General features: G+C 35.2%; 2 protein-coding genes across 3 annotated transcripts in view; one reads left to right on the top strand and one right to left on the bottom strand.

Moving 5' to 3' along the window:
- The window catches only part of CRYM (crystallin mu), a 12,038-nt gene extending 6,095 nt beyond the window's left edge, over positions 1-5,943 (bottom strand). The window contains exons 1-4 of one of the 2 annotated variants that reach the window (XM_052001297.1): positions 5,610-5,943; positions 5,003-5,156; positions 3,525-3,587; positions 2,027-2,128 (exon numbers count right to left, since the gene is read on the bottom strand). In XM_052001297.1, the coding sequence (XP_051857257.1) occupies positions 2,027-2,128; positions 3,525-3,587; positions 5,003-5,156; positions 5,610-5,779 (489 nt within the window). In that variant the 5' untranslated portion in view covers positions 5,780-5,943. Of the gene's footprint in view, positions 1-2,026; positions 2,129-3,524; positions 3,588-5,002; positions 5,157-5,390; positions 5,496-5,609 lie in introns of those variants that run through there. The other variant, XM_052001306.1, reaches the window with a different exon arrangement.
- Positions 5,944-68,027: 62,084 nt separating this feature from the next.
- On the top strand, positions 68,028-280,789 carry LOC127545231 (phospholipid-transporting ATPase ABCA3-like; the record flags this gene model as incomplete). The annotated part of the gene is made up of 29 exons (XM_051972378.1): positions 68,028-68,310; positions 73,642-73,766; positions 106,432-106,597; positions 123,632-123,891; positions 127,732-127,848; positions 128,212-128,329; positions 129,646-129,819; positions 144,685-144,866; positions 150,137-150,271; positions 160,248-160,377; positions 170,412-170,566; positions 172,581-172,736; positions 173,094-173,304; positions 176,881-177,031; positions 179,301-179,399; positions 188,706-188,895; positions 190,773-191,073; positions 203,703-203,961; positions 204,106-204,310; positions 210,855-211,068; positions 221,806-221,964; positions 223,884-224,059; positions 239,531-239,662; positions 239,860-240,054; positions 254,117-254,304; positions 265,990-266,160; positions 266,530-266,720; positions 279,713-279,786; positions 280,499-280,789. Coding segments are annotated over 29 exons (5,052 nt in total), but the record flags the coding sequence as incomplete, so codon positions are not given.
- Between the last annotated feature and the right edge of the window lie 7,569 nt (positions 280,790-288,358).

Here is a 288,358-nt window from a genome sequence, read left to right as displayed (position 1 = left end):
GGACGTAGTTGATGATGGAGTATCTTGATAATTTACAGCATTCCATGCAATGTTTTGTACCCAGGGCCAGGATGGAATGTGGCAATAAGAATAAGGTCTTATCTGGTCTTCTTCCCCACAGCTTCCAATTCTTCCCCTTCTTCCCTTCCCTTCCTCCCCGCCCCATACCTGGATGTAAGTTTGTATCTATTTTACATAAACCTGTATATGTGTGCACATATATGTAGTCTTTTCTGATAGGAATGTAAGCCACTTGAAGTCATGGTCTGTATCTTTTTTTTTTTTTTTTTTTTGTCTTTGTTTTACCAATGCTATCTGGACAGTGATACCTGATACATATTAAATATTTGATAAATGCTTATTGATTGAGTGGTGGTATCTAGAAGGAGGCTAGGTTTGGGTATTATTTTGTTTAGGTTTGGGTATTATTAGTGAATTACACTGAAATATATGAAGTCAGAAAAATGGAACCAATTGGTAACTTAATCAAGGGAAGCAGCTGATAAGGTCTCATGTGATCTACTAGCCAGCAGGATGCTATATTTGGTACTCCTCAAAATAATAAGTAGGAAAGCCAAAATCCAGGCAAGATAGACAACTTATTGTGTATTATTAATACACATACTTTAAAGACTAACTATAGGATCTCCATGAACCTAGCAAGAAAAAAACTAAAAAAATAGAGATAAACTGAATCTTTGGAAATCAGTCACATATAAACTGGCCTCATTTTTTTAAACTCTAGGCCAGACTCTCTTAACTTGGGATTCCATAAGCTTGTTTTGCTAGGCAATTAGGTAGCACAGTGTGGCTTCTTAAACTTTTTCTACTTTTGATCCCTTTTCGTCTGAGAAATTTTTTTGTGATCCTGGATATATAGGTATATAAAATACAAATCAAACATTTACTGATAACAAATCACAATTTTGCAAAACCCACATTCAGTTACAAGATACTATTTAGGATGGCAAGTCAGTTTAAGAATTTGGGACATAGTGGATAGTGCTGGATATGAGAAGGGGGGAAAGGTAAGGAAGACTTGAGTTCAAAAGCAGCCTCAAACACTGTTATCTCATCTATAAAATGGGATACTCAATAAAGTTGCTGTAAAGATAAAATAATGTTTGTAATCTATTATGCAAACCTTGAAGCATTATATAAATTGTAGCTCCTCTTGTTATTCTTTTAAAAATATTCTGATAAATATATTTCAACGGCAACTCTGTAATCTTATATACTTAATGACCTAGGGATCCATGAGATAAAAAAGTTAAGAAACACTGAAGTACATTTCTTTTAATACTTTAAAATATCCATGAAAAGTTCACAAGTATGGGTATCCCATCTACCAAAACAGATCACAACTTTGCAGTATATAATGTGTCCCCAAAAATTGGAGTGCAGTTTTAAGCTTTAATAACTTAAATAATATATTTGGAACATTCTGTATTATCTACTGATTCTAGATGTTTCCATGTAATTCATTGATTTAATCATGTTTGGGGAGTAATATGTATATATTGTTTGATTGAGTGGTGGTATCTAGAAGGATTGGAATATATTATATGAAATATTATATAATTATATATAACATATAACATTATATTATATAATTAGCATATATTATTTATTATATACTTATATGCTATACAATTAGTATATATTATATGGATGCATCCTACATACTATACTATATATTGATATAATTATGTAAATTAATATTACATATATATGTATATAAAGGAGACAATCAAGTACAGTAAAGAACATATCAGATTTGAGTCAGGAGACTAGGACTTGTATCGTGTCTCTGAGATTAACTAGCCATGTAACCAAGGACAAATCACTTAATCTCTCTTAAGATTCATCTGAAAAACAGGAGCATAATATTTATATTTCCATTCTTCCAGTGTGGGGAGCAAAAATGCTTTAAAAACTTAAAAGTATTATATAAAAAATGAGTAATGATTATCACTGCTTCTGACAGATGTAATCACATTCTTTTCTTTACCTTTTTCTGCCTTACCTCTTTAAAAGAGAATTGCTCTGTGAAGATTTCATAATGACTGTAGGCCTGGACACCAGCACCAAGAATGCACAAAATTTCACTTGAAGGGGGTTTCAAAAACTGTTGGAGAAAATGGAAGAATGGACAATTAAGAGTCAATTTTACAAAGATGATTTCTCTGTGGGATATGAGAGAGAAAAGAGCCATTCAGGCTGCAAATCAGGTGATGTGATGATACTTACTATTTGCCCATGCATGCAAGCAATCTGGAATAAATTGTGTCTCATTTTTCCTATCTGAATAGTGGGCATGCTAACATAATCACTATGCTCAAAACATATACTTTAATAAAATCTATAACAGCTTATAAAAACCACACAATTTCTATCACCAGGACTCTCTATTCTTTCCTCTGCCCTCTCTGGTCTTGTTAGAATGCCAGTCATCATGGCCTCTGAAGTCTGTTTAGTTCTAGATCTACGATTCTATTATAGCAGGACTAAGTGACTTTCTTTGATCCAATGAAACAGAGAGGATTGGGAACACTTTTAGGTATCAGGGTGTGTGAGGGTTTGTCAATGTTCAAAATCAAGAATGTACTGATATATACCATTGTCTTAGGTAGAGAAGCTTTGGAGTTCCTTTCTCAAGTTGTTATAAACCCAACAGAGAGATCAATTTTGAGTTTTCTACCACCTCTCTCCCAAAGCAAAATTATCAAACTCAAAAAAGATGGGGGAAAACATTTAAAGAAATAAACAAGAAGTTTCCTTTGGGTTGAAATCTGCATTGAAAAAATAGAAGTGCTATACAATGGAAAATCCTATTCTTGCAACAAGATTGGTCAAGTACTAGTGCAAATAGTTTAGGTTATCTCCTATCCTAACCTTGGAAAATTCTCAGAACAGTCCCCTGATTATTCAAAACTAAAGTGAGTTTATATGTAATTAATAACAAGTTCTCCAAGGTAGATGCCATGGTTACCTCATTTCATATACAATTACAGTAATCCCTCACTTCCTTTCCCCATGGGCCCAGAGCCAAATGCAATTTTAACACATTCACAAAATATACACTTCTTTCTTTTGCTTCTCTCATTGGTTCTCCAAGTTTCCTGAAGGTTTAAGTCATTTATTTCTCCCTTCCCCCATATCTCTCATGTCTCCCCCACCTTGCATATCTCCACTGGACTTGAAAGATTCTAGTCTTCAGTGTTTCCAGCAAGTATTCAAAGGTTCTTCATTTCTCCTTCTCTCTTTTAAAGTGATACCCTTTTTCTGACACTTTTTCTCTCTTTCACATTGTTTGGGAAACACTATTGTCCTTCTTGGCTCTGATTGGTTTAAAATTTCATTTTTTTCCTTTGTTCTTTCTTCCCTAGCTGTCTTGCTCAATCTTATATTAGCAAGTTGATTCATTTTGGGTCCTACATGCCAAATAACTTAATGAGAGAAATCTTTTTTCCCGCCACACACACAGCTTGACTATAAAACTTGTCATCAGAAGCAAGTCTTACCTTGGTGGCAATGGCAGACACAGCAGCTGTCCTCTTTGCAGTGATTACACTTCCATCCATGACCTTTAGGAAAAGGTTGACAAGTAAAATGAGTACACACAGAAAAGAGACTATGAGCATGAAAGAACAATTAAGAGAACTCCATTTCTTAGGATCTAGCCTTTGTCATGTTTCCATTCAATTAGACAAACAATAAATTCCTACATGTACAAGACACTAGGGATACAAAGTCAAAAAAGGACACAGTACCTGTCCTCAAGAAGTTTAAAACTTACCATATAGATACAACATGAACACAGAAAAGCAAATACAAGATAATTTGAGAAGGGAAAAAACAAGTAACAACTGGATAAGGGATTAATTGGCATTTAAATCATATTTTGAAGTAAGTTTTAATTTTAACAGTTGGAGAGGGAGAGGGAGGAATATATTCTTTGAGTGTCTATTTGGAGAAACAATGAATAGCCCAGTTCAAATGAATGGGAGAATATGCAAGAGGAATAATATAAAATAAATCTGGATATGGAAGAGGGCCAGATTCTAGAGAGCTTTAGAAGTAAATATGAAAAATTATATTTTAATCCAGAGGCAATGGGGGATCACTGAAGATTTCTAAGCCAGGGAACATTGTCAGATATTTGGGGAATATTTTAAAAATATTAATATGATGACTGTGTATAAAATGGAGTAAGGAGAAACAGGATACAGAGATACCAGTTTAAAAAAAAAAAAAAAAAGAGGTTGTATGGGCTTGGACCTGTCCGCCCTTTGAGTGAAATAACTGGAACATAAAAGATGAGACATTTTGGAAGGAGAATTCAAAACATATCTGTATCAAATCCAGTACTTGACCTTCTGCCCCTAACTTCTTCTGATAACCTGAAATTTAAGGGAATGAAGGGCATAACTATGTAAATTGCTAAGAATACATTTAATGAAATCTCAAAAATGCCTCATGACGTCATATAAAAGGAAACTGTAAGGGCCAAAGTGTAAGGGGTCCCCTTTTGTGGCCTCCTCATTCTCAAATAAGACAACCACCTGCCCTATTTGAAATGAAAGAATATCTCTCAAAAAAAGGAAATTCTGGGCTCCTGAATTAGCAAGAATCACTCATATTAAGAGAGCATCTCAGAGAGGCATCAGCTACACAGTCTCATAGGAATACAGTCTCTTACTGATATAGTTGTCCTTTAGCTACAGATTTGTTGGTTTTTTATTTTTTTTGTTTTTTGTTTGTTTTTTACATACATCCTTAGAGAAGCACACACACACAATTATGCTTGCATTAGATAATCTCTGTTAGACTCAGGCATAGGCAGATATAGGCAGATACACAGTCACAACTGCATCATCAGACACTCAGTGCTGGTTTTCATTCATACCCTCTAACCTCGGATCCTCGGCTATCCTACAAGAAGTTTCGCAAAGATTTCCTTATCTCCCTGCCTTACTCTTTCAGAGGAGCGCATACATACCAAGAGCAAAGAGCCATTGCTGGGTTCAAAAAGCAGCACTGTGGCCTGGTGTGAGGGAACTGTAGAAGTGGGGCTCACTCCCTCATAGAAGGTTACTAGCTTGGTGGTCAGTGCATCTTCGTTAGAGCTGTAGGCAGGCATGACACCCAGGAAACTACAAGATAGACCAGAGAGCAATTTAAACCTGCAAAGATATTTCCAGTCCCCTCCCACCTTTCCACAAGGGAATCTCTCCTCTCCTCACTTTCAGCTGCCGATTCTGCTCCCCAGAGCATCTTCCTTGGCATTCTTACTTTTTGGGTTCCTATCCTGCCCATTTCTTGTGGTATCGGAAGACCTGGGTTTAAATCCCACCCCTGACGCTACTTTCCAGTGTGACCTAACCTACCTAGGTTTCAGTATCTTCGTCTGCAAAGTGGACTAGCTGGTCTCTGAGATCTGCGTTAGGTCCTATGCACTTTTCTGCCTTTCCCTTTCCTCCCTCTATGTCCCACTCTGGTTTCCTCATCTTTTCCTTGGTGACTCTTTCTTAGTCTCTCCCGTTCTCCCCTTCCATCCCCCCGCTCCCCATGCTTTCTTTCTCTCCTCCTCTCCCCTTCTCGCTCACCCTTGGTGTTTGGCCACGGGGACGACGGTGCGCACTGGCTGCACGACTCCTCCCTCGGGGCCGCTAGAAAAGTTGGCTAGGGCCTTCTCCAGGGGTGGTAGCAGGAGGCTGGAGCTCCTCAGGTACCGCTCCACTTCCGCAGCGCCCAGGAAAGCCGGTCTCCCGCTCATGCTGTCCGCTGTCCGCCAACGGCTGTCTGCCTCCCGATTTCTGCAGCCCGCTTTCAGCAGCCTGCTCGCGGACTTCTCCAAGACCCGCTTCTGCTGGTTAGCTACTGCGAGCAGCTGCCACCCCGACAATCTCTATATAGAGAGGCTGACGGCACAGCAGAGACGCCTACTGGCTACAGCTCTGCCCCGGGGGCCCTCAGAGCCGACACAACTCCCGCCCCTCCACCACCTCACCAATGCACACTCCAGCTGAGAAGTGTCGGGAATGACTACTAACAGGTCCAGACTGCGCTTTTTGACAGCTTCGGAAATAAGGTCCTTGGGTCCAAGTCTTAAACACTATAATTATCATCATCCATGTTCTTTGAAAGGAATATTTGCAAAGCATTTCTGCCATCATTTCTTCCCATCTCTTATCTCCCTCCAAGTGGGAAAAATGAAGGGTGGGGAGGAGACCTGGGGCAGAGGTAGGGGAGACTGAGAGATGTTGATGATTGCTGACTAGACGCTTCCAGATCTTAATTAGTACCTACCCATAGGAGAGCCTCAGATGAAAGGAGGAAGAGTGCCATTTATAAACATTTTGTTTTCTGTTCAGACCCCTGGGGTTCCCAGAGACTCCTATCCAAGTCTGGCCAGATCTCAGACCTGAAAATTGCTTTGGGTTTCAAAATTTCTCCCAGGGTGACCACTACCTTTAATAACAAAACACAGTCCTTAATTGCATATGGCCTTTAGGTATTGATTGAAGGGATGTGATCGTATCACGAGTCGATTCTCAGGGCAAAGATGCATTTCAACACTACTTAGAATATGTATATTGATAACTACTTCCTTGGTGTCTATAATGACTGCCCTTTTTTACTTTCTACACTTGGAACTCTCAATATTAGAATACCTTTCCTTCCATCTTATTTTCTAGCAATGAATGAGAAGAAATTGGTTTTCCACTTAGGAACAAAAGAAAAATAGCACTTGATTGATGTCTATAAAGTAATGGATGACATTGATTAAGGAAGTCACAAGCTTGTTCCCTAAATTCCTAAATTTCTTTTTTCTGAGGCAATTGGGGTTAAGTGACTTGCCCAGAGTCACACAGCTAGAAATATTAAGTGTCTGAGATCAAATTTGAACTCAGGTCCTCCTGACTTCAAGGCTGGTGCTCTATCTACTGTGCCACCTAGCTGTTCCAGTTCCCTAAATTCTTAACTGTAGATCTAGGCAGGCATCCACTTTAAATTAAAGCAGGGTTAGTTAAGGACAAATATAATCAATAATCTATCAACAAATGTTAATTGAGAGTGGACCAGATGCCAAGGGGAGGGAAAGGTAAAGAAAATAGTAAGAAGTATAAGAAATATCCTGCCTTTAAGGAGCTCACAAGTTAGTTGAGGAGATATGACATCTACTACAGAAATGCAGTCAATTAAGGCAAAATTTCAAAAATAAAGATTGTAAATCACTTTGAAGTTCATAGGACAAATTTTTTGTGACCTGGAGTGGTCAGGGAGGCATGATATAAATTGGGTCTAAAAGAATGGGTAAAATTTTGATAATCAAAGAAAAGATGAAAGGGCCTTCTGGACTTTAAGAAAGCTTAAAAATGAGAAAAACACAAAATATGTCCAAGGAACAGCGAAAAGACTATTTAGCTCTAACAGAGGGTTCATATAAGGGAATGGGAGTTAGATAAAAAAAAAAAAAAAGTCAAATTAGGCCAATGAGGGAGTGTAATCTTTTTCTTGTTGTCAATGGAGAAATATTGAAGGCCTTGAGTAGGAGAATCATATGGTTCTTGATATTTTAGAAAGATTAATTTAGTGTCACAGTGAAGAATAGATTGGAGGGACAAAACTGGAGTTAGGGAGGCTACTATATTTAAGATGATGGGGATGAGACTAAATCTGTGATTTCATTGGCATGGGAATCTCCCTAGATAGGAAACTCCCTTTATCAATTTGAATCAATAACTAATTTGCAATTTATAATTGTAGAAAGATGCTTAGGGAAACTGAGTGATTAAGTGGCTTACCCAGAGTCACACTGCCAATATGTGTTAGAAGAAGGACCTGAAACCACATCTTTCTGGTTCCAAGGCCAACTTTCTCTCTATACACCAGGCAATGCTGCTTCTAGTATGATAAGACTTGGAATAAAGACTTGAAAATGAAAAGAAACAAATTATAGGAGATCTTGCAAAGGCAAAAACAATAGACTTTGGTGATTCACTGGATGTGGGAAATGAAGAGTTCAATGAAAAGTGACAAAATGAAATACCTAGGACTAACTGAAAACTGGGGAAAAAAACTAGTGAGAAGGTTCAATTTTAAACATTTTGGACATGAGATGACAGTCAGACATCAAAATAAATAAGTCTGATGACATTTTGGAATGGAGTTCAGAATAAAGGTCAGGATAGGAAATATAGACATGAAAATCAGGTGCATCAAAATGATAGTTGAAACCATGGCAATCAATATCTAAGGAAGATAATGTAGACAGAGAAGTAGACTTCGGGTATTTTTCATATTTAATAAGTAAACAAAAAAACCAATAAAGGAGACTAAAAGGAAGGGTTATTAGGAGAACAAGGAAAATAACTCCAAAGTCAACATAGTTAGAATTTCAAGAACAAATAGTCTAAAATGCTACCTAAAGAAAGGAAAAGGAGAATGTTGACTTAATTGATGGAAAATTAACAGGAAGGAGCACATGCTCAGAGTGCCTCATTAAATAAAAATACCTCTGTGAACTGTTAAAAATGGAAGAAACCCCAGGTCCAAAAAGAACCTGGAATAAGTTGGAATCCAATTCTAGTTTATAAAAATCACAAATGCATTTATTGTCTGAGAAGTAGCTTGCAAGCTGGAACATCTATTCAAAGGGGAGTGGTAAACAAAGAAAGGCAGGGAATTAGGGATAGAAACAAATGAGGCAGAGAACTCCATTTTCAAGGGAAGGCGGAGATCCAGAAAACAGGGGTAAGTGAGGAATTTCAGGTGTCCCACTTTTGGTGCTTTGTTACACAAATCAGAATATATTCTTGGCTATAATCAGTCTTAACAATGCCTGGCTTAAGCACCAACAATAAGATAAGAGGATGTCTCCAAAAAGCATTAAACAGGATGTGTCATGAGTCTTATAACCAATAGTTAGGGAAGTTTCTGAAGATAAGGATGTCCACAAAGCACCAAATATCTAAAAGGCTGCTTCAAAGATGGTATGAACTTAATTGGCTTCAGTTACCAATTTTCATACATCCAAGTTGTGTTTATTCTCGGTCATTGCAAAGGATTATTGGTATATCAGGCAGCCCTGTATCTTAGTTAATAAAGCCAGTCCTCACACAGCTCTTCTAAATAGTTGAGGAAGTCAAACAAATCAAAGTAGTTAGCATATCCATTTTCACACCCTGATAGCATCTGCCCACATGGAAGAGCCTACAAAATTTGCTTCAGGGGAAGTCACAAGAATGTGTAATGAAAATGTCTTGGAGAAAGATTGTGGAGTTCATGTAGACATTCAGTACTGGTTCCTGTCTGCTAACCATGTGATTAGGAAAAATAGATTCAGTTGAATCACTGGAAATGGGTCTTCAAAAGAAAGGTCTTAGTTACCTCATTCTAATTCTCTTTGGTTGTTCTTTGATTCCTGTGTTGATATCATCCAGTGAGAAATGGTGCTAGAAGGGGAAGAACTTTGGTACCTCCCCACCCATGTTAATATGTGTCCTATGAAATGGGTATCTAACCATTCCTTTAGCATGTGTTTTTCCATTATAGGTGAAGAAAATTATAAGCTCCAATCTCATGAATTCACAATGTCAGGAGAGTCAGCTTTCAAAACAAAACTTAGGAAAGATATTTAGGATCGCCTCAAAAAGTAGGACCTCTTGTAGAAAAGTATATTGTGAAAATCAATTAGTATTGAACAACTATTTATTTTCTTCTACCACAGAAAATGCTTAAAACTGACTGGAAAATGATTCATTGAAGGGTGACTCAAAAATATAAACTTAAAACCTATTATACACATTATACTGTCCTGGAAGTAAAGACAATTATTAGGACTGCCGAATATTTATTTGTGATATTTTGCATTCATTTCAGTCTTATATTATCTAAGCAACTCATGAGATCCAAATTTCTTGGTCAGAGCATAACTTCTTTTCAGTCTTTTGGACAGCATCATCCTATCTCCTCCTTTTCCCTCTAAGTATTAATTAGTGTTTTTATAACATCTCTCAATGAGCAGTCAGTACCCACCTAGAAACCACTTACCCTTTAAGATCTCAGTTTTCTCTCTCCTTTTCACTTTCCTATGGAGCTGGGATCCTTCCAAAGAAACGTTAAACTCTTTCTGCTGGGATTCTCAGTCTTGTTCTGCATCCTGGATGCACCATATTGCCCAATAATCAGGCTACTTTAATGTTTCAAATGTGACAAGATCAACAATGAAAAAATGTGTGAGTGTACATGTGCCTACTTCCTCTTTCCCACTCCTGACTTAATGGATTCTGACAGGAACAAAGACTTTCTCTCTCTGAATAGCCCTCCTCTTTTTACATTCTTTTAAAAAAAATAATATTTTATTGCTAACTTCCATTTTTACATCATCTTCATTTCCATGTATATCTTTCCTCCTCTTTTCCCCAGATATTCACTAACTTTTACAAAGAATAAGAAAAGAGGAAGAGTATTTCAGTAAAACCAACATATCAACAAAGTCTGATAAATATGTAAAGAGTGTCACATCTGCATTCTATACCAAAGAAGAGAGGGATGAACATTTTTCCTCCTCTATGTTGGGGTTCTTTATATGTACCCTTTGGATCTAAAACTCTCCTACAGCAATCATGTTCCTCTTTCCCTAGTTCACAGATTTCTTAACCTTGCCCCAGTGTCTAAGTCCTAATGCCTAGATCTCTGCTGACCGTCCTTCTTTAAAGCATTGTGAAAAGTTGGACTTGGAGATGATTCATTATACTGTGATGTTTACCAGGTCACTGCATCTCTCTCAGCCTTTTCTCATCTATAAAATGAGAATAGTAATATTTATTATACTTAATTCATAGATTTGTTGTGAGGAAATGACAAATTGTATACATAAGATTTTATAATCATGGAAATGTAAGCTTGTAATTTTTTTTTTTCTCCTCTTCTTTATACTCATCTCAGACCTTCTTCTTCACAGGACTCTCCTCTGTATTTTTTTTCCTTGGCCAAGTTAAACCTCCAGACTAAAGGCACTCTCTATTTTCAGGTCCCTCTCTGTTCCAGCAATCTCTAGTTTCTGTCCTTATTTCACAGTCTGGTTTTCATCCCAATAATTTCTATGTCATTTGAACAGAAGAAATATAGAAAGAAAAAAAGAAAAGAGAAATTATCACCAGGATTGGAACATCCTTTTCTCAGGATTGCTGGTTCATGACCTATGTTCAGAGAAGGAAATAAAAAGGCAAAAGAGATAATTGGGGACTTGAGATTCAAATTTGATTAGGCAAGTACATGTTCCTATTGTCATTAAGTGAGGCCTGGGAGGGGAATCCTTTCATCTTCACCCTCAAGTCTAAGGGAGTCTGTTTTAAAAGAAGCAGGGTTCAAGAGGACCAAAGCCTTTTTGCCTTGTTCCTCTTAAAAGCCATAGAGCAGGTTCTTCCTGACTATGTTACCAATTATCTTCAATGTAACCTCACATCATTGGGGACCAATTTGAAGTTGTTGCATCACCTAAACAAAGCACATATCCTTCAGCAAGGGAATCACAGCTCAGTGGGAAGTACCCTAGTTCATCAAATCAAGGAATTCCTCAAACATCCCCTTATGTCTGTAAAATGATAGGAGCCAGATTACTAGTCTAGGGAAAGATTGAGTAATGATGAAATTCTCACGTCTGAAGGCACCATGCCATAGTTAATAAGGCACTATTCTTGTGCTCAGAAAGACATAGATTTGCACCCTGCCTTAGATATTTACTTATTATTAGCTGTATGACTCTAGGGTAGTCCCTTAACTGCTCTGTGTCTATTTTATCATCTGGTAAATAAGAAATTGGACTTTTAGGGATCCTGTAGTCTTCTAATGTCCCTTTCTGCTTTTTTAAAAAAAAGCTCTTGATATATTTTAAATATCAAGCTAGATGCTAGATACCAGGGATACAAATAAAAGCAAGCTTGCATTTTTCTGAGGAGATATACAGGATTCCCAAATAAGCAAATATAGGATATATTATATACAAAATAAATACTATGGTGTTATGGGCCAGAACTATGGTACTTAAAACAAGGATTCTTACAAGTTGCTAACTCAGTGGAATTGATAAATTCAATGGTTATCTAGTTTAGCATGGTGATTAATAGTTCTCTAGTTCAGTACATGTACTTAGTACTTAATGTAGTTCTACAAGATTCACACCTATGATAATGTAATTAATTATAAGAGAGCATATAAGCTGGGACAAACTCAGCCAGAGTCAGAGCCAGAAAAGACAAGTGAACTGGAGGTGGGAGCTCAAGCTCTCGGAGCCAAGGAGAGACAGATTCATTCTATCGTCCACTTTTGTGGTGGCTGGAGGCTGAAGCTCAAGCCTGGGGACTCATTCACTCCATCTCATACCACTGTGGTTGGCAGGCCTGTCCTATTTAGCCTCTCCACTGAAACCAAGACTCTGGAAGGTCTTTAAGAAAGCTAGCCTGGACTCTAGGCAAGGAAACTAGATTGTGAAGGAGATAATAAAGACTTTGGACTTTAACACTTAGCTATTCTTGTGATGATTACTCTGCTGAAAAGAAGGCTACCCCAAGACCTCCAGAAAACCAACCAAGAACATTACACTATGATGTGATGATAATTGTAGTGGTGGGGCACTAACAATTGGAAGAATAAAAAAGGCCTCCTAGAATTTAAGTTTTTTTAAAAAGGAACCAGGAGTTCTGAATTAGAAAGAAACCTTTATGAGTGGAGATGAGCCTATGCAAAGCATAAAGAACTGGAAAAAACTATTCATTTGAGAAGTTTGATAGTGAAATTATAGGATGGGTAGGGGAAGAACACAGTGGCCAGTGAAATGAATTCCTTTTCCCTTCAATAATAAAAGATGGGGTATATGCTATTAATCAAGTGCTCATCCCACTGTTATGTGTATCCCTTAATACCAGAAAGATTCTAGAGTATATTCATATTCTTAAGCCTCTCTCAGGTTCTTTGGCAGTTGCTGAGTTCTCCCAATTGCTTTAGTTCTACCAATGGGGTGATAACCCAGATTTTTTCTAGTAGTTTGATGTAGATTTATCCAATTGAATTCTTGACTTGCTATATCCCCCCCTCAGGAAAATGTATCCACAAATCTTATTCCTATCACTTTTCTTTCTTTGCCATCTGCCCTACCTTATCCTTTGCTAGCTACCTTGACCATCAGGAAGGATGAGGAATTTCTCTGGAGCAGCAATGGTCTAGTTCAGGAAAAAGATATTTTGTTTCACTTACCTGATAGATATAATCTATTTCTCAATGCAGTGAACTCTGGGGCAGAGATTTACTGGTTGATGTTTGGAGTATGAGAACCTCAAAGACCCTTTCTATTGCTACACAGATCCCACTTTATACTTGGTCTCTAACTTCTACATACTCCACCAATTCTGTATCATCTCCTGTCTTCTCCTCTTTCTCAGTCATCTCAGATAACAAGGCATTACTACTCACAAATGACAATACCATGACCTGTTTGATTGTCCCTGAAAAATTGCCTCATGATGCATGATCTCTCTCTCCTTCTCAGCAACTCATTCTTTATTGTTAAAGTTGGTTAGTATTTTTTTAGTCATGTCCAATCCATTGTGATCCTATTTGGAGTTTTCTTGGCAAAGCTACTGTAGTGGTTTTTGCCATGTCCTTGACCAATTCATTTTACAGATGAGGAAACTGAGACAATGAGGCAAAAGTGACTTATTGAGAGTTACACAACTAATTAAAGTCTGAAGTCAGATTTGAACTCAGGAAGATGAATCTTTCGGACTCTTGGACTATCACTCTATCTACTGTACTACCTTGCTGTTCCCTCACATTGGCTTCATCCTTATTGCTTATAAATATAACTCTCACCTTAAAGTTCATTTGTATAATACTTTCCTCATAGGTGGAGATTGATTCCTCAGTTCTCCCTGTTTATATGAGAACCAGAGAAAAGATCTTGGTTTTTTGCCTTCAGAAAGACTTAAGGTTCTGTAGTCTTCATAAATATGCCCAGATGTCCCCATACTTAAAAAACAAATCTTTCATTTGAAACCATCAAACTTATATCAAATGCTTATATCTTTCTCTTTTTCAAAGCCAAACTTTGAAAAAGTTGGCTATATTCATTGCCCCTTTCTTTCCTTTATTCAGCCCTATACAAAACTGGCTTCTAACCTCATCATTCACCTGAAACTACTTTCTCCAAAGTTATATGTGATTAATTAATTGTAAATTCTAATGGCTTTTTCTCAGTCTTTAATTTCTCAACCTCTCTGATGTATTTGAATTTTTAAAATGATTTTATATGACCATAACAGAACAGCTAGGTGTTGCAATGCATCAGAGCTGAAGCCTAAAAGATCTGCATTCAAATTTGATTTCAGATCTCTGCAGCTCTGTGATCCTACACAAGACATGTAACTTCTATCTGCCTCAGTTTCCTCAGTTGTAAATTGGGGATAATAATAGAAGCTTCGTTACAAGAGTTATGAATGTCAAATGCAGCGTTCATTATAAAGTACTCAGCATAGTGCCTAGCACATAGTATCTGTTCCGTATTAGTTATCATCATCATCATTATTATTATTAATTAACATATGCAAGAGAGCAGTGGTGAGATAATAAAGTTTAACAACTAGTAGAAATACACTTTTGGGGGGCATTTAATAATATTTTATTTTTTCCAATTACATGCAAAGATAGTTTTCAACAATCAGTTTTGTAAGATTGAGTTCCAAATTTTTCTCTCTCCTTCCCTTTCTTCTTCCCTCTAATATATGTTACACATATATAACCTATGTATAATATTTCCAAATTAGTCATGTTATGAAAGAAGAATCAGAAAAGGGAAAAGCCATGAGAAAGAAAAAACAAAAAAAAAGGTATTTTTAAAGTAAAAATAGTATATTTGGATTTGCATTCAGACACCACAGTTCTTTCTTTGGATGTGGATGATATTTTCTATAACAATGGTTATAATACAGGAGTAGGATACACTTTAAAATTTAATCTACATTAAAATTTCTCCATCACTTTCTTATGCAAAAATAACAAATCTAGAAATCAACAAAACAAACCAAGCCTTTTTGTAACAATTTCGAGGTACAAAGTCTCATACTAATAATTTAATCATCAGTTTGAGTTGGATTCTATATGAGTGTCTCCTTGTTGAAAAAGAATTTTGATAACTGAGTCTTACTCTCCAGAATCAAACAATATTTTGTAATGAACAAACTTCAGGATCTTGTATTCTCTGAGTCTTCTAGCCAACCATGTGATTCAATTATGTGCCTTGCTATAGAGATTTTTTTTCAAAAGCCTGTCTTGTTCCTTTTTATGTTCTCATTATATTTCTAAACTTATCTGGAAGATTTAATTTTGGAGGGACTAGACCTATGAAATTGTAGCATAATAGCTCTTGATGCTGAAAAAGTCCCATTACTAATGCAAATCACTGCCTATTCTTAGTCTTAACTGACAGTCTTAGTTGCTTGAGACACTGAAAAATGATTTGAGTCTTGCCCAGGATAATATATCCAGAATGTCATAATGGTTGGAATTGAACTCAGGTCTTCTTGACGCTAAAAATGGTGTTCTCTATTCTGCCAAAAAAACTATATATCCTACATAAGATCTTGTTTCTGATACCCCAGAATGATATGTAGCTGACCCTGGGTTCTTCAATACTCTAAAGTCAGCTGAATGCAAGTTTGGGCAACTTCTACCATATAAGAGAGGTCTCAAGTATGGAACTAAAAATAGACTGAATTTCCAGAAGTTCAGCTTATGGAAACTTATGAAAGAAAGAAAAATACAAAATGGTCCTCAGTCTTCTGCTGCCCCCTCCTGTTTCTGCAGTGAAAGTGACAATGAGGAAGACAGATGTTGAATCTTACTTTTAAAATCATCTATAATATATTAATTTTATTATTGATAAATGTGATATCCTTGTTTAGTGACCCAATCAGTGGACACTCTGTTGGCAGAACTGAATTTCGATAATTTTAAAAATTTCCTTTTCTAAAATATGAAACCAGAAAAAAAGGATATTTCCAGGTTCACAAGTTCTCTTTCAAAGAGATAAAGGAGTTACTAAAGTGGTTTCATATCTAAAGGCAACAAAGAAATTACATTATTAGGGTCTTCTTGATGCTCATAAAGTTTTGCAAATTATTTGGATGAGCTGGAATGAAGTTGCACAGGAAAACTATTTGGATTGGTTGAAGGATTTGATTATGCCCTGTGGTCTAAACCTATCCAGCTAGGTGAAATTAAAGATTTAAGGATAATAACTTAGTGATTGAAGTCTTTTCACTTGGAATTGAAGATGGGTAAGAGAGTTCCTTTGTCTTAGGTCTGTGAACTTGGGGATAGGATTTGGATTTTCATCAATGTTCTATCATCATCAGCCAAAGATTATATGAATGTGATAAGCAAAGGCATATTCAAAGACTTGCCTTGAATCTTATTAGAAAAGCTATATATATTCATATCTAAAGGAGCACTTAACAAAGAGGTTTTAAAAGATATTTAAATTTATGGAAGACTTTTCATACTTGATCTAAAGCCTATGATTAATATATAGATTCAATGGATGTCCAGAACTTCGTCATACCTTGTGATCAATTAACATTTTCCCCATTTAGTTAAAGTCCTAGTGCATAGTGTTTTGTCATTTATTTTAAGTGACTTAGGATCACTTTATAGTTTGACATAAATGTCTGATTCTTTATGCAGGAGTCATTTCTGTATCAGTTATCTATGTACAGACAAACCACCAATGTTAGAGCAAAGACTAAGTTACAAGTTACAACAAAAATAAGAAGTTATAGTATGTAAATGAGGCAATGCTAACACTTTTAATAAAATAACTTACAATTTAGCTAGTGTGAATCAATAACCAAAAAGAAGAGACTTCAAAAGAACTACCCAAAATACTTAATCTGCTTACCAGATGGAAAAATATGGCAGCCAAGGGCAACACTGGTTAAAATATAGACAGAGAAATGTGCTTTCTTCAAGGCACATGGACAGCAGACTGCTGAGGCAGAATACAATGCTCTCAGACATTCTTTCTGTATATTTTTTACTTGAAATGTTATTTAAAGACAAAAGGTTCAATAAAAGATATTTTAAAAAATCTTATGAAGGAAAATGATAGAAAACTATGTGCACTATTGTTGATAAAACATTGAGAAGCAGTCTCTTATTTTCTATTGAAAAAATACAATTTGTTGTGAGTTCCTTGTTTTCTCCTACTAAATGTCTCAAAATTCTTTAATACTATTTCCCATTCTTTTGTACATTTTCCAGTGCTCTGATGGAAGAGAAGCTTTTCTTTCCAAGTTTAATACCTTTACTTGTATCTTTGATGTCACCCTGTTTCCTGACATTTTACTTCCACTTACCATCACTATCACCCTCATCATCACCCCATCTCTTTTTTTCTCTTCTTATCCTTAACCACTCCCTATTTACCCATAATTCATTCCTTGCTGCTTTCAAACAAACCTAAGATTTTTTTGTTTTAAAAGACTCCAATTTGACCTTACCAAGATTCAAGCTTCCTTTTCTCAGCCAAACTCCTATAAAAAGCTATTTTTAATCATTGCTTCTATTTTTTCTCTTTTCACTCACTTCCTAACTCTTTGCACTTTGGCTTCTAAATTCATCATTCAAACTGATTTTACTCCTGCCAAAGTTACTAATGGTCTCTTCATTGCCAAAACTGGTGGCTTTATCCCCAGATCTTTTCATTTTTAACCTTTTTATAGCATGTGACATTGTTGACCTTCTCCTTTTGTCAACCAGAGGGGTAAGATATTGGGAAATTTTTAAGGAGTTTATTTTAAACTTATTTTTAAAAACTATACTTCACGCAGATAGCCAAATTATATTCCTGAAGCACAACTCCCCGGCTCAATAAATTCTAGAGACTTCTTTTAAATCAAATACAGGGGCAGCTAGGTGTTGCAGTGGATAGAATACCAGCTCTGAAATCAGGAGGACCTCAGTTCAAATCTGATTTCAGATACTTATCACAGCTTAGCTGTGTGACCTTGGGCAAGTCACTTAACTCCAATTGCCTCAGGGGAAAAAAGAGATAATTGTGTAGTTTTACATGTTTCTCTTTTAATAAGATTATATTGTTTTCCTAATGTTGAATTATTCCTGCATCCTTTATGTAAACCCAATCTGATTATGATTTCTTAAATTAAATTAAAATGTATTTTGTTATAAGATTTTAAAGTAAAAAGAAAAGAAATCACAATTCAAAAAGATCATTTTAACTTTGCTCTCATTTCCCCAAATTTTCTTTTTATTAAAAAACATTTATATTATTTTCTATTTCTGAAAGGGAAAAATTGAGTTTAAACTAGTATAGTTTAACTACTGAAACTTTTCCTTTAAGAATTTGGATGTGAGTCATTTGGTTCTGTTGTATGTTTAGTATTGATATTGCTTCATTGTCTATGGTACCTGTTAACAAAATGAGGTTTACCTGATTATCTCTTTTTGTTGTTGTGTCATTTCGGTCACATCCAATCTTTTGACCCAGTTTTGTGGTTTTCTTAAAAAAAATATTGGAATGGTTTGGCATTTCCTGCTCCAGCTCACTTTATAGATGAGGATCTGAGGCAAAGAGGTTTAAGTGACTTGTTCACAGTTACTCAGCTGGTAAGTATCTGAGGCCACATTTGAACTCAGGAGGAAATCTGATTCTAAACCCAGAGATCCACCCACTGTGCCATCTAATTTTCCCTTGATTATCTTGATTATCTTTTTTAAGCAAGTCTGTTTTTGCTTTTGCTTTGACTGAAAACATGATTGCTACCCCTTACTTTTTTGGATTCTCAGCTGAAGTATAATAAATTCTGATTCAGTCTTTTATTTTAAGTTTGTGCAACCTTTTCAAGTCTGTTTCTTGTAAACAACATATTGTTGGATTCTGGTTTCAATTGCATTATACTCTTCACTTCTATTTAATGAGTAAATTCATCACATTTACATTCACAATTATGATTACTGTGTATTTCCTCCATCCTATTTTCTTCTATTTATCCTTCTTCCTCTCTTTCTTTTTATCAGGTTCTACCTCAAACATCTTTTTTGTTTCAGACCACTGCTTTCCTTTAATATATTTTTCCTCTTATCATCACACCACCTCTTTTCTTTTATCCTCTTTTCCTCCTACCTTCTAAACCCAATTCTGTGTTTGTATAAGTGTGTGTTTATTCTTCCCTCTTTGAAACAGTTGATATGAGAATAAATTCCTGCTTTATTTTTGTTATTTATAAGCATTTTATATTATTTATAGTTATATTAAATAGATTTTTTCTATTCCTGTTTTGAAATGTTGGTGATTTATGTGGATTTACTTTATATCCTTGGAACTTTTCTAAAGTTGTTCATTGTTGTTTCTTTTTTTAAGGAGTTCTTTTCTCAGTAAGGGATTATACTTCTTTTGCCATTTGGCTAATAAGTATGGGCAATGGAGTTGACAATCAGAATCTTGTCTTTTACCAGTACAGGGTAAAATGTTTTTGTAGCACAGGGGATCCTCTGTAATCTTTAACCAGTTACTCCCATCTGCCATCTCAAGACTGAGAGATCCTGAATGGTCTACTGCTAGTGCTGTTACCATTGCCACGTCTCACATGTGGTAATTCAAAAATCTTTTCTTCCAATTTTCTAAGTCTTGGACTGGAAAAATATATCACCCCAACCTTTAGTTGTTTCTGCTGCTTCATAATCAATTTGAAGTATTGCTTTAAAGCTATTTGGAAGAAAAAATTGAGAGAGCTCAACTGTAGTGCTTTCTCAGCTCTGCTATCTTGACTCTATCCTACATTTAAAGCTGAATAAAAGCTTGAAATTAAATTTAAATTCAAAAATCTTTTTGGATTTTTAAAAACCTAAGTTTAACATAATTCAGTCTTTACAGAATTTTGTGAATACTTACTTTTCTTTTGACATTTCAGTTGGTACTATTTTGTTACTAATTTCTCTTACTTTTTCCTTTTTTATTGCATTTTTTCACTATGTGAGACTTTTTCCTTATTTGTTTTCTTTTTAACTTTCATATTTGTTTAATTTTTTTCTTGCTATTTAAGATTGTGTTTAGAAGAATTATATCTTTTTCATATCATGTCTTACTGAAAGTTCTCTACAATTACAAATTTTTTCTACAGACTTTGATTTCCTACACTATGCTAGTTTAAATTCTATATTACTATTTCCTGGCAATACTGTTTTAAAAATAGGTTTCTGTTGTCTTTTTTTTTTTTTTCTATCACCTTGTTTCTCTCCTTTCTGCCTCTGAGAACCATTTCTTCTATTGTTACATTTTAAGTTCTGAAATGTCTCTCTCCACCTCTTCTAACCATATTGTTTCATGAAAGTTTTTCCATATTTTTCTTAAAAAAACAAACAAACAAACAGACATGCTGGACCAGATAGGTGGCACAGTGGATAGAGCACTATCTGGCCTCAAACACTTAGCACTTCCTTGCTGTGTAACCCTAGGCGAGTCACTTACCCCCAATTGCCTCAGCAAAAAACAACATCCTGCTTATCATTTCTTACAGCACAGTAGTATTCTATCATAATCAACTTCCAAAACTTATTCAGCCCTTCCCCAATTTATCATCATCCCCTCAATTTCTAATTCTTTGCCACCACATAGAAAGCTGCTATACATATTTTAGAACATAGATTTTTTTTCCCTGATCATCTTGGGAAACAGATGGTAACACTGTTATTGCAAAGTCTATACAAAAATGTTATAACAATTTGGGCAAAATTTCAAATTGCCTTCCAAAATAATTAGATCAGTTCACAATTCCTCCATCAGTGTATTAGTGTCCCAATATTTCCAGATTCCCTAGCATTTGTCATTTCCCCCTGCTATCATTTTAGTCACTTTGTTAGGTATGAGATGATAACTCAGGGTTGTTTTTCCATTCTTTAATCAATGACAATTTAGGACATTTTTTTCATATAACTCTAGATAACTTTTATTTCTTCATGAAAAAACTGCCTGTCCATATCCTTTGACCATTTATCAATTGGTGAATAGCTTGTAGCTTTATAAGTTTGATTCATTTCTCTATATATTTGACATGTGAGGTCTTTATCTCAGAAACTGGCTATAAAACACTTGACTCCATTTTTTGGTTTGTTTTTCTTTTAACTTTATATACATTGGTTTTATCTGTACAAAAAACTTTTAAATATGATTTAAAAAATCATTCATTTTACATCCCATCTCTATCTTTTGTTAATTTATAAATTTTTCTCTTATCCATAAATCTCATAAGTAAAATATTCATGCTCCTCTAGTTTACTTACATTTCTCTTTATATCTTTATATCTATCCATCTTGATGTAATCTTTTTAAATAGTATAAAATATTAGTATATCCTAGTTTCTGCCAGACTGCTTTCCCAGTAATTTTTAGCAATTAGTAAGTTCTTATCCCAAAAGCTTAGATCTTTGCATTTATCAAATATAAGGTTACTGTGGTCATTTACAACTGTGATATTATAATCTTTCTTTATGCTACTAATTTATCATTTTATTTTTTAGCCAGTGCCAGAGAGTTTGATAATTACTGCATTATAATACAGATTAAGATCTGATACTGCTAAACCTTCTTTATGTTTTTATTAATTCATTAATTCCTTTTATATTCTTGACCTTTTATTCTTCCAAATGAATTTTGTTATTTTTTTCTAGCTTAGTAAAATAATTTTTTTTTGGTATTTTAATTGGGGTGGCATTAAATAGTTTAGGTAAAATATTATTCTACTTATTTAAATCTGACTTTCTTTGTATAAAAAGTGTTTTAAAATTATGTTCATATGATTCCTGAGGTTTTCTTAGCAGGTATACAGGTATCTTATATTGTCTATGGTTACTTTAAATAAAATATTTTTTATTGTCACTTGTTGCTACTCACTAGAGTAGAATCAAATCCTAGAAGAAAAGCCCACAGTTTAAAAAAAAAAAAAAAACATTTCAGAAGTCTCAAACTGAACAAAAAGCATAGTCTTGGTAGCAAAGTATTGATGTTATGGTGAATAATCGTTATCAATCAAGGTCTTATGTTAATAGCATACACAGTATTATATTTTTCTCATTAGCCCAAACCTTTGATTTTTATCTACTTCCTTGGGTTAAATTCTCATTTCAGGTAAGACAGTTTGATGAGTTGCAGGGTTACATAATATCAAAGGAGATTTTAACCATGTATGCTTTACTTTGGGGCATCTCTGAATGTTATGTGAAAAAAATACTGAACTCACTATTTTTGGATGAATATTCAGATAAAATCACAATGAACATTGAGGTTTAGTGATTTTCTAGGCACTCTTTTGATGATTATTCCTTTTTGAAGTAGAGAAGGTATATCCCATATGGAAGAAATAGGAATTCTTTGTCAAGATATCTGACATATATTCATTTTAGGCTTATCAGTACCCTAAGGATATTATCCTTTAGAAAATGTAAGTACCCTTATTTGAAGCATACCCAGGGACAGGGAAAAAAATCTACTCTAGATGTTATGTGAGAGAAACATAACTAGAGCTGAGAGGATGGTTTGGGGCCTCAATTTTTTTTTAAGTCTCAAATTTTTGTTCTCAGTATCTTTATACTATTCAAAATCATTGAAGATCTGTCTAGGCAGTTTTTATGTGAATTATATTTATACATATTTACAATATTAGAAACAAAAACTAATTTTGAATTTATAGACCTAGAGTGCCCAGCCGAGAGAAAAACAGGGCAGCCAAAATAATGAAGTTTTAAGAGCATTTATTGCTAGCTAGTGACTGAACTCCAACACCAAGACTGGAAGGGTCGTAATGAGGGGCCTCGGGGCCATATATTGATAGAAAGAAGAGAGAGACATCAAAATGTTTCTTGATACATTTGTCATAATAAAGAAATTTCTATTCTAAACAGGAGGCAAAAAAAAAGTTATTACTCTAAGGGGGTCATTCTCAGGCAGCAGCAAGCAGTATTTCTTTAAGCTTATCAGGTTGTCAAGGTCTCAGGACTCTCAGGACAGTACATCTGAGTTGTTAAAAATACCATCTGACAGAAGCAGCTACACCCAAAGAAAGAACACTGGGAAATGAATATAAACTGCTTGCATTTTTGTTTTTCTTCCCGGGTTATTTATACCTTCTGAATTCAATTCTCCCTGTGCAACAAGAAAACTGTTTGGTTCTGCATACATATATTGTATCTAAGATATACTATAACCTATTCAACATGTAAAGGACTGCTTGCCATCTGGGGGAGGGGGTGGAGGGAGGGAGGGGAAAAATCAGAACAGAAGTGAATGCAGGGGATAATGCTGTAAAAAAAATTACCCTGGCATGGGTTCTATCAATAAAAAGTTATTTTAAAAAATACCATCTGCATTAGGGAGTAAAGAACTAGTAATAAACTTCTAACTACAAAGATTCAAGATTATGTTTCTCATGGTACCATTTGGGGTGCTTTTCCACTTCAGACCCTCTGAAAAGATTTCAGAGATCCCCAGCATTTTCTGGATGATACTTTGAAAATCACTGGTTCAGGACAAAGCTTCTTAACCTGTGAGTCACTTCCTCATATGGGGTTACATAACTGAATGTCAAAAAAAAGGCAATATTTAAAAGGTATCAAATATTCTGCCAAGATTTATTTGTTTAGGCAAAAATAAACGCGTCTATCCACTTCATTATGATGAAAATTTACTCTCATCTTTAATAAGTGGTAAAATATTTGAATATTAAATAATTGTTTTAAATTAAATTTCTTATGATTTATTATTAGTAAATATTTGGTTTGTATACCTATTTTATTATGCCTATATGCCAGGGTCATATAAAAACTTTTGGGATGAAAAGGGTCATAAGTAGAAAAGTTTAAGAAGCCCTGGTTAAGAGCATAGGACTCTTGATTCTCAAAGAATCTAATAATGACAAAGTTTTATTCACATCAACTATGTCTGCTTAAAGTTTATAGTTGATGAATATACCTTGTGGTCAGCCTTGGAAACATTAAGAATCAGAGCTTTTACAGAAAGTTCACAGCTTCAGTTGAAATTTGATTAGGCTGTCTTAAAAAGTTTCATTTCTTTGGGAAATCATTGTGCATTGTAACAGCAATGTTGTAATAATGATCAAATATGAATGACAGCTATTTTCAATAATACTATGATCTAAGACAGTTCCAAAGAACTGATGATGAAAAAAAATGTCATCTACCTCCTAAGAGAGAAATGAGGAACTGAGTGCAAAAGGAAGTATGATTTTCATTATTTTTCTTGCTTTTTTGCAGCTTGGCTAACATGGAATTATGTTTTGCATGATTTCATATGTAGAGTTGACTTCATATTGCTTGACTTCTCAATTTCTCAATTGAAAGGATATAAAGGAGAGAATTTAGAACCCAGAATTTAAAAAGAAAAAAATGATTAAAATAATTAAATGCTAACTTAAAAAAGAGAAACGTAAACACAGTTTAATTATCAGTTCTTTCTGTATGACTACCAAAAAACTGGAAGTTGTAAATATGAGGATTTTGAGACCAATAATCAAGCACTGGTTTTAACTTAAAATTCTCTCTTTTTAAAAATTGATCATTAAGTAATCTAAACCCAGATTGAATTTTTCTTTTTTTAGAAATATAAATTATGGAAGGCATCCTTTTTCCAAAATAAACCCTTTCTGTTCACATTAAAAATTTGATCAGTTTATCTGAAGGATTCTGGAAAGATAGTGAAAATTTCAAGCTCTCCCGATTTCCTTCACAAATAGAACAAATTTGTACCTCAGAGTGAACAGACTGGTAAAAACAAACAAACAACAAAACAAAACAAGGAAGACTTGGGTCAGTACAGGGATCCTCCTGAGACAACCTGCGAAAACTGGAAGAAAAACTGGAAGAAAAACGCCAGGCCTGAGATAACCAGTGTGAAGTACAGACACTTCCAATAGCTCTGCAGAAAAGGCCATCAGGAGCTCTGAAGCTAGCTGGGTTTGACTAGAGTCTCAGCCTGAACTGAAGGAATGTTTACCTCTCAGATATCTTGGAGAATTAAGAATCTGATTCCAAAAAGACTGATGGAAACTGCTATTTTGGAATGCCAGGCCAGTTGTGCGGCTGATATGTAGCCTTGGGTGAAAAGGAACCAGCACACCTGGTGAGTGCAGAAGCAATGGAGCAGGGACACTGCTGACTATGGCTATTTGCAGGAGGTTTTGGGTTGGGGATCCAGGTTAGAGGAAAAAGCTGAAGTGAAGCTAGAAGATTATTCCATCATCCCAGAATTAGAGGTTCTTGCCATAATATTTCTCATTTAAAAAAAAAAAAAAAAAAAGAGCTGGCAAAGGAAAAAGAACCCAACCATAGAAAATTACTGTGGGAATAGGGAAGACCAGGGTTCATCTTCAGAGGAGAACAGGGAAGTAAAAAAGCCTCTGTTGCCTCAAAAATAATATTAAATGGTTACCTTCCCAGAAAGAATTTCTAGAAGAATTCAAAAAAGACTTCAAAAATCAATTGAGAGAGATTGAGGAAAAACTAAAAATAAATAAATAAGGATCATTCAAGAAAAAAAAGATTTGGAAAAAAAAATTAACCAACTAGAAAAGGAGTTTCAGAGTCCCAAAGAATAAAATAACTCTTTGAAAATTAGAATTTGGAAAGGGGGAGTCAATGAAGCTATGAAACCAAAAAATAACAAAACAAAATATAAAGAATGAAAAAAAAAATAGAACAGAATGTGAAATATCTTATAAGAAAAACAACAGATCTGGAGAACAGATCAAGAAAACAAAAATATAAGAATAATTGTTGTGACCAAATAAAGAATCCTGATACAATAATGTGAGAAATATTCTAAGAAATTTGTTCTAGAGTGATAGAACATAAGGGGGAAGTAGAAATAGAAAAAAATCCACCAATCACCACTTCAAAGAAATCCTTTGTGAAAAATACATAGGAATATTGTTGCCAAATTTCAAAGCCTCCAGATCAAAGAGAAAAATTCTGTAAGAAACAAGAAAATAACAATTCAAATATGCTAGTGCTACAATTATGCTTGTATCAGATTTATCAATAGCCATAATAAAAGACCACAGATTTTGGAATCATGCATACTGGCAATCAAAAGTACTAGACTTGTGACCAAAAATATCATATTCACAAAATTATCCCTAATATTCAATGGAAAAAAAGACATTCAACAGACTTGCAGAATTTCAGGTTTCAAACAAACCCAAACTCAATAGAAAATTTTATATATAAGAACCAATATCAAAGATCAATTTCAAGGAATTTAACATGGACAAATCATTTATATTTTTTAACATGGAAATGTATGACATATGCTTAAGATTAACATCAATTGTGTAGCTCAAAAAAAAAATTGAGACAGTTGAGTATAATTTGACTAAAAAGTTGACTATAATTTGACAAAACTGTCTTGGAAAAATGTAAAAGTAGTAATTATGTTATATAAATGAGGTACAAAGGAAGAATGGACACTGAGGCGTTAGATGAGGGAAGGAGGGTTGATAGTTCTGAAAACCTACTCACATTGGGAATGGGTAAGCAAGCAACACTACATATGTACTATGAGGAATATAGCACCCTCCAAAATCTATAAAGAAATGGGGGGGCGCGGATAGGATAAGGTGGGATATAGAAAGATGTGTAGATTTATGGCCATGGGACAAGGTATATAGATTAATGGGCAAAGGATAAAGAATAAAGTAGGGTAGACCAAGGTGTGAAGAGTTATGGTAGTGGGATGGTATATAGATTAATAGGAAAGGGGTAAATGGGGAGAAAGTGTAGCATAGGATAAAGTGGGATACAGAAGGATATTTAGATTAATAGGAGTGGGATAAGGTGTATAGGTTAATGGGAATCAAATGAAGAAGGAAGGAAAGGGTGGGAGGAGAAGATAAAAGAACGGTTCTGTGGATGAGGAGAGAGTAAATAATAGCAAGGTAAATTAAGGAGCAGAATTAAAGGAGAAGAGTTAGCAAGGATAGGAAATAAGATATACACAAACACATAACAAGCATCAGGACTAGAGTATCTTAGAAAAAAAATTTGGCTAGTAATTATTGATCTTAAACAAAGTCAAACTTAAAGATTCAATCAAGAGAAAAATCTACATTATATGTCTGCCATATTAATGATGTTTCATATGGATAAATGTGTATGTATGCATATATGTATATCTGTGTGTATGTATATCTGAATATATATGGGTATGCATGCATGTACCTGTATGTATGTGTATAGGAAGATACATGTATATGTATAGATTTGAATTATGTATATATGAGTGCATATATACATGTATGTATACACACACACATGTGTGTGTATATACACATACATATATATCTGTGCTTAACTGTAGTCTGCTTGAGGGAGGTGGGGGGAGGGGGGAAAGGAGGGGGAAAAAGAGTGAAGTAAAAAAGTGCATAACAGAGAACAAAAGAATAACTTATAAGAAAGCAAAGATGGACACTCATTAATATGATCTCTATTATTATATCTGTTATCTTGAAATGAATATTTACTGTTATATATTTTGATTCCTCTCTGATGTTCTACTGGGCACATGACAATATTTTGTTTTTATTTTCCTTTTCTGGTTTTCTTTTTCTGCTCTGTTTTTTGTTATTCTGGATACAGTCCAGTTCAATGTATGTGTGTGTGTGTGTGTGTGTGTGTGTACATACATACATATATATATACACTTATATATACATTTTTTAAAAAGCAGTTGGACTCAAGTTTTTAAAGTGACTGAACCAACAATACTTGCATTAAAAGTTTCTTCACTATCTATTTCATTTTTTTGTTGTTGTTATTGCCTTAAATCTTAAGTTCTTGCCTAAATGTATGCTCTGCTAAAAAGAAAGTGTTTCGATAGTAAGCTTCAATTCCTATGGCTAAAGGATGGTCCATTTTTATCATTATTACAGTTCTTTTGCCTGTAGCTTGTAGCTTGTAGTTTGCAAATTACAAAAAACTGATGTAATCCTGCAACATATCCAACATATAAAGGACTGCTTGCCATCTAGGGGAGGGGGTGGAGGGAGGGAAGGGAAAAAAAATCGGAACAGAAATGAGTGCAAGGGATAATGTTGTAAAAAAAAAAAAAATTACCCTGGCATGGAATCTGTCAATATAAAGTAATTATTAAATAAAAATTTAAAAAAAAACTGATGTAATCTTGTTTTTTTCCTTTTCATTTTGTCTGTCTCATATTTTGTAAAATATTTTGTAGATTCAGGCATTCTGGGATCTTAATTTAGTGTTTTTAAAAATACATTCATATGATTCAGTTGCAATAAATTTTTGTTTCGAGGTAAATTTTTTGTGCTGGCATTGTTTATATCTGAAACAATCCATTTTGTTAAGGCAACTTAAAAATTAACAGAACTGGTAGTATTATGCTGCCAATATACAAAATACAAACTTGCATGTCACATCTACACGAATAGCTTTCAATGTCATATTAATTGAATTTGGCTTACATTAAATGCAACATAGTATCATTTTATAATTTACAGTAAATACAGTTTTGTTTTATTCAAACTAACATTAATTGTGACCTAGCAGTATATGTAATCACCATAGCTAAATGAGTACATCCATAATGCTCAATCTTTTCACAAGGCAAGAATCTTAAATTGTCACTGTGGTAGAATGCAAAAAAAAAAAAAATTCCATTTCATTTTATATTTTTAAAAATTAAATCCATCATTATACCATTTTATACAAAAGTTGGGACAGCTAGGTGGCGCAGTAGATAAGAAGGCCATTTGGAGTCAGGAAAGCATTTGAACTCCAGAGTTCAAATCTAGCTGAATGACCATGGGTAAATGACTTAACTCTGCCTTAATATCTTCATCTGGAAAATGAATTGGAGAAGGAAATGGCAAACCTCCTTGCCAAGAAAACTCTAAATGGGATCACAAAGAGTCAGAAATGACTGAATTGACTAAACAAGCTACAGAAGTTATGTTACATGGTCCTAAACCATCTTTCATTGTAGACTCACCAATTTTTTTTTTTTCTCCAGCCAAATTATTTTTTTCAAATATATATTTCTAAACTCTCATAGTCTCATTACCAATTCTCCACTTTGGTTTTGAAGGGGAAGGAAAACTGTTCCTTTTACTGAAACTGTATTCCCTTTAAAATTATCACTCTGAAATTGTGTCCCCTTTTTTATCTGAGAGATCAGGATCTTCTAGGCTCCAAGGAGTCTAGAGAAAGGGCCCATCCTCCCAGGATGAGAGAAGCAACACTATTCAAGGGCAAATCAACCTATTGTTGGCCAATTTATGAGAATCAGAGTGATTTGGGTTTAAGGCATGATTCTTTTTTTTTTTTTTTAATAACTTTTTATTGATGGAACCCATGCCAGGGTAATTTTTTACAACGTAATCTCTTGCACTCACTTCTGTTCCAATTTTTATCCTCCCTCCCTCCAGCCCCTCCCCCAGATGGCAAGCAGTCCTATATATGTTAAACACATCGCAGTATATCCTAGATATAATATATGTATGCAGAACCGAACAGTTCTCTTGTTGCACAAGGAGAATTGGATTCAGAAGGTAGAAATAACCCAGGAAGAAAAACAAAAATGCAAATAGTTTACATTCATTTCCTAGTGTTCTTTCTTTGGGTATGGCTGTTTCTGTCCATCATTGATCAGTTGGAACTCAGTTAGGTCTCTTTGTCAAAGAAATCCACTTCCATCAGAATACATCCTCATACAATATCGTTGTTGAGGTATATATAATGATCTCCTGGTTCTGCTCATTTCACATAGCATCAGTTCATGTAAGTCTCTCCAAGCCTCTCTGTGTATTCATCCTGCTGGTCATTTCTTACAGAACAATAATATTCCATAACATTCATATACCACAATTTACCCAACCATTCTCCAATTGATGGGCATTCATTCATTTTCCAGTTTCTAACCACTACAGACAGGGATGCCACAAACATTTTGGCACATACAGGTCCCTTTCCCTTCTTTAGTATCTCTTTGGGGTATAAGCCCAGTAGTAACACTGCTGGATCAAAGGATACATACAGTTTGATAACTTTTTGGGCATAATTCCAGATTACTCTCCAGAATGGTTGGATTTGTTCACAACTCCACCAACAATGAATGCATCAGTGTCCCAGTTTTCCCTCATCCTCTCCAACATTCATCATTATTTTTTCCTGTCATCTTAGCCAATCTGACAGGTGTGTAGTGGTATCTCAGAGTTGTCTTAATTTGCATTTCTCTGATCAATAGTGATTTGGAACACTTTCATACAAGTGGAAATAATTTCAATCATCTTCTGAAAATTGTCTGTTCATATCCTTTGACCATTTATCAATTTGGAGAATGGCTTGATTTCTTATAAATTAGAGTCAATTCTCTATATATTTTGGAAATGAGGTAAGGAATGATTCTTAAGAAATGTAGCCAGGGGGACTTCCGGGGGCAGAGCCAAGATGGTGGAGCAGACACACATGACTCTCTAAGCTCCTCTTATTCCCCTCATAACCAACTATTTAATCCAGCCTCAAAAATAGCTCTTCACTGCTTAAATTCATGAAGATGAGAAGCACTACAACTTACCAGCCAAAGTCAATCCGGAAGCTTGCCAGGAAAGGTTTGTCCTGAGGGGCCAGGAACAGACTAGCACAGGCAGTGAGAGACTAGCGTCCTGAGCAGACCAGGGGTGGGGGTGATTTCTGTGGCTAGAGAAGTTATAGAGACGACTCTGCTATAGGCGAACTGCTCTACCTTGATTACAAAGCAGTAAAGTGGCAGAGAAATTAAAGCCTAAAACAGAGGGGACTCTAAAAAACGCCGGAACCTAACTAGATCTGGCTGTAACCCCTCAAACCTGGAAGTGACTCAGGAAGACTTTACCACAGCCCTGCAGCCACATCCTGCGGTTTGGGGCTTTTGCGGGGGCAGTTGCTGATCTACACGGCAGGGGGCCACAGCCTGAGCAGCCTCTAATGGGCAGAGTGGGGGGCTCAGCCTGGGGCAATAGAACCTCCCCAGCTGACTGTGCTTCGGGGCAGACACTTCCTGTCCCTGCAAATTCATTCACTGCTCAGCTACTAATACCCATAGACCCAGGGCAGGCTTTGGCTTGGGAAGTGAAACTCGTCTAGCCCCAGGGCAGTCGTTATCTCACACAGTGGGGGTTCTTTGCAGAGCACTTTCCCAGCTCCACCCTGCAGGCCTGAGTTACTCCTGGGTGGGGAACTCTTTCCCAGAGCACTCCAGTACCTCGCTGCTTTTTGTAGCCAGCTGGCAGTACAGCTACCCATCCATACACCTTTCACTGCTCTGCAGAGGAAGCTAGTAACCTCCTGGTTCTGAAGGCAGACCCTACAGTCTTTAACAAAATGAGTAAAAAAATCAAAAGAACGATTGATAGTTTCTACACAGAAAGAGAACAGCTTTTCAATCCTGAAGAGATTAATAGCAGACAGTCTCCAGACAATTGTTGTTCTCCAATACAAAAGGCTCTCCTAGAAGAGACTATTAAAAACCCTAAAAGAGAGCTAGAAGAGAAATGGGGAAAGGAAAGAGAAGCTATGCAAGAGAGCAACAACTTCCTGAAATGTGAATTGGAAAAGATAAAAAAACTCCCAAGAAGTGCAGGGAAACAGAATTTGCAAATTGGAAAAAGAAAATAACTCACTAAAAAAAAAAAAAAAAATTAGTGAAATGGAAAAAAATTCCATAGAGCAAAACAACTCAATTGGACATATACAAAAAGAAGTAAAAAAAGCTAATGAAGAAAATAACTCACTAAAAATCAGAACTGAACAAATAGAAATGACTGATTCATTGAGACATCAAGAATCAGTCCAGTAAAACCAAAAAAAAAAAAAAAAAAAATGAAAGATTGGAAAAAAATGTCAAATATTTACTTGGAAAAGCAACAGACCTGGAAAATAGATCTAGGAGAGATAACCTGAGGATTATCGGACTACCAGAAAATTATGGTGAAAAAAAGAGCCTAGATACTATTTTACAGGAAATCATCAAAGAGAACTGCCCAGAAGTAATAGAACCGGAAGGGAAAATAGGCATTGAAAGAATTCATCGAACACCTTCTGAAAAAGACCCTAAAATAAAGACTCTGAGGAATATTGTGGCCAAACTTCAGAATTTTCAGACTAAAGAAAAAATTTTATAAGCAGCCAGGAAAAAACAGTTCAAATACCAAGATGCCACAATAAGGGTCACGCAAGATCTGGCTGCCTCAACATTAAAGGATCGAAGGGCCTGGAATCAGATATTTCGAAAAGCAAAAGAGCTTGGAATGCAGCCAAGAATAAACTACCCAGCTAAGCTGAATATTTTTTTCCACGGAAAAAGATGGATATTTAATGAAATAGAGGAATTCCATCTGTTTCTAAGGAAAAAACCAGACTTAAACAAAAAATTTGATCTCCAACAACAGGAATCAAGAGAAGTAGAAAAAGGAGAAACTAGACAACATAGTAAAGTAAGAGAATATAGTTCAACCCAACTCCTCCTACAACTACTTCAACAAAGATGAGAAATTGAAGGATACACTGTAAGACTCAAGTGTTTCATTCAAGTCCTCTATCTTCAGAGTCGATGTTCTTTTCACTTGCCATTGTGCTTCCCATGGTCAGGCACACTGTAACATGCCCTTGACTCCTGTGCCCCCAAATCCTGTATGGAGTGACCAAATAAATGTCTCCTCCCCAACCCACTCACAAAAAAAAAAAAAAAAAAAAAAAAAAAAAAGAAAGAAAGAAAAAGAAAAAAAAAAAAAAAGAAAAGAAATAGAGCACAGGACCTGGAGTCAAGAAGAACTGAATTCAAATCTAGCCTCACATCCTGCCTAGCCCTGGACAAGTCATTTTACCTCTATCTGACAAAATGGATCCACTGGATCCACTAGGGAAGATCTCTACCAAGAAAAGGCCAAATGGGGACAACAAGGGCTGGACATGGCTGTCACAACTGAGCAACAACCAGAGAGTTTTCCTGATACCAGGCCCAGCCTTCTAGCCACTGTGCCACCCCACAAATATCCTTATTAATATGCCTATTAGCAACCTTTGTGTTATATATGTTTATTTTAATATGTGCCTATTAACACTTTTGTGTTATATATTATATGTTAATTTTAATATGTGCCTATTAACAATCTTTGTGTTATATGTTATATATTAATTTTAATGTGTGCCTATTAACAATTTTGTATTATCTTAATTTTTAACATATGCCTATTAAATTTTTGTTTTATAAAAAAAAGAAATGTAGCCAGTAAATGCCAAGATATCTTGGAAAGGTTCAGCAATCAAAAAACATTTCACTTTTGTAACATATCTCCTTATACTTCAACATTCCACAATGAGCACTTAATGCTCCAGCTAATTGTACTACCATTACATGCCTTATTTTTGGGATATCATGCGTTTCCTCAGAATTACTTTACAATTTCAATTCAAGGCCTTTAAAAGCCTTCACCTGAGACCTTTAAAGGATACACTGCCTTTTGGTTACTAAAGGGAAGAGGAAATCATATAATCGGTAAGAAAAAAAGGAAATCCACTTCTTGATAGCTAGGTATTCAATGAATCTGAGCAATAAGTCTCATCATGTGATCAGCTATTTGAATTTGACCTCATATTTCCATTGGGTTGTTATAAATGATCATATTTTACATAATTATAATTTTCATTTCACAATATTAATTATTCACACTAATCAGTTCTTAGCTTTATACAACAGTTTGTCATAAATTCATAGGAATATATATTTTGAGATGCAAGGAACCAAAAGATCAGAGTCCAACACTTCATTTGAAAGAGAAGTAAAGTCTAGAGAAGTTAATGGACATATAACGAGTTATAAAACTAATAATTAAAGTATGATTTGAATCTAGATCTTCCTGATCCAGGAAGTGGCCTAGCCACTATGCTCTGCTCCCTCAATTATGTAGTTAAGCTGAAAGATTTATACTCATTTATTTTAGTAATCATTACTATCAACTAAAGTTATTTTTTTAAACAAAAGCTTAATTTCTGTGTTTTGTAATAATTTCCTCCTTTGATTCTATCACGGAGTAATCTCTACTTTGTAACACAACAAAAATTGAATATCTCAGGATCATTCCATCATCTCTACTAGGACTCGTGGAATTGGAATTATTAGACACTCAGTTCACGGTTTCACTGGGAAAATTGCTGAGAAGTCACCATAATAAATGACAGTGCTTTTGGTAAATTGGCAAGCTATTGTAGCCCCTTCTTGAAATAGATTGTTATTACTCCTATCTTAATCTTCATTGTTCTAAAGTATCTTGGAACTGGAAGTGATACTTACTCCAAATCCTACCACAGGTGCCTACAACATCCTTGACAATAACATCCTTGACAACAAGCCTGTTATTGATGGTGAAGCCTCACTTTCAGCTTCTGAGGTAGTTTAAACCTTTGTTGAATTGCTGTAAATGTTATGAAATTTCTCACATCAATTTTAAATCTGCTTTTCTCCAACTCAGGGACAAATAGAAATCCAGCAATATTCCACTTGCAGGTCAACTGTTTCGGGTTTTACTCAGACCCAGGAGAAGTCTGTAATCCTTGCAACTCTCAACTTCCGCTCTTCAACTCCCAAAATAAGACCCTTCAACTATGCCCCAGAGTTAGTTTTGTTGAGTTCTTGCCTCTTGGTCTCGAGGCAAGGACTGATTCCCACACCTTCCACCTCCCATTCCCCAATGACAGACTAAATGCGAAAGAAGATCTCCCTCAATTGCTGAAAAATAAGACCAGGCCCGCCCTCGGAGGAGCAGAGATGGGGGAGTCACAACAGGCCTTTCATAAGGACTCCTTCCCCCTCTACAGCTGTCACAGGAAGTGAGTCATTAAGTACTTAAGGATCTATGTCTAGCTTGGGGTTCCAACCATACTTAGGGATCCTGCTTATTAACTCTTTCTCCAAACACCCCCTGATTGCGAAGCCCCAGGGAAGAGTCATGGAGCAGCATTTTTTCTTGGGGGGGGGGGGGGGAAGGGAGAATTTGTCTCATGCGCAAGCGCAATTAGGGCACAGACCCCGGCAGGGGACGGAAGAGGCGAGGGTTTCTCCAAGTGAAGGACTGCTTAGAAGCCGTTGAGTGGGGGGAGGGTAAATTGCATCACGTGTCTCCCTCACTCTTGCCACGTGTTTAGGAAGGGTGGGCCCAGTCTCTGAGGCAACTGCTTGGATTCGTCGGTTGTAGGGTAGAAGTCACGATAATTATTGGGCAGCCTCTGCTGGACAGGAAGTCCAGAAGTCGCTCAGGGGCAACAGCAGAGTCTTGCAAATTTTCCTTTAGGCAGGAAAGGCGACTGTGGCCTTGTCTTGATCCCCACCAACCGTGAGAGGCCCGGTGAGTGCTGCCCATGTGTGTCCCCTGCTGCCCCACGCCGCAATCCTCCCTTTTTTGCCTCCTCCCCGCTCTGCGTTTTCTTCCCCGTGCCTGCTACTCCTGTCCAGCCGGCCTCATGCCTGGAAAATGCTCTGGCTGTGTTTGCTTCTGTTTGTGATGGGCCCCACTGGGGGATGGTTGAGGAAATGATGGTGTGTGACTATAATGAAATATTCTTATGCGAAAGAAATGGCGAAACCTGGAAAGACTTGGATGAACTAATACAAAGTGAAGTGAGCAGAACCAGGAAGAGAGTTTACATGCATCAATGACATTAAACCAGTAAGAACTCCTGATCATCCAATTAATGATCGGACAGGATTCTAGGGGACTATAAAATACTAAATTTTGGACACAGCCAATATGATTCTGCTTATTTACTACTTGTTACAGGAATTTTCTTGTTGTTAGGGGGTGAAAAGGGAGGAGAGGAAAGCAAAAGCTTGATAAATTTAAAAAATTACATTAAAAACCAAACACTTTTCTGATCAATTAAGATTGCTTTTTTTTTTTTTTTTGTAGTGTGTGTGTGTGTGTGTGTGTGTGTGTGAGAGAGAGAGAGAGAGAGAGAGAGAGAGAGAGAGAGAGAGAGAGAGAGAGAGGGTGAGTGTGACAGGGATGGTGACACTCTTTTTAGAACCAATAATTCTCTTTTGGTTATTATTTTATAGTGTCGTTTCTATTATTGCCGAGTTCCTTTTTTTCTTAACTTTTTTCTCCCATTGTTTCCTCTGATATTCTGTTCTTCCAGATGAATAGTTTTTCAAGTTATACAAAGTCATTTTTTGGTATTTCAGCATGGCCCTGAATAAGTAATTAAAGTGGCATTGTCACTTTTATTATATCATCTCAGCCTATCTATGAAAAATGTTTCTCCAGTTAGGTCTCTATTTCTTAGAAAAATGTTTATACTTATAGTCATATAGTTCTGGCCTATCTTGGTAGATAAACTCCTAAATATTTTATACATTTTTTAGTTTAAATTGAATTTCTTTTTCTGTCTCTTGCTGGTTTTGTTAATAACCCTTAGAAATACCAATGATTTATGTAGACATTTTATATTTGGCAAATTTGAAGTTAGCTGTTATGCCACACTTTCTTTAAACTGTTCTACCTCAGTTTCCCTGCACTACTTTCCCTTATTGTCCTGACTGAGTTTCCCTGAATTGTTCTATCTCAGTTTCCTTAACTGTTCTGCCTCAATCCCCTTAGTTGTAAAATCCTCCTCTGTTCCATTAAGACTGAGGACCATTTTCTCTAAGGTTATAAATTGTCAATGTGAGACTCAAGAAGAGGGGGAGATCAGACTTCCTGACTCCTAACTCCTGCCCTCAAGAATTTATGGCATTACCCCCTCTAAAATATTCCAAAAGATAAGACTATCCCGGATACCTCATTGACATCATTATTTCTGTTTATTCAGACATCTGACTCTGGCTTTTAGTAAAAATTTATAGTCTCCTCCCATCCTGATAAAACCAAATGGGTCTGTAAAGAAGTTTTCCTGCTTCTTTTCTCTTCTTTGTCTGAAAAGAGTATATAAAAATTTGGGATTCTCCCATTCATCAATGGCTACTTTTAGATGAGAGTCCTGTCCAGTCAATTATACTCTTCAATTAATAAAATATTAAAAACTCTAATCTCTATCTTGCCTCAGTTTCTCCAGCATTACATTAGCCATTCAAGTGTTTGAGATTTTTTTTTTAACTCTCTAGGTTCCTTTAAAGAAACTGTCATATTATCTACAAAAAGTGATGATTTTGTTTCCTTTTGCCTATACTTATCCCCTCAATTATTTTCTTGTTTTGTTGCAATAAATACTGTTAGCGCCATGTCAAATAATAGTGATTGCCTTCTCTCTCATCCCACCCTATCATTTATTTTCAGTTCCTCCCTATCTGCTTAATCTCTCTTACTTAAAAACATGCTTTGTCCCCCCATTTTACAAAAATTTTCACTTGATCCTTCTATGCCTATGAACTATCATTTTATAGTTCTTCTGGTTTTTGTGACTTACCTCTTGGAAATGGCTGTCTACAAAAGATACCTCCACTTATATTTTTTCCACTCTCTTCTTAACCCATTACAGTCTGACTTCTGACTTTATCATCTCACTGAAATTGCCCTTGCCAAACCTAATAGGGATAGGCTTCCACTATATTAAGGGCCATCTCCAGTCATGCTGAACTATATCTGGCTACTGGACTCATATGGTTTTGGAAGAGAAAGTGAGGCTGGTAACTTTGCACAGCCTTCCTTCCCTCAGATTCAATTCACTTATATGTTATTGCATCACATCTCTGATGTCATTGTTGTCTAAGGAACTAAGGACAAACAAGAACAGCAATAATGACAACAGTGATCTCTTAGTTAACAAATCCATTGGCCTTTTCTTAGTTCTCATTCTCCTTGATTTCTCTGCCTGCAGTCTCTTCTCCTCTTAACTCCTCTGACCCCCTTCTAATAACTACTACCACTCTAATGTAGCCATGTGGGTTCTGGGTAGGTCAGAAGACCATAGGAATTGCCAGGAAGGGCTGCACAAACTAGCACCTTTGTTAAGTGTTCAGTGACTCATGAGTATCTAATTTAGTCCCAACATCAGGATTGGTTGTTGAGTTTTGCCCCCTACAAGTAGGCTTATGGATGAAGGCTTTTTTATGATTGGATGTACTATTCAGTAGTTAATTGTGTGACTTATACCGACAGGTACTTTTCCAGCAGCTATATGATGTCTTGCCTTTATATATGCATGCTCAATGACTGAGATCATTTTCCTGATAGTAGGGGAAGATAAGAGAAAAGGTTGTGCTATTAACATTCTGGAATTAAGAAGAAAATATCCTTATTTTGTAGGTGGGAGAGGAGAAACTAATCAGTGGTGAAGCCAATGAACTGTTTTAGTAGAGACAGACTTGCAGAGTATTATGGCACTTAATTATCCATATAGTTTTACTCCCTAGAATTTCCTCTCTTCCTTTCATCAGCTCATAAGTACTCTATTAGTGATGACTCAAACCATGGCATGGTGATTCCTTTAAAAGGGTGATTAATATTTCCCCTAAACTACCATATGCCTACAACTGATGATTTCTCAATTCTACAACTCTCATTTTTATTTGTAATTATCACATTGCTTGATATGTACATTTGTCTTTCCAAATAGATAAAAAAGTTCTATGTAGGCAAGCATAATTTTAAATATTATGCCCACAATGGACAATAAGTGTTCATCAATTACTTGAATCATTCCCTTTAATTATACAGTTCTTATTTTCTGCCCTACACAACTTGGTCAATCTCCATATCAAACAAAGACCCTAATATTTTCTTTGAAACCTGAAACAACTGAAAACACTTACATGGCTAAAACTTGAGTCATGGAATAATAGAATTAATGGAAAACTTTTGACCGTCTTGAAATAACAAGTCAATAGAAACCGGAAAATGAATGAATGCCCATCAATTGGAGAATGGTTGGGTAAATTGTGGTATATCGTTATGGAATATTATTGTTCTGTAAGAAATGACCAGCAGGATGACTACAAGAGAGGCTTGGAGAGACTTACATGAACTGATGCTAAGTGAAATGAGCAGAACCAGGAGATCATTATATACTTCAACAATGATACTGTATGAGAATGTATTCTGATGGAAGTGGATTTCTTTGACAAAGAGAAGATCAAACTCAGTTTCAGTTGATCAATGATGGACAGAAGCAGCTACACCCAAAGAAAGAACACTGGGAAATGAATGTAAACTGTTTGCATTTTTGTTTTTCTTCCTGGGTTATTTTTACCTTCTGAATCCAATTCTTCCTGTGCAACAAGAGAACTGTTCAGTTCTGCACCCATATATTGGATCTAGGATATACTATAACATATTTAACATATATAGGACTGCTTGCCATCTGGGGAGGGGGTGGAGGGAGGGAAGGAAAAAGTAGGAACAGAAGTGAATGCAAGGGATAATGTTGTAAAAAATTACCCAGGCATGGGTTCTATTAATAAAAAGTTATAATTAAAAGCAAATAAATAAATAAATAAAAGACCTATCAGCAACTACCCAAAAAAAAAAAAAAAAAAAAAAAGGAAAGAAAGAAAGAAACAACAAGCCAAATGAGAGGAAGAAGAGAATATAGCATCTACAAAAATCTTTAAAATTTCCTAAGGGATTTTATTTGTGGAAGAATTTTTCTAATTGAGAACCCTTTGTTATCTTTTGTGACATGTAAATCTCTTTTAGGAAGTGTTTCACAAGATTGGACTCATCTGACTGTGTTCACTCTTCAGTGTATCTCTAACCCCCTCCCAATCCAAGGAGTTACACAGCTTATTCTATATGAAGTATCATTTGTTGACATAGTATATATTATTAAGGATGTTGGCATGTTCGTGAATGTATACTTTATTTCCTCTAAGCAAAGCACAGTAATAACTAGTGTACTTTCATTCTGCAAAAACTCAGTTCTTAATTGAATGTCCCTTGATCTTAGAAGCCAGGGTTATCATATATAGCCATTCAAGGAAGTGAGAATTTTGTAAATCAAAATCACCAGTAAACCTAGAATCAAAACTATGTATCCCTGATTAAAATGACCTTTATCATAGCTAGGTACTACATGTATCTCAATGATAAGAATGAGAATTTGTCTTGGAATGATTTCCTAAGTAATCCCATATTTCTCTGAATGGAAATTGTAGTGTCTAAAGTAGTGATGATGCCTGAAAAGAAGTTTCCAGAAGTATTCCTACTTTGTCTTTACAGAATTCAAGTATTAAGTGCTTTGCATCTATATTATAATCTCTTTGGCATACAGACTCTGTAGAGACACTGACGGATCAAAGGGTTTGCACAGTTTTATAACCCTTTAGGCATAGTTCCAAATTGCTCTCCAGAATAGTTGGATCAATTCACAACTCCACCAACACATTAGTATTCCAGTTTTCCCATATCCCTTCGCACATTATCATGACCTCATTTGTTTTCTACTTGCTGTACTTGCTTGTAACACTACTCTTGGATTAGCTTGCTGCTGGGGAAGCAGCAGCAGTCTGTCCCATGGTTATTCCCAACCCCACTGAGTTACACAGTCTTTGATAACAACTTGAGGACTCATTCAGGATTTCCCAAACCCCTGGGTGTCTGCCTGAGGGTACCAACCTTTTAGCAGCGCTTAGCTCTCTACTTTGGCTCCCCCAGGGCTGCAGTGGGACTTGAGACATAGCCTAGGAGTGTGGCTGAACAAATCCAGGGAAGAGGGAGCCGGTCAGGGACCATGCAAATCAATGTGTCAGACAAGGTAGGAAGATTTGTGTCTAAAATACTGCCTTTTTGGTCCAGCATCATATCCTAGAATAGACCAACCCAGTTCTGAGCCCTCAGAGGAACAATCTTAGGATGGGAGGGAAAACCGGTAAGACAAAGGTGCCAGGGGAGGTAAGGATTCCCTCCCTGAAATGCCATTGGGGAGGATATTAGCTAACTGGGGTACCAGGACTACCCAGAGAAAGGATAAAAAAAAAAAGATTGAATATTGTTGTTATAAGTAACCAAAGGATCCTATGCTGAAACTGTTAGTATTTTGGCTAAAGTTTGGGGCAGATGAGAACTGGATTTGCCAACTCCTAAATCTATATATAAATGATAAGGTTCTAGTAAGATAGATGAAGATTATACAAAGTTGGGTGAGAGGTCTGGCAGCAGTGACTACCTTATTGCGTAAATGGTCTTGCAAAGGAGACAAATTATTTCTCCTCTTTCCACCAACAAAGAAGGAAAAGGAGGGAGAAAAAACAGGAGGAAATAAATAAATGGTACTCTCTTTCAAGAACATCCCCTCCTTATCAATCTCCCCTTTCTACTACTCCTCAATCCCCTGCTGTACCTCACTTTTCTATGCAGCAGCAGCAGTGCCCAGAGCACTGTAAGCATCTCAACAGGAGAAGAGGGAATCCCACTCTAGATTAAGGGATGAATTGTCTCAAAGCCAAAAAGACTAGAACACTTTTCCTGACCCTTCACTCTGGCTCTTATGTACCTTCTTCATGAGGTTCCCTTGGGAGGGCCAGGAGAAGGACTAGGATATGAATGTCCCCTCTCTTAGTGCTATAGAGGTATGGGTGTTTAAATGGGAAATGAATCCCCTGATAGAGGATTTGATGGGACTGTCAGAACAATTAGACCAGTTTGGGGGTCCAAATATTTATTCCTGGAATGAACTAAGGTCCATTCTTAATGTTCTCTTCACTGAGGAAGAGAGGAATATGATCAGGAAGGTAGCAATGGGAGGGTGGGAGAGGAGGCATCCTTCTCCCAGGTGCTTTGCCCACTGAGGTTAAATACCCCAATGTGGATCCAAGATGGGATCATAACAGTATGGCCCATAGAATTCATATGCAAGGTCTGAGAGAATTAATTATAACTGGAATTAAGAAAATAGTACTAAAATGTCAAAATCTAAATGGTGCCTTTGATATCACTCAGGAAAAGGATGAAATTCCCTTTGAATTTTTAGAGAGAATGAGGATCCACAAGATCTAGTAGCTAAAGGAATGCTTAGGGTTAATTTTTAATCAGTTCTTATCTGAACATTAACAAGAAGCTCTAGAAAATAGATTGATGGAAATTAGAACTGTTAAGGAAGCACAGAAAGTCTAAGGAGAGAGGATGAAAAGCAGAAGCAGAAAACTAGACTTATGATACAGACAGTAAGGAAAATGGTGAAGAAGGGGACAGAGAAGGGATAAAACATGTCAATTTTGAGCTATTGGAAACCCGGAAACAAATGGACAAAATAGTTAGTGAAGCAGGACACAAAGCAAAGTGGAAGGATAAGAAGGAATGTTTTCTTTGTGGGAAGTGAGGACATTTCAGAAGAGAATCCCCTGATCTTAAGGGAAGAGCACCTCTCATGATCTTTGATGAGGAAGAAGAATAGGACATTAACCCAACCCCAGGTAAACTTGAAGCTTGGAAACTCCAGGGAAGAAGTTGTTTGCCTAGTTGACACAGGAGCTGAGAGATCACCCTTGACTCTCTGGTCAAAAGTGATGAAGTGAAAATATTTTAAAGGTCTCTGGAGATAGGGGAGAAAACTTTTGGGTACCAATTTTTAAAGAAGTAGAAATAGATGGGAAGGTAAAAGAGAAGGCCAAATTGTTGTATGTACCTGAAGCAGGTACCAATTTATTAGGAAGGGATTTGAGAATTAGGCTTAATTTGGAAATGAGTATGAAATAAGCAGTTGAGAGTTGAAATACTAATTTTGACAACTAAAGAAGAGGAGAAAATTAATTTTAGGGTTTGGATTAGGGATGGGAATCAAGAAGGACTAAAAATAAAGCCCTTAAAGGACCCTCAGAATGGTGGCAAGACAATACCCCATCCTCTGGAAGGAAAAAAAGTACTACAACTGATAATTACACAACTACTACAGGATAAGCATCTAAAACCAAGAATGTCCAGATTCAGCACACTAATGCTTGCAGTAAGGAAATGCAGTGATAATTACTGATTACAACAGGATCTTGGAAAAGTTACTCAGTTGGTATCAATCTACCACCCAGTGGTGCCTAAACTAAATACATTACTCAGAGCACAAGGAGGAATTCTGGGCCTGCCTTCTTGATCCAGATAGCAGGGTTATTTTTGCGTTCATGTGGGAGAATCCTGATATTGGTAGAAATATAGATGGACAGTGTTATCCCAAGGGTTCACCAAGACATCCAATCTTTTGGGAGAAGTTTTTAGAAGGGATATTGGTATTATTCCTAGTTCCCCCAGAAATCAAGTTGTTACAACATGTGAATGATTTTCTTTTGTCTGGAAAGAAGAGAAGAAATTTCAGCGATTACTATTGCATTATTGAACTTTTTGGACACTCAGAGTTTGAGAATTTGACCTAAGAAATCTCAGTTTCTGCAGAGAGAGATTAGGTATTTGAAATATTTAATTAGTGAAAGAACTAGGAAAATTAGCCCTGAGTGAGTTTAAAGGATTATTGACCTTCTCTTATCTCAAACTAAATGGGAGTTTAGGATTATATATATATAACCTGGCCAAAGCAAGAAAAAAAAAAAGGTGGCCAAATTGAAGTACGACCAGATGACTGCTCCAGTCCTGGCCCTCCCCACCTTAGACAAATCATTTCACTTGTTTTTTACTTTGTTAACTCGGTGTTAAGGGAGAGGCTTTAGGGGTGTTAACTCAGTCATGGGATGGACAAAGGCAGCCAATGACCTTCTTGTCAAAGTTACTAGGCTCAGTGTCTCAGGGATTGTCTGAGTGTGTTCAAGCTGTGGCAGCTATGGCCATATTAGGAGAGAGTAGAAAGTTGGCATTTGGGGGAGCACGAGTGGTGAGCACCCCACATCAAATTAGGACAATAAAACCAAAAGGCAGGGAGATGGCTGTTTCAAGGATATTAAAATATCAGGCCATATTAATGGAAAAAGATGATTTAGTCCTGGCTCCTAATAGTAATCCTGTTAGTTAATCCTGCAGCTTTTCTGCAAAAAGGAGAATGAAGGGGTCAGGACAACCTTGAGCATGGTTGTTTGGATCTGATAAACTTTCAGACCAAAGTGAGGCAAAAGTTACTGGATGCTCCTTTTGAATCAGGATCAGTTTCCTGCTTACCTTCTAATTTTTGCTATATTGGTTTTCTCTATGTAAAAAACCTTGCTATCTTGATTCCACTCTTCACAGTTAATTGAATCCTTCCTCTTTTCCTCTCCATCCCTCTTCCAGAAAACCTCTGCCCCTTACTTCCCCCCCCCCCCCCAAATCTGGTTATACAGATCTCTATCTGGTGTTTAGATTATTTGGTTATTTTGTATTTGAAGATATTCCTTTATTTATTTCGGATTCTCAATTTTGTTAGCATATAACTAACTTCATAATATGTTTTGATTATTTTTACTTCTAGTTTTGTTGTGATTTTAAATTTAAGTCTTAGTCATTTGTAAATTTATTGATTTGATTTTTTTTCCTATTCTTTTTTAATCAAATTAGCTAAAGATTTGTCAGCTTTCAGAGAACTAGCTTCTAGTTTTTTCTATCATTTTTATGATATAATTTTTTTGTTTCTTTTCTTTTTCTTTTTCTTTTTCCATTCCCTCCCTTTATTCCCTCCCATAGATGGCAGGCAGTCTTATATATGTGTTAAAATATATCCTAGATATACTATATGTGTGCAGATCTGTAGAATTCTCTTGTTGCACACGAAAAATTGGATTCAAAAGGTAAAAATAACCTGGGAAGAAAAACAAAAATACAAATAGTTCACATTCATTTCCCAGTGTTCTTTCTTTGGGTGTAGCTGTTTCTGTCCTTCATTGATCAATTGAAACTGAGTTAGATCTCTTTGTCGAAGAAATCCACTTCCATCAGGATACATCCTCATACAGTATCATTGTTGAAATATATATTGATCTCCTGGTTCTGCTCATTTCACTTAGCATCAGTTCATGTAAGTCTCTCCAAGCCTCTCTGTATTCATCCTGCTGGTCATTTCTTACAGAACAATAATATTCCATAACATTCATATACCACCATTTACCCAACCATTCCCCAATTGATGGGCTTCCATTCAATTTCCAGTTGCTAGCCACTGTAAAAAGGGCTACCACAAACATTTTTGCACATATGGGTCCCTTTCCCTTCTTTAAGATCTCTTTGGGATATAAGCCCAATACAACCCTGCACAATTTTCTATTTTGTGATCAATAATGATCTCTAGTTCTTCCTTGGTCGCAAATTCCTTCCTCCTCCACCTGAGAAGTATCCTATATTCCTCTAATTTATTTATAATCTCATTCTTTATGTCTAAATCATGAACCCATTTTGATCTTATCTTGGTGTACAGTGTTAAGTGTGGGTCCATGCCTAGTTTCTGCCATACTGATTTGCAGGTTTTGTCAAATAGTGAATTCTTATCCCAAAAGTTGGGATCTTTGGATTTGTCAAACACTAGATTGCCATAGTTATTGACTGTTTTGTCCTGTGAACCTGACCTATTCTACTGATCAACCAGTCTATTTCTTAGCTGTGATGACTGCATATTTAAAATCAGCCGGAGTCAGGAATTCAGGTTAAGGGAAAAATCTTCAATCTTTATTCTCAGTAGAGGTGAAGAAGGATTGTGATAGCAATATGGGCAGCTGCGACAGGAAGCCAGTTAGCAGAGGTGAAGGGGGATTGAAGGTGAAAAGGGGATTGGAGGTGAAGGGCGGTCACGATAGCAATGTGAGCAGCAGTGACAAAATGCCAGCCAGCAGTCTGTCTTTCCGCTTCCCTATCCACTCCCCTGCCTCCACCCACCAAAATCGTCATTTCCTATACAACACATCAGGACTTGCACAAAGAGTGGGCACAGGCCATTCTTTCTCCAAGCACATATATTAATAGAGTATGGTCCAATTACTATTTAGCCTCACGTGCTTGGGACCTCACTGCATCATCTCAAGTCTCAGCCCATTACATCTCCCTCTTTCTTTTATTTTAGAACACAGATGGTCATGCCATCCCTGACTCCTCAGGGAGGTCAGAGCCTCCAAGGGGAGGTGATCACACCCTTCCTGACTTCTCAGGAAAGGAGGTGAAAGCACAAAAAGGAGGTAATCACGACCCCCCCCCCAAACTTCTCAGGAAGGGAAGTGAAAGCACTGAAAAGGAGATAATCATGCCCTCCCTAACATCTCAGGAAGGGAGATGAAAAGCACCAAAGGGCAGTGGGGGTTGCTTGCTGGTCTCTGGGCTGAAGGGTCTTATTAGAAACAGGTCTGCACAAATCCATCAGCATGGAAGGTATTACACAAGTACATAGCAATAACACAGAGGCTATTAGTGATGACCCTCCCCACTGTCAGTGCAGGCTTGATATGGTGTAACAAACATGAATTGTACATGCAAGTAATTATATAACAAACAATATAAATCAACATGGTGTTGTAAAAAATTGCCAGAAGTTCTAGGAGGAGAGTATGTAAATAGCAGTCACACATACACCTTCTTCAGCAGCCAAGAGATAGTCCAAAACCATCTATTGTCATTGCTCTACATATCAGGGAATCCATTGATCCCCCCAAGTTTTTGACGTCCTGCAAAAATCTTTTTATATGTTAGGGAATCCAATGATTCCAGCAGATTTTGAAGTCCTATAACAGTCTTATCATTTCTCAGAAAATCCAATAATTCCTGAGGGTTTTGAAGTTCAACAGTTTTCTGTGTCCATGAGTCAAACGCCATAACTGCCACGCTCTTTCAATGGTGAGCACAATCAGCAACAGAACCACCCAGTATTTCTTATATCTTCTTCGTTTCAAGGGTCTACTCTGTCTCTCTGTGATGGACAAGGTAAATACGGCTCATTGGCACCCATCTGATTCCTTCTCCACCTGTAGAGATACAAGAAAACCCTCTCCCCCAAGCAGTTAGCCTATCTGGTCCCTTCCATTTACCACTTTCTGGGTCTCTCCACATCATCTGGCGATTATCTAAAGATAGTGGAGCTGCTCGCACTGGACACTGCCCTTCTGATGGGTTATAAAACCTGTCTGCCAGAGCCAGTGCATCTTTATCAAAAATCAAGAAGTTAATAGTATAAATGGTTAGATTTAGAAGTTCTCTAGGGTTACCTGTGGCTCCCCCTTTCTTTTGTTTTTGGAGCAGTGTCTTAATGTTTCTGTTTCTCCTCTCTACTATTGCCTGTCCTTGAGGATTAAAAGGTATGCCAGGGGTGTGTAAAATCTTATACTGTGCACAAAAGTGTGCATAATGTTTGGAGGTCTATGCAGAACCATTGCCTGTTTTTATTGCTTGTGGCACACCCATAATGGCAAATGCTTGTGTGAGGAATTCAGTGACCACTCAGGCTGTCTCTTTTGCTGCTGGTATTGCAAAAGTGAATCCTGAAAAGGTGTCTACCACAACGTGGATAAAAGACAGATGATCAAAAAATTTATAATGGGTCACATCCATTTGCCAGATTTCAATGGGTCTCAAACCACGAGAGTTCTTCCCTGGAGGCAGTATAGGAGCGTGGAAAGGAAAGCAGGCAGTACAGGCTTTTACTATGCTCCTAGCTTCCTCTCTTGTTATTCCAAATTGTAAATGTAAAGCTCGAGCAGCCTGATGATATTTATAATGAGATGCCTGGGCTTCTTGGAATAAAGGAGTATTGACCAACATAGTTAGAAGGCTATCTGCCTTTGGATTACCATCAAAAATGGGACCTGGAAGTCCTCTATGAGAGTGGACATGCAAAATATAAATCTTACCTGGATGCTTTCTCACTTTCTCTTGAAGTTTCTTAAAGAGCTGACATATATTAGAGGATGAAAATTTTATTTGGGCTTGGCAATTCTTTGTACTACACTACCGAATAGGCCGAATCAGGTATTATATTTATGTCTCCTGGATAATAAGTAAGAGCTAGAATGATTGCATACAATTCATTCTGCTGAGTGAACTGAAAAGGAGTTCTGGCTACTCTCTTTATAGTTAAATCATGAGAGTATACAGCTCAAATATTATGTTTGGATGCATCTGTAAAGATAGTTGGTCCTTTAAGAGGAACTTTAGAAACTTTTTCTTCAAGAATCCATTGCCAATTATGTAAAAGTCTGTTATCTTTAATGGAGACCCATGTGTAAAATTTGGAGCCATAGCTAATAAAATTTGCCACTTTGGAATGGTCTCACAGCACACATTAATTTGTGTATTGGTGTAAAAGGTGCATATCTTGTCAAGTCTTGTCCCAGATAATTGTACTGCTCGCTTAATGACCTTTAATAAAATTCTAGCCACAAGCACTGGGTAAGGAGTAAGGCTTTGTTCTGGTTGTGCCAGGAGGTTCACTCACTCTTATCACACTGTCTCCTTGATGAAGGACTGCTGTGGGTGCCTCTTGTGTGGCAAAAACTGATATTTCCAAGGGTTTTTGAGTGGCTCTTTCAACCACATTGGATAAAGCCAGTTCAACTTTTCTCAAAGCCTCTTGAGCTTCTTTTGTAAGCTGGCGTGGTGAATTTAAAGCACTGTCTCCCCTTAAAATGTCATATAATGGTTGTAACTGATACGTAGTCAAGCCTAACACTGGTTGCATCCATTGGATATCTCCTATCAATTTCTGAAAATCATTTAAGGTGTTTAGCTTCTCTGTTCTTAAGGACAGTTTTTGTACTATAAGCACCTTAGGGTATACTTCGTATCCTAAATATAGAAAAGGAGCATGTCTTTGAATTTTTTCTTCAGCTATGTACAATTTGGAATTCCTTAGTGTTTCTATGGTCTTTTTTGGACATGCTGCTAACATTTGTTCCTCAGGTGCACACCCCAATATATCATCCATATAATATAATAGCATAACTTTTGGAAATGCTTTTCTTACTGGAGCAAGAGCAGCAGCAACATACATTTGACACATAGTGGGGCTATTTTTCATTCTTTTATATCTTTTATAAGACTCAGCTAAGTTAATGCTGGGCACTGAAAAGGCAAATCTTTTCATATCCTCCTTATCCAGAGGGATAGAATAGAAACAATCCTTAATATCGATGACCCAAAAGACTCTAGGCAATTGAGTAGGAGATGGAAGTCCAGGCTGAAGAGTTCCCATAATTTCCATCTGTTGATTCACTTTTCTTAAATCAGTGAGCATCCTCCATTTTCCAGATTTCTTTTTTACAATGAACACTGGGGAAATTCCAAGGACTTAGAGAAGATTGTAAGTGCCCTTGTTCAAGCTGCTCCTGTACTATATCTGGTAAGGCCTGAATTTTATCACTACCTAAGGGCCACTGTTCTATCCACACTGGTGTATCAATTTTCCATTGGATAGGAACAGGTAAAAAGTGTTGGCAGGCCTTCAACAGCAGCCCTACTTAAAAAACCGAAGTACTCATTTTTAACCCTAATTGCTGTAAAATGTCTCTATTCATTTTCCAGTTTCTGGCCACTACAAACAGGGCTGCCACAAACATTTTGGCACATACAGGTCACTTTCCTTTCTTTAGTATCTCTTTGGGATATAAGCCCAGTAGAAACACTGCTGGGTCAAAGGGTATGCACAGTTTGATAACTTTTTGAGCATAGTTCCAAATTGCTCTCCAGAATGGCTGGATGTATGAACTTGGTTTTTTAAAGAATATATATATAAAACTATGCGTTGATATAATTAGTTTGGTTTGTAATCTTGTATTTTTAAATCATGCATTTAAAAATGTTATTCTGAAAGGATATCTATAAACTTTATTAGGCTGACCTGAAAAAATGTTATGGACTCCTGCTCTAGAAGTAAATATATACTGCTAAGTTTAGTTTTTAAAGCCCTTCAGTATCTAGATCCAGCCTAATTTTCTAGGCTCATTTCTCATTTATTTCCCCTTAATATATCCGATGATCCACCAAACTGTTCTTCTTCTGGTTCCCCAAACTCATACTTCTATCCCACAGATCTAGGTACCCCCTATACTGGGGTGACTCCTTCATGACATTTACTTTATAAAATCCCTAGCTTCCTACAGGACTTAGTTTATGTGTCATCTCTTATGAAAAGGTCCCCTGGTGTTTGATATCCTCTTTCCTTTCTCAGATGATATACATATATTCTTAGTATCATAGATCTAGAGCTGGAAGAGATTTCAGAGACTTCCTGGTTCAGTCTTTTCATTTTACAAATAAGGAAACTGAACCTCAGGAAGTTGGCTCAGTAACTTACCTCATGTTACAAAGATAGTGTCAGAGGTGGGATCTGAACTTAGGTCTTCTGATTCCAGTTAGTGTTTTGTCCAATGTCCTTTTTTGTTTTTCCATATTGTATTTCTTTTTCCATATAAGCTTCTTGAAGGTATATTTTTCCATTTTCTATTTGCATTTAGAGCCAAAAAGGTGAACTGAACTATAAGAAAAGCATAAAATGGTGTAATTCTTAATACCTTTCCTTTTCTACTATTGCACCTTAGTTTTATGGAAATCGAAGGAGGCTGAACAGGACTGAGGATCATTTCCTGTAATATTCTTCTCTAAAATATAATATTCTCTGGGAACAGGTTTCTTGGGGGGCTTCTGGAAGCAGCTTTAGTTTCAGTTCAGAGTAATAATTCCCTCACATGCAGCCAGGAGCTAAAAGTTCAGATCCTTTATTGTCTCCTTCAAAATAGCCCAGTTAGCTTTCTTAGAGGCCTATCTCTCTCCTTGGTTCCGAGAGCTCTTGCCACTGGTCCTTTGTCTCTTCCAGCTTCTGCCTCTAGCTCAACTATGACTCCAAAGCCTCCAGCCAACACAAAGGTGGAAGTTGGAATGAATCTGGCTCCTCCTCCCAGAGAGTGGGCTTGTGGGCTTCTGACTTGTGAATCTCCTGGAGTCAATCCTGGTTGAGGCTCCTAGCTTATATATGCTCTTTTAAAGGTGTGAATCTTAAAGGTGTGAACTCTAATAAGTACTAAGTTCATTAGTGAACTAGAGAACTGTTAAGTACCATGCTAAATTATTTAATTATTGTCTCTATCAATTCCAGTGACTTAGCACCTTGTAAGAATTCTATTTTTTATATTCTTTGATATTGCTCTGGCCAAACATTTCATCACATCACATAATGGTAAGCTTACCACCCAATCTATTAAGTTTAGAAATTTCCTAATTTATCTGGATTGGACTTTTTACTAAGACTGTGATAGAAAGCTTTTCCAAAATGGTTAAATGTGCAAGAATATGCAACTTACTGATTTAGCTTGAAGAGCTTAATGTCTTTTCCATATTGTGAAAGTAGGCATTGTAAAAAGTATTATCCTCATGTTACATTGAATAAATTAATGCTCAGGGAGATTATTAATTGTCCAGGAATATACAATATATGCCAAACTCTGTCAGACACAGAGCTCCTCTGGTCACTGTTCTTTGATCATAAGAGGCGTAAGAAAGACAAATGGAGGAAAGGAGCAATTCATCAGACACTTATGCCTAGCACCAGGCCATAGCAGGGGACAACTCTAGTGGTTTCAGTAGAAGCAGCTCCATCTCCCCTCTGCTCACCCCAGGCAGGCTGTTTTTATTTAGGTATAGAAAAAAGCAGCTACTGGCCAAAGCATTATCAAAAATATACTTGTATAGGAGAAGGAAGGTCACTTTCATAAATTTTAGGATTATATCATGGGGCAGCGAGGTGGCTTAGTGGATAGAGCACCAGCCGTGAAGTCAAGAGGACCTGAGTTCAAATCTGGTTTCAGACACTTAACATTTCCTACCTGTGTGACCCTGAACAAGTCACTTAACTCCAATTGCCTCAGGGGGAAAAAAAGGATTACATCAGTATCAGTCTCCATCTGAGATCCTTGAAGCCTATTCTATTCTATACTATGATAAAGTCCCCATCTATCTTTCCAGTGTTATTTCTCATTAGTCCCTTTCATTCTGGCTGTTCTAAAAAATTCTATCTCTTGTCCACATGTCTTAGTTAAAAAGGCTGTTCATCAAGTAAAAAATGCATTCCCTTCTTACCTTTGTTAATTAAAATCCCTAACTGTATTTGAGAAAATAGTATATAATAGCTCAGCTGCCAGTTCCTACATGAAGCCTTTTTTGAATACCCCAGTTGTTGTTGCTCTTTCCTTTTTAAAATTACCTTGTGTAATTTTAAATGTATTTTGTATTCTCTTAACTTTGTATATTCCTTATGCTTCCAGTAGAATATTAGCTCCTGAGCGTAGGGACTGATATGTCTTCCATATTCTCAATGCCTAATGCTTTATAAGTGTTAAATAGTTGTTGAATTGATTTAGTGAGCCTTAAGGAGTCAACATGTTATAGTGCAAAGAGAATTAGGTTTGGAGCTAGAAGAACAGGATTTAATTCCGAATTTGCCAGCCTGAGGCAACGTATTTCTCTCAGCTTGGACTCAATTTTCTGATCTGTAAAATGAATGGAGTGAACTGAGACATCTTTAAGTTTCCTTATAAATCTGATAATAGTCCTACGATCCAGCAACCTTTCATTTACCTATAATTTGTTTCCTGGTTTCATTTATAATAAGAATGTCAGTATTGATGTGTAGTTCATTTTTCCCAATAGTATTTTGATTGGTTGGCTGTCAATGATCGGACATTTTTACATCACTGTTTATAGACAATCTAAAAACTTACTGATTCTCTGTATCCTGTCTCGCCTTTTCTACCACTATTAATGTGGAAACAGAAAAGGACTGCTTAGAACTTTGTCCTTTTGTTTTTTGTCTTGTGGTTTATTATTGCCAAAGAATTAATTGTGTCAAAGTACAACTTGATATTTCTTTCTTTTTTTTTTTAACCTAGCTTAGTTTTTAGGAAGCAGATTTAATCTATAATTGGAACTGTTGTGTGTGGGATGACAACCACCAGAATCAAAAATTCGAAGCTTGAGTTGGAGATCAGAAAAAATCTTTATTCTTTTTCATGAAAAAGGGCACAATCCCTGTAGATCAGGCAGCAGTAGCCAGGGTGTGCAGTGCAGAAGCTAGTGGCTTCCTTTATTCTAATCCTCACCCCATCCCTCATTACATAGCCAGTCCCTGTTCCCAAGGGGCTTACATTCCCACATTCTTTTGGGGGAGATAACCTCCACCCTAGATTATTCCTTGATGTACTTGTGGGTTTCAGTTTTCTAATTTAAGCCTCATTTCTCTAATCCAATTCTCATAACTAGAAACCAAATAAATATCAATTTCTCACATAAGGAAAGTATTTGTAAATTGTGTAAATATATTATATTGCGTATATTGCTAGGGTTTGAATGGGGCAAATTGGATGAAGTTTTCTCAGTTTGAGACTGTCACATGATATCCCTATTCACAGGGCCAGAAAGTAAGACCCTCAGGAGGTTACAAGAAGTAACATGACCCACAGGAAGCAGACAATATTGGTGACTATTCGTCAAGGATGTTTATATCTTTATAGTTTATCCAATGAAATGGCTTGGATCTTTTCCTATTTAACCAGTGTTAATTCTGCTGATCAGATCGAGCACATGGTGGGAATTGGGTCTGCTTGCCTAGGCTTTTCTCTGCAGGGACTAAATAAATGCTTTCTCTTTGTACTTGAAGATGTCTCTGATTAGTTAATTTGGGAAAGGGGATCAAGCACCCGTCCCACACAGTTTATGGGGTTCAGCCTGTAATGCCGTAGAAACTGAGCAAGATAGAGATTAGAGAGTATTTAATCTACAAAATGCTCTGGGGAGATGCATTATAATTTAAAATATATAATATAATTTATTAAATGGGAGAGATTTACTGGGACCAAATGGATCCATGGTTTGGTCCCAGGGCTGAATGAGACTATTGGCTCCAAGAATCCAGCAATGAATGTCAGATACAAGAGTCTTTTATAGGGTAACAAGAACAATGACATAATGGGGGCAGTACCTGGATGGGGATGACCTAATGGAGGGAGGCACCTAGGATGACATAATGGAGGGAGGTACTGGAGAGGCTCCTGATATTCTAATGATGTCTAAAATGGATAAAGACCTTTATCCCACCAAACATTTAGAGGGAATGGTTATAACCTGAGGCAGAGTAACTGAATAGGACAATTAGGGAAACTAGGTCAGGGCATTAAAAGAGAACTGTGGCACAACACCTCTCTCTCTGAAGAATGGGCCTAGGAGAGACACTGAGATACATACAGAAGCACAAGCCTCCAAAGATGGAGCCCAGGTAAGAGAAAGCCAGGTAATTTTATGTATGTGTAATCCATTGGGGCACTGTGAATGTCCTTGGATTGTCCTTAGGTGGTGTGGGCCCAGGGAAGGGATGAGTCAGGAAAAAAGTGCTGTTAATCACACAAGATAGTTATACTCTGTGATTGGCTTTGGAAGCTAGGTAACTACTTCCCAGTTTTGGTCTGCCAAGTCACCAAAAGATTGATTCTGTGTATTACAGAAGGTCAGGCGCTGAGATTGGATCCTCGGAGAGGGGGCAGGCCAACTCTAAACAAAAAAAAGTGAGGGGGAAATGTGTGCTTGATTGGGTGTTTCGGGAAGGGATAGTCCCCTTTCATGTGATTTTAAAATTTGTTTCTTTGTGCAGAATGTCTTTGTCATGTCATGTCATGTTTTTCACATGTCTGCTTATGTGAGCTAGAATTTGTTTTTTAAAAAAAAGGAGAAAAGCCTGACTTTTCTGTAGACTCCAATTCTGGCCAAAGTTGGAACTGCAGGTAAGTCCATTGAGAGTAATGATTGGGGAATTTGGCAATTGGTCATTTCAAGATTCCAGAGCAATTAGATTAAATTGGGGATTCCTGGGGGAGGATAGTGCATAGAGTAAAAAGAGTCTTTTTCTTCCCCTTCCCTGTCTTCTGATTGCAGCAGGGACAGGTAGGGCCAGAGGGAGAGAAAGAAACTGTGTTCAATCAGTTGAGTAAAATTCATTATTTGAGATACATTAGTAAAAGCAGTTTTATATTATTGGGAATTTAAGCTGTTAAATTGACTTGATTTTAAGTCAAAATATAGGTTATTAAAACAAAGTTCTGGTAGCCTACCTTAGGGAGAGGTCATGTTTGTATCCTTCTAATTATATTACTTTCTAAAGTATATATTGGGTAATTTGTAAAATTATGAGTTATACCTTAAAATTTTGTCAACTCTGCTGGATATATGTATAAGTTTTATGAAATTTTGGTCCAGAGTCATTTAATTGTGAATGTTAAAAGTTTTAAAGTTTTAAAAAAGTGATTTAAAAACAAGAGACAAGAAGCGTTGATTTGTAAAAGCAATTAATATTTTGAATGGAGCATCTAGTTAGAAGGGTTTGAGAGCATGTTAGTGACATGACCCACAGGAAGCAGACAACATTGGTGACCATTGGTCAAGGATGTTTATATCCTTATAATTTATCCAATGAAAAGGCTTGGGTCTTTTCCTGTTTAACCGGGCTTTCTACTTGCTGCTTGAGTTGAGCACATGTGCGAGTTGTGATGCCTCTTGAGTGTTTTAGGCCTTTCCCTGCAGGAACTAAATAAATGCTTTCTCTTTGTACCTGAACATATCTGATTAGTTAATTTGGGAAAGGGGGTCTTGCAATCATCCCACACAAGTTGGAAACAGAAAGACTTGGAGTTTGACTCTTCCCTTGGGCATTTTTTTTTTTTTTTTCTGTATGATCAATTCTACTTTCTCAAAGACCTGGTTCCCAGTGATAGTATCATCTATTTCATAGGATCATGTGAGAAGCAGATCACATGATAGCTCTAAAATACTTTGCAAACCTTTCAGCACTATGTAAATGTGAACTCTTGAGAGGCTTGGATTCAAGAAAACTTGAGTCTGAATCTTTTTTTAGGTATTTAGTTTTGTAATTTTTGTCAGTTTACTGTTACGCCATTGTCTCCTTGAAGTTGTCCTACCTCAGTTACTCTGCCCCAAAACCCCAGGCTATAAACATTCCCTTTTAAATATTTGATGAGATAAAGGTCCTGTATCTTTAGGCTATAAACACTCCCTTTTAATGTTTGACAAGATAAAGTTCTATCTATTTTAGACATCATTAGACTCTCAGTAACCTCTCCAGTACCTCCCTCCATTGTGTTATTCTAGGTACCTTCCCCTATTAGGGTATCCCCATCCAGGCACCTCCTCCCCATTATTCATTGATCTTGTGATCCTATAAAAAGTCTTGCTGTCACAACACTCAAGGTTAGATACTCTGAGGTGAAAGTCTTATCCAGTCAATTGATTTGCTCTCCAATAAATTAATAATCAGATTGTTCTTTAATCTCTATTTTGCCTCAGTTTCTCTGACATTACATTTCTAACCTCTTCACTATATTTTCAGATGGGTACTTATTTCACAGAGTTGTTGGATCAGCTAAGATTACACATACACAAAAGAGTTCTGGAAAGTTTCAAGTACATGTGAATGTTATAATATAGGTAATTGATTTGTTGAAGAAATGAACAGTGCAAAGAAACATCTTTTGAAAGAGAAAAAACAAAGTTGTAGGGAGGAGGATTCTGGAGAGATGGCAGAGATGGTAAATTTTAATTTTCCCCACAAGTAGAACAAATTTGTACCTAAGGGTGAATAAAGACTGGTGAAAAATAAAGAAGACTTGGGGCAGAACAGAGATTCTCCTGGTACAACCCCAGAAGAAAGTGCTAGGACTGGGGATTAATCTGTCTGAAGTGCAAACAAGCTCTCTAGAAACACCAAATGAGGCCCCTTGGGCTAGATGCACCTGACTGTAGTCTTAGCTAGAATCATAGAAGACTTTCACCTCCTGGACTCTTTGTTAACTTGGGATTTAAGGCTAGGGAGACAAAAAGAACCTCAGCTGATTGAGAATGCCATACCCAGCTGTGCTACTGAGATGTGGCCCTGGGAAAGAAGGAACCAACACCCGCTGAGTGCAGAGGCAGGGAAGCAGGGACTGGTGGCTGTCAGCATTTGCAGGAAGGGGGAGCTCTTGGTTTGGGGTTCCTGGCCAGAGTGGAGAGCAAAGGAAAACTTGAGGCACCATCCCCTCTACCTCACGATTAGATGCTTACACTAATACTTCTCATTAAAAAAAAAAAATGAACCAGCAAAGAAGAAAGAACCCCACCATTGACATATATTATGGTAACAAAGAAGACTGGGATTCATATTCAAAAAAGACACTGAAATAAAAAAAAGCTTCCACCCTAAAGAGTAACATTAAATGACTCCCCATCTAGAGAAATTAAAAGACATTGAGGAAAAATTAAAAAATAAAATAAAATAAAAACCATCTAAGAAAAACACGATTATGGGGGGAAAGTTAATCAACTAGAAAAAGAGGTAGTCTCACAGATGAAAATAATTCTTTGAAAATAAGAATTGGGCAAGGGGAAACTAGTAAAGCTATGAGAGATCAAGTAATAACAAAACAAATTATAAAGAATGAGAAAATAGAACAGAAAGTAAGCTATCTGGCGCTGCTGGCTTCCATCCAATTCTAGGTGGGTGTGACCAAGTCCAATGTTATTCTGGGGTTCAGGGGCTCACTATTTGCCTTATGTAATTACGTGGGCTGTGTCACAGCTAATCTGCTAATCCACTGGCTTCTGAAGTAGAACAATAGCTACCACTGCTTTATTTTGGCTAAGATTCACACTGCCCAGGAGCCTACACTGCTATGGTGCTGCATTGAAACAGACCTTTTCTGAAGTTCTTCCAAAATATCTTCTGCTGTAAATTTGTTACACTCCAAATATTTGTGGGTTCTGTCACTCCAAAACCAGTTCAGAAGTTTGATCTGGTATTGATCTGAGGGAAGTCAGGAAGAGCTGAAAGACCTGTCTATTCTGCACCATCTTGACTCTCTATACATACTTGATCTGTCAAGTAGTTATAATTTTTGAATTCTTCCTAATGTTCTGCTGGGCAAATGACAATGTTCTCTTTTGTTTTGCTTTATTTTGTTTTGAATTGCTTTTCTTTTTCTTTTACTGTTTTTTAAAAAATAAAATAATTTTTTTAATAAGGAAAAAAAGAGTTGTAGAGCTCCTTTATTTTGGATATCTTTCAAAGATAACAAAAGTTTTGGGTTTTTTTTTTAAAAGAAGAGGATATTATGCCCAAAAAGTTATCAAATTGTGCATATCCTTTGATCCAGCAGTGTTTCTATTGGGCTTATATCCCAAAGAAATACTAAAGAAGGGAAAGGGACCTGTATGTGCCAAAATGTTTGTGGCAGCCCTGTTTGTAGTGGCTAGGAACTGGAAATTGAATGGATGCCCATCAATTGGAGAATGGCTGGGTAAATTGTAGTATATGAATGTTATGGAATATTATTGTTCTGTAAGAAATGACCACCAGGATGAATACAGAGAGGCTTGGAGAGACTTACATGAACTGATGCTAAGTGAAATGAGCAGAACCAGGAGATCACTTTACACTTCGACAATGATATTGTATGAGGATGTATTCTGATGGAAGTGGATTTCTTTGACAAAGACTCAGTTTCAATTGATAAATGATGGACAGAAGCAGCTACACCCTAGAAAGAACACTGGGAAACGAATGTGAACTATTTGCATTTTTGTTTTTCTTTCCGAGTTGTTTTTACCTTCTGAATCCAATTCTCCCTGTGCAACAAGAGAACTGCTCGGTTCTGCAAACATATATTGTATCTAGGATATACTGCAACATATCTAACATATATAGGACTGCTTGCCATCTAGGGGAGGGGGTGGAGGAAGGGAGGGGAAAAATCGGAACAGAAGCGAGTGCAAGGGATAATGTTGTAAAAAAATTACCCTAGCATGGATTCTGTCAGTATAAAGTTATTATAAAATAAAATAAAATATTTTTAAAAAATAAAAATAAAAATGCAAAGGCAGAAACAGGAAAAAAAAGAAGAGAATAAAAAGAAGAGTATAGGAATATTTCTTTTACTGTGTATACATGCATGTGTGAATGCACACATATTTGTAAGCCCTAAGTTTATTCTATTTCACAGAATAATGGTGAATTTCGACATCTGATAAAAGAATGAAGTGGTTCAGAGACTTCAGACTTCTTCTCTGGAAGAATTACACTTTCATTGTGAGTACAAGCATCTGTGGGAAAATGCAACTAATGACTCATGAGAAAAAAGAATTGTACAAAATTGTTCTTATTCAGTTCCTTTTTTCTTTGTCTTTTGTTGTTGATGTGTTTTTTGTTTGTTTTTTCCTCAGGCAATTCTTGCCCAGGGTCACACATGCTAGGAAGTATTAAGTGTCTGAGGTTAGATTTGAACTCAGGTCCTCTTGACTTCAGTGCTGGTACTCTATCCACTGTTACCACCTAGCTGCCCTTGTTGTTAATGTTAAAACTGTAGCTGTAGCTGTAAATCAGAAGCTGGTACTAGGAGAACGAGGATAGTGGAGAAGTAAGAGTCTAAAAAAGATATAAATAGCAAGCAAGTTTGTTGTCTGGAAGCCTATTTAAATAGAAGATGGAGGAAAGCATCTTCAGGAAATGATTCTTAGGCATCCAGAGATGAAGGTGAATACAAGTATCAGAGGTCTAGACAATAAGAGACTTAGAAAGCACATAGAAAAGCAGATACAATTACCAAAAGTTTGGGTGGGTGTGAGGGTAAGTGGGTAAAATGCTAATAGAAGCAGACAGAAATTAAAAAAAAAAAAACAAAAAACAAAAAACAGATGCAATTAAATTCTAAGTCTAACAGGATCTCGGAGATAAGAACATTTAGCAAAATAGATGAAGATTCCAGGTCCAAGAAAATATCTTGGGACCCAATATAGTGAGAAATCATTTTCAAAGTACTTGGCTATTTTCGAGGAACTGTGCTTAGTATTAGAGATATAAAAAACCTCCTTCCCAAGCCTCAAATAGCATTCTACTCCATTCTAATGGAGGAGACAGTATGCATATACTAATATACAACAAATACATACAGAGAAGACAAAGTAATCTCAAAGTTATTTCACCAGACATGGAGGAGAAACAAAGAAAAGTTTCTTGCAAAAGGTGAGCTTGAACTGACTTTTCAAAGGAAAGGTCAGAGGCAGAGGTGAGGCGAAAGTACATTCTAAACATTAGAAATATTTGGGGAAAGATTGCAGTCAGGAGATTGACTGTCATGTTCAAGGAACCTCAAGTAGGATATTGTAGTTATATTTTAGAGCTGGAAGGGGGAATAAAGTATAAGAAAAGTAGAAATGGGCCAAACAATTTATAGACAGCTTTACATTTGAAGCAGAATATTTTATATTTTGTGCTAGATTATTGGGAAGCTACTGAATTTTACTGAGTAAAATGGGCAATATGTCAGATCTGTGCTTTAGGAAGATCATTTTGATATCTATTAGAGAATGGAATAGAGTACGGAGAGACTCGAGGTAGTGAGATCAGTATGCTTATACCTCCCTAGAGTATTAAGGAGTGTGGCACCACAATCTGGAAAATGTATGAAATTTTTTGGCCCTACCCTTGTACCAGAGAAGAAGTCTAAATTATTATGGTCTTAAAAGACAAAATGGGTTGATATTATAGAAGACTACACATATATTTTATGCATTTCTGAATTTCTAAAGATTTTCTTTGTCCTCTGCTGATTGTTGCCTCTTTTCAGTAGTGTCCACAAAATTACCCAAAAATTCTCATTTAATTTTTTAAGCTGACTCATGAAATATCAAAACCACCATGGGGAAAGTTACAGGGGAGTGGAGGTGGGGAGAATAATTATAGAAGATAATAAAGAGGGAATGAAGAATAAAGATGAACTCTCCAGTTCCATCTCTGATTATGGTGCTGGGCCCACCAACAAGGAGGAAGGAGCACAGACTAGGGACAAGCCTGAAATTTTGTTGCTTTGAATCTGAAGAACCAGCCAGCTAGTTAACAGGGCTGGGACCAACAGCTGTTTGCTAAAGCTTCAATTGAAGTCAACCTGTAGTTGTGTCTCCAAGACACAACCTGGGGTCAGTTTGTTGTGTCCTCAGGCTAGGAAGATAATCATCAGATCACACAGTAGATCAGAGTGCTTAGGATAAACTTAAAGTTTGCAGCTTCTTGACCTGAGCCACAGATTCTTGAAGAGTATGACTCTCAAGAAAAAACTGTGACAGGTCCTCAGACAACACAGATTAGAATCAAAAGAGCCCCAGCATTTGTGACAGAAGTATGCAGAGCCTGACTTTAACCCAGAGCCCCAGTTTCAGAAGTAAGACTGGAAGAATGAATAAATAAAGACATTGGTGATAGCGTTTTCCTGAAGAGACTTGCAAAACACAAGCAAGAGAAAACATGAAATTCTAGAACATCTGCAAGTAATAATGTTCCATGCAAAAATATAATCCTTTCACAAGTTCAATTAGAAGAGATGAAAGCAGTTATAAATAAGAGTTCTTTTTATTCAGTGGAAAATTGGGAGGAGAATCAATTTGTTAATAGTAAAAGAGGTATAAAAATGTTAGCAATGAAAAATATGAATCCACAAACGATAAACTATTTTGCCAAAGTGTATGCCAATAAAACTGGCCATTTAAAGGAAATGGTGAGTATTTTTTTTTAAGGTATTAAAGTAATATCTTTTATTATCAATGATGCAGGAACATCACTTTTGCATTCTCAGACTCAAGTTAGCTATGCTATATATATATGTGTGTGTGTGTGTGTGTGTGTATATATATATATTTGTTTATTTATTTATTATATCTTTTTATTGACAGAACATATGCATGGGTAATTTTTCAACATTGACCCTTGCAAACACCAATGTTCCAATTTTTCCCATCCTTCCCTCCACTCCCTCCCCTAGGGCAAGCAGTCTCATGCATATTAAAGATGTTAAAATACAATATATGTATACATATTTATACAGTTCTCTTGTTGCACATGAAAAATGCATTTTGAAAGGTAAAAATAACCTGGGAAGAAAAACAAATTCCAGGGTAATTTTTTTACAACATTATCTTTTGCACTCACTTCTGTTCCGATTTTTCCCCTCTCTCCCTCCACTCCCCCACTCCCTCCAGAGGGCAAGCAGTCTTATATATGTCAAATATGTCGCAATATATCCTAGATATATGTGTGCAGAACCAAACAGTTCTCTTGTCCCACAGGGAGAATTGGATTCAGAAGGCAGAAATAACCCAGGAAGAAAAACAAAAATGCAAACAGTTTGCATTCATTTCCCAGTGTTCTTTTGTTGGTGTATCTGTTTCTGTTCATCACTGATTAATTGGAACTGAATTGGATCTTCTCATTGCCAAAGATAGCCACGTCCATCAGAATTAATCTTCATATAGTATTGTTGAAGTGTATAATGATATCCTGGTTCTCATCAATTTCACTTAGCATCAGTTCATGTAGGTCTCTCCAAGCCTCTCTGTATTCACCCTGTTGGTCATTTCTTACAGAACAATAATATTCCATAACATTCATATATCACACTTTACCCATTCTCCAATTGATGGGCATCCATTCAATTTCCAATTTCTAGCCACTACAAACAAGGCTGCCACAAACATTTTGGCACATACACGTCCCTTTCTCTTCTTTATCTCTTTGGGATATAAGCCCAGTAGTAACACTGCTGGATCAAAGAGTATGCACAATTTGATAACTTTTTGAGCATAGTTCCAAATTGCTCTCCAGAATGGTTGAATCTGTTCACAACTCCACCAACAATGCATTAGTGTCCCAGTTTTCCCGCAACCCCTCCAACATTCATCATTATTTTTCCCTGTCATCTTAGCCAATCTGACAGGTGTGTAGTGGTATCTCAGAGTTGTCTTAATTTGTATTTTTCTGATCAATAGTGATTTGGAGCATCTTTTCATATGGCTAGAAATAGTTTCAATTTCTTCATCTGAAAACTGTCTGTTCATATCCTTTGACCATTTATCAATTGAAGAATGGCTTGATTTCTTATAAATTAGAGTCAATTCTCTATGTATTTTGGAAATGAGGCTTTTATAAGAACCTTTAAGTGTAAAAATGTTTTTCCAGTTTATTGCTTCCCTTCTAACTTGTCTTCATTAGTTTTGTTTGTATAAAACCTTTTGAACTTGAACTTGATATAATCAAAATTTTCTATTTTGTGATCAATAATGATCTCTAGTTCTTCTTTGGTCACAAATTCCTTCCTCCTCCACAAGTCTCAGAGATAAACTATCCTATGTTCTTCTAATTTCATTTTTTAATGCCTAAATCATGAACCCATTTTGATCTTACTTTGGTGTACGGTGTTAAGTGTAGGTCCATGTAGGTTTCTGCCATACTAATTTCCAGTTTTCCCAGCAGTTTTTATCAAATAATGAATTCTTATCCCAAAAGTTGGGGTCTTGGGGTTTGCCAAACACTAAATTGCTATAGTTATTGACTATTTTGTCCTGTGGACTTAACCTATTCCACTGATCAACTACTCTGTTCTTAGCCAATACCAAATGGTTTTGGTGACCGCATCTTTATAATATACTTTTAGATCAAGTACAGGTAGGCCTCCTTCATTTGATTTTTTTTTCATTAGTTCCCTTGAAATTCTTCAGCTTTTGTTCTTCCATGAATTTTGTTGTTAATTTTTTCTAGGTCATTAGATGAATATTTTTTTTAAAATATGAATTGCCCTTATCAGTAGAACAGGAAACAATACACAAATCATCCTATCTTAGAAAATAAATTAAACAATCTATAAATGAACTCTTAAAGGGAAAAAAATAAAACAGGAAATCTACTGTGTCAATAGGAAGAAATCTTTGCAGTAAATTTTTCGGATAAAGATTTCATTTCTAAAATATTACAAGAATTAGACTCATTCCTTAATTAATAAATAGTTAAAGAATATAAAGTGGCCATTTTCAGAGGAAAAAATTCAAACTCTCAATAGTCATATGGAAACACAGTTTAAATCATGGAATAATAAAAATTAAAACAACATTGATCTATCACCTAACACCTATTAGATTGGCAAAATTGACCCAAAAAGCAAAGAAAAGAAAATGACAATTAATGGAGGAGCTGTGAGAAAAGAGATAGGTTCAAGTATCAAGTGGACTTGTAAACTTGTTTAGCCAATTTGGAAATCAGTACGGAACTGTAAACTGAAATCTATTAAACTATGCATATCCTTTGGCCCAGTGTTATTGCTAGTAAGTCTACATTCCAAAGAAATCAAAGGAAGAAAAATAGTATTCACATATTAAAAAATACATGTGTACAAAAGTATAGAACCTCTATTTGTGATGGCATAGAATTGAATTCTGAAGGCATGTCTATTAATTTGGGAATTCTCAACATGAATATAATGGAATACTCTTGTGCTTTTGAAATGATGGGTTTCTTCTGATTTTTTTCTTTCATAACATGAATAATACAGAAATATGCTTAACACTGAAGATGTATAACCTTTATCAGGAGAAAAAAATTGGAACTCAAATTTTTAAAAAATGAACGTTGAAAAGTTATCTTTATATGTAATTGGAAAAATAAATTTAGAAATGAAGATTTTAGAGCAAGTGAAATGAATAAAACCAGAGAACAGTTTATATGAAAACAGCAATGTTGTAAGACAAACAACTCTGAAAGACATAGGAACCCTAATAGTCATAGTGACCAATAGAATTTCCAGCTATCTTAGGACAAAATGTTTTAGCTACTTCCAAATAGAGAAATAATAGCGTTGGAACAAATTTTTACCTTTTTTTAGACATGGCTCATGTAGGAATTTGTTTTGTTTGATTACCCATATTTGTGATGTTCTTTTGTTTTTTGCTTTATAAATGTGGGAATGCCAATTCAAGGCATTCACTACTTTTGTGAATACCCTTGTTAATGCCCACTCTGCATTCACTACTGCCAGTCTCTCCTAATTCCCAAGCCCTCAGAGAAATCTCCAGTCACTCTCTTTTGCAGTGCTTAAACCAGTTTTACCAAGCTTATCTCTGTCTGAGGTCTTCAAAGAACCCTGGCCGTCCTTCCATAAGAATGTTGGTTTAAACATGATAGAGCACTCGAGAACAGCTATGTGCAAGCTCAAGATCTTTTATTCAAGTGTTCACATCCTGCCCCTGACTTCCTGCTGACTCCCAGTGAAGACCAGGTCAAAAAGAATGACTTCCTCCTCCCCACAGCTTAAATAGAGGCTATGAGGTCACAAACACAGTCAATCAGAGAAGGAGACACCTCCCTTTAATGAAGCGGTCCCTACTACTACACAGCAGATCCACTTCTGGGAGTCTCAAGCTTTATTGCTTATTTACTTCCTGTTGCACTGTGCCTGACTCCTCCTTTGACCTTTACATAAATGGAATTGATAAATTCCCTTTATATTATATTAAATTATAAATGGACTGAGGGAGGGAGAGAATTTAGAATTGAAAATAAAATTGAATTAAAAAATACTTCCTAGCTGTGTGCCCTTAGGCAAGTCACTTAACCTCAATTGCCTCAGTAAAAAGAAAGAAAAAAAGAAAAAGAAATGGAAATATGATTTTGATATTCAAGATTATAACCTCACCATGGAAAAGAATCAGATAATATATCCATCATGCTGGTATTTACAAAGGTTAACATAAAACGTAAAATTTATGATTGAATGAAATTGAAAAGATTCTTTTAAACAAAGCTAATTGTATTAATGCTAAGAAGTGAAGTGGTTTAGTGGGGGGGAGGGGGAGTAATTGTGTAAAATTTCTCAGCTAAGAATTTGTTGTCCTAGCTATGTAGTCAACTAACATTTATGTGTATTCTATCAAAAAATATTCCCCAGTAAATAAGTATTCAATGAATATGAATAAGCAGCTCTTAGAAAATTGTTAATTATTAACAGCAAAATAGAAGAATGCTTTAAATCACTAATGTTATGAGAAATGCTAATTATTTTTTTTAAATTTTATTTTATTTAACAATAACTTTATATTGACAGAATCCATGCCAGGGTAATTTTTTACAACAATATCCCTTGCACTCGCTTATGTTTCGATTTTTCCCCTCCCTCTTTCCACCCCCTCCCCAAGATGGCAAGCAGTCCTATATATGTTAAATAGGTTACAGTATATCCTAGATATAATATATGTGTGCAGAACCCAACAGTTCTCTTGTTGCACAGGGAGAATTGGATTCAGAAGGTAAAAATAACTCGGGAAGAAATCAAAAATGCAAATAGTTCATATTCGTTTCCCAGTGTTCTTTCTTTGGGTGTAGCTGTTTCTGTCCATCATTTATCCATTGAAACTCAGTTAGGTCTCTTTGTCAAAGAAATCCACTTCCATCAGAATACATCTTCATACAATATCGTTGTCGAAGTGTATAATGATCTCCTGGTTCTGCTCATCTCACTTAGCATCAGTTCATGTAGGTCTCTCCAAGCCTCTCTGTATTCATCCTGCTGGTCATTCCTTACAGAACAATAATATTCCATAACATTCATATACCACAATTTACCCAGCCATTCTCCAATTGATGGGCATCCATTCATTTTCCAGTTTCTAGCCACTACAAACAGGGCTGCCACAAACATTTTGGCACATACAGGTCCCTTTCCCTTTTTTAGTATCTCTTTGGGGTATAAGCCCAATAGAAACACTGCCGGATCAAAGGGTATGCACATTTTAATAACTTTTTGGGCATAATTCCAGATTACTCTCCAGAATGGTTGGGTTCGTTCACAACTCCACCAACAATGTATCAGTGTCCCCGTTTTCCCGCATCCCCTCCAACATTCATCATTATTTTTTCCTGTCATCTTAGCCAATCTGAGAGATGTGTAGTGGTATCTCAGAGTTGTCTTAATTTGCATTTCTCTGATCAATAATGATTTGGAACACTCTTTCATATGAGTGGTAATAGTTTCAATTTCATCCTCTGAAAATTGTCTGTTCATATCCTTTGACCATTTATCAATTGGAGAATGGCTTGGTTTCTTATAAATTAGGGTCAGTTCTCTATATATTTTGGAAATGAGGCTTTTATCAGAACTTTAACTGTAAAGATGTTTTCCCAGTTTGTTGCTTTCCTTCTAATCTTATTTATATTCGTTCTGTTTGTACAAAGGCTTTTTAATTTGATATAATCAAAATTTTCTATTTTGTGATCAGTAATGGTCTCTAGTTCATCTTTGGTCACAAATTTCTGAGAAATGCTAATTAAAGCAACATTGAGGTTTCATCCTAAATCCTAAAATTTGGCAAAGATGACAAATATAAAAATGATCAATGTTGGAAGAAATCAGCATGATAGTGCATAGTTAAACTTTGAAAATTCATGTTTGTATTTAGTATATTCTTTAAAAGAAAAGCAAATTATACATAATGGAGATTCATAGCTTTCTCTCCAATTATGCAATATGTGTAGAAATGTTTATTTTATTTAGTGTTTATTAATTTTAGAATAAAAGTAAAATTACAAAAAATTTTTTTTTATGATTTATATTCTAGTAGGATAATGATGAGGGCCTATACTAGTATTGTACTTGTGTGAGTAGAAAGAAAGGATCATATATGAGAGATATGATGGTAGAAACAAAATGCCCTTAATAGGCTCTTAATAATATTTGTTGAATTATTAAATGAGTACCTAAGAGAACTGTGCTTTAATCCTAGAGCTTTTATATTCTTTTTTGTGATTGAGGTGTCATTTCTCAAATTTGGCTAGCTGATTACCTTAGGCTGGAAGGAGTTAAGAACATAGGAACACCTAACTGGAATAGAATATGTAGAGTAGGAAAAAAAAAAGTATCTTTATAAGTAAAAATCTTGCCATTTTTTAGGCAAGGAAAGAAGTGGAATGAAGTTGAATGAAAAGAATTGATCAGATAATTCATGTATGTGTTCTTCAATGAACTAACACTTTGTTTTTTTCTTTCAGAAGTGGCAATGGTATGTTGTAATTGCAGAATTCTTCATGATGTTGCTGTTTGCTTTGATGTATGTGTTCTTCAATGAACTAACACTTTGTTTTTTTCTTTCAGAAGTGGCATCGGTATGTTGTAATTGCAGAATTCTTCATGATGTTGCTGTTTGCTTTGATGTATGTGTTCTTCAATGAACTAACACTTTGTTTTTTTCTTTCAGAAGTGGCATCGGTATGTTGTAATTGCAGAATTCTTCATGATGTTGCTGTTTGCTTTGTTACTTTTGTTTTTTCGCCATATTGTCTCCAAAAATCCTGCTAAATTTTATAATTACACTCTTATTCCCATCGATAAACTTCCACCTTTTTTTGAAAATTTTTTTGAGCACAGTAAATGGGAGCTCATATATGTGCCTTCAAACAGTGAGACAGTGAAGACTATTGTTGAAGATGCATACGAAGCTTTAGACATTGATATGAAAGGTTAGGAATCGGGGGGGAGGGGGGAGGAGGGGAGGGGAAGTTGTTTCCTTTAATTCATTTTTTTTCCTCTAAGACATTCTTATGTTTCCACCTCTGCCCAAAACTCTTGACCCTCTTAAGTTGAGATTCTAAGTTTCCTGAATATGAAATTATGAACAGGATAAAGAATACAAATAAAATGCAGATCAAATTTCTCACTATAATTCAGCCTCAACCATATATCAGAAAATCAATGGGTTGGAGTTGATTACTTCTAATATCCCATCCTATGGTCCCTTGTGATTCTGTCTGTGGTAATGAAGGTAATATGGAATAGCAGACCTGAAGACAAGAATAGAAATTTGGTTAGTAGGGAATCCATTATGGGTTATATTCATGCTATGTCATGGGATAGGACAGGGTGCTGACCGGCAGGAAAGGGAACAGGGGAAATTACTTTCTATTGATAAAATTGTTTGATTTCTTCTGGTATCTTCTCAGACAAATATAGGTAGACTGAATTAGATGTACAGCTTTATTGAGGTAGGAATCTACCTAGTATAGTGTCATAGATCAAACTGGGATGCAGTGCAGAATCTGTGTGTGTGTGTTGCAGGGGGAATGGGTTCTAGTCCTAGCTCTGCCATTTATTAGCCATTAGGTAACTTATACAAATTACTCGACCTCAGTTTTCTTATTTGTAAAAAGAGGGCTATGTGTAGTTGATCTCTGATGATCATTTAAAAAAAATTTTCCATCCAAACTCTATTGGAATTGCCTTAAATCACAGCATTGTTGAAAAGAGCCGAGTCCATCACAGTCATTACATAATCTTGTTGTTGCTGTGTACAATGTTCTCCTGTTTCTGCTCACTTTATTCAGCATCAGTTCATGTTAAGTCTCTTCAGGCCTCTTTGAAATCATCCTGCTGGTCATTTCTTATAGAATAATAATATTCCATGACATTCATATACCATAACTTATTCATCCATTCCCCACTGGAGGGACATCCACTCAATTTCTGGTTCCTTGTCACTAGAAAAAGAGTCCTTTCCCCTTTTTCATTATCTCTTTGGGGTATAGATGCAATGTGATACTGCTGGATCAACAGGTATACACATTTTATAGCCTTTGGGCATAATTCTAAGTTGTTGTCTAAAATTGTCGGATCAGTTCACAACTCCATCAACAATGTATTAGTGTTCCAGTTTTCCCATATCCTCTCCAACATTTATCATTATCTTTTCCTGTCATCTTTGCCAATCTGAGAAGTTTGAAGTGGTATGTCAGAGTTGTTTTAATTTGCATTTCTCTACTCAATAGTGATTTAGGGCACTTTTTTTTCATATGACTATGGAGAGCTTTAAATTCTTTTGTCTGAAAATTGTCTTCATATCTTTTGACCATTTATTAATTGAGGAATGATTTATATTCTTTTTTAAAATAACTTTTTATTGACAGAACCCATGCCAGGGTAATTTTTTGCAGCATTATTCCTTGCACTCACTTCTGTTCCAATTTTTCCCATCCCTCCCCCAGATGGCAAGCAGTCCTTTACATGTTAAATAGGTTACAGTATATCCTAGATACAATATATGTGTGCAGAACCCAACAGTTCTCTTGTTGCACAGGAAGAATTGGATTCAGAAGGTAAAAATAGCCTGGGAAGAAAAACAAAAATCCAAGTAGTTTACATTCATTTCCCAGTGTTCTTTCTTTGGGTGTAGCTGCTTCTGTCTATCCTTGATCAGTTGAAAGTGAGTTAGCTCTCTTTGTCGAAGAGATCCGCTTCCATCAGAATACATCCTCATAGAGTATCGTTGTTGAAGTAGATAAAGATCTTCTGGTTCTGCTCATTTCACTCAGCATCAGTTCATGTAAGTCTCGCCAGTCCTCTCTGTATTCATCCTGCTGGTCATCTCTTACAGAGCAATAATATTCCATAACGTTCATATACCACAATTTACCCAACCATTCTCCAATTGATGGGCATCCATTCAATTTCCAGTTTCTAGCCACTACAAACAGAGCTGCCACAAACATTTTGGCACATACAGGTCCCTTTCCCTTCTTTAGTATCTCTTTGGGGTATAAGCCCAGTAGAAACACTGCTGGATCAAAGGGTATGCACAATTTGATAACTTTTTGGGCATAGTTCCATATTGCTCTCCAGAATGGCTGGATGTGTTCACAATTCCACCAGCAATGTATCAGTGTCCCTGTTTTCCCACATCCCCTCCAACATTCTGCATTATCTTTCTCTATGACTTGTATTCTTAAAATTTGATTCAGTTCTCTATATATTTTAGAAAGAAAGTAATAAAATCTTTATTAGAAACACTGGCTGTAAAATAAAAGAATGGTTTCTGTTTCAATCTTGACTGCATTGGCTTTGTTTGTGTAAAATGTTTTAAATTTAATTTATTATATTATCATCCATTTTGCTTTTCATAATGTTCTCTAGTTATTCTTTGGCCATAAATTCTTTCCTTTTCCACAGATTTGGCAAATAAACTATCCCTTGTTCTACTAATTTGTTTAACTATAATCTTTTATGTCTAAATCATGTACCTTATCTTGGTATAGGGTGTTAGATATTGATCAGTGCCTAGATTCTGCCATACTATTTTCCAATTTAGCCAACAATTTTTGTCAAATAGTGGATTTTTATCCAAGAAGCCAGAGTCTTTGGAATTATCAAACCCTATATTACTATAGTCATTGACTATTGTGTCATGTATATTTAACCTATTCTACGGATTGACATCTCTATTTCTTAGCCAGTACCAAATTGTACTTTATTCTTGTTCTAACACTTCAAGTCATTTTTCTTTGATTATTTCTTATATTATTATGTCAAGTTTCTTCTTTTTGGTCATAGCTTTTAAGTAGTCCAGTTATTCTTACGTTTTTTTCTTCTTGATCTGTTTTTCTTATGTCTCACATTTTTGTCTATTTTTTTCATTCTTGATATTTTATTTTATTATTTCTTAGTCTTTAATAACTTCACTGGCTTCTCTTTACCCATTCTAATTTTCAGAGTTATTTTTTCCCTTAAGATTCTGGGAATATTTTTCGAATTGTTTTTCTTATATTGTTCTTTTTTTGTTGGTTTTTCCTCAATCTCTCATTTAATTTTTAGTCTTTTTTTGAGTTCTTTCATACAGGAAACCATTTAATGTTATTCTTTGGGCTAGAAGAGGCTTTTTCAGTGTTTTCAATATCCTACCCTGAAGATGAAGCCCCATCTTCCCTTTCCATAGTAACTTTGTGTGATTGGGTTCTTTCTCCTTTGCTTTTTTCTTTTTTCTTTTTTTTTTTTTAATAAGAGCTTTAATAAGAGCTTGTTAGTGTAATCACTTTTACTTCGGGGATGAGTTCTCCCTCATCTCCCTCAGTTCTCCCCTCTGGCCTGGAACTCCAAGAACTCCACACTTTTGTGAGTGCCAACAACCACTGGCATCCCTACCCACTGCTTCTGCACTCCCTGAGCATGTGCTGGTTCCTTCTCTCCCAGGGTCTTACCTTGGCCTGGCATCCCTTATCAGCAAAGATTCCTTCCATGTTTCCTGACCTAGATATCCTACTCCCCACACTGTCTGGGAAGGGAAAGTTCCTGCATTTGGGACCAAAGCTCCCCCGCAATCCAGAGAAGTCCAAGACTCTCTCGTTGTCTCACTGGAACCAGCCAGGAAAAGTTTACACTTCACAGGGGAAAAACCTCTGGTCTGGCATCTTTCTTTTCCCATTGTCTCAGGAGGACTTCTCTCTTGCTCCAACTCCTATATGTTTTATTTTGCTTTATTTTTGCCCTGAGATGCAGCTTTGTCTTCCTTGTGCAGGAAATATGGAGAGTTGGAATTTTCTGCCATATTCCCAGATTCTTCTCTTTCTACTTTTCACCTAAATCCTGTCACCTCATATCACTTTCAGGAGATTGCCTTGCATCATCACCTCTGCTTATATATTTTATTTCTCCTTATTTGCCAGCTTCATTTTTAATCGTATACTAGCATGCCAAGATCTTCCCAACAATTAGAAAATGTTCACCAGATCCTGTCAAACCCTAAAGCTGACATCCTGTAGCTCTGGAAAGGGCTGTCTGTCCTTGTCTTCATTTTCTTAATTCATCTTCATTTCTCAATCCCTTGTGATTGGACTTCTGACCCCTCTAGTTGACTAAGACTGCTCACTCAAAGATGACCAGTGCTCTTAACATCAAACCCAGTGACCTTTTCCGCAGGCTTCATTCTTCTTGGATACTCTGCAGCTTTTAAAAATGTTGACCGTCACCTTCTGAACACTCTTGTTTTCTTGGCTTCTATGGCACTTTACTCTCTGGAATTTACTTCTTAATTTCCTTTGCTGAATCATATCCTTTTTTTTTTTTCCAAATTTAGTATTGGCATTCATAAGGCTTTTGTCCTCTTCATCTCTTCCCATTCTTTATATTGTATGTCTTAATGATTTCATCACCTTTCATGAGTTAAATTATTTATTCAACTTTAGTTGAACCTAAACTCTAGACCTTCATTACCAAGTGCCTGCTAGATATCTTTATCATAATGTTTGTTATGGTTAGCTTAAACTTCAGATATCTGCAAAAACTCATTCTATTTTGTTCCAAGCTTACTCCTTCTCTGGACTCTCTTTTCTCTCAAGATGATCACCATCATAAACATAGTCTTGAAGTCTTCAGTGATTCTCCCCATTACCATATCCTTATTTATTGCCCTATCTCTATATTGGTAATAGTTATCAACTGCACCTTAGGTACTATCTCTCCTTTTTAAAGAAGTTGATTATCCAGACAGTTTTTCTCTACTCTCTAAAACTTTGATGTGTCATTGTATTGTTTGTCCTAAGTTTTGCCACTCACAAAATAATGGGTAATACCTTAGAAGTACTTAAAGGAAAGGACTAAGTAGATAAGAGAAAAGCCAAGCAAGTAGATTCCTGAGAAATGAAATTGTGACTAAACTGACATTTGTTATGCTTGGGTAATCCTGAAAAGTATCTGTTTGTGTAATAGTAGTTGCTTAATTGAATTGAGTTATGAAGTAGTCTGATGGTCATGTATATAAGATGAGAGTAATTATCAGATATTATTTCATTTACATAGACAGTGTGGCATAGTAAATCAAGAAGACTTAGGCTTTTTTCTGCCTTTATTACTTACTGACTCTGTGATCACAGGTAATTCTCCAAGACTGTTGCTTATAGCAGAGAAGATGTCAGTCTACATTACTAAAGAATATTCCTTATCTTGAACTTCCTATACTATGAAATCAAAGAAACAGTATCAAAAAAAAATGCATCTAACTCAATTTAAAGATTTTTCTCTTTCCACAGTTAGTGGTTTTACTTCAGAGGATATTTTTGAAGAATACATGAAGTTCAGTAGTAACTCTACTGTTGTATTGGCTGCCATAGTTTTTAACCATGACTTCACTGATGGCAAAGATCTACCTCTTCAGGTAAGAAAGTTTTTTTTTTTTTTTTTTTTTTTTTAATAATACTCGCTATTTTTTTCAAGTACATGTAAAGATAGTTTTCAATTTTTTTCTCTCCCTTCTTACTGCCCCTTCCCCAAGACAGCAAGCAACCTGATATAGGTTAAATATGTGCAATTCTTTTTTTTTTTTAAGATGTTTTCTTTTTTTTTTTTATTAAAGTTTTTTATTTACAAAACATATGCAGAAGTAATTTTTCAAAATCCAAATTATCCCCTCCTTTCCCCCAGCTCCTTCCCTAGATGGCAGGTAGTTCAATACATGTTAAATATATTAAAATATATGTTAAATCCAATATATGCATATATATTTAAACAGTTATCTTGCTGCATAAGAAAAATCAGTTCAAGAAGGAAAAAACTGTGAAAGAAAACAAAATGCAAGCATACAACAATAGAAAGAATAAGAATGCTATGTTGTGGTCCACACTCAGCTCCCATAGTCCTTTCTTTGGGTGTAGATGGCTCTCTTCATCACTGAACAATTGGAATTGGTTTGAATCATCTCAATGTTGAAGAGAGCCACGTCCCTCAGAATTGATCATTTTATAGTCCTGTTGTTGCCATACATAATGATCACTTGGTTCTGCTCATTTCACTTACCATCAGTTCATGTAAGTCTCTCTAGGCCTCTCTAAAATCATCCTGTTTCCAGTTTCTTGCCACTATAAAATGGGTTGCTACAAACGTTTTTGGATATATGGGTCCCTTTCCCTTATCAATAACAAACATAACAGAAATCATATGGTGATCATCCAAAAGAGAGCTTAAATCGTTTAAACTCTCTTTTGGCTATAAGCCCAGTAGAAACACTTATGCAATTCTTTTAAACATAGTTTCACTTTTTTAATGTTGCATAAAAAAATTAAACCAAAAGGCAAAAAACCATGAGAAAAAACCAACAACAAGAAAAAAAATAAAAATACAGATCCGAGAGGTAGATTAACCCTTGTTCTCCTAATTTGCTTATAGTATCACCTTTTATATATAACTCACGAAGCCATTTCCACCTTATCTTGCATCCTATTTTTCCTATTTTCCCAGCAATTCGTGTCAAATGTTGAGTTCTTAATCCAGAAGCTGGAGTCTTTGGAATTATCGAACACTAAATTACTATAATCATTGAGTATTACATATTACATACCTAGTCTATCCCACTGATCAACTACTCTATTTCTTATCCATTACCAAATTGTTTTAATGATTGCTGCTTCATAGTGTAGTTTTAGGTCACTTTCCTTTGCATTTTTCCCCCTTAATTTACTTGATAATTACTGATCTTTTATTATTCTAGATGAATTAAAATTTTTTTTGTAGTCCTATAAAGCAATTTTTTGGCAGTTTGGTGTGGCACTTAATTGAATAAGTAGCTTAATTTAGGTAGAATTGTCATTTTATTATATTAGCTCAGCCTACCCATGAGCAATTGATAGTTTTCCAGTTGTTTAGATCTAATTTTATGTTCATGTAATTTCTTGACAGATAGACTTCCTAATATTTTAAATTGTTTACAGTTATTTTAAAGGGAATTTCTCTTTCTATCTATTGCTGCTGAGCTTTGTTGATAACATATAGAAATGCCAATGATTTCTGTGTTTATTGTATATCATGCAACTTTGCTAGTTATTCATTGTTTCTATTAGTTTTTTAGTTGATTCTCTAAGATTCTATATATATGCGACCACATCATTTGCAAAGAGTGATAGTTTTGTTTCCTTATTACCGACTCTTAATTTCATCAATTTCTTTTTCTTCACTGACATTTCTAGTACAGTATGAAATAATAGTGATGATAATGGGAATCTTGTTTCACCCTTAATTTTATGAGGAATGCTTCTAGTTTGTCCCCATTACATATAATAATGCTTGTTGATAGTTTTAGATATATGCTTTTTATCATTTTAAGAAAAACTATTTATTCCTTTGTTCGCTAGTGTTTTTTATTAGTATTGGAGGTTGTATTTTGTCAAATGGTTTTTCTTCATTTATTGAGATAATTATATGATTTCTGTTATGTTTGTTATTGATTCGGTCAATTATGCTGATAGTTTTCCTAATATTGAACTAGCCCTGCATTCCTGGTATAAATACCACTTGATCTGAGTGTATTATAGTGGTAATAAGTTGCTATAATCTCTTTGCTAATATTTTATTTTAAGATTTTTGTCTCAATATTTGTTAGGGAAATTAGTCTATAATTTTCTTTCTCTGTTTAGGTATCAGCCCCATATCTGTACATTAAAAGGAATTTGGTAGGACTCCTTTACTTATTTTTCCAAATAGTTTATATAGTATTGAAATTAATTGTTTTTTAAGTGTTTGATAGAATCCACTTAGTCCTGGAGATTGTTTCATTGATGACTTGTTAAATTTCTTTTTCTAAAATGGGACTATTTAAATATTTTTATTTCCTCTCTTGTTAATCTGGGCCATCAATATTTTTATAAATATTTATCCATTTCATTTGGATTGTCAGATTTATTGGCATACAGTTGGGCAAAATAGCTTCTAATTATTACTTTAATTTTCTCTTCATTGGTTTACCATTTTGAATTTTGATACTGATTATTTAATTTTCTTTCTTTTTTATAATCAAACTAATCAGTTAATTTTTTCATAACCAATTTAGGTTTATTTATCAATTCAGTGGTTTCTTTCAGTTTTATTAATCCCTCCTTGATTTTCAGAATTTCTACTTTGATATTTAATTGGAGGTTTTTAATTTTTTTTTTTTTTCTAGTTTTTTTAGTTACATGTCTAATTCATTGATCTTCTCTTTCTCTATTTTATTCATGTGACTATTTAGAGATATAACTGTTCCCCTAAGAACTGCTTTGATTGAATTACATAAGTTTTGATATGTTGTCTCATGATTGTCATTCTCTTGGAAAAAATTATTGGTTATTTCTGTGATTTGTTGTTTGACCTGCTCATTCTTTAGGATCGGATTATTTAGTTTCCAAATAATTTTTGGTCATTTTTCCATGATTCTTTATTATATGTAGTATTTATTGCACTATGATCTGAAAAGAATTCATTTACTATTTATGCCTTTCTGCATTTCATTGTGAGAATTTTATACCCTAATGTAAGGGTTGAAGGAGGAGTCAGGCACTCTGCAATCAGGAAGTAAACGGGCAAAGCCTGAGATTCTGGGATTCACAGCTGTGCATAAGTAGGAACTGCCTTGTGGGCAGGAACGCTGGTTGCATTGAGATCACATCATCAATGGGAGGTATCTCCTTCTCTGATTGGCTGTGTGTATGACCTTATAGACTCTATTTAAGCTGTGGGATGAGGAAGCAGGTCCTCTTTTACCTGGAGCTCTGCTGGGAGTAGTAACTAAGAGTGTGCAGGAGGTCAGAGGGTAGGATGTAAACACATGAATAAAAGATTTTGAGCTTGCAAATGTTCTTGAGTGTTCTATCATGTATTTAAACTATCGTTATTATGAAATGATGGCCAGAGATCTCTGAAGACCTCAGACAGAGGTGAGTTTGGTAAAATTGGTTTAAGCACTGCAGAAGAGAATGACCAGAGATTTCTCTGAGGGCCTGAGAATTAGGAGAGACTGGAAGTAGCGAATGCTGAGTGGGCATGAACAAGAGTATTCACAAAAGTAGTGAATGTCTTGTGGGCATTCACACAAGTGGTGCCAACAAGGGTGCATTGTAGACTGCCAGACCCCTGTAGTTCCCCATCTGGGAGGGAAGGCAAATAAGCAGTATGGATCTAGATATACTTACGATCAAGCTCAAAGACACAGCTGTGCATGCAGCTTAAGTAAATAGGTCAAACAGCTAGATGGATGATCTTTTAACAAAGATCACCTCTGAAGAACATGAGGGAGCTTGCTTTCAAGCTCTGAGGCATTTATTCCCATTAAGTATAGTTCAGAAAGGAAAAAATCTAGAGCTAATAGAGATGGTTGAGAGTATAGAGCAAAAAATACAAGAATTAAAGGTCGAGTTAGAGGTAAAATGAAAAATCACATTACAAACAATAAAAAAAAGAGATAAAAGAATTACAAGCTGAATTACAGGTTGAGTTAGAGAAAGGACAAAAAGTTAGGTTAAAGCAATTAGAACAGAAAGAGTTCAACCTTCTTGGATTAAGAATTCTATCCCTCTAGATAAGGAGGATATGAAAGGATTTGTCTTTTTAGTGCCCAGCATTAATTTAGCTGAGCCTTATAAAGGATTTGAATGGACAGTCTTGCCACAGGGAATGAAGAATAGCTCTACTATGTGTCAAATGCATGTGGCTGCTGATGTACCTCCTGTAAAAAAAGCATCTCCAAAAGTTATGTTGTTACTACCATTATATGACATTATATGAAACAGTGCTTTAGACTCACCATGCCAGCTTACAAAAGAAACTCAAGAGGTTCTAAGAGAGATTAAATTGGCTTTATCCAATATGGCTGAAAGGATTCTGAAAGGATAACTCAAAAAGTATTGGAAATATCAGTTTTTGTTACAAAAGAGGCACTCACAGCAAAGGAGACAGTGTGATGGAGTGGATGAACCTCCCAGCACAATCAGATCAAAGTCTTGCTTCTTACCAGTGCTTATGGCTAGAATTTAAATAAAAGCCATTAAGAGAGTAGTACAATTATCTGGGAATAAACCTGGCAAAATATATACATACATATCTTATACCAATGCACAAATTGATGTGTGTTGTGAAACCATCCCAGAGTGAAAATTTTATTGGTCACAGCTTCAAGCCTTACACATGGGTATGTAAATATAATTTTTGATTCAGCTTATTCAGTAGATGTGGTACAAAGAATTGCCATAGCCCCCACCAAATTTGTAGTTTATTATATATATCAGCTCTTTAAAGAACTTTGAGAGCAAGTGAGAAGACACTCAGGTAAGTATTATATCCTGCATGTCCATTTTTATAATGGATTTTCAGATCCTATCCTTTATCACCAGGCTGCTAGAGCTTTACATTTGCAAATTGAGATAACTAAAGAGGAAGCTGGGAGCATAGCAAAAGACTATACAGATTGCCTTCCTTTTCATGCCCCTATGCTCCCTCCAGGGAAAAACCCTTGTGGTTTGAGATCTAATACTCTATGGCAAATTGACATCACTCGTGTTAAGAGGCAGAGCATCCATGTAACTATGGATACACATTCTCAATTCCTTATGATTTCAGTTCAACATGGAGAAGCGACAGAAAATGGACTGGCTTATACATCTTCTGCCTTTAGGTCTTTTGCATTGAATTTGGCATTGCCCATTCCACTGGAATTCCATATAATCCTACTGGTCAAGTCATCACTGGACAGACTTTATACCCCCAAGATGTTCCCATCCATACAAGAGAAGGGAATTTTGGGATTTGCACAAGACGTGGCAACACATACATGTAATTGCTTGCAATTTTCAAATTCTTTGGATTTTACCCCAGCAATGTGCTTCTGGTACATGCAGAAAATGTGGCTAACTAACAGACTGACCAACAAGGACATGGCATCTGGAAGGGTCCAGGTTGGGTCAGGGTTTGGGGCCCCGCGGACACTCTTGTCATTTCAGATGCAGACCCAACAGCAAAGGAGTGGATTCCAACCCAAAACATCCGTGACCTGGGGAACCAAGAAGAGAAGGACTAGATGATGGCCCAGAGGGATTGGCCAGATGCCAGCAGCCCTCCAGACACTGATGACAGCCATTTCCCTCCTGACCATGACACCAGAGACAGCAGACACAGCTCCAGTGTAGTAGCTGAATTGGATTGTTGTGGGTGATGTGCAATACATACAGACTAATAAATAGACAATGGGCTTGTGTGCTTCTCCCATACCTACTTGCTGTTTATATGGTGGCTTGGGGAGAGGCTTTGCCCTCTTTTCCACTTATAGACTATGCCTCTAAATTAGTGGGGTGAAAAAACAACATGGCCACCTGCAAAAGTTAGTGAGACAGTGTTATGGGACATGATCTTGCTTATATATACATTCCTCTGTGCCTTTCTTATACCAAAAGGTATATACAATTGAAACTACAGACTTATGACATCCTACTTTGTTGACATCCTACTTCCTTGAGCGTGACTTTATTGAATGGGTTGAGCACCATGTTACCCATGCTTGGTTTTGGCCACTGGTGAGCCTAGTTCTTAATGTTTTACTTTTGTTTGCCTTTGTTCTGTTATATATACTTTGTAATCTCATTGATCAAGTGAGCTATTGTTGATGCTAAAGTTAGCTTGCTGTGATGAGCAGTCCCCACTTTACAAGAGAAGGGAAATTGTAAGGGTTGGGTCATATGCATGTGCAAGTGCAACAGTAAGTAAATAGACAAAGCCTGAGATTCCCTGATGTGATTTGCTATGAGTAAGCAGGGACCGCCTTGTGGGTGAGAACTCTGGTCACATTGAGATGGCATCATCAACGGGAGGTGTCTCCCTCTCTAATTGGCTGTGCATGTGACCTCATAGACCCTATTTAAGCTATGGGGAGGAGGAAGTTGCTCTCTGATCTTTTTATGGGGAAGCTGCTTGATCCTGGGTAATCATGATTGTGACTCTTCAATATTTGAATTGTTTGTTTCTGACTGCTTGCAGTATTTTCTCCTTGATCTGATTATTCTGGAATCTAGCTAATATATTTCTTAGAGTTTTCCTTGTAGGATCTCTTTCAGGAGGTAATTAGTGAATTCTTTTAATTCATTCCCCAATTGAGGAGCATCTACTCAATTTCCACTAAATTGCTTTACTCAATTGCCACTAAAAAAAGAGCTGCTACAAACATTTTTGCACATTTGGGTCCTTTTCCCTCCTTTTGCAATTTCCTTGGGATATAGACCCCATAGTAGTACTGCTGGATCAAAGGTTATGCACAATTTTATAGCCCTTTAAGCATAATCCAACTTGCTCTCCAGAATGGTTGAATTATTTCACAACTCCACCAATGTATTAGTGTCCTCGTTTTTCTATATCCTCTCCAGGATTCATCATTATCTTTGCCTGACATCTTAGTCATTCTGATAGGTTAGAGTTGGTACCTCAGAATTGTTTCAATTTGCATTTCTTTAATCAATAGTGATTTAGAGCATTTTTCCATATTAACTATAAATGGCTTTACTTTCATCATCTAAAAATTGTTCATATCCTTTAACTATCAATTGGGAATAACTTGTATTCTTAGAGATTTCACATAGTTCTTTATATATTTTAGAAATGAGACCTTTTTCAGAAGCACTGGTTGTAAAAAAAATTTTCCCACTTTTGTACTTAACTTTTAATTTTGTTTGTGTTAGTTTTATTTGTGCAAAACCTTTTTAATTTTGTGTAATCAAAGTTATCCATTTTGCATTTCATAGTGTTTTCTAATTCTGTTTTAGTCATAAATTTCTCCCTTCTCCAAAGATCTGATAAGTAAACTATCCCTTCCTCTCCTAATTCCCTTATGGTATAACCCTTAAAGTCAAAAAGGATACTTGATTTGGACTTAATTTTATTGTGGGGTGTAAGATGTAGGTCTGTGCTGAGTTTCTGGTATGTTATTTTCCAATTTTCCCTGCAATTTTTGTGAAATAGTGAGTTCTTATTTCAGAAGCTAGAGTTTTGAGGTTTATCAGATACTAGATAACAAAAGTCATTGATTATTGTGTTGTATAATCTATTCCATTGATCTACCATTTTACTTCTTAGCCAGTACTCTGTGGTTTTGATGATCATTGCTTTATAATAGAGTTTTGGAAACGTTACTGCTAGGTAACTTGTTCTTTGTGTTTTTAAAAAATTAATTCCCTTGATATTCTTCACCTTTTGTTATTCCATATGAATTTTGTTACATTTTTTTCTAGCTATACAAAATAATTTTTGGCAATTTGGTTGGTATGACACTGAACAAATATACCAATTTAGGTAGAATTGTCATTTTTATTATATTAGCTTGGCTTCCACATGAGCAATTAATATTTTCCCATTTGTTCAGACTTTATTTGTGGGAGAAGTATTTTGTAATTGTGTTCATATAGTTCATGAGTTTGTCTTTGTGTGGGACAGGTGCTAGACTCCCTTTCCCAAATTAACTAATCAGAGACATCTTCAGGTACAAAGAGAAAGCATTTATTTAATCCCTGCAGGGAGAAGCCCAGATACACCTGGGAGCCATCCCAACTCCCTCCATGTGCTACTGAATCTGGCAGGCCAAAAGTAGACCACCTGGTTAAATAGGAAAAGACCCAAGCCTTTTCATTAGATAGACTTAAAAAAAAGTAACTATCTTTGATCATTGGTCACCATTGTTGTCTGCTTCCTGTGGTTTATGTCACTTCCTGTAGTTCATGTCACTTCCTGTAACTTCACTAACTTCCTGCATCCCAGAGTTCAAGGCTTGGGAATAGGGATCATGTGACTTAGTCTCAATATTGAGAAATACTTAATCCAGTCAGTTCCATTCATCTTGGCAGGTAGGTACTCAAAAATTTTATTTTGTTGATAGTTATTTTAAATGGAATTTTTCTTACTATCTCATATTGGGCTTTGTCAGTAATATGTAGAAATGCTGATCATTTCTGTGGCTTTATTTATGTCCTACAACTTTGCTAAAGCTATTAATTTTATCAAGTAGGTTTTTGGATGATTCTCTAGAATTCTCTAAGTATAAGTGTATGATAAATAATATTTAATAAGTATAATAAATTTTTGCTCTAACCTTTTACTCTTACTTCCTATGTATCTCTCTGTTTCAAATGTGTTTCTTAGAAGCAACATAATGTAGTTTTCTGGTTTTTAATGCACTCTGCTATTCACTTCCATTTTTTGGGAGAGTTCTTCCCATTCATATTCATAGTTGCACTTACCAGTTCTGTATTTCACTCCATCTTATGTTCTCCCTTGTATATAGTTTGGTTCTGTCTTTTCATCCTGTAGCTCCTTAATAGTGCTTTGTTTCTATTCCACTCCATCCTCTATTTCCCCTCCCTTATATTATCTGATCTCCCTTCTCTTACCCCTTTCTTCTAGTGTTTCTGCCCTCTTTTCTATTTTACCCCTCCCTTTTTGTTCCATTATCTCCTTCTACTTCCTTATAGTATAAGATGAATTTCTATACCCAACTGAGTGATAATGTTATTCCTTCTTTGAGCCCAAACTGATGAGATTAAGATTCAAAAAATGCTCATCCCCCTTCTCTTCTTTCTTTCTGTCTAATAGGTCTTTTGTGCCTCTTGCTGTGATCTAAATTGTCCCATTTTATTTCTCCTTTCATTTTCTCCCAGTACAATCCTTTTCTACCCCATAATGTCTTTTTCTTTGATATCATTACATCAGAATCCATTCATATCTATATCCTCTGTCTATGTATACCCTCTCTAACTGCACCAATAATAGATATAGTTCTCAAGAGCTATAGATAACATTTTCTCATCTAGGGAATGTAAACAATTTAACCTTTAAATAATGTATGTGTAAATAAAATTTCCCCCTTTTCATGCTTCTCTTGAGTTTTGTATTTAAATACCAATTTTTTTTTTAGTTCTGTTTTTTTCAATATAATTGATTGAGCCTCTTACTTCATTGAAGATCTGTTTAGCCACAAATGGGCTAGTGTTGGTTGAAAATAAGGAGATGGGGTTGCTGATAATTCAGTAGCCATTTAATGAGAGAAATCATATTATATATATTTTAAAACCATATGTTATTATGAAAGGCATTGTTCTGTGACCAACTCTGGTTTCTCTTTTCTGTCATCTAACTCTCTGAAGCATGTTAATTTCTGGAAACTCAATCTTGTGTAAAGTTTACAGTGCCCCAATAATTATGCCCAGGACTTTATGTTTTCTCATGATTCCAAACTTAAATGCACACTTGATTAATCTTAGAGGAAGGAAACTTTGTTTCACCCCTGATCTTATCAGGAATTGTTACAGTTTATCCCTATTACATATGATGCTTTCTAATGGTATTAAATAGGTGCTACTGACTCTTTTAAGGAAAAGTCCATTTATTCCTATACTCTCTAGTGTTTTTAATAGAAATGGGTGTTCGATTTTATCAAATGCTTTTTCTGCATCTATTGAGATGATCATATGATTTTTGTTAATTTGATTATTGATATAGTCAATTGTGTTAATAGTTTTCCTAATATTGAACCAGCCCTGCATTCCTGGTATAAATCCTATTTTGTGTATTATCCTGGGTATGCTTTTCTGTAATCTTTTTGCTAATATTTTATTTAAGATTTTTGCATCAATGTTCATTAGGAAGATTGGTCTGTAATTTTCTTTCTCTGTTCTCGTCCTACCTGGTTTAGGTATCAGTACCATATCTGTGTCATAAAAGGAATTTGCTAGGACTCTTTCAGTCCCTATTTTTCAAATAGTTTATATAACTTTGGAGTTAATCGTTCTTTAAATGTTTGGGAGAATTCGCATGTAAATGCATCTGGTCCTGGGGATTTTTTCTTAGGGAGTTGATTAATAGCTTGTTCTATTTCTTTTTCTAAGATGGGACTGTTTAACCAATTTACTTCTTCCTCTGTTAGTCTGGGCAAGCTATATTTTTGAAGATGTTCTTTTATTTCATTGAAGTTATCGAATTTATTGGCATAAAGTTGGGCAAAGTAACTCCTAATTATTGCTCTAATTTCCTCTTTGTTAGTGGCAAGTTCTCCCTTTTCATTTTTAAGACTAACAATTTGATTTTCCTCTTTCCTTTTTCTAATCAAATTTACCAAGGGTTTATCTATTTTGTTGGTTTTTTCATAGAACCAACTCTTAGTTTTATGTATTAAATTATGTATTTTACTTTCAGTTTTATTAATCTTTCCTTTTATTTTTTGAAGGTTAGTGTTGGGGGAGGGGGAATGGTTAATTTGCTCTTTTTTCTAGCTTTTTTAGTTGCAAGTTTAATTCATTGATTTTCTCTTTCTCTATTTTATGCAAGTAGGCCTTTAGAGATATAACATTTCCCCCTATTACCGGTTTGGCTGCATCCCACACATTTTGGTATGAGTCTCATTATTGCCATTCTCTTGAGTGAAATTATTGTGTCTATGATTTGCTGTTTTACCTGTTCATTCTTTAAGATGAGATTATTTAGTTTCCAATTACTTTTTCATCTATTTTCCCCTGGCTTTTTATTGAATGTAATTTTCATTGCATTGTGATCTGAAAAGGATACATTTACTATTTCTGCCTTTCTGCATTTGAATTTCAGGTCTTTATGTCCCAATATATGGTTAATTTTTGTATAGGTTCCATGAACTGCTGAGAAGAAAGTGTACTCTTTTCTCTCTCCATTTAGTTTTCTCCAAAGATCTATCATTCCTAACTTTTCTAATGTTCTATTTACCTCTTTAACTTCTTTCTTGTTTATTTTGTGGTTTAATTGATCTAGTTTAGAAAGTGCAAGGTTGAGATCTCCCACTATTATAGTTTTGCTGTCTATTTCTTCTTGCAGCTCTCTTAACTTCTCCTTTAGGAATTTAGATGCTATACCCCTTGGTGCATATATGTTTAGTACTGATATTGCTTCATTATCTATGCTACCCTTTAGCAAGACATAGTGCCCTTCTTTAAGCATCAGATACATTATTTCATTTAAATTTCATTGCATTTCTGAGTGAATAACTATTGTAGATGTTATTATTATCTCCATTTTGCAGGTGAGAAATTAGAGGCTTCTGAGGAATAAAAAGACATGATTGTCAAAAAGATAGCATGTATTAGGGGTGGGATTCTAGTCTTCAGATCTAGAATTTTACAAATTCTTCTATGTGACTTCCCTAAACTACACCAGTAATTAATCAAAATCATTAAAAAAAATACTGTTGTATTGGTTCTCTGCCATTGATCTTTTTTGTTTCATCTATTTAAATGACAAATAACTTTGATTTAAGATTGTTTTCTTACATCCCTTCTGCTATTAATTGAATAAACAGAACACACCCTGCTTTAAAAAAAAAAAAAAAAAGATATAATACCCTTCCTTATCTCTTTTAATTAGATCAGTTTTTGCTTTTGCTTGATCTAAGATCAAGATGGCTGCCCCTACTTTTTTGACTTCACCTATTTTGTTCCAACCTTTTACCTTTACTCTGTAGGTATCACCCTGTTTTAAATGTGTTTCCTGTAAACAACAAATTGTAGAATTCTGGCTTTTAATCCAGTCTATTATTCACCTCTGCTTTATGGGGAAGTTTACCCATTCACATTTATAGTTAAAACTACTAATTCTGTATTTCTTGCCATCTTGTTATCCCTAGATTATGCTTTTCTCTTTCCTTTTCCCCTTCTTCCCTTCCCCAGTATTAAACTTATGAGCACCACTTGCCTCATGTAGCCCTTCCTCCCCCTGAGAGTCCCTTCCCTTTTCTTAAACTTACTCGTACAATTTCTGTATTCCTTTCTATTTAGTTACCCCTTCCCTTTTTGCTTTTCTCCTCCCACTTTTCAATGAGGTTAGAGAAGTTTCTATGTAAACCAAATATGTCTAATATTTTCTCTTTGAGCCAGTTCTGATGTGAGTAAGATTCACACTATGTTCATCCCCTTCCCTTCTTTCCCTCAGATATAATAGGTTTCCTTTGCCTCTCTGTGAGATGTAGTATCTCCACTTTTCCCTTTTTCTGGTACAATTTTCTTTTTACCACTAGGTCCTTTTTTATAGTATAACAGTAAAACCAAATTATACATGTACTCTTTATGTATACCCATAATGAAATACAGTTTTCAAGAGTTGTTTTTCCTTTTTTTATGTTTTTCTTGAGTCCTATATTTGAAGGTCAGCCTTTTTGTTTAGCTCTGTTTTTTTTTTTTTTTTTCATAAGAAATAAATGGAATATTTCACTGAATGTCCAGCTTCTTCCCTGGAAGAAAATGCTCAGTTTGGCTGGATAAGTTATTCTTGGCTACATACCAAGTTCCTTTGCCTTTCCAAATATCAGATTCCAGGCCCTTTGATCTTTAATGTGGAAGCTGCTAGGTCATGAGTAATCCTTATTGTGGCTCCTCACTATTTGAATTTTTTTTTTTTCTGGCTGCTTGTAGTATGTTTTCCTTGGTTGATAATTCTCGAATTTAGCCACAATATTCTGTAGGTGTTCGATGAATTCTTTCAATATCTATTTTACCTTTTGATTCTATAACATCTGGGCAGTTCTCTTTGATGATTTCCTGAAAAATATTATCTAGGTTCTTTTTTTTTATCATGATTTTCAGGGAGTCCAATAATCTTTAGATCTCTCCTAGATCTATTTTCCAGGTCTGTTGTTTTCTCAAGTAGGTATTTAACATTTTTTTAGTTTTGCTTGACTGATTCTTGGTGTCTCCTCGAGTCATTCATTTCCATTTGTTCAATTCTGCTTTTTAATGAATTATTTTCTTAATTTACTTTTTAAATTTCCTTTTGTATTTGTCCAATTGAGTTTTTAAATGAGTTGATTTGTTCTATGGAATTTTTTTCCATTTCGCCAATTTTATTTTTTAAGGAGTTATTTTCTTTTTCCAATTAACTAATTCTGTTTTTCAAGGATTTGATTTCTTTATCCACTCTATCTTTAAATGAGTGGAATGATTTATTTCCAGACCCTCTTGCAAAGCTTTTCTTTCCTTTCCCCATTTTTCTTCTAGCTCTCTTTTAAGATACTTTTAAATTTCTTCTATGAGAGCCTTGTATGGTAGGGATCAGATCATATCCCCCTTTGGATTTTCATCTAGAGACAAACTATTTTTAGTCTTCACTGAATTTGAAATCTACTATTTTTCTATAATATATCTTATTACTCATTAAAAAAAAAAAAAGCTACAGTCTGCTTATGGGGCAGTGAGGTATTTCCAAGCTGCCTCTACAGATAACAGGAAGTGGTAGTGAAAGGCAGTGGGACAGCAGTGGCTGGCACAGAGATTATGCTGAATCCCTTCCATTGCTGGGTGGGTATAGCCAGGTCCCAAGAGACCTTTTTGGGGTTATAGTCTTTACCTCTTGTATTTATAGTTTCTCTGCTGATGTACTGGCTTGCTGCCAGGGCAGAGTAGCCACACTGTGGTAGAGTTTTCCCCTCAAATTTTCCACCAATTTTCCACACCCCACTCCAGTCTGCTTAGCATGAGCTGTTCTCCATGCTCTCACTGCCAACTTTCCTGAATCTGTGCCTGGCCTAACTCTGTTCCATTTCCCCCCTCCCTCCCTGCCCAGCCCCAAGCAAAAGTAGATCCTTTCTGGTGAATTTTGAGATTATCTTCTGTTGCTAATGTGTTGTACTCCCAATATTCATGAGTTCTGAGAGTCAAGCACTAATTCAGAGGCTGAGTTAAGTAAAATAATTTGAAGGTAGAGGAGAGCTCTGTGTGTTCTCTCCGCCATCTTGGCTCTGTCTCATATTTGCATTTTTCAAACTCTAATACATGTATGATATCCATTTGCCAAAGCTCGATATCTCCCTCTGGAGTTGATACCCTCTAATTTAGGGGTATGATATGTATCTGTCAGGCCTGCTCTTTGGCAATGTGAAACATTTTTCTCAGTGTCCAAGCAGATTGATGAAATGTTTGATGTGTGATACCTTCTGTTTCTTCCATAGTCTCAATAAAATATTGATCTTCTATATGATTTCCTTCAAATAAAGGTCTTCTGATGTTAGTGTGGGAAGGAATAGGTAAAATATATACAGGATTATGTCAAGTCCTAACTATGTCTTGACATGTTGAAACATACAAAGAATCTTATTATTATTTCTTTTAATATTGGCTATTTCTATTCTAGATAATACTTGTACTGCATACTTATGATCTGATATGTTAATAGGCTCTGAAAACATAACCAAGGCAGTTATAATAGCTGACAATTCATTTTTCCAAGTGAATAGAAAAGGTATTTTAATATTCTTAAGCCTATCCTCAGGGCTATAATATAGAGACAAGATAAGAATTTGTAGCATCATGAGTAAATATGTTTTTGCCCCAAACTGGCTATTCTGATATAACTTTATGAAGTATAAATTCATTTTCTGATAAGAATTTACAAATCCCTTTTGGATTGTCATATTTAATTGGTACAGCATGGATCCCAATTATAATCTGCCATTCAGGACTTTCTTGTATTAATTGTTGTATATGATCCTTATTATAAGGAATATATATCACCTCAGGTTTGTTGCCACTTAATTGTATATACTTATTGATGAGTTTGGAAATTAATTTTCCTACTGTAACTGGGTGTGTTTCTAATGAAGTGGATGACTGATTGTGTAGATATACTCATTCTATGATTTTCTCACCTTGTTTTATTAAGCCTATGGTATGTATCTTGAAGTCAAAATTCTAATCTGCAATTCTTTTCCTTCTTTTATTCTGTCAATGTATCTTTCTGCAATAGCCTTTTTTATCATCTTAATAGCCTCTTCTGCTTCCTTTGTTAACATCCTAGATGATGTTAATCATTTACATCTACATGTAATCTACATTTAATCTGGAATCTTCCTCTAAAATTTGATACAATGGTGCTATTATTTCATTGGGAATCTCTAAACTTTCACTAATCCAATTAATATCCCCAATTAGCTTTTGAAAATCATTCAAAGTGACTAGCTAATCCCTTCTTATCTGTAAGCATATTGCCAAGTTAAAAAAAGTTAAAAAAAGAGGTTCCCTTTGTATTTTGTCAGATGCAATACACAGTCCCTATTTGCTCAATGCTTCTGTTGTTTTGGGTAGAATTTCCTCAGTTCTCATAAATGGGGATGTGCACAAAGAATGTCATCCATATAGGATATCAAATAAGCCTTAGGGTGAGCTTTTTCAAATAGGTTGAAGAATTTCCCCCATGAATTTGATACAATGTAGAGGCTGTTTTGCATTCCATCTGTTAATACTTTCCATGTATATTTTTTAAGAGGTGCTTTCAAATTAACATTAGGGAGTGAAAATGCAAAATGTTGACTGTTCTGTGCGTGTAAAGATATAAAATAGGAACAGTTCTTGATATCTATTATCCATGAAGACCAATTTTCAGGAATCATATTTGGAGATGGGAGAACAGGTAGCAAGATTCCCATTGTAGTCATAGTTACATTAATTCTAAAGGACAATAAGCCATTTCTAAGGAAGAGGAAGCACAAGAGGGGTGTTGACTGTCTTTGGACTGAGAGAACTGAAGGGGTCTGTCCTGGAGTAAATAGGCCTCTGTTGTTTATTTGGGGTCCCAGGGTAAGCCCCTCACTCTTTTTCTCTGCAAATTAGATCAACATTCTGAGGCCCAACGATAACCTTTCTGACATGTGGGACATTTTTGTGTTGGGCCAGATTTAGCCCAATTTCCATTTCTACATTCCCCTTTAAAATGTCCCATCTTTCCATATTTGACACTTACTAGCTGTTTGACCCTGGACAAGTCACTTAACCTCAAGTGCCTCAGCAAAAAAAAAAATATATATGTGTGTGTGTGTGTGTGTGTGTGTGTGTGTGTGTGTGTGTGTATATGTATAAAGTCATAAGATCCTTTAAATATATACCTAAATTTTCAGTCCCTCTTTATATTCAATAGCCATTTTATGGAATAGAGTATGCAATTCTATCTGCCACAAAGGATTATATGAAGGACAGCATTAAGGAGTACTTCATAAAGTGCCAAATGAGCTGCTTGTTGCCTTTTCCTCTATTTCCTCTCCTCTTCTGAACCCTCACTCTGTTCTCTCATTATTTTTACAATTTCCTCTACCTCTCCTGGTTTTGATAAGGAAAGTTTTATAATATTATACAAAGAGAGGTTATCAGAAGAGAGAGCCTGAGGGTCTTTCTCTTTGCATAGTTTGTATAAAGTTTCTCCTACAGATTCCCATTCACTAATATTTCCCTGGGGAACCAGGGCACATTGTTGTAAATGTCCCGTAAAAATGCTCTTTAACTTATTTTTCCTAGTCCTTGCTCCCCTTTTTAACATGATTAACTGTAAAAGTTTAAGATCTTTCCCTTCATTATTCAATCCTTTAACTATTTGCCCTCCCATTGTTTTATGTCTCAGTTTACTCTGAAAAGTGAAAGTAAAGATGAGCCCTGCTGTTGAGCAGTTCTGCTGGAGCCTTCCTCTTACCTTGATTTAGGCCTTTTCTCCTCAAGCTACCTAGAGGGTACCAACCATTGGAAGACCATCTTCAGTACTGGTTCCTCATCAGGTCTCTACTTCCCTTGTGGGCTGCTTCATGTGATCAGTGCCTGATTGGATCAGGACATGTCATGATCAGGACCCCACACTGGAAGCCATTTGTTGTGACCAGCATCACACAAAAAATCACACAAAGGCTAGTGGCAGTTGAAAATAAGGAGATGTGGGGTCGCTAATTAACAGAGCTGTTTAATGAGAGAAATCATGTTGCTTATATATGTTAAAACCATATGTTATTATGAAAGGCATTGTTCTGTGACCAACCCTGGTTTCTGTTTTCTATCATCCAATTCTCTGAAGCATGCTGTTAGCTTCTGCCAACTCAGTCTTGTGTAAAGTTTGCAATGCCTCAATAATTGTTCCAGGACCTTATGTTTTCTCATGATTTCAAGCTTAAATGCACACTTGATTAATCTTAGGAGAAGAGAAACATCCCAAATACTGAAGTTTTTAGCTTCCTGGAAATTCTCTACAAAAATCCATCTCCTCTCCTGAAAGATGATGCTCAGTCTCACTGGGTAGTTTAACTGTAGCTTGTAACCCCAGGTCCTTTGCCTTCCAGAATATGATATTCTAGGCCCTCTTATCCTTTATTGTAGAAGCTGCCAAGTACTGAATAATCCTGACTGTGGCTTCTCAATATTTGAATTCTTTTTGTCTGGCAGCTTGCAGTATTTTTTCCTTGAGATTATACTCTGTAGTTTTGCAATGCTGTTCCTTGGGAGTTGGGGATCTCTTTCTGGACGTGACTGATAGATTCTTTCAATGAATTTTTACCTCTCTGGCTCTAATTTACCAGGGCAGTTTTCCTTGATGATTTCTTGAAGAATGCTATCCAGGCCCTTTTTTTTTGGTTGTGGCCTTCAGGTAGACCACATTTAAAAAATTTTTTAAATTGTCTTTCCTGGATCTATTTTCCAGATCTGCTGGTTTTCCAATGAAATATTTTACATTTTCTTACATTTTTTCAGTCTTTTTAGTTTGTTTGACTATTTTTTTTTGGAGGCTAATTGAAAAGTATTTTATATATATATATATATGTATATACACATACATATATATATATAATCGTAAGTTTTTATTTACAAGATATATGTATACGTAATTTTTCAGCATTGACAGTTGCAAATCCTTTTGTTCCAACTTTTTCCCTCCTTCCTCCAGATGGCAAGTTGGCCAATACATGTTAAATATGTTAAAGTATAAGTTAAATACAATATATGTATACATGTCCAAACAGTTATTTTGCTATACAAAAAGAGTCAGACTTTGAAATAGTGTACAATTAGCCTGTGAAGGAAATCAAAAATGCAGGCGGACAAAAATAGAGGGATTGGGAATTCTATGTGGTCATAGTTCTTTCCCTGGGTGTAGCTGGTTCAGTTCATTACTGCTCTGTTGGAACTGATTTGGTTCATCTCATTGTTGAAGAGGGCCATGTCCATCAGAATTGATCATCATGTAGTATTGTTGAAGTATATAATGATCTTCTGGTCCTGCTCATTTCACATCAGTTCATGTAAGTCTCTCCAGGCCTTTCTGAAATCATCTGCTGGTCATTTCTTACAGAAGAATAGTATTCCATAATATTTATATACTACAATTTATTCAGCCATTCTCCAATTGATGGTCATCTACTCAGTTTCCAGTTTGTGGCCACTACAAAGAGGGCTGCCACAAACATTCTTGCACAAACATCCCTTTCCCTTCTTTAAAATCTCTTTGGGATATAAGCCCAGTAATAACACTGCTGAATAAAAGGATATACACAGTTTGATAGCTTTTTGAGCATAGTTCCAAATTGCTCTCCAGAATGGCTGGATGTATTTACAATTCCACCAACAATAAATCAGTATCCCACTTTTCCTACATCCCCTCCAACATATTCCGCATTGTCTTTCCCTGTCATTCTAGCCAATCTGAGAGGTATCTCAGAGTTGTGTTTGACTAATTCTTTTGACTAAATTTGACTAATTGATTAATGTCTCATAATGTCATTAGCTTCCACTTGCCTGGTTCTAGCTTTTAAAATGTGATTTTCTTCAGTTAGCTCTTGTATTTCTTTTTCTATTTGATTAATTTCACTTTTCAAGTATCTTCTCTGCTGGGTTATTGTTTCTTGTTTGTTGGTTTTTTTTGTGTTTTTTTTTTTTTTGCTTTTGCATTTAGCCAATTGTATTTTTTTATTTGTTTTTTTTTTTTAATTTAATTTTATTTAATAATAACTTTGTATTGACAGAATCCATGCCAGGATAATTTTTACACAACATTATCCTTTGCAATCACTTATGTTTCGCTTTTTCCCCTCCCTCCTTCCTCCCCCCCCCCCCCAAGATGGCAAGCAGTCCTATATATGTTAAATATGTTGCAGTATATCCTAGATACAATACATATTTGCAGAACCGAACAGTTCTCCCACTGCACAGGGAGAATTGGATTCAGAAAGTAAAAATAACTCGGGAAGAAAATCAAAAATCAAATAGTTCACATTCATTTCCCAGTATTCCTTCTTTGGGTGTAGCTGTTTCTGTCCATCATTTATCCAATGAAACTCAGTTAAGTCTCTTTGTCAGAGAAATCCACTTCCATTAGAATACATCCTCATACCAATTGTATTTTTTTAAAGAATTATTTTCTTCAGTCATTTTCCCCCCTTCATTTTCCAAGCTGTTGGCTTTCTCTTGTATACTTCAGTTTTTTTCCCAGTTTTTCTTCTATTTTTCTTATTTGCCTTTTAAAATCTTTTATGAGCACTTCCAAGAAACTTCTTTGAGCTTGAGACTAATTTATATCACACTTTGATATTTCCTTTGTGGATATTTTTTCCTCATCTGAGTTATGTTTTGGTCTTCCCTTTTACCATAGTATCTTTCGATGGTTAAGGTTATTTTCTGTTTCTTGCTCATTTTCTTTCCTTCTCTTTTCCCCCTGCCCCTTTTGTACCTTTTATGGTTGAACTCTGCTCCTAGGGTAAAGGGGCCACTGTCCCAACCTTCTTGGACAGATTTGAGTTTTGGCTTTTGAGTACAGGGACCCCTTGTATTTGATGTCTTGATTACAGAAGAGCATTGTCCTACTTGCTCCCTCTAGGAAACAACTAGGTTTCCTGGACTGTCAATTTGCCTTCTGACTTGAGACACAAAGGCTGCCTCACTGGTCTATTCTATTTCTGAACCAAATTTATTTTTCAAGGAGCTGTTTCTTTAGTATACATACTTTTTCATTTTGCCAAGAAAAATTTTATAAAGATTTTTTTTCTTTATTCAACTTCTGTGCCTTCTTTTCTAAGTTGTTTGCATTTCCCTCAAAGCTTTCACAATTCTTCTGTATAGCTCTTATTTCTTTCCCCCAACTTTCTTCTCTCTCTCTTTTAAGATTCTTTTTGACACCAACCAAAACTTGACACCTGTTCATCTCTCCCTTTGAGGCTTCATATGTAGACATTTGCTATTTCTGTACTCTTGTGGGTGTGTGATTCTGATCTTTCCTGCACCATACTAATTTTCTCTCTCTTTTTTTTTTTAATAATTTTTTATTGATAGAACCCATGCCAGGGTAATTTTTTTTTACAGCATTATCCCTTGCATTCACTTCTGTTCTGATTTTTCCCCTCCCTCCCTCTACCCCCTCCCCTAGATAATTTTCTCTAGTCAGTGTTCTTTTTTCCTTTTTTGCTCAGTGGAAGGACTTCAGGAAAGGTCTGTCTGAATTGGGCAGGGGAAACATGGCCCAGCACAAGCAAAGCACAGGGAGGCCCTGCACAGGAAATCTAGCAAGAGGCTTTTAGCCAAAGTACAGCAACATTGGCTACTCTTTCCTGATTCAGAGGGTTGGTGGTTCAGCAAACAGCTCTGAGATCTCCAACACAACCACAGAAGGCAAATTATGAGCCCTGAACCCCAGCATAACAGGTGATACTAGGCCAGGTCAAACCAGCAGATTGTAATCCCCACAACAGTGACTTCTGAGGTGGCAAGAGTTGGGCAGGGAAAAAATTGTAAAATAAAATGTAAGCAACTTGATTTTTTTTAAATAAAAAGAGATGAAAAAGGAAGAATTTTAGAAAATTGGACTTACTGAAAACCATATTAAAAAAAAAAACAACCTGGACAATAAATTGTATATGAAAACTATCCAGATCTATATCAGAGAACAAAGTAAAGATAGAATCTATTAGTCACCTCCTGAAAAGAACTACAAAAGAAAAAAGTCACAGAAATGTCTTAGCTAAAAAGTAAAATCTCTTTATCAAAGAAAAAATAAAGTAATTCATGAACTAAGAACTATTGTCAGGATCATCTGGAAATTTCTACTGTAATTGAGAATAGAGCTTAGAATGCCAATACTTAAAAAGGAAAAAAAAAATAAGATTTAGAACCAAGAATAACTTATCCTACAAAGTTGAGTGTAAATCTAAAGAAGAAAAAAAAAAATAGAATAGAAGTTAAAGCATTTCCGATAAAAGAACAGAATTAAGTATAAGCTTTAATACAAACATAAATCCAGATAAACATAGAAAGGTAAATGTATTTGAGAAATTAGAAGTAGTAGTGTTGACATTCTAATAAAAGAAGTATCTTTATTGAATTTTATTTAGTCTTCAAAGGATGCGGAGAACATTCAATAAAGAAAATGGAGATCCTGGGGCATAGTGGTTCTTTTCTGAAGATTTTAAGAGAGGAAGGAGAAAGAAAGTTAAAAGGATATAGAAAGGAAAAAAAGGGGGAATAGAACTTGTTGCTTCTCAAAATTGGTGTGCATTAGGAGAATATGCAGACAGAAAAACATGTATGCATTAGATGATCCTCCCTTCTCTATAATGCACAAGAGAGGGTGGAATATATACCACTTGATGTAATACATCACCCTCTACAGGGAAACAGGTGGGGAGAAACATAGGGTTTAAAAGAAGACATTACTGAGGAGAGAATAGTCACAAGCAAAACAAATTTCTTAGTCCTGAAGAAGAGATTAAAAGAAAAGTCAACAACAACAAAGCAGTTTTTATATTACTATTTGGACACTACTACCATACTATTTGCTGAACAAATTTTAGTATATAAGTGCAATAAAATATTATTTTGTCTTAGGAAATAATGAAAGACAATTTTTGAGAATCCTGATTTGAGAATTCTGGGTAGCATAAGTTGGTGCATGATAAAGTAAGTTTAAAGGAAAAGTATAAAAATCTATACCCAAAAAACTACATTGTAAAGAAAAACAGATTTGAAAGGCAAGCGTTCTCATCAGGGATTTGACTAACTATTGCTACTGAGGATATATGATAAAGCAGGTTACCAACTAATAGACGTTTTTTCTATATGAGATGCAGGAGGAGGAATACATTTTTGAACATGACTTTGGTATGTGTTCTTTTTTTTTTTTGATTATGCTCATTACCAAGTGTTTCATATTACACTTTAGATTATATGCTATTTATTATTTTTATAATTTTGTAATACATTATGTTATCATTTTATTACAAGGTTTCTTTTTTATTAGGTAGAAAAAATAAAGAGGTAGAGTTGATAATAGTGATGGCCCCCAAAAATCCATTTTAACATTTTAAAAAGTACATAATATTCTAGAAGGAAATAGAAGCAAGACATTCTTGAAAGTAATGTGTTTAATTGAATATACATTTTAAAATGCATGATATGAAATATAAATTCCTAGTTTAATATAGAATCTTTTGTATTTTTTTATATGAAATGTCTTTTTGTTTTGTTTTTAGGTTTAGAATAAACTATTTTTTAAAAAAAAATTTATTAGTTACAAGCCACTACTACCATAGTTAAAAAAAAAAGTTTCCTATGATAAATGTAAAGTAAATTTCCAAATTATCAATACTTCTTCCCTACCTCTAAATTTGTTGCAGTTTCATTTGCAACTGGGATTGCACTGTATTTTTTTTTAATAAGACTTATCTCCAGTTCCTTTATTGATGGAGTTTGCTGAATGTCTATTAGGTTTTATCATAGACCAATTGATTCTTTTTTCTTTTAAATTTTTATTGATCACTCATTTAAATTTATTTTTATTAATTTATTTTATCTTTGCATCATAAACATTTAAAATCTCCTCCTTGTGAGAGGCTTCTTTTAACATGGTAAAACAAACAGTACAATGACTTCATCTGAAAGAATATCCAATATTTCACATTTATAGCATCCCACTACCTCTCTGTTTACAAAAAAAAAAAATTAAGTTATGTATTTTCTCTCCTCACCTCACTAATGCATGAAAAAAGGAAAACAAATTTTTTATAATAAACATATGTATAGTCAAGCAAAACAAAATCCTTCAATGACTATTTAAAACATATATGTGATAGTTTGCATCCTAAATCTGTCATCTCTTTGTAATAATTAATTTGCTATAAATGCTGGTTGTAGCAATAATACAGGAAAAAGAAATTAAGGAAATAATAATAATATGTAAAAAATAAATAGCACATTTTGCAGATGTCACAATATAATTGAGTCAAATGAAGAGTTCAGTTATTTGAAACAATAACTTTAGAATATTTTCAAGCTATAAAATACATCTAAATCATCAGAATTTTGGTATTTTGCAATAAAACTCAATAAGAAGAAATAGAAAATTCATATTTAAAGTTGGAATTTTACAAAATGATTGCACAAAATGCATTGGAATCTCCCCTTCAAGATATAAACAAGCATTACATAAATAGAATTACAAACAACTTTTTACAAAAACAGATGTGATTGTGGGCATAAGCACCAAATGATGTGATTTAGGAGAGCACCAAATGTTGCTCACTTTCATCCATGTTTCATTTTTTCTCAGCCAACTACTAGGTTTTGGTCAATTTACTTTCAAATGATAAACACTAAGCATCTATAACTCTCAGGTTCCAGAATCTGACTCAGAACTCACTGGATAACTAACTTCAGTCAGTTCCTGGACCAATCCTCAGGCTCAGCAGCCCTCCAAACTGGGACTCTGTAGGATGGCTTGGCTCTATGTCAATTCCCAGCAAGAAGCAGTTTCAGAAGATGAGATCATATTCCCATACCCTGAAGCATGTTAGGTCTCTTTTGTTTGGAGAGAAACTTGATTATTAGGGTAAATGGACCCTCACAAAGTTGGGCCACAGTAAGTAAGGTACAAGCTGATCCTGTGTAATCTCTGCTTGTACATCCCTGTGATGTCACCAAACTTTAGCTTCAGGTCATCTCTGTAACACTTTAACTCCATAGACCATTGCATTTCATTTTCAGTTTCTGGACACTACTTAACAAGCACACTAGGATTTGGCCCCTAAAATTTCCATGTTGATTTGTTAGACTCCCCTTCTGTGTAGGGGCCCCAACAACCTTTTGAAAGGTTTAAAATTTTTCAAAAGTTTAACAAATGAAAAGAGTGGGGAAATGATGTTGTCCTGGGTGCAATTGGCAGAAAAATAATGACATGGAATTGCATTCAGGGGCACGCAAGGAAGGATAGGGATCAGTGTAGCCTCATGATTCCACACCCTGTCGGTGGCCTCCTATTGTGTGTCTAGCCAAGGAATCCAAGTTAAGTTAAACCCCTGAGGTTACATTTTCCCTATAATTCTGCCCATGGCTCATACCATCTTTGGTGAACTCCTCTTGGGGTTTAATTCAATTAATTGAATTGCCCCTTCTTTCCCCCCCCATCCCCCGCAAAGGGTCATTTGCTTCTCTAAGGAAGAAATTGGAGCAAATTCAAAGAGATATCCAAAATTGCCCTCTTCTAGAACCCAAAACCCAAGTCCTAAATTGTATCCCTTAAGAGAAGTTCCTTTGACTCAGGGAGGTATAGGATATGGGAATGCTCCCCCGGGCACCACAGAAATCAGGGCCTTTAAGAAGGAAATGAGGCTCTTAATAAAAGATCCCACCGGTCTAGCAGAACAATTTGATCAATTCCTGGGCCCTAATCTTTTCATCTAGAGAGAACTTATGTCTATTTTGAATTCTCTCTTCTCATAAGAGGGGAGGGGGCTGATTAGAGGAGCAGCCATGAAGGAGTGGGACAGGAGACACCCTCCAGCTGCAGGAGTAGTTTCAGATGACCAGAAATGCCCTTTAGTAGATCCCAATTAGGATCACAATAACCCTATACATCGGGAAAGTATGAGGGATCTTAATGAACTGATAATTACAGGAATTCACAACGCAGTGCCAAAGACACAGAACATGAAAAAGGCCTTTGGGGTGACTCAGGGGAAAAACGAGTCACCAGTTGATTATCTAAATAGACTAAAAGAAAGCATGAGGACTTTGGGTTTGACCCTGATGACCCAGGAGTAGAAGATACCTTGAAATTGCACTTTGTGATCAATGCATGGCCAGATATCAGTAGAAAGTTACAGAAAGTAGAAGCATGAAATAATAGGAGCCTTTCCAATTTATTGGAGGAGGCCACCAGGTGTATATTGGGAAGGATGATGAGAAACAAAAGTATTGTCAAAATCTTAGTCCAGGCGGTGCAAGGAATAGCAAAGAATGCAGGAAAAATTGACAGAACAAAATGTCAAGGAAAGTAGACAGATATTGAGGAAGGAACAGGAGGCTAGCTGGTCCTGACAGTAGAAAGCCTTTGAGGTGTTGGGGATGTCAAAAAGTAGGGCATATGCAAAAAGACTGCCCCCATTAAAGGATGGAACAGCAGATATGTTCCCTTGTTGAACTTGATGAAGGTTAGGGGAGTCAGGGGTTCTTGAAAGACTCCCACCCAGAATCCTTGGTAAATTTAAGGCAGGGATCCCACCTGGAGACTCTTGTATTCTTAGTAGACACTGGAGCATCGAGATCTAAAGTGACCTGTTTGCTGGAGGGGGTTAAATTATCTAAGGAGACCCTGGTGATTTCTGGGGTTAAAGGAGAAAATTTTCTTGTATCTATGACCATATTTATATTACCAAATTTATATGGGAAAAAGGGAAATATTGGGCAGATTTCTGCTCATCTCAGAAGCAGGAGTAAACTTACTGGGGAGAGATTTAATAACTAAACTAGAAATTGTGTTGATTCCACATGGACCCAGCATATACCCCAGTACAATGGCACTAATGAATGAAGAAGAGCAGACTAGGATAAACTCTGAGGTTTGGGTGGGACCTGACAATCCAGGTGGAGCAGATATAATCCTGATAAAAATCTCATTGAAAGACCTTAGGGAAGTGATAAGAGTCAAACAATATCCAATTTTACTAGAAGGAAGGAGAGGTTTGCAGCCTGTGATACAAGGCTTATTGAGAAATGGACTAATAGAATCCTATATTTCACCCTTCAACACACCCATACTTCCTGTCAAGAAGAAGGATGGGAAATACAGGTTAGTTCAGGATCTAAAAGAGATTAACAAAATCATGTTAGCTTCTCACCCTGTGGTTCCAAATCCATATATCATCCTGGGCCGGATTCCTACTTCTGCTAAGTGTTTCAGTGTATTGGATCTGAAGGATGCATTCTGGAGCTGCCCTTTAGAGGAGAGTAGTAGACATCTCTTTGCTTTCCAATGGGAAGATCCAGAGACTGCAAGGAAGCAGCAAATGAGATGGTATGTCTTGCCCCAATGCTACATTGAGACCCCAAATTTGTTTGGTCTAATCCTTAAAAATTGCATAGGAGATTTTCAACCAGTAATGGGAACTGGGGTGTTACAGTAGTAGTGGGGGATACAAAGGAACACACCAGTAGTTGTACCATTGATCTATTAAATTTCCTGGGAGGATTGGTGTTTAGAGTATCAAAAGAGAAATTGCACTTTTTGGAGAGGGAAGTAAAATATTTAGGGTATGTGATTAGTGAAGGCAGCAAGAGATTGGACCCTGCCAGAATTGAGGGAATATACCCAAACCTAAGATAAAGAGCTACACAAATTTCTGGAGTTAGTAGCATATTGTCAGGCATGGATAGATTCTTATGCTGCTAAACTAAACCCTTGTATAAGCATCTGCTGGAGGAAAGTCCAAGTTCTATCATGTGGGATCCAGAGAGTGATCAGACTTAAGGTGTTTGTTAATTTCACCACCTATGTTGTCTCTCCCCACCTTGAAAAAACCTTTCCACCCGTTTGTCAATGTTGAGGGAGGGGTGGTTCTGGGAGTTCTTGCTCAAATAAGAGGGGGCAGATAAGACCAGTGGCTTTCTTTTCTAAAGTATTAGATCCTGTAGCCAAAGGATGGCCAGCCTTCTGAGATGAGAAGGATGGTTTCTGAGATGACATAGTAGCCACGATGGCTCTATTGGTAGAAGAAAATAGGAAGCTCACCTTCAGAGACAGTCTTATGGTAAGTGTCCCACACCAAGTAAGGACAATATTAAATCAGAGGGCTGAGATATAGCTCACAGATTCCAGAATTTTGAAATGTGAGGCAATACTATTAGAAAAGGATGATCTAGTAATCACTCAAGATCATAATCTTAATCCTGCCTCCTTTTTGTCCCCTGGAACAGAACCATCCCCCAGAGAGGAACTTTGTTGCTTAGAGTTAATTGATTTTCAAACAAAAGAGGATTTACAAGAATCTCCAATGCCTGGGGGAGTAAATTGGTTTATAGATGGCTCTTTTAGAATGGTAGATGGGAAAAGAAAAAATGGGTTTGCTATTGTGGATGGAGAGAAAATTTCCACTGTTAACAAGGGCAGTCTACATGCCCATTGGTCAGCTCAAACTTGTGAATTGTATGCCTTAAATCAAGGTTGAAATTATTGAGGGATCAAGATGGAAAATATACACACTGATTCAAAATATACCTTAGATATGGTGCATGTATTTGGAAGGATTTGGGAAGAAAGAGGGTTTGTAAATGGTAAAGAACTGGTCCACCATACACTAGTCAGAAGTATTGGAAAACATTCTGGCCCCTAGGAAGGTAGCAGTAATAGATGTAAAGGGACATCAGATGGGAAATGCTTTGAGGCAAGGGGAAATAAATTAGTAGATGAGGAGGCCACAGAAGCTGGAAACCAGGAGATTTCTCATATAATGGCCTTGATACCTGTACTTGCCCCTAGTCTGCCCTCTCCCAGTTTTACCCAGAAGGAAAAAGAGAAGGCCTCAACTCTCGGAGCAGTTGAGAATTCAGAAGGAAGATGGCTCTTACCTGATGGCAGAGAGGTACTGACCAAAGCAAGTAGGAGGCAAGTCCTTCAGCAACTTCACCAGGGCAGTAATCTGAGATGTCCAAAACCTGTGTGAGGCTATATTGACAAGGTATGTTTCCCCTGGCCTATATACTATGGCCCAACAACTGGTAGATGGCTGTCTCGTTTGTCGAAGGACTGAGAAGGCTGCTCAATGCCAGGTCCTGAAAGGAGGACGACCTGTGGGAATCAGACCCTTCCAAAGCATCCAGGTGGACTTCACTGAGCTGCCACAAGGGGTCGCCTCAAATACTTGCTGGTCATAGTGGACCATCTGACCTCATGGTGGAGGCATTTCCCTCAGCAGAGCAACTGCCTGGACAGTAAGTAAGGTCTTATCAGAACAAATTGTTCCCAAATATGGAGTAGTAGAGAGGGTAGACTCGGATCAGGGAACACATTTTTCTGATTGTGGATAAAGTTAAAATTTCCACTGTTACCAAGGGCCCATTGGTCTGATTAGGGCCTTAGAAATCACTTGGGATTTCCACACCCCTTGGCATCCTCCCTCTTCTGGGAAAGTAGAAAGGATGAATCAGGAAATAAAATGGCAACTGACTACATTATCTTTAGAGACCCAACTACTTTGGACTAAATGTCTTCCTCTCGCTGTGGTCAGAATCAAAACCAAGCCACGTAGAGATACTGGGCTTTCACCTTATGAATTATTGTACAGTCCATCCTTTCAGGCTTATCATATGGGAAACTGGGACCCTATTTTAGGGACAAAGAATGTATTTTTAAAGAGATATATTAAATCATTGTTACGACATTTACAAGAACTACAACAAAAAGGGTTAATAGCTCAGACTCCTCTAGGTTTCCCTGTTCATAGAATTCAGGTTGGAGATTGGGAGTTAATCCAATCCTGGAAGGATGAGAAGCTGACTCCGGGCTGGGACAGACCCTACCAAGTGATACCTCACACACTGCAATTTGGACCCAAGAACGAGTCTGGATACACCATACCAGAACAAAAGGACCTCTGCACCACCTTTATTGGAGTGGATGGTTCAAGATAAGGGAGATTTCAAATTACATTTGAGGAAGGGACCTCCACTGAATGGGAACACAAATTCTGAACCCAGTGCATTGTAACTGTCTATGTATGACTTTTCTTTTCTTACATTAATTACTTTGGGTCTTTTTGCCTGTTTGGGAGCTGATATATTTTCCCCCAGGAATTTTACCTTCACTTCACAATGTAATAATAGTTGAACCTCATGGGGCTTTGGGTTTACCTATTTCCTCACCATAGTCATAGAAACCAGACCTTTACCTCCCTGAGATGAGAACCAGTTTTTCCTGCTCATGCAGAATATAGGGAGAACTTTTAACTTAACAAATTGTTGGATCTGTGGTGGATCCGAACAACCATGGGCACCTGTCCCCTTAAACCCAGCCTGGATCCCTAGTAACCGATCCCAAATTCATAATGGGACTAGTTTCTGGAACTTAGAAGAGAAACATCAGTGACCATTGACAGAAAATAGGAAAGGGAAATATTGCTTAAATCAGACAGGGCAAGGTTTGAAGCTGGGAAATAGTGTATGTGAATGGACTTATTTGAGAGCAGACCTGAAGCCAAAGACAATTGATTATATGGAAATGTTTTAAGTATTGGTGAGATATGGGGAGAAATCCCCAGTTAAAATGTGGGAAGGATTGGAAAAGTTGTACCTTGGATGCTCTCCTAGAAACAGGAAGAGAGCAAAGATATTGCTATTGACAGATTACTACTGGTGAATGTAATGAAATAGAGTGGGATATTTTAAGTTGTATAAAAGAGAATAAGAGGAAAGGGAACATATACATTGGGTACAATTATCAATGGGGTTGTTATAATGTCACCACAGGGATACCTGGGAAACCTGGGACTTTGTTTCCCACATTTTGGAGTACCTCCAACCTAATAGCTCAATGGCCAACAAGAATTATGGAAATGTCAATATTTCATCTTCATGGGGGGCAGTCCCTTTAAGGACAAGAGACCAACAATATTAGCCCTTTACAAGAAATAGCTCAAAAATTCTCAGGGGAACAATGGGCTCTAAAGGGCCACTACTGAATCTGTGGCCTAACTGCCTATACTCACTTCTTAACTGGACAGGGATTTGGTATATTGGATTAATAAGGCCACAATTTTTCTTTCTTCCTGCACAGGCAGACAAATATTTAGGCATTCAGTTGTATGATAATCTGGGAAGAGGGAAAGGGTTAGATACCTCCATTATCCAGACACAAATGGTTGGGGTGACACTTGGCCCCCAGAAAGAATAGTTAGAGTATGGGCCGGCCACCTGGGCTGAAGATGTAATTTGGGAATATAGAATCCCAATATATATGTTGAACAGGATAATTGAAGTCTAATTAGTTCTTCAAGCAGTTGTAGAGATTATCACCAATGAGACAGCTGAGGCACTAGATCTTTGGCTGACCAAGCTACTCAAACCAGAGAGGCTGTTTTACACAACACAGACTTCTGATGGATTATTTGTTGGCTGAAAAGGGGGGTGAGGGGATGGGGAGAGAGGGTTGTGTGAAACTAAATTTATCAACATGTTGTATAAGAATTGTCATCAATGGAAATCTAGTAAAAGAAATCACTAAGAATATCAGGAAATTTGCTCATGTTCCTGTACAGACCTGGACCTCACCGTTCAATACTTCCTGGTGGTCCTGGTTTGGAAAAAGCTGGTGGAAGCTTCTCTGATTTGGTCTCATAGTGCTTAATGATGTTATAGTACTACCTATCCGCATATCTAGTTTGATCTGATTGATAACTAAAATAGTTCAAAACTCATTATCCAGAATGATTAAGTTGGATGGGAAAGCTGAAGAGTCTATTAGATTGAAGATTAAAAGGACAGTTATGGGAACCAGTGGTCCAAGAAGACTGATAGGAGCCAGAAGGGGATGAGGAATTCGATAGGGAATGTGAAATTATGCTACAAAAATTTGAAGAGATTTCAGTGTACAAATAAGAGGGGGGACTGAACGAAATGAGGCGAGATCTTGCAAGACAGTTGTGAAAATCGAGTAAGGCTTCATTTACTTCAGAGTTTGAGTAGGCCTAAAGGTCTTTGAGCATTGATTCAAGGGCATACTTAAGTCCCCTTCCTGCTATCCTCCCATGACATCATTTTCTCTCTATTTTAATCAAATATGGGCAACTATGTACTTATTGGTCAAGTTCAATTTCTTGGGTAGTTCCTATGTTTAGAATGTAAGACCCTCAGCCAATGAGAATGAGGGTCAGTGGTGGGACGGGTATTTCCGTTAGAGATTATTTAAAAGTGTTAACCCTGTCCTAAAAGGTGCTTCCTCCTTTCGATTGCCTGCTCGATTTTTTATTAAGTAGTGATCCCTCACCATTTCTGAGCCACACATAGTCACACAAAATGTTTTAAAGCACTATGATTAGAGAAATGCAAATTAAAACAACTCTGAGGTACTGCCTTACATCTGTCAGAATAATAGAAAAGGAAATGATAAATGGTGGAGAGGATGTGTGAAAATTGGGATATTAATGCATTGGTATAGGTGATATGAACTGATCCATCTATTCTGGAGAATAATTTTTAACTCTGCTCAGAGGGGAATCAAACTGTGCATACCCTTTGATCCATTAGTACCACTGTTAAGTCTATCCCAAAGAGATCACCAAAAAAATGGGGAGAGCAGAGGGGAAGGACTTACATGTAAAAAATATTTATAGGAACTCTTTTTGTGATGGCAAAGAATTAGCAATTGAGAGGATCTTCAGCAATTGGGGAATGGCTGAACAAGTTGTAATGTATGATATAATGGAATACTATCATGCTATAAGAAATAACAAGCAGAAGGATGTCAGAAAAACTGATAAAGACTTAATGAAATGATGCAAAGTGAAGCTAGTAGAACTAGGAGAACACTATATATAGTAATAAACAACAACATTTGATAATCAACTATGATTGAATTAGCAACTGATGCAAAGATATCATGGAAAATGCTTTCTACATTTAGAGAAAGAACTGATGGAGTCTGAATGCAGATTGAAGCATTTCACTTCAATTAAAGTTTTCACTTTAATTGTGTGTGTGTGTGTGTGTGTGTTTGTGTGTGTGTATTGTTTCTTTCACAACTTCACTAACATGGAAATATTTTTGTACATGATTGCATATATAGAACCTTGATCAAATTGTTTACTGTTTTAAAGAAAAAAGAAGGCAAGAACAGAAGGAAAATAGTTGAAATTCTTAAGTTGTATAAAAATGAATATTTAAAATTGTCTTTCTATATAATTGGAAAAATAGTATTAAAATAATTTCTTCCCTAGTTTATATATTATTACAGATATAGTTTTTGGTTATTTTTTATAGGTTAGCTACTCTCTACGTTTCAGTAACAATGCAAGAAATATCTGGTACTTTTGGAAGAATATTATGGTTCACGATGAGTTAGCAGTTTGGCACACAGATCTTCTCTTTCCAGTTTTTCCTGAGGCAGGACCTAGAAATCCTGATTTTGATGATGGAGGAGAACCTGGTAAGAATGAGCTTAAATATTATTTTGTTACTAGCTCAATTGCTTACCTGCATTTTGTGTCCTTGGGATATTTTCAACAAGTGGTGAAATCTTTGTCTATTTTATAATTTTGGATTAAATGATTTAATTTTACGTTATTGGTTATAGTTCAAAGGAATCTAGCCCCTTTAAAAATCAAGTCTCCTATTATATAGAAGAAAATTAAATGAAAATCTCTCTATTGCACAATTAGAGATAGATCAGAATCAAAGAGTACAATTGGTTAAATAAAAATTATTTGGGGAAGACTATTTTAGGAAGGTATTTGGTTAGTGGTTTTTTATGCTTTCATTTTTGCAATTTTTTTTCCTGATTAAGACTTTTAGAGTTTGAGCCATCTTATCTCCCTAATTTGAGTAGCAACATAATATTAATTATAGTACTTAACAATTTTGGCTTGGATTTGCTTCATTTTTTGGAGGCAGCAATGGGTGATGGAAAGAGCAATGGGTTTAGTATTAGGAAAACTAGTGTAAGGTGGCTAGATTCCACTAACAATGGCTCATATGACTTCATAGTCCCAAAGAAACCCTGCACACAATTAACAGTCATGGGAAATTATCAGCCTCTGTGGCCTCAGATGCAAAGCTTTACTTACATCCCCAGAATGATATATGGGATCCAGTATTAGCTTTGCAACTAATTTGCTCTGTGACCTGGGGCAAATTGATTGGATTATTGAATTGTTTTGAGCCAAATTAATTTTTGAATGAATTAATTTAATATCCTATTCATGGTATGTTGTAGAGAATTAGAGGTGATGTCTCAGTCATAAACAGGCTAGTATAACTTTAAAAATACACATAACCAGGGAGGAGACACCTTCAAACCATGCAAGTGCGCATACACACACACACACACACACACACACACACACACACACACCCCTATACAACAAAGGAAAAATAGCTCACTTTTATTTGTTTTAGACTTGAAGGTGGGCTTATCTAGCATTTTAGCTTTATTGAAAAATTTTATCTTTGTATAACCTAAAGCAAGGACTTATATTAACACAACAGAATAGATAAGAAGGGTTTAAAGATGCTAAGGCAAAGGAAAATATATCTCTTTACTTGAAATGGAGATCAGTTTCTGAAATGAAGTTACTCTATATTTATATTTAAGCAAGGATATATTTATGCATACATATATAGATATATACATATACATACAGACACAGACACACACCTTCCTGCCCCCCCACATGTAAACACACACACACACACACACACACACACACACACACACACACCCCTTTCCTAGTCCTGCTAAATTTTTCATTTAATTCTGCTCTTTAACTTGCCTTGTATTATTTAATCTTCCCTCATCCATGGATCCCTCCCTTGTCTTCTTCTCTTACCCTTTGCTTCCTCCTCTTCCTCTGACTTCCTCTTTTTCCTTTCTTCTTTCTTTCCTTCCTCCCTCCCTCCCTTCCTTCCTTCCTTCTCTCTGGGTGTAGATGGCATTTTCTATCTAAAGTTTATTGGAATTGCCTTGGATCATTAAACCACTTCTCCAAGTCTTTCATAATTGATTATTGCACAGACTCATTGTTATTGTGTACAATGTTTTCCTGGTTCTGTTTGTTTGGCTCAGCATTAGTTTATGTAAATCTTTCTAGGCCTTTCTAAAAATCAGCTTGTTCATCATTTTTTTTTAGAAAAGTAATATTTTATTACTTTGATATACTATAATAACTTAATTCAACCATTTCCCAATTAATGTGCATCTAAGTAGTGCAATTATTCTTATATATTTTTCTTCTTGATCTGTTCTTCAGATCTGTTATTTTTCTTATAAAATGTTTCACATTGTATTTTTTTTTTTCATTCTTGGAAGAGCCAAGATGGCGGAGATCTTTGTCTGAGCTCTTTCTGGCTTCCTTCCCTCAGATCAATAACAGATCAAGCTTTTGAACAGGTTTTGGAGTGACAGAACCCACAAATATTTGAAAGGCAACAAATTTCCAGCAGAAGATATTTTGGAAGTCAGGCAGGGAGGGAAGAGGGATTGTAGCCCAGTACAGGTGCAGTGTAGTGCAGAGAGATCCAGGGTCAAGGGGCTTTTACTAGCTGGGGGAATATACTGGGAAACTAGTAGTCAAAATACAGCAGCATTGACTACTGTGTCCTAGTTCAAAAGCCAGTGGATCAGCACATTATCTGTGAGACCTCCAACACAACTATAGAAAGCAAATAGTGAGCCCCTGAACCCCAACATAACAAGCAGAACTTGGCCACATCCACCCAGCACGAGAAGAAAGTCGACAGCACTGGGCTGGGGCAGTGTGAAGCCTCTGTTACCTTCAGAGGGAGTTTGGAACAGTCTCCTCTTTGCCCTAAGAGCAGACCTCATTCTTTAAAAATGATCAAAAAAGCAAAAAGAGTTCTAACCATAAATAGCTTTTAGGGATATAGGGAAGAGAAGAACTTAAATTCTGAGGACTAAAGGCAAAATGTCTCCAGATAAAGCCTAAAATAAAAGTTATTAAATTATAAGCTAATAATAAATCTCTATCTTTACAATGCTCTCTTGGAAGAATTTAGAAAGGATCTTAAAAGAAAGAAGAAAATTGGGGAAAGAAAATGACAGCTCTGGAAAAGGAAACACAGAAAATGTCTGAAGAAAATGACTCCTTAAAAAATAGTTTTACCAAAATGGAAAAAGAAAACAACTTAAAAAACAGAATTTGTGAAATGGAAAAAAAAAATTCAGTGAACAAAACAATTCATTTAAAAGTTCAATTGGCCAAATACAAAAGGAGATTTAAAAAGCTAATAAGAAAATAATTCATTAAAAAATAGAATTGAGGGGCAGCTAGGTGGCACAGTGGATAGAACACCAGTCCTGAAGTCAGGAGGACCTAAAGTCAAATCTGGTCTCAGATACTTAATACTTCCTAACTTTGTGACCCTGGACAAGTCACTTAACCCCAATTGCCTCAGCAAAGAAAAAAAAAATTAGAATTGAACAAATGGACATGAATGAATCAATGAGACATCAAGAATCAGTCAAACAAAAAAAAATTGAAGAAAATATAAAATACCTTATTAAAAAAACAACTACCTTAGAAAATAGAACCAGGAAAGATAATTTAAAATTTTTTGGAGTTCCTGAAAACCATGATGAACAAAAGAGCTTAGATATCATCTTCAGAAAATCATCAAGGAAAACTGCCCTGATGTCTTAGAACCAGAGGGTAAAATAACCATTGAAAGAATCCACTGATCATTTCCAAAATGAAAACTCCAAAGAATGTTGTAGCTAAATTCCAGAATTATGAGATCAGGGAGAATATCTTGCAAGCAGCCAGAAAAAAAAATAATTCAAATATCAAGGAGCCACGATCAGGATTACCCAAGACCTAGTAGCTTTAAAGAATTGAAGCGCTTGGAATATGATATTCCTGAGAGCAAAGGAATTTGGACTGCTGCCAAGAATCAACTAGCCAGCAAAAGTAAGCATTATCTTACAGTGAAAAATATGGACATTCACTGAAATAGGAAATTTTCATTTATTTTTGATGAAAAGACCAAAGCTGAACAGAAAATCAAATACAGAACTTGAAAGAAGCATAAAAAGGTAAAAAGGGATGAAAAAAAGTACGTTTTAAAATTTTTTCATTCCTTGTATTAGAAACACTAGCCTCTGCAATAAGATTCGAGAAAGAGATTAAAGGAATTAGAGTAGGCAATGAGGAAACCAAACTATCACTCTTTGCAGATGATATGATGGTATACCTAGAGAACCCCAGAGATTCTACTAAAAAGCTATTAGAAATAATTCACAATTTTAGCAAAGTAGCAGGATACAAAATAAAAGCCCATAAATCCTCAGCATTTTTATACATCACCAACAAAATCCAAGAGCAAGAGATACAAAGAGAAATTCCATTCAAAATAACTGTTGATAGCATAAAATATTTGGGAATCTACCTACCAAAGGAAAGTCAGGAATTATTTGAGCAAAATTACAAAAAAGTTTCCACACAAATAAAGTCAGACTTAAATAATTGGAAAAATATTAAGTGCTCTTGGATAGGCGGAGCGAATATAATAAAGATGACAATACTCCCTAAACTAATCTATTTATTTAGTGCTATACCAATCAGACTTCCAAGAAAATATTTTAATGATCTAGAAAAAATAACAACAAAATTCATATGGAACAATAAAAAGTCGAGAATCTCAAGGGAATTAATGAAAAAAAAAATCAAATGAAGGTGGTCTAGCTGTACCTGATCTAAAATTATATTATAAAGCAGCAGTCACCAAAACCATTTGGTATTGGCTAAGAAATAGATTAGTTGATCAGTGGAAAAGGTTAGGTTCACAAGACAGAATAGTCAACTATAGCAATCTAGTGTTTGACAAACCCAAAGATTCTAACTTTTGGGATAAGATTTCATTATTTGATAAAAACTGCTGGGATAACTGGAAATTAGTATGGCAGAAATTAGGTAAGGACCCACACTTAACACCATATACCAAGATAAGATCAAAATGGGTCCATGACCTAGGCATAAAGAACGAGATTATAAATAAATTAGAGGAACATAGGATAGTTTATCTCTCAGACTTGTGGAGGAGAAAGAAATTTGTGACCAAAGATGGAACTAGAGACCATTACTGATCACAAAATAGAAAATTTTGATTATATCAAATTAAAAAGCCTTTGTACAAACAGAACGAATGCAAACAAGATTAGTAGGGAAGCAACAAACTGGGAAAACATCTTTACAATTAAAGGTTCTGATAAAGGCCTCATTTCCAAAATATATAGAGAACTGACTCAAATTTATAAAAAATCAAGCCATTCTCCAATTGATAAATGGTCAAAGAATATGAACAGACAATTTTCAGATGATGAAATTGAAACTATTACCACTCACATGAAAGAGTGTTCCAAATCACTATTGATCAGAGAAATGCAAATTAAGACAACTCTGAGATATCACTACACACCTGTCAGATTGGCTAAGATGACAGGAAAAAATAATGATGAATGTTGGAGGGGATGCGGGAAAACGGGGACACTGATGCATTGTTGGTGGAGTTGTGAATGAATCCAACCATTCTGGAGAGCAATCTGGAATTATGCCCAAAAAGTTATCAAAATGTGCATACCCTTTGATCCAGCAGTGCTACTATGGGCTTATATCCCAAAGAAATACTAAAGAAGGGAAAGGGACCTGTATGTGCCAAAATGTTTGTAGCAGCCCTGTTTGTAGTGGCTAGAAACTGGAAAATGAATGGATGCCCATCAATTGGAGAATGGCTGGGTAAATTGTGGTATATGAATGTTATGGAATATTATTGCTCTGTAAGGAATGACCAGCAAGATGAATTCAGAGAGGCTTGGTGAGACCTACATGGACTGATGCTAAGTGAGATGAGCAGAACCAGGAGATCATTATACACTTCGACAATGATATTGTATGAGGATGTATTCTGATGGAAGTTGATTTCTATGACAAAGAGACCTAACTGAGTTTCAATGGATAAATGATGGACAGAAACAGCTACACCCAAAGAAGGAACACTGGGAAACGAATGTGAACTATTTGCATTTTTGATTTTCTTCCCGAGTTATTTTTACCTTCTGAATCCAATTCTCCCTGTGCAACAGGAGAACTGTTCGGTTCTGCAAATATGTATTGTATCTAGGATATACTGCAACATATTTAACATATATAGGACTGCTTGCCATCTTGGGGGGGGGTGGAAGGAGGGAGGGGAAAAATCGAAACATAAGCGAGTACAAGGGATAATGTTGTAAAAAATTACCCTAGTATGTATTCTGTCAATACAAAGTTATTATTAAATAAAATAAAATTTAAATTAAAAAAAATAAAAATAAAAATAAAATTTTTTCATTCCCTATTATCTATTTTGTTATTTCTTGGTCTTTAATAGTTTCACTGGCTTCCTGTTTTTTCACCAGTTTGTGTTTGTCCTGAGGTGCAAATTTGTTCTATTTGTGGGGAAAATTGGAGAGCTTGAAATTTACCAACCTATTCTGCTGTCTTTCTAGAATCCTGCCCTTAAGTTGTTTCTTTCTGGATGCTTGCAATATTTTCTCCTTAATCTGGGAATTCTGGAATTATAGTATTGCTGGCAGTTTTCATCTTGGGATCTCTTTTAGGAATGATTGGTAAACTTTTAAAATTTCTATTTTACCCTCTGGTTCTAGAATATTAAGACAGTTTTCCTTGATAATTTCTTAAAACATGATGTCTAGTTTATTTTTTTGATCATGGTTTTCAGGTAGAACAATAATTTTAAAATGATCTCTCCTACATCTATTTTCCAGGTCAGTTGTTTTTCCAGTGGGATATTTCACATTGTTTTCTATTGTTTTATTCTTTCCATTTTGTTTTACTGTTTCTTGATTTCTCATAAAGTCATTAGTTTCCATTTGCTCAATTGTTATTTTTAAGGAATTATTTTCCTCCATGAGCTTTTGTACTTCCTTTCCCATTTGGCCAATTTTGCTTTTTAAGGCATTCTTCTCTCCATTAGCTTTTTATATTTCCTTTTGCACACTCTTAAATTCTCTTTCCATTTTTTCTTCTGCTTTGCTTACGTGATTTTTTTTCTAGTGTTCTTTTATTATTATTATTATTATTATTATTATTATAGCTTTTTATTTACAAGACATATGTATGGATAATTTTTCAACATTGACCTTTGCAAAACCTTCTATTTCAACTTTTCTCCTCCTTTATCCCCCACCATCCCCTCTCCTAGATGGCAGGTAGACCAATACATGTTAAATATGTTAAAGTATATGTTAAATGCAATATTTATACAGTTATCTTGCTACACAAGAAAAATAGGATTTAGGAATAAGGTAAAAATAACCTGAGAAGGAAAACAAAAATGCAAGTGGACAATAACAGAAGGCGTAGAAATGCTATGTTGTGGTTTACACTCATTTCCCATAGTTCTTTTGCTGGGTATAGATGGTTATCTTCATTACTGAACAATTGGGACTGATTTGGTTCATCTCATTGTTGAAGAGAGCCATGTCCATCAGAACTGATCATCATATAGTATTGTTGTTGAAATATATAATGATCTCCTGGTTCTACTCATTTCACTCAACATCAGTTTATGTAAGTCTCTCCAGGCATTTCTGAAATCATCCTGTTTGTCATTTCTTAAAGAACAATAATATTACTTATGTGATTTTTCAAAATTCTTTTTGTGCTCTTTCATACCCTAAGCCCAATTCTTATTTTTCTTGGAGGCTTTAGATGTAGGAGCTTTGACATTTCTGTATATTACTGACAAAACCCATCAGCAAAAGATAGAAAGAGAAATTCTATTTAAAATAACTATAGACAGGGGCAGAGCTAAGATGGCAGAAAGGACACATGCTTCATTCTAAGGTTCCCTTCTACCCTCACTAATTACCAAATTCAGCCTCTGAAATAGTGCTTGACTGGCAAAATTTATGAATATTGGGAGTACAACAAATTACAAGCAAAGGTAATCTGGAAGATCACCAGAAAAGATTTGTCCTGATAGGGAGGGAGGAGTCCAGTGGAGGCAGGGAGATAGAACACGGAGGCCAGCACACACTAAGCGGACCAGGGTGGGGGCAGTCTCTGTGGGTGGAGAATTTGCAGGGAGAACTCTACCATGGGTTGGCTGCTCTGCTTTGGTTACAAAGCAGTAGACCAGCAGAGAAGTTACACAAATGCCAAAGATAGCATGTACCCCCAAAAATGCCAGAATTTAACAGAACCTGGCCACACCCACTCAGCACTGGGAGTGACTCAGAACAGACCACAGCATAGCTGTGCAGACGCATTCTGCAGCACAGGGCTTTTGCCCAGGGCAGCCACACTTTTGCACAGAAGGGGAGCTCTGCACAGGGCAGCCACACTTCCACACAGCACAGCTGTGCTTCCCAGGGCAGTGACACTTCCAATACAGGGCTCTTCATAGGGCACTTCCACAGCTCAGCCATTCTTTGCAGCTCTGTTTTCAGGACAGCTACTGTCCATCTATCTATCCCTGTTCTGTAGAGGAAGCTGGTAATCTCCTTGCCCCGAAGGAAGACCCTAAGAGCTTTTTAAAAAATGAGTAAAAAAGCCAAGTGAACTTTAACTATTGATAGCTTCTATACCGAAAGAGAGCAGGTTTCCAATCCCAAAGAAACTAATAGTCAGTCTCCAAACAAAAACCCCAAAGAGGGATGTGATCTGGTCCCCATCACACAAGACTCTCCTAGAAGAAATTATAAAATATCTTTAAAAAGAGCCAGAAGAAAAATAGGGAAAGGAAAGAGAAGCTCTGCAAGTGAGTACAGAAAAGGCATGTAACTCACTAACAGAAAAAATTGATAAAGTGGAAAAAGAAAACAACTTCCTCAACTATGAATTGGAAAAGGTAAAGAACTCCCAGGAAAGTAAGATTTGTGACTTGAAAAAAGAAAATAACACAGTAAAAGAAAATTTAGTGAAATGGAAAAAAATTCCATAGAGCAAAACAATTCATTTAAAAACTCAATTGGACATATACAAAAAGAAGTTAAAAAAAAAGAAAAAAGCTAATGAAGAAAATAACTCATTAAAAATCAGAACTGAACAAATAGAAATGAATGATTCATTGAGACACCAAGAATAGTCAAGCAAAACCAAAAAAAAAAAAAAAAGAGAGAGAGAGAGAGAGAGAGAATGTTAAATATCTACTTGGAAAAACAACAGACCTGGAAAATAGATCTAGGAGAGATAATCTGAGGATTATTGGACTTCCTGAAAATTATGATGAAAAAAAGAGCCTAGACAACTATCTTACAGGACCAGAGAGATGTAAACTTACATCTTGGCCAAAGAGACCTGTCCAGATGTAGTAAAATCAGAAGGTAAAATAGCATTGAAAGAATCTATCAAGCACCTTCTGAAAGAGACCTTAAAATAAAAACTCCAAGGAACATTGTGGCTAAATTTCAGGCTAAGGAAAAAATATTATAAGCAGCCAGAAAAAAATTCAAATACTGAGGAGCCACAATAAGGATCACTCAGGATTTAGCTGCTTTCACATTAAAGGATCAAAGGGCCTGGAATCTGATGTTCCTAAAGGCAAAAGAACTTGGAATGCAGCCAAGAATAAATTACCCAGCTAAGCAGAGCATTTTCTTCCAGGAAAGAAGATGGACATTCAATGAAGCAGGTGAATTCCATTTATTCCTAATGAAAAAAACCAGAGCAAATCAAAAAATTTGACCTCCAAATATAGGACTCAAAAGGAGCATAAAATCTAAAAAGAACTCTTGAGAACTGTATTTCTGTTATGGGCATACATAAAGAGTGCATGTATAATTTGATTTTACTGTTATAATACAAAAAAAGGAAGTAGAAGTGGAAAGGGGATAGTATCAGAAAAAGAGAAAAGGGGAGATAAAAAGGAAATTACATCCCACTGAGAAGCAAAAGAAACCTATCATATCTGAGGGAATTTAGGAAGGGGGAGGAATATTGTGTGAATCTTACTCTCATCAGATTTGGCTCAAAGAGAAAATATTAGATATATTTGGTTTACAGAGAAACTTCTCTCACCTCATTAAAAAGTGGAAGAGGGAAAAGGAAAAGAGTAATACGGGAAAGGTATAAGAAAGGAGAAGGGATTCAAAGGGGGTGGGAGGGATTCTGAAGAGGGAAAGCTGCGTGAAGGAAATGGTACCCATAAGTTTAATACTGGGGAGGGGGGTAAGGAGAGCAAGAAAAAGAAAAGCATAATCTGGAGATAATAAGATGGCAGGAAATACAGAATTAGTAGTTTTAACCATAAATGTGAATGGGATGAACTCTCCCATAAAGCGGAGGTGGATACCAGGCTGGATCAAAAGCCAGAATCCCATAGTATGTTATTTACAGGAAATACATTTATAGCAGGGTGATACCTACAGAATAAAGGTAAAAGGCTGGAACAAAATCTACTATGCTTCAGGTGAAGTCAAAAAAGCAGGGGTAGCCATCCTTATCTCAGATCAAGCAAAAGCAAAAATTGATCTAATTAAAAAAGATAAGGAAGGAAACTATATCTTGCTAAAAGTTAGCATAGACAATGAAGCAACATCAATACTAAACATATGTGCATTAAGGAATATAGTATCTAACTTCCTAAAGAAGTTAAGAGAGTTGCAAGAAAAAATAGACAGCAAAACTTTAATAGTGGGAGATCTCAACCTTGCACTCTCAGAATTAGATAAATCAAACCACAAAACAAATAAGAAAGAAGTTAAAGAGGTAAATATTATATTTAAAAAGTTAGGTATGATAGATCTTTGGAGAAAACTGAATGGAGATAGAAAGGAGTACCCCTTCTTCTCAGAAGTTAATGGAACCTATACAAAATTGACTATATATTAGGACATAAAGACCTCAAAATTAAGTGCAGAAAGGCAGAAGTAGTAAATGCATTCTTTTCAGCTCATGATGCAATAAAAACTACATTCACTAGAAAGCTAGGAGTTAACAGACCAAAAAGTAATTGGAAACTAAATAATCTCATCCTAAAGAATGAATGGGTGAAACAGCAAATTATAGACACAATTAATAATTTCACCCAAGAGAATGACAACTATGAAACAACATACTAAAATTTGTGGGATGCAACCAAAGTTGTAATAGGGGGGAAATTTATATCTTTAGAGACTTATTTGAATAAAATAGAGAAAGAGAAAATCAATGAATTGGGCTTGCACTAGATAGAAAAAAAGCTAGAAAAAGACCAAATTAAAAACCCCCAATTAAATGCTAAACTTGAAATTCTAAAATTAAAAGGAGAAATTGGTAAAATTGAAAGTGAAGAAACTATTGAATTAATAAATAAAACTAAGAGTGGTTTTTATGAAAAAACAAACTAGATAAACCTTTGGTAAATCTGATTAGAAAAAGGAAAGAGGAAAACCAAATTGTTAGTCTTAAAAATGAAAAGGGAGAAGTTTCCACCAATGAAGAGGAAATTAGAGCAATAATTAGGAGTTACTTTGCCAACTTCATGCCAATAAATTTGATAATCTAAGTGAAATGGATGACTACCTTCAAAAATATAGGCTTCCCAGATTAACAGAGAAGGAAGTAAATTGCTTAAATAGTCCCATTTCAGAAAAAGAAACAGAACAAGCTATTAATCAACTCCCTAAGAAAAAATCTCCAGGACCAGATGGAGTTACAATTCTCCCAAACATTTAAAGGACAATTAACTCCAATGTTATTTAAACTATTTGAAAAAATAGGGATTGAAGGAGTCCTACCAAATTCTTTTCATGACACAGACATGGCACTAATACCTAAACCAAGTAGGTTGAAAATAGAGAAAGAAAATTATAGACCAATCTCCCTAATGAATATTGATGCAAAAATCTTAAATAAACTATCAGCCAAAAGATTACAGAAAATCATCCCCAGCATAAAACACTATGAACAAGGAGGTTTTATACCAAGAATTAAGGGCTGGTTCAATATTAGGAAAACTAGTAGCATAATTGACTATATCAATAACCAAATTAACAAAAACCCTATGATCATCTCAATAGATGCAGAAAAAGCATTTGATAAAATCCAACAGCCATTCCTAATAAAAACATTTGAGACTATAGGAATAAATGGACTTTTCCTTAAAATAGTCAGTAGCATCTATTTAAAACCGTCAGTAAGCATCATATGTAACAGGGATAAACTGGAACCATAGCCAATAAGATCAGTAGTGAAACAAGGTTGCCCACTATCACCATTACTATTCAATATTGTATTAGAAATGCTAGCTTCAGCAATAAGAGTTGAGAAAGAAATTAAAGGAATTAGAGTAGGTAATGAGAAAAACCAAAATATCACTCTTTGCTGATGATATGATGGTGTACTTAGAGAACCCCAGAGCTTCAAATAAAAAGCTATTAGAAATAATCCACAAGTTTAGCACAGTTGTAGGATACAAAATAAACTCACATAAATCATCAGCATTCTTAGATATCACTAACAAAATCCAACAGTTAGAGATACAAAGAGAAACTCCATTTAAAGTAACTGCTGATAATACAAAATATTTGGGAATCTCTCTACCAAGGGAAAATCAGGAACTATATGAGCAAAAGTATAAAACACTTTCCACGCAAATAAAGTCAGATCTAAACAATTAGAAAAATATTAAGTGCTCTTGAATAGGTTGAACAAATATAATAAAGATGACAATACTACTTTAACTAATCTATTTATTTAGTGTTATACCAATCAGACTCCCAAAAAACTATTTTAATTACCTATAAAAAATAACAAAATTAATCTGAAACAACAAAAGATCAAGACTTTCAAGGAAACTAATGAAAGAAAACTCAAATTAAGGCAACCTAGCTGCACCAGATCTAAAACTATATTATAAAGCAGCAGTCACCAAAAACATTTGGTATTGTCTAAGAAATAGACTAGTTGATCAGTGGAATAGGTTAGATTCACAGGACAAAATAACCAATCATTTTAATAGTCTAGTGTTTGACAAACCCAAAGACCCTAGCTTTTGGGATAAGAATTCACTGTTGACAAAAACTGCTGAGAAAATTGGAAATTAGTATGGCAGAAACTAGACATTGACCCACACTTAACACTGTACACCAAGATAAAGTCAAAATGGGTTCATGATCTAGACATAAAGAATGTGATTAAAAATAAATTAGAAGAACATAGGATAGTTAACCTCTCAGCCCTATAGAGGGGGAAGGAATTTGTGACCAAAGAAGAACTAGAGATTATTATTGATCACCAAATAGGAAATTTTGATTATATTAAATTAAAAAACTTTTGTACAAACAAAACTGATGCAAACAAGATTAGAAGAGAAGCAATAAACTGGGAAAACATTTCTTACAATTAAAGGTTCTCATAAAGGCCTCATTTCCAAAATATATAGAGAATTGACTCTATAAGAAATCAAGCCATTCCCTAATTGATAAATCGTCAAAGGATATGAACAGACATTTTCAGATGAAGAAACTGAAACTATTTCTAGCCATATGAAAAGATGTTCCAAGTCATTATTAATCAGAAATGCAAATTAAGACAATTCTGAGATACCACTACATACCTGTCAGATTGGGTAAGATGACAGGAAAAGATAATGATGAATGTTGGAGGGGATGCGGGAAAACTGGGACACTGATACATTGTTGGTGGAATTGTGAATACATCCAGCCATTCTGGAGGGCAATTTGGAACTATGCTCAAAAAGTTATCAAACTGTGCATATACCCTTTGATCCAGCAGTGTTTCTACTGGGCTTATAGCCCAAAGAGATCTTAAAGAAGGGAAAGGGACCTGTATGTGCCAAAATGTTTGCGGCAACCCTTTTTGTAGTGGCTAGAAACTAGAAATTGAATGGATTCCCATCAACTGGTGAATGGATGAATAAATTGTGGTATATAAATGTTATGAAATATTGTTGTGTAAGAAATGACCAGCAGGAAGATTTCAGAAAGGCCTGGAGAGAATTACATGAACTGATGCTGAGTAAAATGATCAGGACCAGTAGATCATTATATACTTCAACAACAATACTTTATGATGATCAATTCTGATGGATGTGGCTTTCTTCAACAATGAGACGAGCCAAATCAGTTCCAATTGTTCAATAATGAATAGAACCAGTTATACCCAGCAAAGGAACTCTGGTAAATGAGTGTGAACCACGACATCGCATTTCCAATCCCTACGTTTTTATCTGCTTGCTTTTTTGATTTCCTTCTCAGGTTAATTTTACCTTATTTCAAAGTCCGATTATTCTTGTGCAGCAAGAAAATGTATAAATATGTATACATATATTGCATTTAACATATACTTTAGCTTATTTGACATGTATTGATTAGTCTACCAATCTAGGGCAGGGGATGGAGGGAAGGAGGGGAAAAGTTGGAACAGAAGGTTTTGCAAGAGTCAATGCTGAAAAATTACTCATGCATATATCTTGTAAATAAAAAGCTATAATAGTAAAATAAAATAAAATAACTATAGACAAAATAAAATACTTGGTTGTCTACCTACCAAGACAAACCCAAGAACCATATGAACACAATTCCAAAACACTTCCTCATAAATAAAGTCAGATCTAAATAATTGGAAAAATGTCAATTGGTCATGGGTAGACTGAGCTAATATAATAAAAATGACACTTCTGCCTAAATTAATCTACTTATTCAGTGCCATACTAATCAAACTACCAAAAATTATTTTATAGAACTAGAAAAAAATAATAACAAAATTCATCTGGAAGAACAAAAGATCAAGAATATCAAGGGAATTAATTTTAAAAATGCAAAGGATGATGGCTTAGGACTACCAAACCTAAAACTATATTATAAAGCAGCAGTCATCAAAACCATTTGGTACTAAGAAATAGAGTGTTAAGGGGCAGCTAAGTTGGTCTAGTGGATAGAGCACCAGCCCTGAAATCAGGAGGACCTGAGCTCACATCTGGCCTCAGACACTAACACTTCCTGGCTGTGTGACCCTGGGCAAGTCACTTTACCCCAATTGCCTCAGCAAAAAAAAAAGAAATAGAGTAGTGGATCAGTGAAATAGATTAAATATATGACACAATAATCAAGGCGTACAGCGATCTAGTTTTTGATATATTCCAAACTCCAGCTTCTGGAATAAGAACTCAATATTTGATAAAAATTGCTAGGAAAACTAGAAAATAATATGTCAGAGACTTGGCATAGACCTGCATCTCACATCCCATACCAAAATAAGGTCAAAATAAGTACATGATTTGGGCATAAAAGATGATATCATAAACAAATTAGGAGAGCAAGAGATAATTTACTTATCAGATCTTTGGAGAAGGGAGGAAATTTATGACCAAAGAAGAACTAGAGAACAATGTGAAGGGTAAAATGGACAGTTTTTAGTACATTAAATAAAAAGGTTTTGCACAAATAAAACCAACAGAAATAGGATTAAAAGAGAAGTACAAAGCTGGGAAACAATCTTAATAGCCAGTGTTTCTAATAAAGATCTAATTTTTAAAATATATAAAGAACCGTGTCAAATGTATAAAAATACAAATCATTCCCCAATTGATAAATATCCAAAAGATATGAACAGACAAATTTCAGACAAAGAAGTTAAAGCTATCCCTAGTCATATGAAAAAATGCTCTAAATCACTATTGATTAGAGAAATGCAAATTAAAACAACCCTGAGGTACCACCTCATATTCTCAGATTGGCTAGGATTGACAGGAAAAGATAATGGTAAATGTTGGTGGCAATGTGGAGAAACTGGGACACTGATGCATTATTGATAGAGTTCCATCCTTTATGATGGAAAAGGACCCACATGTGTGAAAATGTTTGTAGATGCTCTTTTTCTGGTGGTAAAGAATTGGAAAATGAGTAGGTGCCTATCAATTGGGGAATGGCTAAATAAGTTATGGTATGTGAAGGTAATAGAAAATTTTTGTTTTATAAAACGTGACAAGCTGATTTTAGAAAAGCTTGGAAAGATTTATACAAGCTGATGCTGAGTGAAACAAGCAGAATCAGAAATACGCTATGCAATAATAGAAAAAGGTAGACGATCTGGCAAAAGATTAAATGCTGTAAACATTAGATAATTGTCAATGAAGAGAAAAATTTGGTACTATTAATTATTAAAATAATTTTGGTTTACAAATTAAAAAAAAGAAATACATTGTACACAAAAACAAGAAGAATGTGCAATGATCAACTATGAAAGACTTGGTTCTTCTCAGCAGTTCAGTGATCAGGCAATTCCAATAGACTTTGGACAGAAAATGACATCTGCATTCAGAAAAACAATTAAGACTGAATGTAAATCAACACATCCTATGTTCACTTCTTTTTTCTGTTTTTTTATTTTTAATCTCTTTCATGATTTTTCCTTTTAGTTCTGATTTTTCACTCCCAATATTATTCATAAACAAATGTGTACTAAAATAAATAAAAAATTTTAAAAAGAGTATGACCCAGATTTTTGGATAAGACCAGTCTTTAAAAATGTACACATACACACACAGCTACAGATGTGCTGTAAATGTTTGTTAGAAGGGTTTTGTATTTCTTTTTTACATTTTGGGTTGAAGAGGTGGGAGATTAAACTAATTTCCCTTACTGAAAAAAAAATGTTCAGAATAAAAAAAGAAATTGCACCAAAGAAAATGTATTACCATCTTCCTTGCTATTACATCCTAAGGAACACTGGAAGTTTCAATCTGACATAAGTGAAATAACCTTTATGTACTGAACTCTAGAGAAAAGGGACTCAATGTTTTTTTTCTGTTTCCAAGGTTTAACACAGTGCTTTTCACTTAGAAAGCACTTAATAAATACTTATTCATTTTTTCATTCATTCATGGGGAATGGAAAACATAATCTCAGAAAGATGTAGTCTCAGAAAGAGTGTTGTGAGGAACAGCAAAAAGGCCAGTTTGGCTGGGCCATAGGATTTGTGAAGAGAACATAATGTATAATTAGGCCAGAATGTTGGACAGCAACCGGCTTATAAAAGATTTTAAATGTTTTATATTATGGAAAGAAAATAGAAGTGACTGACTTTGATGTCAGAGAACTCAGGTTCAAGTTTTACCTCTCTACCTTGACTCCTTGAGAAAATCACTTAATTTCACTTTTATAAAATTGGGGATTGAAAATATCCTCTAAAATTATTTTCTGTGCTATTTTACATACTATAAGAATTATGACATGGAGATAACTTTTATATCTCAGTTCTTTTATGTTCTCTAATGAAAAATACCATTAGGTGAGATGCTTTTCAACCTTTTGTGCTGCACATCTTTATTATAGTGAAGAGAATACCATCTCACTTAATCTCTCTGAACCTGTTTATTTATACAACAGGGAACACTTCACAAGGTTTTTATAAGCATTATAATAGAAATGTGAAGGGTTTGCAAGATCTAAAACATTACATAGATAAGGTTTTGTTAATATTTTTTCTCTTTCCTTATTTAGGATATTTTGCTGAAGGGTTCCTGACGATACAGCATGCTATTGATAAAGCTATAATGCGATACCATGCAAAAAATACTGCAAGAGATTTGTTTAATACCACCTCTGTTTTTATAAGGAGGTTCCCATTTCCAGTTTCTTCTGCTGATAATTTCTATGTTATTTTCATCTTTTTTCTTCCCTTAACAATTATAATAGTTTTCTCCGTGATCATACTCAATGTGATCCGTTTTGTCATGTTGGAAAAGGAAAGTATGCTGAAGGTAAATACTACTTGTATTTGAATTAAAATTACTAATAAATAGAATGCTGTGGAGTGTTGGAAATAGAACGAAATTTGCATGGGACTTGAGAGGCCATCTAATCTAATGTATACATGACCAAGAATCCCTTGTACAAGCATCTCCAATAGATAGTCATATACCCTGTGATCAAGGAGCTACAGTGAGTGGAAACATATCACTATCTCATTTTGTGATAAATATAAATTTATGAAGATTTGTAAAGTTGTAATCAAAATAACATCTGCCTCTGAAACTTCCTGTCATTGCTTCTATTTGTGTTCTCTGGAGTCAATTAGAACAAGTTTAATCAGTTTTCTATATGACACCCCTTCATATACTTGAAGACCATCATGTCCTCCTTAAGTCTTCTCTTATCCAGATTAAGTGTTACCTGTTCCCTCAATTCATCCTTTTTCAGCATTTTTTTTTTTTTTTTTAGTTCTTTTGTCATCCTGGCTATATGCTTCTAATTTTGTATGTCTTTACTAAAATGTAATCTAGAACTGAATACAATAGTCTAAATGTGGACTCAGTATAAAATGCATCATTTCTAGACCTGTTTCATTCTGGATACTTTGCCTTTTTTAATGCAGACTTGCACAACATCAGCTTTTTTGGTTACTATGTCTTACTATTAATTTATATTTATTTAGTTGCTATCTGCAAAAATAACTCCCCCAAAACTTGAGTTCCTTTTCATAGGAAAAGCCATATCCTCTGTCCTTCACTTTTTGCAGTTGATTATGTTGAATCCAATTATAGAATGTCATATTTATCCCTATGAAATTTGTTTGATTCTCCTATTCTTTCTTTCTTTTCTTTTAAAAATGAGACAGAATTTGCCTTTTGCTAGTTCTGTAATGCTTCTCCTATTCTCTTTTCTTTTCCTTTTTTTTTTTTTTACTGAGACAATTGGGATTAAGTGACTTGCCCAGGGTCACAGAACTAGGCAGTATTAAGTGTCTAAGGCCAGATTTGAATTTAGGTCCTTCTGACTTCAGGGCTGGTGCTCTATCCACCACACCACCTAGCTGCTCCCCCTACTTCTTTCCCATCTAAAGATGGTTCTTCCATACCTAAGAGGAAATTTTCTTGAATTTGTCACTACAGTATTAGTTGTCTTTGTATTGCCTGGAGATTTGAAGTTCATGTCATCTATACTGTCATTCCTGTAAGTCACTGCTAAAAATGTTGAATCATTTGGGGCCAAAGATAGACCCCATACTCAGCTGGTGACCTTCTTCTAGGCTGACACTGACTCATTAAAATGACTTTTCTTTAGCTCTGATCATTGCATTACAAATCTACTTAAATCTACTACCATCCAATCTGTGTCTCTACATCTCAACCACAAGGATATCCTTTAAAAGATTGAGTGAAAAAAAAAAAACATAGTTTCATCAAGAGTAGTTAATACCTTTCAAATCTTATAATTGCTTTTTAACAACATTATTAAAAATAGAACAGATATGTAATAGTTATGTGATGCTTAAATCTAATTATATCTATTGTATTTGCCTGATTTACTTTTAATTATTCTGTCCAAAAAAGAAATGAGGTTAGCCAAGACTGACCCATTCTTGAAAGAGCTGTGCTAGTTTTTAGTGGTCAGTGTTCCTTTTTTTAATAATGTGTTCATAACTTTGGCAGGCATCACAGACCAGCTACTACCTCTTTCTTTCTTTCTTTCTTTTTTTTTAAATGAGACAGAATTTGCCTTTTGCTAGTTCTGTAATGCTTCTATTCTTTCTTTCTTTTTTTAAAAAATGAGACAGAATTTGCCTTTTGCTAGTTCTGTAATGCTTCTCCTATTCTCTTTTCTTTTCCTTTTTTTTTACTGAGACAATTGGGATTAAGTGACTTGCTCAGGGTCACAGAACCTAGGCAGTGTTAAGTGTCTGAGGCCAGATTTGAATTTAGGTCCTTCTGACTTCAGGGCTGGTGCTCTATCCACCACACCACCTAGCTGCTCCCTCTACTTCTTTCCCATCTAAAGATCACTTTCATTGGAAGAAGAAACAGAAGAAACTAAATGCTTTCCAATAGTTCATTATTATATCATCCACCTCAAGTCGATTCTCTTTTTTGAAAATCTTGTCTCCTAGCACTCAAACCAATTTTTCATTTATTTTCAATATTTCCTATGTGGCCATTTTGTTCTTTTATGCTTCTAAATGCTCCTTAATACCTGAGTTAAATCCCTATTACCTAATAACTTTACATTTTGGAACTCTGAACTCATTCCTGAATCAAGTTGCTTTAAGATATTTTCAAGCTATATAGGTCTGTGATTATTGGTGTTTGAGGGCATCTCCTTTTGTCCCACAAAGAATTAAATATGCTTCTAGGCAAAAATTTGCTTTAAAAATTAGTTACATAATTCCTGTTTACCTACCTGATTTACTCCAAAGCATTAACCTTAAAGTTTAGGAGCAGAAACTCGAGCATCCTAATTTATATGAGTAGGCCAGAAGGAATATGTAATATCTAAACCTTTAAAAACTCTCTCTCTCTCTCTCTGTGTCTGTCTATGTGTGCATATGTCTGTGTGTATGTATGTGATATATATATATATATTTTACTTATGTCACTTCTTAGGTTAATTTTTATCTAAAGCATATCATTATACATTATATTTGAAAATATACTTCAAGGGTCTGCTTTCTTGTTCAATTTTTTTTAATTTAATGAACAAATCCATATTTATCTAATTCATGACATCAGTGTTTTATATAATTATATGCCTCATATGGCCTTTGTCTTTCTCATCTGAAGAATTCTGATTTTTTTTTTCAGTTCTCCTGTAAGGAACTTTTTAAAAAGAAAAACTTATTATTTATTTTAAATATTAATTTAAAAAAATTTGAGTTCTGAATTCTCTCCTCTATTCCTTTCACCATCCATTGACAAAGCAAGCAATATGATATCAGTTATTCACGTGAAATCATGCAAAGCATATTTCAAAAGTAAAGCGAGAAAAAGTGAAAAAAATATATTCCAGTTTGCTTTTGGAGAGTTCATCAGTTCTCTCTCCAGAGGCAAATAGCATTTTTCATCAGAATTACCTTGGATCATTGTATTGATCAGAATAGCTAAATCACAGTTGATCATTAATATAGTTTTGCTGCTACTATGTATAATGTTCTCTTGATTCTACTCATTTCACTTTGCATCAAGTCAACTTGGACCTTCCCGGGTTTTTCTGAAACCATTCTCCTCATCATTTCTTGTAGCCCTGTGTTTCTTATTCTACCATGATGATCTTGTAAACCTTTGATTACTTTAGCGAAAAAAAAGTATGCAAAGAACTAAAAACTATCATAACCATAATGTAATTATATTAGCATAACAGAAAAATAATTCACATAATTAAATGCTACAGAATTATCATACATAGATATATTAAAATGTTATAGCCTCATAAGTATGCAATAAAATATGTCTCTCATATTCCACTTAAAACAAATATTGTTTTCATTTCACTTATCAACCAATACTTAAATAATGTTTGTTACATTTAAAACATGAAATATTTCTATTATTAGTAATTTCTGAAAACATATGGTTCAGGAAGATCACTTTTTAAATCTTCTTATAAGATTCCCTTTCTACTTACATCCTAGTTTTAGTATTTTTTACTGATTGGGGTAAAATTGGACACCATAAAACAAGCATCATAGACTTTTTGAGAAGCTAATGTAAGAAGTAAAGAAAAAGTACCTTTAATGCACTCCTTGATAATGATTATTGAATAGTTTTCTGTCTATGTACTAAAGTTAGCTTTGTCACATCCCTTTTGTCTTTTTTGGCTTTTAACAGGAGTACCTCTGCATAACGGGAATGAGCAATCTGTTGCTCTGGAGTTCCTATTTCTTCACATATTTCATGTTTTTTCTTTTTATCATCATTGTGCTGACTCTGATATTGCTAGTCAAGGCAAGTGTATGGTGTTTTATGTTTGGTGGTGGTGGTGGTGGTTTTTTTAATTTCACTGAGGAAGAGAGTGGAAGTCTTAACCTTATTGCTGAGTGGGAGATGTTACATTATTAAACAGAAAATGAAGCAACATTGTAGTTGTAGTTGTAGTGAAGCAACATGAAGTAGCATCAAAGTGGCAGGTGGTATATATGTGAGCCTTTAGTAATATCCCCTTTTATTGTAGGTCAGTCAGTGAATAGCTTATTAATTGTTTTAGTGATACTACTATATTTAATAATCTATTTCCTTGTCCCATTTGATTTTGTTTTCTTCTAAATCATATTTATATGACTAAATTGACATTTGAATGTCTCATGGTAGATTGTAAACCTGCCAATAATCATCTACAGTGAAGGATCTTTGGTGTTTTTCTTTTTGATGTGCTCTGCCATTGTTTCCATATTCTTCAGCTTCATGATCAGCACATTCTTCAGCAAAAGTAAGAAGGGACTATTTTCTTTTTTTTATTTTTATATCTACCACTGCTTAACTCGAGATAAGTACTTAATAAATGTTTGTTAAATTGAGATTTTTTGTTATTATTGTGATTATGTCCTTGAAGAGTTTATTGAAAAAAGGGACCATTTTCAGAAATACAACAGTAACTACATTTTTTGAAGAAAGATTAAGCAATTTAAAATCCTATTTCCTAGTAACTTCTAAATGAAATTTTTTGGATGTACATAAGAGAAGTATATGTCAGGCATATAGTATAAATATGCAAGTCCAGACTATAAAGTCATGAACTACTGATGAGATTAGGATTCCTGGTGGTCAGAGAGTTAAATGATGAGGTTAATGGCAGGTTCGGGGTTCAGGGAACCAAATGAAGAGGTTTGGATCTCCTAAATCCCCTTAGGATTCGGGGCAGGGCAGGGACTTGTAGGAACCCCTTTTTGACAGTGCAGAGGTCCTTCTTACCAATCTGAAAAGCTAGACTGATAAAAAGAAGTTTATTATTGGCATTTGGGAAGTCAGCCTTTGTTATGCATGAATAGAAAGACTGAATTCCTTAGTAGCAAGGTCCCAGCACAGAAGTAAAATTTCTAGTAGAGAAATCCCGACAGAGAGGTATAAAACCTCATTAGGGAAATGGGTAAGGAAGATAAAGAGAGGGTAACGCTGAAGAGAATATCATTTCGGTGGGCAGAGGTTTGCTGCTATGCAGGCAGTAGGGAGGCAGAGAGAGATGGAAGACAAGTGAGAAAGTGGGGATGATAGAGGGAGCCATCTGATGGAAAAGTTAGAATAGAATAGGATTGCTTTTTTATGTGAAAAATTAGCTTTAGTGACAGGAAAGGTTATTATGTGGAAAGATTAGCTTTTTGGTGCAGCAGGAATGAAAGAGGAGATAGTGGCAGGAGGTATATGGCCATATGAGGTGAAGAAGAGGAAAGGAGAAAGAAAGCACTGTCAGTGAATGCCAGCTCTGTGAATCTAAGATTTCTTTCTACATAATGTTGCACTTTGAGAATTTCTCTTACTGTTCAGATTTTAATTCATAAATAGGCATTCAAAAGAAAACTTCCATGAACATAATTATTTGTCCTGTTTAAATTGTGAAAGTTTGTAATCTTTTGGTCTAGAAGAGCAATTCTTAGAAAAAGTTTCCATCAGTTTTTATGAATTAAGGATTTGATGGCTACATAAACACTTTGGTTATATAAATGCCTTACTGGGACAGAAAAAGGGGTCTGTGCTTTAAGTTATTACATATTATTTAATGATTGCTGTTTTTCCTCTCCAAATTTCTAGCCACTACAGCTGTTGCTTTAGGAGGTTTCCTCTACTTCCTTACCTACCTCCCATATCCTTTCATTCATTCTTACTACAAAATGATGAGTCTCAATAAGAAGCTACTTTCCTGTCTTTTTTCGAATGTTGCAATACTCTTGGGTATTCAGATTCTAATTTCCTCAGAGATTACAGGTAAGCATTCTGCTCCATAACCAACCCTACCCTCTCCCCAGGCATGGCTAGAGATCTTCAAGATTAGGATTGCTTTATTTTTGCATTTATATCCCCAAAGGCAATGTGGCTCAGTAGATCTGAAAGTTAGGAGACCAGGTTCTGCCTCTTAATAGGTTTGTAAATCATTTAAATTCTCTGTGTCCCAGGCCACTTTCTCTGAGAATATAATTTGCTAACCTGCGTTGGCAGTTTCCTCACTTAAGGTTCCCCACATCACCAAAATCAGAGCTCTGGACAAAAATTAACTCCTAATATAGCCCAGTGTCTTTCAAACTGTAGATGTTTGATAAATATTTAAATTGAATTGAATCCTTTTATAATTCTCTCTTTGCTATTTTGATCCCTAGGTACAATTTCTGTCATGATAATGACATCTGTGATTTTATGTAATAATCATGATAATTGAACTTATATCTTGCCTCACAACTTGCATCTTATATAAAAGATTAAGTTCCTGGATTTTTGGTGCTATAATTTATTTAGAGAATGTGCTTTTATTTATTTATTTAAAGAAATTGCTTTTAGTTAGTATATTTGTGTTCAGTATGTTACTTCTATGGAGAACCGTAGGTAGTCCAATCAGTAGATTGAAAGCTTATTATCTTAGATTTAGATTTTTTAAAAATTAAATCTTTTTAAAAGAGGAGTATAGTGTGGTGGAAAGAACCATGGGCTTGGAATGAGGAAGTTGTTTCATTTCCTGGTTTTTTACTCATACTGGTCATTTGACCCGGGAAAATCACTTTTAATTCTCTGTGCCTCAATTTCCTCATCTGAAAATTTAAGATGAAAATATCATCTACAGGTAAAGATTGTTATGAAGAAAGTACTTTATAAAACTTAAAGTCCTACATAAATGTGAGATGTCATTATTAAAATATAATAACCATATGTTCTTTGCTATGTAATGCCCCAGAAACTGAGGCAAGATATAGAGAGTTTTTTATGTTTTATTTGAGAGGGAGAGATTGTGCTGGGGCATGTTGGCCCCATGGCTGATGTCCAAAGCATCCAGCAGCAAATTTGAGTTCTCAATGACATCTAAGCTCGGGTAGCTAAACAAAGGCTGAGGGAGAGGGGGGAAAAGGGAATGTGGAGCCCAAACTCCGGATGAGAGGTAAACTCCAGGCTGGGACCATCAATCCAGTTCTGACCGAACTGGGAGTAGGACCATAAATTCTTACAAATTGCAAGGACTTAAGACTTGTCCAACTTGAGCCAGGAAGTCTGGGACTTAGAGATCCCAATTAGGTCTCTGAGATAGGACATCTGAAGTCTTATCTTCTGGAGTGTCAGCTCTCTACAGCCCTAATTATCTCAGTTCTAATGAGCAGAAAAGGGGCGTTGCAACCAGGGGATTGAGGCAGAACAATTTAAGGAAACTTAGAGAAACTGAGTCAGGACAAAAGGGAGCTATGGCACAACAGCTAAGGACAGAATAAACCTAGCAAGTGCTAGTTTATTTATATTTTCCTGGCATTTCCTGGCAAAGTGAGTTTAAATTGATAAGAGGGGAGGACATGTAGTCAAGATAGTCCATAGAGATCTGACAAGTTATGGAAAAACAGCAGGTGTAACATAGAAGAATATTAGAGGAAATGATCAGTAATTTATAAGAAGTTTCATCAGAAGGATCCAGAAAGAAAGGTACAATAAGATTCATGACTACAGCATAATTCTTGGAAAGTATGCTTTATTCAAGAAGGATAAAATAAAGGGGAGGGGGGGATTGAGGTAGCAGTCTATAGTAAGAAAATTCAGATGGGGAATAAGATCATTTTGGTGACAACAAAGAGAAAAATCAAAGAAAATATTGGTGTGGAACTACAGAGCACCTCTATGCAGAGAATTAAAGGAGTAAACGTGGATAGTTAGGAGATAGCTAGGATGGACCATGAGATAGGATGTGGAACGTATTTGGGTCCGAGGCCAAGTATAAGTGATGTGGCACGTGTATTTGTCCTGGATGACTGATCGGTCATTACATGGTGGTTCTAAATCTGTGTATGGTAACTCATGGTTTCAAGAAGTGTAATAATCCAGAAGGAGAAATGGCACAATACTTATCATGGAGATAGCTAGAATGTGAAACTGGGAACATAGTGGGAAAAAGGCATTTCAGCAGAGGACAAAAGAGTTGCACTGCTGGCAACATTACTTGGAAATCTGGGATTCCAGTAATGGGTCCATCCAGTTCACAAATCAAGACAACAGAAGATAGAGAAAAGGATTCCGGTAAACTTCTTGTAACAACAGAAAGGCCAAAGAAACTTATAGAAGCAAAAAAGTTAAGAACATTAAGGTGTTTGATATTGCCAATGCAGTGGTCAGACTGAAGAAGGAAAAAGAAGTATTATCTAGAGAAGATAAATCAGTTTGTTGGCAGAATAAGAAAGAAAAGACATGGTGATGTACTTTCTGTGCCCCTAGCATTATCTGTCTTCATTTGAAAAACAAAAAAACAAGTATTTTTGGTTTGATCCAGAAAGAAGATGAGCATCTAAGCTCCAAAGTGGACTAGCATGCTTTTTTTGAAAATCTCTCAAGGGCAACTCACTTACTTATCTTAGACAGGGATAATTATATCTTTCTCCCTAAATCTCTTCCACTTTAAAAAAAATTATTTTATTGAATTCATTTGATATTTTTTCTTCTCATTCCTCTACTCAAAAATAAAAGCTTTTAAAAATAAATATGCAGAATTAAACAAAATTAATTTCCATATTATCCAAATATAGGAATGTCCATAAGTGTCTATCTCATCTCTCAGGAAGTAGAGACTATTTTATACTTTTGGTACTGTGAAGTCATGATTGATTATGGGACAGTTTTAAGGAAGAGGAAGGAATTGTTAAGAACTGGCTATCCATAACTGAGTGAATGAAATATACATGGAAAGTAAAACTTTTGCGGATTAAGTGAATAATTATTTGATATTGAATAGAGTCTCAGAACAAGCAAAATGAAGCCAAGGTTTTATAACACTACTTTGTGGATTCTACTTTTATGTCTATGAAATATTTCATGTCCTTCTAATCAGCTGTTTCATGGAAAAGTTATTTAAGTGTTCTCTTTTCTACCTTGATCTACATATTTTATGTGAAAGTGGATTGATTTATTTTATTTTCATGTTATTACTGTGGGGAAGAGTATTCTAGGACTGGTAAAGTAGACTGACACACCTTTTGCTATCTCCTCCCTCTAAAGCAGAACCTGTTCCAATAGAATCTAACATATTCCAAATTAAACAAAGCTTCCAGAAATTTTTCCCAGCTTCATTATGCCTTTGGAAGTCTAGACATAAAATCTAAACATGATGCTGAGATAATTTTGACATTTTTATTTGAAGGCAACTCTTGCACTAATAATCTGGTAAAAAAAAGAAAAGGTCAAAGTGCATTCTTGATGGCCAAATTCTGAACCATCTGAGAGAAATCATTGAAGCAGTGAGTAGTTATAATGGGTAAATTCCAGGACTAGAAAATCTCCAGAATGAAGAGATTTGGGGAATATTGTGGAGGAAGTTCAGAGTGTAACCTGAAATAAGATGAAGCCATATTTGGTTTCAGTATTCTCCTTAAATAGAGAGTCTAAAAGGAATATCTTACAATCTAAGGAAAAGACCACAGGGATAAAGAGTAGTACAATGTGAAGAGAAATAAATATAAAAGCAGAGGTCAAAGTAAAAATAGAATAATTCCTTAAAGAAATTCTACCCCTTCCCCCAAAAAAGTTTGAGAAATGTAGCCAAAAACCAAAACACTCTCATAAAAAAAGAAGAAGAAGAAGAAGAAGAAGAAGAATAGTTTAAGTGTCCCGAAAAAAAATCAATTTTCAAATATCATGGATTTAAAGCTATGAGACAGCCAGATGGCACAACAAATAAAGCAGTGAAACTGGAATCAGGAAGACCTGAGTTCAAATGTAACTCCAGACAACTTACTACCTATATAATCTCAGCAAATTACATAACCATTTGCTGCTTCCTCATTTATAAAATGGGAATAATAATAGTACATATCTTTGATGATTGTTGTGAGAAAAAAAAAGAGTTAATATTTGTAAAGTTCTTTAATAGTCATAAAGCAATATAAATGATATATTTTTTTTAATTTGGAGAAAGCATCACTTAACACCTTATGGCCTCTTCTATAAAAAAGAGATTTCAAAATATGATATTAAAAAAGCAAAATTATATAGGTTTAAAACCAAGATTAGTTTACTTTGCAAAGCTGAGAATAATCCTATAGGGAAAAATCCTATGGAATAGAGAATTTTCAAGTAGTTCAAATAAAAAGATCAAAGTTGTGGAATTTTTAAATTAAAAAAAAAAATCCAGTTGTATAAAGATAAATTTATTTGAGCAATTTAAAGGAGCTATTTGATGATATAATAAGACTAATATTCTTATGGGGGAGAAGAAACAAATGTACCATCAGAGCCTTAATGTCTTTAAAAAATATTGAGGGGAATTATGTAAGAAAACAAGAGGTCTAAAGGGTGGATTGCTTCTTATCCAAAGATCTGAGGAGAGGAAACAAAAAGGAAGTTAAAATGAGGAATATTTTAGTATAGAAAAAAAGAAGAAAGGGTTGGAACTTGGAATTTCTCATAGTTGGGGGATGTTATAAGAATTTACAGATGTGGAAAGGTTTTAGGAAGATGAATGAATCACTCTACCTAAAACAAAGAACAGGAAATTGAAAACACACAAGCACACACATACACACATACAAAAGTAACAAAAATAGAATTTAGTATAGAAAAACATGAAATAATGGACACAGTGAAGATAGTAGTATGCTATGAGCTAAAGGAGTCCAAACTAAACACACATATGCACTACACACACACACACACACACACACACACACACACACACACACACATCTCCCAGTAAAGATTTGAAATCATATCAAAAAAAAGTTAAATAAATTTGAATCAGATGTTAATTTATAAAGACTGCCAGAGTCCTAAAGAAACTTGGATTGTAGATAAAATAAGGTAGGTAGAAAGTGCTACCTCTCAAACAACTAGAGAAATGCTAAGAGCTAGGCCCAAGGAGAGGGTTGCCCCCAATTCCATAGCAACCAAAAAAAGGGAGAAAGGCAGTCAGAAAAAGCACATCCCAAAGTGTGAGGGAATATTCTTAAAACCCCTTTTCAAGCAGGAAAAAAAAGGTTTCAGTGGCAGAACAGTCCAGAAACACTGACCACAGCAGAAAAATGAGCCTGAGGAGCACCCAGACAGGCTAAGCCTGAGTCACTACATGTGACAAGCCCAAGACTTTGCAGAAAGTAGAGCTAAATTTTAGCCACAGTGTTCAGGAAGAAGCAGGTCTTTCCCACACTATCCTAATGAACGGGAACAGAGTTTGATCCAAGCATAATTCCCAGAGACTGAAGATAGTGATATGAAAAAACTAAAGAAAACTATAAAATATATTCAGGAATTCCTCAGACTCAGAGACATCTTAGGGACAAACCCTGAAGAAGAAAGTAACCCTGCAACAAGTCCAAATAAAGTTTTAGAGGGGGACAGTGTCTTAGCTACAAGAATTGTAGAAGTAGCTGGAAGAAATTAAATGAGGTATAAAATGTTAATAGTTGAAAAAGAAAGAATGCGCAAGGAAAACTCCTACTTAGAACAGACATTGAGATACCTTGCTTAAGAAATGACAAACAGAAAACACCAAGTCACTGAGATAACAAATATTAAAACAAAATTATAGTATTTTTAAAATAGGATAAAATATAAGAAATGCAATTTCACAGAAAAAAAAAAAGTGTCCTGAAAATCAGCTCAAGGAAAGAACCTAAGAATTATTGGAATTTTTTGGAGTTTTTTGAAATTGTGATTGATCACATGCCAATAATCATTAATAAGTCTTTCAATATTATCTATACACTATTATTACCATATAAATTGCTCTCCTAATTCTCACTTCACTTTCCATAAACTTATATAAGTCGGGTTTAGGTTTCTCTGACATCATCCTCTTCGTTATTTTTTTCTGTACCATAATAGTATTTCATTGCATTGACATTCCACAAACTGTTCATCCATTTCCCAGTGAATGAGTACCTCCTCAGGTTCCAGTTCTTAGCTACAACAAAAACTTAAAAACATGTGAGTGTTATTTATGTAAATAAGAATAAATATATTCTTAGTTAGAATTTATTTTTCTTAATAGCTATCTTACTTCAGCCTTTCTTTTTATTTCTCTTTTTTTCTTTCCTCCTTTCCCTTATTCCCCCATTGAATGAAATGTATTTCTGTACCCAATTATTTATGAATATATTCTTCCCTCCCAAGGGACCTGTATGTGCCAAAATGTTTGTGGCAGCCCTGTTTGTAGTGCTAGAAACTGGAAATTGAATGGATGCCCATCAATTGGAGAATGGCTGGGTAAATTGTGGTATATGAATGTTATGGAATATTATTGTTCTGTAAGAAATGACCAGCAGGATGAATACAGAGAGGCTTGGAGAGACTTACATGAACTGATGCTAAGTGAAATGAGCAGAACCAGGAGATCATTATACACTTCGACAACGATATTGTATGATGATGTATTCTGATGGAAGTGGATTTCTTTGACAAAGAGACCTAACTCAGTTTCAATTGATAAATGATGGACAGAAACAGCTACACCCAAAGAAAGAACACTGGGAAATGAATGTGAACTATTTGCATTTTTGTTTTTCTTCCCCGGTTATTTTTACCTTCTGAATCCAATTCTCCCTGTGCAACAAGAGAACTGTTCCGTTCTGCAAACATATATTGTATCTAGGATATACTGCAACATATTTAACATATATAGGACTGCTTGCCATCTAGGGGAGGGGGTGGAGGGAGGGAGGGGAAAAATCGGAACAGAAGCGAGTGCAAGTGATAATGTTGTAAAAAAAATTACCCTAGCATGGATTCTGTCAATATAAAGTTATTATAAAATAAAATAAAATATTAAATAAATAAATAGAAAAAACAAACAAACAAAAAGAATATATTCTTCCCTCTTTTGTCCAGTTTAGAATAGAGTAAGGTTCATATGTCAGAAATTCCCTTCCCACCTTCTTACCAATTTATATAGACTTCTATTTGAACACCTAGATTGCATCAAATAATTTCCCCTAACCTTTGTCTCTATTCCCACTACTCCAGTGCTGTATTCCTCTACCTTCATTTTCATTTCCTTGAAAATCATAAAGATATAACAGAAGCACTGTCAAGCCTTCTCTTTAGACAGCCCTGATAATAGTAGAGTTCAGAGGGTAAACATGTATCACCTTCCCCTAGTATAACATAAGCAGCATATGCTTGTTTAGTCCCTTAGGATTATCCATTCATATTTACCTTTTAATGTTTCTCTTAACTCCTATTTTTGCAGTTCATAGTTTCTATGGAACTCTGCTATTTTCCTCAGGAATTCTTGAAAGTCTTCTATTTCATTGAGATTCCATTTTTTCCCCTATAGGATTCCCTTCATTTTTGTTGTATCAGTTATTCTTGATTGCAGAGCTCTATCTTTTGCCTTCTGGAATATTATATTAAAATCTTTTTGCTCCTTTATATCAGGAGTATTATATCAGGAGTACTGCAGTGATCCTGAGTATACTTTTTGAGAACATGATTTTTTTTTTTCTTTCTTCCCGCTTGTAATATTTTTTCCTTTGACTTGGAAATTATGAATTTTGGCTATAGTGATGCTGGGAGTTTCATTTTTAAAAGTTTTTTTTTTCCCCAGAAGAATATCATTGAATTCTTTCTATTCCTACTCTGTTCTTTGATTCTAAGACAACTCAGTAGTTTTCTCTTATAATTTCTCAAAATATGAGGTGTGCTCTTTTATTATTGGTTATGTCTTTCAAGTAGTGCAATGATTTTTTTTGAACCACTGTCATTTCATTATTTTTTAAAAGAATTATTTAAAACTATAAAATAAAAAACAAAATAGAAAAAAGACAGGAAAAGTAAAACAAAACATTGTTATGTGCCCAGCAAAACATCAGGGAGGATTCAAAATATGTAGCCATAAGTTTCCATTATATGAAAGTATATAAAATAAAAAAAAGATTCTATTCATGACTGTTCATCTTGTCTTTGCTTGTTGCCAGTTATTCTTTTGATTTTTGCTGTGCACTTTTTACTTTATTGTTTTTTACACCTTTCATCTCCCTACTTTCCACAAGCAGGCTACAATTAATATTCACATGCACATACATATATCTATACACACACATATACACATACACATACTACATATGCAATTTCATTTCTGCAAATTTGCATCTAAAACTAATAATATGGTTGATATTATGTAGATATCTCTCTTGATTAAATCTTTAAGTTTGACTTTATCTGAGATCAATGATTATTAGCCCCACTTTTTTTTTCCTAATAAATTCTACTCCTGAACTTTGTTGTAATCTTTATATGGGTGTGTGTGTATGTGTGTGTGTGTGTGTGTGTGTGTGTGTGTGTGTGTTTATTTCCCATACTTGCTAATTCTTCTACTTTAATTCTACTCCTTAACTTGCCTTGCTATTAATTAACCTCCCTTCATCTATGGGATCCCTCTCTTATCTTCTCCCCCCACTCTTACCTTCCCTCGAAGTTTTTCTTGTGGAATCACTATTCCATAATCCATATTTATGGATTGATGATCCATAGATTCTTTCAATGCCTATTTTCCTCTTTGGTTCTAGGATATTACAGTAGTTTTCTTTGATGATTTCTTGAAGAATGCTGTCCAAACTTTTTTTGTTATTGAGGCTTTCCTGGATCTATTTTCCAGGTCAATTATTTTTTCAACGAGACATTTTACATTTTCTTCTATTTCTTAATGCTTTTAAGTTTTCTTGACTGATTGTTGATGTTTTATATAGCTTCTATTTGCCCAGATTTAGTTTTTAACGTATAGTTTTCTTCAGTTAGCCTTTGTGTCTCCTTTTCCATTACATTAATTTTACTTTTAAGGTACTTTTTTTCTTCAATTTTTTATTTTTTATTTTTCATTTGACTAGTTGTATTTTTAAGGGATTGATTTCAGTAGTTTTTTTTGTTTTGTTTTGTTTTTTTGCATTTTGTAATGCTGAAGAAACTGAGCAAAACAGAGATGAGAGACCAATTCAATAGTTTATTAAATGGAGAGAGATACTGGAACTAATGGATCCATGTTTGGTCCCAGGGCTAGACTTTTGGTATCAGAGGGCAAGCTTTTTATAGGATAACAAGAACAATGACATAATGGGGGAGGTACTTGGGTGGGGATAACCTAATGGGGGGAGGCCCACAATGGAAGGGAGGTTACTGATGTTCTAATGACATCTAAAATGGATAAACCTTTATCCTGTCAAACATTAAGAAGGAATGTCTATAACCTAAAGATATAAAACCTTTATCTCATCAACCATTTAAGAGGGAATGATTATAGCCTGGGGTTTTGGGGCAGAGCAACTGAGGTAGACCTTTATCTCATCAAACATTAAGAGGGAAAGGTTATAACCTGAGGCAGAATAACTAAATAGGACAACTGTAGAAACTGGGTCACGACATTAAAAAGGGAACTTTGGCACAACAATTTAATGAATTGAATTTTGGGCTCTGTCATTCCACATTCTGTTGAAAGGCTTGGTTACATGTGTTTTTGAAGGGAAATTAGGAGAGTTCAACCAGCTAACTGACTTCACTCTAACCATTTTGGCTCTGCTCCCAGGACTTGTGTAACTAATACTGATCAATACTGATCTCTATTTCTTTTCCAAATTTTAATAATTACCACTTTGTAGTGTAATTTAAATATGTTAGTGCTAAGTCACCTTTCTCTGCTCTGTAAAAATACATTTTGTTCCTTTTTTTAAAACCTTAATAAATAATTATTAGTTTAGTTAGTAGCATTAAATAACTAAATTAATTTTGTAAATATTATCATTTTAATTCTATTGATTCAACTTACCCATTAGGAATTATAGTTCTTCAGTTATTTGGATCTGTCTTTTTTGTGTCAAAAGCATTTTATAATTTTCTAATTTCTCTGTGTTTCTTGCAGGTAGACTTCCAAATATTTTATACTATCTGTATTGCTATTGCTTCTAGTATTAAATATAAACTTCTCTGTTTGACATTTAAGATGCTGCAACCTAGTTTTCCAAAGAACTGATTTATTATTTCCCCATATACATTTTATGTTCCAGCCAGCTATCTGTGTATCTAGAATGCTCTTATTCCTTAACTTCACTTTATAAAAATTCTAGCCTCCTTCAAAGCACCGATCCAATACCACTCTTTCTAGAGTAGGTCATTCCTGATTCCTCTAGTTATTAATGTTTTTTTTTTTCCTTTTCCTGCTCCCCCATTCCAGGAAATTACTTTCTATGTACTCTGTATAAGTCTCATATATACTTGACTGCCTATGTATGGTTTACTCTGAGTAGAAAATCAAGCTCCTTGAAAGTTGGAAATGTTTCATTTTTGTCTTCCAGTGGAGAGAAGCAGTGGCATAGAGTGGATACAGAGATTGTCTTGAAGACAGAAGAAATTGGGTTCAAGACCTATGTTTACTCACATTGACTATATAACCAAGGAAAATCACTTAATCTTTTAGTGCAGATTCAATGTTGACTAGAATTGACAGTATTTTCTCATCTAAGTGTTCCCTATACCTCTAAAATAAATTTTAATCCTGATTTCTAATTTCATTCCTGTCTTGTCATATCTTATGTTGTTCTACCCTATGCTATCCTGTGTTATCCTTTCCTACTCCCTTGTAATCTTTCTTTCACAATCCTGTACCCTGTTTAACTGAATTATATGGCTGTCTTCAAACATTTGATGACTTTAGTGTAGAAGAGAGTTCTGGTTGAACCCAAAGAAAATAATTAGGAAAAGACTAATGAGCAGACATTTAGAGATTGCTTGAGGTTTTGTTCAGGAAAAACCTCTTAATAATCAAACCTCTGAAATTCTGATACCAAGTAGTAGTTGTCCCTCATTTGTGAAGAAGACTAAAATGACAGCACCACATTGGGATCAAGATCAGCAGGTCTGACTGGCAGATGAGAGCAGTGCAAGCAGAGCAAGCAAGGCTCTAAGTCAGGCATAGGTCATCTGCATGAACGTTTGGCATGTAGATGTCACTACATTTTCATATCTGAAGTTTATTTTAGACTAGTACAGTTTAATTTTGTTAATAGAGTGCAGGGCCTTCTTTGATGTGGGGGTGGCATGGTAAGTGATGCTGGGCCAGTTTTCACATGACTCACAATTGATTCCAGAGTTCTTCCTAGAGACAAGTGTCCTTATATTTCTTCTTTTGACCCTCAGGTGAGCTCCTGCCTTGTGTGAGTTTCCCCTAAACTAGTCCTTGAGGCAAATACATGTTTGGTGTTAGAACAAGGTGACTAACTCATCAGAGTTGCACTTTCTGCAATAGGATTTGAAAGCTTGGCAGTTGAGCTCAAGAAAGGACTTTGGTGTCCCATATCTTATCTTGCTGAGTGGTAAACTTCAGAATCTTTGTAAGCTCACATGGAAGCAATGCAGTTTTCTTGGCAGGTGCTGGGATACTCTCCAGGCTTTATAGGCATGTAGGGAGATCAGCTGTGTAGAGCTTTGGTTCAGTAGGCAGTGCAATATCTCTTCTTTCCCACATTCTCCTTCAGAAACCACCCTGGCCCTTGGTAGTGACCATCTTCTAGCTGAAGGATTAGCCTACCAAAGAGAACACTGACAAGAATCTTGCTGGCAGTGACTAAAAGAGAAATCCTATCTTGTGATTGTCACAGCACAATCTGTTTCCTTTTCTTTTATTGAGATGGGCAATGGAGGCATTATTGAACTCCTGGAGGATAACTTCCTATTGCCACATAACCTGGAAAATTTCAGTCAGCTTTTGTATGAGCTGCCAATGTACTCTCTGCCTGATTATAAATCTCATCTGGAATAAAATCAGCTCCAGGTACTTTCCCACAGAAGAGGAGCATAATGGCATTCAAAACTCATCTTCAATTAGACGTTTAGCTAAAAAGGAATTGACTTCAACCTGAGGTAATTTAATGACTCCAAACATCGTTTAATAAGTCTATTTAAAACACTATGGAAATGTTTAGCCCATCTCTCCAGTCATGTCCTTATCAGATCCATAAGCATTGAGTAGTTGAAATGCACCATAAATAATCTTCAGGATTTTTATTATCAGCATAAAACTGAATTTCATATGCCTTTTTACTAAGCTAATTATCCAGGTGAATTATCTTAATTGTAAATGTTGGAATTCTGTTTTTTGTTTAACAACTTCTGACATACCCCATCATTTTTATCAAACCAATCTTGATGTTCGTTAGTTTACTGACCCAGATGAGTAAATGTGGAGCTGTACACCAAATCTCTGAAAGTATACTCATTACTTTTCTGCTCCAGAATTGCTAACTGTGGGTGGGCTTAGCTTTTCCTTCATGTTAGCAGTAAGCTGTTCATACTCAGTGAACTCTAATCTGTTGACATGAAATCTTTTGGTTGTTGTCTTGCTTTAGGGCTATTTGTTGAATGAAAATGTTTAGCTTGGAGAGGATAAGTCCATGATCAATCTAGCACTCTCTGCCACACTTTTACACTTTCATCATTTTTATATCCTATCTGTTTCTTCTCCTTACAATCACCCAGTATATTAAATGCAGTGTTTGCTACAAGGATGCATCCTGAAGTTTTATTGCGTTTAGGTAAACAGAAGACAGTATTGATGATGAGAAAGTCATGAGATGCACAGGTCTTCATTATTAAGTGACCATTGCTGCTGCTATTTCTAGCTCTATTCCTCTCAAGGACTTCCTGCCATGTCTGATAATAACCACTCTGGTGTTAAAGTCACTTAGAATTATAAATTAGTTCTTTTTCAGCATGTTGATGATGAAAATTTCCAGGTCTTCATAAATTTTTTCTTTGACTTTATCAGGGTTTAATTGATTGTATTAAGCATACACATTGGTGTAGGAAAGCATGATGCTTTCCTACAAGTGGCAATTGCATTGTCATGAACCTATCATTTATTCCTTTTAGAAAACATACAAGCTAATTGACTATTGACTATGTTTTCTTAAAACAAGTGAAGTTAAAATTAGAAGAAAAGTAGGATATGGATATGAGGCAGAAATTTTGCTACATTTCTCTGATAAATATCTCATTTCTAAGATTAGAATCAAATTTATGAGAATAATAATCATTCCCTAGTTGATAGCCAAAGGATACGAATAGGGAGTTTTCAGAGCTATTAATCACCATTTTAAAATGTTCTAATCCATGAATATTCAGAGAAAAACAAATTAAAATAATTAAGTTGACCTAAAAATAACAATAAATACTAGAAGGGATGTAGGAAAACAGGTAATTAATGAACTATTGTTGAAGTTGTAAATTGGTCCAGCTATTGTGGAACACATTTTGTTAGTATTAAATTATGCATAATCTTTTACCTGATGATACTATTACTAGGTCTATACTCCAAAGAAAACAAAGGAAGAGGGAAAAGAGACTTATATTCAAAATTAGTTTATGACAGTTTCTTTTGTGGTGCCAAAAAATTGGAAACTTAATTGATACCTGTCAATTAGAGAAATGGTTGAACAAGTTATGGTATATGAATGTGATGAGATACTGTTGGGATATGGGAAATAATAAATAAATAAAAATAAGCAGCATCCTTCTTTCCTTTCTTCCTTCTTCCTTTCCTTCCTTCCTTCCTTTTTTTATTTTTCTTCTTCTCTCTCTTTCTTTCTTCCCCCCTCTCCTCCTTCCTTCCTCTCTCTTTTCCTTTCTTTGCATATTTGTAGAGTTTGTCTTTTTTTTTGTTTGTTTGTTTTACTCCCTCCATGAAAAGAGGGAAAGGGAAGACTTCAAAACCAAAAATAAAATAAATTATAGAATCAAAATTGTAAAATATATTTCATGCCAAAATTGTGAATTATACAAAAGTACGTAATTATTGAGTACTTTTCCTAAGTATACATTCTTGTTAAGATCTGAGGAAGACAGAAGAAAAAAGTAAAAAGCAGATCATTCCTGGAAGAGATGACAGTCTAGTTAGAAATACATAAAACTATTAAATAATAATCCATCATATGCCATATGAACCATAAGTATTCATTAATCAGAAAGATTAATGTGACTTTTGAGTATTTGGGAGTGATTCATGGAAGATCTTAGATATGAAATGGTATTTAAAAGATGCGTAAAGATTTGTGCATTCAGGATATGTACTAAGATATATAGACACACACACACACACACACACACACATCCTAGTAACCATGGGTGATTTTCAATTGATGTGTGCCCCTTGTACAGTTCACTGCTACAATCCACAGACAAATAAGATGAGTGGGAGATTCCCAGGAAATTAATTTCTCACCTTCTATTGTTCCATCCTTTGCATAAAACACACAAATATACTTGATTCTCTTAATATCTCCCCAATTTTGTCCTCTTCTTGACTCTTTAGGGCAGTTATATCCTAACATTCATTTCTTTTATCTTCTCTCCCTTATCAATCTCATTCATTCCCATATAACTTCAACTTCCATCTCTATTGAGATAATTTCCAGTTCTAATCTCTTTTTTGAATTCCAACCCTATTTCAGCAGCCTACAGAACATTTTTTTCCTAAAAGGTCCCAATAGAATTTCAATTAATTAAAACCTAACCCCTGAAACTTGCAAATTTTTGCCTTCTCCCCATCATACCATCCCATCTTATTGCTGGAAGCTATAGGGTAATTGTTATAATCTTAGTTTGGCAAACATAATAATCAAATTATTTTGTGTATTTCAGAAAATGGGATTAGTTGGACAAAACTTACACAGCCAGTCACCAGAAATGAAAACTTAACCTTTGGACATATCCTCGGAATGCTGATATTTGATTCTTTTCTCTATGCTGTGGTGACTTGGTATGTAGAAGCAGTTTTTCCAGGAAGTTTAGGAGTACCCCAGCCCTGGAACTTCTTCTTGATGGTGAGTTATGAATGTACCATTCTTTAGATTTTTTTATAGTATAATTCTTGCTACTTTGTGAAAGAATATGCATTCTTACCTTTCTCTGTGATTTCCCATTCCCAAAATTGAACTCTTAACGAGTATATTAAAGTAATAAACTCTTTTTGTTCCCCATCAATTAAATAACCTCAAAAGCCCCAACAGACCTGATCGAAACTATTATGTATAGGTGGTGACATCATAATCTCAAATGTTACTAACTCATCTTTGCTATTATTTGCTATTATTTACTGGCTGCTCTTCCCTTCTCTTTCTCCCTCTGTATTCCCCACCCCCCAAAAAAAAAACTCTCACAAGAAATGCATAAGGGAGAACTAAATATGCAGTCTTATATGTATAAAAGAAAGGGGAGAAATACAGTGAAAAGAAAATTATTCAATATCTGATAAAGTCAGAGCCTTATTGATTTTGAAGAGAATGTGAAATCATAGTAGGATGTTCCTGAATGGTTTGAAAAAAATTAGACTTGTCAGTACAGAATTTATGGACTATATAGTAAAAATAATTGGGAGAATATAAAAACTTAGATCCATAATTTCAAGACTCATTAAAAAAAGAGAGGAAGTTAAAGACAACCTGGAACAAAAGAAGCAAAAAGCAATAACATTAAAAGAAAGTATGTTCTCAATAGAAGCAAAATATTGATTTCAAAGACAGAATCCTTCACAATAATTAAAAGATTACAAGTCTACAAGAAAAACATGACAATTCAAAGACCCTTAACTATGATTCAGTCCAAGTTAAACCATCTACAGATGATTCATTGTTTTCATGGGGCTGGTTATAAAATAGAAAGGCATATAAAAAAGAAATGGGAATAAGAAGATAAAGGAAAATATGTGATGTACCATATTTAATTTAGAAGTTTGAATGACAAGAAAAATACTCCTGTAGGCTGTCATCTATATTAGCATAATCAAGGAAGTAAAAGGAGGCAATAATTTTTCCACATTCCCTCCAACATTTGTCATTATTTTTTCCTATCATCTTAGCCAATCTGAGAGGTGTGTAGTGGTACTTCAGAGTTGTCTTAATTTGCAATTTTCTGATCAGCAGTGATTTAAAGCACCTTTCATATGGCTAGAAATGGTTTTGATTTCTTCATCTGAAATTGTCTGTTCATATCCTTTAACCATTTATCATTTGGAGAATGGCTTAAATCCTTACAAATTTGAGTCAATTCCCTATATATTTTAGAAATGAGGCCTTTATCAAAACCCTTGAATGTAAAAATTTTTTCCGTTTATTGCTTCCCTTCTAATATTGTCTACATTGGTTTTGTTTGTCCAAAAACTTTTTAACTTAATATAATCAAAATTACCTATTTTGTGTTCAACAATGAACTCCAATTCTTCTTTGGCCATAAATTCCTTCCTTCTCCACAGAGCTGAGAGGTGAACTATCCTATATTCTTCTGATTTGCTAATAATATCACTCTTTATATCTAAATCATGAACCCATTTTGACTTTATCTTGGTATACAGTGTTAGGTGTGAGTCAGTGCCTAGTTTTTGCCATACTAGTTTCCAATTTTCCCAGCAGTTTTTGTCAAATAGTGAGTTCTTATCACAGAAACTGGAGTCTGTGGGTTTGTCAAACAATAGATTATTACAGTCAGTGACTATATTGTATCTTGTGAACCTAACCTATTTCACTGATCAACTATTCTGTTTCTTAGACAGTACCAAATGGTTTTGTTGATCACTGCCAATTCTGATTTTTAAAGAATAATTTTCTTCTTTAAGACTCTGCATCCCTTTTTCTAATGGGTTGATTTTCTTCTTATTTTTCTTGAATAATTCTTATTTCTTTTAAATTTTTTCTCAGTCTCTCTCATTTGATCTCTTTTTTGAGTTCTTCTATACATTCTTTTTGAGCAGGTAACTATTTAACATCATTCATTGAGGGAAAAGAGGCATTTTTTTTTTTTTAACTTCAATAACCCCCTTTGCAGATGAATCCCAGTTTTCGCTATTTTCATAGAACCTTTCTATGGCTGGGTTTTCTCCTTTGCCTGCCCCCCCCCCTTTTTTTTTTAAATTTTAAATAAGAACTTCTTAATCATCTCTAGTCCTCAGGTGGGAGAGGGGGGATGGTGCCTCTGGCTTCACTTCAACTCTACTCTCTGACCTTCCTGTGAGCACCCTTGACCAGCAGTGTCCCTGCCCCACCACTTCCACAGTCCTGGGCTGCTTTTCCTTCTCACCCAGACCATTTCTCAGTAGCACAGGAGGGTCTTCCCAGCAGAAGTTCCTGAAGTCTTCCCAGACTTCCCACATGGTCCAAAACTTCACACAGGCCAAACCTCCATCCTGGGGTCTTCAGGTCTTCTTAAGTTGTAGGAGGATCCCTGTCCTACCCCAAGTCTTACTTGTTTTTCACTAGTCTTTGTTAGCCCTGAGATACAATTTTGTTTGTGGGGAAAATTTGGAGAGCCTGGAATTTTCTGACCTCCACCATCTTTCCAGAATCGTCCCTTCTCAATTTCTTTTTCTAAGATAGGGTTATTTGGGTATTCTATTTTCTCTTCTGTTCATCTGGACAATTAATTTTATCAATATTCATCAATTTCATGTAGATTGTTACATTTATTGGTGTATAATTGGACAAAATAGCTTATCATAATTGCTTTAATATCAATTTTTAAATCAATATCAATATCAATTGCTTTAATATTAATTTACCTGATGGTAAATTCACCTTGTTTATTTTTGATACTGGTAATTTGACCAAATTATTTTATTTTTTCATAAGATCAGCTGCCAATTTTATTTACTAGTTAAGCAGTGGGTTATTTTTTCTTTTGTTTTGTGCTTACTTTAAATTTTATTAATTTTCCTTTGGTATTCAGGATTTCTAATTTGATATTCAATTTAGTATTTTTAATTTTTTCTTTTTCTAGTGTTTTTTAGTTACATATCCTACATACTGTAATATACTATCACATACTGTAATCATAGCTTCTATTCCCTTGTAGTCACAAATATTCTTTTGTGCCATGATTGTGACTAGGATTACCGCTTCCTTGCTACTACAAATGCTCCTCTCCATCCTAGAATTGTATATGGGCCCTAGAGTTGCACCATGCCAACACAGGGGCTGCTGTAATTTTGCCATCTCCTGACTGAGAACTCCCAAAACTGTTGCTGGACTCACCCCTGCTGTTGGTGCTGCATGTACTGTGGGCCAGCTTCCACCCAAGGATCGTAGACCTCTTCTTCTGACTTCCTAAGTCTTGGCTTAAAAATTGGATGACCTTGATTTTTGTTAGCTATGCTTGCCCAGATTTCTACTTTTTCATTATTTTAGAGTTGTTTGGAAGGGAACATTGAGAGAGTTTAATTGGGTTGCTGACTCTACTGCCATCTTGGCTCCATCACAAAGAAAGTTTCAGCTGTTCTTTTGTTAGCTTTTCTTCTCTTTTGCCAGATTTTTCTTCCATTTAATGCATTTTTTTTGGCATTCCAAATATGTTCATCTCATGTTCTCTTTTCTACAGAGATTTTATACAGTAAATTCAATTTTTTCAAATCTACTAATTGAGTTATTAAATTATGCATTCAGAATTCTCTGTTCCATTCTTTTGTCATTCTAGTTTCTCCTTTTATGGATTCCATTTTTCTGGATTCTAGAGGTCCTTGTTGTTATTCCATGCTTTCTTAGATTCCACAGGATTCTGTATTTCATCAGTCATTGACTCACTTTCAATTGCCTTTTAACATTTACTAAAAGAATTTTATAATCTTTATTTAAATTACTTGTTCTTCCTGCCTAAAAGGCATCTTTAGAATGTTGATTTAAAATCTCCAGTGCCCTGGAATTTTATTGATTTTCTCTTGAGATATTTATTTGATATACATTATGGGATTTTATTTTTTCCTTATGAAATCTTTAGTGTTTCAACCTTGTTTTTACATTCTCCCCCTTTCCCATTTACTTTTTGATTTTTCAGCCTTTGCTGGTAAATTGTTTAAGTTTCCTCAACTTCTGACTTGGGTGATATAGGATCATGAAGTCTGTTGGGGGAGAGCTAGAAAGTGAGTACTTTGAGAATTAGAGTTTTCCACTCTTATTTAACAAAGATTGTATTTTATTAGGATTCTCTCTTTTTGTCCTATTAATTTGCCTATGATTACTATGTATGTTGTACATACATTCTTTTTTTGGAATAGGGGGGTTGGTGAGGGGTTAAAATCTCAAGAAATTTGGAGAAAGAGACAAAGTTGCCATCTTGCAGATAGTGTGACTCAGAAATCTGATCTCATTCATTATTCATAAGTGTAATGAACCTGGAGCCATCACTACCATGGGCATTGTTAGAACCAAATGAATATTTTAGGGATCATTGAAACATGAAGGAGAACAAGATGTTCTTGTTTGTCCATCATTCTCAAAGAGGACTGTCACATCAGAGAGGTGATGCCATGAGATGCAGGTAAATTAGATTTAAGGGAGGGAGGGCTGGGCAAGATCACCTGTCTCACTTTTCCCTTCAGAGCCATCTGAATCCAGTGGCCAGATATAGATATGAACTAGAGATGGCCCTGGATGCAGTAGGAGACCTTGTTCTTTTCGAGCTAAGGTCCTTTCCAGGTCTCAGTTTGATTGAGGCAGCATTCATTAAGTGATTAAGACTAGTAAGAATGAGGCAAAAAATGACTCTTTACCCACTCAGAGGAGAATAAGTATGTAGGATTGAAAACCTAAAATTTCTAAAAGAATGATTTCAATATGTATAATGATTTCCCCTGATAATTATGCGGGGTTATATTAAATAAGTTATTTATATATGTGTCATCTTTTTGTAGTATAAATATTTTCACAGTTGAATCTATGTCTTATTTACATTTGCATTCTTGGTATTTAACAAGTTGTTTTTAAAATTATTATTAAATTTTTGAATGGCCATGGAGAACAAGGAAAATGAATCTTTCCAATTATTTCTCCTTCTAATTTCTATCATGGCTTCTCTGCCATGACCTCATTCTTGGCTTTATTTTCTCTCTCATTTTGATTATTTAAATCAGTGGCATTTTCCAAGGAGTCTTTTGGCATTAAATATTTAAGGCATTCAAATCTAAGGAAATTTTAGAGGGGAAATTTGTTACCTTAAAGTTTGTTCTTTCTGTCAGTTTCAAAAGTCAAAATTAGCAAAGTTATTTTGTTTCCAACTCTTTCCGTGTTTCATTGTTAATTTTTGTAATTGTAATTAAATTTTCATTTCCTAGAAATCCTACTGGTACGGGACTTCAGCAACTACTGTAGATAAAAACACAGAACCTAACATTACTTTTGAAAATCCATACATTGAAGAGGAACCTGTAGGTTTGGAGGTTGGGATTCAAATACAAAATCTCTCTAAGGTACTGGTGCCCTGAGTTTCTTTTCTAGCTGGAACTAAGTCTGTTACCTGAATTTCATTTGTTGGCATTTTACTATACTAAAGAAATATTAAGTTCTAATTAACAAAGTCTTGTTAGAGTTCCTTCCTTGGGAGAAAGTCAAGTGAATAAATTAACTTAAAATTGTAGTCCACACTACCCATTTATATTTTTAATTTTTTTTCAATTAACAAACAAATCAGCTTTCCTATTTCCTTCTTATGTTGAGAAAAAGAAAAAAAAACAAAGCTCTTGTAACAAATATTCTTCTCTTCTTTCTTTTCTTTTTTTTTTTCTTTCTTTTTTCTTTTTTTTTTTTTTAATTTTATTTTATTTAATAATAACTTTGTATTGACAGAATCCATGCCAGGATAATTTTTACACGACATTATCCCTTGCAATCACTTATGTTTCGTTTTTTCCCCTCCCTCCCTCCTCCCCCCCCCCCCCAGGATGGCAAGCAGTCCTAGATATGTTAAATATGTTGCAGTATATCTAGATACAATACATATTTGCAGAACCGAACAGTTCTCTTGTTGCACAGGGAGAATTGGATTCAGAAGGTAAAAATAACTCGGGAAGAAAATCAAAAATGCAAATAGTTCACATTCATTTCCCAGTATTCCTTCTTTGGGTGTAGCTGTTTCTGTCCATCATTTCTCCAATGAAACTCAGTTAAGTCTCTTTGTCAGAGAAATCCACTTCCATCAGAATACATCCTCACACAATATCGTTGTCGAAGTGTATAATGATCTCCTGGTTCTGCTCATCTCACTCAGCATCAGTCCATGTAGGTCTCTCCAAGCCTCTCTGTATTCATCCTGCTGGTCATTCCTTACAGAGCAATAATATTCCATAACATTCATATACCACAATTTACCCAGCCATTCTCCAATTGATGGGCATCCATTCATTTTCCAGTTTCTAGCCACTACAAACAGGGCTGCTACAAACATTTTGGCACATACAGGTCCCCTTCCCTTTTTTAGTATCTCTTTGGGGTATAAGCCCAATAGAAACACTGCTGGATCAAAGGGTATGCACAGTTTGATAACTTTTTGGGCATAATTCCAGATCGCTCTCCAGAATGGCTGGATTCGTTCACAACTCCACCAACAATGCATCAGTGTCCCCGTTTTCCCGCATCCCCTCCAACATTCATCATTATTTTTTCCTGTCATCTTAGCCAATCTGACAGGTGTGTAGTGATATCTCAGAGTTGTCTTAATTTGCATTTCTCTAATCAATAGTGATTTGGAACACTCTTTCATGTGAGTGGTAATAGTTTCAATTTCTTCATCTGAAAATTGTCTGTTCATATCCTTTGACCATTTATCAATTGGAGAATGGCTTGATTTTTTATAAATTTGAGTCACTTCTCTATATATTTTGGAAATGAGGCCTTTATCAGAACCTTTAATTGTAAAGATGTTTTCCCAGTTTGTTACTTCCCTACTAATCTTGTTTGCATTCGTTCTGTTTGTACAAAGGCTTTTTAATTTGATATAATCAAAATTTTCTATTTTGTGATTGGTAATGGTCTCTAGTTCATCTTTGATCACAAATCTCTTTCTCCTCCACAAGTCTGAGAGATAAACTATCCTATGTTCCTCTAATTTATTTATAATCTCGTTCTTTATGCCTAGGTCATGGACCCATTTTGATCTTATCTTGGTATGTGGTGTTAAGTGTGGGTCCTTGCCTAATTTCTGCCATACTAATTTCCAGTTATCCAGCAGTTTTTATCAAATAATGAAATCTTATCCCAAAATTTAGAATCTTTGGTTTGTCAAACACTAGATTGCTATAGTTGACTATTCTGTCTTGTGAACCTAACCTTTTCCACTGATCAACTAATCTATTTCTAAGCCAATACCAGATGGTTTTGGTGACTGCTGCTTTATAATATAATTTTAGATCAGGTACAGCTAGACCACCTTCATTTGATTTTTTTTTCATTAATTCCCTTGAGATTCTCGACTTTTTATTGTTCCATATGAATTTTGTTGTTATTTTTTCTAAATCATTAAAATATTTTCTTGGAAGTCTGATTGGTATAGCACTAAATAAATAGATTAGTTTAGGGAGTATTGTCATCTTTATTATATTTGCTCGGCCTATCCAAGAGCACTTAATATTTTTCCAATTATTTAAGTCTGACTTTATTTGTGTGATCTTGTAACAAATATGAATAGTCAAACAAAACAGATTCTCTTATTGGTCCTGTCCACAAATGTATGTTTTTCTGCAAATTGAGTCTAACACCCCGCCGAAGACAGTAGAGTACTTCCTCATGAAGTGTTATGCATTGATCAGACTCTTTAAGTCTTTCTGAATTATTTTTGTTTCTATACAAGTCATTCTCCTGCGTTTGCTCAATCTATTCTGTGTATCTTCACATAAGTTCTCTATGGTTTCTCTAAAATTGTCTCTTTCATGTTTTCTTATGGCATAATATTCCATTACATTCATATACTATACGCAGTGGTTCTCAAATTTTTGTTTTCAGTATCTTTATCCTATTAAAAATTATTGAGGATATCTCCAAAGTGTTTTTATCTGGATTATATTTATAGACATTTACCATATTGGAAGGAAATACTATTTTTGAATTTGTAGGCCCTCTAAAAGGATTTCAGAGATCCCCAGGATTCTTTAGACCATACTTTGAGAACCACTGTACTATAATTTGTTCAGCCATTGCCTACTTGCTGGACACTTCATTAGTTTCTTGTTCTTTACTACAGCATTAAAGGGCTGTTATAAATAATTTTTGTACATGTGTATCCTTTACCTCTTTATTGAATCTTTTTGAGATAGTAAACCTACCATTAGTGTTATTGATAAAGGACATGTATTCTTTAGTGATCTTTGAATAAGAAGCAACAAACTGCTTTCCAGAATTACTGGACCTACTCACAGGTCCCACTGTGGTTGTATCAGTGTGCCTGTATTCCTATAACCCCTCTAACATATCTTGAATATAGTTCTTTCAGCAAAGAAAGTTGCTGCAAAGAATTTTTTTTCCAGTTGACTATTTCCGTCATAATTTTAACATAATGGATTTTGTTTGTACAAAATCTTTCCTAAATTTCTTGTTCTTGTCTCATTATTATACTAGCATTTCTTACATTGTTATATAGTAATGATGATAATGAACATTCTTGCTTTACTCCAATCTTATTATACAGACTTTTAGCTTATCTTAACTATATATGATATTGGTTTTTGATTTTATATGAATACTATTATGTCATTTATTATTTAAGTGGGGCTTTTTAAACATTTTCCACTGGTGACCCCTTTTTACCTGAGAAATTTTTACATGATTCTGAGTATATAGATATACAAATCAAACATTTATTGATAATGTATCATAATTTTATGACTCCCACATTCATTTAAGAGAGTCCACATGGGAATACAAACCACAGTTTAAGAAGCTGGGATCTAGAGGATGGTTTCTTTGCTTAGTTTTTTCCTTAGTTGAGGTATAAATACCATATTTGAGTCACAGAGATTTTGGTAGTATCCATTCTTTTCTTATTTTTGGAAATAGTTTATATAACATCAGAATTAATCTTTGAAAGTTTCATAGTCTTAAAAATCCATCTAGTCCTGGAGATTTTTCCATGAGAGTTCATTTGTGGCTTGCTCAATTCCTTTTTTGCTAGAATTAGTTTATTTAAATCCCCTCTTCTGTTAATCTGGATATTTTGTATTTTTGTATATTCATCCAAATTTGTCATTTTATTGGCATATAATTGGACAAAAAACAGCTGGTTATATTTTATTCATTTCATTTGCTTTTTTTTTTTCCCACAGCAATTTGGCTTTATTTTTAATCATACTAATAGTTTATCTATTTTTTCCCTCAAAAACTAGCTTTTATTTGCCAATGTTCACTATTTTTTCATTAACTTTATTCTCAAATCCTTTGATGATATTTCCCCAGACTTTGACAAAGACTGACCAAGGCCTTCCCCAGTATATATATGATTGTAATCTCTTCCTATCTTCTGAAGATTTCATCCTCACTTATCCTCCATCTCACTATTTTTTTAATCTTTCCTGTTAATTTTCTCCTTTTCCTATTGCCCTAAGAAATGCCCAACTCACCTTTTTTCCCCAAAAATATTTCAGTAGATTCTATAATTACCTCAAACTATTATCATATTACTATCCTCCATTTCTCAGGCAAACTCCTTTAAAATGTTATCCATAATACTACTTATACTTCCTTTCCACCCATTCATAACCATTTGCAACTTGGCTGCCAACATTATCATTCAACTGAAACTGCTCTTTCCAGTGATTTTGCCAAATCTAATGGTCTCTCTCTCTCTCTTTTTTTTTAGTTTCGTATTTGTTGTATCACTGTATATCTATCACTGTTGATCATCTTCTCCTTTGCTCTTTGGATTTTTTGACCCTACTCATTTATTGGTTGACCTCTCATCTGTCTGCACGCTCAGTCATCTCTATTGACTCAGATTCACATCATGAAGTGTGAATATTCCCCATAGTTCTTTCCTGGATCCTTTTGTCTTCTTCTATACTCTTTCTGTAAGTAACTCTAGAAATTCTCAAGAATTTAATTAATTCTTCAGATGACTCTCATCTCTATATATCTGGACTTCGTCTCTCAGTCCAGAATCACAAATTGCTTAGTAAGATATTAAAATAAATTAATAATCTTTACCCTTAGACCCTTAGATCCCATCTTCTATATGATACCTATTCTCTGTGGAAGGCATCATCAGCATACTTCTAGTCAGGTTCTTACATTATTATAACTCACTCTCCCTCATTTCAAATATCCATTAAGTCTCTAAATGTTACAATTATCTTTCCTATCTGACTCCTGCTCTCACATGACTATTGCCCTAGTTCAACCCTTCATCAACTTTGATTATTGCAACAGCCTTCTAATTGATCTCCCTTCTTTTCTCTCTACTTTAGTCACTTCTACATGACGTAATTTTTTTTTTTTTTTTTTTTTTTTACTTTTTAGTCAGCCAAAGTCCTGTGGCTTACTGTTGCCCTTTGAAGAACATATAACTTTTTCTGTTCCACTTTTGAAGTCCTTCACAACCTGATTCTAGCCTAATTTTTCAGCTTCACTGGACATTACACCTTGTCCTGCATTCTGAGATTCAGCCAAACTAGCCTTCTTTCTGTAGCCTAACATCTGTTCCTATCATTTCTTTGCCTTTAATACTGACCATCCCTCATGCTTAGGATGCACTGCATCCTTACTTCCATCTTCTAGAGTGCTTCTCTTCCTTTTTTTCCCCTCAGATTTAAAAAATTTTTTAATAATATTATATTTTTCCAAATATAAGCAAAAATAGTTTTTAACATTCACCTTTGCAAATCTTTGTGTCCCTAATTTTTTCTTTCTCTCCCCTTATCTCCTCCCCAAGATAGCAAGCAAAGTGATATAGTTTAAATATGTACAATTCTTCTAAATATAATTCCATATTCATCATGTTGCACAAGAAAAATCAGATTAAAAGAAAAAAAAAACAAGAGAAAGAAAATAAAAAGCAGGCAAACAAACATCAACAAAAAAGATGAAAATACTATGCTTTGATCCACATTCAGTCTCCATAGTTTTCTCTCTGATATGGATGGCTCTCTCTCTCCATCATAGTTGATCTTCACATAATCTTGTTTTTACTGTGTACAGTGGTTCTGCTTACTTCACTTAGTATGAGTTCACATAAATCTTTCCAAGCTTTTCTGAAATCAGCCTGCTTGTTATTTCTTATAGAACAATAATATTTTATTACATGTATATATTCAGCCATTCCCCAGCTGATGGACATCCACTCAATTTTCATTTCCTTTCCACTATAAAAAGAGTCCTTTTCCTTTTTTTGATTATCTATTTGAGATACAGACCCATTAGAGATATTGCTGGATCAAAGGGTATGCACAGTTTGCTAGCCTTTTAGGCCTCGTCTCCAGAATAATTGGATTAGTTCACAACTCCACCAACAATGCATTAGTGCCCCAGTTTTCCCTCATCTCCTTTAACTTTCATCATTATCTTTTCCTATCATTTTAGCTAATCTGAGTGGTGTGAAATGATACCTCATGTTGTCTCAAGATGCTTTTCTCTAATCAATAGTGATTTAGAGCATTTCTTTATAAGACTAGAAAAGGTTTTAATTTCTTAATCTGAAAATTATCATTTCATATCCTTTGACCATATATCAATTACATAATGGCTTATATTCTTATAAATTTGAGTCATTTTTCTATATTTTTTAGAAATGAGGCTTTTATCAGATATTGACTATAAAAATTGTTTCTGCTTCCCTTCTAATCTTGGCTGCATTGGTTTTGTTTGTGCAAAAACTTTTTAATGTAATGTAATCAAAATTATTCATTTTGGATTTTATAATGTTCTCTAGTGCTTCTTTATCCATAAATTCCTCTCTTTTCCACATTGCTGAGAAGTGATTATTTTTCAGTTTTCCCAGGTAATTTTTTCAAAAAGTGAGTTCTTATTTTAGAAGGTGGAGTCTTTTGAATTTATCAAACACTAGATTAACATTGACTATGGTGTCTTATAAACCTTATAAACCTCATTCCATTTACATTTTCTTCTTTTTTTTTTTGTTTGATTGATTTTTGATGTCTCCTTGAGCCATTCACTTCCATTTGTGCAATTCTAATTTTTAGTGAATTATTTTCTTCTGTTAGCTTTTTTATCTCCTTTTTAATTGACCCAATTGTACTTTTAAAGGAGCTGTTTTGTTTAGGGAAATTTTTTCTCCATTTCACCAACTCTTTTTTTTTTTTTTTTTTTAAGGAGTTGTTTTCTCTTTCCATTTTGCCAAAAAAATTTTTTTTGTTATACATAAGCGAATTCATTTTTAAAAAACATTCCTTATGAATCATATTGGGAGAGAAAAATAAGAACAAAAGGGAAAAACAACAAGAGGGAAAAAAATGAGAAAAAAAGTGAACAAAACATATGTTGATTTACATTCAGTTCCCATAGTTTTCTCTCTAGATGCAAATAGCATTTTCTATTCAAAGTTTATTGACATTATCTTGGATCACTGAAATACTGAGAAGCACGTTTGTCAGAGTTGATCATCATACAATCTTGCTGTTGCTGTGTATAATGTATTCCTGGTTCTGCTTGTTTTGCTTAGCATCAGTTCATATAAATCCTTCCAGATCTTTCTAAAATCAGCTCTTTCATCATTTTTTATAGAGAAATATCCCATTATTTTTACATACTTAAGGCTTAATTCAACCATTATCCAATTAATGGGCATCTACTCATTTTCCAATTCTTTATACCACCACAAAAAGAGCTACTATAAAAATTTTTACACATGTGGGTCCTTTTGCCTCTTTTATAATTTCATTGGAATACAAACCCAGTAGTAGCACTGCTGAATCAATTTTGTAATTGTGTTCATACAATTCCTAGATTTGTTTTGAAAGGCAGACACCCAGATACTTTATTTCATCTACCTGAGAAGATCAATGAATTGGACACAAAACTAAAAATGCTAGAAAAAGAACAAATTAAAAACCCCCTATTAAATACCAAATTAAAAATCCTAAAAATCAAAAGATAGATTAATAAAATTGAAACTACCAAAAATATTGAACTAATTAATAAAACTAAGAGTTGGTTTTATGGGGGAAAAAAACAACAAAACATAAACTTTTGATTAATTTGATTAGAAAAAATAAAGAAAAAACTGTATTACTAGCATCAAAAATTAAGAGTGAACCTACCATGATGAGGAAGAAATTAAAGTAATAATTAGAAGCTATTTTCCCAACTCTGTGCCAACAAATCTGACAATATAATTGAAATGAATATTTGGCAAATTTATTTTTTAAGAAGTTGTTTTCTTTAGTATAAATGTGTACATATTTTTTTTCCCTTTTCACCATATTTATTTTTTAAGGAGTTGTTTCCTTCAGTCAGTTGTATTTCCTTTTCCACGCTATTGATTTTCCCCAAAAAACTTTCATAATCTCTTGCGTAGTTCTCATTTCTTTTCCCCATTTTTCTTCTATCTCTCTTTTAAGACCTTTTTTGAACTCTTCCAAGAGAGCCTTTTGAGCTAGAATGCATTTCACACCTCCTTTTGAGAATTAACTAAAGGCATTTTGCCTTTCCTTTTCTCTTCTGGGTTTGTGCTCTGATCTTCCCTGTTTCTATAGAGCTCTCTATAGTTTATGTTCTTTTTGCTTTTTAAGTCGATTTTAAAAGATGAGTTCTGCTGCTGGGCACAGAGGAAATTGTTCCAAAATTCCTTTATTGTCCCAAGCTTCCTCTGAAGGTGTACCTGGGCGTCTCATGGTACATGTGGGCATCTCATGGCCTGCACTGGGGCTGGAGGTGCTGTAGGCTTCCCACAGTGCTGGGTGGGCCTGGCCAAGTCCCGCCTGCTATTGGGGTTAGGGCTCACAGTTTAATTTCTGTACTTGCATTGGAGGCCTCACAGTTGTCCTGTTAATACACTGGCCTTTTGAGCCAGTAGCCAACACTGCTGTACTTTGACTAAAAGCTAGCTTCCTTATGCCCACCCTTTCAACACCTGTGGTGAAACACGTTCCCCTTGCCCAATTGAGACAGAACCTTTCCTGAAGTCCTTCCAAGAGATCTTAAACAGGAAAATTGCTGCACTCTGAATGTTTGTGGGTCCTGTCACTCCAAAATCCATTCAGAGGCTTAATCTAGTGTTGATTCTGAAGAAGCCAGAAAGAGCTCAGGCAAAATCCTGTCTGCTCTCTGCCATCTTGACTCTATCCGCCCCCTCTCCTTCTTTAATATGCAGGTCAAACACCATCTTGTTCATGAAATCTTTACTGGTCATTCTCCCCTATCTCTTCCATTACACCCCACACTGCTAGTACTCTTTCCCAGTTAGGATGGTTGTACTATTCTTTCCTTGGTCTTATTCTTGGTCTTCTCTTTCCACAGTGCTGCTAAGAGTTTTCGTTCTATTTACCTGCAGTCCTGCTGACTTCTCTTGTAGAACCCATTTTTCATTATCCATAATCTCATTCTTTTGAGATCATTGTTGTAGTAAAAGTAAGATATTTGGATTCCTATGGGTCTAATCCTAAGCTAACATTCTCCTTTATCTTACTCAATAACTGTTGTTTTGTGATTACAATGATTTTTTCTATTTTACTTACCATTTCTTATTGAGTTTCTAGATTTCTATTTTTGTCCTTATTTCAGGATTAACAATTTTTTAATTTTTGTAGTTTCAATTATATACTCAAATATTCTATTTTTTATTTATTTCTTTTGTTAATATAAGGGCTTAAAGGGGGCAGCTAGGTGGCACAATGGATAGAACACCAGCCCTGAAGTCAGGAGGACTTGACTTCAAATCTGGCCTCAGACACTTAATACTTCCTAGCTATATGACCCTGAGCAAGTCACTTAACCCCAATTGCCTCAGCTACACACACACACACACACACACACACACACACACACACACATAGGTTTAAACATAAATATTTCTCTTAATTAAGACTCATCATCTCTTGTATAAAATTTTGGCAGTTTCTGAACTGTTCTTGTTGCTTGTTTCTCTACTCTCTGATTCAATTTAAACAGCTCTTTTGAATTAAGATTTTGAATCTTTGGGACTTTGGATCCTTGCTTTTCCCTTTATCTCTTCATTGCAGCTTTGTAACATGCTATTCTAGGAAAATTGAAAGCACTGTGGATTCTTTCTATGTTCTGAAACATCATTTAGAGATGCCTTGAAATAAATTTTCTATTAGATAAGCTTCAAACTGTTTTACATTATGAAGTAGAAATGTCTCTTCTCTTACATTTTTCTCTTTAGATTTGATGCTTTCAACAAGAGAATAATATATATTCTTCAGAAATGTCAGGTTTATATAGCTATAGATATATAGATAAAATTACTATTTTTTTCCTATTCAACAGGTGTTCATCACAAACAATATTAAGAAATATGCAGTAAATGATCTGACACTGAATTTTTATAAGGGACAAATCACTGTCCTTCTAGGACATAATGGAGCAGGGAAAACTACCACCCTTTCAATGCTCACAGGTATGTTATCAATTCTGGTCAGCTGAGGAGCTGGGGATTTGATTTTTATGTTTTGAAAACTGAAGATGTTAACTAGGATCACAATATCAGGCTTTCATCTATCCCTCTTATGGTCAGATTTGTCATTTTGACATTCATATATATACATCATATGTATTTATGTGTATAATATTGCAATGAGCAAAAGTCCATTTTCTCTTTCTCCTACCGTAACTTCCCCACCCCATCCCAATTGAAGACAAAAGAAAAAATATATAACAAACATGTATAGACAATCAAAACAGAATTCTGCATTTAGCCATGGCTGAAGTATTTGTCTCATTCAGTATTTTGAGTCCATCAGTTCTCTATCAGGGAGACAGGTGATTTGTTTCATCATCATGTTAATCATTACATTGATAAAAGTTCCTTATTCTCTCAAAAGTTCTTTTATTCTCATTTGGGTTTACTATATTACTGCCATTGTAAAAATTATTTTCTTGAGACTGTTCACTTTATTCTGTACCACTTCATACAAATCTTTCCAGGTTTCTCTGAAACCCTTTATTTCATTATTTCTTACAGTACATTAATATTCCAAACCATTTATGTATCATAACTTGTTCATCCATTTCCTAACTTTTGAGTACCCCTCCCCCAGATTCCCATTCTTTTCTACTTCAAAAGAGCTCTTTTTTTTTTGCACATTCTTAGAGTTGTTTTTCTTTGGCATAATCCTTGCCTCTAATTCCCACTCTCCTTTCTCCTCCGTATCTTGTGTTTCCCTGTAAAATGTGTTTTTGTACCCAACTGTATATTTGTATATTCTCCATTTTTTTGATCATTTCTTAGGACAATAAAATTCAAGTTATCAACTGTCCCCCCACTGCCTTCTTCTTGCTTGTGTAAATATCTTTATGCACACCCTATTTTGGTGAAATAATTTTCCCTAGCCTTCCTTTGCTTTTCCTCTACCCCTAAGTATATTCCTCTTCTCCTCTCTTTTTACTCCTTTTAAGATCATCAAAACATAAGATAACTACCATGACTTGTCTAATTAAACCCTCATTGAGACACCTAATAATGAGAAGATTCAGAGAAGACACATGTAGCATCTCCCCATATTTAAATGTAAGCAGTTTAAACTTGTTTAGTTCTTTGTGATGGTTCATTCAAGTTTACCTTTTTACATTTCTCTTCACTCCTCTTTTTGAAGTCAAAGTTTCTATGCAGTTATCAGAAATACTTAGAAGTCCTCTATTTTATTAAAAAAATCCATTTTTCCCTCTATAGCATTATGTTCATTTTTGCTGATTAAGTTATTCATGACATTTCCTTGTTGATATGCCTATATTCTTTGCCTTTTGGAATATTGTATTCCAACTCCTCTGCTCTTTTATAATGCTGCCTGCTAAAAACAAATGTGATCATGACTGTGGTTCCTATGTAATTAATTTTTTTTCTTTCTGGTTGCTTGTAGAAATTTTCCTTTGATCTGGATTTTGAATTTTGGCTTTGATATTCCTAGAAGTTTTTATTTGGGGGTCTTTTTCAGATGGTAATCAGTGGATTACATTTCCATTTGAACTCTTTCTACATCTTTCTTAAAGATTTAGATAGTTTTCTTTTAAGTTTCTTAACTAACAGATCTAGACTTTTTTTTGTGGTCATGGTATTCATTCAATTTTTTCTTCTTAGTCAGTTTTCTAGGTCACTTGTTTTGCTATGTGATACTTTATATTCTCTTATTTTGTTTTCAGTCTTTTGACTTTATTTTAATTTATTTTTATTGCCTTGTGAAAGAGTCATTGACTTATGTTTGCTCCACTTGGATTTTCAGGGTTTTGTTGTTTGGGCAAGATTTTGTTTTTCTTGTGTATGAGACATTGCTGATAGATGTTTTGGGGTCATTCTCTTTTACTGGTTGTATCTTAAACTTCCCTGCCACCACTCTAGTTTTTTATGGTAGAATTTTTGTTTGTTTATTCTTCCAGCATACTTCCTGACTTTGGACTCAATGCTAAGGCTGCCACATTTCTGAAGGGAAGGTCTGGCCTGGTTCTCTTTCTGCTTTCTTGAGATATTGAATGTTGTATTAAATGAAGATCTTAGGGACAAGCTGGGGATTTGCAAGCTTTCAGTGCTCCCAAACTGATCTGATACTGGGCAAATGCTGATTGCTTACCCTTTGGTCTGAGCTTTGCAGATTCTTGACCTGAATTTGAGTATGAGCCAGTTGGAGACTTCTTTTAGTTCAATGACAGAATTGTAGGTTCTCCTTTGTTCTGAGATTGTGGCCCTCATTATTACTTTGCAGGCTAGGATAGAAGCTATAATTGAGGGCCTGCTCTTCTCTGAATCACAGAGCTGGTGCTTACTTCTGAACTTAACTCTTTTCTTAGCTCACTACCCTGTCTTTCCTATCAGGAAAAGACATTTTGTGATGCAGATCCTCTTCTCACTTCAACCTAGATCTAGGACAAAGAACTAGGTAGGAGGAGACAAAGTTGCCAATTTGCACCCTTACCCATCATGCTGCCTTGCTTTCAATCTGGTGGTTTCCTCAAATACATTTGGCATTTCCTCTTACTCTGTGGCACAGTCTTTCTCTGGCTACTTGAGTACTTTACAGTGTGCCCCTTGCCTATGACTCCAGTGTCCACAGACTACTCTGTGTCTCTATGCAAAGCTGGACTACACAAATGACTCACTGTACTTTTCTGGATATAATCAGGATTTGGTCTTGGTGCATTTTCCAGATATGTTTGGAAAATTTTTCTGGAGAGGAAATACTCTCCACCATCTTGGCACCACAACTTTCCCTTAATCATTGTTCATTCTTGAGTTCTTTTCAAAAGATATAGTCTTTGTGAAGATATGAAAGAACTTCATTTGTGTTCTGCCAAATGACAATTTTCAATGTAAGATTGAAATATGGCCCCTTGGGTAAATGAGAGAAAATTTTTGCCTGCCAAAGTAATCTGCTTGTGGTCTGCAATGTAAGATTTTATAATTCCTTTCTCCAGGCATGGAGAATGCACATGACACTTTTATATTTTAAATGACCACTTTACATACTGGATCTACCATAATACTGGCCCATCAGAACACACAATTTGAAATATTGCTGCCATGTTCTTCTGGGAAGTCAGAAGCACCTTATATTCTATAAAACACTCTCAGTCAATAATTCATTTTAGTGATTGTACTCTTACCTTTGTTTAATTTTCTGGCATTGTCATTGACCAGTTACTTTCCAGTGAGCTTAGAAAAGACCAAGAAATGATAATACTGGGAGATGGTTTACTAACATAGGTAAAAGGTGAAGCTTTCCACCCAGGTCCACTGGAAAAAATCAGTCCCAAAGGAGAATATTCTAAAGGGACAAAGACTTAATATTCCATATAATCTCCCAAATGACTCTCAATGTCTCCCAAAGACAGACCTGCTTGTGGATCCTAGCTCTGTGTGAGTGTGTATGTGTGTGTGTATGTGTGTGTATACTAGTACTGAATTAGCCTTTTAAGAATGAGTATTCTCTATCAGCCTTTCTCCAATTGACAAATAGTCAAAGACTATGAACGATTTTCAGACAAAAAGATTAAAGCTATTTCTAGTCATATGAATGAATGCTTTAAATAATTATTGATTAGAGAAATGCAAATTAAGACAACTTGGAAATATCACTTCATATCTCTCAGATTGGCTAAGATGAGAGGAAAAGATAATGATGAATGTTGGAGGGGGATGTGTGAGAACTGGAGCACAAATGCATTGGTAGAACTGTGAACAGATCCAACCATTCTGGAGAGCAATTTGGAACTATGCTCAAAGAGTTATCAAACTATGTATACCCTTTGATCCAGTCAGTGTCTGGATCACCAGTGACTATTAGCTTTGTCTAATCCCAAAGAGATCATAAAGAAGGGAAAGGGATCCACATGTGCAAAAATGTTTGTGGTGGCCCTGGTTGTAGTATCAAGAAACTGGAAACTGAGTAGATGCTCATGAGTTGGAGAATGGCTGAATATGTTATGGTATATGAAAATAATGGATATTATTGTTTTGTAATAAGTGATGAGGAGGCTGATATCAGAAAAGCTTGGACTTACATGAACTGATACTAAGTGAAATATGAAATAAGTAGTACCAAGAGAACATTATTCACAGTAACAACAAGATTATGTGATGATCAGCTGTGGTGGACTTGGGTCTTTTCAACAATAAAGTGATTCAAAGTGATTTCAATAAATTTGTGATGGAGAGTGTCATCCACATCTAGAGAGAGAACTATGGAGACTGAATGTGGAAAAAAGCATAGTATTTTCACCTTTTTTGTTGTTGTTTGTATGCTTGTTTTTTTTTTTTTTATGTTTTTCTCCTTTTGATCTGATTGTTCTTGTGCAGCATGATGAATGTAGAAATATGTTTAGAAGAATTGCACATCTTTAACTTTTATTGGATTGTTTGCTGTCTTGGGGAGGAGATGGGGAGAGAGAGAGAGAGGCAGAAAAATTTGGAACATAAAGTTTTGCAAAGGTGAATGTTAACTATCTTTGCACGTATTTGGAAAATAAGATATTATTTTTTTAAAAATGAAAAAAGAATGAGTATTCTCTGATATTAACTCATAATTCACCTTGTCACAACTCTGTGTGTGTTGTGTGTGTGTGTGTGTGTGTGTATGTGTGTTTGGCATTTGGATTCATTTGTAATTGCTCTATATTTGATGCTTAATTTTTCTTTTGGAATTTTGACAGTTATTCTAAAGTAGGAAAAGGAAGTGACTAGTCAGCTATGTTATTGATCTATTGATCTGGGAGTCCAGATTCTACTTTATATTCTACTGTCTTCTTCATTTTTATTGGTGAATTCATCCGAGTTATATAATTGATAATTGTGCATTTCTGTCCCTCATATCATCTTATACATTTTCCTCTCTTTGACCTTTTTTTATTTTTAAAGAAGAAAGTCATGAAAGGGAAGCTATGTTATCTGTAGTAGTAATTTATATTTGAAGAACTCTACTTCTTCTCCATTATAGAACATCTACTTCACTCACACCTCAATCACAGATCCTTATGTGATCTGTTTGCTTTCTTTTTAATCATCCCATATGCTATACTTACCACATTTGAAGTTTGTTTTTCTTTTGAGTATTTCCTTCATAACTCTAAACTCTTCTCTTCCTTCTCCACATTCTTGCTTTATTTTCTGTTTAAAATATTTCCATATTATATGAGTAATATAGAAATATATTCAATTTTTAAATTGTTTTTATATTATGTCCTTAATATAGAAATATATTAAATTTTGTATATCGATGTGTATTCCATCTTCCTTTAACTGATTGAGATAAAGAATGAGGTTCATGTATGTTCATTACCCTTCCCTCCATTTTTATATCTTCTTGTATTATATGCCAATTATGAGAATTGCTGTGTTCTACCTCCCTTCTTCATTTCTTCTCAAATGTACTCCTCTTCCCTTCTCTATTCTTTCCTTTCTTATGACATTACAATAGAAGCAATACCTATGCAAGGCCTTTTAATTCTTATATCCCTTAAAGAGCTTAATATTCTGAAGGAACAGTTGCCTTTTTTTTTTTTTTTTCCTGTTAATAGAATGTTTGGTCCCTTCTAATTGTTCAAAGGTATTTTCCAGTCTAGGTCTCTCTTGACTTGTGTTTACATTTCAAAGTTTCTACTCATGTCTTGTCTTTTCATTGAGAATATTTGACATTTCCTGTCCAAATGGCTGTTAGACTGGAGGCAGAAGTCCAGCTCCCATAATACACTCCAATAAAAACATAAACATTATATCAGATCAAATAAAAATTAAGAAATTCAATGTGAGGCTATAGTAAGTTATTCTTTCCACTTCATAACTTTACAATAAATCATCCAAAAGTCCATGAACAACTGAGAGGGACTCCACAAGAGAAAAGTAGCACCAATAGCAAAGAAGACTTGCCTCTCAGAATGACCAGAAATAGAGTAGAGATATAGGTGCTTGTAAGGCTTGTGATTCATAGGTACTCAAACTTTTTCTAAATACAGTAATTTTTTTTTTTTACTTTTTTGAAACAATACATTTTAAACTTTTCTATCCTTTATATTAGTTGTGTCATATCCTTTGGCAATTGGAGAATGGCTTGAATTCTTATAAATTAGAGTCAATTCTCTACATATTTTGGAAATAAGGCCTTTATCAGAATCTTTGACTGTAAAAATGTTTTCCCAGTTTATTGTTTCCCTTCTAATCTTGTCTGCTTTAGTTTTGTTTGTACAAAAGCTTTCTAATTTGATATAATCAAAATTTTCAATTTTGTGATCAATAATCTCTAATTCTTCTTCTTCTTCTTCTAATAATAATAATAATAATTATTATTATTATAACTTTTTATTGACAGAACCCATGCCTGGGTAATTTTTTACAACATATTATCCCTTGCACTCACTTCTGTTCCGACTTTCCCCTGCCTCCCTCCATCCCCTTGCCCAGATGGCAAGCAATCCTATACATGTTAAATATGTCACAGTTTTCTTTTTCCACTTTATTTGTGGTCATTCCTTACAGAACAATAATATTCCATAACATTCATATATCACAATTTACCCAACGATTCTCCAGTTGATGGGCATCCAATCACATTCCAGTTTCTAGCCACTACAAAAAGGGTCGCCACAAACATTTTGGCACATACAGGCCCTTTCCCTTCTTTAGTATCTCTTTGGGATATAAGCCTAGTAGTAACACTGTTGGATCAAAGGGTATGCATAGTTTGATAACTTTTGGGGCGTAATTCCAGATTGCTCTCCAGAATGGTTGGATTCGTCCACAACTCCACCAACAATGAACCACTGTCCCTGTTTTCCCACATCCCCTTCAACATTCATCTTTTTTTTTTTTTCAATCATCTTAGCCAATCTGACAGGTGTGTAGTGGTATCTCAGAGTTGTCTTAATTTGCATTTCTCTGATCAATAGTGATTTGGAGCACTTATTCATAGAATTGTGAATTGGAAAAACAAAATAACTCAATTAAAAAAATTAGTTAAAGGGAAAAAAATTCCATAGAGCAAAACAACTCATTTAAAAACTCAATTGGACATATGCAAAAAGAAGTAAAAAAAGCTAATGAAGAAAATAACTCATTAAAAATCAGAACTGAACAAATAGAAATGAATGATTTGTTGAGACATCAAGAATCAGTCAAGCAAATCCAAAAAAAAAGCTGAGCATTTTCTTCCAGGGAAGAAGATGGGCATTTAATGAAAGAGTTGAATTCCATTTGTTTCTAATGAAAAAACCAGAGCTAAACAAAAAATTTGACCTCCAAATATAGGACTCAAGAAAAGCATAAAAGATAAAAAGAACTCTTGAGAACTGTATTTCTGTTACGGGCATACATAAAGTGCCCTGGAAAGAGCCCCACACTGGAAGTTTCTGCCCTGGGAAGTTCTACTGCCCCAGGCAGAGCCCCTCCTCCGCCCCCCACTGCAGAATTGTGGCTGCCCCAGGCAAACACCACCACCCTCTGCAGAAATGGGGCTGCCCTGGGCAAAAGGCCTGTGTTGCAGAATGCGGCTGCACAGCTGTGCTGTGGTCCATGCTGAGTCACTCCCAGTGCTGGGTGGGTGTGGCCAGGTCCTGTTAAATTCTGGCATTTTTTGGAGTACACTCTACCTTTGACGTTTGTGTATCTTCTTTGATGATTTATTGCTTTGCAACCAAAGCAGAGCAGCCAACTTGTGGTAGAGTCCTCCCTGCAAATTCTCCTCCTGCTGAGACCATCCCTGTCCCTAGTCAGCTCAGTGTGCTAGCCTCTGGATCTGCTTGCCTGCCTACCCTGGCTTGTTCCTGCCCATCAGGACAAACTTTTTCTGGCGATCTTCTAGATTATTTTAGGTTAGTAATTTGTTGTACTCCCAATATTCGTGGATTTTGCCAGTCAAGCACTATTTCTGACGCTGAATTTGGTAATTAGTAGTGAGGATAGAAGGGTGGCTTAGAATGATGCATATATTCTCTCCGCCATCTTGGTCTGGCCCAGTTATTTTTTATAATACATATTTTATTTTTCTTTTTTTTAAAAAAAATCTTTTCAGTTTATTCTAATTTTGTTTTATTCATTCCATTCTAATTTTCAGAATATATATTATGTGATGAGGTTTCCTACTTTCTATTTAAAGTTATTTATTCTCTTTGTAATTTCTTTTTCCAGAGCTTTTTTTATTAACTTTTAAAAAAAATCTTTTACTTGATATAGGTTCTCTTATATTCCTTATGGACAAACCAGTTTTTTTCCTCCAAAACTCTATTTGTATTTATTCTAGAATTTGCCCCGTCTTCTAGATTTAGTTCTTTGGCATCTCTTGAACCAGGATGTTTATTCTTCTCTCATTCACTCACATCTCTAGCCTCAATTCTTCAGTTATGACTGTGCCTGAGCTAGACTCTACTCTTTTCCACATTCTTGAACTAGGCAGTCAGGCTCTTTTTCGTCCTGACTTTTATTACTTGGTTTTCTGCTGACAAATTTCATTTTCTCCAAAGTGACTGTACTTGAAGCATAGAGATGTTTCATGTACCTGTTATATGTCTACAATGTGAATACTGTTGTCTTATGACCCTCTGGATAGTTTGTAGTTAAAGCGCTGTGGACTTTTCCTCACTTGATATGCCCTGCTCAAAGCAATGACATTTCCTGGCCCTGTTTCCACTTCCATAGGAAGTTAGAACTTCCCCTTCTAAATATTAAGGTTGTTTGCCTCTCAGAAACAGAACAGCATTCTTCAGGTTTCCTTGGAGTTGTTAAAGCCCTGGAAGGTTTCCAGATTATTTACCTGAGTTTGTGCTAGTTTCTCTGATTAACTAAGTTCCCTTTTCCACTTTCTCTCAAACTTTTCTTTTTATATATATTTGTACTAGATGAAAAGACTTACATGTGATTTTTCTTTGAATGTCTTTGTCATCATTAGATCTTTTGTTATTTTTTATCATAGCTAGAGCAAGAAAGCTGTATTCAACTATAATCTTTAGTGTTATCTTAATTAAAGTTCTCATGTCTTTAGCTCATTACTGACTACATATAGAATGTATTGTAATGTATTCCAGAAATAAACTTTAAATGAGCAGCTAGGATCTTGATTTTTTTTTATATTACAAATCTCTAGCCATTTGTCTCTCATATAAGTTTTCATATTATCTATTTCAGCCACTGTGGTCTAGTTAACATTATAATTTTCTCTCTCTCTCTCTCTCTCTCTCTGTTAATTTAATTTTTAAAGTTTTAAACTTAAACATCAAAAAAAGCACATATATGGCAGAACACACACAAAAAGATGATTATATATAGAATTGTGACTCCATTTCATGCCACTTTTTAAAAACATCTAATAAATTCTACATTTCAAAGCTGTCTTTTCCCTTCTTAATTTCTACTTTTTCTATATATTTCAGTGGCCCCTATTTTATTTATAGCAAACATCTTTTTTCTCCCTCAATCTCATCCAATTAAAAACTGAAAGATTAAAAAAAAAAAGTATCCACCCAGATAGGCTTTCTGGAAGCCTTCATGTGTAATCTAGGTATTTTAGCCTCTGATCCTATCTAGACTGGGAAATGTTTATTTTGTATCTGAAGGACTTTCTCTTGACATTTCAATGTTTCCTTCTTTATTTTAACTTAATCCTTCCAGACCTTCAGCTTTTCCTGAGAAATCATTTAGGAATTCCCTCTTACAGGTCAAATTGTAAGAGATCAAATGAGTTGCCCAAATTCTCACAAGTTGTCACAAACGTAGAGCCAGTAACTTTGATTCCAAATCCCAAATTCATTTTACTGAATCAAGACATATTAGGACTTTATTGATATTCTGCTCACAGTCTTTATTTTGTGAATGTTGTTGATTGTTGTACTGGAATTGAGATGAAGTTAATCTGTCAAGATAAATCAAAAGAGTATTAAATCCAGGACAATATATTAACATGCCTTCTCCCTAATTTAAGTATCTTGCATGTGTTTTGTTTGTTTGTTTGTTTTTTCCCTTAGGTATGTTGCCTCCAACAAGTGGAGAGGCATATATCTGTGGGTATGAGATCTCCAAGTCCATTGTTCAAGTCCGGGAGAGCATGAGTTTTTGTCCCCAGTATGATATCTTATTTCATCACATGACAGTAGCTGAACAACTTTATTTGTATGGTCAGGTGAGCCAAAGAAACAGTTTTCTATTCCCTTATAGAATTATATAGCTTTAGAACTGGAAGGGATCTCATTATTCCATTAATTAATCCAAGCCCTAATTTTACAGATGAGAAAATTTAGGGCCAAAGTTGTCATTTGTCTATTATCATACAGTTAGTAGTAAATATAGGATTTGAACTCTAGATCCTCCAACTCCAAATCCTTTGATCTAATCACTATATTTACTTCTTTTCAGTCTTGTGACATATAAAAAGTTCAAGAAACATAGTTTCTGGGCAATCAATCATTTTATTAATCACATTAGCATATAATTAATAAAAGGGTCAATGGCATTCTAGAATGCCAGAGACCCTCTTGGAACCCATTCAGTTCCCTTGGAAGAACAGATGTTCTTGAGAATGACATCAACTCTGATTGGTAATTCATTAGTTAGATAATGAATATTATAATGATAGGGGGAACCTATTCTACTGAGGGACTAAGGGATCCAACTGATTTCATTGTCAATGAAAGACTATTTCAAACCAGACCACCACCCCCTCCCAACCCATCTCAGGGAATCCAATCTGCCTGAGTGCAACACATTGGGTCAGAATTCACCGTAGATTAAATTCCTTCTAAGGTTCATTAGTTGGATGGGGTTACAATTTCAAAATTTCATCTCATCATACTCCTTCCCTTCAGAGAACTAAGCTTTGACCTAATTTCCAAATGAAGAAAGGAAAAAAATCCTTTTTTCTCAGATGAAATGTTTAGAGTAATGTAGCTATGAATTATATTTCAAAATATATTTTCTGAAGGATTATCTATCTAAGACAAAATGGGGAGACACTTTTAAGTAAATGCATATTAATGAATGTCATGCAGGTGGCAAAATTAATGGAATCAAAATTTCAAAGGAATTACACTTAATAGGAACCATTAAGAAGAAGAATAAAATAACATTCTATTGATGCAGTAATGTTACAGTACTTCTACAGTCAGCTGTGAAGATCAGAATTTAAACTCATTGTTCATATATTTTTCTGAAGAATGTCATATTTTTGCACATATTTAACCTATATCCAGTTGTTCTTATCTTGGAGAGAGAAGAAGTAAGGGAAGGAGTAAGAAAAATTTGGAACACAAAGTTTTATAAAAATGAATGTTGAAAACTGTCTTTACATATTTTGAAAAATAAAATATTATTGAAAAAAATTTTAAAGGTAAAAAAAGTCACATTTTACTTCTTTAAATATTTGAAATATTGTATCAGGTCTCTTATTTCTTGTTTTGGTAGCATTGAAATATTTAAAAATATATTTTTGGTAAGTTATTTTTATTTCCCGTTGTTTCTCTTCTCCCTCTCAAAGAGCCATTCCTTAAAACAAACTATACAAAATAGAAAAATAATTGGCAGAACTAATCAACATATTGAAAAAAAACTGACATATGCAGTGTTCCATAATTATGATCTTCCTCCTCTAAGAGTTATCATTATAAATTGCACAGAGTTCAATTTTTGTTTTCTTGTTATTCGTTCCATTTACATTGTTATAGTCATTGTTTATAGTATTAGCTTGCTTCCACTTAATCTAAGTATATATTACTTCATATAAGTTTTCTTATGCTTCTCTTTATTCTTATTCATCATTCTCATGGCATAGTAATATTCCATTACATTCATGTTTCACAATTTGTTTCACCATTCCTTCATCAGTAAGGATCGACTTTATTTTTCATTCTTTGCTGTTACCAGAAATGCTTCTGTAAATTTGGGGATGTTCTTTCTATCATTACCCTCTTTATGATATATTCCTAGCAGTAGAAGCTCTGGACAAAAAAGGTATGAAAATCTGAGTCTGTCTTTTAATATAATTCCAGATTGTTATCTAAAATATATTGTAAAGTGTGCCCATCTTTCAATAAAAGGAGAGGATTTTTTAAAATCACTTAATACCTTAGATGTATTATAAGACAGAGAAGACTTTTACTTAGAGTCAGAAATGTCATTTAGGTGTTCTTTTATGCTTTCAGTTGAAAGGATTGACTAAGAAGGAATGCCGTAAAGAAATTAATCAGACTTTGAAATTTTTCAACTTGGAAGAAAAGCATGATGACTTTCCACAATCCCTGACAGCAGGCATGAAACGAAAACTCAGCTTATGCATTACACTCTTAGGAGACTCCAAGGTACAGATAGTAGCAAAAATGCATCCCTCTCTCTGCTTGATCAGAAAAAATCAACACAAGTGAGCTGATCCTAGTATGGAATTGTTCTCCAAAGGGAAGCTCCCAGGGTGTCCTCAGTGGAGAGAGACATTAATATGGAGTTAATCATATGTGTGAAGTATCCAGTATTTTACTGCATCTAACTAGAGCTTATTCTGATCTTGTTGACTGCACTCAGGCAAGTTATTTAATGCCTTGTGCTCAGCTTTCTGGAAAATTAAAAGTACAAAGTAAAACGAAGATGGGCTCTATGCACATTAAAGATCTATATACATGAGACACATTCTAATGTCATGGTGCTGTTCTTCTGTTCTGCAGGTAATCATTCTGGATGAGCCAACGTCTAGGATGGATCCCATCACTCAAAACAATACCTGGGAACTTCTTCAGCAATATAAACAGGGCCACACCATTGTGCTGACCACACACAATATGGAGGAAGCAGATGTGCTGGGTGACCGCATTGCCATCATGGCCCAGGGGGAACTGCAGTGCTGTGGCTCTTCATTCTTCCTCAAACACAAATATGGTGTCTCCAGGCTTTTTCCTTTTTGATGCATTCTTCATACCACTGTTAAACTTAATTATGTAGCTGGATTTGGGGGTGGGGTTCTCTCAAAAGAGCCCTGAAAATAGAGCAAAGAGAATGGGCAGAGATGCCTGGGGGTAGTTAAGCCTTCTTTTTAGGGCTCTCGAAGCTCAAAGGGATTTCAGATTTAATTGAGGATAAATTAACCAGAAGTTTTTTTCTTTAATTTGTTTAACTCAGAGTTTAAGGAGTCTGTAGGGCAAAAGGGAAAAAACAAAGCAAGCAAGAAATAGAGAAGTAAGGAGGGTGGAACAAAAACCTTTGTGGATGAGTGGAGAATAGGAGAATTTGGAGCAAGCATCCTATATGCTGAGTTCTGCAATCACAATTTCATTTCTTCAATCCATCAAAAAACATTTATTAAACACTATGTACCAGACACTAATAAACACCAAAGATACAAAGAAAAACAAAAGGTAATCCCTGATGTCAAGAAGCTCAGAACAGGGGGAGACAAAATGTAAACTACTATATACAAACAAGTCAAATACAAGATAAACAGGAAATGATAAACAGAAAGAAGGCACTAAAATTAAGAGAGTTTTGGAAAGACTTTGTGTAGAAGGTAGACTTTTACCTGGAACTTGAAGGAAATCAGAGAGGTCAGTAGTCAGATTAGAGAAGGGAAAGCATTCAAGGAATAGGGGACAGCCAATAAAAATGTCCAGATAGGAAATACAGAGTGTGTTGTTCAAAGAACAGTAAAGATGTCAGTGTGAATGGGTAACTGGGCAGTGAAATATAGTGTGAAGTGCAAGAAGACTGGAAAGATTGAGGAAGTGTGTTTATTAAGGACTTTGAATAGAAAATTTTATACTTATCCTAGAGGTGACAGGTCTTGGATCTGTGTGTGTCCTTGACTAAGAAGGAATGCCGTAAAGAAATTAATCAGACTTTGAAATTTTTCAATTGGATATGTGTGGGAAGGGGAAAGAAGGTGGTAAGAGTGAAATGTTGAAGTTGACATCTGGGTTAAAAGCCATTGTAATAAATAGTGTAGAAATGGGAAAGATTTTGTGGAAAAGATAATAAATTCCATTTGGAACATGTTGAGATGTCTTTGGGAAATCCAGTTTCAGATTTCTAATAAATATTTAGAGATCAGAGATTGGAGGTCAGCAGTGATATTAAGGCAGGATAAGGAGATTTGAGAATCATCACTGTAAAAACAATGATTTAGTTCATGAGAATTGATGAGAATATCAAGTAAAATAGTACAGAGGGAGAAGAGAGGAGGACTAAGAACAAAGTCCTGTGAGATATCCGTGGTCAGTGGGCATGACCCTGGATGAAGCTCAAGCAAAGGAGATTTAGAAGGTGTCATCCAGTAGGTAGGAGAGAGCAGTGTCCTAGAAACCTATGGAGAAGAGAAAAGTGATAGTGTCAAAGATTACAAATGAATGAAAAAAAAAAAAGGATGGAGATAAAAAGCTCTTAAAGTGAGTACGCATCTCCGATAACTTTGGAGAGAGCAGTTTTTGTTAGAATGAGATCAGAAGCCAGACTGAAGGGAGCTGAGAAGGTGAGGTGCAGCAGGGAGATCCAGGAGGTCTTTGTGAGGATATGTGTAGACAGCACAGAAAGAGCCAGTAGACAGGGAAAGATTAAGGAGAAGTGAGAAAGCAGGGATGCAAAAGAGGCTGTCTGTTGGCAGAAATGCAATGAAGTGGGATCACTTGTTGAGGGCGAAGGATTTACCTTCATGTGAGGTAGGGGTAAAAGAGGAACATGTGACTAAAGGTCCCCCCAGGGTGAGGGGAGATAATGAAGGGGGAAGAAAAAGGAAGCTTTTGGTAAGTGGGCTAATCTTTTCCCAGTAAAATATGATGTAAAATTCTTATCTGAGATGAATGGTGTGGTGCATTATATTTATAGAGCCATCACCAGTCTCTAGACCTATTCTTCAGAGGCAAGTTGCATGAGTAATATGGAAATATGTTTAACGTGATTGCACATGTATACCGTGTATCATAATGCTTGCTGACTTATAGAAGGGGAGAAAGAAGACAGGGATGGGAAAAATTTGGAACTCAAAATCTTATAAAAAATGAATGTTGAAAATTATCTTTACATGTAATTGGAAAAAAATACTATTTACTATTAAAAAACAAAAACAAAGAGGCAAGTTACTCATTGAGAATGGCCATAACAATGTTCCTTCATTTGCTGATAGTTGGATAGATCTGAGATTCTCTCCCTGGCTCTTTAGTGTCTATCTCTGTCACTGGGAAGGGGTAACTGACTGATTATATCCAGAATTCAACATATAGACTTCAAATAGGACACTGCTTTGTCTTCAGCCTCCTCCGTCTTTCATCTGTTAAGTCTTATTTTTTGTTCCATGCAGCTTGCTTCTCCATCTCTTTGTTGCTTCTTTGTTTTCTATCCTTCCACACTACAGCCCCTTCAAAGTCTTGTTTGAACAAAAAATAAAGTGAGTGTTCTTATGATGGTCTTAAACTCTGTGTTCTTATGATGAAAGTCTTAAACTCTGGAGCCTGAGGAAAACTAAAAAAAGGGCTTGCCTACCTGTAAGCTCTATCCCTGTTTCTCCTTGATGTTTCCAAGCTTTTGGGGATAATCTACAAAAAAATCATCCACAAAAAAATTAAACTACTTTCATTATATGTCTTCTATTCACAAAAAATCCATGATGGCTTCCTATTTCCAGCTCTATTAATTCTAAATTCCTCTCCTTGATTTTTAAGAACCTCTATAATCTGACCTAACTTTATCTCCCCAATCGTATTTACTGTGATGGAGAATTGCCTAGGGAACCTGATGAGACAAGATCTCCCTAACTCATTTGATAAGAAGATTAAATAACATAAGCAATGAAGTCAGAGAAGTGTTTCTTTTTAATTTCTCCTTTAAAAGGAGTGAAGTTCTTTAGTCAGCTTCTGAAGGAACAGCAAAGCCTCATGGTGCCCCTTAAAAAAAGCATCCCACTCACTGAAGAGGAAATGGAAATAGCTAGCCAGCTAGCTGCCTTACAATGCCATCAAAAAACCAATTACAGAATTTCATCATTTCTTCTAAAGGGGAAATGAAAAAGAATTTTGTTTAGTCATCTCCAACTCTTTATGACCTCTTGTGTTTTTTTGTTGTTGTTTTTCGCAAAGATACTGTTGTGGTTTGTCATTTCCTTCAACTAATTTTATAGATGACAAACTAAGGAAACAGGGTTAAGTACTTTCCCAGGGTTACACAGTAAGTATTTGATGCTGGATTTGAACTCAGGAAGATGAGTTTTCCTGACTCCAGGCCCAACATTATACCATCTAGCTGCCAAGGGAAAAGAAATACTTCTGGATATTTCTATATAATATTTTAATCTCTATTGTTTCTGTTACTTGTCTTTTATATCCATTAAGTAATTTATATATTGAGAGAACTTATTTGATTGGGACTCTTCTCATCTACTTCTTCCCTCTCTTCACCCCCACCCCAACACTTATACTAATAGTAGATCCATCTGTCAATGAATTCATCTAGTCTTAAAAAATATTTTTTCAGGTGCTGGATACCACATGATCATAGTAAAGGAGTTTAAATGTGACACAGAGAAGATCATCCAAGTTGTTCAGCAATATGTACCGGAAGCCAATTTGGAGAACAACTTTGGAACTGAATTATCTTTTAGCCTACCTAAAGAAAGTACAAACAGGTAGAAAGCTAGAGCATGCTGGCCTAATGGGATTTCTCCTGTTCAGGATTCAAGTTGCCTTTTTTGGATTTCTCAAGTTTGGCAAATCTGCCTTCAGATAATCTAATAATCTTATCATTACTGCCATATATCAAGCAATGGGTAGTCAGTAAATTTACACATTGGAAAGTCACACATTGAAATTACTTCTACTGTCTTCATGGTAAGCACAAGAACAAGAGAGAGATCACAAATTTCATCCCTTCCCCCAAGCTGGATAAAAATAAATTAAAAATTATTAAAAAGGAAAAAGAAGAAAAAGCTTTCCTAAAATATAATACAGTCAAAGCAAAAGCAAAAATTTAATTAAAAGAAAGAAGGAAGGAAACTATATATACCCTTGATATGAAGTAATATCAATACTAAACATATATGCCCCAAGTGGTATAGCATCTGGACTCTTAGAGGAGAGTTATAAGAAGAAATAAACAGAAAATCTATATGGGTGGGTCAAATAACAAATCAGAAAAACAATAATTTCATCCAAGAGAATGACAGGAGTGAGACAACATACCAAGGAGTCCTACCAAATTCTTTTTATGACACAAATATGGTGCCAATACCTAAACCAGGAAGAGCCAAAACAGAGAAAGAAAATTAAAGACCAACTTCCCTAATAAATATTGATGAAAAAGTTTTAAATAAAACATGAGCAAAGATATTCTAGCAATTTATCACCAGAATAATACACTATGACCAAACAGGATTTGTACCAGGAATACAGAATTCGTTCAATATCAGGGAAACTATCTGCATAGTTGACCATATCAATAACAAAACTAACAGAAATCACCTAATTATCTCAATTGATGCAGAAAAAGCTTTTGACAAAATACAGCACCCATTCCTATTAAAAGTACTAGAGTTCATAAGAATAAATGGAGTTTTCCTTAAGGTGATAAGCAGCATCTATCTAAAACCATCTGCTAGGATTATAAGTAATGGGAATAAACTAAAAATGTTCTCATTAAAAGCAGGTGTGAAACAAAGATGCCCATTATTACCACTATTATTCAGTATTGTATTAGAAATGTTAGCTTTAACAATGAGAAGAAAAAGAAATTGAAGGAATTAAGAGGAGATAATGAGAAACAAAACTATCACTCTTTGCAGATGATATCATTGTATACTTAGAGAATCCTAGAGCACCAACTAAAAATCTATTTGAAACGACAACTTGAGCAAAGTTGCAGGATGTAAAATAAATCTACCTAAATCTTTAGGTACACAGAAATGTGTTACTGATGCTGAGTGAAGTGAGCAGGAGAACATTATGCACAGTAATAGCAAGATTGTGTGATGATCAACTATATAACAGACTTGTCTCTTCTCAGCAATACAGTGATCTAAGATAATTTCAACAGACATGGGATGGAAAATGCCATCTGCCTCCAGAGAAAGAATTATGGAGATTGAATGTATCTCGAAGCATACTATTTTTACCATTTCTTCTCATAGTTTTTCCTTTTTGTTTTGATTTTTCTTTCACAATATGACTAATATGGAAATATTTCAAATGATTATACATGTATAACCTATATTAGATTACTTGCTGTTTTGAGGAAGGGAGAGGCAAGGCAAAGAGAGGAAAACAATGGAACTCAAGTTCTTATAAAAGTTAATGTTAAAGTTATCATTATATGTAATTGGAAAAAATAAGATACTGATAAATGGGGGAAAAATAAAATGACAAGCAGGCTAATTTCAGAAAAGCCTAGAAAAATTTATATGAACTGAGGCTAAATGAAGTGAGCAAAACTTAAGAGAACATTGTACACAGTAAAGCAAGATTGTGTAATGATCAACTATGATAAATTTAGCTTTTCTCAGCACTACAGTAATCACTACAGTAATACAATTCCAATAGACTTGAGATAAAAAAATACCATCTGAATCTAGAGAAAAAAGTGTAGAGACTAAATGTATATTGAAATACTGTTTTCACTTTTTTCCCCGTTGTGGTTTTTCTCTTTTTTCCCTGATTTTTCTTTTACAACATGACTAATACAAAAATATGTTTTTAATGGTTGTACATGTGTAATAAGATTGTTTGTTGTCTTGGAGATGGGGCAGAGGAAAGAGAATTTGGACCTCAAAATCTTAACAAAAATGAATGTTGAAAATTATCTTTCATGTAATTAAAAAAAGCAAAGAAATGTATTTTGGACCCAAAATAAAAGGCTAAAAATTTATTTAGAATGGCATCTTTTTTCTGCTTCTTTTCTTCTAGATTTGAAGCTTTGTTTAATGAACTAGAAACCAGACAAAAAGAACTAGGCATTGCCACCTTTGGAGTTTCTGTCACAACTATGCAAGAAGTCTTCTTTAGGTTAGTAATTATCAACAAGTCAATCAAGCAACAAATATTTATTAAATGCCTACTATATGCTAGTTGGTATTGTGCTAAACGTTGCACAAAACGGCAACGTTTAGTGTAATGATCAACTATGATAAATTTAGCTTTTCTCAGCACTACAGTAATCACTATAGTGATTAAGGCAAAATATAGTCCCTGCCCTCATAAGAGTTTATAATTGAATGGAGAGACAACAAAAAAGATATATAAAATGAGCTATATATAGGATAAATAGAAAATAATTAATAAAGGAAAGGTACTGGAATTAAGAGGGGTTAAGAAAGACTTCCAGTAGAGATTCAGAATTTAAAGGAACTTAAAGAAAACCAAAGTCAGTAGTGAGGGTAGAAGAGGGCTAGAATATTATAGGTGTTGAAGAGGACAGAGAGAATGTGAGCAGCTGAGAGATAGGAGTGAGTGTCTTGGACAGTGTTGCTGGATCAAAAAGTACGAGTTGAGCAAGATTTAATTATGCATGGGAGAAAGGAGAGAAAGGGAAATGTGGGTTTGGGGATAAAAGTCTGTCTAACCAGAGCTAGAATGATGAAAATATTGTTGGATTTTTACCTGGAATAACATTCACATCAATGTGTTTTTGAAAAGATGATGAGACTAGAAAATATACATGGACTCTTCTACACACAGTTACTAGTAGTAATTGGCTGAGGTGGAAAGGCCACAAAGAATGACATTTTATAAAAAGCTTCAGCTTTTAGAGAAACTGAAGCTTCAGAAAGAATATAAGTAAAAATGATCATTATAGGATTTGGGGTTACATATAGACTAGTCACTTGAGAAATATTTAACAGCAGAAACAATTCATGAGAATGGATCTGGGGAAGAATAAGATTGAAAAAGGATGTTGCACAGTCATTTCAATAGAGTCCAAGTTTTTGTGATCCCATTTGAGGTTTTCTTGGCAAAGATACTGAAATGGTTTCCCATTTTCTTTTCCATTTTTCATTTTACAGATGTGGAAACTAAGGCAAATGGGGTTAAGTGACACAGTAAGTAAATGTCTAAGTCAGATTTAAACTCAAGTATTCTTGACTCCAGCCTGAGACTCTATCCATTGTGCCATCTAGCTTCTTCAAAGGCAGGGTTAATAAGGGAAATTGGACAGACAATAGAATAGGAACCATCTTGTTTCCTAAAGTAGCCATAAGAGGCATGAGGAAAATTCTTATTAGAATTGATAAATCAAATTTAACACTGGTTATAAAAATCCAAAAGTTTTTTATGTGCCAATAGCATCATTTGCACAGAATTTATACCTTCATTTTCCCTTTCTCTGTAATTAAATAATTTATGCACATTAGCTTATTTAATGGTAATATGCCATATTGATGGCCCACTAAGTACAGTAAATACAGACCAAAAGATCTGCACTATTATTACAGAGAATCATAAAAATTTGAAAATTCAGAAAGACTTCCTAGGCCATCTAGTCTAATCTTAACTGACCTATTCTTTGTACAACACATATGTAAGACCTAATTCAGATTTCACAGGCAAGAGGCCATTCCTGATTATCTGCAACTTGTAGTCCTTTTCTTTCTAAGGTTATCTTCTGTCTCGATGATAACTATCATATTTCTCCCTCACTTTTCTTCAGGGGGTATTCATTCTCAATTCTTTCCATCCAGTCCTCACATGCAATGTTCTTCAGTGCCTTCATCATTCTTATTTCTTTCATAAAGATGTATCTCAATAGATGTAGATGTCTTGGTATCTCAAATAGGATGTCTGGCAGATAGATACCTTAAATTCACTATGTCCAAAACAGAGATAATATCTTTCCCTTCAAACCATCCCTGCCCTACTCCATTCTCTTTCCCATTATTGTAGAGGGTGATACCAAGTCTCAGTTCTTCAGGCTCAAAGCCCAAGAGTCATTCTCTTTCAGCCACCACATCCAGGCTGCTGCCAAGACCTACTAATTTTGGTTTTATCATATTCTCTCCTGACACTGACACCACTCTGGGAAAGGCCTTCCTTGCCATATACCTGCCAACAAAAGGTCAGAGTGAGACATTCTTCTAGCCCAAGACATCTTAGAAAATTGGACACGGGGTGGAGGCTGGCTGATGCAAATGAAACACCAATGGTGAAATGAGGTGGGGACAGCAGAAGCAGCAGCAGCTTTGTGAACTCTCAAGCCAGAGATAAGTGGGCTTGACAAATGATCAGAAAGGATTGCAGAGGACCTCCATGCTAATTCTGAATAACAGGGTTAGAGCAACTCCATTGCATATCCTCACATATATGTTAGAGTTCAAGGGTGCAGAGGATCACTTCCAATCAAGAGGGAGAAAAGATACTGAAGAACCGTATCAGTTGCATTCCCAAGAAATCAGGGACCCTTCCCAGGTGGAGACTAGAGCTCGCACCCTGAGAACAAGGACCCACCTGCTGGATCAAAGAATATGCACAGTTTGGTTGTCCTTTGAGCATAGTTCCAAATTGTTCTCCAAAATGGTTAAATCAATTCACAACTCCACCAGTAGTTCAGAAGTGTCCCAATTTTCCCACATCCTCTCCAACATTTATGATTTCCCTTTTCTGTCATATTGGCCAATATGATAAGTGTAAGGTGGTATCTTAGAGTTGTTTTCATTTGCATTTCTCTAATCAAAAGTTACTTTAAAACTTCTTTATATGCCTACAGATAGCTTAAATTTCTTCATCTGAAATCATATCTATTGGGAAATGGCCTATATTATCATAAATTTGGCTTTCTCTTCTATTGGCTCCTACCTCCTCACCTCTTTACTTAATCTTCTCCCCTCCTATTTCTCTGTCAGATAAAATAAGATTCTATATTCAACTAATTGTGTATATTATGCTCTCTTTAAGCCAATACAGATGAGAGTAATTCATCTGAGTTCAAAAGATGCTTATTGCCCACTCTGCCATTTACTCCTTCACTGTATTAGCTTTTTCACACCTCATCAAGTGAAATAATTTACATCTTAGCTCTCCCTTCCTTTGATACTCAGTATTCTCTCCTTTCCCATCACTTAATTTTTATGTCATTCCCTTAGATTCACCTTATACCCTTATCCTCTACCCCTATGTGTTTTCTTTCTAGTTGAACTATTATCGTGATATATTTATTAAGGATTACAAGCATCATTTTTCCATGTAGGGATGTAAACAGTGAATTCCTCTAGTGAATCCCTAGTGTTTTCCTTTCTCTTTTTTGCTTGTTTATGCTTCTTGTTATTGGAAGTCACATTTTTTTATTAATTCTGGACTCTTCCTTATAAAAGCTTGAAATGCTCCTATTTCATTGGATGATCATTTTTTTCCCCTTGAAATATTCTGCTTAATTTTACTGGATAGATGATCCTTAGTTATAGTCCTAATTTCTTTGCCTTCCAGAATATTAAATTCCATGATCACCAGAACTTTAATATTGCTGCTGCCAAGCCCTGTGTAATCCTGATTAAGTTGTAACTTCCAGTATACAAATTGTTTCTTCCTGGCTACTTACAGTGTTTTTTCCTTTGCCTGATAGGTCTGAAATTTGGCTATTATGTTCCTTGGAGTCCTCTTCTGAGTTTGTATGTTGGTCTTCCCTGTCACTATAATAATTTCTATGGTCAGATTCTTTTTTTGTCTTTTTGCTCATTCTTTTGGCCTTTTCCCTTTCTTTTAAATTTTGATCTTTGCTCCCTGGGAGGTCGGAGTACTGTCCCAGGCTTCTTGTACCAGCAGCTATAAACCCCAACTGTTTCCCTGGTGCTGCATTGATGTTTCTGGCTGGTGTGGCTGGCCTTGCTGGAAGCTTACTCCGTGTTGAGCTATGGTTTGAATGATGGTGTCTGTTTTATGCTGAGGCCAGGTGGGGTGTTTCTGTGTTTCCATGGTGCTACACTGAAATAAGTGTTGGTCTGGCCACTGGAGGATCCTGCTTGCACAAGATTCTGGAGCACATGATGAGTCCCAGAGCATCATAGTGATTCTTGAAGCTGAAGTCTGCAGGTTTCTTGGTTTTGCCAAGTCACGTGGAGAGTCCTGGCACTGGCATTCATCTGCTCCACTATACTGGAGTAAGGATTTCCTGATGATTTGCTGGGGTGAGGCTTGTTGTTGGCTAGCTGGAACTTTTTGTCTTGAACTGATCCCTTCCTTTACTGGAAATAAAGGCACTCCTCTTGCTGATTCTCTAACTTTCCTGGGCAGTGTCTCTTCCTCACTGCTTCTGCCATTCAGAACTGTCTTTGACTGCTATTTTATGGTTATCCAGACATAAACATGGGAAGGTTATAGTGAGCCACTGCTTACTCTGCCACCTTGGCTCCCAAAAGTAAATCTGTATAATTTTGATTACATGAAATTAAAAAGATTTGCACAAATAAAACCAATACGGTCAAAAGTTAGAAGGAAAGCAGGAAACTGGGTTAAAAAAATGTTAAGGAAGTTTCTCTAATAAAGACTTTATTTCTCAAATATATAAGGAGCTGAGCCAAATTCATAAAAATACAAGCCATTCTCCAGTTGATGAGTGGTCAGAAGCTGTGAACAAGTAGTCTACAGAAAAAGAAATCATATCCCTCTATAGTCACATGAAAAATCTGTGAAAATTTATCTGAATCACTACTAGTTAGCAAAGTACAAATTAAAATAACTCTAAGATACCATGTCATACCTACCTGATTGACTAACAGTTCACAAAAGGAAAATCTCAAAATCTGGAGATGTGGAAAAACTGGGGCACTAACAAATTATTGGTTGATTCGTGAAATGATTCAAGTATTCTGGAGAACGATTTGGAACTATGGCCAAAGGCTAGAAAACTGTGACTTTAACCCAGCAATACCATTGTACTCCGGAGAGATCAAAAAAAAGGGAAAAGGACCTATTTAAACAAAAATATTTATATGACTTCTTGTGCTGTCAAAGAATAAGAAATTAAGGGGGGAGGGGTGTCAATCAACTGGGCAATGATTGAACAAGTTGTAGCATATGATTATGATGAAATACTGTTATGCTATAAGAAATGATGAAAAGTATGGGATCAGAAAAAGCTGAGAATGACATTTATGAAACAATGCAAAGTGAAGTGAACAACATTGGGCGAATATTGGACACAGTAATAGCTGTATTGTAGGGATGGCCTCCTATGAAAGACTTAGCATCTCTGATAAAGACAATGATCCTTGCAAGACAATTCCAAAGGACCCATGATGAAAAATGCTCTTAATTTCCAGAGAGGAACTGAGAAGAGTCTGAATGCAGAGTGAAGCATACCTTTTTTAAAACTTTATTTTTCTAGGAATTTTTTTGTGTGCTTTCTTTTGTAACATGGCTAATATAGTAATGTTTTTCATGACTTCATGTGTAAAATTGGTATCATATTGTTTGCTTTTTCAAGGTGTGATGGGAAAGGAAACAAATTCAGTTTTTTAAAAAGGAAAATTAATCAGGAGTTTTGCATGTAATTATGAAATAAATAAAAATATATTTTTTAAAACTACTTGTTCATTTGTTTTCTCATCCATTAGATTTTAAGCTCTTTACAGACAGGGACTATCTTTTGCTTTTTTTTTTTTTTTAACCCTCAGTATAATTCTGGTAAATAATGCTTAATAATTGTCCATTGAATTATGTCTTCTTAAAAAATGAATTTTATTGATATATATTTTTAATTGTAGTTATTTCCTATACCATCCCCTTCACACTGAATCCTTCCTTATGATAAAAAAATTAATTAAGCAAAAACATATGACATAAAGAATATGATATTATATTTACACGATTATTGTATTGTCCCCTACCTCTTTAACATGAAAAACAAGTTATGTTTCAATATCTATTTTCTGGTATGTAGTAGGAGTAGATTTCCTGTTATTCAGGGTTTCCTGAGTAAATAACGTGATTTTCTGTTACCCAGAGTTCAGTTGTTGTAGGCATTGTGTATATTAGATGGCCAATAGTCTTAATACTTTTTATTTCTTTTTTCATCACCTTATACAAATCTTTTCAAATTTCTCTAAATTCTTCATATTTATCACTTTTTTATGTTCAATGATATTCCATTACATTTATATGCCAACTTTTTTTTAGCCATTCTTCAATTTATGGACACCCATCTTGTTTCTAATTCTTTGCTGCTGGAAAGAGGACTACAGTTAAAAATTTGATATGTAGTGAACATTTGTTTATGTCTTTAACTTCAATCAGGGCATATGCTAAGTGATAGGTTTACTGGTAAAAAAGTATGAAAAGTTAATTGTTATTCATAATTCCAAATTAATGTCCAGAATAATAGGACCAAGTCAAATGTCTGTGTCTTCATATATTGTTGTACCTGTCTTCTCAGAACTAAACAAATGTGGTATAATTAGGGCAGAGTATATGTCTATCATCTCCCATTTTCATGAATAGTCTCTAGCATAATATGTCGTGTTTTTTTTACTTGCCATGTTCATGTTATTGACTCATATCTTGTGTCTCATTCCCAAGATCTTTTTCACGAGTCTTGTTTTAATTTCTTTCTCATCATAAAGTTAATTGGAAGGTATTTTTTCCTTTTTAAATACATCTTAATCAAACTGAACCATCAATTTATGCTGTTAAAATCATGTTGGAAATGGGCTCCATTTATTATGTATTATTCCTTCACATTGGACAGAGACACCATTTCTGCCTTCACACCAGTCTTTGATGAAAATGTTGTTGACCCAAAGATCCCCTGTGGCAGCATAGCAGATATCTCTAAGTGGATAATGACCTATTAAACTACTGTTTAGGGATGATTGTCCTGAATGTTCCAAATCAATTAAATGATTGTCCTATTACTTATCTCATTCCTCTCCATCCACTATGCTCTCAAGCATAGCAAAAGAGATTTTACAAAATATAATGCTGAAAGCAAATAAACTATATCTGTCAACAAGCATTTTTATACTCTTTCTTCTTGTTCTGAACATAAACATAAAAAGCATTTCTGGGACAGCTAGATGGCACCGTGGATAGAGCTCCAGCCCTAGAATTGGGAGGACCTAATTTCAAATGTGGCCTTAGATAGCTAACAATAACTGTTACCTTGGGGAAGTCAATTAACCCCAATTGCCCTGCCCCCCCCAAAAAAAGGCATTTCCATGCACCCAGAAGAACACAGAATGGATGTTTTTTGTGAAACCATGAATCTTCTTTTAATACCACTTGCCTCTTTTGAAAGTATATATAGATTATGAAAATTACTTTTAAAACTATCCTCGTCTAAACTTCCTTCTGAACTTCTTTTTCCTCTCTCATGTGCATGTGTTCAAAATGTTTCAATGATTCTCTTTTTGTGGACAGCACTATGCCTCTAACTTACTCTCCTTCCTTTAGTATTCTCCACCCCTAATTAACCAATAGGAAGAAGGGGGAGAATACCCTTTTACCAAACGTAGTCAAGAAAATTTTAAGAAAATAGTGGTCGTATCCCCAAAAGTAAGTTTCTTCACCTTGTTTCCATGACCTTTCTGTCAGGAGGTGAACATGTTTCATCATATATCCTCTGAAAATAAGGTTGGTCATTAATTAAAGAATCAGAGTTCTTATTTCTTAAGATGGTGGAGTGTTCTTAAGATGGTGGAGGGAAAGATGAGTGAGTCTGTGTGTGTGAGACAGTAAAGAAAAACAGAGAGAGGGAAAGGGGGAAAAAGAGGGGAAGAGAGAGAGAGAGAAAAGGGGAGGAGGAGGAAGAGAGAGATCACACAGAAACAGACAAAGAGAGAAATGGGGAGAGGGTGGGAGAAACAATCAAAGTTATTATGCCAGGACTCTAAAAATCTCTTCCTAACCCAATAATAAATGTGTATTACACTATTCATAGATATCACTTTCATTAACTGTTTCAATGTAACCTTTCAATTCAAAATTAAAACCTTCATTCTCTCTTTTCTTGAAGTACATTAAGAATTATTTTTCTTGGTGTATGTTGAGAATTTTACTAAGTCCAAATGACTTTTATATCATTCAATCTATATCAGATGAAAAGACTGTTTAATTAAGGCATTCTTAACCTTTTTAATGTCATGGACCTTTGGAAATTAAGGGAAACTTATGAATTCAGAATAATGTTTTTGAATTAATGAAACAAGATACATAGGATTTAAAAGAAAAACACATGTTGAAGTTTATTAAGTTAAAAAAAACCCAAGTTATGAACGCTTTGTTTAAATTTTTGAGCCACATACTTTGATGCATTCCACGTATATGAGATCGTTAATATATGGTGGTTTGATTCTTTAATTTATATTTAGTTCAATTTAGATCCATAATGGTATGGTATAGTATGGTATGGTATGGTGGTTGTCCTTTATTTTTGAAGAGGACCAAGATTATGTCACTATATTAGGATCCATTTACAGTGTGTCTGACTGTGGCTGATCAGACCAATAGGAGCTCAGAATGCTTTGCACAAATAATAACTATGAACATTTGGGATGCATTCTTTAACTTTGCACATCTCACAGTTTTTTCTAAGATACTTCAATTCTGCCTTGCTCATGGAACACAGCACATTCTCTAAAGAAGTCATATTGTGCTGGGACTTCTTGTCCCAGTGTCTCCCATTCATGCAATCAATTCTAAAGTTCTTGGAGCTGGTTACTAATGATATAGCTTGCAAAAGTGTTATCATATTAGTGATATTATTTTTGTTGGCTACTTTAAAAGTATTAAAAAAGGTCTCCTTTTTATATTTGCTGTGCCTTCTTTTCTTACTCAGTAATCATGCTCAGTGTTTCATTAATTATTTTGACTCATATTCTTTTTTTTTTTTAATAACTTTTTATTGACAAAACCCATGCCAGGATAATTTTTTACAACATTATCCCTTGCACTCACTTCTGGTCCGACTTTTTCTCTCCCTCCTCCCATCCCCTCCCCAGATGGTAAGCAGTCCTATACATGTTAAATATGTCACAGTATATCCTAAATACAATATATGTGTGCAGAACCGAACAGTTCTCTTGTTGCACAGGAAGAATTGGATTCAGAAAGTATAAATAACTCAGGAAGAAAAACAAAAATGCAAGCAGTTTATATTCATTTCCCAGTGTTCTTTCTTTGGATGTAGTTGCTTCTGTCCATTCTTGATCAATTGAAACTGAATTAGCTCTCTTTATCGAAGAGATCCACTTCCAAAAGAATACATCCTTATATAGTATCATTGTTGAGGTATATAATGATCTCCTGGTTCTGCTCATTTCACTTAGCAGACTCATATTCTTAAAAGGAAAATATATTTAAGTTATAATAAAATACTTTTCCGTGCAGGGTTGATAAAATGGCGGCTTCCGGTGTGGATCTTCAAAACATCCAATTTTCTTCTCTGTGGATGCAGCAAGAGGAAATAACCAAAAAACCATTGCTTTCCCAAAAGAAAACCATTTGGAGAAGGCATCAATCTAGTACTTTTATGGCCATTAATGCTGAGAATCCCTTTCCTTTTATGTTCAACACTGGAGTGAGTGTTTTGCTTGGAATAGAAAAACTTTTGGTTAGAGCATGACTTATTTTTTACCCTTCTCAATATTTATGAATTACTGTCTCTTTAGCTCATTCTGAATTTGAATAGTTTTCCAGAAGTACCAACCTTCCTCCACCACGGAATTTCTCTGTGTCCATTATTGCTTTACTATGTCTTTCTTATAGTATAACTACTATTTTTATTTTTTCCTACATGGTTTTGCTTTTTACAATCACATAATACTCAGTTCTACCCCAATCTTTCTTTTGGATTATCCAATTACTAATGACATTTCTTAGAAATATGGTTTAAATTTCCATGTATAATAGTTTATTTTTATTGAATCATTTAAAATTAATCTTTGATATTGGCTCTTATGTGTTAAATTATATATTGAGTTCAGGTTTGTTTGAAACAAAATCCTGAGAATCTGATAGTTCATTTGATGTCCTTTTTTTTCATCCAATATTATACTTAATTTTGCTGGATATATTATTTTTGACCAAAGCCCCAGTTCTATAGATTGTCATTTTAAAGAATTCCAGGACCTATGGGTCCTTTTATTGTAGCTATTAATAAATCCTGTACAATTCTAAAAACTCCAGCATATCTTAATTGCTTTGTTTGTTGTTGTTGTTGCTTGCAAAACTTTCTCTTTGATCTGGGGATCAGGTCAAAAAAATTTTAAAAGAGAATTTACAACAATTGAAAAGGAAATAAGGGAAATTATCAGAAACTATCTAATAATAGTTCTAATAATAGAGTAATAATTCTATCTAATCAGTACTATTAACTAATAGAGGAAATGAACAAATATATGGTTTCTTTCAAGAGTCAATTCAACAACTCCCACCTTCTTCATGAAACATGTTTTGCTCACTTCCCCACTGCTAATGCTACTCTAAGATCACATTATTTCATTTTCATCAATTATATATGTCTCATCTAAATACGCATATATACATTTCATTTCCCCTATTGGAATGTAAATCCCTTGAGGAATACTCTTTTATTTTTGTCTTCATATTTCTAGCACTTAGCATAGTTCCTACTCCATTTAATTAATAAGTTGACTGGTTTATTTAGATTATTTTATCTAGGAGTTTGCAGAAAGATATAGAAATGATAGCTTAAGGGGATGGTAGAATTAAATCACCTACCCACACATATGTGTATGTACATATACATATACATTTTTTGAGACTAGGTAATATGTGATTATGTTTGTAAACAGCAATGTAAGGTACCAAAACATAAGATGAGAGAATCAAGAGATGATTAAAGGGGCAATCTATTAGAGTTGCTAGGAGGGGATGGACTAGAGAGAACAAGAAAGATTGTCATTGGCAAATATCTGGGCAATGTTTTATGGAGAGCATGGAAACTCTGGGGCTCAGGAATCTCTTCTTTCTGCAGAAACACATTGGCCCTGGGACTCACACACCATCAATACTCTCTGGCTCTGGAGTCCCTCTGGTTAGAAAACTGAGAGCTCCTCCTAGAACCATCATTGCAAGAGAGGATCCAGACTAGCCATCTTTTCATTTTCCTACCTGGCTACATTCCTCCAGACTTCATCATGCCCCCATGCTAGATATTTCCCTCCATTTTCCCTCCTTTTCAGCTTCTTTTTTCTTCTTGTTTTGTATGTTATCTTTACTTTTAAATTGTAAACTCCTTGAGGAAAGAGACTTTCTTTTTTTATGTTTATATGCCTTCCCAGGACTTAGCATAGTACCTGGCACCTATTAGGTGCTTAATAGATGTTTTTTGACTAACTGATTGACAGCCTCGGACTGAAAAAGATTTCAAGTTAAAAGGCTTACTTATGTCTGAGACCATTATAATGTTATGCGTTTCTTTCCTTATTCTAGTGGAAGCTCTACTGCCAGCAATTCTATGCCATATTCACCAAAAAAGCTTTGTACTGTTGGCGCAATTGGAAGATGACATTGACACACATTTTGGCACCCCTGCTATTCAGTTTCTTATTACTAAAAAGCTTTAATTCTTTAATTAGTCAACAAAACCCACTCTTGAAATTGGATTTGAGTAGATATGGCAAAACAATTGTCCCTTTTTCTGTCTCTGGAAATATGTCTCTGATTAATAATATCTCAGAATCCTTGAATATTATACTAAGGAATATGGGACAACAGCCCCAATTGGTGACAGGTAAGAACCACATGATTAATATCTGATAGTGTGAACAACTATCTATATTAGAAAACCATAGCATTTAGAGCCAGAAGGGAATTGAAAACTGTTTGTGCAAAAACTTTTTAATTCAGTGTAATGAACGTTGTCCTTTTTGCATTTCATAATGTTCTCTAGTTGTTCTTTGGTCATAAATTCCTTCCCTCTCCAAAGATCTGATAGGTAAACAATCCCTTACTCTCCTAATTTGCTTATAGAATCACTCTTTACACCTAAATTATGTTTCCATTTTAACCTTATTTTAGTATAGGGTCAATGCCAAGTTTCTGACATATTATTCCATTTTCCAAGCAATTTTTGTAAAATATTGGGTTCTTATCCCAGAAGCTGGAATTTTAGGATTTATCAAACATGAATTACCATAATCATTGATTATTGTGTCATGTGTATCTAATCTATTCCACTGAACCACCACTTTATTTCTTAGTCAGTACCAGATAGTGTTGATAATTGCTACTTTATAAAAGAGTTTTAAGTTTGGTATTACTAAGCCATTGTCATTTCTATTTTTTTTTTTGTTAATTCTTTTGATATTCTTGACCTTTTGTTCTTCCAGGTGAATTTTGTTATTATTTTTTGTAGCTCTATAAAATAATTTTTTGGTAGTAGGATTTGTATGGCACCAAAAAAGTAGGCTTATTTAGGTCTTTTTATTTTATTAGGCCAACCTATCCATGATAAATTGATATTTTTTGAATTGTTTAGATCTGAATTTATTTGTGTGAAAAGCGTTTTGTAATTGTATTCATATAGTTCCTAAGTTTGTCTTGGCAAGTAGACATCCAAATATTTTATCTTGTATACAATTATTTTAAATAGAGTTTCTCTTTCTATCTCTTGCTGCTGGGCTTTGTTAGTAACATATAGAACATATAGAACCGATGATTTGCATGGGTTTATTTTACTAAACTTTACTAAAGATGTTAATTGTTTTAGGTAGATTTTTGAATGATTCTTGAGTATTCTCTAAGGATATCATCATATCGTCTGCAAAGAGTGATAGTTTTATTTCTTCATTGCCTACAATAATTCCTTTAATTTTTTTCTTATTGCTAGAGACAACATTTCTAACACAATATTGAATAATAGTGGTGATAATGGTCATTCTTGTTTCACCTCTGACATTACTGGGAATGCTTCTAGCTTCTACCCATTACAAATAATGCTTGCTGATGGTTTTAGATAGCTTCTGCTTATCATTTTAAGAAAAACTCCATTTATTTCTATATTCTCTAGTGTTTTTTTTTTAGTAATGGATGCTGTATTTTGTCAAAATGTTTTTCTGCATATATTGAGATTATCATATTATTTGTTAGTTTTGTTATTGACATGATTAATTATACCAATAGTTTTCCTTTTATTGAACCAGCCCTGCATTACTAGTATAAATCCCATTTGGTCATAATATATTATCTTGTTGATAAATTATTGTAATCTCTTTGCTAATATTTTATTTAAAAGTTTTACATCAGTATTCATTAGGGAGATTAATCTGTAATTTTACAATTTCTAATTTGGTATTTAATTGGGATTTTTAAAATGTGTTCTTTTTCTACCTTTACATTGATTTTCTCCCTCTATTTTATTTTTCTAGTATTCTATTTATCTCTTTGACTTCTTTCTTATTTATTTAGCGGTTTGATTTATCTAATTCTGAGAGTGCAAGGTTGAGATCTCCCACTATTATAGTTTTACTGTCTATTTCTTCTTGCAGCTCTCTTAATTTCTCTTTTAAGAATTTAGATGCTATACTACTTGGTGCATATATGTTTAATATAGATACTGCTTCATTATTCATTCTACCCTTTAGCAAGATATAGTGCCCTTCCTTATCTCTTTTGATTAGATCAATTTTTGCTTTAGCTTGATCTGAGATCATGATGGCTACCCTTGCTTTTTTGACTTCACCTGAAGCATAGTAGATTTTGCTCCAACCTTTTACCTTTAACCTGCATGTATCTCCCCGCTTCAGGTGTGTTTCCTGTAAACAACATATTGTAGGATTCTGGCTTTTAATCCATTCTGCTAACTGCTTCCTCTTTATAGAGGAGTTTACCCCATTCACATTTATGGTTAAAATGACCAATTCTGTATTACTTGCCATCTTGTTAACCCCGGTTTGTACTTTTCTCCCTTCTTACTCCCTTACCCCCCTTCCCAGTATTAAGTTTGTGAGCACCACTTGCTTCTCACAGCCCTCCCTTTTTTAGTATCCCTCCCCCCCCTTAGAATTCCTCCCCCTAATTTACCCCTTTCCCTCCCAGTTACCGTATTCCTTTCCACTTAGCTTATTCCTTCCCTTTTCACTTTTCCCTTCTCACTTTTCAATGAGGTGGGAGAAGTTTCACCATAGATTGAATATGTCTAAAATTTTTCTCTTAATGCCAATTCTGAAAGCAGTAAAATACTCAATAGATTCATCCCTCTCCATTCTTTCTCTCAGATAATAGGTTTTCTTTGCCTCTTCATGAAATGTAGTACCCCCACTTTCCCCTTTTTCTGGTACAATGTCCTTTCCACATCTAGTTTCTAGAACAAGGTATATGTGTATTCTTTATACATCTTTATAGCCGAAATATAGTTCCCAAGATTAATCTTTACCTTTTTAGATTTCTCTTGAGTTCTGTGCTTGTAGATCAAATTTTTTGTTAAGTTCTGGCTTTTTCATCAAAAATAGGTGAAATTTGCTTACTTCGTTGAATGTCCATATTCTTCCCTGGAAAAAGATGCTCATTCTCGCTGGGTAAGTTATTTTTGGTTGCATACCAAGTTCCTTAGCCTTTCGGAATATCATATTCCAGCCCTTCGATCCTTTAATGTGGATGCTGCCAGATCCTGGGTGATCCTTATTGTGGCTCCTTGATACTTGAATTGGGTTTTTCTAGCTGCTTGCAGTATTTTTTCCTTCGCCTGAGGGTTCTGGCATTTGGCCACTATATTCCTTGGTGTTTTGATTTTAGGATCCCTTTCAGTAGGGGATCGATGAATTCTTTCAATGTCTATTTTACCCTCTGTTTCTATGACTTCTGGGCAGTTCTCTTTGATAATTTCCTGGAAAATAGTGTCCAGGCTCTTTTTTTCATCATTCTTTTCTGGGAGTCCAATGATTCTCAGGTTGTCTCTCCTGGATCTGTTTTCCAGGTCTGTTGTCTTCCCCAGAAGGTATTTCACATTCTTTTCCATTGTTTGATTTTTTTGGATTTGCTTGACTGATTCTTCTTGTCTCCTCGAGTCATTTAATTCCATTTGTTCGACCCTGATTTTCAGTGAAGTATTTTCTTCACTCACTTTTTTAAGATCTTTTTCTAATTGTCCAATTGAGATCTTTTGTTCTGTGGAATTTTTTTCCATTTCGCCAATTTTGTTTTCCAGTTCACCAATCCTATTTTTCAAGGATTTGGTTTCTTTATCCACTCTCTCTTTAACTGACTTCTCCAGGCTCTTTTGCCAAGCCTCCCTCTCCTTTTGCCAAGCCTTCCTCTCCTTTTCCCATTTTTCTTCTAGCTCCCTTGTGAGAGCCTTTTTAATTTCCTCCATGAGATTCATCTGTGCTGAAGAACAGATGATCTCCTCCTTTGGGGATTCACCTGGGGACTGTTTGTTTTTAGTCTCCTCAGGATTTGGAGTCTGCTCTTTATCTGTATAGAAGCTGTCAAGGGTTAAAGTCTTTTTCAGTTTCTTGTTCATTCTGTCTAATAATCAAAGACAAACTATCAAAGAAACAGAAGGAAAAAACCCTTGAATGGAGGCTGCTTTCTTTGGGGAAGGGGCAGGGTAGCCATGAGGCACAGGTCCTACTGTGCTGGCGCCTGCGCTCTGAGATCCCAGAGTGTGCTGAGACACTGTGGGGGAGGGGTGGCCAGGTCCCGAGAGACTCCAGCTGTTTGGGGTTGTATTCTTCACTCCCGGTGTTTTTAGCTTCTCTGCTGGGCTGCTGACTTGCTGCCGGAGCAAAGTATCTAATCCTGTAGCAAAGCTCTCCCCGCAGAGACGGCTGCGATCACGCCCCACCCCCTCTCCGCTCTGCTCGGCTCTGAGCTGCTTTCTGTGCTCTCGCTGCAGCTGCTGCCCGCAGTCTGCTTCCGATCTAATAACTGTCCCCGCCCTCCCGAAAAACAGACCTTTCTTGACGAGTCTCAAGGATGGTTTCTCTTGGTAAGTAATTGTATGTTTTTTTTCAGTCGAGCATTAATTCAGAGGCATGAAATGAAATGGATAGTGAGAGAAAAACACGGAGGTTACACAACAGTGTGTCTCCTCTCTGCCATCTTGGCCGGAAGTCTCCCTCTATTTTATTCATGAAATCATTTAAAGATATAAAGTTTCCCTTAAAAACTTCTTTGACTGCATCACAAAGTCATGGTATGTTGTCTTATTATTGTCATTTTCTTGAATGAAATTGTTGTTTCTATAATTTTATTGTTTCACCCTCTCATTCTTTATATTTAGATTTTTAAATTTTCAATTGGTTTTTGGTCCATCTTTCCCTAGTCCTTTCATGAAGGTAATTATTTTATTACATTGTGATTTGAATAGGAAGTATTTACTATTTCTGCCTTTCTGCATTTGACTGTGAGGTTTTTAATGCCCTAAAAGTGGTTAGTTTTTGTGTAGGTGCCATGAACTGCTGAGAAAAAAGCATATTCTTTTCTATCCTTACTTCATTTTCTCCAGAGGGCTATTATATCTAAGTAGTATATTTTGACAAAAATTTTAATAAATTTAGCTACTTACATGTAATACTTTGAAAACTGAAAAAGAGAAGTTCAGGCCCAGTTTGAGGGCAATATGGGACATACCAAGATAATAAAAAATTGAACTTGAAGGCAACAGACTTGCTGTACAATATTTTGTTTTAGATGTAAATCTCCTGAACAATTATTAACATTTCAAGTGCAATGTGTGCTGTTAATAGTAACCATATGCCCTGCCAGGAGCAGAGTTCAACTTTAAAAGCCACAAAGTAAGGAGGGGTGAGTGAATTTTAAAAAATAAAATGTACAAGAAACAAAAAAGAATCTTTACTAAATCTTCTTATGGTGACAGGGAAAATCAAAATACCAACTCAGAAAAGGACAAAATGCCTACATGTAAAACTTCAAAGATAAATATGAATTGATATCAAGCTCAAACAGACTTCTTAGAAAAGCTTTAAAAGATTTTTAAAGAGGTAGAAGAAAAATTGGGAAAAGAAATGAGAGCTACACAAAAGAGAGCCAGCAACTTGGGAAAAGGAAGGACAGAAATTTACTAAAGAAAACCATTTCTTTAAAAATACAATTGGCTAAATGAAAAAAAAAATCCACTGAAGAAAACAGTATCTTTAAAAGTAGAATTAGCCAAATAGAAAAGGAGGTAAAAAAAGCTAATTGAAGAAAATCACACATTAAAAACTACAATTGAGCAATTGTAATGAGTCTGTAAGACTAAATAACTTAATAAAACATCAAGGTTCAGTCAAATAAAATAAAAAGAATGCAAAAGTAGAAGAAAATGTAAACTGTCTCATTGGAAAAACAACCAACCTGGAAAATAGAAGAGGTAATTCACAGAATTCTTCAAGAAATCATCAAAGAAAACTGCTATGACACCTTAGATCTAGAAGCAAAAATAGGCATTGAAAAAATACATTGATCACCTCCTGAAAAAGATTCCACAAAGAAAACTTCAAAATATTGTAGCTAAGTCCCAAAATTATATGGTCAAGGAGAAAATTTTGCAACCTACCAAAAAGAAGCAATTCAAGTATCCAAGGAGCCAGAGTCACGATTATCCAAAATTTAGCAGCATCTATCTTAAAAGTATCAAAAGACCTGGAATATGATATTCTAGAGGGCAGAGGAACTTGTAATGCAGCCAAGAATCAACTACCCAGCAAAATTGAGCATACTCTTTCAGTGGAATAGATGGATATTCGATAAAAGAAACAACTTTCACTTATTTTTGATGAAAAGACCAGAACTAAATAGAAAATTCAATTTTCAATTACAAGACTCAAAAGAAGCATAAAAAGGTAAACAAGAAAGAAAAAATGTTATTTAAAAATTAAACCTTTTACATCCCTATATGGGAAGATGATACTAGTAACTCTTAAAAGCTGTATCTTTATATATACACACACACAGAGATATATATATAGAGAGAGAGAGAGAGGCAGAAGGTGAGGGTATAAGATGACTTTGATATAATGACATTTAAAAAGACATTAAAGAGTGAACAAAAGATTATATTGGGACAAAAGGAAAGGAGAGTAAATTAGATCACATGAAGAAGCACAAGAGACCTATTACAGTAGAAGGAAAGAAGGGACAGGGATGAACACTTTTGAAGATTAATCTCCTCAGATTTGGCTCAACGAGGGAATAACATCACTCAGTTGGGCATAGAAATTCATATTACACTATAAGGAAGTAGAAGATAATGGGAAAAAAAAAGCTAAGATAGAAGGCAGAAACACTGGGAGAAAGGAGTAAGAGAAGGGAGGTCAGATGATAGAAGGGAGGGCAGATTGTGGGAAGACTTGCCAGAAACAAAATACTACTAAGGAGGGACAAGGTGGAAAGAGAGAACAAACACGTATAAAGGAGAAAAAAAATAGAATGATAACTGAATGTTAATGGGATGAACTCTACCATAAAATGAAAATGAATAGTTGAGTGGATTAAAAATCAGATCCTATATACTGCAACATATTTAACATATATAGGACTGCTTGCCACCTAGGGGAGGGAAAGAGGGGGAAAATCGGAACAGAAGTGAGTGCAAGGGATAATGTTGTAAAAAATTATCCTGGCATGGGTTCTGTCAATAAAAAGTTATTATAAAATAAAATTTAAAAAAAATCAGATCCTACAATAATATCATTTATATGAAACATTTGAAGCAAAAAGATACAGAGTAAAGATAAAAGGTTGGAGCAGAATATATTATGCTTCAACTGGAAAAAAAAAAAAAAAAGCAGGGGTAGCAATAATGACCTCAGACAAAGAAAAAGCAAAAATAGACCTAATTAAAAGAGATAAGAAAGGAAATTACTTCTTCCTAAAAGGTACCATAGACAATGAAGTGGTATTGATACTAAACATATATGCACCAAGTAATCTAGCATCCAGATTCTTAGAGGAGAAGTTAAGCCAGTTACAGGAAGAAATATTCAGCAAAACTATACTAGTGGAAAATCTAAATCTCCCCCTCTCATGATTTGCTAAATCTAATCACAAGATAAACAAGAAAAAAGTTAATGAGTTGAATAGAATTTTAGAAAATTTAGTTATGATAGCCCTCTGGAGAAAATTAAGTGGTGATAGAAAGGAATATACCTTTTTCTCAGCACTTACTCAAAAACTGACCATGTATTAGGATATAAAAATCTATATAGAAAGGCAGAAATAATAAATGCATCCTTTTGAAATCATGATGCAATAAAAGTTACATGCAATAAAGAGCCATGGAAAGATAGACTAAAAACTATTAGACATTAAATAATCTAATCCTAAAGAATGAGTGAATGAAGGTATAGCAATTTCATCCAAGAGAATGTCAATTATAAAACAACATACCAAAACTTATGGGATGCAGACAAAGCAGTTCTTAGGAAAAATTTTATGTCTCAAAGTGTTTATATGAATTCAATTCACCCCTAATTATGAGAGAATTAAAACAATAATTAGGAGGTATTTTGCCTAACTGTATGCCAATAAATCTGACAATCTAAGTGAAATGGATAGATCTTTATAAAAATAGAAATTGCCCAGATTAACAGAAGAAATAAAGTACTTAACTCCATTTTAGAAAAAAAAGAATTTGTACAATTTATCAATGAACACCCTAAGGAAAAAAGTCTCCAGGGCCAGATGAATTCACTAGTGAATTCTATCAAATATTTAAAGAACACTTAATTCTAGTACTTTGTAAATTATTTTTGAAAATAGGCAAAGGAGTCCTGCCAAATTCTTCTTATGATACAAATATGGTGTTGATACCTAAAACAGAAAGGGTCAAAATGGAGAAAGAAAATTAGGCAAATTTAAAATATGTATATACACAAAGAGATTACAGGAATTTATCACCAGGATAATGCACTATAACCAGGTTAGATTTATTCTGGCTCAGTATTAAGAAAACTATCAGCATAATTGACCATATCAATAAGAAAACTAATAGAAATAATATAATTATCTCAATAGATGCTGAAAAAACTTTTGACAAAATATAGCATCAATTCCTTTGTTTAACTTAATAGTATTTTATTTTTTCCAATTACATGTAAAGATAGTTTTCAACATTCACTTCTTTTTGCCCCTCTTTTTTTGAGAAGTTATTGGAATTAAGTGACTTGTCCAGATCGCACAGTTAATAAGTGTTAGCTGGATTTGAATTCAGCTCCTCCCTATACCTACTTACTGCACCATCTAGCTGCCCCAAACATTAATTTTTGTAAAATTTTGAGTTCCAGTTTTTTTCTTCCTTCTTCCCTCCCTCCCTTCCTTTCTTCCTTCCTCCCTCCCTTCCTTTCTTCCTTCCTCTCTCTCTCCCTCCCTCCCTTCCTTCCTTCCTTCCTTCCTCCCTCCCTTCCTCTCTTCCTCCTTCCCTCCCTCCCTTCCTCTCTTCCTCCTTCCCTCCCTCCCTCCCTTCCTCTCTTCCTTCCTCCCTCCCTTCCTTTCTTCCTTCCTCTCTCTCTCCTCCCTCCCTTCCTTCCTTCCTCTCTCCCTCCCTTCCTTCCTTCCTTCCTTCCTCTCTCCCTCCCTCCCTTCTTTTCTCCCTCCGTCCCTCCCTTCTTTCTTTCCCTCTTTCCTTCCTTCCTTCCTTCCTTTTTTCCTTCCTTCCTCCCTTCCCATGACAGCAGGCAATTTGATAAAAATGATATATGCACAATAATTTAAGCACATTTCTATATTAGTCATGTTATGAAAAAAAATCAAAACAAAAGTGAAAAATGATGAGAAAGACAAAACAAAACAAAACAAAACAAAACAAAACAAAAAAAAGGTGAAAATAGTATGTTTCAATTTGCATTCAGATTCCATGGCGTTAGAATTCTTACAAGGTGCTAAGTCAGTGGAATTGAGGAGACAATGGTTAGATCTAGTTTGGCATTGATTTAATCCTACAATAAATAATGGTTTCCTAATGATGTAATGATTGGAGTATACTTAGTGTGCAGCATATAAGCAAGAAGCTCTCAGGGCCAAACAGCACTCTGGGAGATTGAGAAGCCAGGATTTAGTTGGGCAGAATGAAGGAAGACAGAGAAGAGGTGGCAGGCTGTCCTGTGGAGAACACTGAAGCCAAGATCTGGAAGACTTCCAGAAAACTAGCCCAACCCCAGGAAGGAGATTCAGAAGCCAGAGATAATAAAGGATTTGGACTTTAACAGCTGGCTGCATTTGAAGTGATTATTACACTGAACTGAAATTAAGGCTGCCTCCAGAAACTCCCAAGAAATCTGCTCCCAGAGAATGATTATATTTTAGAGAGGAGAACACTACACCATAGTTATTTTTCTGGATGTGAATGACATTTTCCATCCCAACTTTATTGGAATTGTCTTGGATCACTGCATTGCTGAGAAGTCTATTGTAGTTGATTATCACACAATCTGAACCTCATCCATATCTATTAAAAAACACTAGAGAACATAAGAATAAATGGAGTTTTCCTTAAAATGATAAGTGGCATCTCTCTAAAACCATTACCAAGCATTATATATATAATGGGCATAAGTTAGAAGCATTCTCAGTAAGATCAGGGCTGAAGCCTATTATCATCATTATTATTCAAATTAGTACTAGAAATGTTGGCTTTAGTAATAAGAAATGAAAAGAAAATTGAAGGAATTAGAAAAGTCAAGGAAGAAATAAAACTATCACTCCTTGAAGATAATATGATAGTATTCTCAGAGAATCAGCTCAAAAACTACTTGAAATGATTAACAACATTAGCAAAGTGGCAGGATATAAAATAAACCCACACAAATTATCAGCATTTCAATATATTACCAACAAAGTCCAGCAGAAAGAGATAGAAACAAATTCCATTTAAAATAGTAATAGACAATACAAAATATTTGGACACCTATCTGCCAAGACAAACACAGGAAATATATGAACAGTATTATAAAACATTTTTCACACAAAGTCAGATTTAACAATTGGGAAAATATCAGTTGTTCACAGGTAGGCTGAGCTAGTTTAATAAAAATAATTCTACCTAAATTAGTCCATTTATTTAGTGCCGAACCAAACTGCCAAAAATAAATATAGAGCTAGAAAAGAAAAAGCAAAATTCCTCTGGGAAACAAAAGATCAAAAATATCAAGGAAATAATGAAAAAAATGCTAAGGAAGAGTACTAGATCTGTACCAGATCTAAAACTATATTATAAAGCAGCAATCATCAAAACTAGTTGTTACTGGCTAAGAAATAGAAAGATGGCTCAGTGGAACAGGTTAGATACACAAAATACAAATAGTTAATGACTCTACTTATCTTCTAGTTGATAAATTCAAAAACTGTAGCTTCTGGGATAAAAAAATCACTGTTTGACAAAAATTGCTAGGAAAATAGTAATGCATAAAGTAAATATTAACCATCATCTCACACCCTATGCAAAGATAAAGTCAAAATGGATACATGATTTAGACATAAAGGTAATACCATAAGCAAATTAGGAGAGCAAGGAATAATTTACCTGTCAGATCTACTGAGAAGGGAAGGATTTATGATCAAACAGGAAATAGAGAACATTATGATATGCAAGATGAACAATATTGATTACATTAAATTTAAAAGTTTTTGCACAAACAAATCCAGTGCAACCAAGATTGAAACAGAAAGCTGGGAAACAATTTTTATAAGCAATGTTTCTGATAAAGGCCTTATTTCTTAACTATATAAACATCTGGGTCAAATTGATAAGAATATGTTATTCTCTAATTAATAGTCAAAGGATATGATCAGGCAATTTTCAGATAAAGAAATTAAAGCCAACTATAGTCATATAAAAAAGGCTTTAAAATCATTATTGATTAGAAAAATTAAAATTAAAATAATTCTGAAAGTGGTTGACCTCATTGGTCAGATTGGTTAATATGGCAAAAAAGGAAAATGTTGGAGAGGATGGGAAAAATTAGAACATTAATGCATTGATTAGTGGAGTTGTGAACTGATTCAACCATTCTGGAGAGCAATTTGGAACTTGACCAAAGAGCTATAAAACTGCATACTCTTTGACCCTGCAATACCTCTACTAGTTCTGTCCCAAAGATATAAAACCTTAAAAAATGGAAAAAGATTGACATGTTAAAAAATGTTTATAACAGCTCTCTTTGTGGTGACAAGGAATTGGAAATTGAGGGAATGCCTATCAATTGGGGAATGGCTGAGCATATTGTGGAATATGAATGTAATGGAATACTATTGTACTATAAGAAATGATGAACAGGCAAATTTCAGAAAAACCAGGAAAGATTTAAATGAACTGATGCTGAATGAATTGAGTAAGACCAAGAGAAAATAATTGTGTTCTTGTGTTCTATTGTACACAATAACAGCAACATTTTACAGGAGACTAACTTGGATAAGCTTTTTTCTTTTCAGCAATAAAATAATCTAAGACGAATTCTAAAAGACTCATAATGGAAAATGCTATCAAAATACAGACAAAGAACTATGGAATATGAATGCAGATTCAAGCATACTATTTTCCCTTTTGTTGTTTTTTTCTTTCACATCCTTTTTCCCTTTTGTTTCGATTCTTCTTTCACAACATGACTAATGTGGAAATAAATTTAATATGACTGTATATGTGTAACCTATATCAAATTGTTATCTTGGGGAGTGGTAGAAGGAGGAAAAGAAAGAAAAAAAACCAAAATCTTATAAAAGTAAATGGCAAAAACTAATAATTTTTTAAAGTAAAAATCTGTACTCTATTTCCATTTCATTAGAGACAGGATCTATGCCATAATGGAGAACACCACCAATAGCAAGCTATAGGTCTTCACAGGACAATAAGAAAAAGCCAACTGGTCCTTCATTGTCATTAAAGTTTGGAAATATCACTAAAGCTAATGCTGACTTTGATTTATTTTCATCGTAGGCTTAGATCTTATATTAGATACAGAAAAAAACGCTTGGGCTTGTGTTTGTATTTGTCTTTGCTATAGGTTTTTTAACCTGAGTGGTTAAATCTGCAATAGCTAGATAGATGGCTTCAGAGACTTACTAGCTGTGTGATGCTGGGCAACTCACAATCTCTGTCTGCCTCAGTTTCCTCATCTGTAAGATGGAGGTAATAATAGTAACTTGCCTCCTAGGGTTGTTGTGAGGATCATATGGAATAATGTATATAAAGTGCTTTGAAAAAGCTTGAAAAAAGCATTATATAAATATTATTATCACTTTTATTGTTGTTATCGTTATTAACCTTATGTAGCCTTAAGTTAGCAGCTCTGTCATTAATGAAAGAATGTTTGTTATAAGGCCACTCAGGGCAAATATCATAACTTTTGTTTTTATCTAAGTCAATATGATAAGGGGTCTATAATTCATATCACCTGCCTTACCTATAATGCTTTCCCACCATAGGTGAAATGGAAGATTTCCTGCTTGAAAGTAAAACTTGTGTTGAGCACTGCATTATTGCAATTTCTCTGGAAGTCACTAACTACACTCTGATGGCAACGGCTCTGTTCAACAACCAGGCATACCACTCGGCTGCAATAGCAGTTTCAGTTTTGGATAACATTCTGTTTAGGGTGCTTTCTGGCCCCGATGCTTCGATCATGGTCTCCAACAAGCCTCAGCCTGTCAGCATCTTCACTACTGAGAAAGATGTCATTCTTGAGTATGCAGGACCCTTCTGCTGGGGCTGGGTCTCTTCGTGGGCAAGTTCTTTCTCCCTCCTTCCGAGTCTGCCCATTCATGTCCACGTAGGCAGCAGCCACAGTGGGAATCGGAACTAATGTCTCTCCGTGTCCATCTCTTGCAGAACTTCCAGTGGACAGGAAATTGCCTTTAGTCTGTCCTTTGGCCTGGCAGCCTTGGCCAGTATGTTTTCTCTCCAGCCTGTGAAAGAGAGAGTAAAGAAAGTGAAGCACATGCAGTTTGTGACCGGTGTGTACGTCATCATTTTCTGGATGTCTGCCCTGATATGGGATCTCTTCAACTTCTTCATTCCTTGTTTACTGTTTCTGGTAAGTCCCAAGTGAGGGTGTGTCAAGGGCAAGTTTTGCTCCTACCAGTAGTTCTCCATTTAACCAGCACTATTCTGAACTCCAACCAAGTCACGATGGTTCTGTGGCCTAAAGACTCTACTCTGGAAGTCCTATTTCTGGGAGGCCCAATGTGGAGCACTCAAGGTAACCAGGATAGTAATCCAGTATCTGTAGAAAGGAAGGCAACCCTTTTTCATTGTGCTCCCTCTATATAACAGTCATGGGACTTCTCCAAAGACAGAAGGACTGTTCTTATCTTGTTAGGTTAAGTCACCCACCCTTTATTACAAGTCTCTAATAATTTTAGCACTGTCCTTGGCATACCACTGTGGTATTTTATTGTGGTCTTTTATTGTGGCTGTACAATTCTAATATTAGCTCCAGCATATTTGAATTGTTTTTTTCTTGTTTCCTGTAAAATGTTCTTTTTGATCTGGGGGTTTCAAAATTTGGCAATAATAGTCCTATGTGTTTTCCACAAAGGATCTTTTTGAGGTGGTAATTGGTGGATTTTTCTCTATTTCTACTTTCCCCTCATGTTCTATCACTCCAGGACAGTTTTCTTGGATTATTTTTTGAATTATTGTCAAGGTTCTTTTTTTGGTCACAGCTTTTAGGAAGTCCAATTATTCTTATATTTCCTCTTTTTGACCTGTTCTCAAGATCTGTTGTTTTCTTAGATGCTTCCCATTCTGTTCTATTTTTTTCATTCTTTATATTTTGTTTTGATATTTTGATGTCTCATAAATTCCCTGGATTCCCCTTGCCCAATTCTAATTTTCAAAGAGTTATTTTTGTCTTTAAGACTCTATCTCCTTTCTAGTTGATTAACTTTTTTTCCCATAATCTTTTTGCTTTTCTTAGATGGTTTTTATTTATTTTAGCTTTTCTTCAGTGTCTGTCATTTGATTTTTAAGTTCTTTTTTGAGTTCTTCTATAAATTCTCTCTGGGCAGGGAACCATTTACTCTTTGGAGTAGAAGCAGCTTTTTTTTTTTTCCTTTAGTTTCCTCCTCTGAAGATGAAACCCGGTCTTCCTTGTTCTCATAGTATATTTGTATAATTTGGTTCTTTCTTCTTTGCTGGTCCATTTTTTTAAAAATGAGAATTATTAGTGTAAACACCTCTAATTGTGGAGTGGTGAGATGTTGCCTCTAACTTCATTTCAGCTCTCCTGTCTGACCTGGAACCCCAAACCAAAAGCTCCCCGCTCCTGCAAGTGCCCATAGTCAGAAGCGTCCCTACCCACTGCTTCTGCACTCACCAGGTGCTGGTTCCTTCTTACCCAGACCATAATCTCAGCAGCTGAGCTGGGCCTAGTGTTCCTAATCAGCTCAAGTTCCCTCAGTCTTCCTGGACTCAGAGCCCTGACCCCACAAGAAGTCTGGGAAATGACATTTTCTGTGGTTCCTGCTGAGGCTCCTGCTATAGTCCCAAAGGTCCCCATCAGGTGTTCCCGAAGAGTTAGCCTGGAGGTGTTGGCACTTCACACTGATTAATCCCTGCCAGGGTTCTTCTTGTGGATCTTCTTGAGTTGTGCCAAGAGGACCCCTATTCTGCCTAAATCTTCTTAATTTTTTATCAGTCTATATTTGTCCTCAAGCACAAATTTGTTCTGTTTGTAGGGAAATCTGGAGAGCTAGAAATTTACTGACTTAAACCGCCTTATTCTCAGAATCCTCCCCTGGATCTTTTTTTTTTTTTTTTTTTTTTTCCCCCAGAATCTTACTCTTAATTTAGCAAGTTCAGTACTCCAACTCCTGCTTTACTATCAGCCCTAGTCTTTAACCAAGCTTGTCTTTCCTTGTGAGAAATGTTCCAAAGACTTTTTTCTTGATCCAGGTCACTTTGATCATTAATTGATCCATTTGGTAAGGCTTGTTTTGTTATTGCACACAAATTGGCTTTCATATGCATCTTTTCTCTTGATAAATTCATTTCCAGTTACACACTAGAAAGAGAGCATAGATCTGAACTAGAAGCAGTGAAAAAAGGATTAAATCATTTGAAAATCTTTTTTCTTAACAGTTCTCAAACTCTCCAACCACCTAAACTGTATCCATCTTTACCAATAAAATCCATCAGCTCTTGGGCTTCCATGTTCTCTCTCAAGGTAAGAAGCATGATGTACTTGCCTAAGGTATCAGTGAAAAGCTCCTTGATGCAATACCCCTTGTTTCCCTCAACCCATTGATTTAACAAAAGCTTGAAATACCAAACAGAACCCTGAGGAATCTTATCAGTTTTATGACACACTTGCCCAGGCTTTTGATGCCAATTCTGGTCTCAAACATAATAGTGCAGTGGGGCAAATTCATTTTCTTTCCTACTTTATTAGTAATTTTCACCCATCCATCTCTAAACAAATTAAGCTGACTCTTTCTGAGTGGCAACACTCTTAACATTGCGTTCCTCCTTGAGACTGTGGTATGGCTGGCAGTTACTCTTCCAGAAAAGGATCAAAGTAGTAAAAAGAATGTAAAAGAGGGGCTAGAGGAGATGCTGAAGGGAGAAAAGAGAAAGTGGCCCAGAAAAAGTTACAATCTCCATCACTCACTTGGACTCGGCTGCAGGGAACATTGACAGGAGGGGGATATTCAGGTCGTGCCAGTTAGCAAGTTTGTCAGAGTCAGGAGGTGAGCTGTTATATTAGGAGGTCAGTTATCAGACAGTAGGTGAGCTTCGGGTAAAATAGCAAGAACCTAGTTGGAGGAAGCTTCCACCTAAGCCACAGGAATTTGACCTCCTAGACAGTGTGGGGAGTTGGGAGTCTGAGTCAGGGAAGATTGAAGGAACCTCTGCTGATAAAGGCTGCCTAGCCAAACTGTGCTGTCCAGGTGTGGCCCGTGGGGGAAGAGATCAGCACAAACCTGGGGATGCAGTGAACCAAGAAATAATAAAGCCAAATACAAAGAATGAAAACATAAAGAATGTGAAACATCTTGTAATAAAAGCAACAGATCAGGAGGAGAAAACAAAAATAACCAGGCTACCTGAAAGCTGTGACCAAAAAAAAAAAAAAAAAAAAAAAAAAAACTCTTGATATTATAATATAAGCAATAACCAAAGAAAATTGTCCTGAAGTTATAAAACAAACAAAAAAAAATAGAAAAAGAGAAAATTTCACTGATAACCTGAAAAAGATCCTACAAGGAAAATGTAGTGGAACAGCATAGCTAAATTACAAAATACTCAGATCAAGGAGAAAATATTACAAGCAATAAGAAAAGAATAATTCAAATATAACAGAGCCACAATTAGAATCAAGACCAAGACTTGAGATATATGTATATGAACTAGGATTGTGACCAAAAATATCATACCAGCAAAGTTAAACTTAATCCCGAATTTAAAAAAAAAAATAGATATTCAATGAATTGTCAGACTTTCAGAATTTTGTTGCAAGAAGACATGAATTCAAAAGAAAATTTGATATATAAAATTCAATGAAAATATCAGGTAAAAATCAAAGATTAATTGCAAGGAACTCAGTAAGAATAAACTTTATGTTTTATACTTGGAAATGAAAACTATATGTCTAAGATTGTCATTAATAATTGGGTAGTTCAAAAAAAAGACTGGAGTAGAGCTAAGTGTGATATGATTATAAAAAGTAAAACTATGTAGAAAAAGTAATTATGCTATATGAATGAGGCGTGAGAACAAGAACACAAAGGAATTAGATGGGGGAGGAGGGCTGGTAGTTCTGCAATTCTACCCACATTGAGAATGGGGTAAATAAGCAATAATTAATATATATATATACATATGTGTGTATATACATATATATGTAGAAGGGTATAAAATCTTCCAAAGAATAGGATAAAATAAAGAATATATTAATATAATAATATAGAATATATAGTAATATAGAAAGGTATGTATAGTATATATACTATAAATAGAATATATAGTAATATAGAAGGTTGTGATTAATGAGAATTTGATAAGGTGTGCAAATTAATGGAAATGTGATAAAAAGGAAAGGAAAAGATGGCAAGGAGAGGATAAGGAAGGGATCCTTGGAGTGGGGTAGGTTAAGTGATAGCAAGGCAAGATAGTGTGTAGAAGTAAAGTAGAAGAGTCAGCAGGGACAGGAAATGAAATATATACAAACATCATAATAATGATTAGAAGTAGAAATTATTGGGAAAAAAACAGGGGTAGTAATGATTGATCTGAGATTAAGTCAAATTAAAATAGATTTAATCAAAAGAGAGGAACAGCTTATGTTTGTGGGTATATATATACAAATATAATCCTTGCTAAACTGTAGCCTTCTTGGGAGAGCTGGTGGGGAGGAAAAAGGAAAAAAAAATAAAATAATGTTGAGGAGAGAAAGAAAGAAAACCTAAAAGGAAGCAAAGAAATAATAGACTGTTCTGAATACAGAGTATAATATTTATTTACACCTTTTTGAATGAAGTTTTTTATACTGTTGGCACTTATTTTGGAATTTTTCATAATCAGTTTGATAAAGTAATCTAATCCTAAAGACTCAGTGGGTAAAAGGACAAACCATAGAAACAATATGTGATTTCATTAAAGATAATGACAACAATGAGAGAGACCCAAATTTTGGGGATATAGTCAAAGCGATACATACAGAAAAAAAATTCTATTTCAAAATTAGCCCAATCTTAGAAAAGGAAACTGAAAAGGAAGTTATCAGTGAGCTCCCTAAGAAAAAATCATCAGGGCCAGATAGATTCATGAGTAAATTCTACTGAATATTTAAAGAACAATTATATTACTATATGAATTATTTGGGGAAAAAATAGGTAAAGAAGGAATTCTACTAAATTTCTTCTATGATACAAATGTTTTTGATAAATCTAAAAAAATGGACTAATAAAAATAGGTAGAAAACTTAGACCAATTTTCCTAATGAAGATTAATGCAAAAATTATAAATAACAGCAAAGAGATTGCATACTTTATCACAAAGAACATATATCTTCCCACAAGGTGGGATTTATACCACAAATACAAGGATACAATACTACATAAAGCATAATAGACCACATTAATAACAAAAACAACTAAAATCATATGATTATATCAATAGATACAGAAAAGGCTTTTTGACAAAATACAACATCCACTGCTATTAAAAACTCTAGAAAGTATAGGAATAAAATAGAGCATTCCTTAAAATGATAAGAAGTATTTATCTAAAAACAAAAGCAAGCACCATCAGTCATAGGATAAACTTGAAACTTTCCCAGGAACATCAGGATTAAAGCAAGGATACCTATTATCACCACCACTATTATTCAAAATTGTACTAGAAATGATAGCTTAAACAATAAGACAAGAAAAAGAAATCAAAGGAATGATAATGGACAATAAGGAAACACAGCTATCTCTCTTTGCAGATGATGTGATCGTATATTTAGAGAATCATCAAGAGTCAACAAAAAACTAAAGCAATTAACTTCAGCAAAGTAGCATTTCTATATATTATCAATAAAACCCAGCAGAAAGAGGTAGAAAAAGAAACTCCATTTAAAATAATAAATTATTTTGTGGAGAACTCACCCAGGGCAAGTGTTTATAAGGTGGCCAGAAAAAGCAATATAAGAACTTTGGAACTCCCATGACATGGGAGACACTGGCACAGGACTGCCCAATATGGTATATCCTTATCATAGAAGGTAGTGTGTTGTATGAGCAACGCAGAATCAAATTAGCTGAAAAGAAATGTGAGATGCACAAAATTAGAGAATCCACCCCAAATGTTCATTATGCACTATAGGTGTCTGACCTGTAGCAGATTATTCTGAGCTCATATTGGTCCTTCCTTCCTATGATCCTAACTACAATGAACTTATTACCTGTCTAGTTAGGGACATTATACTTCCACTTATGCACCTTAAGAGTGCATTAGGGTTTGTTGGTTTTTTGTTGGTCTTTTTTTTTTTCATTTTAGTTTTTGTTCTTGACTGCACCATATCAAATGATTCACTTACATTGAATTCACAATTTTGCTTCCAATATCTGGTCTTCACATAGGATAAGAAAAATGGAGGTGCAAGGATTTCTGTCATACCACCAGATCACATAATTGATGATGTCCAGGGCAAACTTAATGAGCCTTATAAAGACTTAGTGCAACAGAACCTAATATGAGAGTATACAGGGATAATTGAACTAGAAACCATTTTATTGATGAGCAACTGGATTTTCTTTGGACTTCTTAGAATGTTCTATAAATAGATATCTGCACTGGTGAAAGGATTCCCTTCTCCTCCATGACTTTTTTGACCAAGAAAAAGTAATTTCCACTAAAAACAAACAAACAAAAAACAAATAAGATAATACTGGGGGTGGGAGTGTTGGACTAGCTTTCCTTAGTGTTGAGGATCATTGGGTAGGTAAATAGTTCTCCTTCTTCCAATTTTAAAGGTGACATGAGCCACCTTTTTTTTTTTTTTAACTTTGCATTGAGGGTTGATTTCTTGCTTATTGTATGGATCATGTTCTTTCCCTCCCTCTCAACCTAGCATTTGTACTTTATCTTAGGTGGTGTTCAAAGCCTGTCAAATAGAAACTCTCTACAATAACTTTCTGGATGCCCTGATGATCTTCATGTTATATGGATGGTGCACCATTCCCCTCATGTACCTCATGAGCTTTTTCTATTATCGAGCTTCTACTGCCTATACCAAGCTTTTCATGTTTAACTTCTTTTCAGGATGGGCCAGTTTCCTATTTGTCTACCTTGTAGAAATTAAAGGTAAGTTAGGGCATCAAGGCCCACACACCTCCTTCTCTGCTTAACTGTCTCCCTCTCTACTCTCTCCCCCACTCCTCATGAGCCATTTTTCAGAATGTAGTCATTAAGTCAAAAAGCAGCAGCTTGAGGAATAGGAATTTTGCTAGGCAGATAACGTGCTGTGAACCTCTGAAAACCAGTGCTTTGGGGACTCTTCCAGTAAAGAAGGTCAAACTCAGACTCACTCACCTACTCCTGATGAGTTAGAAAACAAGTTTATGTGATGCAACTGTGTTTGCTCCACTGCCATCATTACCCCTTCCCAAATTTCCTCACGATATTGGGAGGGATTTCTCCCCTGAATGCTAGTAATAAAGTGAGTGAAGCCTCTGGCAAAGCAGGAGATCATTCCCAATTGTTTATTGGGAAGGCATATTTCATTTTTAACAAGGTAGGTTGTTCACATTCTTCATGGAAGATGCAAAGGGGTAAGAAGAATTTGATGAAGCCAGTTGATTTGGGAATACTGGTAAAATAATAGTATTATTTTACATAATAGGAAAGCCTAAAGGAGAAAGGAAGAACTGTGTTCAACTCTTGCATCACACTTAGTATGGGCAAGTCATTTATCTTCTCAGATTCAATTCCTACATTTGTAAATTAGAGATGATGATAATAATAATAATATCTATAGTGCCTCCACAAGTTATAATGAAGATTTAATACAACAATATGGGTAAAGTCTTTTAAAGACCTCATATGCTTTATAAATATCAGGTTCATCAAGGGTTTGTGATTTTAGTACTCATGAGGACTTTCTGTAGCTTTTCAGACCACAATCTATTTACAACTTAGAGTCTAAAAGAGCTGTCTGGGGCTCAGAAAACTTATGATAACAGCAAGTAAATATCTAAGATAGGCTTTGAACCCAGGTCAATTTGATTCCAGTTCCAACATTCTGTCTACTATACCATTTAACTTTTCCAAGAGAGACACTATTGATATCTTTAAAAAAAAAATGCAGATACCACCAGAGCTGGAAGGGATCAGTTTCTTTAATAATATACTCTTATGCAATTCAGAATTTTGAAAAAGCTTTGGAGCCAGTGGATTTCCAGGGAACCTTTGTAAGGGAGGGCCCATGCTCCTGCCTTCTCCGAGACACCACTGCAGACTAGTTCTCTATTTCCTTCTTCCTAGCAATAAAGGAGAAGGTCTAGAAGTTAGACAAATAATATTAAAAGAAAGACGATTCCCTCTCTAGAATCATAGACTCTTCAATCTGGTAGAAGCCTTAGGGATCCAGTGCATACTCCATTTTACCAGTGAGAAAATATCTCCCAAGTGGTTAGCCACAATCCAATGCTTGTGTCATTACTTCAAACTTCTTCCTTCCTCCTTAACTTACTGCTGCTACTAGATTCAAAGGATTTCTGTTGTCTATTCATGTAGTCTCGTTTTCATTACCATGTGGTTGGGTTTTTTCCCCACAGGTTTTACTGCAGGCCTAAAGAGGAGATAGAAGTCAGAAGTTTCTAAATGGTCCTAACCAAGTATAATTTTTTGTTTTGCATGACTGTTCTGGCCCCAAAACCCTCTCAAATCTTGGGGGTGTCATTACTGGGGCTGTCTGCACTTGTTTTAGAGCTGAAGAACCCAATTTTTGTAGGGTTGGGGTGCTCATTACGGACTTTAGAGCCAACATCATATGGACCACAATGAGTTTACCTTAGGGAGTATTATGTGATGATCAATTCTGATGGACTTGGTTCTTTTCACTAAAGAGGTGATACAGGGCAATTCCTATATACTTATGATAGAGCCATCTACATCTAGAGAGGGCTAAGGGGACTGAATATGGATCACAATATAGTATTTTCAACTTTATTGTTGTTGTTGTTGTTTGTTTGCTTATTTTTTCTTTCTCATTTAAAACAGAAGATTTTGCAAGGGTCAATGATGAAAAATTACCTATGCATATGTTTTGCAAAAAAAAAAATTACAAAGAAATAGGTGAAATTTTAAAAAGAGTAAATGTTTGCATGTATTTTGAAAAAAAAAACTATTAAAGTTCAATTACATTTGACACAACTTTTTTTTTTTTTAAATAACTTTTTATTGATAGAACCCATGCCAGGGTAATTTTTTACAGCATCATCCCTTGCATTCACTTCTGTTCTGATTTTTCCCCTCCCTCCCTCCACCCCCTCCCCCAGATGGCAAGCAATTCTTTACATGTTGAACAGGTTACAGTATATCCTGGATACAATATATGTGTGCAGAACCTAACAGTTTTCTTGTTGCACAGGGAGAATTGAATTCAGAAGGTATAAATAACCTGGGAAGAAAAACAAAAATGCGAGCAGTTTATATTCATCTCCCAGTGTTCTTTCTTTGGGTGTAGCTGCTTCTGCCCATCTTTGATCAATTGAAACTGAATTAGCTCTTTTTATTGAAGAGATCCACTTCCATCAGAATACATCCTCAAACAGTATCGTTGTTGAGATATATAATGATCTCCTGGTTCTGCTCATTTCACTTAGCATCAGTTCATGTAAGTCTCTCCAAGCCTCTCTGTATTCATCCTGCTGGTCATTCCTTACAGAACAATAATATTCCATAACATTCATATACCACAATTTACTCAACCATTCTCCAATTGATGGGCATCCATTCATTTTCCAGCTTCCAGCCACTACCAACAGGGCTGCCACAAACATTTTGGCACATACAGGTCCCTTTCCCTTCTTTAGTATCTCTTTGGGGTATAAGCCCAGTAGAAACACTGCTGGATCAAAGGGTATGCACAGTTTTTTTCTTTTTTAAATAACTTTTTATTGATAGAACGCATGCCAGGGTAATTTTTTACAGCATTATCCCTTGCATTCATTTCTGTTCCGATTTTTCTCCTACCTCCCTCCACCCCCTCCCCCAGATGGCAAGCAATTCTTTACATGTTGAACGGGTTGCAGTATATCCTAGATCCAATATATGTGTGCAGAACCTAACAGTTTTCTTGTTGCACAGGGAGAATTGAATTCAGAAGGTATAAATAACCCGGGAAGAAAAACAAAAATGCAAGCAGTTTATATTCATCTCCCAGTGTTCTTTCTTTGGGTGTAGCTGCTTCTGCCAATCTTTGATCAATTGAAACTGAATTAGCTCTTTTTATCGAAGAGATCTACTTCCATCAGAATACATCCTCAAACAGTATCGTTGTTGAGATATATAATGATCTCCTGGTTCTGCTCATTTCACTTAGCATCAGTTCATGTAAGTCTCTCCAAGCCTCTCTGTATTCATCCTGCTGGTCATTCCTTACAGAACAATAATATTCCATAACATTCATATACCACAATTTACTCAACCATTCTCCAATTGATGGGCATCCATTCATTTTCCAGCTTCCAGCCACTACAAACAGGGCTGCCACAAACATTTTGGCACATACAGGTCCCTTTCCCTTCTTTAGTATCTCTTTGGGGTATAAGCCCAGTAGAAACACTGCTGGATCAAAGGGTATGCACAGTTTGATAACTTTTTGAGCATAGTTCCAAACTGCTCTCCAGAATGGCTGGATGTGTTCACAATTCCACCAACAATGTATCAGTGTCCCTGTTTTCCCACATCCCCTCCAACATTCCACATTATCTTTCCCTGTCACTCTAGCCAATCTGACAGGTGTGTAGTGGTATCTCAGAGTTGTCTTACTTTGCATTTCTCTGATTAATAATGATTTGGAGCATATTTTCATATGTCTATAAATAGGTTCAATTTCTTCATCTGAGAATTGTCTGTTTATATCCTTTGACCATTTATCAATTGGAGAATGGTTTGATTTCTTATAAATTAGAGTCAATTCTTTATATATTTTGGAAATGAGGCCCTTATCAGAACCTTTGATTGTTAAAAATGTTTTCCCAGTTTATTGTTTCCCTTCTAATCTTGTCTGCATTTGTTTTGTTTGTACAAAAACTTTTCAATTTGATATAATCAGAATTTTCTATTTGTGGTCAATAGTGATCTCTAGTGCTTCTTTGGTCATAAATTCCTTCCTCTTCCACAGCTCTGCGAGGTAAACTATCCTATGCTCTTCCAATTTATTTATAATCTCATTCTTTATGCCTAGATCATGAACCCATTTTGACCTTATCTTGGTATACAGTGTTAAGTGTGGATCAATGCCTAGTTTCTGCCATACTAGTTTCCAATTTTCCCAGCAATTTTTTTGACACAACTTTCTAAGTTGTTGGAAACTTTTGGATTCTTACTCTGTCACCCTTTCAGTTTCCTAACTTTCTTTATTTTGTTTTATTTGAGTATTTTGTAAGCATATCATCTGTATCTTTTATATAAGTAACTGATCATTTTAAACAGCCTAGGATCAAGGACAAATTCTAGACCTTCTTCCAAGTTGACAGGAACCCATTAACAATTGCTCTTTGGGTCAAATCATTGAACCATCTCTTAATGCAGCCGAAGTATAGCCCATTGTTGTTTAGTTGTTTAAATTATGTTCAGCTCTATGTGATTCTATTTGGCATTTTCTTGGAAAAGATACAGGAGTGCTTTGCTATCTTCATTCAACTCATTTTACATATGTGAAAACTAAGGCATACAGGGTCAAATGGCTTGTTAAGTGTCATACAACTTTGTCAGATTTGAATTCAGGAAGATGAGTCTTTCTGCTTCTAGGCCTAGCCTTCTATTCATTGTTCCACCTAGCTAACTCATAATATAGTCCTCCTGTCTCTTGGTGTCCATGAGAATAAAAAAAAAAAATCTAGTAAAACTATGTTGACATGAGTAGCACCATTTAAAAAAAGAAAATGAACTAAATCAGGCATGACCTAATGGAGTTGTGTTGAGGCTTTGTAATAACTACTTCTTTTCTTAAAAATTCAATAACATTATTAATATATTCTGGAATTTTGCCATTATCAAAGTCATGCTCACTGGACAATAGTATATAAATTACATTCTCTTTCCTTTTTTGAAAATTGGGACATATTGTTTTTCAGTTCTGTGGTATTCCCTGTTTCCTATGATTATTTATTTGAAAGTTTCTGACTCAGTTATTATATCCCAGAGTATGAAAAAATTCCGAAATATAGTTAATCCGGACCTTATGATCTGAAATTATTAAGGAAATCTAACCTCCTTTTTAAAAAGATTCAATTTTTTTATTTCCAAATGGTGTTATTCAATGAATGATGATTAGACATAATATTATTTAAAATCAATTATAACATATCATATTTAGATATTAAGCTAAGTAATTATAATCAATTATTTTATAGACATAATTAATCAATGATTGTTATACATATTATTATATTTTATTTTCACTTCTAAAATTTCTATTTCTCATGTTTTATTTCCTCTACCTCCTCTCCTATTGATAAACAAAAAAACAAAATATAACTGGTTACAATTATACATAGTGAAGCAAAACTAATTTCTAAATTAGGCATATTCTATACAAAATAGATATAGATATAAATGTATACATCCATACATATATCTATATGTAGATATATAGATGTTTGTGTATGTATACATATATGCCTCAGTCTTTGCTCTGATCTATCATTTTTCTATCTGAAGATGGATAAAATGTTTCATCTTGATTCTTCTGGAACTATGGTTAGACATTGTATTGATCAGGTTTCATAAGTCAAATTTGTTTGTTTTGACAATATTTTTTAAATTTATAAATTGTTATTCTACTTCTGCCCATTTCATATGCATCAGTTAATATGTTTTCTTAGATTTTTCTGAAATTATCTCCATCATTTTTTGCTATTTTTTGCGATCATTTAAAGAGCTATTATGAATATGTTTTTAATACATCATATTGCCTTTCCTCTTTCATCTCTTTGGGATACAGCCCTAGTAGCAATTTTGCTAGATCAAAAGATATACATAGTTTAATAGCTTTGGGGCACAGTTCTCAATTGTTTTCCGTAATGATTAGCTAATTCACATCTCTGTCAATAATGCTTTATGGAACCTGTTTTTTTCCCCACATTTCCCTCTAACATGTATCATTTTCCTTTTTTTAATCATCTTATCCAATTTGGTGGGTTTGAGATAATACCTCAGATTTGTTTAAATTTTCATTTTTCTAATTATTCATGATTTAAAGCATCTTTATATATTGATAACTTAGCTTTTCTCCTCTGACTATTGTCTGTTCATATCTTTTTGATCATTTATCCAATGGAGAATGACTCTTACTCTTATACATTCAACTCAGTGCTTATATATCTTAAAAATAAGACCTTTATGCAGATATTTTCCCCCAATTTCTTGTTTCTCTTCTAAATTTTAGCTAAATTGGTTTTATTTGTTAAAAAAAAAGGAATCTTTTTAATTTTATGCAATTAAAAAGTATTCATTTTACTTCCTATGAAGTTCTCTCAGGTTTATTTGGTCATGAATTCTTCCACATAGATCTGACAGGTACTTTTTTTAATTCTAATTTTCTTATGTTGTCACTTTATGTTTAAATATTGGATTCATTTTGAGCTTAGCTTGGTATATAGTGAAAGATATTGATCTATACATAGTTTCTGCCAGACTACTTTCTAGGCTTCTCAACAATTTTTGTTAAAGAATGAATTTTTATTCCAGTTGTTGAGATCTGTAGGATTATTAAATCCAAAACTACAATATTCATGTTTTCTGTATATGGCATATTATCTAATCTGTTACACCAATCAGTCTCCCTATTTTTTACCCTTTCCAAATTGTTTTGAAAATTATAAATTTGTGTTATAATTTTTGATTTCTGGTGCTGCTAGACTTCCTTTCTATTTTTTTCCCATTGATTCCCTTGATATTTTTGACCTTCAATTTTAAGCATACATTTCCCCTTCCTCACCCTCCATCCAAGATCACATTATTTAAACATTTACCAGCACATTCTTGAATCTTTACATTATGTTTTGAAGGAGAATTTATTTTGTGTGCTAGCCAGTATTTATTGCCTCATCCCTACCCCCTCATTAAATCAGATAGTCTTGTGCACTGAAATAGGAATCAGATACCTGGGTTCTCTGAGAAGCAAGATTCTACTAGTACATAAACAAAACTACCTAGATGAGCATAATAAAGGATAGAGTCTGATGGGGGCAAAATGCTTTAGGAAAACTAAAAGAGAGAAAGAGTAATTCTCGTTGGTGAAGGGGGGATGTTGGTGAAGAATCATAGAAAGGTTCAAAGAAGAGGCACAAGCTGAACTGATCTTTGAAGAAAGATAATAAGAAAGGAGTTCAGTCATGGGAGCAGATAGCTCTGCAAATGAATGATGGTGAGAGACAATAACTCATATTTATATAGTTACAGAAACAGCTCAGTGGCACAGTGACTAGAACAGAAGACATAAGTTCCAGTTCCTTAAGGTTGTTGTGAGAATTAAATCAGATACTATCTGTAAAGTGTTTGCAAACCTTTAAATACTATATAAGTGGTAGTTATCAGTATTATTGTTGCTTGCAGTTTAGCTTTAACACCACACCAGGACTTTTGGTATACTTTGTATAGTACATTAAGGTCTGAAAAGTATTCTTACAATCCTGTGAAGCAGGTACTACAGATATTTAACAAATTCTGAACAGCTAAGTAACTTTCTCATGCTAAAAAGAGAGTTCCTCCTTCAAGTTTGGATTCTATTAAAGAGAGAGATATAATCTATACATGTACAAATAAATACAAAGAAAAGCCCTAATAACCAAGAGTAGAAGGTGAGGATCAGGAAAGACCTATTGTGCGGAAGGAAGTTAAAGATTCTGAAAAGCAGAAGTGAGGAAATTCATTCCAGATGGAATTCCTTGGTGGTATCTGGCAGGTTTTGAAATTTAAAGTGAAAATTGAAAATGAAATTAATTACTCTCTTCTCTTTCTACCTTTGGAATATGGTCTTGGCCCCTCTTCCCAAACCATATTTCTTTTCTAACAGGAGGATCAGTTCCTTCTTCCCTGAATTCCCTTTTACTTACTGTGTTTCTTTGAGACTTAATTCATCCAATCTGAAGTCTTATGGCTAGGTTTAACTGACATGTTCTATCTTCCCTTACCTTGACAATTAGGCAGTCACTCAGCAAACATTAAGTGCCTACAATGTCATAAGCATTGCAGAAAAGTAAAAATAGTACCTGATCCCAAGGTGCTCACATCCTAAAGGACTGAGACAATATAAATAAGTTTGTGTACATACATACTGTATATGTACATGTGCACATTTGTGTATATATGCATGATGAGATTAGTGGTAGTAAAGAAGTGCAAGAATTGGGGTGGGAAATCCCCTTCTGGTTGGAGCCACAAGTCCGATGCAAAAGAATTCGCAAAAGAAATCTGTGTGGCAAAAAAGGGATTTTTATTGTTCATTGAAAAGGAAATTTTCTTAGCAGGCAAAATTCCTGATTAGGAATTATGGACCAAGAATATACCTTAATTTCTTAGCAGGCAAAGGTGGGTTAACAAACCCCTGTTTTTATGGGTAAGTCTTGGTCTTGGGAGCTGGGGAGCAGTTTGAGCTGACTATCAGGCCAAGATCTCTTAATTGAATAAGCTACTGGGAGTGGTCCTGGACTAATCTTCAACTCAATAGAGGGTGTAGACAGTCTCTGGCCAAGATTTCCAACTGAATGAGACCACTTACCTTGATTTCCTGAGGGTGGGCCTCTCCCAGAGGAGAGTTTCTCAAGGTTTACCCCTATTCTTTCCCCCAAAAAGTCAGAGGGGACACAATTTGCATCATACATATTAGTGTTAAATGTCTATATAGGTTATTAGGTCTTTAAAAAAAGATATTTGATACAGATTTTCCTCAGCAGCTTTCTCTTTTATTCTAGTTGGAAAAACTTGTCTCATGTCATTTAAAAAAATTTTTTAAATGGTATTGTGTACTTAACCCAGCTTGATTAAATCTTAGAAATTCTCTCTTCTCTTTCAAAGATGAAATTTAGACTTAGTTAAATTAAAGACATCATTCCAAATCTCAATGCAGCTACCCAGTTAGCCAGATGAGGCTATTTGGCCTAAGTTAAATATCCAAGGATTAAACTCTGCCTTTTAATCCTTGTTGGGAAAGTGACTGTTAAAATTAGACTTCAGTGTCATCTATCTGCATTTTTTTAAACCTACGGCCTCCAGACAAGTTTATCTAGACCCATTAGTCTCAAGAGAAGTTGAGAGTACTGAAACACTATAGAATGAATAATTTATGGCTGATCTATACACATGTACATACTAATACATACTTAAATGTGTGTGTGGTTTGTTTATAGATATCAATCTTTCTGGCAAGGAAGAACATTTAGGTTGACTATGGACCAAGAATATACCTTAGTTTCCTTAGGCGAATGTCCTTTATGTAAATGTTTTCTAAAGAATGGCAAAGGAACTCTGACAAATAAAAGATCCCCATGCTATGATAACTGTCAAATGTTACTGTGAGACAATATTTGGCCATGTAGGGGCTTTCTTTTCTCACATTCAGAATTTTGGAGATATATCTATATACTCTTCTCATTATGCAGTTGAACTACATGTAATTTATCATTTTTGTTCTAGTCATGGACAACAATCAGTAATTAGTCTGCTATGAAGCAGACATATGAAGATCTATAATAGTTTCACAAATTAATTGTACTATAATTAGAGGGATAATTCAAATCTTCTGAAATGAGTTTTTCATAAAAATTATTTGCATTTATAGATAATAGTCTTACCTGGGTTTTCACTGAAAACTAGATTTAATGTGTTTGCTTCACTGAATAAAATAAAGATTTACTCTGCCACTTTGAAAAAAAAAAGATTGATTATTTTAAGAACCACATAAGTGAGGAATTTGGTATCTAGGCACACTGGTCATGAAGTTAAATTGTATGCTACCCATGAGGGTGTATGCTGAGGCACACTGGTGAAACATTCCCATTGATCCTCCTTCCATTCACACTACAGCTCTAAAATTCTATGGTTCTATTAAAGGACCTCTAAATGAAAATTGCCATTATACCTGTCTTTGAGTGTGTCCCTTTCATCTCTAGAATCTAGTAGGACAAAAATCTCTCAGTATGATATCTATGTTACATCAAATCAAATTTACCTTTTCCTCCAATCCTTATTTAACATGAAAGATTTCTCTTCATTACCCAGAAGCAAAAGGAAACAAACTGAAATTCTCTAGTTTTCACTAACAGATTCTAGCTTCCTTTGCTAGATGAAGCAATGAGTACCCAGAATCTTTTCACTCTTGACAGACAGATGGTCAAGTCTAGCCAGTCATGTCAGTTCAATCTTAATGTCCTTTTAGGTAAATAATTCTAAGCTTAGCCTAATTTTTTACTTAAAAAAAATTAGCTGTATTATAACTATCATAGAAATTAGCTTTCTCTTTAGATAGATGTAATATACTGATTAGTAAATGTGTTTTGTAGATCTATTTTTCATAGTTTGTTATAACAAAAAAAATTGTATAAGTTTCTTCCCTCTTCACCATGAATAAGTACATCTTACTTCTGTGCTCTCTATCAATATTATTTTCTTGCCTGAGCTCAAATGGGATCAAGAACTGGCAAAGGAGTCCAATACTTTTCCTGGGTACCTCAGGAAGTAGAAATACAAATGGTACCAATTGTAAGGGGAAAATATAAATTGAAATAGCTGAGTTCTTATATCATTTAGTCTGATTGTCATGTGGAGTATATATTCTTTGAGAGAAGCTAATTGATCATCTTTTCATCATAGCGTTATATTTAGCTCAATATGCTGAAATTGTGAGTGATATCTTCATAGTACTTCCTAGTTACGACTTGGTGATGGCTGTGAGTGGATTTTATGAATTTGTCAGGACCAAGGAGCTTTGTGATTTGCTTACTACAGAAACAGATGATTGTCATCTTTATGGTAAGTATCCCTGTTTCCTCCAGATCCTACTTCCTTCCATATTTAGCAATAGAAGATAATGAATGGAATCAATCAACAAGCATTTATTAAGCTCCTTCCATGTCAGGAATATAGTTTGTGCTAGAGTCCCCCATCCTCAAAGATTTTACATTCTCCTGGTAGAAAAGTAACATATTCACAAGCAAGAAACGACAAACTGCTTATGAAGTGCAGGGTGATCCTAGGTTAGGGACTTTGAACTGGAGAATTCAAGAGCAGCCTCTTGAAGACAATAGAGCTTGATCCACACTTTGAAGGGATGGAGGCATTTCAAGTAGCAGCAGAGAGGTTGTCCCAGGCATGGAAGATAGAGGCAAGAGACAAAGTTACCTGGGTAATAAACAATAGGTCAGTTTAACTGGAGCATAGAGTGTATAAAGAAAGGGGAATATCTCTGTCAAAAGACAACTCGAAATAGGTTATGAAGGGTTTTAAATGCTAAAAAGGTTTTCACATGTTATCCCAGAGGAAAGAGAGAGCCTTTTAAGATGGAATGATACAGTCATATTCAGGCTTTAGGAATATCAATTTGGACAGTTATGTGGACAATGAATTACAGAGATGAGAAATTGAATATGATCAAACTAATTAGAAACCTATTACAATAATCCAGGTAAGGGAAGAAGAGGTCCTTAACTAGAGTGACTGAACATGAGTAGAGAAAAGATTTGGCAAAATGAATTATCTATGGCAAGGAAAGTGCCAAGTCAGGAAGAAGCATTTAGGTCATCAAGAACTCCATATTACTTCCTCCTTGGCCTTAGAATTGCTCCTCCTAGATTAGGGGAAAAGTCATGTAGAATTAGAGCATATGGGTTTCCCAGTGAACTAAGAAATCAAGACTTAGCCTAAATGAAACAAGAACTCAGAAATAGGAAAGTTAGGAGGAGGGATAGGTTGGAGACTAAGATTGTTTAATTTTAGAAATAATTGAGGGTAGGTTTCACATCCAGGTGAAGTTCAGCCAGCAGGTGGAAATGTAGGACTTTACTGGTGAAGAGAAAAATGTCTCAATGTGTAGATCTAGAGTTATCTGCACAGATATGTTAGTTGAATTCATATGAGCTGAGAAGATGCCTCAGAAAAAGAGAGTATAGGTGGACGAGAAAGTACCTGAAGATGAGCCCTGAAATACATGAGGGATGTGGATGAAGAATCAGCACAGGATTAAGAAGGATTGTTCAGACAGATAGGAAGAGTTTCAGGACAGACAGAGCAGGAGAGGATTATACAGAGAAGGAATGAAGCATCTATCTTCATGTACCATTGTCAGTACAAAAGACATTTCCTCAGCCTGAGAAAATCTCTGTAAAGTGTTCTAAAGATTTCAGAAATACAAAATAAATTCAAAGTGATCGCAAGACTTATAGGAAATAAGGAATATGTGGTTCTCAAGATTGCAAAGATGCATGAGTTCTTTTAGAAATGTTTACTGAGTAATAATGAAGACCCTCAGTGTCTAAATTTCTGCCAAAAAGTGAGCAACTGACTCCATATTTTCATTGAACTTTATATATCTGGGAAGAATTGCTAACAGAAATCTTAGCTTCATCAATCCACTAAAAACCTTAAAGGCAAAAACAAAGATTCACACTCAAACCACAAGAAGGGAGTATACTAGTCTATTCAAGAGTAATTGTGTGTATTATTAGATATTTTAATTAATTATAGTGTTTTTTATTTTAATATTCTTCATGCAGACTCAGCCTTTATAATTTGTGACTCCTATAGCTTAATCATTAATTTGTCCACAGTATAAAACAAAACAAAGACAATCTTAGTAGGGATTGGGATGGGAAGCGGGGAAGAAGATGATGGGAAACATTTCTAAAAAACAGTAAATAAAAAGATAGACCATCCTCTCTTTTTGCCATTCACAGGTTCTTACTTCTACAAAATAAGCAGTAAAGGGATCGGGAAATTTTTGATTGCCATGGCTATTTTAGGTTTCGTTTTCCTCCTTATGCTTTTTTTAATTGAGATATACTCCTGGGAAACACAAAGCTGTTTTAATCGTTTACTTTTCAAGATCTACCACATGTGGAATTGGAATTTGGTGAGTGACTAAGCACAGAGCATAACAACTATATGAAGCCAGGAATAGATATTGATTCTATAGGTATTAGCACAATTCTAATCTGTAATGGTGGCTCTTATTTGTAGGATGCTATTGAAAATTTATCTTTTGTTCTTTCATCCTAACTTTTCTGCTCACTAATATATGCCTACAAAAAAGAACCATGTTTTCCATTGGCTCTTTCAAACTTACAAGTTTCAGAAGAAAAATTATAAAAGAAGTTATAAGGAGGTAACACACTGATATGATATGATCATGGCCCCCAACATGGAATAAGATTTATTTATTTGTTTTTGACATTTTTTAAAATTTGAAGTTGCAAATTGTCTCCCTATTTCCAAACCCTTCCCCAGTCATTAAGAAGACAAACAATATGATACCCATTAGACACATGGAACCATACAAAGTATGTTCCCATATTAACCATGCTGGGGGAAAAACACAAAAAATAAAATTTTAAAAATTATATATCAATCTACATTGAAAGGTCATCAGTTCTTTGAAGATAGATAACATTTTTCAAAATGAGTCCTTTGGAATTCTCTTGAATCATTGTATTGATCAGAGTAACTTAGTCTTTTACAGTTGATGATCTTTACAATATTGTTGTTACTATATACAGTGTTCTGGTACTAATCACTTAAGTTTTCATCAGTTCATATAAATCTTTCCAAATTTTCCTGAAACCATCCCCTTCTTCATTTCTTATTTTTATGACAGTTGCTTATTATAACTTGTTCACCCAGTTGATGGGCATCTCCTCAAGTTTCCACTATAAAACCAAAAAAAAAGAACTGCTATAAATACTATTGTACACATAAGTCTTTTTCCCTTTAAAAAAAAAAAATCTCTTTATGACATAGACCTAGTAGTGGTGTGATTGAGTCAAAGGATATGAATAGTTTCCTAACTCTTTGGGCACAGTTACAAGGTGTTCACTAGAATGGTTGGACCAGTTCAAAACTCCATTGTTGAAGAGAGCGATGTCCATTGGAATTGTCTTGTTGTTGCCATGTATAATGATCTCCTGGTTCTGTTCATTTTACTTAACATCAGTTCATGTAAGTCTCTCCAGGCCTTTCTGAAATCATCCTGGTGGTCATTTCCTACAGCATAATAATATTCCATAACATTCATATATCATAATTTATTCAGCCATTCTCCAATTGATGGGCATCCACTCAGTTTCCAGTTTCTTGCCACTACAAAACAGCTGCCACAAATATTTTTGCACATGTGAGTCCCTTTCCCTCCTTTAAGATTTCTTTGGAATATAAGCCCACTGTTGGATCAAAGGATATACACAGTTTGATAACTTTTTAAGCATAGTTCCAAATTGCTTTCCAGAATGGGTAGATCCATTCACAATTCCACCAACAATGTATCAGTGCCCCAGTTTTCCCACATCCTAGCCAACATTGGTCATTATTGTTTCCTGTCATCTTAGCCAATCTGTAGTGGTATTTTAGAGTTGCCTTAATTTGCATTTCTCTGATCAATAGTGATGGGAAGCTCCTTTTCATATGACTACAAATAGTATCAATTTCTTCATCTGAAAATTGTTCTTTTCCTTTAACCACTTATCATTTGGTAAATGGCTTAAACTATTATAGAGTTGAGTCAATTCTCTCTATATAAGTGAGGCCTTTGTCAGAACCTTTGAAAGTAAAAATGTTTTCCCAGTTTATTGCTTCCTTCCTAATCTTGTCTGTATTAGTTTTGTTTGTACAAAAACTATTTAACTTAATATAATCAAAATTATCTATTTTGTGATTTAATGATGATCTCTGGTTCTTCTTTGGTTGCAAATTCCTTCCTCCTCCACAGATCTGAGAGGCAAACTATCCTATATTCTTCTAATTTGTTTATAATATCATTCTTTATGTCTAGATCATGAACCCATTTTGACCTTGTCTTGTTATACAGTATTAGATGTGGGTAAATGCCCGGTTTCTGCCATACTAGTTTCCAATTTTCCCTGCAGTTTTTGTCAAATTGTGAATTCTTATCCCAAAAGCTGGAGTCTTTGGGTTTCTCAAACAGTAGATTACTATAGTCATTGACTATTTTGTTCTGTGAACCTAACCTGTTCTACTGATCAACTTCTCAATTAGCCAGTACCAAATAGTTTTGATGATCACTGCTTCATAATATTGTTTTAGACCTGGTACAGTTAGTACCTTCATTTGATTTTTTAAAATTAGTTCCCTTGAAATTTTTGACTTTTTGTTCTTCCAGATGAATTTTGTTATTTTTTCTAGGTCAGTAAAATAGTTTCTTGGGAGTTTGATTGGTATATCACTAAATAAATAGATTAATTTAGGTAGTATTGTCATCTTTATTATATTCACTCGACCTATCTAAGAGTACTTGATATTTTTCCACTGATTTATGTGGATTTATTTTGTATCCTGCAACTTTGCTAAAGTTGTAGATTACTTCTAATAGTTTCTTAGTTGATTCTCTAGGGTTCTCTAAGTATACTATCATATCATCTACGAAGAGTGATAATTTGGTTTCTTCATTACCTACTCTGATTCCTTGAATCTCTTTTTCTTTTCTTACTGCCAAAGCCAGCATTTCTAATGCACTATTGAATAGCAATTCATTTTATGAAAAAAACAACAAAATAGATAAACCTTGTTTTACCCCTGATCTTATTGGAAATGGTTCCAGCTTATCCCCATTACATATGATGCTTGCTGATGGTTTTAAATAGATGCTACTGATTGTTTTAAGGAAAAGTTCATTTATTCCTATACTCTCTAGTGTTTTTAATAGGAATAGGTGTTGGGTTTTATCGAATGCTTTTTTTGTATCAATTGAGATAATCATATGGTTTTTGTTAATTTGGTTATTGATATAGTCAATTATGCTAATAGTTTTCCTAATATTGAACCAGCCCTGCCTTCCTGATATAAATCCTACTTGGCCATGGTGTATTATCCTGGGGATGATTTTCTGTAATCTCTTTGCTAATATTTCATTTAAGATTTTTGCATCAATATTCATTAGAGAAATTGGTCTATAATTTTCTTTCTCTCTTTTCATCCTACTTGGTTTAGGTATCAGTACCATGTCTATATCATAAAAGAAATTTGATAGGAGTCCTTCATTCCCTATTTTTTCAAATAGTTTATATAGTATTGGAGTTAATTGTTCTTAAAATGTTTAATAGAATTCACATGTAAATCCATCTGGTCCTGGGGATTTTTTCTTAGCGAGTTGATTAATAGCTTATCCTATTTCTTTTTCTAAAATGGGACTATTTAAGCAATTTATTTACTTCTCTGTTAATCTGATCAGTCTATATTTTTGTAGATATTCCTCCTTTTCACTAAGGTTGTGAAATTTATTGGCAGAAAGTTGGGCAAAGTAACTCCTAATTATTGCTCTAATTTCCTCTTCATTGGTGGAAAGTTCTCTCTTTTCATTTTTTGAGACTAACAATTTGATTTTCTTCTTTGCTTTTTCTAATCAAATTAACTAAAGGTTTATCTATTCTGTTGGTTTTTTCATAAAATCAACTCTTAGTTTTATTTATTAATGCAATAGGGTTTTTTTTTTTTTTTTTTTTTGGTTTGTTTCAATTTTATTGATCTCTTCTTTTATTTTTAGAATTTGAAGTTTGGTATTGGATCGGGAGTGTTTAATTTGCTCTTTTTCTAGTTTTTTAAGTTGCAAGCCCAATTTTTGGGCTTGATCTCTCTTTCTCTATTTTATGCAAAAGCATTTAGAGACCTAAAATTTCTCCTTATTATTGCTTTGACTTCATCCCACAAATTTTTATATGTTGTAGCATTGTTGTCATTCGCTTTGATGAAATTATTGATTGTGTCTATGATTTGCTGTTTCACCTATTCATTCTTTAGAATGAGATTATTTAGTTTCCAATTACTTTTTGGTCTATTTTCCCCGTGGTCTTTTATTGAATATAATTTTTTATTGTATTGTGATCTGAAAAAAGTGCATTTATTATTTTTGCCTTTCTGCATTTGATTTTGAGGTCTTTATATTCTAATATATGGTCTTTTTTTTTTTAATCAGTTCCATGAACTGCCAAAAAGAAAGTGTATTACCTTCTGTCTCCATTCAATTTTTTCCAAAGATCTATCATACTTAACTTTTCTAGTATTCTATTTACCTCTTTAACTTCTTTCTTATTCATTTTGTCATTTGATTTATCTAGTTCTGAGTTTGTAAGGTTGAGATCCCCCACTATTATAGTTTTGCTGTCTATTTCTTCTAGTTCTCTTAACTTCTCCTTTAGGAATTTCCATGTTACACCACTTTATATATATTTAATATTGATATTGCTTCATTATCTATGGTATCCTTTAGCAAGATATAGTTTCTTTCTTTATCCCTTTTAATTAGATCAATTTTTGCTTTTGCCTGATCTGAGATCAGGATGGCTACCCCTGCTTTTTTTACTTCACCTGAAGCATAATAGAGTCTTGTCCAGCCTTTTACTTTTACTCTGTATGTATCACTCTGCTTTAAATGTGTTTCTTGTAAACATATTGTAGGATTCTGGCTTTTAATCCAGTCTGCTATCTGCTTATGCTTTATGGGTGAATTCACCCCATTCACATTTATGGTTAAAACTACTAATTCTGTATTTTTTATATAATAAATTTTATTTATTTATTTATAAATAATATATTTATATATTTAAATTTTATATTTAAAAAATATAATTTTATATAATAAAATCTGCCATTTTATTAACCCCAGATTATACTTTCCTTTTCCCCCTTCTCTTCTCCTCAGTATTTTACTTATAAGCACTCCTTGCCTCAAGCAGTCTTCCCCCTTTCCTATACCTTTCCCCTACTATATCTGTTTTTGCCTTCTATTTAGCCTACCCCTTCTCTTTTCCCCTTCCCCTCCCACTTTTCTATAATGGTAAAACCAAATATGTCTAATATTCTTTCTTTGAGCCAAATCTGATGAGTGGAAGATTTACACAATGTTTTGGTGGTGGTGGTGATGGTGGTGGTTTTTTGCTGATGCAGTTGGGATTAAGTGATTTGCCCAGGATCACAAAGCTAGGAAGTGTTAAGTTGTCTGAGGCCAAATTTGAACTCAGGTCCTCCTGACTTCAGGGCTGGTGCTCTATCCACTGCACCAACTAGCTGCCCAGATTGACACAATGTTCATCATCCTCCCTTCTTTCCCTCAATTATAATAGGTTTTCTTTGCCTCTTCCTGAGATGTAATTTCCCTCATTTTACCTCCACTTTCCTCTTTTTTCAGATACATGCCCCTTTCCACCTCTAGTTTCTTTTTTTATATTATAACAGTAAAATCAGATTATACATGCACTCTCTATGTGTACCCACAACAGAAATATAGTTCTCAAGCGTTATTTTCTTTTTACCTTTCTATGCTTCTCATGGGTTCTATATTTGGAGGTCAAATTTTTTGTTTAGCTCTGGTCTTTTCATCAGAAATAGGTAGAATTCACCTATTTCATTGAATGTTCATTCTTCCCTCAAAGAAAATGGTCAGTTTAGCAGGGTAACTTATTCTTGGCTGCATTCCAAGTTCTTTCACCTTTTGGAATATTAGATTCCAGGCCCTTTCGATCCTATAAGGTGGAAGCTGCTAGGTGAGGTAATCCTTATTGTGGCTCCTTGGTATTTGAATTGTTTCTTTCTGGCTGCTTTTTATATTTTTTTCTTGGTCTAATAGTTCTGAAATTTAGCCATGATATTCCTTGGAGCTTTAATTTTGGGGTCTCTTTTAGGAGGTATTTGGTGAATTCTTTCAATGGTTATTTTACCTTCTGATTCTATGACATCTGGGCAGTTCTCTTTGATTATTTCCTGAAAAATAGTGTAGGCTCTTTTTTTCATCATAATTTTCAGGGAGTCCAATAATCCCTAAATTGTCTCTCCTCAATCTATTTTCCAGGTCAGTTGTTTTCCCAATTAGGTACTCTACATTTTTTTCTATATTTTTTCATTTTTTTGGTTTTGCTTGACTGATTCCTTTTGTCTCATTGAATCATTCATTTCTATTTGCTCAGTTGTGAAGTTTAGCAAATTATTTTCTTCATTTACTTTTTTTTTTTTACTTCTTTTTGTATTTGTCCAGTTGAATTTTTAAATGAGTTGTTTTGTTCTATGGAATTTTTTTCCATTTCACAAATTCTGTTTTTTAAGGAGTTATTTTCTTTTTCTGTTTCACAAATTTTTGTTTTTCTGGGAATTTTTTTCTTTTTCCATTTTATCAAACTTATCTTTTAATGAGTTATATATGCCTTTTCCAAACCCTCTTGCAAAGTTTTCATTTCCTTTCCACATTTTTCTTCTAGAAAGATCTTTTAAAATTTCTTCTAAGAGAGCCTTGTGTGATGGGGACTATGTTATATCACCTATTGGGGCTTCATCTGGAGGCGATCTGCTTTTAGTCTCCTCAGGGTTTGAAATCTGTTTTTCTCTTTCACCATAAAAATTGTCTATTGTCAGAGTTCTCGTTGCTTTTTTACTCATTCTTTTAAAAAAACTAAGGTCTGCCTTTAGGGTGGAGGAGATTTTCCAAGCTTCCTCTACAAGTGTATATAAATAGCTGTGGATGCATTGCATCAGTGCTAACTCACTCCCAGTGCTGGGTGGGCATGGCTCCCATGCCATGGGACTCTAGAGTTTCAGGGTTCACTCTTTACCTTTTGTGTTTGTGTTGGATGTCTTCTAACTTCTCTGTTGATCTTCTGGCTTGCATCCAAGGCAGAGTAGCCAACACTGCTGTAGATTCTGTCCCATAGATTCTCCATCACATGGAATCCACATGGTGCTTTCCCCCGCCAGGGCCACATTGCCTCAGGACTCTGCGCTTTCTGTACTGGTGTCTGTACTTGGCCTGCTTGCGCTTTGCCCACCTCCCTACATTTCTGATTAAAACAGATCTTTTCTAGGAATTTTCAAAATTGTCTTCTGCTGGTAATTCGTTGCACTCCCAATATTCATGGATTCTGCCACTCCAGAGTTAATTCAGAGGCTGGATTTACTAATTGGTCTGAAGGTTGTAGGAGAAGATCAGAAAGAAACATATGTCCCCTCCGCCATCATGGTTCTGTCTTTTCCAAATATTTTATATAATATTGGAATTAATTGTTCATTAAATGTTTGGTAGAATTCATTTGTGAATTCATCTGATCCAGATGATTTTTTTCTTAGGAAGCTCATTGATGGCTTGTTCGATTTCTTTTTCTAATATAATAATTATTTGAGTATTCTATTTCCTCTTCAATTATTCTGGGTAGTTTTTATTTTTGTAATACTAAATACTTAGCTTGTCAGATTAATTGGCATATTATCAGCAAAATTGCTCCTTATGATTGCCTTAGTTTCTCTTTGTTCACAATTAATTCACCATTTTCACTCTAAATACTAGTAATTTGGTTTTCTTTCTTTTTTTTTTTAAAACAAATTAACCAATGGTTTATTTTTTTTTTATAAAGCCATCTCCTAGTTTTATTTATTAGTTCAATGATGTTTAAATTTTTCAATTTTAATACTTTTTTCCTTTGATTTTCACAATTTCTATTTTGGTGTTTAATCAGGCTTTTTTTTTTTTTTTTTTTTTTTTTTTGGTCTCTGGTGGAGAGAAAAGAGGACTTAAGAATCCCAATATTAAAAAAAATAATGTCTTCCAGGAACAGAGGAAGGGAGTAGAGAGACAATGAATTCAATGGAGGTTAGAAACTTGCTATTCATGTAATCAAAGAAGCAAGGCCAAAAAACTTGTTCTCTGCTGAGTCAGAAAGTAAGAAGTCAGTAAAAAGATAAAATGATCTATTAAAAAGGCCTCAAGAAGATACAAGTTCAAATCTTGCCTCAGACAATCACTAAGTGTGTGACCCTGAGAAAGTCATATTTAACTTGTCTGTCTCAGTTTCTTCAACTGTTAAATAGGGATAATAATCTTGTAGAGTCATTGTCAGCATTTTACAATCCTGTGGTCCACACAACAATCCAGGGAGGTGAATGCTATTATCTCCTTACAGAATAGTAAACTGAGATAAACACATAAGGTAATTTGCTTGGGGTCACACAGCTAACAACTTTCTTAATACCTAATAGCTAATGTTTTTTATTAGGTTCTGATTTACCATAATTATTCTAATAAGAGAATATACTCAGGCCACATTCTCATTTCTTTCAGAACAGATTTTGCCTTAAATAAAATCAAATCTGGGTTGATAATCATTAAGGGTAACATTTTATCAGTTTATCCAAGGTCAATCTACTCTTAGCACTTCAAAAAATATATATTATCTGTTAATTTATTTTATATACAGATATGAATATATAATGTATATATGTACATATATATAATATACTTTTTTCTTTTTTAAGAAAACAGTTGATGGCAATTCCTAGCTCCCTATAACCTTTTCTCCTACTTCCTTAAAGAGCTGGATCAATTATCAGTCATTTGCCTCTTTTATCTATCTTTTGAGGCTTTCCAGATCAGGAGCTACCCTAAGTATTCCGTATTCAGCGATTCTCATCCTCCTTAGAATTTCAAACTGCCTATACTAGGAAATAAAAATAAAGTTTTACAAGCAGTTTGAATTCACACCTGTTATCATTATATTAACTTAAAGTGTGTTAAACTAACATGTTATTAGATTTTAGTTGAGGGGCTAGTTTGGACCCAAGCAAAAAAGGATCTAAGATATTTGATCTAATTCTGGCAAAGCACAGCCCATTTCCCCAAGCAGAAAATTTTAAGCGCTTTCACAGGAGTTAATTAAATCTCAAATAGATTAATGATAACCAATTTTTATGCCATATTCAATATTTGTATGTATTTAGATTTAATATGGGCTTCCTACAGATTATCCTGAAAGGCAGATAGACACAACTAACCAGAAGCTCATCTAACTTTAAAGACTGATTTTTTTCATAGGAATAAGAATCTTTCTTTTTCAATTTCTAGTTCTTAACTAAAATCAAATCACTGTACTTTAAGCATAGGGCTAGATCCTGAAATCTTTAAATATTGACATCCTAACTCATTTATCTACCAATCTTCCACAAATACAAGAACTCATGTTACTTTAAACCGTTAGCAAGTCTAGTAAAAATTTTGGGATTTGACCTTTCATTGTTGAGAACACTTCAAGGAGTTCTTTGGTATGTCAACTACCCAGACAACCCTTATAATCATATCCTGTATTTCTAAATGTATGTTTTTTATTTATTGAACTGAATACAAAATAAGAAAGAACAGAATATTTTTAAAAAGACAGAAAAGGAAAATAAACAAAACATTGTCATGTGTCCAGTGGAACATCAGGGTGAATTCAAAATATATAATAATAAATTTCCATTTCAAAAAAGCACATATAATAATAGGAGAGATTATATTCTTGAGTGCCCATCTTTCATTTGCTTCTTTGTAGGTTGTTCTTTTGTTCTCTTTATTTCCCCTTCCATCACCCCTCACCTCCATCAAGCAGGCTACAGTTAAGCAAATACATACACACACATACATAAACACACACACACACACACATATACATACACATATAAATCTATCTATATACATACTATCCACATATACTTACACACACATGTATACACATATACATTTACCCATATGAATCTAAAACAGTATTAATATGGCTGATAATTAATGTAAATTTCTCTCCTGATTGAATCTTTAAGTTTGATTTTGTCTTAGATCAATGATTACTACTCCTATATTTTTCTAATAAATTCTACTCCTGATCTTTGTTGTAGTGTTTGTGTATATCTTATTTCCGATCCCTGCTAGTAATTCTTTAATTCTGCTCCTTAACTTGCCTTGCTATTACTTAACTCATCCATAGATCACTCCCTTATCATTTACCCTAACTCTTTCCTTCCCTCTTTATCCCATTTCCATTAATCTACACACCTTGTCCCACTTCTATATCCTACTTTATTCTATTCCCTCCTCCCTTATTTCTTTATAGATTTTGGAGGGTGCTATTCCCCTTACAGTATATATGTAGTGTTGCTTATTTAACCTATGTCTGATATGAGTAGGTTTTCTGATCTATGAGCTTTCTTCTCCCATCTAATGCCTCTGATGTCTATTTTTCCTCTGCACCTCATTTGTATAAAATAATTACTATTTTTATATTTTCCTAGACAGTTTTGTTTTTTAGAGTTAAATCATACTCAGTTCTCCCCCAATCTTTTTTTTTTGAGTTACCTAATTATGATGTCAGTCTTAAACATATGGTATACATTTCCATGTTAAAAAAAAAAAAAGATTCATCATTTAAAATTAATCTTTGATATTACCTCTCATATGTTAAATTTTTAACATATTTCAGGTTTGTTTGAGACAGAGTCCTGAAAATCTGCATGTCTGTTGAATGTCTATTTTTTCCATTGAATATTATTGATAATTTTGTGGATATGATATATTTGTCCACAGGCCTACTTTTTTTGATTACTGCCATATGTAATTCAAGAACTTACAGTGTTTTATTGTGGCTACTGACAAATCCTGCATTATTCTAATGGTAGGTTTAGCATATTTGAATTTTTGTCTTGTTTCTTGCAAAATTTTCTCTTTGATCAGGAGATTTCAAAATTTGGCAATAGTAATCCAATGTGTTTTCTTCACAAAGGATCTCTTTGAAGTGGTGATCAATAGATTTTTTTCTGGTTCTATTCTGCCCTCGTGTTCCAGGACAATTTTCTTGGATTGTATTGCTTGCATTAATGTTATCAAGGTTCTTTTTTTTTTTTTTGTCACAGTCAGGTGTCCAATTATTCTTATATTTTCTCTTCTTGATCTGTTCTCCAAATCTATTGTTTTTTTTTTTATTCTTTATTATTTTTTTTTTTTTTGGTAATTTTTTGGTCTCTTTTAGCTTCAGTGGCTTCCCCTTTTCTAATTCTAATTTCCAAAGGATTATTTTCTTCTTTAAGACTCAATCTCCTTTTCTAGTTGGTTCACTTTTTCTTTTCTTTTCTTTTCTTTAAAAGTTTTTCCTCAATCTCTCGCTTGATTTTAAAGTCTTCTTTGAGTTCTTCTATAAATTCTTGCTGGGCAGGTAATCCAGAATTTTAATGTTATTGTTTAAAGTAGAAGAGGCTTTTTTTACTTCACTGTTCTCTGAAGATGAATCCTGGTCTTGCCTATTCCCATAATAAGTTTCTATGGTTGAGTTCTTTCTTCTTTGGCAGTTTGTTGAGAGAAAGACAGAGACAGAGAGAAAGACAGACAGACAGACAGAAGACAGAGAGATAGAGAGAGAAAAAGAGAGAGAGAGAAAGAGAGAGAGAGAGAGAGAGAGAGAGAGAGAGAGAGAGAGAGAAAGTATTAGTATAAGCACCTCTAATCCTGCTTCTAGTCTCACTTCATTTCTCCCCTGTGAATTAGAACCCAAACCAAAATTTCCACCCTCCTGCAAGTGCTAGTGGGCCCCCGCTGCTTCTGCACTCATGAAGTGCTGGTTCCTTCTTGCCCAGGACCATCTCAGCAGCACAGTTGGGACCCAGCTTTCTTAATCAACAGAAGTTCCTATAGTCTTCCTGGACTTAGACACCTCCCCCCCACCTCCAAACTCCTATCTGGGAGGTGAAAGTTCCTGAGGTTCAAGCTGAAGCTTTAGCTAAACCCAGATAGTCCCAGACCCTGGAGGTATCCCTGTCTTGGGGTTTTTCTTTTTATCTTGTTTTGTCTCAGGAGGATCCCTGTTCTTCCCCAAGTCTTCTTGTTTTTCACCAGTCTATGTTTGCTCTGAAGTGCAAATTTATTCTATTTCTGGAGGGAATCTGGAGAGTTTGAAATTTTCTGACCTACTCTACCATCTTCCCAGAATTCTACCTTAAAATGTTTTTAATAACATATTTACAACAATCTTTTAGGAGTTTAATTCTCCTAACCTAAAGGAATGAAAGAACAGTAGAAGTTTTTAACAATATTTCTAAAACAATGTAATATTAATATTATGAACTTTTCTTTAACATATTGCAATTTACATAAATGGGCTAATTTGACTTAAAATCACACAGCTAACAAATTTCCTAATCCCTATAGTATAATAGTGATATTAATAGATAATAATAATAAATCTCACTTTAAATGAGACCAAAATAAATTCTATCATGCCTGGATTTATTTCCCAAATAATATTATATAGAACCTCAATTTATAATTTCAATTATTATTATATTTTATACAAAGGTTTATAATGCTTTTACAAGCATTTCATATTATAGGATTCACTATTTCCAGCTAATCCACTGCCAAAGATGTTAAAAATCACCCAGACCTTTCAGTGGGCCAAATTTCACCCAAATTAGTTTTTCTTTGTAAGCTTTATAAGTTTGGTGGGGCAACAATTCCACTAGATGAAATTGTTCAGGTATGGAAAATTTTTGAACAAGGACAGAGATCTCCTTGAAAGACTGGACTTTGGATAAGGAAAAAGGAAAAAATCCTGGATTAGTTGGGTTTTTTTCAATATAAGAAATAAATAATTCAGTTGGAAGGTAAATTATGTGAAGAGTTATTCAGTCGTTAATTATAACCAAATTGTGAACGGTCTTGAATGCCAGGCTAAGGAGATCAACCTTTACTGGATAAGCAATGGAGAGTTGTTTAGATTTGGGAATTCTTTAATCATACAAGTCTACCAGAAAGATCAATCTACAATTAGCTAGCATTTATTAAAAGTAGAAGAGTCTTCAGGACATTTGTGAGGTTCAAATAAGAAAAGTGACTAGGCTAAGGTGACAGCAGTGGAAATTTTAAGTAGAAAATGGATGCAAGGATTATGAAATTATGAAGGAGAAATTGATAGGATTTTTAACTGATTGAATTTGTAATGTGAATTAAAGGAAAGGGAAGGATTAAAGATAAGATTATATATTTTGAACTGAATGAGACTTTTGATGTTATCCACCTGATTTTGTATTTGAAGAAACAGGTCCAAAGAGAGAAAGTATTGTACTTGCCTTGCCCAAGATCGCAAAGGTAGTAAATGGAAAAAGTAAGACTTGATCACAGGTCATTTGACCCTAAATATCTCCATCTTTACAATGCTGCCTTCTGGCTGGGACAATAGCAGTACCATTGACAGAAGTATTAGACGTTAGGAAGAAAAATGGAATTTTATGGGGAAATAATCATTTTAGTTTTATACATGTTAAATTGCTAGGATTGGACACCTAAGTAAAGATAATTAGTTAGAAAGACCAGAGAGTAGACAAGGCTAGAGATGTAATTTTGGGCATCATCATCAGAGATGATAACTGAAGTCATAGATGTAAAATCTCAGGAGATAAGTTATAGAAAGAGAAAAGATGAGACCTTAGGACAGGACCTTGAGAAACATCTATTTTAAGGGAGTCAGAGAAAGAGTAGGAGACAGAGTCTTTTTGTAAGAGGATAAGCTAATAATATGCAACGGGTGGTTAAAAAAAAAAAAAAAAAGACGTTTGTGCAGAGGCCAAGGAAGATGTTGACTGAGAAAGTGCCACTGAATTAAATATTTAAAAGTGACTAGTGGCCACTGAAAGAGCAGTCTTAATAATCTTGTAGTAACAGAACACATATTACAAGAATTGATGACTAGGTAGATAGTGGTGAAATTGTAGACAGGCAATATAGACTACTCATTCAAGAAACTTATCAGTAAAAAATTAAATTAACTTATTAGTGAAAGGGAGGACAATAGGAAAGATGAGGGCAGAAATGGAAAGTTTGAAAGAAGGTTATTGTTTATTAGGATAAGAGGAACCCTCTGTCAATAAAAAGTTATTAAAAAAAAAAAAGGACAAGAGGAACCTTAATATATGTATAGATGGGAACCAATATAGAATAGGGATGAAAGATAGAGGAAGAAGAAAAGAATGATTGATAGCACAAACTCCTACAGCAAACCAAAAAGATAAAGGGCACAGGGAGGTGCCCAAGAGAAAATCAACTTTTTCCTGTACAATAGAAGGGAAGGAAGAAAGTTAGGAAGGAGGTAAAGGTGAAGATAAGTGAAGACAGGGAATATTTGAAATAAAGAAGAGAGGAATTAAAGAAACTCATCAATAGCTTTTGTCTTCTCAGTAAAGAAGAAGGCAAGTTCATTGGCTAAGAGTGTAGAAGAATTAGGTAGTTTGGGAGGGGGGGTTGAAATAAAGAGAAAATTTATAGCAGGGGCAGTGGGAAAAGTTACAGGTTATCAAAGCAGAAATAGTAGAAAGTCAAGGGAGCCAAAAGATTTTAGAATGGTAGAGAACACATCCTTGGAGAGGATAACAATATTGTTAATGCTTGATAAGGAGGAAAGAAAAGCCAAAGTAAAAAACAAAAAAATAAGGCAGCTCTAGCTTCTATAACTGAGACTTCTAAAACACAATTCTTATTGATGAGGGGCAGCTCCTAGGGAGAATGTAGCAATTTCTGAGAAACCCTCAGGCTTTTCTGCCTTGGGAGTGCCACAAACCATGCTGACTGTCAGAGAACAATCTGTGGCTCAGTAAACCAAAGATTTCAATGATGGGAAATGTTCTACCTCTATTTAATACTCTTCAAGAAGCTATAGAATTCAGTAATGGATACAATCTTACCTCTACCATTCCTCAGTTATACCTCTAAGTCATAAAATTCTCATATTAGGGACTTGAACCTGATCTTTGTTTCTCTTTCCTAAAAAATTTTTTTGCTCCTAGTTCTTCGTTAAATTCCCTTGGAATTTAGCCCACTTCAATTGACATTATAATTATAATAAACTTTGCCTCTTGAGTTAGAAATGGGTCCAAACCTGCAAATTCTTTTGAGGCACCTTGCATCACCAGTATGGAACTCAACTTTTTTGGGGTCTCCTTTGAATCCCAATTTTCTCTCTTACAGTCATGTATAACCCAGAGAGGAAGAAACCTGCCTTTCTAAGCTATTCTTTTCAATGATAAAGGTAGCTAGGTGGCCCAGGGGATAGAGAGCATGGGGCCCTGAATCAGGAAGACATAAATTCAAATTCCACTTTAGATTCTTAATAGTTTTTTCACCCTGGACAAATTCTTTACTGTGTGCCTCAGTTTTCTCATCTTTAATATGGAGATTATAATAGCATCAAATATTTCCCAGGGTTGTTATGACTATTGTAAAAGTGATTAGCACAGTACATAGCCTATAATAGACACTTAACAAATGCTTTCTCAAATATTCAGAATATGATTTTTTCCCTGACAAAATATTAATGTCCCCACAATTTCACAGTTCCAAGCAAGCATGAGCATCCCCCTCATTAAAGATGCATGGGTACAATTTCAAAAACCACAGAGTGCAGACAGATGAAAATTCTTAGAGCTTCTGTGTTAATGTTATCAAGCTCTCCTCTTCTCCTTTATGCAAAGACTTGTCCCCCACAGCTTCACTTGGGCCCAGTTTGCATTCAGGTCACTCATATCTTTGAATTTTTATATTTGAATATAGAAGATGAATTCTGATCCAGTAACATTTTTCGAAGATGAAGATGTGGTAAAGGAGAGAGAGAAAATCCTGGAGTGCCCTAAAAATATGATATCATCTTTGAACAGCCTGCTCGTTATTAAGAAACTCACAAAGGTAAAGCCAACCTGTAGTCAATGCTGTCCTTCCAAGGGCATTTCAGACATGTCCCAAGGTTAGTTTTACTTGTCTTTGCAATCAGGGAAGAGAAATCAGGACTGTAATTGTGGGAATAGCTTCTACGAAGTTGACCTAGTTATGTTTCTCCTGCAAAAATTCACCATTATCGTCTTTAACATATTGTGTCTTTACAGGTATATTTCAAGCGAGTTCCTTTAATAGCTGTGGACAAACTCACTCTAACAGTCCAGAAGGGAGAGTGCTTAGGACTTCTGGGTTTCAGTGGTGCAGGGAAAACCACTACCTTCAAAATGTTGACTGGAGACGAGACCATCACCTCTGGGGATGCCTTTTTTGAAAATCACAGCCTCTGCTGGAACATTAGAGAGGTAATATGTTGTTTTGAACCAAGATGCCATGACATACTGTCCTGAGGGATGGGGACCTAGTGGCTAGGATGAGCTGATGGAGTAAAGGAACCTTAATGGGGTATGATTTTCCTTCTGAGTTGAAAGGAGACAGTTAAGTAGGCTTGAGAAAAATTGTAGGAAAATTTTTTTTAAAAATAGCTTTTCTTTAAGAATCTGTGTATAGGATGTACCGTCTGATTTCCAAGGTCAGTCTGCTGATTGAAGCCCAGAATTTCAATATATAAGCTCTCCCTAACTTTTAACTAATTACTAGACTCTCTACTTTCTACTTAATATAGTCTCTGTGACTACAAGAGAATCTCTTTTAATTCTTTCAAACCAACTATGAACCCTGATTCTCGGACACAACAAAAGTACTATCTGAAAGATCATCTCTTACTCTTCAAATCCGGTGGCTTTCTCTTTGCCTTCATTCTCTTTAACCTTTCTTTAGCATTTCAAATTTTTGACCATCTTTTCCATCTATGTAATCTTCTACTTTAAATTCTGTGAAACCATGTTGTCATAGAACTCCTTGTAACTCCTTAATCACTCTTCCTGTCTTCTTCATTGTCTCCTATTACAACACATGCTTTTCCCCAAGTCTGGGGAGAGGATCATATAGAATACATTAGTAGGTCATACACTTAAGCAATATGTATTTCATCTGATGAAAATCAGTCCTTTGAATTCTGCCCTAGGATTGCTCCCATGTGAGCATCTGTAGTCACTGTTTTTTTTTTTCCAGATCAACTGTTATCCTGAGTGCTGCTACATTGCTTCAAAAAATGCAGGGACTTTCAACCTAGAGCTGGTGAAAGCCTCCACAGTACTGCCTCTTCATTGTTTTAGTTTCAAGGCCTGCCATCTCTCTGGCAAGTTATCAAAATCATAAATTGAGAAATAAATTTATTTTTAATCAAGATGGATACCAGCAAACTTACCATGCTGGGAGATATTTATGAGCAGATTCACAGGAAAAGATTCTCAACACTTTTAGAAGAGTAGGCTTATGAAGTAGCAAGGCCTGGCTGTTTTGCCTTTCATTCCATGAATTCCAGTGGAAGGGGACAAGGATGTTAGGAGATTAAATCCAGCTCTAACTGTCTTTACAAAGTGAAATCCAAAAGTGAGGGTACTTAGGGTGGGGTTTAGCTTAATTTAATCTGTAATGGGCTGAAGCTCTTGAAGCTTTCATTGCACTGAGGTCCCTCTTAGCACTTGAGGCTAATTAGCAATTGGACAATACTCTATTAATATATGCTTGGAGAAAGAATGGTCCCGCCCACTCTTTGATGTGTTGTATAGGAGATTGTGTAGTCGATTTGGTGGGTGGAGTATGAGAGCCAGAGGCATTGCTGGCCAGATTCATGTGGCAATTGCTCTCACTTCCTATCGCCATTCCCCTTCACCTCCACAAAGAATAAAGATCAAGCAATTATATGAACTATTCATAGTCATCCTCCTCATGAAATACCCATGAATCCAATTGAACTTTGACACCTTTTATAAAACTGGAAAAAGAAGCTAGAAGCAGGCTCCACTCCTTATCAGGAAGACAAAGTGCTGAACACAGAAGGGAGAGAAACTTTATACTTATTAGTTTGGTGTGGTCCCTCCCTTCAGAGAATGGATTGGTCCATTGGTCTGGGTTGCAATCTTTCTAATATGCCCACTGACTGAGGAAAATCGACTGAGTTTTATTAAACAATGCATAGCAATTGGCTGATAAACCAAGACCCTGAATACAGAAGACAAACTTTTATAACTTAAAAGCAATGAGTCAAATAAGGTCAATTAAAAGGAAACAATATTAAGTAATCTGATTTCTAATTGGATGAAAGAATAAGGATTTTCCAAGTTGGTAGGGCAAAGTGAACAGATACAATTACCTGAATTCAGAAAAAGAGGTATCCCTTTCCCTAGGTATCTGTAAACAATCAAGGGAACATGGAAACAATAGGTAACTGATTAGTTTGGGCCAATTTTCAGATTAAACATATAGGTTGCTGGAGATATGCAATTGCAAAAAACTTTTTGGATCAATCTTTGGATACGACTGGGTCTCCAAATAGCAGGGAAATGTGGTTCAGCATCCCAGCTATGTAGAACTAGACTCAATGTAACAAAATTTTCTCCCAGTTTCACAGTGGAATAACTCCACTTCATACACACACACACACACACACACACACACACACACACACACACCCCAGAACTGAATGGAAACTAAGTTAGTTTCAGGACTGAGTCACAAGATGGAGTCAACCATGATTAATCAAATGTCCTCAACCAACCACTTGCTATCCCAATCCATTCAAGTCCCTCTTGCTTATTAAGTACCCAGAACCATGCTAAAAAAACAAAAAGAAAGGAAGGAAGGAAAGAAAGAAAGAAAAAAGAAAGGGAAGAAGGAAGAAAAAATAATGGAAGAAAGAAAGAAAGAGAAAAAGAAAAAAGCAAGGAGGGAGGGAAGGAGAAAGTGTTAGAAATACACTAAATACTGAAAATCAGATATCAAGGAAAATTTATTAAAAGAAGAATCTTAAGGAATTGTCTTAATTTTTCTGGCCAGAAGTGGGCTCGATTCCTTTTGGGAAGATGGAGCATTGAAAACAGAAGCAAGAGAAGTTTTGTTTTTGTTAGTTTGGCATAGCCCCTCCCTTCAGAGAATGGATTGGGTACTCCCTTCCCAGTTTCAATCTTTCTGATACATCCACTGTATGCTTCCCTCTAAATATGTATAAGCAGATTTCCCTCTCTCTTTTCATATGCCCCATGTTCAAAAATGGTAGGAAACTCCTCTTGTAAGTTGTGTTGTTTAATTAGCCTATAAAGCAATTTCTCAAATTTATTCTTTGCAGTAGAGTTTGAATGCTTGACAATCAACTTAAGAATGGACTTATGAGTACAGCAATTCAATTTCCTGGCATGGTGCTGGCATACTGTCCAGTTTTCACAGCATAAAACAATGCTGTAGCTCTGAAAATCTTCATTTGGGCAGGCCATTTAATTAATACCTCTTCTCTCCCACACTTCCCACTGGAGTCTCCCAAATACTGAGGTGACTTTGACAATGCGTGCACATCTCTGGAAAGTAGACTGCCAAAGTAAATGAACTTATCCACAGTATTCAAAACTTTTCCATTTGCTGTAACCAATAATTTCACATATGGATCATGTGGTGTGTCTGGTATTTTGTTGCTGTTAATTGTTAGGCCAAAATTAGCATAAATAGCACAGAATCAGTCCACACTTTGTTGCATCACAGAGTCATTGAATGCACAATCATCTGCAAACAAAAAATCATGAATCAACTGTCCCTTCACTTAATTATTATTATTTTTTTTTGACTGAGGCAATTGGGGTTAAGTGATTTGCTCACGGTCACATAACCAGGAAGTGTTAAGTGTCTGAGATCAGATTTGAACTCAGGTCCTTCTGACTTCAGGGCTGGTACTCTATCCACTGTGCCAACCTAGCTGCCCCATGGCCCTTCATTTAAATTAAATAATTTACCATCAATGTGATGTACTGACATTGATGACAACATATGGTCCTGCTCATCCTTATTGAAAGCATTTAACAACACTGCTGAAAAGATCATGCTTGGAAGTATATACATAATCTTGTTTCACTCCACTTGTTTCACTGGGAAAGTACAGTAGCATTGTCCATTATCCAGGACCCATGAAAGCATGCTGTGATGAAACTGATGTACAATAATGATAAACTTCTCTGGGCAACCAAATTTTGATATAATTTTCCATAAACCCTCACAACTGACACTATCAAATCAACAAATGTTGTGTACAGAGCTCTGTTCTGCTCCAGGCATTCTTTTGGAGATTTTGAGCAGCAAACATTGTACCAACAGTTCTATGTCCTTTCTGAAGCCATGTTGGCTCTCGGGTAGATAAGCATCTTCCAGGTGAAGTATTAGCTGTTAAGGAAGACTTTGGCAAGAACCAAACAAACATATACCCTCATCCCCCATGGTTGTCACAGAACAATCTATTCCCTTTACCTTTATAGAGGACAATGAAGGCATCCTTGAACAACTGGGGATAACCTCCTCTTGCCATACAAGCCAGAAATTTTCAGTCAGCTTTCATATGAGCAATGGACCCCTCTTTCATCTTGTAAATCTCAAATGGAATAGATTCAGGATAAACTGTTTTGTCACAGGAGAGGAGCCTAACATCATTCAAAAATTCGTCTTCAGTTGGAAATTGGGCTAGAGAGGAATTAATTTCAACCTGAGGTGAATAGTAAATGGCTTCAGCATTGATTGATGAAGATCTATTAATAACACTATGGAAATGTTCTGCCCATCTCTGCAGGATCATATCCTTATCTCCATCAATGTACCCCATCAATGCTGAATAGCTAAGGTTCCACAAGTCTTTGGCCCATAAGAACCTTCAAGGCATCATACAATTGCTTTGAATTGTTACTATCAGCATAAAACTGAATTTCATCTTCCTGGGCCAAGAATCCTGCATTTCTCTAAGTTTTGCTTATTCTTTACTTTTTGATGAAGTTAAATATAGCCTTTCTAGAGATGGGTAAACCACCCTGATGATAAACTTTGTGGACAACAAATTTTTCATTTAGCAGTTTGTGAATTTGTGCATTGTTATTGTCAAAATGACTCAGATGAGTGAATTTAATTCCATATACCAAATCTCTGAAAGCTGCCCACTCTTTTTTGCTCTAGTGTTGCCAGCTGTGTCCTGCCTCAGCTTTCCTTGCTTGTTAGCAATAACTGTTCTTGCTCACAAATTGGCTCTAAACTGTTGATATGAAATCTTCCGGCTGCTACTTTTGTTGAATGTGAATAGACAGGATAAGTCTGTGATCAGTATAGTACTCTGTATCATACATTTCCTTCATCACTCTCACATCTTGTCTATATCTTCTCCATAAAATAACTTAGTGTATTAAAGGCCAGTGTTTGCTTTGAGGGCACATCCACAAAGTCTCATTGCATTTAGGTAAATGGAAGGCAGTGTTGGTGAAGAGAAGGTCATAAGATGTACAAGAGCCCACTAGTAAATGACTATTGCTGTTGCTGTTTCATCAGAAAAACAACTGACCTGGAAAATAAGTTGAGGAGAGAGAGAGAGAGGTTAAGAATTATTGCTCTCCCTGAAAAAATAAAAGATAACTATCTCTATATTGTAGAACCTGAGGGTAAAATAAAAATGGAAAGAATAAACTAATCACCTCCTTAAAAGAGAACCCCAAATGAAATCTGCTAGGAATATTATGGCCAAATTCCAGAGCTCCCAGGCCAAGAAGAAAATACTTCAGTTAGAAAAAATTACCAGTAACTCAAATAACTGGTGCCACAATAAGGATCATACAAAATTTAGCTGTTTCCCCATTAAAGGAATGCAGGGCTTGGAATGTGATATTTTGGAAAGCAAAGGAGCAAGAATTACAACCCAGCATAACCTACCTAACAAAATTTTAGGTGGAAATGGTCATTTAATGAAATAGAGAATTCACAAACATTTCTGAGAAAATTAAAGCTAAATAAAATTTTTCACATTCAAAAAGAAAATGCAAGAGAAGCATAAAAAGCAAAACATGAAAGACAAATCATAAGGATTAATAAGGCTAAACTTTTTCTAGCCCTATGTAAGATGATGCATGTAAGTATGTAGAACTTTATCATTATTAGGACAGTTAGCAGTTTACACAGACAGAAGGCATGGGTGTGAATTGATTATGTTGGAATAATCTCCAAAAAAATGAAGGTTGGTGAGAAAGAGGGATGTACCAAGAGAAGGGGGAAGAGAATATTACAGTCACGGAGGACAGGTGTGTATGTGTGTCTCTTTTGTTAGTCAATACTGCCAAGATTCTTGCCAGAGCCTTCCTTAATAGACTGATATTTCATCTGGAAAGATGGTCATCTATCTGAGAGCCAGCACAGCTTCAGAAATGACCTAAGAACTGTTGAATTCTTTCTGGCTGCTTACAATATTTTCTGCTTCAACAACTGGAAACTCTGGAATTTGACTATACTATTCCTGGGAGTTTTCATTTTGTAATTTCTTTCAAGAAGTAGGTAGGTAGGTAGGAGATGACTTTTAGTTTTTATTTTACCTTCTGATCTAGAACATCAGGGCAATTTTCTTTGATTGTTTCTTGAAAGATGACTCTTTCTTTGATCATGGCTTTTAGGTAGGCCAATAATTTTTAAATTATTTCTCCTGATCTATTTTCCAAGTCAGTTATCTTTCCAGTGAGATATTTCACATTTTTTCTATTTTTTCATGCTTTTAATTTTGTTTTATTGGTTCTTAGTGTCTCGTAAAGTCATTATCTTTTACTTGCCCAATTCTAATTTTTAAGTAATTCTTTTCTTTAATGAGCTTTTATACCACCTTTTATATTTGCTCAATTCTACTTTTTAAGGAGTTCTTTTCTTCAATGAATTTTGTACCTAATTTTTTTATTTGGTCAATTCTGCTTTTCATTAGATTATTTTGTTTCTTTTTGCCCTTTGGCTTAATCTGAATATGTTTGATCTTCCTGGTCACCATAGTAACTCTCTTGAGTCAGTACTTTTTTCCTTGATTTTTTTTTTCCTTGATTTTTAATTCAATGCTAAAGTAGGGCTCTGTTTCTAGGCTTGATGGGCACACTTTTCCAGGTTTCAGGATTTTTGTGCAGCTGTTTTCAAAGCTAATTGTGAGGATCTGTAAATTTTCAGTTGTTTTAAGGTGTTATGATCTAATGAGAGTTCTGTTTCCTACTATCCTGGACAGTGCTTTGTTTGTGAGTGAACCCAGCCACTCTACTCTGTCCTGAAACTGTGATCAGAGTCTCTGCTTCCCTGTGGCTGCAAGCTCTGGTGTGCTGATGGTCCTTCTCATCCTGAAACTCAAACCTAAATCTGAGTATGGGAAATTCAATAGAGTCCTGCCTCCAGTGGCAGCAAAAGGGAGTCTTATAATTTCCTTCTAACCAGTTCTCTTCCCTTACCATCTGTGGGCTGAGAGGTTGGGAAGCAGCTGCTGCAGCTACTGATTCAGTTGTTTCCAATGTAGCTTGCCAAAGGTTGAGAAGCTCTTTACACTCGATTAAAATAAGATCTGGAGCTGACTGTGGCTCATGAGCTTCTCATTATAAAACTCAGACTTAAGTTGAAAAAAGTTGAGAAAATCATAGAGGTATGACCTGAATAACATCCCTTATGAATATGAAGTAAAAATGGTAGTTTTAAGGGATTAGATCTGGTAGATAGAGTTACCATATTTTATAGGAATCAGCAACAAAAAGATATTTCAAAGGAAAAGAAAAAGAAGAAATTGAAATAGCTAGCAATAAGGCTAGTGGCAGCAATGGAATTCTAGCTGAGCTATTTAAAATCCTAAAAGATGATGATGTTGTGCAAAAAATGTTTGTGGCAGGCTTTTCGTAGTGGCAATAACCTGGAAACTGAGTGGATGCCCATCAGTTGGAGAATGGCTGAATAAATGGAATATTATTGTTCTGTAAGAAACGACTAGCAGGATGATTTCAGAGATTTCAGAGCCTGGAGAGACTTACATGAACTGGTGCTAAGTGAAGGAAGCAGAACCAGGAGATCATTGTACATGCCACCAAGATTATAGGATGATCACTTCTGATGGATGTGGCTCTTCTCGACAATGAAATGATTCATGCCAATTCCAGTAAATGTGTGATGGAGAGAGCCATGTGCATCCAGAAACAGGGCTGAGGGGACTGAGTGTGGATCACAATATGACATTTTCACTCTTTTTGTTGTTTGCTTGCATTGTGTTTTTTTTTTCATTTTTTCCTTTTTGATCTGATTTTTCTTGTGCACATGATAATTGTATAAATATGCATACATAAAAAAATCTCTCAGCAAAAGAAAAAAAAAGATGATGATGCTAAAATGCTACACTCAGCACCAAATTTGGAAAACTTAGCAGTGGCCATCAGATTAGAAAAAAAAATTACATCCTGATCCTAAAGAAATGCAATGCCAAAAAAAAAATCAAATTACTATATAGCTGTGCTCATTTCATACACTAGAAAAATTATGCTTAAGATTCTGCAGGCTTGACTTTAGCAATATGTGAACCAAATTGCCAATACTCACCGGATTAAGGAGAAAGCAAGAGAGTTCCACAAAAGCATCTATTGCTTCTTTGGCTACTGTAAAACCTTTGCCTCTATGGATCACAACAAATGTAGCAAGGCCTCAAAGGGATAGAAGCATCAGATCAGCTCACTTGTCTCCTTTATTTGGTTCAAGAAGAAACAATTAGATCTAAACATTGAACAATTGATTGGTTTAAGATTGAAAAAAGAGTACAACAAGGCTGTACATTGTCATCTTATTTAATTAATTTATATGCAGGATGCAACATGTGAAATTTCTGACTAGATGAATCAAAAGCTGGAATTAAGATTGCTGGAAAAAAATATCAACACTCTTCAGATTTACAGATGACATGCACTCTGATGCCAGAAAATGAGAAAGAATTAAGATGCCTCTTCCTGAGAGTGAAAGATAATAGTGTAAAATTATCTTGAAGCTTAACATAAAAAAAGTCCTAATATTCCAGCAAGTGATGCAACCAGCAGAAGAAATAGAAGAAATATTAAATTTTATATTCTTGGGCTCAAAGATCACTGCTGGTAGAGAAAAAGCTATGATATTAAAAGATGCTTTCCATGGAAGGAAAATTATGGTAAATTTAGACACCATACTAGAAAGCAGAGACATCACCTTGCCAACAAAAGTCTATATAGTGAAAACTATTTTTTTTTCAGTAGCAATGTATGACTCTGAGAGTTGGAAAGGTGACTACAGCGGAATTATTGCTTTCAAATTGTGGTGTTAGAAGAGACTTTTGAAAGTCCCTTGGACATCATGGAAGTCAAACCAAGAAATTAATTCAGATTCTTCACTGGAAGGTCAACTACTGAAGCAGTAATTTAAATATTTTGGCCTTATGATGACGAGACTGTATTCATTAGAAAAACCCCTGGTGTTGGAAGAGATTAAAGGCAAAAAGGAGAAAGGGATAATAGAGGATGAGATGGATAGATATCATCACAGAAGCAATGAGCATGAACTTGGACAGACTTTGGGAGATAGTGGAGGACAAAAGGCCTGGTGTCATAGAGTCAGACATGACTGAATAGCTGAATAACAATTATAGACTAGTTTCTCTGATATATAGAGAACTAAGGAAAATTTATTTTAAAAAGAGGCATTTTCCTTTTTTTTAAAAAGTTTTTTATTTTCAAAACATATACAAAGATAGTTTTCAACTTTCACCCTTGCAAAACCCTTGTGTTCTGAGTTTTTTTTCCTTCCTACCTTCCTTCCCACTTCTCCCCAGATGGCAAGTATCCAATATATGTTAAACCTATGCAATTTTTATACACATATTTCCACAATTATCATACTGCACAAGAAAAATCAGATCAAAAAGGAAAAAATGATAAAGAAAACAAAATGCAAGCAAGCAACCACAAAAAAGAGTAAAAATACTATGTTGTGATCCACATTCAATTCCACAATCCTCTCTCTTGTAGATAGCTCTCATCATTACAAAATCACTGGAACTGGCCTGAATTATTTCATTGTTGAGAAGAGCCACATCCATCAGAATTGATCATCATATAATCTTATTGTTGCTATGTACAATGATCTCCTGGTTCTGCTCACTTCACTTTGCATCAGTTCATGTAAGTCTCTCCAGGCCTCTCTGAAATCATCCTGTGATCATTTCTTACAGAACAACATTACATTCACATGCTATAACTTATTCAGCCATCCCCCAACTGATGGGCATCCACTCAATTTCCAGTTCCTTGCACTACAAAAAGGGCTGCTACATTTTTGCACATGTGGGTCCCTTTCTCTCTTTTATGATCTCTTGGGATTCTGGCCCAATAGAGACACTGCTGGATCACAGGGTATGCACAGTTTGATAGCCCTTTGGGCATAGTTCCAAATTGCTCACCAGAATGGTTGAATCAGTTCACAACTCCACCAATAATATATTAGTGTCTCAGTTTTCCCACATTCCTTCCAAAATTCATCATTATATTTTCCTATTATCTGAGCCAATCTGAAAGATATGAGGTGGTTCCTCAGAGTTGTAAGAGCCATTTTCTAATTCATAAATGATCAAAGTAAATAAGCAGTTTTCAGAAAAAAAAATCAGTGTTCTGTAATCATGAAAAAAATGCTCCAAATCACTATTGATTAGAGAAATGCAAATTAAAATAATTCAGAGGTACTTCCCCACATATACCAGAAATGACAAATAATGGAGGGAATATTTAAATGCACTGTCAGTGAAGTTGTCAATTGGTCCAACCATTCTGAGAACAATATCAAACTAATCACAAATAACTCATAAACTACAAAACCCTTTGACCCAGCAAAAACTATTACTCGGTCTGTATCTCAAAGAGATCTAAGAACTTTAAAGGACTATGTCCAAAAATATTTTTAACAACTGTTTTTGTGAAGGCAAAGAATTGAAAAGTTAGGACTGTTCATCAATTAGGGAATGTCTGGACAAATTGTGATGTATAATGGAAGACTATTGTCCTATAAGAAATAATGAAGGGTATTTTCACAAAAAGCTGGAAAAACCTATATAAATTGATGCAGAACAAAGTGAGCAGAACCAAGAAATCATCGCATGCAATAACAGCAATATTATTAAGATGAAGAAATGTGAATGACTGACTACTCTGATTAATACAATGATCTAAGACAATTCCAAAAGTCTCAAAGAAAGAGAACTGGTAAAATCCTGAGTGTGAAATGAAATATAATTATTTCATTTTTATTTTCTTGGTGTTTGACATGACTAATATGAAAATATGTCTTGCATGACTTCTTATGTATAATCTGTATCGTATTACTTGCCTTCTCAGTCAGTGGGGGAGAGATTAGAGGAAGGAAGAGAGTTTGGAACTCAAATTTTTTTTATGTTAAAAAGATAATAAAAACACACCAAAAAATAGGCAATGCAAAAACCCAAATTATTGGATTTTTTGTAAATGATGTAAGATATACTTAGAAAACTCAAGAGAATCAACTAAAAACAAGTAGAAACAAAGTTGGAGGATTTTTTAAAGACATAAATCATCAGCATTTCTTTATGTTACCAACAGAATCCTGCAGGAAGAGACAGAAAGTGAAATTCCATTTAAAATAACTACATACAGTGAAAAAATGTTTGTGGCAGCCCTTTTTGTAGTGGCTAGAAACTGGAAATTGAATGGATGCCCATCAATTGGAGAATGGTTGGGTAAATTGTGATATATGAATGTTATGGGATATTATTGTTCTGTAAGAAATGACCAGCAGCAAGATTTCAGAAAGGCCTGGAGAGACTTAAATGAACTGATGCTGAGTGAAATGAGCAGGACCAGGAGATTATTATATACTTCAACAACAATACTATATGATGATCAAATGGACGTGGCCCTCTTCAACAATGAGATGAACCAAATCAATTCCAATTGTTCAGTAATGAAGAGAACCAGCTACACCCAGCGAAAGAACTCTGGGAAATGAGTATGAACCACTACCAATTCTTCTGTTTTTGTCCTCTTGCATTTTTGATTTCCTTCTCAGGTTAATTTTACCTTATTTCAAAGTCCAATTCTTCTTGTGCAGCAAAATAACTATGGATATGTATACATATATTGTATTTAACATATTCTTTAGCATATATTGGTCTACCTGCCCTCTGGGGTGGGGGGACGGGGGGGAAGGAGGGGAAAAGTTAGAACAAAAAATTTTTCTAGGGTCAATGCTGAAAAATTACCTATGCATATATCTTGTAAATAAAAAAACTATAATTAAAAAAATTAACTACATACAGAATAAAATATTTGGGAGCCTAACTTTCAAGGAACTATATGAAATATAAAAACAACAAAACACTTTTCACACAAGTAAAGACAGATCTAAACAATTGCTTATAAGCAGACTATTATTTTAATAATGACCCAGCAATGCCACTACTAAGTCTGTAGTTCAAAGAGGTCTAAGAACTAGAAAACAAAATCAAACTAGTCACAAAGAACTCATAAACAAAAAAACCCTTTGACTCAGCAATACTGCTAGGATTTTTTAAAAAAATTAATTGCTTGTAAGTAGATTAAGCCAATATAACAAAAATGACAATATTATGAAATCAGCTTCCTTATTCATTTGGCGTAGAAACACCAGGTCTGAAACTATATAACAAAGTAGCAATCATCAAAATAAAGGGAATGGTTGATCAATAGAATAGATTAGTTACACAATATACAGAAGTAAATGACTATAGTAACTTAGTGTTTAATCAACCCAGTTGATTGGAGCAAGGACTCTCTATTTGACAAAACTGCTGAAAATCTTAGAAAGCAATCTGTCAAGAACTGGGAGGAGACCAGCATCTTACACTGTATACCACGTTTAAAATGGGTATATAATTTAGATGTAAAGGATGATATCATGAACAAGTTAAGGGAGCACATCTATGGGTAGGAGAATTAATAAAAGTCAGAGGGGATCACAGGAGGCAAAATATATAATTGATTACATTAAATTCAGAAGATTTAGCTCAAACAAAACCCACATAGCCAAAATTAGAAGGAAAGCAGAATATAAAAATTTTACATTGGATTTCTCTAAAAAAAGGTCTCAACATATAGGGAACTGATTCCGATTTCTAAAAATAAGTGCCAATTATTAATTGAAAAATGGTCGAAGGAAATGAACAGTTTTCAAAAGAAGAAATCAAAGTTAGTAATAGCCATATAAAAATGCTCTAAATCACTACTTAGAAAAATACAAATTAAAACATCTCTGTTGTACCATCTCAAATCCATCAGTTTGATTAATATGACAGAAAAAAAGAATGACAAATGCTGGAGAATTTGTGGGAAAAACAGTTATACTAATGTTGGTACAGCTAAGAACTAGTCTAGCCATTCTGGAGAATAATTTGGAACTATATCCAAAGGACCATAAAACTGCATAGCTTTTTATCTACCAATATTGCCACGAGGTCTATATCCCAAAAGATCAGGAAAAAAGGGAAAAAAATATACAAAAATATTTATAGTAGTTCTTTTTTATGATGGCAAAGAAATGGAAACTGAAGAATACCTATCAATTGAGTAATGTTTGAACAAGTTGTGGTGTATGTTTATAATAGAATACTATTATGATATAAGAAATTATGACAGGGATAGTGTCAGAAAAATTTTGAAAGATATTAAGAACTGGCACAAAGTAAAATGAACACAAATAGAACAATATATACAGTGACTGCAGTATGGTAAAAATAATCAACTGTGAAAGATTTAGCTGCCCTGATCAATATAGGTTCTCATGTTGAAAAATGCAACCTTCAGAAAGAGATCTGATGAGATCTGAGTGCAGAATAAAGCATTTCTTTTTTTTTTCTTTATTTTTCTTGCTTTCTCCACCTCTACCCCCACCTACAACCTGGCCAGTGTAGAAATGTTTCACATGACTATGTATAATCAATATTATATTTTTAAAGAGGAATAAATATCCTTTTTTCTCTTTCCACTGCTGTAGCCATCTTTTATTGATCTTTTATTTGCCATGTATTCTATGAAATAACTTAAATTTCATTTTCCCCCTGCTAAAAAAATGCAAGTTCCTTGACAATAAAGAATAAAGTTATGATTTTTTAAAAACATATATTTCCTAGAATATTTCTCTGCCATAGAAGATACTCATTAATCATTTACTGAGCTGAATTGTGTCCCACTGGGAATACCTACACTCCCAAATCATTTCAACAAGCTCCATCTGAACTTGAAAACACAACCTTGGTAGCAAAGTATAGGGCTACTGGAGACATAGTAGGAAAGTAGCCTGAGTAAGGAAAGACTTGACAAGTTGACATTTTTCAATATTAACTTAATGTATATTTTAACATAAATAATGCAGTTTTCTCACTTAACTCAAATCTTTGTCTTGTATTTACTGCCTGAAACTATTCTTTCATTTCAGGTGAGAAAGATAATTGGCTACTGTCCACAATATAATGCTCTCCTGGACTATATGACGGGGAGGGAGATAATAATGATGTTTGCTCGGCTCCGAGGAATCCCTGAGCTTTATATTCAACAGTATGTGGAGCAAATTCTTCAGGCACTGCTAATACAGAGGCATTCAGACAAGCTCATAAGCACCTATAGGTGAGATTTTTTTTCCCCAGGGACCCATTTTCATAAAATTTCCCCTTTGAAGAAAAATAGTTCTCATCTGAAGAATCCTCATCAAGTAATGTGATGTATAATCACCTTGGCCTTATAATCCATGAGGGTATCCTTCCCCTGGTTGATGACTATTGAAGGATATACAAAGACGTTGGAGATTAGTTAAAAAATCATATCAGGGACCTTACCCCTCATCCCCCATCCTCTACCCTATGTACTCTTCAAGCCAATGACACATCTCCTTGCTGTTTTTCACACGTGACACATCATCTCCCAATTCCAAGCATTTTTATTGGTTGTCCTTCTTGCCTTAATGCCCTCCTCCTCATCTACCTTTTAACCTCTCTGACTCCCTTCAGGTCCCAGCTAAAATCCCACTTTCTGCAAGAAGCCCTTCTTGCTCCACCTAAATGCTAGGATCTTCCCTCTAAGATCTGCCCCTTTATGGGGGCAGAGTCAAGATGCTGAAAAGTAGACAGGACTTCGCCTGAGCTCTTCTGATTTTCCTCAGAATCAACACCAGCTTAAGCCTCTGAATGGATTTTGGAGGGAAGAATCTACAAACATTCAGAATGTAATAATTGTCTAGTGTAAGATATCTTGGAAAGACTTCAAGAAAAGTCTGTCTCAATTGGGCAGGGGGAACATGGCCCAATACAGGTGCAGCACAGGAAGGCCCAGGGCAGAGAGTCCCCATGTGGGGAATCTAGTGGGAGGCTCTTAGCCAAAATACAGCAGCATTGGCCACCCTGTTGTGGTCCAAAAGGCTGGAGAATTAGCAGACCAGCTGTGACTTATCCAACACAACTATAGAAGGCAAAGAGTGAACCCCAACATGGCACGCAAGACTTGGCTAGGCCCACTCCCAGCCCCAGCTAAGGCAGTGAGAAGCCCCTGTCTCTCTGCAGAGAAGGGTTGGGACAATCTCCCCTGTGCCCTAGGAGTAGAGCTCAACCTTTAAAAATGAGTAAAAAAGTTAAAAAAAAACCTCACCATAGAGACTGCTATGGAGATAGAAGAACAGAACTCAAACCCAAAAGGGGACACCAAAGGAAAATGCCTGCAAGGGAAGCCTCAAAGAGAGATATGAACTGGTCTGAAGCTCAAAAGGCTCTCTTGGTAGTGTTCAAAAAGGATCTTAAAAGAGAGAAGAAAATGGGGAAAAGAAATGAGTGCTTTGCAGGAGAGTTTGGAAGAGAAAACAAAAATTGACTGAAGAAAAGAATTCCTTAAAAAAAAAAATTATCTCCAATTTATCCTATATGTAATTTGTTTGCAGCTAGCTGTCTCCCCATTAGATAATAAGCTCCTTGAAAGTAAGGTCAAATTTTGCCTTTTTATCTCCATTATTTAGCATGGGACCTGGCATATGGTAGATGGTTAGTGTAAGTTTGTTGGTTTGACTTGAAATGCCGATATGAGATGACAGCTTAGGACTCAGGACTCTTATTCCTAAAAGATTTCAGTAACAAAGTTTCATTTACATATTCTTGCAGAGTTCGTGGTGAAAATAATTAGAATAGACAGCTACGAAAGGGAGTTTTTTACAATATAGATTAGATTGTGTTGTCTTTACATTCAATAAATTCTAATTCCTTATTACTTCTAGGATTAAATATAAATTCCTCTGTCTAGCTTTTATAGCTCTTTCCAGTCTTATTATACATGACTCCCCTTTATTTCCTCTATAGCCACACCAACCTACATTTTATTCCATGTATATTATGGTCCTCCTCCTATATCCAGATCTTTGCTCTATCTCTTCACGTCCACCTTTTAAAATCCCTAGCTTCAAGATTCAGTTTAAGTACCACTTTCTGTGAAAGGCTTTTCTCAGTTCCCTCAGCTACAAATTAATCTCCTTTAAGATATATATATATATGTGTATATATATATGTATATATATATATATATATACACACACACACACACACACACACACACACATATATATATACTTGTGGGGTTTTTTTGCATATAGTCAAATATGTACATGTTATCTCTCCATTAAAGTGTAAGCTATCTATGCTTTTTCTTTATATCCCCCATGTTTAGCACAGAATGTGAGATATAAGTGCTTAAGAAATGTTTGTTGGCTAATTGACTGAAAGATTGATTGAATAGCCAGTTCAGGGAACATTATTGTAAAGGCATTACAAAAAGTTCACAGATTCAATTGTTTAAAAGTTTCAACGATTAGTTTAAATAAAAGTTTAAAAAATTAGAAATTTCTGAGGCAGCTAGGTGGTGCAGTAGATAAACCACCAGGCCTGAAATCAGGAGGATCTGAGTTAAAATCTGGCCTCAGACACTTAATACTTTCTAGCTGTTGTTATCCTGGGCAAGTCATAACCCCAATTACCTTAGCAAAAATATATATATAAGTTTCTGTTTCTCTGGATCTTTAAGATGCTAAAATGAATTTATACATCTTTTCATTCAAAATTTTTGTCTGGATCTCTTTATTTATTTATTTTTTTTCATCTTAGTATCATGGTAATCTGGATCTCCTTCCAATGCTGATTCAAGACATTTTCTTTAATTATGAGATCAGTAACTTTCTTTTTTTTCCTACTTAATAGTATTTTATTTTTTCCAATTATATATAAAAGTAGTTTTCAACATTCTTTTAAAAAGATTTTTGACTTTCTTTATTTTTTATCTTTTCCTCCTTTCCCTTTCCCCTTCCCAAGACACCAAGCTATCTGATATAGGTTATACATGTACAATCATATTAAACATATGTCTACATTAGTCATGATGTGAAAGATGAATCAGAACAAAAGGGAAAAACATGAGGAAGAAGAAAAAAGTGAAAAGAGTATGGTTTAATTTGCATTCAGACACCACAGTTCTTTCTCTGGATGTGGATACCAATTTACTTTATGAGTCTTTTGGAATTATCTTGATTATTGTACTGCTGAGAAGAGCTAAATCTGTCATGCAATGTTGCTGTTACTACATACAATGTTCTCCTGGTGTTGCTCACTTCACTCAGTGTCAGTTCATGAAAGTTTTTCCAGGTTTTTCTGAAATCAAATTTGTTCATCATTTCTTATAGCTAGTATTGATGTAGTATATAAATATAGACTAATAATTCTATTACATTCATATACCACAACTTGTTCACCCACTCCCTAATTGATGGCTACCCTCTCAATTTCCAATTCTTTGCTATCATAAAAAGAGCTGCTATAAATATTTTTGTACATGTGGGTCCTTTTCCCTTTTTTATAATACAGATCTATTTGTGATATTGCACCATTTTATCGTCCTTTGGACATAGTTCCAAATTACTCTCTAGAAAGATTGGTTCAGTTCACATCTCCAACGATATAGTCTTCCAATTTTCCCACATCTTTTCTAACATTTGTTATTTTCTTTTTCTGTCATGTTAGCCAATCTCATAGGAAGGAGATGATACTCAGAGTTGTTTTAATTTGCACTTCTCTAATCAGTAGTGCAGATTAGTAACTTTCTATGTCTCTCTATATATTTGACCTTAATAAATTATCCTTTAAACATTTTTCTTTAACCAATTCATTTCTGGGTAACTGTATGTATGCTTTTTATATAATCTCATGTTTTCCTCATGGTTCACAAATAACCCCTGTTTTACAAGCCACATTTTAAAATTAATAGCTCTAAGGAGGTAATGAGTAGGTTATAGTACAAAGAAACGATAAAGGATAAATTAAATGAAGGATGTTATTAAAGAAATGAATGATCAGAAAAGATTGCCTGAACACCTCACAATGTCAAGAGAAATGGATGAAGGCCTCTAGCATGTTAGGCATTTAAAATGAACAAAACACACAAGATGAGCAACTATGATCTATATTAATGAGTGGAATATCCACATCCAGGGTTATGGATCCTTCTGAGTTTTTCAGTACACTAATATCTCAAGTTATTTTACTTTGCCATTTCAGTCTGGCCTACTTCTAAGCAAGCTGTTGCTAGACAAAACAAATGAAAACAAAATGGATAAATAGCCAATATGTTAACTATTGTAATTTCTTTTGGAAGTTTAGCTAATATAAAGCAATTGCCACAGTAACTGTTTTAAACAACAAATTAGTTGAGTTCTTCCTCAGTTTAACAACTGATTGTTTTTTTTTAATTTCAAAATTTTTTAAATTAATTAATTAATTTTAAAAGTAACTTTTTATTGACAGAACCCATGCCAGGGTAATTTTTTACAGCATTATCCCTTACACTCACTTCTGTTCCAATTTTTCCCCTCCCTCCCTCCACCCCCTCCCCCAGATGGCAAGCAGTCCTTTACATTTAACAACTGATTGTTAACAGGGCAGCCAAAGGTAATACTGGTTTAGAATATAAAATCATTTGCTAAATTTTATGGAAAATTTGGAAGAAGAATATAAAGCCGTATTTCCTTATAAAATATAAGAAACTAAAAAAAAGGAAAAATAACTTTGCAGAAAACTTTGTGTAAGACATGATTAATTTCTAGATCATCCTGAGAACACTTAAAGAGGAGAATGGATGAATAATAATAAATGGGAGAAAAAAGAAAAGATCAGCCAAAATTTCATTAACAGAATATTTTCCCATCAATGAGAGAAGTGGAGCTTCTATATTTGGATTTTAGCATCATGGTCTCTGAAAGGCTGCATAAGGAAATAGAGATGATTCTAAATGTAGCATCTCTTAACACTACCCTAACCTTGTAGCTCCCCTTAGAGCTACTCTTAATGCCTGTGCATCAATGACACAGCTAGGCCACACTTATCTTGGACGCCAACCCGGATCCCACAGAGACAAACCACCAAGAGGTATGTCCCACCTCCACATAGAACTCGCCTGCACCTGGGTACCTCTCATCCCTCAGGTCTTCCTACATGCCTTGAACTGCATTCCTTGTTTCTAGAGGCTTTTTAACCCTTACATTCCCCCATTTTATTAATAAAACCAAGTGTTCTCATGTTGACAAATGAGAAGCTCTTCTATAAGCACCTCTTAAGAATTTTCTAAGATTATGTATAAAGCATCCTAGCAAAATAGGCAAAAGCAAAAGAAGCAACAATACAAAAATGGCTACACAGAGCCCATGGGATACAATAGAAAGGGATGGGAAAGGAAGTATGTTGGATCCAATCACTAAGCCAGTCCAGCAAGAATGGTCATCTCTCTGCTATGGGGCTGTTTCTGGTGTTTCTTCTTTTTCAGCCCCCGTTTTAATAGGGGCAACTTTCCTTGTCCTCCTTTCTGGAATCCAGCAGCCTTCCTCATCAGGACCTGGAAGGCATAAATATCCCAGCCCTTGTAGTGTTCTCTTCTTTTCTAAAATATGATCGTTCTCTGGGAGCAAGTTTCTTGGGGAGGTTTCTGGAGGCAGCCTTTATTTCAGTTCAATATAATAATCACCTCAAATGTAGCCAGGTGTTAAAATACCACTTTATTGTCTTTTCCAAAATAGCCTGTTAGCTTTCTTTGGTTCCAAGAGCTCTTGTTGTTAGTCCTTTGCCTCTGCCTCTGCCAGCTTCAGCCTCTCCTCTGCGAATCCCCAGTTCTGCCCAACTGCAGTCTCTAGCTTCTCAATCTCCTCAACTGACTCTTGACTTGTGAATCTCCCGAAGACTCCTCACTGATGCTCCTAGAGCTTCTTATATATGATCTCTTAAAGGTGTGAACTCAAAGGTTGACTCCTCCTCCGAGAGTGGGATTGTGGGAAGTGTAACTTTGTGAATCTCATACTGAATACTGACTTGTGAATCTCCCAAACTTGTGAACTTATGTGTGAGCTAATGTGTGAACTCTCAAAGGTGTAAACATAAGCATTGTTTCTATCAATTCCATTGAGATAACACTTTGTAAGGATTCTAACAAGCCCTCTTCAAAGTACTAAGGATGGACCTTGCCAATGTCTTTCCTGGTCCTGCCAAAGGACCTTTTGAATGTTCTCCGGTTCTTGAAGCACAGTTTTCATAGAGCTTAGTTTTCTGTCCTGTCTATAAGATTGTACCAAATGTATCATTCCTGGAGAGAGGCCAGTATCCCTATCCAGGTACAAAAAATTGTAAGTATATAAGGTCTTATCCACACCCACCTGTGTGGGCCATTGGGGATTCTGTCTACTTCCTCCCCCATTCTGTTTAACAAGGGTAGCCTTCAGAGTATGATGGGCCCATTGCACTAGAGCCTGGCCCTGTGGATTATAGGTGAATATTATAGGTGTTTATAGAATTATAGGTGTTTAATGGTGATTGTGGTGAAGAAGGTGGCCATCTGCTTAGAAGTATAAGCTGGACCATTGTCGGTCTTTATAGTATTAGGAACTCCGTGAAAAGAGAAGCAACTATACAAATGTTTAATGACTGAAGGAATGTTCTCAGAGGAGGCCACTGTGGCCCAAAAGAATTTAGAAAAGGCGTCAACACAAATTTGTATGGCCACACGGCTCCCATGTGTCACATCCATTTGCCACAAATCATTGGGGAATAAACCCTGGGAATTAACTCCTTTACTAGGCGGGGGAGGGAGAAAGTGAACACTCTGAACACACTGCTTCCCTATCTGTGGGACTTGTTCCCGGGTGAGGCCATAAAGGCAGTGTAGAGAATTAGCAGGTAAATAGTAACAGTCAGAGGCACATTCAGGGAGTGTGGTGACTGTGAGAAGGGAGCATTGTAAAGCACGGTCTGCCACTTCATTGCCAGCAAATATGTCTCCTGCACAGCATTGGTGAGAGTTTACATGCAGGACGTAAATGGGATGTTTCCTAGTCTGTAAAATCAGCTGCAATTCAGCCAGAAGAAATCTGAGGCTGTAGGACAGCATCCTCAATGCCTCTGAGTACTTGGACAGCATATAAGTTGGCTGATAGGATGTTAATGGGCTCTGGGTATCTCTTACATCCTTTTAAGATGTCATATAAAGGCTGCATCAAAGAAATAGGAATGGGGGCATGAGCCCTTAACCACTGAATTTTTCCAACTAGTTTCTGAAATAAGTTCAAAGTATTCACCTTGTCTAATTGTAAGTTAGGTATCTGATTAGTAACTATAGAAGTCCCCATGGGGAGTCCCAGGTAAGTGATGGGATAGTTATGTCGGATCTTTTCTGGGGCTACTACCAGTCCATGTGGAGCGAGAACACTTATAGTCTCATTCCGCAGGGCAGAGAGATCTTTCCCACTGCTTTAGGATAACAGTATATCATCCATCTAATGCAGTCTCATGGCAAGAAGCCACACCTTCCTAATTGTCTCTAGCACTTGCGGTATATAAGCCTGACACAAAGCAAGGCTACAACACATCCCTTGGGGGGACTTTCCATTGGTAGCTCAGATCAGGCCCTTCATTGTTTATAGCCGGAATGGTAAAAGCAAATCTTTTCTTCTCCTCTGGGGCCAGAGGGATAGAGAAGAAACTATCTTGTATGTCTCTTACTGTAACTGGCCAGCTGGTGGGTACTAGATTAGGAGATGGCGTGCCAGGCTCTAGGGCTCCCATAGGTTCAATAGTAGCATAACAGCCATAAGGTCCACTAGCATTCTGAATTCTCCAGACTTTTTCTTTATGATAAATACAGGGCTATTCCAGGGGCTGGACGTTGGTTCTATACGTCTGGCCTCCCACTGTTGTTGCACAATTTCACGTAAGGTTTGAGCTTTATAGGCTGAGAAAAGCCATTGGGGCACCCAAACCGGGGTGTTAGAGTTCCATGTTAATGGTGTAGGCAGGATATGAAAGGTGGTGCCCATCCCCTAAACCAAGTTTTCTATCATTTGTTTTCAATGATATCATCCATGGTATTCCTGTTTCTAACCTAAAAGTCATTGAAAAGGCAAAAGATTCTTATTAGAAAAATGAAACAATTATCTGTGTGTATTTTCTGAAGGATATTCTTGGTATTATACAGTTATAAATGACATTAGAAAGCAATTGATTGATTTTAATTATAACTTAAGGCATAGGAAGATTGTTAGCCATCAAAATGCAGCTAGTTTGGTAAAGGCAGAAAAATTAAGATGATAAAAATGAACTATTATATTTTTTTAAAGATTTTTGCCTAGAAGAATAAAACATTAGCCATTAGTTATGCAGACCCATAAGCATTCCAGCTAATCAAGGTTATATTTTAATATTGTTTTACAAGTCAAAGTATGCTTGCATTTATGTGCTGCAGAAAAAAGAAAATGGTGCAACGAAATAATTTATGTTACTATGTTTTAATTTGTTAATATTTGTGTATGAAATCCTCATTAAAGGAAAATTACATCAAAAAAAAAAAAAAGAAAGAAAGAAAAGAAAGGTGGTGCCCAAACCCCCAATGACCCCAATTAAAAATCCTGTGGAGGTGGAATATAAACTGAAGCCCCACAAGCCTTCAATATGTCCCTGCCCCATAGATTGTGCCTGACACCCTTGGAATACTTCCCATTTGTCTGCAAACTGCTCAAGCAGGTCTTCTGCTGCAACCCCTTTAGATATGGCAGTTGCAAGGGCATCCATTTGAAAGGCACTGGAGCCAACATTCTCACATCTCTCTATCATCTCTTCCAGGCCAGGCTCCCCATCTAAAGTAATCATGGCCTTCTGGCAGTTAGTATTAGGGTTCTCCTGTGCCAATTTCTGTATAAGGAGGCTTCTCTGCTCACTGACCTCTCAACAGCTGCCTGTAAGTGGGCCACAAAATCAAGAAAAGGTTCATCTGGGCCCAGTTTAATTTTAGTCATGGAGAGCCTCTGCTTTCCAGAAGCCTAAATGTTGCTAAATGTTCTTTGGGCACCCTGGGACACAGCTGCACATCCTGCTACATCATATTGCATTTGATCCTTATTTCTTTCATACCTTCCAGCTTTCTGTATTATTTGTCCTAAACTTATCTGGAAATCTCCAAAGCTTCCACAAGGGGGTGCAGAGGGAGCAAATGGGAGACATATCTCCTCAGGAAGGGTCGGGGAGGAGGGAGAAGGCTATGCCTCTGAGACAGAAGCAACCTTCCCTCTGTTCGCTTTCCCCTCCCTCGTCTTATCACCAGTCCTCTTCCTCAAGGTCATATGTCTCTCTGTTTACTTCCTCATTACTCTTCTTATCTCTGCCCGCTCCTGTTCCATCATATCTACTTCCTGTTTCTTGCTCACTACCTCTTCCTTTTTTGTGACATCCACTTCCCTCATTTTCCTGTTTATTTCCTGATTCTTCCCACAGATAACTTCCATGGGCTCCTTTTTATGGGCACAACTGGTCCCAGTGAGTGCCAGTTTACAACCCTCATTTGTTTTATGACTCTCAGTTTGCACTTCATTATCTATTTTTAATGGATTGCAGCTTGCACCTCTTAAAGTGCCCCCAATCACCTGATAAATGAGGTGATGCTGTTCCTGGATGGCTCCCAGTATTTCCTTATCATAGGAAGCCATCTGACTACTTACTGCTTCCCAATTTCTAAAATCCATTTCCCTCCTGCTTGTTTTACTATTTTATAAGTTCTTTCCCTCGTATCTCCTGGTCTGGGACCCTCACTATAGTTTGTCCCATTTCCTAACTTCCTACTCACTAGGGCAGAGTTCTGTCTCTCTTCTCACCTGTAGGCCTGCTACAAGGTGAGGTCCTAGCCAAAATTGTCCCTGTTCGGCCGCCACTTGTTGTGTCCCCCTTTGGGCTACTCTAACTGCCCATCTGTTGATGGCACAGCTAGGCCACACTTACCAGTCTTAGGGCAACAACCTGTATCCCACAAGGAGGTAGGGGTGAAGCAAAAGAGAACTTTATTCTTAGATAGCACATATTTTACCTCCCTGAGGATCTGGGGGAAAGGAGAGGTCCTCTAGGAATCTGGCATAATGGGATTGGCCCAAGAAGAAGGAGGGAAGTGTGCTGGGCTTTGAGAGCACTAAGGAGGGAGACGTGGTATCTGGGGTCAGATACTGCCTCTTGGGGCTAAGCCCCACCTTCATGTAGTAGTGGCCTGAACCTCGGTGCCTTTCATCCCTCAGATCCTCCCACACACCTTGAGCTACATTCCTTGTGTCTAGAGGCTTTTAAATCCTTACATCAAAGAAAACAAAGGAAGGAATAGCAAGCTGTACCAGAACAAGTAGATAGAGAGGAGGTAGCACAGTTTGGGGAGCACTAAGATACTAGAGGAGCCTACCCAGCAATTAGAAAATATCACTGACATATTTACTACAAAATAATAAGAAAGTATTGATAGCAACATGTTAGGGGAAAAATTATGACTTACAATTCAGAGTTGAGGTCAAAAGAGTTATTTAGAGAACTATGGGAGGAAATTCATAAGGGAGAATTCCTCTATAATAAGCACTTTCAAGAGCTTTTATGTCCTGAGAAAAAAAACAAATTTTGTTTCCCCTCAAGTTGTTTGGAGCTGGCCTTTTAAGCAGAGCATGTTTTTTCCATGGTTTTTTATAACCTCTAACTTAGCTTTGTTTTCTGCTGTCCCTGCCTTTGCTTCTCCTCTGTAATAATGGTAAATTTTTCCAGTAATAGCCATATCCCAAGATCACTCAATATTTGAGCAATTATAAGAAAATTAACTATAGTGACTTCCTTTCATTCTCCCTTCCCCAGTAATGGTCACATTGATCTAAAGCCACTGATAGCTTTGGCTGTACTGAGATGAAGTTTCTTAAAAGAACAATCATAACTCTGATCACTGTTGGGCCTCCATAGCATATTAGTAGCTGCTGTAAGGATTGGAGCCTGTGGGAGCACCTGAGGGAAGGCCAGAACTTACGCTTTGCTTCTGCTCAGTACTTAGCACAGTGCCTAAAAGTCTACATAGCCAGGCTGTACAGACAGTGTTAAAGATGGTCTTTTCAGGGTGGAGAACAAATCAGGGCTCACTTTTTTTTAATATTTTATTTTATTTTATTTAATAATAACTTTATATTGACAGAATCCATGCCAGGGTAATTTTTTATTTTTTTTACAACATTATCCCTTGCACTCTTTTCTGTTCCAATTTTCCCCCTCTCTCTCTCCATTTCCTCCCCTAGATGGCAAGCAGTCCTATATATATTAGATATGTTGCAGTATATCCTAGATACAATATATGTTTGCAGAACTGAACAGTTCTCTTGTTGCACAGGGAGAATTGGATTCAGGAGGTAAAAATAACCCGGGAAGAAAAACAAAAATGCAGATAGTTCACATTCATTTCCCAGTGTTCTTTCTTTGGATGTAGCTGCTTCTGTCCATCATTTATCAATTGAAACTCAGTTAGGTCTCTTTGTCAAAGAAATCCACTTCCATCAGAATACATCCTCATACAATATCGTTGTCGAAGTGTATAATGATCTCCTGGTTCTGCTCATTTCACTTAGCATCAGTTCATGTAAGTCTCTCCAAGCCTCTCTGTATTCATCCTGCTGGTCATTTCTTACAGAAAAATAATATTCCATAACATTCATATACCACAATTTACCCAGCCATTCTCCAATTGATGGGCATCCATTCATTTTCCAGTTTCTAGCCACTACAAACAGGGCTAGGGCTCACTTCTTGACATTTACAAAGACACTGGCAAACCAAAGGAGTAAATTTGCTTTTGCTGCTTTTGTTAGATTCACACTGTGAATTGTTGCTGTGTCCCTCAGGATTTTGAAAAGGATTCCCTGTGAATCACTGACATTTACTCTTCCCTGTCCTTTTTGCTTTCTTCCTCCTGCAGTGGTGGCACTAAGCAGAAAATGAATAATGCTATTGCCTTCCTTGGATTTCCACCAATCATCTTTCTGGATGAACCAAGCACTGGCATGGATCCTGTGGCCCGACATTTACTCTGGGACTTGATAACGCACATCCGTGAATCTGGGAAGGCCATTATCCTAAGCTCTCATAGGTGACAACCAGCCCCTTGTTCAGGGGCTACCGGGAACTACAATGGAAACAGTGGGGACTTGATTAGGGCCTGAAATGGGAGCTGATAATCTTTGTGGAGAAAGAACTTTATAATTCTGGCTGAGGGAACAACACTGGGGCTGTCCCTGGGCAATAGTCCATAGAACTTAGAACAGAGGGAATCTGGGGAAAGTTCCCATGCCCTTCCTTTTCTTGCAGAGCATCTGTTGCCCAGTCATGCTCCTGGCCTTGGGTAACTGCAGTACCACAACTGGCCTCTCCCAAGACAGAACACAAATAACCCTGCCTATCTCTGGCCCCAGACTTCCCATGGAATGGGAATCCGGCCTTGACTTTTTTGTCTCCTCAGCATAGAGGAATGTGAGGTGCTATGCACTAAACTAGCCATCATGGTGAAAGGGAAGCTCCAGTGCCTCGGCAGTCCTCAGTATCTCAAGAACAAGTTCAGCAAGGGTTATATCCTAGTGGCCAAGATCAAAAAAGACGGTAAAGATACTGACCTGGAATATTTCAAGGAATACGTCAAGGTGATCTTCCCAGGTACTAAAGCTTACACACTAACTTTCTCTATGAAACTCTTGAGATACATGTTATTCCCACAAATTGCTTAATCATGAACATCCTTAAAAAGAAGATGGGATACATGGCCTGCCACTAGTTCACATTAGGCATCTCTAACCAATTGTAGTGTTACCTTATCTTTGGAAATTTGACTAAAATTGAATTCTTGAAAATAATTGTCACTTAAACATAATTTAAATAAGTATGGCCAAAGGTGAAGGTTTTGGCTAGCATCTGCCACATGAATGCTAAGCCCCTGCTTCCTCAGCAGACAGATAAAGAACCAACAACAGACATAGAGCACAAAACAAAGTGGATGACTACTCGTATAGCTAATTTCTCAATATTCTCCCATCACAAATCTTAGTGCATATGGTAACATACCACAGTCATGCACAGCTAGCTCATATATGACCATCCTAATAATCCAAAGCAGTGAGGATACCAGATCTGTCCAAAATTGTGAGTCTAGAAAGCTGTTATACTCCTTACTTTGCTAGGGTATGAAAAACCTCTCTGCAGAAAGTGAAATTGTTGGTAACATTCCAGTTTCTTCCAAGTGTCACTTTTTCCTGAAATAACTGTCTTTTTTTTCCCCTGAGCAATTGGAGTTAAATGACTTGCCCAGGGATCACACAGTTAGGAAGTGTTAAGTGTCTGAGGCCGGATTGGAACTCAAGTCCTCCTGACTTTGTGGCTGGTACGCTAGCCACTGCACCATCTAGCTGCCCCAATAACTCTCTTCTTTAAGCTCTATATCTCTGTGTTAGAGAGGCAAAGAAAAAGACAACAAGTTTCAATTCTTATATTAAAGACTGGTAATTAGCAGCTTAACTATATGCCATATCTTAGCTATTTTAAAGTGCCCTAAGCTCATAGGATCATAGATTTAGAGTTGAAAAGAGCCCTAAAGATTTATCCAAGCTCCACATATCATAAATGAGGAAACTATGGCTTGATGAAAACAAGTAATTTGCAATTTGGGGGGTTGGAAGGAAGGCCAGTTCCAAAAGCAGAGATAGATTGTATTGAAACAAGAAGTCTTCTGATCTCAAATCCAGAGTATCAATGATAATGCCCCTTTCATGAGGTACAATGGAACATTTTTATGATTCATCTTTATTATTCAGGTGAGAAGAGGAGGAATTACTTGACATTTTTTCTCTTCTTTTAAATACTAAAGCAAATCAGATAGCTAATTGTTTTTTTTTTTTTAGTCATATGATGATTACATATATATAACCTTAATCAAATTGCTTACTGATTTGAGGAGAGGGTAAGGGAGGGAGGGAAGGAGAAAATTTGGGACTCAATTTTTTTAAAATGAATGTTAAAAATGTTTTTTAAAAAATACTATTTTAAAAAACATGTGAACATGAGATTAGGTAGTTTATTTTTGTAATGGATAGGAATAAATAGCATTTTTTAGAGAAACAAAAAAATACTTCTTTTAGTATAAAATTATTTATAATCATAATAGCTAGTATTTATATAGTATTTTAAACTTCATAGAGCTATTTGTATATATTATCTCATTTAATCCTCACAGTAATCTATTGTGAGATAGGTTCTATTATTATCCACGTCTTTGCAGTTGAAGAAAACTGAGGAAGACACTAATACTTGTCAGGACTCAGTCAGGAACTAAAAGTCTGAGGCTGGATTTGAACTCAGATCTTCCTGCCCAGACTTGGTATTCTATCTACTGGGCTACTTACCTGTCTATAATAATTGCTAGTATTAATTTAGTTCTTTAAAATTTTCAAAATACATTACACATCGTATCAGATAAAATCCTCAGAACAATTTTATGAGGTGGATGTTATTATCCTCATTTTCAAGTAGAGAAATTGAAGTTGTCATAGGGTAATTTGCCCTTATTTGTGCAATAATAAATGTAAAATTGGTAGAGTGAGAGTTCCCAGGGGATCTGAGCAAGGAATGATGTTACTTTAATACCTAAAGGATCTGTCAATTGCAAGGGAGCTTAATATAGTACTGCAAATGACTGCTTTCAGATGCCTTAATAGATGTTTTTATGGAGTTTTTGTGGATATTAAAATTCATCATCTAGTGGTCAGACTATAACAGATCCATCTGGTATATAAAATGCAAGCATTTCTAGTATAACATATTAGATAACAATGGAGATAATTGACATTCCTTGCTTCAATACCTACCGATCTTGTTGGGAGGATTGCTATTCTAGCACTATTACAAATAATGCTTGTTCCTAGTTATAGTTAGATACTAATGATTATTTTGAGGGTGCAGCTAAGTGGCTCAGTAAATAGAATACCAGCTCTGAAGTCAAGAATATTTTTCTTCCTGAGTTCAAATCTGACCTAAGATATTTACTAGCTGAGTGACCCTGTGCAAGTCACTTAACCCTATCTGCCTCAGTTTCTTCATCTGTAAAATGAGAGAAGGAAAATGATGGCAAATCTGAAGAAGGAAATGTCAAACCATTCCAGTGTCTTTGCCAAGAAGAACCCAGATGGGGTCACCAAGAGTCAGACATAATTCAACAATAATCATTTTAAGAAAAGTTCCATTTATTCCTGTTTTCTCATGTTTTAAATAGGAATGGGTATTGTATTTTGCCAAAAACGTTTTCTGCATTTATTGACATAATCATACAATTTTTGTTTTTCTTATTAATATAATTTATTTTTCTAATGGTTTTCCTAATGTTGAACCAGGTCAGTATTCCTGATATAAATCACACCCAGTCATGGTGTATGATCTTTAGAGATATAAAATTTTCCTTACTGCATGGGCTTCCTCCAACATCCCAATATCCCACAGATTTTGGTATATTATTTCATTCTTGTCATGATCTTTAATGAAATTACATGTTATTTCTATGATTTGTTCTTTGACCCATTCATTATTTAGGATTAGATTAGTTCCCATTTAATATTTAATCTATGCTCCCAAGGCCCTTTACTGAATATAATCTTTTTGCATTATGATCTGAAAAGAATGTCTTTAATATTTTTTCTTTTCTACATTTGTTTGTAAGATTTTATATCCTAATATATGGTCAGGTTTTTGTGTAAGTAACACCTACAACTAAGAAAAAGTTATATCTTTATACTCCTATTTATTTTTCTCCAGAGGCCTACTATGTCAAACTTTTAAAAATATTATATTTATGTTCTTAACTTCTGTTTTACTTATTTTATAGAGTGATCTAGTTCTGAAAAGGGTAAATTGAAGTCCTGAATTAGTATAGTTTGTCTGTCTTTTTCTTCCTGTAATTTTTCCTTTAAGAATTTATATGTTAAAAAGTTATTTAAAAAAAAGAATTTATATGTTATGCCATTTGTTGCATATATATTTAGTGCTGATATCACTTCATTGACTATGGCACTATTTAGCAAAGCAGTTTCACTGATTATCTCTTTTATTTAGGTATGTTTTACTTTTGCCTTGTCTGAGATCATGATTGCTATTCCTGACTTTTTTAATTTGGCTGAAGTATAATATAATAAATTGTGCCTTAGCCCCTTATTTTAACTGTGTGTTTTTTGGTTCTAGTATGTTTTTTATAAGAAAATGTTATTGGATTCTACTTTTTATTCTATTCTATTCACTTCCATCTTATGAGTGAGTTCATCCCATTCACATTCATAGTTATGACTGCTAAGTGTATATTTTTACCCATCATATTTTCTTCTCTTTCTCATCTCTTCTCTCTTCCTCTCCCCTCTCTTCCTTTTCTTTTCCTTTCCCTCCTTTCCTTTTCTTCCTTTCTCCTTCTCCAAGTGCATCTCTCTTTCTTAACCTTCCATTTGTTTTTTAAGATTATCCCAACATAACAGATTTTCTTCCATGTTCTCTAAGTAAACGCCTTCAAACTACCCTAATGATCATAAAATTCTTAGGTATTGTTTGTATCATCTTCTTATATAGTAATGTAAATAGTTTAACAATGTTAAATTATACCTCTTCTCATTTATGTTTACCTTTTTATGATCCTTTCAGTCTAGTGTTGAATATCAAATTTTCTATTCAGCTCTGGTCTTTTCATCAGAAATATAAGGAAATCTTCTATTTCATTAAGTGTACACTTTTTTTTTCCTCTCAAGGATTATACTCAGTTTTGCTGAGTATATTATTTTTGCTGGACATTATTTTTGGTTGCAATCCTAACTCCTTTGTCTTGTGGAATATTATATTATTAGCCCTCTGCTCTTTTAAAATAGTGATCCTAATTGTGATTCCATGATATTTGAATAATTTCTTTCTGGATGACTGAAATCTTTTTTCCCTGATCTGGGAATTCTGAAACTGGGCTAAAATATTCCTGGGAGTTTTCTTTTTTAAATCCTAGCTAGTAAATTTTGGATTCTCTTGAGTTCTATGCTCTCATTTTCTTTTTATCTCATTAAGATATCAGAGTAGTTTTTCTTTAAAATTTCTTGAGGGACAAAAACATGGCAAAATGGAAAGAACACTGGCCCTGGAGTCAGGAGGACCTAAGTTAAAATTTGACCTCAGACACTTACTAGCTGTGTGACCTTGGACAATTCACTTAACCTCAATTGCTTTGCAAAAAAAAAAAATCACAAAATATGATGTCTGGTCTCTTTTTTGATCATAGCTTTCTGATAGTCCAATAATTCCTAAATTATCTCTCCTTTATCTTTTTTTTTTCCAGTTCAGTTGTTTTTCCAATGAACTTTTGTTTTTAATTTTTTTTTTTTACTTTGTTTTACTGTTCCTTGATATCTTGTGAAGTCATTAACCTCCATTTGCCTGGTTCTAATTTTTAAGGAGTTATTTTCTTTATTAAGGTTTTTTTACAATCTTTTACAATATGGCCAATCCTCTCTCTCTTTTTAAAGTTATTTTCTTCAGTATTTTTGAAACAACTTGTTAATTTCTTTTCATAATTTTCTTGCATTACTCTCATTTCTTTTCCCATTTCTTCATTGTTACTTCTTTTAATTTTTAAAATATTTTTGCATTATTCTCATTTCTTTTGCCATTTCTTCATTGTTACTTCTTTTAATTTTTAAAATATTTTTGCATTACTCTCATTTCTTTTCCCATTTCTTCATTGTCACTTCTTTTAATTTTTAAAATATTTTTTGCTCTTTTAAAAAAATCCCTTTCTGGCTAAGGAACTCGGTATGCAACCAAAAATAACTTACAGCCAGAATGAGCATCTTTTTCCAGGGAAGATGGACATTCAACGAAATAAGCGAATTTAACCTATTTTTGATGAAAGAACCAGAATTTAACAAAAAGTTTGATCTACAAATATAGAACTCAAGAGAAACCTAAAAAGGTAAAAAGAAATCTTGGGAACTATATTTTTGCTATAAAGATATATAAAGAATACATGTATACCTTGTTCTAGAAACGAGAGGTGGAAAGGACATTGTATCAGAAAAAGGGTAAAGTGGAGGTACTACATTTCATGAAGAGGCAAAGGAAACGTCTTGTATCTGAGAGAAAGAATGGAGGGGGATGAATATAGTGGGTATCTTACTGCCATCAGAATTGGCTTAAAGAGAGAAATTTTAGACATATTCAATTTATAGTGAAACTTCTCCCACCTCATTGAAAAGTGGGAAGGGAAAAGTGAAAAGGGAAGGAATAAGCTAAATGGAAGGGAATACAGAAACTGTGAGGAAAAGGTGTAAGATAGGGGGAGGAACTCTAAGGCGGGGGAAGGTCTACTAAAAAGGGAGGGCTGTGAGAAGCAAGTGGTGCTCACAAGTTTAATACTGGGGAGGAGGGTAAGGGGGAAAGAAGGGAGAAAAGCATAAATAGGGGTTAACAAGATGGCAAGTAATACAAAATTGATAATTTTAATCATAAATGTGAACAAGGTAAACTCCCCCATAAAGAGGAAACTGTTAGTAGAATGTATTAAAAGCCAGAATCCTACAATATGTTGTTTACAGCAAATCACCTGAATCAGGGAGATAGATACAGAATAAAGGTAAAAGGTTGGAGCAGAATCTACTATGCTTCAGGTGAAGTCAAAAAAGCAGGGTTAGCCATCCTGATCTCAGATCAAGCAAAGCAAAAATTGATCTAATTAAAAGAGATAAGGAAGGGCACTATATTTTGCTAAAGGGTAGCATAGATAATGAAGCAATATCAATATTAAACATATATGCACCAAGTGATATAGCATCTAAATTCTTAAAAGAGAAATTAAGAGAGCTGCAAGAAGAAATAGACAGCAAAACTATAATAGTGGGAGATCTCAACCTTGCACTCTCAGAATTAGATAAATCAAACCACAAAATAAATAAGAAAGAAATCAAAGAGGTAAATAGAATACTAGAAAAGTTAGATATGATAGATCTCTGGAGAAAACTAAATGGAGACAGAAAGGAGTATACTTCCTTTTCAGCAGTTCATGGAACCTATACAAAAATTGACGATATATTAGGACATAAAAACCTCAAACTCAAATGCAGTAAGGCAGAAATAGTAAATGCATCCTTCTCAGACCACAATGCAGTGAAAATTACATTCAACAAAAAGCCATGGGAAAATAGACCAAAAATAATCGGAAACTAAATAATCTCATACTAAAGAATGATTGGGTGAAACAGCAAATCATAGACATAATTAATAACTTCACCCAAGAAAATGACAATAATGAGACATCATACCAAAATGTGTGGGATGCAGCCAAAGCAGTAATAAGGGGAAATTTCATATCTCTAGAGGCCTTCTTGCATAAAATAGAGAAAGAGAAGGTCAATGAATTGGGCTTGCAATTAAAAATGCTAGAAAAGGAGCAAATTAAAAACCCCCAGTCAAACACTAAACTTGAAATTCTAAAAATAAAAGGAGAGATCAATAAAATTGAAAGTAAAAAAACTATTGAATTAATTAATAAAACTAAGAGTTGGTTCTATGAAAAAACCAACAAAATAGACAAACCCTTAGTAAATCTGATTAAGCAAAGGAAAGAAGAAAATCAAATTGTTAGTCTTAAAAATGAAAAGGGAGAACTCGCCACTAACTAAGAGGAAATTAGAGCAATAATTAGGAGTTACTTTGCCCAACTTTATGCCAATAAATTCGACAACTTAAATGAAATGGAAGAATACCTTCAAAAATAATAGCTTGCCCAGATTAACAGAGGAAGAAGTAAAAAGATGAAACAGTCCCATTTTAGAAAAAGAAATAGAAAAAGCTATTAACTAACTCCCTAAGAAAAAATCCCCAGGACCAGATGGATTTACATGTGAATTCTACCAAACATTTAAAGAACAATTAATTCCAATGCTAAATAAACTATTTGAAAAAATAGGGATTGAAGGAGTCCTACCAAATTCCTTTTATGACACAGACATGGTACTGATACCTAAGCCAAGTAGGTTGAAAACAGAGAAAGAAAATCATAGACCATTCTCCCTAATGAATATTGATGCTAAAATCTTAAATAAAATATTAGCAAAAAGATTACAGAAAATCATCCCCAGGATAATATACTATGACCAAGTAGGATTTATACCAGGAATGCAGGGCTGGTTCAATATTAGGAAAACTATTAGCATAATTGACTATATCAATAACCAACCAAACAAAAACCATATGATCATCTCAATAGATGCAGAAAAAGCATTTGATAAAATCCAACATCCATTCCTAATAAAAACACTTGAGAGCATAGGAATAAATGGGCTTTTCCCTAAAATAGTCAAGAGCATATATTTAAAATCGTCAGTAATAACTATATGCATTGGGGAAAAACTGGAACCTTTCCCAGTAAGATCTGGAGTGAAGCAAGGTTGCCCACTATCACCATTATTATTCAATATTGTATTAGAAACACTAGCCTCTGCAATAAGAGTGTCATGCCTCTTTCAGTCTTTCTTATCCCTTATATCCTTTCTATTGTAATGCCTTGTCATTCCCACCTCAATGACATATCTTAGATCCACCTCCTTCTATACAGCATCGACTCTAGTTCGATACTTGTCTTGCCAGGGATCCTGCAATTGCCTCCTGATTTGTCTGTCTACCTCCTCTCTCCTTTCTCCAATATATCCTCTAGCAGGGGTCCTCAAACTTTTTAAATAGGGGGTCAGTTCACTGTCCCTCAGACTGTTGGAGGGCCGGACTATAGTAAAAATAAAAACTTTGTTTTGTGGGCCTTTAAATAAAGAAACTTCATAGCCCTGGGTGAAGGGGATAATAATTCTTTGAAAATTAGAATTGTGCAAACAGAAGCCAATGAAGCTATAAGAGACCAAGAAATAACAAAACAAAATATAAAGAATTAAAAAAAAAAACAGAATTTCTTTTTTTATTATAGCTTTTTATTTACAAGATATATGCATGGGTAATTTTTTAGCATTAGCCCTTACAAAACCTTCTTTTCCAACTTTTGCCCTCCTCTTTCCCCTCACTTCCCCCTTGCAGGTAGAGCTACATGTTAAATATGTTAAAGTATATGTTAAATACAATATATGTATACATATCCATACAATTATTTTGCTGCACAAGAAAATTCAGACTTAGAAATCAGGTAAAAATAACCTAAAAAGGAAATAAAAATGCAAGCAGACAAAAACAGAAGGAGTGGAAATGCTATGTTGTGGTTCACACTCATTTCCCAGAGTTCTTTCACTGGGGATAGCTGGTTCTCTTCGTTACTGGATAAATGGAACTGATTTGGTTCATCTCATTGTAGAACAGAATTTCTGTGAAACATAAGAAAAATAACAGATCAAAAAAAAAAAAAAAAAGAATAATTGGAATACCTGAAAGTTGTTGAATGGGATAAACTGAGTGAAGATCTCTCATAAGAATGTGGCCTTGACCTATGCCCTAATTGTGACTTGAGACTTTATAATAACAAGCTGAACTATAGCTAAAAACTGCCAGTGTTCCATTATCTTAGATAAACATTTCTTTTATGTCCTCCTCCAACTCTTTTTTTTTTTTTTTAATAACTTTTTATTGACAGAACCCATGCCAGGGTAATTTTTTACAGCATTATCCTTTGCACTCACTTCTGTTCCGATTTTTCCCCTCCTTCCCTCCACCCCATCCCCCAGATGGCAAGCAGTCCTTTACATGTTAGATAGGTTACAGTATATCCTAGATACAATATATGTGTGCAGAACCAAACAGTTTTCTTGTTGCACAGGGAGAATTGAATTCAGAAGGTATAAATAATTCGGGAAGAAAAACAAAAATGCAAGCAGTTTATATTCATTTCCCAGTGTTCTTTCTTTGGGTGTAGCTGCTTCTGTCCATCTTTGATCAATTGAAACTGAGTTAGATCTCTTTATCGAAGAAATCCACTTCCATCAGAATACATCCTCAAACAGTATCGTTGTTGATGGTTCTACTCATTTCACTTAACATCAGTTCATGTAAGTCTCACCAGTTCTCTCTGTATTCATCCTGCTGGTCATTCCTTACAGAACAATAACATTCCATAACTTTCATATACCACAATTTACTCAACCATTCTCCAATTGATGGGCATCCATTCATTTTCCAGCTTCTAGCCACTACAAACAGGGTTGCCACAAACATTTTGGCACATACAGGTCCCTTTCCCTTCTTTAGTATCTCTTTGGGGTATAAGCCCAGTAATAGCCCTGCTGGATCAAAGGGTATGCACAGTTTGATAACCTTGAGCAAATTGCTCTCCAGAATGGCTGGATGTGTTCACAATTCCACCAACAATGTACCAGTGTCCCTGTTTTCCCACATCCCCTCCAACATTCCGCATTATCTTTCCCTGTATTCTAGCCAATCTGACAGGTGTGTAGTGGTATCTCAGAGTTGTCTTAATTTGCATTTCTCTGATTAATAATGATTTGGCGCATATTTTCATATGTCTATAAATAGTTTCAATTTTTTCATCTGAGAATTGTCATATCCTTTGACTATTTATCAATTGGAGAATGGCTTGATTTCTTATAAATTTCTTGATTTCTTATAAATTAAATCAATTCTCTATATATTTTGGAAATGAGGCCTTTATCAGAACCTTTGACTGTAAAAATGTTTTCCCAGTTTATTGTTTCCCTTCTAATCTTGTCTGCATTTGCTTTGTTTGTACAAAAACTTTTCAATTTGATATAATCAAAATTTTTTATTTTGTGCTCAATAGTGATCTCTAGTTCTTCTTTGGTCATAAATTCCTTCCTCTTCCACAGGTCTGAAAGGTAAACTATCCTATGCTCTTCCAATTTATTTATAATCTCATTCCTTATGCCTAGGTCATGAACCCATTTTGACTTTATCTTGGTGTACAGTGTTAAGTGTGGGTCAATGCCTAGTTTCTGCCACACTAATTTCCAATTTTCCCAGCAATTTTTGTCGAATAATGCATTCTTATCCCAAAAACTGGGATCTTTGGGTTTGTCAAACACTATATTATTAAAGTTATTGGCTGTTTTGTCCTTTGAACTTAACCTATTCCATTGATCAACTAGTCTATTTCTTAGCCAATACCAGATGGTTTTAGTAACTGCTGCTTTATAATATAATTTTAGATCTGGTACAGCTAGGCTCCCTTCATTTGATTTTTTTTCGTTAATTCCCTTGAAATTCTTGACCTTTGTTTTTCCATATGAACTTTGTTGTTATTTTTTCTAAGTCATCAAAGTAGTTTTTTGGGAGTCTGATTGGTATAGCGATAAATAAATAGATTAATTTAGGTAGTATTGTCATCTTTATTATATTTGCTCGCCCAATCCAAGAGCATTTAATACTTTTCCAGTTGGTTAGATCAGACTTAATTTGTGGGGAAAGTGTTTTGCCCTCCTCCAACTCTTAAATAGCATTTAAGTACTAATATTTTTTGTGTTTCTGGGACAGATTTCAGAGTTTAGTGTGTAAGCCTGGACTTTCCCAGACAATGGAAGAAAAGGGGGGCGGGGCGGGGCGCGTGTTGCTTCTGGCTAGGGAAACTATAATCTTCTGTTTTTCAGTTTGCCCCTTCAATGAAATGTATAGCATACTCAAAAATCTAAAAATAAGGGGGAGGGAGTAAGATAAGGTGGGGTACAGAAAGATGGGTAGATTTATGGCAGTGGGATAAGGTGTATAGATTAATGGGCAAGGTATAAAAAATAAAATGGGGTATAGAAGGGAATGCAGAGTAATGGTAGTGGGATTAGGTGTCTAAATTAATTGGAAAGGAATAAAGAAGGAAGAAAAGGGTGGAATGGAATAAAGTAGGGTACAGAAGGGGGTTTAGATTAATGGGAGCAGGATAAGGATATATGTTAATGGGAATGGTTTAAATGGGGAGGGAAAGGGTGGAGAGAGAAGACAAGGGAGGGATTCATAGGTGGGGAGAAGTTAAGTAATAGCAAGGCAAGTCAAGGAATAGAATAAAAGTAGAAGAGTTAGCAGAAATAGGAAGTAAGAGATTTATACACATGCAATAAGAAGGATCACAAGTAGGATTTCTTAGGGAAAAAAATAGGACTGGGGGCAGCTAGGTGGAGCAGTAGATAAAGCACCAGCTCTGAAGTCAGGAAGACCCGAATTCAAATCTGGTCTCACATACTTAACACTTCCTAGTTTTGTGACCCTGGGCAAGTCACTTAACCCCAATTGCCTCAGCAAAAAAAAAAAAAGTAGGACTAGTAATCATCCATCTCAAAGTCAAACTTAAGATTCAATAAAGAGAGAAAGCTACATCATATGTCAGCCATTTATTTTAGATGCATGACTACATATGTGTAAACATGTATATACATATATGTGTGGTGTATAGGTATGTTGGGATATGTATATGTAAATATAGATGTGTATGTTTGTGTGTGTGTATCAATAGGGGGGAGTGGGGGAAGAAAAGGAAAAAAAAAAAAAGAATAAAGTAAAAAGTGCCCCACAGAGAACAAAATAACCTACAAGAAAGCAAAGATGGATAATCATGAATAGTATCTTCTATTATTATATATGCTTTCTTGAAAAGGAAATTTATCTATATATTTTTAATTTTTCTTGATGTTCTTTTGGGTATGTGAAAATTATTTGTTTCTTCTGTCGTTTTCTATTTGGTTTCTTCTTATTTTACATTTAGTTTTAAATAAATAAAATTTTAAAAATAAAAAAAACAAAAAAAAGTTTTTAAAAAATTTTGTTTAGTTCCTACATAGCATTCATCCCACCAAATTCACATCCTTGAGGTGATAGCATGTGGTGGCAAATGCATTTCTAAGTGTGAAATTTTGTGGAAACCTAATCATTTACTCTAGGAAAAAGAAATACTTAAGATTTACATGTTGACAGGATATTATTAAAGGATATTCTTTACTTTCAGATATATATGGAGTAAAATATTAGAGCCTTCCAAATCTGTATTCAGATTGGGGTCTTAAAGTAGTGGCAATTTTGATTGTAGTAATATAGCAGCTCCAAACATGGCTTCTCAGTTTCTCCCTTTTTTATAGGAAAATTTCAATATATTGCATGTTTTAGAGATGCTCCATACTTTTCAGAAGTTCCAGGATGGAAATTGGATAGAGTAAGGTATTATATGCCACTTTAATTTCCAGATATATGTATTGGGATCCTTGAATACTGTAATTGGTCCAAGGGAATGGACGATTAGAATGAAGTGTTCTTTCACTTATTCAAGACTAATGGAGGAAAAAGAAGATCATTATCTTTGATAACAGATATTATGGGGCCATCTGATTTCCATTTTCTTATCACTCTAATTCAAAATTATACCTCAAATTAAGGATCCTTCTCATTTCATGGAGGGAATATCTTCAGGAGTCAAATAAAACTAGAATTAATTTACTAGTGCTACAAAAAAAGAAATCATACAATGAGTTCCAAAAGAAAAAGAAAAAAACAACTTAAAAATAATCTATACTTATATTCTCTCTTCTTTATTATAAATAGTTGGATAACCTCCATAATTACTTTGGATTAAAAAAATTAATCTGTCTAGAAATACTTTCCCCCAACTTTGTCTCTTAAAGGAGCCTTTTGCTTTTTCTCAGGCAGCAAATTGTTACAAGAGCACCAAAAAATGGTCCGGTACCTCGTTCCTAGTGAGAATCTCAGCTGGTCAAAGGTAAATGCAGGATTCTCTGAATGTCATAGGAGAAAAAAATTTTTTTAAATAAGATGACAGTGGGTAGGTAATGTGAAACTTTAGAATACTTTTCTGAATGGAAATCATTCAGTTCTCTTAGAGTTTCTTTTCTGATATCCAACATGACTTTATCCTCTGGGATTTCTTTACTTTAACTTTCCTAGGCAATACTCAGTGACTATAAATTGCCGAATAATTGTATGGATTACAGAGAGTTTCCTACACCAAATTATAGGTTTAGAAACCTCTCCCATTAAAAAAAAAAAAAAAAAAAAAAAAAAAAAAAAAAAGATTCTTTAGGTCTGACATGAGTCTCTCATGTAATATGGGAAAGTTCTGTGCTTCATGACTTGGAGGAATGTATTCTTCTAGAAAGCTGCACTTGGGGAGAACTAGAACCTTTGAGGCATTTTTCATTCTGCCTTGATTGCCAAAGAATCCTGAGATTTAATACCTGTATGAATTCCTGTCCCTTCAAAGTCTGTTGTTTTACATAAGATGATAAGTGAACAATAGAGAAAGAAATACTTTCTCCAATTCTGTCCCTTATTTTTCTGCTTCACCTGTTTTCCTACTAACACAATCACAGACATACTACTTTGTCCTAATACACACTTAAGAACTGGGATCTTTGGGTCTCCTCCACTTACCCTATCAGGATCTTATAGTAACTCTGTCTGTCATCCCAAAGGTGTTTGGTATGCTGGAGAAGATCAAAGAGGACTACAATTTGGAGGATTATACCATCAGTCAGACTACATTAGAGCAAGTCTTCATGAGCTTTGCTAATATAAAAGAAGAAGAAGAAGAAGAAACCATAAAATGAAAGAATAAAAAGCAAAAGTAATAAAAAAAAAAAATTGTACTCCCAGCCCTCATCACATGAACAGCTGCTGATTGTATTTGGTGCATTGATGGAAAATAATTCAACATTTCTATGTTGTTGTTTAAAGGCAATAAAGAATTTATTTTCTGTTTTGAAGATTAACGTGTATGGCTAGAGGTACAGGTGGTTACTTGCAGATGTGAGCAAAACATGAAAAGGGTAATCAGAAATGATCAAAATTTGATTTTTTTTTCAGTGAAATCTTTACATTTTCCATTTCAGAAACAACCTAGATGAGAAAAAGCAGCATTTAACAGGGTAGGATATTGGCATCCAGCTCCTGTAGTGAGATGAAGGATGTGACAACATACCAGGACCAGGTGGAGAAGTCTGATTATGGACTCTTTGAAGTTTATTGATCAGAGAAACAAATATATATATATACACACCTCAAATGCTCTTGGATCTCTTTCTCCCAAATACCTTTAGTCTCCTTGTGGACATTCTTTCCTGTCATAAGTTCAAAGGTTTAACTTTTAATCCAAAGAGTAGTGTTTGCATTTTGCTTCAGTCACTAGATTATTAATTTATTATATTAACAAGCAGTCTCTGCTATTTCAATAAGGGAGTTTTGGTAAACCAAGTTAGACTTGTTGTAAGACTCAAACCTGGAATGGAGTCTTACCTCCTGGCCCTTTACAGTAGGAGACAGTAAACCCACTACTATATGCCTGGACTCTGTGTGAAAAACATAACTCCATCTGATCAGTTAACTTTTTTTGTGTGTGCTCAATGGGCCTTTTATTATTTTTAATTGTCTTATTTTTAATAAAAGCTTTTAGTTTTCAAAATATATACAAAGATAGTTTGCAAAATTGTGTTCGGAAATTTTCTCCCTCCTTTACCCCATTCTCCTTTCCTAGACAGTATGCAATCCAATATATGTTACACATATACAATTCATCTATACATATTTCCACATTTGTCATGCTGCACAAGACAAGCCAGATTAAAATGAGAACAAGCAAACAACAAAAAAGATGCAAATACTATGCTATGATCCACATTCAGTCCCCACAGTCTTCTTTCTAAATGCAAATGACTCTCTTTATCACAAGTTCATTGGAATTAACTTTAATCACCTCTTTGTTGAAAACAGCCAAATCTATCAGAGTAAATCATCACATAATCTTGTTGCCATGTACAATGTTCTCTTAGTTCTAGTCACTTCTTCTAGTATCAGTTCATTTAAGTCTCCCCAGGCCTCTCTGAAATCATCCTGCTCATCATTTCTTATAGAACAATAATATTCCATAATATTCATATACCATAACTTATTCAACCATTCCTCAACTGATGGGCATCCACTCAGTTTCCAGTTCCTTCCTACCTCAAAAAGGGATGCTACAAACATTTTTGCACATGTGTCCTTTTCTCTTTTTTATGATCTCTTGACCCAGTAGAGACACTGCTGGGAAAAAAGGATATGCACAATTGATAGACCTTTGGGCATAGCTCCAAATTGCTTTCCAGAATGGTTGAATCAATTTACAATTCCACCAATCATTTATTAGTGTCCTGGTTTTTCCACATCCCCTCCAACATTTATCATTATTTTTCCCTGTCATCTTAGCCAATCTGAGAGATATATAATGGTACCTCAGAATTGTCTTAATTTGCATTTCTCTAACAATGGTGATTTGGAGTATTTTTTCATATGATTAGAAATGGTTTTAATTTAATCTGAAAATTGTTTGTTTATATCCTTTGACCACTTATCAATTGGAGATTGGTTTGTACTCTTATAAATTGCTCATTGGGTTTTTAAAAAGAAGCTCTGAATTGTATTGAGTCTTTGGTTGGATGTTTGCTGATTTCTAAAGACAAATGTACAAAGTGGCCTCATTTCATCAGAAAAGTTTGAAAGACTACTGTGCATGAATAAAGCTTTCTTTAAGAGTCTTAAAGCCTTATGACAGAGAAGAGGTGTGGCCAAAATGTATTCCACAGCTTTTTCCTATGAAAATTGATTGTGAAAGTTAATAAGATTTTTTTTGAAGTGACCTGCCTAGAGTATGAAAAAATAACTTTTTAAAATAGCTTTTTATTTACAAAATATATGCATTGACTCTTGCAAAACCTTCTGTTCCAACTTTTCCCCTCCTCCAGATGGCAGGTAGACCAATATATGTTAAATATGTTAAAGTATATGTTAAATACAATATATGTATACATATCCATACAATATTTTGCTGCACAAGAAAAATTGGACTTAGAAATAAGGCAAAAAATAACCTGCGAAGGAAATCAAAAATCCACAGTAACAGGAGTGGATATATTGTGATCCACACTCATTTCCCACAGTTCTTTTGCTGGGTATAGCTGGTTCTCTTCATTTTTGAACAAATGGAACTGATTTGGTTTATCTCATTGTTGAAGAGTGCCACGTCCATCAGAATTGATCACCATATAGTATTGTTGTTGATGTATATAATCTCCTATTCTTGCTCATTTTACTCACCATCGGTTCATGTAAGTCTCTCCAGGTCTTTCTGAAATCTTCCTGCTGATCATTTCTTACAGAACAATAATATTCCATAATATTCATATACCACAATTTATTCAGCCATTCTCCAATTGATGGGCATCCATTCAATTTCCAGTTTCTAGCCACTACAAACAGGGCTGCCACAAACATTTTTGCACATGTGGGTCCCTTTCCCTCCTTTAAGATCTCTTTGGGATACAGGTCCAGTAGAGACACTGCTGGATCAAAGGGTATGCACAGTTTGATAACTTTTTGAGCATAGTTCCAAATTGCTCTCCAGAATGACTGGATGTGTTCACAATTCCACCAACAATATATCAGTGTCCCAGTTTTCCCACATCCCCTCCAACATTCAGCATTATCTTTTCCTGTCATCCTAGCCAATCTGACAGGTGTGTAGTGGTATCTCAGCTCAGTTAATTTTTAATAACTCTGTTTTGGTATTTATTGTAGTCATTTCCAGGTCTGAAGACAAATCATGTGTTCTGTCCTGTCTCATGCCACCTCCATCCCCACTCCCAAACCCCATACAGGAAAAAAAAAAATGTTAGGTGAATTCAGGAAAATAAATACATAGGAGGAGAAAGAATAGAAGAGTTCACATCATAGTGTCAGATGAACATTAAGAGCAGGCAGGAAAAGAAAATATTCAATTTAATTAACATGTTGCCTATTTGACAAAAAGCACCAGAATTCACAGACTTAGATTCATATTGTAGGCATATTCCCTCATAAATGTTCATTACATGACTATTGCCCCCATTCCAAAAAGACACCGACAACGAAGGCTAAACTCCCATGTAGTTGTCCATTGTGCTAACAAAGTCTAGATCAAAAATAGCAAAGAATTAGTGAAAGCATTTAAAAAACAATTGTATAACAGTGTCAGCACATTGTCATTATCTCTCTTCTCCAGCATAGTTCTTTTTGAACTTCCTTTTTGGAAATGTCCTTTTCCAGGTTCCAACTTTGAAGCTAGGCGAAATAGGGCAAAGTCTTGGTAGTCTTGATATTTCATGGCTTATAACTCTCTGTCATCACTCCAACCCTTAAAGCAACTCCCACAGCCTGTACATGGCATTGGCAGACAGTGGCAATTTGACCATTAAATAAAGTTTCCTTCTGTCCAAAGAGTTCTACTGGATGCTTGGTGAAATACAAGGTTTACAAAAGACTTAGTCACTGTCCTTAAGGAGGTTGAATTCTAGTAGGAAAACATTGTTGTTCAGTCATTTTTCAACTTTGTCTGAAAATTTGGGATTTTTTTTGGCAAAGATACCAGAGTGGTTGGTCATTTTTTTCTCTATTTCATTTTGCAGATGAAGGAACTGAGGCTAATATGGTTAATTTACTTGCCCAAGATCACACAGCTAGTAAGTGACAACAGATTTGAAGCCAGGTCCATGTCATGTTTTCCTGGGCAGCTGGGTATAGCACAGTAGATAAAAAATGGGTCCTGAAGTCAAGGAAGACCTGTCAGATTCCATTAGGCAGAAGAGGACTGATTGCAAGCCTAGGAACAAACTCTGTATTAAACATATAGATGAATTTAGAAAGCTAAGATTAGAGAAGTTGATCACCAAAGCTTATGTGCTAGACAATTAATACTTTGGGTCATAATTATTCATAAAGCTCTTCTAAGGGGGAGGTTGGGGTCTGCATCAGTGGAAAGAACATTCCTTTATTTTAAAGAAATCATAATCCCTGAAGCTGTACTCTACTCCAACCAAAATATACTACTTAATGTCCCTAATCCTAGGACAATGCCTTCTCACCTCTCAAGTTGAATTATTTTGTAATGTCACTTCAAGATTATGAACTCTAAAATTCCTAAAGCAGATGCAGCTTTTACCCCTTAACTACCGCTCTTTGGGAGTCCCTGGAGAAAGAAATTCAGTTATATTATGAAATGAGTAAACAGGGAAATCAACTCCTGTATGGTCAAACATACAAGAGCTTGTCAGTCATATATGCTCTTCATTTATGGAGTTAGATAGATAAAAGATCCAAAGATAATTTAAAAAATTCTCATCACATAAAGCAAGGATAAATCAGTACTTTAATTTTTTTATTATGAACTTGACAGATATCAACAAAAGTGATCAAAGTTCAGAAAAAAGGAATTGTAAATTTGATAATCTAAGTGAAATGGAGATTAACTGAGGAGGAAGTAAATTACTTAAATAGTCCCATTTTAGAAAAAGAAATAGAACAAGCTATTAATCAGCTCCCTAAGAAAAAATCCCTAGGAGCAGATGGATTTATATGTGAATTCTGTCATACATTTAAAGAACAATTAATTATATAAATTATTTGAAAAAATAGGGAACAAAGGACTCCTACCAAATTCTTTTTATGACCCAGGTAGGACAAAACAGAGAAAGAAAACTATAGACCAATCTCCCTAATGAATATTGATGCAAAAATCTTAAAATATTAGCAAAGAGATTACAGAAAATGATCCCCAGGATAATACACCATGACCAAATAGGATTTATATTAGGAATGCAGGGCTGGTTCAATATCAGGAAAAAAAGAGAATTGTGTATGAAACTGTGAATCTCTATTATATATAGTTTGCCTAAATACATAATAAATCTAACACAAAATTACAATGCCTCTTTGCTTGTCTGTGTCCCTTTCTGAACTTCCTTCTACATTTTCTATTTATTTTTTAATTGCTTCATTGATAATCCTCTCTTTTCTCTCTCTCTCTCTCTTTTTTTTTTTTGTGGCTTCACTATTTATTATAGCTAATCTACTCCAGGCAATCTCTGTTCTTGCTTATAACAAATAAGTAAATAAGTATGACCATGCAAAACATATCTGTACATTGGCAGTGTTAGAAAATGAAAAAAAGAAAAGAAAATGCATAACTCATTCTGAAACTCTAGTCCATCACTTCAGTCATAATTTATCATCATCAGTCTTCTGAAATCATGGCCGTACACTGAATGGATCAGAATTCTTAAGTCTTTCAAAGAGCTTTTCTTTTACAATGTTGTTGCTGCTTAGTCCCTCAGTTGTGTTTGACTCTTCATAATCCCATAGCACATCACGCCCTTCTATGTTCCACTCAAAGTCTGTCCACATTAATGTTTTCATGATATCATCTATCCTTTTAACTTCTGCCATTCCTTTTTCCTTTTATCAATCTTTCCCAACATCAGGGGTTTTTCAAATAAGTCCTGCCTTTTCAATAGATAGTCAAAGTATTAAAGCTTCTATTGACTGATTTGACTTCCTTGCCATCTAAGGTATTTTCAAAAGTCTCTTCCAGCACTACAATTTGAAAGCATCGATTCTGCCATGTAGAGAGCCACAGATAGTGGGGAAACTGGGTGAGGTATAAGGACCTTCAGCCCAGAAGGAACCTGATAACAATGTCTGATTTGACTCCCCATCTCCCCTAAGGGCTCTCAGCCTTCCTGAGAAGTCAGGAAGGGCGTAACCATTTCCCTTTGGTGCTATTACCCTTCCTGAGAAGTCAAGAAGTCCTGTGGACATGGAGCAAGGGATACTTACAGTAAGAAGCATCTATATATCAATAACAGGGTGCTTATGCTTAGCACTTGCTTAGTGTGATATGATGATATCATGGTTCTCTAGTTGGCATATGCTTAGTGTGCTGTAATGATGTAATCATACAAGGGATTTAAGGGCTGAGAGGACTGGAAATAAGACACTTCATCTTTGACCATCCTCATGAGTCTCCTGCCTTCTTCACTCCTCTACTCAGACCAAGGCTGGTCCCGAGATCCTCCAGAGCTAGTCCAGACACTACATTTTGGTGCCCAAACAGAGATACTGAAAGAAAGACACTACACTGCCATACTGAACTTTCCTTATAATCTAACTCTCACAGTCATTCATTGCAACTAGAAATACTAGAGTTTTGACTATATGGACCTTTGTTGGCAAGGTAATGTCTCTGCTTTTCAGTATGTTATCCAGATTTGCCTCAGTTTTGCTTTCAAGGTGCAAGCATGTTTTAATTTCATAGCTACAATCATCATCAGCATTGATCCTTGAGCCCAAGAATATTAAATCAATCTGACACTGCTTCCAGTTCTTCTGCTATATGCCAAGAAATAATAGGACTCATCGTAGTTGTTCTGGAGGTGTTGAGGTTTTTTGGTGGTGCTTGTTAAACTTCAAGCTAATTTTTACATTTGCTTCTTTTCACTCTCATAAGAGGCTTTTTAACTCTCCTTTACTCCCTACCATAAAAGTGCTTATCATCTGTAAATATGAGATTTTTGATATTCCTCCCAGCAACCTTAATTCCAGCTTTTGATTCATCCAGCCTGACATATTACATGATTCATTCTGCATATAAATAAATTAAGGTGACTATACAGCCTTGTTGTGCTCTTTTCCAATCTTAAAAAAATTTTTATAGAGCATAATCATCACAATTTATTCAGCCATTCCCCAATTGATGGATATCCCCTCCCTTTCTAATTTTTTTGTCTTGGAAAAAAGTTGCTATAAATATTTGTGGACATATAGGTCCTTTTCCTTTTTAAAAAAAATATTCTTTTTGGGATATATACCTAATAGTAATAGTGGTATTGTTAGCAATATTGTTAGGTCAAAGGATATAATTTTATAATCCTTTGGGCATAGTTCCAAATTTCTCTATAGAAAGGTTCTATCAGTTCACAATTCCACCAATGATGCATTAAAATCTCATTTCCCCTATATTTCCTCCAACATTTGCCCAATTCTAATTTTTAAGGAATTATTTTCCTCAGTGAGCTTTTTTATCTTCTTTTCCATTTGGCCAATTTTGCTTTTTAAGGCATTCTTTTCCTTATTAGCCTTTTGTACTTCCTCATGCATGATATTTCTCTTCCCAGTTTTTCATCTACAAATATTTCTTGATATTCAAAATCACTTTTAAATTCTTCCATGGCTTGAGTGCAATTCTTATTTTTCTTGGAATATTTGTATGTAGGAGCTTTGACTTAGTTATCTTTTTGTGTGTTTGATTTTCCTTGTCAACACAGTAAATTTCTATGGTCAGAATTTTTTTCTGTTGTTTGCTCATTTTCTATTCTTTGACTTTTAACTAACTCTTCATTAAAATAGGACTCTTTTTCCATGGTAAAAGTTTTAATGTCTCAAGTTTTCAGAGGTTTTGTGCAGCTGTTTTTAGAGATCCTTATAGTAAC

The sequence above is a fragment of the Antechinus flavipes genome, chromosome 1, assembly GCF_016432865.1.
Source record: "Antechinus flavipes isolate AdamAnt ecotype Samford, QLD, Australia chromosome 1, AdamAnt_v2, whole genome shotgun sequence".
NCBI lineage: Eukaryota > Metazoa > Chordata > Mammalia > Dasyuromorphia > Dasyuridae > Antechinus > Antechinus flavipes.
This window is presented reverse-complemented; position numbering and strand designations above follow the sequence as displayed.